The 236,197-nt window shown below is 44.7% G+C and overlaps 4 protein-coding genes across 7 annotated transcripts; 1 reads left to right on the forward strand and 3 right to left on the reverse strand.

Moving 5' to 3' along the window:
* Nucleotides 1-42,433: 42,433 nt before the first annotated feature.
* Nucleotides 42,434-46,211, forward strand: BSX (brain specific homeobox; the record flags this gene model as incomplete). The annotated part of the gene is made up of 3 exons (XM_080816901.1): nt 42,434-42,695; nt 44,725-44,921; nt 45,972-46,211. 3 exons carry the CDS (start codon nt 42,434-42,436, stop codon nt 46,209-46,211), a joined length of 699 nt encoding a protein of 232 aa, XP_080673027.1.
* Nucleotides 46,212-61,033: 14,822 nt separating this feature from the next.
* Nucleotides 61,034-113,381, reverse strand: JHY (junctional cadherin complex regulator; the record flags this gene model as incomplete). Of its 4 annotated transcripts, none has more annotated exons than XM_080816932.1 (8): nt 61,034-61,231; nt 63,760-63,888; nt 64,680-64,760; nt 71,051-71,345; nt 75,315-75,964; nt 83,996-84,109; nt 98,735-99,254; nt 113,065-113,381. In XM_080816932.1, the coding sequence occupies 8 exons, from the start codon at nt 113,379-113,381 to the stop codon at nt 61,034-61,036; spliced, it is 2,304 nt and encodes a 767-aa protein (XP_080673058.1). The 4 variants fall into 4 exon arrangements, with proteins under 4 accessions (XP_080673058.1, XP_080673057.1, XP_080673060.1 ...); XM_080816931.1 differs by having other exon boundaries at nt 75,315-75,973; XM_080816934.1 differs by lacking the exon at nt 83,996-84,109 and having other exon boundaries at nt 75,315-75,973.
* A 17,980-nt stretch (nt 113,382-131,361) lies between these two features.
* Nucleotides 131,362-158,288, reverse strand: CRTAM (cytotoxic and regulatory T cell molecule; the record flags this gene model as incomplete). The annotated part of the gene is given in 12 exon segments (XM_080817083.1): nt 131,362-131,686; nt 133,360-133,446; nt 135,332-135,478; nt 137,258-137,341; nt 139,745-139,825; nt 143,956-144,117; nt 145,039-145,182; nt 147,293-147,445; nt 150,242-150,388; nt 157,993-158,065; nt 158,069-158,221; nt 158,223-158,288. Coding segments are annotated over 12 exon segments (1,428 nt in total). The 3' UTR covers nt 131,362-131,555.
* Nucleotides 158,289-168,765: 10,477 nt separating this feature from the next.
* UBASH3B (ubiquitin associated and SH3 domain containing B) lies at nt 168,766-203,118 on the reverse strand. Its single transcript, XM_080817046.1, has 13 exons — nt 203,071-203,118; nt 202,147-202,333; nt 200,545-200,743; nt 197,671-197,840; nt 191,853-192,061; nt 187,518-187,650; nt 186,212-186,332; nt 185,451-185,573; nt 183,941-184,033; nt 182,386-182,530; nt 174,826-174,932; nt 173,191-173,300; nt 168,766-171,954 (listed from the first exon to the last, which is right to left on the reverse strand). The coding sequence occupies exons 2-13, from the start codon at nt 202,147-202,149 to the stop codon at nt 171,817-171,819; spliced, it is 1,551 nt and encodes a 516-aa protein (XP_080673172.1). The 5' UTR covers nt 202,150-202,333; nt 203,071-203,118; the 3' UTR covers nt 168,766-171,816.
* Nucleotides 203,119-236,197: the final 33,079 nt, after the last annotated feature.

Genomic DNA, 236,197 nt, shown 5'->3' on the forward strand with positions numbered 1-236,197 from the left:
TTGGTACCAGGTGGATGCATGATAAGTATAGGCTTTCGTTATCTCCATCATAGTCAAACTACTTCATCTGCTTCACGCCTGACTCTGATGAGACCCACACCTATCCCCTGACACTGCTTTCTCCCTATTACCAGTGACCACCCAGCCACTAAATTCAACGGATACTCCCAGTCCTTATTCTGCTTGAACTCTTTGAGAATTTTGACATTGCTAACTTCACCCCTTTCTCCAAAACCTTTTCTTCCCTTGAATTCTCTGATACCATACTCTCTCTTGGATTTGTGCTATTCTGTCCACCCGTTTCCCAAACTCTTTGGCCGAACAGCATTTCTCAGCAACTACTACTGGTTGCCTGTGGTTCTTTCCTAGATTCCATTCCCCACTCTTCTTGGAAGCAATTTCAATATGTCTTCTACCAAAATTTCGTTAAGGTGGACAACTCGAGCCATAGACAAAATAATGAATTAAGACCTCTACCACATACCATACACGAAAATTAACTCAAAATTGATCAAAGCCCTCAATGTAATTCTAAAACTATAAAACAGAACAAGACATAGGTGTAAATCTTTATGACCTTGGATTTGGTGAATAGCTTTTTAGATGTAATACCAAAAACAAAAGCAGCAAGATAAAAGGTAAACAGGATATCATCAGGGGCGCCTGGGTGGCTCAGTGGGTTAAAGCCTCTGCCTTCGGCTCAGGTCATGATCTCAGGGTCTTGGGATCAAGCCCCACATGGGGCTCTCTGCTCAGTGGGGAGCCTGCTTCCGCACCCCCCCCACTGCCTCTCTGCCTACTTGTGATCTCTGTCAAATAAATAAAATCTTAAAAAAAAAAAAAGGACATCATCAGAATGAAAGCCTTTGCATGTCAAAATAGATCATCAAGATAGTGAAAGATAACCAAAAGAATGGGAGACAGATTTTGCAAACCATGTATATGGTAAGAGATTTGTAAGAATACATAAGGAACTCTTACAGTTCAACAATAAAAAGAGCCATAACCCAATTTAAATAAGGGGAAATGATCTGAATAGACATTTCTTTAAAGAAGACATACAAATGGCCAAGAAGCACATGGAAAGATGCCCTGCACCACTAGCCATCAGAAAAATGCAGCTCCAAACCACAAGATACCATTTCATACTCAGTAGGATGTTGAAAATTGGAACTCTCATACACCACTGGTGTTTACGTGAAATGGTGCAGCCACTTTGGAAAACAGTCTGTCAGTTCTTCAGAAGTTAAACCTGGGGAGGGGAGCGCCTGGGTTAAGCGTCTGCTCAGTTGGTGAAGTGTCTGCCTTCAGCTCAGGTCATGACCTCAGGGTCCTGGGATTGAGCCCCACATCCAGTGGGGAGCCTGCTTCTCCCTCTCCTCTTACCTGCTGCTCTGCCTGCTTGTATTCTCTCTCTCTCTCTCTCTGACAAATAAGTAAGTAAGTAAGTAAGTAAATAAATAAATAAATAAAATCCTTAAAAAAATAAAATAAAGTTAAACATAGAGGTACCATGTAACTTAGGAATTCTACTCCTACTTATGTACTTAAGAGAAATGAAGGTAGATGTCTACACAAAAACTTGTGCCTGAATGTTTCTAGCAGCATTATTCATAATAACTCCAAAGTGTCAACAACCCAAATGTCCATCCGCGGCTAAACGGTTAAATAAAATATGCTCTATTCACATGACGGAATAGTCAGCCATTAAAAGGAACGAAATACTGGTGTGTGTTAAAACATAGATGGCCCTTGCCCACATTGTGCTAAATAAAAGAAGTCGGTCACAACAGACCACGTTATTATAGGATTCCATTTAGATGAAACGTCCAGAATAGCCAAATCCATAGAGACAGAAAGTAGACTGGTGGTGGCATAGAGTTGTAGGGAAAAGATTTGGGGATAAACGTGAGGTGACGGCTAACAGGTACGGGGTTTGTTTCGAGGCAACAAAAATGTTCTAAAATGGATTATGGTGGGGCACCTGGGTGGCTCAGTCCTTAAGTGTCTACCTTCAGCTCAGGTATGATCCCAGGGTCCTGGGATCGAGCTCCGCATCAGGCTCTCTGCTCAGCAGGAAGCCTGCTTCTCCCTCTCCCACTCTCCCTGCTTGTGTTCCCTCTCTCACTTTCTCCCTGTCAAATAAATAAAATCTTTAAAAAATACATAAATAAAATGGATTGTGGTGATAGTCACCACCTATCTGTGAATATTCTAACAGTCATTGAATTGTATGCTTTAAAAGGGTGAATTGTATGTGTGTGACTTTTATCTCAAAAGAGATGTTAAAAAATTTGTCCTCTCATTGTGCTCATACCTTAGTGACAAGTCACTTGACCCAGCCTTCCCAACCGCTTCCAAATCTGTCCGCTTCTCCCTGTCCGGCCTGCCACCCTCTATTTGGGTCCCGAAGGCCTCCTAACTGACCGTCTTGTCTCCACTCTGCAGCCTTGGAGATCTTTCTAAAGGGCAGATGGGTTGCCTCATCTCTTGCCTCAATCCTGCCATGGCTCCCACCCCTGTGAAGATAAAGACCAAACTCCTTAAGTCAGTTTAAAGATCTGGGGGGGGGGGGGGCCTGGGTGGCTCAGTGGGTTATGCGGCTTTGCCTTTAGCTTGGGTTCCAGGGTTCTGGGATCAAGTTCCACATCAGGCTCCTTGCTTGGTGGGAAGTCTGCTTCTCTCTCTCACTCTGCCTGCTTGTGCTCTCTCTGTCTGTCAAATAAATAAATAAAATCTTTAAAAAAAAAAAAAATAAAGGGCCCTGTGTGATCTAGCCCCTGCTTATCTATGTCCCCAATCTGGTCTCTCACCGTCAGGGTTCACCCACATCTTCTTTCAGTTTGCGAATGGTTTCACCTTATCTCATTTCTGGGCCTTTGCAAAGGCCGATCCCTCCGCTTTTTTGGGTCTCGCCTACATGTCCCTTGCTCTGGAACATTTTTTCTTAAATACTCCCCTTCTCCACACATTGAGGTTAGATGCTCCCCTACTTGTGTGTTCCTATTTATTTTATAATGCTTATGGTGTGCCAGGCACCCTTCTAAGGGCTTTATAAAATTAACTCATTTAGGGATGCCTGGGTGGCTCAGTTGGTTAAGCATCTACCTTCGCTCAGGTCATGATCCCGGGGTCCTGGGATCCAGTCCCACATTGGGATCCTTGCTCAGCGGGGAGCCTGCTTCTCCCTCTCCCTCTGCACCTCCCCCTGCTTGTGTTCCCTCTCTCACTGTCTCTCTGTCTGTCAAATAAATAATAAATAAAAATCTTTTGAAAATTTAAATTAATTCATTTAATTTGTGCAGTAGCCACAGCATGTAGATACTGTTGCTATCATCTTCATTGTACAGATCAGCAAATGGAGACCAGAAAGGGTTCCTAACTTTCCCAAAGTCACACAGCTAGTGGTAGGGCCTGGAATGGGATCCAGACAATATAGCTCTAGGGTTTGTGTTACTGTGTCGTGCTGCTTGCAATTGCTTAACACATCCCTGCACGTACTATATTACACTGTCACTGACTGTTTAGTTATATCTCTATGGGACCTTTGGTTCATTGAAAGTAAGGGTTAAAAAAAAAAAAAGAACGTAAGGGTTATGTTGGGCCTATTTATTGTTGTGTTCCCAGTATGGGGCTTCGCCTACAGTCCTTTAATGAAAAAAAAATCAATGAATGAACAAAGCAATTCATTAAGATACAGATATGTGAGATATACATGAAAAGAGGTTGTAAGATTTAAAAAAAAATTACAAAATTAGAACAGAGAATCCCTATACACTCTTTAACTAATTTCCCATAATGTTAACATGTTTGTTGTATAATCACAATGCAATAATAAAATCAGGAAATTGCCATTGCTACTATACAGGTAACCATCCCACTAATGTCCTGGTTTATGGTCCAGGGTCCTATCAGGGATTACACATTGTATTTATCTGTCATGTTTCCTTAGTCTTTAAAACTGAGACAGTGTCTGTTTTTCTTCATCTTTTATGACCTTGACACTTTTGAAGAGCATTGGTCAGTTGGATTGCAGACTATCCCTCAGTTTTGGGTTTGCCTGAGTTTCCTCATCATTAAATTCAGTTATGCATTTTTGTTAAGGATATCACAGAAGTGATGCTGTGTCTTTCTTAGCACATCATATCAGGAGGCACATAATATCTATAGGTTTCCTTATAGGTGATAATGATTTTGTTCACTTGGTTAAGGAGATTATCTGCCACGTTTTTCCCCTATGAAGTTATTACATTTCTCCCCAGTAATTAATAAGCATCTTGTGGAGCGATACCAGGAGATGATGTAAATATCCTGTTTCCAGTCATATTTTCACCCACAAATTTTAGCATCCATTGATGATACTTTTTTGAAATAATTACTTTGGTGGTGTTTGCAGTCAATGATTTTCTATTTTTATCATCATTTCTATGTTTTTGAATTGGAGCACTATATAATAAGAAAGAATGTTCCCTTTCTCTCCATTTATTATCTATCTATTTATTCAATCAGCCATCTATCTGTAGCAATATAATCTCTTGAATGTTGTTTTATTCTTTGGATCATAATTTGTTGTTATCATTTCTTATTTTCTTGCCCAAATTGTCCCAGATTCAGGAGCCCCATCAAGGGAGCTTGCATCATGTTACTATGTTCTCATCATGTTTTTGAACAATTCCTTATTTGCTGGTATGTTTCAAGCTTGCTCTGTACGTTCTCTGCCCTTGCTGTGTAATCAGTCATCTCTTTAAGTATGCCTGGTTCCTTTTTATTGGAGGTTAATGTTGTTGTTGTTTCTGTTTGTTTGTTTTTTGTTTTTTGTTTAATGGTTTTTGTTTTTGTTTTTAAGATTTATTCATTTATTTGAGAAAGAGTGAGGAAAAGAGAGAATGGGGGGACAGACAGAGGGAGAGAGAGAGAAAATTCTAAGGAGACTCATGCTGAGTGCAGAGCTGGAACTGGGGCTCAATCCCACGAACCCAGGATCATGACCTGAGCCAAAACCAAGAGTTGGATGCTTAACCTACTGCACCACCCAGGTGCCCTGGAAAATAATGTTTAGAAACAAAGGTCTGGACACGAGATGTTCATTGCTACTGGAGTGTCATTGTTTCTTCACTCAGTGGGCAGAACCAGGAAATATATGTATGTGTGAAATACACACACATCTCTACTTATTTCCGTATCTGGTTGTCTGTCTGTCTATCCATTAAAAACCATGACTTTACACTGATCCCTCCGATTCCATTACAATATTCTGGGTTGACTCTATCCTTTCCCTTTCTTATTTGTAATTCCTTTCTCTGACAGTAGAAACTATGGTATGTATTATTAACAATATATTTACTTATTTGCTTAACATAAAGCAGTGTCAAAATTGCTAACCTATAACCTATTTGAAAAACAGATTTATTAATTGGAGCACAATACTGTATACTCTTTAGTCTCAGTATATACAGTTTAAATTACTGCTCAATAGGTGAATTCTTTTTTTCCTCACACCCTTTTTTGTAATTGTTATTAATTTGTAACAAGGTCAATTCATGTTTTTAAAAGTGAACAATATTTGTAAATCTATTTTGAAGACCACCATGCATAGGGAAATGTTTCTTTCTTCCTTGCATAACCCAGAGGTCTGGAGAGATATTCTCAAGCTGGGTCCTCCAGAGCCTGTAGGGAGATTTGAATCCTATCTCTTCCCACCCTACTCCTTTCACCAGTACTTTTCTGCATGCCTATATCTTGTGTTTGTCTTCAGGGCTCTGGGAAGAAGTTCCGACAAGTGCTTTCAAAGTCCTGCATTTCAGTCTACCCACCTCTGCTGAACTTTCCACTGCTTCGGCCCCCAAGTAAAACCTAGTGATACCTGCAATACCACGTTTGTCGGTGGGGAGTTTTCTATACCAAGAATCTGTTCTACCTGAATCAAACACCTTCATTCAACCCCTTTTCCTTTTCCTTGGGCTGAAAGTGGCCACCAGGTGGCGCATCAGAGTCAACGGCCATCCCAGTTTTAGATAAAAGTCTGCTTCTCCTGTGGTTAGGTTTGCTTCAGGAAGTCATTGCATTCCTGAGTAGGGAAGATACGTCCTAGATGGTTTTTGTTTTTTTGTTTTTTTGTTTTTAAGTAGGCTCCGGGCCCAACGTGGAGCCCAACCTGGGGCTTGAACTCACAACCCTTACATTAAGACTTGAACAGAAATCCAGAGTCTGATCCTTAACCAAATGAGCCACACATGCACCCCTCCGGTTACACTCTTGATTTAGTTAAGAAGTTTCCTGCCATTTAGTTCTTCAGCTCAGCTTTCAGCAAAATGACGAAGGAAGGACAGTCTAGGCTGTATCTTCATCTTTGCCTAGACACCTTGCGCTCCTTGCCTTTTCCTTTCCTTAAAACCTGCTCTAAGGAAAAGCAAAGATAGGTTTGTTGATGGTCATGATGTGGTTACCTGTCAGAGGATACTTCACAGTAGATGTGACTGAGCTCCTTGGTCTGTCAGCCTCTCTGCAAAGGAAGCTCAGGCATGGCGTCAAGAAGCTGGAAGTTGGGGCGCCTGGGTGGCTCAGTGGGTTAAAGCCTCTGCCTTCAGCTCAAGTCATGATCCCAGGGTCCTGGGATCGAGCCCCACATCGGGCTCTCTGCTCCATGGAGAGCCTGTTTCCTCCTCTCTCTCTGCCTGCCTCTCTGCCTACTTGTGATCACTGTCTGTCAAAAAAAATAAATAAAATCTTTAAAAAAAAAAAAGAAGAAGAAGAAGCTGGAAGTTGTGTGGAAACGCCACCACTATCAATGTCGCCTTGAGCGGGTCACTCAGCCTTTCCTGGACTTTGGTGTTCATGTAAATGAAGAAATTATTACGCTCCATGGTCTCAAACACAAATCCCTCAGCAGCTCAGGGGATAATGTCAATCTATGAAGAGGCTGAAGAGTGGTTTAAGACAACCGGAAGTTGGGTTGACTAAAGTAGAATTGGAAAATGCACACTCTGCTGAAAGGCATTCAAAATTAAACTTTTAAAAAACATCCAGTAGACCAAACAAGATACATCTGGGCATTGAATGTGTCCAAAACACTGCCAGTCTGCAGCTCATGGACTAGAGAATCTTTATCATTATGGTTTTTCCTAGACCCGAGGTTCTGTAAACACTCAGTAACTGCTTGGAATTATTAGCCATTACTGTCATTCCCCATCATGTCCGCCTGTCTAAACCCTCATTCCTTCTTGTAAGACCCACTTAAATGCCACCTACTACAGGAAGTTTCCCTAGATTTTTCTCTCTAAATTGGAAAACATTTTCTCTCCCCTTGAGTTCTTTTAGCATTCTAACTTTCTTCATGGCTCTTATTGTTTTTTTTTTTTCAAACTGTGTTATAGCTATTTATATGCTGGTCATCAATATTTATATATAGAGAGAGAGCTCCTTGTGGGCAGAATCCATGTCTTATTGAGTTTTTCATCTCCACCACTTGGACAATCAGCTAACAAATATTTACTGAGAGCCTACTCTGTGTGAGACATGGTTTTAGATGCTACTCTTAGTATATAGTAGTAGGGACTCAATCGATGCTTGCTAAATGAATGATATTAAATGGCTAAGCAGAATAATGAGAAAGAAAAAGGCGGATAATACCAAGTGTTAGGGAAGATGTAGAGCAACCCTCATACTCTGTTGGCCCTAACAGCCTTTGTGCTCTACTGTTTTCCCATCATTATTTTACGTTGCATGGTAAGAGGGGTTTTTTAGATGACCTTAAGATAGGGAGATTATCTGAGTGGGTCCAATTTAATCATATGAGTCCTTTTTAATTAATTAATATTTTTTAGAGAGAGAGTGTGCACAAGTTGGGGGAGAGGCAAAGGTTGCAGGGGAGACAGAGAATCTTAAGCAGGCTCCACGCCCAGTGCAGAGCCCAACACGGGCTCAATCTTATGACCCTGAGATCACGACCTGAGCCGAAATCAAGTGGCGAACACTTAACTGACCAAGCCACCCAGGGGCCCCAATCATACAAGTCCTTTAAAAGCAGAGCAGTTTTCTCAGCTGGTGGCAGACAGGGGGCATCAGACAGATTCAAAGCAGGAGAAGGACTGATTCATTATTATAACTTAGCTGGGCTTACAAGTGGCCTCTGGAAACTGGGAGCTGCCCTCAGCTGACAGCCAGCAAGCAAACCGGGAGCTCAGCCCTAGAGGACTTCAGGAAGCAATTCTGCCAACAACCTGAGTTAACTTTGGAAGCAGATTCTCTCCCAGAGCTTCCAGAGAAGAGTCCAGACTCGCCGACACCTTGATTTTGGCCTTGTAAGATCTTAAGCAGAGAACCCAAGTGAGCCTGCTTGAACTTTTGGTTACAGAATGGGGAGATAATAAATGGGTGCTATTTTAAGCTAGTAAGTTTGTGGTCATTTGTTGTGCAGCAATAAAAACCTACTGTAGCCGCTCGAGCAGCACGGTGGGGAGGAATGAAGGCCTCCAGGTGGAAGCCAGTGCCAGTCACCATTCCTGTGGGTGAACCACATCAGGAGCACATCTGCCAGCCCTGGCCGAGCCTTTGGTGGAGGGAGCCCCAGTCAGCGTGCCCAGTGCAGCCTCGCAAGCGATCCTGAGCCCGAACTGCCCAACCAAGCTGCTCCTACATTCCTGCCTCACAGAAACCATGAGAGACAAGAAAGAAATTTCAGTGTATTAAGCCAGTAAGTTTCAGGGTGGTTGGTTATGTCACCATAGATCACTGATGGATCACTGTATTAGCACTCAGTAAATGTCCAGGGGCTGGAAGGCTACGCTAGGGCATTAGAACCAAGCAGGGACACCCCAGGCCCCCCTAGTCTCTAGCGTCCCGGACTGCAGAGCCACCAGGGCACATCCTCTGGGTCCCTTGTCCAGCTCCTCCACCCTCCTCCAGCCCCAGCGTGGATTCTCAGGGCCTGTAGTTGCCCAAACTGTTCCGCTGAGCCCGCTGAAGGGCAAACTAAGCTTCCTTAGGAGGAAGATGAGAGAAAAACGTGGGTTTTTTTTTTAAATGGGAAGAAACATATATGCTTCCCAGGGCTATTGTTAATTCATTGATAATGGTTTGAAAACAAGATACTATAGAGTCATTAAAAAGATGTATAAAAAAAAAGCTCTTTCCATAGAGATGTGGAACACTGCCCAGAATAACAGAAACAGACAACATCTTTTTTAAATGGGAAGAGCGAGGTTCAGAACAATGAGTACATTTAACTATTACTCAGTTACAAAAAAGATATTTATAAATATATACTATATCGGCATAGCACGTCTCTGGCCAAAGATCCCCTTTTGGGGAAGAAAACTGCCTGACTGGGGGCAGGGAGATCTTGTTCTTTTCACTGGTATCTTTTGTACCTTTCGAATCTATGCACATGTATTATCTATTAAAAATAAATTCCTTTCTTGGAAAGAGATAGGAGGCACTCACCGACAATTTCCTGCTTCCTTGCTGCCTTCCTTTAACACGCTCACACACAACGAGAACTCTCTGCCCCCACACACCTTCCTTCCCCATGTACAGTAAACACACAGCAAACGTGCTCCCTCACCCCCCCCCCGCCCCCGGAGCCCGAGCACGCGCACAAAGGCAGCCACGCAGCTCTATGCCCCGTGCACACACTCAAAAAGATGCCGTCCTGCGTCCGGTATGTGTGCCTATGTGTATACGCATGTGCATACATGTATCTGTGTGTATATATTCATGTGTTATACACGTGTATATGTGTACATTTACGTGCATTTGCATATGTGCTTAGACCTGACTCCTTTATTCTCCACCGCACCAGTGCCTGCTTCCTATGTATGTACACCTGGATAGATGCTCCAATTACAAGGCAAAATAGGTTAAAAGTATCCTATTCAGAAGCATTAAAGGGGCCTAATTGTAGGTGACTATAAAACTCTAATTAGGGGAGGCCTCATTAGCCACGACTAGAGGAGGAGGAGGAGGACACAGGACCCAAACGACAAAGGCAGCCTCCTCAGACAGGAGCCGAGGGGCTTAATTGCCCTTTGACAAACCTGGAACGGGGGGAGACAGGAAGGAGGAGAAGCCACTCATCAAAGGAGGAGAGTCCCGCAGGCCCGGCTTCTCCCTTGTGCAAACCACCCCCCCCCCCACCCCAGCATCTGCCTGGAGGCCGTTCAGATGAAAGCAGTCACTTACCTTCGTGGCTGGCAGACAAGTAGCAGGAACTTGTGACATGCCTCCTGCTGTCTCCTTGCTCCGCAGGAATCCTGTCTCCTTGGTCCCTTCACGGGCATAGAAACCCATTCTCTGGGGGCTGTGGGCAGGGCACAGGTTCTCAATTTGGCTCGGCCCCTCCCTAGCCCTGTGACCTTTGTGAGTCACTTACATGGGGTTGGTTCCAACCCCTCTCCTCAATTTCAGAGGGGACGGATAACACCTGTCTTCCGGAGCTGTGAGCAAGCACAGAATGGTAGAGAAAGTGAATTGCAAAGTGTGTGTCGCTCCATAATTACGACCCAGCATGGACCAGGTCCCATGCTCCTGGAGGACAGGAGTGATGTCTTCGTCACATGTGCTCGCAGCCTCCTGCTACCTGGATCTAATGGAGTGGAGATGAAGAGTCATCCTCACGGAGGGCGAAGTGTGAGACCAGAACACGTGGATTCTTTCTCTTGGCCTTGGTGTGAACGAAGGGACAAAACCTTCCGCAGCGGGATGCAGCTGTAGTGTCTCTACCGTGAATTCTGGTATTTGTTGAGCATTTCCGGTGTGGCAGCACGCTCCAAAATGGTTCACGTGTATTTACTGACCGGATCCTCATGACGTCCTTACGAGGGGTACATAATCAGCATCACCCACATGTTGGAGGGGAGGAAATCAAGTCCCAGCTTTAGAGACGTCCCCAAAGCTGCACTGCTAGTAAGCGAGGGAGCAGGTTTGGAACCAAAGGAGTCTGCCTCTCAGCCCACAGTCTGAACCATGTGGAGTTGAGGCACCAGCAAGCTGGTGGTGAGTGACATTTGGGGCTTGTGGCCTTTTTGATGCTCTTGAATTATGGCTAACATTTCTCAACTGCTTGTGATATACCAGGTACAATGGCTGGTAAGAATTTTGCATCTTATCTCCTTGAATCCTTCATACAACCCTATAAAATAAGGCCTCCTGTTTCTTCTTCCCATTTTGGAGGTGAAGAAACTGGGATCCAGATAAGTAAAATACATTGCCCAAAGTCACAGTAAGAGATGACTGTCGGGTTTTGGGGTTTTAAAAAATTTTATTTATATATTTGAGAGAGAGAGAGAATGAGAGAGAGAAGACAAGCAGGGGGAGGGCAGAGGGAGAGGGAGAAGCAGATTCCCCGCTGCACAGGGAGCCAGATGTGGGGCTCAAATCCCAGGAGCCTGAGATCATGACCTGAGCCAAAGGCAGATGCTTAACCGACTGAGCCACCCAGGTACACTGCCCCCCACCTTTTTAAAAGATTTTATTTATTTGAGAGAGAGAAAGAGAGTGAGGTGACTGTAGGGTTAACAATGGAACCTTATTTGTCTAACTCAGAGCCCCCATCCTGAATAATATAATATTTTTCAGTTACTTTGCACAGAGAGCTGCCCCCTTTGTTGAAGCTGTAGGACTGGTCTATGGGGTCCAGCTAGCTGGTTCTATAAGAAGAGAGAGGTCTGGGCTGGGGGGCGGTGGGAGGGAGGACTGCCATGGTGGTAGAGGAGACACTGGGCCAGTCCATGACAATGTGACCATAACAGTCATATCTTACAGAAGCAAGATTTTTTTTTTTCAGAAGCAAGATTTTTTGCTAGTTGCTTTGGGGTAAAAGCTGTTCGAGGTCTTCAAAGAGTTTGTGGCCTTCAGGTGGCACAAAACTAACCCTCCAATGATTATGCTATGAAATTACATGTGGGTGTGGTTTTTTTTGTTTTTTTTGTTGTTGTTTTTTTTTTTTCTTTTTAATAGGCTTCTTGCCCAGCATGGAGCCCAATGCAGGGCTTGAACTCTTGACCCTGAGATCAAGACCTGAGCTGAGATCGAGAGTCGGGCACTTGACCAACTGAGTCACCCAGGCACTCCCAAAGCTTACAATTTGAAGAGAGGTGTGAGGAGATTTGGAAGTTCTTCACGGGGAGACTCGCATATGACGGATGGGATCTGAAAAAGTGTCATTGGTAAGGAGCCAAGGCTTTCGAAGGGAGGAGGGGGTGTCAGCAAACCTAGATAAAGGAGAAGGGCTTTCCAGGGGCTATGGTTGTGAGGCCTACACCTTTCCTTTGGCAATGGCCCCACAATTGAACAGTTTTGCCCATCAAAGTGAATTTATTAATACATTTTCCTATTTATAATTAAAGACAGTAAAACTGTCGATTCAAGTTCCTGATCATCACATATTAGCCAAAGTTTATTCACCAAGACAGCATTTAGCACCTTTTTTGTGTGAAGTGCTGTGCTTGGTACTTGGAATGCACTCACGGTCTATCAATAGAGAAGATATGGCCCTTTCTTCAGGGAACTCTCTAAGTTTGATGGTTTGAAAGCAACAAAACTTGATATTTGTGTCCCATGTTGTGCTGGGTAGAAAAATGTGCATCTGTTTTTAGGCCTTTTGAAATATTTGAAATGAAAAACGATTACCATTTATTGAGAGATGACTATGTGCTCAGCATGCCGTGGGCAACTTACATACACTCGTTTTAATTGGTTTGGGTCTTCTCTCCACCTTTCCTAAAAGGCAAGCTCCATGTTTTGTTCATAGCTGTGTCTCCAGTGCCTATGACAATGCCTGCCATATATGCGTGTTCAACAAACACTAGTTGAATGGACCAAGTGAACTAGCTCTATTCTCTCAAACGCTCTATAAGGTGATTGGCATTTGTTTTCTCTTCCTGATGAGGAATCTAACACTCAGAGACACTGGATAAGTTCCTCAAATTCCTGCAACCTTCAGTGACAGGGCAGGGATTTACATCAGATCTATTTGACTTTGAAGGTGCTTCTTCTGTTCCACCCTTCCTCCAGAGATGCAGAGATGCTTAAAGCCAGGGACAGTAGGTTGGACAGCTCTGGTATAAGATATGGATATGCAAAAGTCTGTTTGAGCAGGGGGAGTGCTCTGAGTGAGGGTGAGCAGGAGACAAGGAAGGGGGTTGTATGGTTGGGTTCTTATGGCTATTGTGGAAGGTCCAGAGGGCTGGGCTGAGGATTTGACTAGATCTGGAAGGCATAGGGTAAGTGGAGTTTGACTTGACTGGAATTGTATTTTGGAAAGATGAACAGGATGTAAGGGTGGTTTGGCTTTTAGAAAGATGGGAGATGACAAGTGTCATTAATTTGTCAACTGGGGGAGAAGTCACCAGTAATGGAACGGAGGCAGTGGACAAGAGGGATGATGTCAGAGGAGACTCAACTGTCCCAAGTAAGGGAGCCAAGATAAAGCTTCGAGATCAATTTGCAGCCCCCAGTGGGTGAGGCAGCTAGCACGGATGGCTTTCTCCCTCTTCCTAGAGTTCTCTCCAGGTGGGTAGTGGCCTCTATAGTAGAATGACAACTCTATGCCAGTCATCTTGGCAGAGCGTGTGGCTAGTCAATTCCTTAGCATGTGTTTGTGGAGCACTAAGTACTGTACACTCATGGCATCAGCAATAATGGTTTCTGTGTACTTTGGGGTTGAGTCAATAGAATACCTTAAGGTACACTGTGTTAGGACTTGGAGATTCAAGGAGAACAGATATGCAGGAGTCTATGAGGCTTCCCGGTTCCATCTGTATGTAATCCCTGCCTGAGAATTCAATGGGTTAATACAGGTTAAGCAAATAGAACAGTGCCTGACCTGTACATAGTAGGTGATTGGTGTTTGCTAATGTTTATGTATAAGACAAGGGCACTCCCCTCAAGGTCACAATCATGTAGTTGGGTTCATCCAGTCCATCAAGACACGGCAAAAGAAGACATATGTGCAAGGCACAGAAAAAGTTCTAAAGGAGCGCCATTCTGATGGGTACTTGTCTGTTGTTCAACCCCAACCCTCCCACTGCCAGCCAAGCTCATTATAGTCTCTGAGGCTAGCATTTCATCCCCACACTTCTCTATAAACTCCCTGATGGCAAAAATGACTTACCAACTTTACCCAAGCCTCTGGGACCCTAGGACTTTCCAAGAATGTGCAAGACTCAGAGCCTCCATTTTAGAGGCGACCTTTACCCCTTGCCGGCTCAGCAGACCTGCCAGGAATTAAATCTTGGCCTGGGACAAATGAGATTATGTTCCCTTTGGAGAGAGGAAAAAAAGACAATCTTCACCTCTCCCTGGATACAGACATTCATTTGCCTGATCACCTGCAAAGCAGATGAGCCTCTGAGACGCCCTCTTTCTTGTTCACTTAGGGGTGAAAAATTACCAGCAAGAAACCAATTAGCATCCTCTATGAGTGTGTCCCAAGCCTTCTGGAGTCAATTCTTTTACTCTGTCTTCTGCACAGAAGCAGCATCTGCTTTGGGGTCTTGTCCTAATTGAGTTGAACCTGTGCGGTTATCATTTGTTAATTGTAGCCTCAAGAGGAGAGAGGGAGGGAAGGAGGAGGGGACGGGGCTCTGTCCTTCCTTTGTCCCCAGCCTAGAAGGCTGCAGTCAAGAGAGAGGGTGATGGGGCCCAGGGGTCAGAGGTCAGCCACAAAGCGCTACCTAGACACCTGGGTGACTGGTTGACGTTCAGTGAAGAATAATACAAAGAATCTTTCTTGAGCACTTATTATGCACCAGGTGCGATTGTAAAGTCTTTATATGGATCAACCGATTTAATTGTCCAAACTCTCTAAGGTGTCCTCATTCGTTCCCACTTGACACTGAGGAAAATGGAGGCACTAAGAGGTTAAGTACCTCTCTGGCAATGCAACTAGATGGGAGAGAAATCAAGATCTGGGCCCTGACTTTCCGGCCGCTGCTCCACGTCTCACACCCGCGGGCTGGCCTGAGCCCCCTGCCCACGTGCCGCAGCTGAGCACTCAACACGCTTCAAGCTCAGCGATCTTCCGGTTGCCTGTCTTCCCGTTGTCTGTCTTCCGGTTGCCTGCCCCAACAGCCCGGAAGCGGAAGCATATCCGGTAGGGGGTGGGCCCTGAGCCAGAGCGCTGACCTGGTGGCTGAGGGGAGACGCAGAGGTCACGTGAGCGTCTGTGAGCTCATGGGGAAGCAGGCTGCACAGGCTGAGAGAAGCAAACTCAAGTCACCATCTGCCTTGAGGGACAAATGGTTCTAACCCAAAGTCCAGACTCTGGAGAGAAGCCCGCAGTCCCTTCCCTCTGCGGCTTCTGGCCACCTCCCCATCCCCGGGTGCGGCCGGAGACGGAGCAGAAGAAATCGTTTTCCTGTGACCCAGCATCTTCTCACGTCCCCGCTACCAGCAGAGCCCAACAGCCTCCTTCCCTGCTTGGGTACAAATCCCGACGTCAGAGGCCGGGCCTTCTGTTCCTGAGAGCACAGGGCGGCACGTTCCCACGTCCACAAGGGCTTGTGGGTCACACGAACCATTGACAGACCTATACTGCAGTCGTGAGTGAGGCGGGCAGCCTGTCCTAGCCCGAGGAGCACATATTTTACCTAAAGGCTTTCAGGGTAAGACAGTAAAGCAAAGCACTGTGCAGAGCACTCAAACCCCTCTGGGTCCGTCCCTGCAGGCTCTTAGCTCCCGTGGGGAAGGAGTGATGGGAGTGAACCTGGACTGTCTCCCTTCCTGCGAATTCCTTTGGAGGAAGGACGCAGCAGAGGGGCGCGTGCGCACTGTGAGGGCATGCGTGGACGCGGAAGCCGATGGCGTAGTCTTGACCCCAGCTCTGCTATCCATTGCCTCTGTCACTCCGGGCAAGTTTTATGCCTCCTTCTGCCTCGGTTTCTTCATCTGTAAGATGGGGAGAATGGTAAGTACCGCTTCCTGAGAGCTGCTCTGTGAACTACATGAGTTATGTGTAAAGCGCTTACCACAGTGCCTGGTCCGTACATTTAGTACCGTGTAAGTGTTAGCAGTTCTTTGTACAGTACACGTTTCACGCGTTCTGGGTGCTGTGGACGTTCCCTGATAAGATTATCTCACTGATAAGATTATCTTTACGCAGTCTGACAGAAAAGAAGGTAATCCAGAGATTTGTGGCGGCATCGCTAGCTTCCTGGTTTCCTAGAGTCTGCTATTAGAGCTCTACCTCTAATCGATAGTAACGAATAATTAGTAACGCTGTGAGACTTATTTGTTATAGAATACCGTGTATTAGTAATAATAAAGTAAATTAAAAGTAAACATGGTAATAGATTACACACAGTGCTTTCTGTGAGTTTAGCATACTAAATGTTTTCTGTATGTGTTACCTCAATCTTCACACTAATCCTATGTGACAACAGCTCCTCCGTTTCACAGGTGAATTACTGAGGTTTTGAGTTCAGTAATTTGCTCAGTTTTTAGAAAGCACCCCCCAAAATGTGCTGCCTAAGATTTAATATAACCCTACACCAGTGTCTGTGAATCTTAGGGACAAGAAGTTCAGGGGACAAGGACTGTGCTCTAAAAGGAAACTCGTCTGGTGCTTGTTTCCAGATAGTGATTTGTTTGCCTAGGGAGACGCCGTTTAGAGCAAAAGGTATCAGAGAAACTTAAGGCTGAGAATGTGCATTTTATCTGACTTTATTTTATTACTTTATTTATTTATTTGAGAGATCGAGAGCAGGAGGGTGGGGAGGATCAGAGAGAGGAGCAGATTCCCCGCTGAGCAGGGAGCCCAGGGATTCCAGGAGCATGACCTGAGCCGAAGGCAGTTGCTTAACCAACAGAGCCACCCAGGTCCTCTATTTTATTTTACAAAAAGATTTATTTATTAATTTGAGAGTGAGAGAGAGCAGGAGCAGAGGGCGAGGGAGAAAAAGAATCCCAAGCAGACTCCCTGCTGAGCATGGAGATGGGATGTGGGGCCTGATCTCACAACCCTGAGATCATGACCTGAGCCGGAACCAAGAGTCAGACACTTAACCAACGGTGCCACCCAGGTGCCCTGAGAATGTACATTTTAAACTTCTGCATCGCATTTTGGCCGCTATTATGAAGTTTCTGGTTGCTCCAGATTCTTTTTAAAACAAGACATTAGGTAACTAAACAGATAGTGATGTCACATTCTTTTTCTTGAACAGTCCTCCACAACAAAACTATGAGCTAGGCATTATGATCCCCATTTTACAAATGGGAAAACTGTGACTGGGAAGGGGATTAGGTGATTTGCCCATGTTAAATGCAGGGCCAGGACTCAAACCTACATACATCTCACTAATTTCCATCCAGCAGCCTTTCCCGACACCGTGCTGCCTAAAAGAATTCCCATCCCTGCCGGCAGAGTCAGTCAAGCCACCAGACCTGCCGCACAGAGGAATCAGAGAGTATCTGGTCTACACACCCCTCATGCTTCAAGTGGAGAGGCAGAACACACCTGTCTCAGGGGCAATGAGTTAATGATAGAAGAAACGTCCTAGAGCAGTGCAGCTGGAAATAAAGGGAAAGCAGTTCTCAAGTGTCAAGGGGGACGTTAGATTCTGTGCATATCACAGAGATTTGTGCACAAAATATTTGGAGGATGCTGACCCAATAGAGGAAACCAAAGAGGAGAGAGGCAGCTGCCCTGCTCAGCCCCATCGCCCCGTCCAGCACCAGCTGAACTCTCTAGCGCAGAATCCTGTATTCCCACAAAACTCGCTTCTTTTTCCTCTTCTCTAGTTGCACGCGTGTTTCATTGTGATTTTAATTAAGGGCTCGGTAATTCACACCGGGCAGCTCTGCTCTCCCGCATGCCCCTCACTTTCATTTGTTGAGCTGCCTACTTCCCTAAATACTTCTGGCCAAGGGGTGGGATGGGGATTGTTGGGGCTGGTGTACCTATCACCTTCCTCCTCTTCCTACTGCGGCACCATCCCCATTTCAATTCCAAAGGCCCAGCAGTCTGCATGGGAGTAGAGCAGCTCCATTTTTCTCCAATATTAATAATTATGACATTAGAAGGGTGATCTGCTGCAATTCAGCCTTTCTATTTGCAGGCTGGTGGTTGCATATCAATGGCATGATTAGGCAAATGAAATCAGATTGGCACTGTTATGAAATATTTACATGGCCAGAATGCATATGCTTCAATCTCATTGTTCCCATTATTAAGCCATTTTATAATCTCATAACATTTAGACTCACACTTTGCATTTCTAATTAACTTGAGGAGTGACTTCGCTGGGAATTAATTGCAACTTGTGCATTCTTATACACACAAACTCCCTGAGAAACAAACTCTGGTTGGCAATCATGCAATTCACCCCTAAGATGGACCCTAGGCTGACTTCTGTTCGAAACCATCTTTTCTGTCAGTTGGGAAAAGTGGCTGGGGACATTGGTTTTCATTAAAATTTGGCTACAAATCACATTCAGGAACAGTCTGAGTGCAAGAGTCCCTTTGGAGGGACTAGTTTCCACCTGAATAGCCTTTCACAAAGAAGTGGCTTGATGTGGGGCAGTGGTTTTCAGCCTTTTGGATTTTGTGGCTCAGTAACATCCCTAAGATGATGATAATGATGATGATGGTGATGATGATGATGATATTTGGGATATCTAAAGTGCTGTTATATTGAGCTATTATATTGCCTTTATTTAAAAGTGCTCCAGTATAGAGAATATGGAGCATCTCTCACAGTTGATTAGTTAGCATTTGGAAGTCTCTAGTCAAAAGTCCATACCTGGCAAGTGCCTACTATGGGCACTTTAATGATCTTCCTCTCGTATGAACACGAGTTTTGTTAATATGCACACTTGGTGTCAGAATGGTTTCTTACTGGTGGAATGAGTGGTAGTCGGGATATGTGGCTTGCTTAGAAATATCGATCAGCTGCTTTCTCTCATGAATGTACAGGGAATGGGCTATAAGCTGGCCCGGTAGCCAACACCCTTTGGAACACTGCCTAGGCCTAGAAATTTCCCTGGCCATATTTTAGGAAGCTTATGTAGGATCTGGTGTCTGTTTCTGATTAAGAATTGATATAAATTTACTGGGAGTGAATCTTGCTTACAAGATACTTGTTGGAATTAGGGTTCTCAGCTGGGGACAATTTTGCCCTTCCCCATCGTGGCAGGGTGGAGTGAGGAAGTTGAGGGGAGGAAGTATTTGCAATGTCTGGCGAGGTTTTTGGTTGTCACAAGTGTGTGTGTGTGTGTTGGGGTGGGGTGTTACTGGCATCTGGTGGATATTGTCCAGAGATGCTGCTGAACATCCTACAATGCGCAGGACAGCCCCTTCCCCTAAGAATGACCCAACCTTGAATGTGAACAGTGGCAAGAAATCCTAGAAAAGAACAGAGCTTTGACTTCACTGAGCTCATGGAACTGGCTATATGGCTGTTTGTTGTTGTTGTTGTTTTTTTTAAAGATATTGTTTATTTACTTGAAAGATCACAAGTAAGCAGAGCAGCAGGCAGAGAGAAAAGGGGATGCAGGCTCCCCACAGAGCAGAGAGCCCGATGCGGGGCTTGATTCCAGGACCCTGAGATCATGACCCGAGCTGAAGGCAGAGGCCCAACCCACTGAGCCACCCAGTTGCCCTGGCTATGTGACTATTTTTATGTCTAATGGCTAATGTTTACATGTGTGACAAAATTTAGTCTGTCCCTTTCTGTAATATACACCCTGATGGTGGAGTTTATGAAGGAAAAATCCTAGATCTTTTTTCTATGTCAACCATTGGAGGTGACCAGTATCTATCAAAAAGAACCCAGTAACTGTGCATGACCACGTTGTCTTAGGTCAGCTTAAACAATAGTGTAGATTCTCAGTCTTTTATTTTGGAAACTTTAAATTTTGTGAATTCCAGACTTTAAAAAGAAACAACGATGATCTGTTCTTACCACGATCGAATAACAGAATGAAAAGCCGCAGTGCACTAAAGACATCATCAAGAACAATCCTTTAAATAAAATATGTTTGGGGTGCCTGGGTGGCTCAGTGGGTTAAAGCCTCTGCCTTCAGCTCAGGTCATGATCCCAGAGTTCTGGGATCGAGCCCTCTGGGATCGAGCCCCACATCGGGCTCTCTGCTCAGCGGGGAGCCTCCTTCCCTCCCTCTCTCTCTCTCTCTCTCTCTCAGCCTGCCTCTCTGCCTACTTGTGATCTCTCTCTGTCAAATAAATAAAATCTTAAAAATATAAATAAATAAAATATGTTTAACTTTAAACAAATCCTCATTTTTCTCAACCCATCACCTTAGGTTTTTCTCCACTTTCCCCTCACACTGGCAAGAACGTGCCCAGTTTAGAAGCAAATGTTGCTCTTATTTGTCTTTAACGGGACCTGGGTACCAGCCTAGAAGGGAAAACATCTTTCCCAGAGACAGCTTCGAAAACCTTCAGGCAGCCCCTTGGGACAACGTTCAAGACCCTTTCTTCACACTGCCAGAAAATCACATATTGTGTAAGTTTCTCTATTAGCAACAACCACGAGCACCACGAGGAGCATTACGCCCATTTTAAGTTTTCATGATTTGCCCAAGGTCATATAGCTAACCCATGTTTTCCAGCACCTGAGCCTAGATCACGCTGCCTTTAAAACCTCAGGTGGGAAACATCTCTGCCTTGATTTCGCTAAAGGACTCCAAACGCAACGGACACTCAGTGTCTGTCGGATCACAGGATTAAATGGTCTTCAGTGAGTCATCTGGTCCAGAAATTCCCAAACTTAAACATAATAGATCAACAATCCTTTTGAAAGATAATTATATACTTTGATTTTTTTTCCAAGGAAAAATAGATTTTTAACAACCCCGGCCCTTTCTATCTGTACTATTTCATGGAATACCTATTTCACAGAATAAAGGATATTCTATGAAATATTCCTCAGGACTATGGAAAGCAAATAATCCATTCCTTCGTTCCACTAATAGTTACCGGATATTCTTCTGGTGTTCGTGAAAACAGAGAAGAACAACACTGGAGTCCTTGCTCTCTTGGGGCTTACATTCTAGTGACATAACTCAGAATAAAAGTAAATTCCTTGGGTGCCTGGGTGGCTCAGTTGGATAAGTGACTGCCTTCCACTCAGGTCATGATCCCGGGGTCCTGGGATAGAGTCCTGTGTCAGGCTCCCAGCTCCACTGGGAGTCCGCTTCTCCCTCTGACCTTCTCCCCTCTCATGCTCTCTCTCACTCTGTCTCTCTCAAATGGATAAATAAAATCTATTAAAAAAAACAAGTTAATTCCTCGAGTGAAGTAAGTTGAGCTGTATGAAAGATTCATTTGAGGGGTGCCTGGGTGGCTCAGTGGGTTAAAGCCTCTGCCTTTGGCTCAGGTCATGATCCTAGGGTCCTGGGATCAAGCCCCTAATCAGGCTCTCTGCTCAGCAGGGAGCCTGCTCCCCCCCACCCCCGCCTGCCCCTCTGCCTACTTGTGATCTCTCTCTGTCAAGTAAATAAATAAAATCTTTTAAAAAAAAGAAAAAGATTCATTTGAGTGTCTTTATTGGATTTGTTTCATTTTACTTGATAAAAACCTCATCATGTGTCAGCATTGGTCCACAGACCAGCATTTGGGAACTCTGGATCTAGTACAATTGTCTGCTTCCAGGCGACAGAGCCCTAAATGATCTCAGATGGAAGGAGATCTGAATGAAATTAAGACGAAGTCTGGGTTCTCATAGAGCCCAGGATCCATGGCTCAGGTGAGAAATAGAATATGGTATTGGGAGCCATGGGGTAGTACGAGCCAGATGTCTGTGAGCACAACTCTTGGTGTTTGGTTAAACTGGTAAAGTGGCATTTTCCACAACCCCTTAATTTGTCTGCTTTGTTTGCACCCTTGCTAGTATGTTTTGGAAATCTCTCAAAGCATCCTAAGTACCTTTCTGTGTTTCGGGTCATTGCAGCTCATTAGCAGCCCCGGGAGGCTAAGTTCATCTCACTCTTGGGGAAACTGAGCCCCAGGAGGAGGCCATCCGGCAAGGCAGAAATGGCTGTAGGACCAATCTCAGTAATTCTGCTTTCATCGAGGGATCTCCTCACAGGACATCTAGGGATCTCCGTTCGGAATAGAAAAGGCTGGGAGCATATTCTCCAGGCCTCTGCAACAACAACTTGGTTTGTTTTCTCTCCTTGATTCTTTTCCAAGAATCACCCTTCCCACTCTGCCCAAGGCAGTGACCTGGGAGTCCTGGATGACAGGTTTGCATGGCTGATATCTCTTACTTGCTGAGCTGTCCAGCAGGCTTGGAGATGGCAACGAATGATTCAAATACAGAAAGTTATACTAGACAGAGAGCCTAGTGAAGAGGTAGGAGCATGGGGAGAGAAGCAGACCAAAAGGTCTGAGGCTGGAAGCCTGTTTAGTTAGCTCCCCAGGGCCTCCGACATCCTGAATGTGGAAATGAGAAGGCCAGGATCTTTGTCCTAGCTTGCAGTTGGAAAATAATACCAGGCTTCCCCTATGCCATGTGAGTGTGGTTAGATTTGTTTTTGAGAAAGGAAATGCCGGCTGGCTAGGATCTTTGAGGGACAGCATGTCTTTCCTTTGGTCTCCAAGCAGAGCTGCATTTGCCTCATTTCCGGCAGCTGCCATTAGGCTGTGCCCTCTCCCTCTTGCCAAAGCAGTGCAAACCCTTGGTCCCCTCCAACCAAACACCTGCTCAAAAATATGCCATTCTCAACTGACCTCCCGCAGAAGCCTTCCTCAGCTGATCTGAGTGTGGGGCATTCATAAATTTTATTTGGATAAGTCATTCCATTTTCTTCTTTCGCGTGTTCATTCTCAGTCACCGGTGCTGTTGCCACGGAGGAGGGGAACTGGGTGACAGTACAGGACAGTGGCCAATACCAAGAGCTTTCTGTTTGGCGGTGAGAAGTATGAAGTGATTTTCTGAGGGAGTTCCATCTCTTTTCCTTTGATTCTTTAGGCTAATGCTAAGAACGAATGTGTGGTCTCTGAGCTCCTAACAACTAAAAGCAAAATGAAGAATCCCAGGAAGCATGCTTGGAATGGGAGCAACATCCTTGGAATTAATGCTTTGTCGTGGAGGATCTTCAGTATTGCAAAATTAAAAAGTAATTTGGGGGGGTAGGATATTTATTACTTTTTATTGAGATATAATTGACATGCTAGTTTTAGATGTATGACATCATGATTCGCTGTTTGTATATATTGCAAAATGATCAGCACAATAAATTTAGTTAACACCTATCACCATACGTAGTTACAGACTTTTTTTCTTGTGATGAGAACTTTTAAGATCTTCTCCCTTGGGGAGAAAGACAAACGAAGAAAGAAACTCTTTTAAAAAAAATTAATTTATTTTTAGTAATCTCTACATCCAACATGGGGCTTGAACTCAGAGTTCTGAGATCAAGAGTGGCATGTTCTGACTGAGCCAGCCAGGTACCCCAATAGACTCTTAACTATAGAGAACAAACTGACGGTTTCTAGTGGGGAGGTGAGTGTGGAGATGGGTGAAATAGGTGAAGGGGAGTAGGAGCATACTTATCTTGATGAGCACTGAGTAATGTAGAGAATTGTTGAATCACTGTATTGTACACCTGAAACTAATATAACACTGTGTTAATGCACTGCAATTAAAATTTTAAAAAATCAATAAAATTAGAAAAAGGGTCTACTCTCTTAGCAACTTGCAAATGTACAATACAGTATTATTAACTATAGTCACCATGCTGAAAAGGAAATCTTTTATATATAATATTTATTATGGTATTTAACATTTACTTTGTATATCCATATATGTAACTAGCTTAGTTTCTGCTGGCAATAAATGTTGGATTTGTTTGTTGATCATTGGATGAATACAATATGTTTTTCTAGCCAGCATTATTCAGGCTACATTTGGACTGTTTTGTACAAGTGAGGCAGCCATCTTTGAAAGCGCAGAGCCCCATAATGGTAAGAGGGTTAAAAATTATGTATTTTGAGGGGCTGTGCGGGTTCTGGAAAGGGAATACTCAAAGAAAACCATTGAGCTTTTAAAATGTTTTGTTTTTGTTGTTACTGCTTGTGTTTTAATACTGGAAAAGCTTCTTGGTAGCTTTTCTGTGTGATTCTAGAGGTCAGAACAGGGATCAGTGGTAGAGGGTACACAGAAGTAAATTGAGGCTTCATCCAGGGAAGTCATTGAACCGTCCCAGGTGCTTCAGGTGGGGGGCTGACTTTGGGTAGAGGTTGGACCAGATATCATTTAGGGCCCTTTCCTGCTATAAAATTATACTATAGAGATCAACCATGAACAGCATGGATTTGAACTGCACAGGGCCACCCATTTGCAGATGTTTTTTGATAACTACAGTATGGTACTGTATATGTATTTTCTCTTCCTTATGATTATCTTTTTTTTTAATTTTTTAAAATTTTTATTTATTTATTTGACAGAGGGAGAGATCACAAGTAGGCAGAGAGAGAGGAGGAAGCAGGCTCCCTGCTGAGCAGAGAGCCCGATGCGGGGCTTGATCCCAGGACCCTGAGATCATGACCTGAGCTGAAGGCAGAGGCTTTAACCCACTGAGCCACCCAGGTGCCCCCCTTATGATTATCTTAATAACATTTTCTTTTCTGGGGTGCCTGAGTGGCACAGTCAGTTAAGTGTCCAACTCCTGGTTTTGGCTCAGAGCCTGATGTCAGGGTCATGAGATTGGCCCCCAGGTTGGGTTCCATGCTCAACTCAGAGTCTTCTTAAGACTCTCTCTCACTCTCCTTTTGCCCCTCCCCCCACTTCTCTAAAATAAATAAATAAATCTTGAAAAAAATAGTGTTTTCTTTTCTCTAACTTACTTTATTGTGCTATAATATATAAGACATGTAACGTAAAATAGGTGTTAATCGACTGTTTAGTTATTGGCAAGGCTTCGGGTCAACAGTAGGCTGTTAATAGTTGAGTTTTGGGGGAGTCAAAAGTTTTACATGGATTTGTGACTGCATGGGGGGGTAGGTGATCCTAACCCCCGCATTGTTCAACTCTCCCTTGTACGTGTGTGTGTGTGTGTGTGTAGACAACCTATCGCTCTCCTCCTGTACTAAGATACAGGTTTTTGGTTGGTTTTTAATGGGTAAAATGTGAGCATGACTTCATTCTCTGAAAGTACACTATTTGAAGGAATATGAATGTGACCCTACTTAGATTTACATATAAAGACACAGAAGCACATAACAGTAGTGCTTGATTTTGATTAAGCACTTACCACATGCCAGACACACTGACCACTCTCCCCACACTGTCCTCTTTAAAGCTCCGCAGCATCCCGAGATCAGGATTTATGGTCCCATTCTGCAGACCAGCATGGGGCACTGGGAGGTCCACCTGAGCTGAGCATCCGGGTGTGATTGATGACCAGCCTCACAGAAGAGAATGTGTGATTTGTATTTAAACACAGACACACATGCTAAGGCCATATGTGTGTTTTTTAAAATTTAAATATTTTATTTATTTGTCAGAGAAAGAGAGAGACAGCACAGGCACAGGGAGAAGCAGGCTTCCCGCTGAGCAGGGAGCCCGATGTGGGACCCAATCCCAGAACCCAAGGATCACATCCTGAGCCATAGGCAGACACTTAACTGACTGAGCCACTCAGGCACCCCTTGTTTCTTTTCTGAGTGGGGTTCTCTTTCACCCCTTTTTAATGATCCAGTTACGTCAACCTCAAGTATGCCAGAGGCCCTTGGCCATGCTGGGTTAGGCCACAGCCAGTCCCGGGAAGTAAATAATCTCCAGTTTCTTTAGTGGAAGCAAATGAAGTTTTCTGTGACTTACTTCTTTTTGGTATTTGTGTGTTTTGCGTCTGTATGTCTATATACACGTGCGTTTTTATTTTCCTATGGATGGAGTTGGCAGGAGAGTAGCTCTGCTCTCAGCCAGCAGAAGCCTCCAGATGAATAAGGATGGTTAAATGAGAGGGGACGCTTTCCATAATGTGTCTCGAGCAATCCCTTAATGGGCACAGAAAATTTCTGCAAAATGGGTGAATAGCATGGGTCCATTTTTATCAGCCTCTCAATGAAGTAGAGCCCGCTGGCTTTTAAGACCCAGGCAGTAGACAAAAAGTGGTCTTTATCCTCACACACCAAATCTGTGTGTCAGTAAAGTGCAGGCCCTGACAGGAATTTCAATTATTTAATCAAAAAGAAAATGAAAGAGGTCTTAAGTGTTGTGATTCGAAGACAGCCTTTTCATAGACCAATCTAGTGTGCGCTCACATTGAATATGAAGCAAAATGGGGAGGAAATTAAGGCAGCTTCGGCTTAAATCATGTGATTGCAAATAGTAAATTAGTTTCTCGATGTTTTCATTTAAGTGTTTAAGTGGAAGGTTTTATTCCTAATGTAGTGTAGTGACACAGAAGAGAACCCTCAGCCAATTCCAGCTTCCCGGTCCCCGCTTCAGTGATGCATTTGCCCTGGGGAGGGAGAGGGAGGAAGGGAGGCGAAGATGAAGAGAGAAGGAAAAGCAAAGCCTCAGTCACGTTAAGGTGCTTTTGTTTCAAATTGCTACCAAAGTACGCTTTCACAGCAAACTCATTAATTGAGCAGATGAGTAACGTCTGTTGAAAATGTACTAAGCGAAATGCATTTAATTTGGAAGGGAAATCAGAAACTGCATTAGTCAGAGCGTATAAATGGCAACATCATCCATTCTGCTGCTGTTTTGTTTGATGTGGACGCAACTGAATTTGTTCTTAAGGGATAAGGGCTAGGTAAAAAATAGTCAACGTTAAGCTGGAGAGAAAAACACAGCCCCTCTGGCTTTCAGAGGCTTCTGGGTGTTTGGGCTGGGGCTCCCACTAGAGCCTGCTGTGGGGACGAGCACGGGTATCAGGAATCTCCGGGGAAAGTCCTAATGGGGTGAGACGGAGTTGACCTCTGACAGGCGCAACAAGTAGCTGCAGGTCATTTCTTTGCAAATGAGCAGCCCTTTGTGTTTGTAATTAGCTTTGATTATTCAGGGGCCCTGAGCTTAAGGCGGTGCGCGGTGGGAGGTCAGGCTCTGGGTTCACTCTATAGACCAACTGTGAGTGGACTTTTAATATCACACTAGGCAGCAAGGCTCGGGCGTCTCCAGAGTTAAGATTCACCAGCATCTCTCCTGCCATCCACGTGGGAGGAGAATGGAGGTGAGCGTGTCTTTAAATTGGCCATTGTCTGGGCTCCGCTCAGACCCTAGGCTCTGCCGCGCGCATTTCCATTTGGTTCACCAATTCCCTCCTGGGGCCGAGACGTCTTCTCTAGACTCCTGGAAAGCTGCTGGTCTGTTCCCGTGATACTTCCTGAACCCTGGGTACTGAATATACCCTAACGAATGCCATGTCCAACCTTTTCTAATAGTTGAATAACATTTTTGCTTTTACCTTTTTATGAAAATTTTCCACGAAAGAGGAAAACAAAGAAAATGGTATCAGGAACTTCCATGTATGGATCACTAAATTTAACAGTTACTAATCTTTTGTCATATTTATTTCATCTCTACCCCACCCCTGAGGTTTACTTAAATTTAGGCAGTATGATGTTTCACCCAAATTAATTAAAAATACACCATCTTAAAAAAAATTAAAAGGTCATTTTCCTGTAGAACCACAATACCATTATCACCATGAACAGAATCAACAAGGGTTCCTTCATACTCCAATACCTAGTCCGTATTCCAATGTCCCTATTTCTCTAAAAGTATTTTTAATGGTTGGTATGTTCAGAGCAGCACCCAGTCAAGGACCATGCATAGCGTGTCTTTGTTGTTTGTTTTAAAGATTTCATTTATTTATTTAGAGAGCATGGGGAAGGGCAGAGGGAGAGAGAAAAGAATCCCAAGGAAACTCTCCACTGAGCCTGGCGTCCGACGGTGGGGCTTGATCCCAGGACGCTGAGATCCTGACCTGAGCCAAAACCAAGAGTCAGATGCTCAACCTACTGAGCCACTCAAGCGCCACCCGTTTTAAAAAAAGGGACCGTGCACAACGTGTCCTTAAGTAAATAAAGGATACTTTCTTTTTATTTTCTTCATGGCGTTGCCTTTATTGAAGGAAATGGGGACTTGTCCCATACAGTGCTGGACCTCCGGGATTTGTCAGACTGTTTCCACACAGTACACTGTAGCTCGTTTTCTATCCTCTGTAGTGTTTGTAGCTTGACGTAGGGTCCAAACCTGACTGGACTCAGGTTAAACATTTGTCAGGAATGCTTTGGAGGTGGTGGAGAGTACCTCACTTAGCAGCACCACAGGGCACCTATAATGAACGTCTGGTTGTCCTGCATTAGGGATGGTACGGCTGATCACATCATATCCAGTTACACTTTCTTGTTTGTCAACAGCAAGTAGCTTGCAGGGGGATGCTTCGGTACCACACAACAATCTAGTGCCCCCTGTTTCACAGCAGAATCAAATGAGTGCCAGTGGCTCCACATTGGAGGGTGTCCTGTTTTCTGCAGCACTTAGCACAAGGTAGATAATAACATTCCAAGAGACTGTTTGAAGGGGTGAATGAATGTGTGGAAGGATGCAGGAAGTCTTGAATGAATAAAACAAAAAACTTAACATAATGAGAAATTCTGCAAACCCGCCCGTGACCAATCTCCCAACATCTTTGGGAGTCATGAAATGGTAGCTCTTTGCTGGGTGTGGAAAGACTCATGTTTTCTACCTCAGCTTTGCTTGGAATTTGCTGTTTGACTGGACACATCACTCATCTTCTCTGGGATATATTATGAGGAATACAGAAAGGAACCATCTCTAAGCTTCTACCAGGCATAGCATTCTAGGATTCTAAAAAATATAAAGAACTCTTTGGGCCAGGAGCCTGCAGATCCTGAACCCATTTAAATCAGGGTTCTTCTGGTGCACTACAAGTTTGTGGTATTTAAGAAGCATACAGGTTGTCATGGCAACCACCCTTCCCAACTTGTTATCTGCTAACCAGCCATTCCAACTCTATTGCTACCTACAATCTCTGTCCCATTTGATACTGAACTGGAAAGACAACCAGGGACTCATTAGCCTTCATACCACTTTATAAACAACAGAAAACACTTGTTTCTTTCCCACGTAAAGTACAGTCTACCAGGCCAGATCATCGTTATGTTACCAATGCACTTATTTCCTCATTCACGTGTTCCGTCAGTAGGTCAGCATTTGAGACTTCACTGTGTGCCAGACATTGGACTATATGCTTGGGATAAAATTGGCCCTCCTTCTGTAGCATTTACAGTTTAGAGAAGAAGACAAACAATGAAAGAGACAGTTGCATTACAGTGAGAAAAATATGATGATATCAAAAGTGTGTGCTCACACCCAGACAGGACTCCTAACACACCTGGGGGCATCAGGGAAGGCTTCCTGGAGAAAGCGATTTGTTCTATCTCAGAATCCTAGAGGAGTAAGCCAGTGTGGGAGAGATGGCTAGACCAACACATGCTCCTGGCAGGGAAAGTACTATAACATGCTACCAAAGGATTTTAATCAGGGACTGACCTAATCAGATTTTCACTTTTGAGTCAGCACTCTGACCACTGAAGAAAGGATTACAGGAGATGATGAAAAGGGAACAGAAAAGCTGCAAGCAGTTAAGATCATGATATTATCGTGAGGTTTGAAAGTCTTAAGAGCAGAGCCCACTGTGGTGTTTGTATTTATATCTTCTAAGCTACTCTTAACCATGCCCGATGTCCGTGAAATGTGACAAATACATATTTGTTTGAATGACTGAATGGTTGTTTTTTGGCTGGATAGCTGAATGGCCTCTATCTGGAAACACCAATACTTTCCGCACTTTCTAGTGACTTTCCTCTAATTGCTCGTGCATAAAGACTTGACGTAAAATTTCCTAAAATACTATCATCCACAGTTACAGCTCTGCTCAGAAAACCTTTATTGGTCCCTACCCTCAGCTCTCTGTCCTCCAGATTAAGCATAATGTCTTCTGTCTTTTAAAGTACTTGTTAATAAGGCCCAAACCACATTTCCCAATACTACTCGGGGTCTCCACTCTAGTTATGATCATCTCAGTGTCCTGAAAATATGTTTTTGTTCTACCTGCCCCGTGAATACTTGTATTTGCCATTCTCCTCAGCAGAAACAGTATCTTCATCTCCTTCCACCTGTCCAAATTCTACCAATCCCTAATCGTACAGGTCATCTCTTACATGAGGCTTTCACTCCTTAACTCTATTTGATAGATGATTTAAATACAATTTTATAAAAATTAAAGTAGTGAAGTTTATTTTTTTAAATTATAAGTTAAAATGTCGGATCACTATATTGTACACCGGAAACTAATATAACACTGTATGTTCATTCTTGATTTAATTAATTGATTGATTGATTAATTTAAGATTGTGTTTATTTATTTGAGAGGGGGAGAGAGCAAGAGCACGAGAGCATAAGAGCAGGGGGAGTGGGAAGCAGACTCCCTACTGATCAGGGAGTCCCATGTGGGACTCGATCCCAGGATGCTGGCAGAATCATGCCCTGAGCTGAAGGCAGATGCTTAACTGAGCGACCCAGGTGTCCCTTATTATACTTGAATTTAAAAGGATTATAAATTTTATATATAATTACATATACATAAATTTTAAATTAAATTAATTAAAATTATATATAAATATATATAAGAAAACAAATTATAAATTATATATATAACTATATATAAATATGTATATAAATTATAATTATAAATTATAACCTCAAAATAAGATTCAGTGGAGAAAGCCCAGTCTTTGAATCTACTGAATGTATGCAATCCTGGGTTTCATTTCCTCTTCTGCCATTTATCAGATGTGTGGCCTGGAAAGTCTAAATCCACTCCCTGAACTTTGTTGTTGTTGTTTTTGTCTTATCTATCTATCTATTTTAGAGAGAGAGCATGAAGAGGAGGAGCAGAGGGAGAGGGAGAGAGAATTCCAAGCAGACTTCCTGCTGAGCGTGGAGCCCTATGCGGGGCTCAATCTCACAACCCTGACGTTATGATCTGAGCTGAAATTAAGAGTCAGACGCTTAACCCCACTGCACCACCCAGGCACCCCTGAGCTTCAGTTTCTTGAAATATTAATCTAAAGTAATTATTTTTACTTTGCAGAGTAGATTAGATAGAATATATTAAAACGCATAATACGATACCTGTCACTGATTAAGTGCTAGAAGCTATTGCCCTTTTTTTTTTTTTTTAAGATTTCATTTATTTATTTGAGAGAGAGAGAGCACGCACAAGCAGGGATGTGGGGCAGAGGCAGAAGCAGACTCCCCGTTGAGCAGGGAGCCTGATGCAGGACTTGATCCCAGGACCCCGAGGTCATGTTTTGAGCTGAAGGCAGATGCTTAGCTGACTAAGCCAACCAGGCCTTCCTAGAAGCTATTACCCTTAATAGTAATTAACAATTTCCTCTTGCTGGGCAGTTTTTAAAGCTCTTTTGCATATTTTCCTCACAAAATAGTCACTACAAGAGGTCTCCAGTATTGTCCCCACTTTGCAGATAGAATAACTAAGGCTCTCAAGGGTTATGTAACCTAAAAACAACAGTATTACCCTTATATCATTTGCAGGAGAATCGCTTGGGGCTCTCTAATCTGCCATGGATAGGAATGTAAACTGATGCTCCCTTTCTGGAGTATAGTGCAGCAAAGCCAATCAACACTACAAACTTGATCCAGAAGTTCATTGTCTAAAATGTCCATGTGTAAAATAATATATGTATACGGTTATTTATCGCATGTATTTAGTACAGCATTGTTTGTAACGGCGAAAGATTGAAAGCATCCTAAATATCTTAGGAAATCATCCTAGATACTGTAGAAGGAAACTGGTTAAATAATCATGGTACATCCATATATGTAACAATGTGCAACTAAAAAAAGTTAAGTAAAAAATCAAGGTATATAAAAAAATTTTTAAAAATTAAACTAAATTAAAAAAAATTAAAAAGAAATCAAGGTATAAAAGAGTAGGTAGTGTGCTGCCCTTTGCCCTTCCTATAAAAGGAGGAAGAAAGTATGTGTGTGTGTATATATATATATACACACAAATAGACATATATATTTCACCTATACATTTATTTATTTATTCACAGATGTATTTATTCACATATACGTGCATAATGTGTGTGTGTGTATTTATCATTTATATATGCTTAAGATACCTCTGCAAGGATACTTAGAAAGCAGGAACAGTGATTGGCTCCAAAGGGAGGATTGGCTAAGAGAGGGAAACAGGAGATGTGTTACTTCATATAGTTTTTCTAATTTTTGCCTTGTGAATTATCTGAATATATCACCTATAAAGCAATTCCTAGTCTAGCTGGAAAACAGAATATGGCCGTGACCAGAGATAAAACGTGTCAACGTAGTATTAACTTATTCCCAAAGCCCAGTGAGTGGTATCTGCCAATTAAGTGCTGCAGACAGGAGTGGTTTTCTGAGGGAGAGGGGAATGAACTGGATCTAGATTTGGAGGGAAATTTTCTCTGTAGATGGGGGCTGAGAAGGATGATCTTTTTTTTTTTTTTTTTTAAGATTTTATCCATTTGACAGAAAGAGAGATCACAAGTAGGCAGAGAGGCAGGCAGAGAAGAGGGGGAAGCAGGCTCCCTGCTAAGCAGTGCGCCCGATGTGGGGCTCGATGTGGGGCTCGATCCCAGGACCCTGAGATCACGACCTGAGCTGAAGGCAGAGGCTTAACCCACTGAGCCACCCAGGTGCCCCAGGATGATCCTTCCAGAAAGACAGATGAAAGTGATTTTCAATAATTGAGTTTGGTAAGGCTAAGACCTCTGGTTCTGTTTTAGTTTGGTTTGAAGGGACTTCCTCAAATTCACCAGTCTGTATTTCTTCCCCCCACCAAAACACATGGTGGTTTTTACAAAAGCGTTTGGGTGGGGCGTCTTGGTGGCTCAGTTAAGCATCTGACTCTTGGTTTTGACTCAGGTCATGATCTCAGGGTCAGAGTTTGAACCCTGTGTCGGACTCCACACTGGGCATGGAGCCTGCTTAAGATTCTCTCTCTCCCTCACCCTCTGCCCCTATGCCCCACCCCACTAGCATGTACGTATGCACTCGCTCTCTCTAAAAAAAAAAAATGATAATAAAATAAAAAAGCATATCATATCACCACACCATCTTGAGGAGCTGCTTGCCTTTCAGCTAAGAGGAAGGGATCTGGTAACCAGCACTAAATTACTCCTTTACCTGGAAACTGTCAAATAATACTGCAAACAATTACAAGTAACTTCATGTCAATTTTGGGAAAGTCCACTGTGCTTTGGAAAATATTAAGATAAAATTAAATCCTTGGCTTAAAAGTGGAAGAAAAATATATACGTCTGAGAAAAGGCCTCCAAATGCATGCCCACCTTTTCGCAAGGTACATGTTCAATGAATGTTTACAGATAAAAACTGAAGAAATCACAGTGCTTGGTTTTCCTGTCTCCCAATATTATTTTACATCCTAACTACAATCAAGCCTGTATCATTTTAGTGATGTTTTCTTAATTAAGTAAAATAAACAGAGAAGCTCTTGGCTGATCTTTCTGTTTTGCATGTTTGGGGTTACATATAGAGAGTGGGGGGTGCTCTGTGTGTGTATCTGAAGCAGACATAAGGCTTATACTTTTCTTTGTTCCCTGCACTCCTCTACCCTCTCTCTCCAAACCGCCTCATACAGAGCCTAGAAAAGGTAGGCTGCCTGGTAAACGATAAATCCTCTTTGTCTGATTGTTTTCGTTGATCAAGGGCGAGGAGAACCAGACTTGGTGTTGATCTTATTTTCTAGTTTAGTGTTTTTGAACTTCTGGCTGTGGGAAAGTTAGATGATGTCATCTTTCTTCAGATCACCTTCAAGGTATCTTCTAGAACTAAGTAGATATTCCCCACTTGCTCCCATTTGAACCCAGGAGATCACTACCTAGTACCATCACCTTTTTCCCAATACCTTCTTTTTTTTCTTGGCAAGAAACTCTTCCTGCCTTTATATAACAAGATGGTGTTGGATTTATTAATCATCCATGTGCATGGTAGCCCTAGGGTTCTGGTATTGATCATTTGGGCTGGCTTGGATCGGTTCGTCTGGCCACCATCACCAGCTGCACCAGCACCAGTGGTAGGAGTACTTACTGGGATTAGCTGTGTCCCAGCCACTGGGCAGAATGCTTTACATATATTATCTTTTTAAAATTGAGATATAATTGACATATAACATTGTGTAGGTTTAGGGTTTATATATTGTCTTAATTACTCCCCCAAACTATCCTATGAGGTAAAGCTTCGAAGGGTTAAATAAAATTTCCAAGGTCATATAGTGAGTGCACAGTGGTCATGGAGCCAGATTCTAGCCTCAGTCTGTTTGACTCCAAACCCTGTTCTGTTTACTGCTGGTAATACCTCCTCCCTCTTTACCTTGAAGTGATGATGGGGTGTGTGTGTGTGTGTGTGTGTGTGTGTGTGTGTGTGTGTATGTATTCATTTTCCCAAATTAGAACCTTGAACCACTGTTCCTGGTATTGTAGGTTCTAGTGTTTGCAGGCAATGGTTATGAATTTGTAAATCCTCCAAGGAGAAGATTTGGGGAGATTGGCTCTTTTATTTTTTATCTTTTTTTTAAAATTTTATTTATTTATTTGAGAGAGAGAGATGACAAGTAGGCAGAGAGGCAGGCAGAGAGAGAGGGGGAAGCAGGCTCCCCGCTGAGCAGAGAGCCTGACGCGGGGCTCGATCCCAGGACCCTGAGATCATGACCTGGGCTGAAGGCAGAGGCTTAACCCACTGAGCCACCCAGATGCCCCCTGGGAGATTGGCTCTTAAATCAAAGGCTGTAGTTTCAGATTTGGTTTCAGAAGAGAAATAAGCGGCATCTATTATTGGTTTACCTGTTTATTTTCCAGAGATAATGCAATGAATAGACTATGGACTTTGGGGTCAGATAAATCTGAGTTCAAATCCTGATGTACAAAGCTGAGTGATCCTGAGCTCCTGATTCTACCTAAGTAATCCCCTGTGTCTTTATATATGTAAATAAGAAGAGATGAGATGTTCAAGTAAGAAGACAACCCAAATACGCACTGTATAATATCAATATTCCATATATTAATGATGTTGTCTCACCCTAGCTGATCTTTCATTAGGCTTATTTTTGGTATTATGATTAGCCTCTTTAAAATGTTTAATAGCCATTTATATTTTCTTTTTTGTGAACTGTTTCTTCCTATCTTTTGTCACTTTTAAAATTGTGTTCTTGGTCTTTTTCCTTACTGACTTGTAGGAACTTTTATTTTTTTTAAAGATTTTATTTATTGAGGCGTCTGGATGGCTCAGTCGTTAAGCATTTGCTTTTGGCTCAGGTTGTGATTCCAGGGTCCTGGGATTGAGCCCCACATCTGCCTCCCTCCTCGGCAGGAAGTCTGCTTCTCCCTCTCCCACTCTCCCTGTTTGTGTTCCCTCTCTTGCTCTCTCTCTCTCTCTGTCAAATAAATAAAATCTTTTTAAAAATATTAAAAAAAAGATTTTATTTATTTGACAGAGAGAGAGACCAAGCATAGAGGGGCAGAGGGAGAGAGAAAGAAGCAGACTCCCCACTGAGCAGAGAGCCCAATGCAGATCTTGATCCCAGGACTCTGGGATCATGACCTCAGCTGAAGGCAGATGCTTAATTGACGGAGCCACCCAGGTGCCCCTAGAAACTTTTATGTATAATAAACTGTCTCGTGTTTGGGATATGAATCACAAATACTGTCACTTTTGTTGTTTGTCATTTTCCTTTGCTTTTGAAAATTTTTGGCATGCGGAATTTTAAAACATTTATTTTTTTTTAATATTTTATTTATTTATTTTAACAGAGAGAGAGAAAGAGGAGATCACAAGTAGGCAGAAAGAAAGGCGGGTGGGGGGGAGCAGGCTCCCTGCTGAGCAGAGAGCCTGATGGCGGGGCTCAATCCCAGGACCCCAAGACCACGACCCGAGCCGAAGGCAGAGGCCCAACCCACTGAGCCACCCAGTGGTGCCCCTAAAACATTTAATACAGTAATTTTATCAGTGTTTTCTTCTTTGGCTTTCAGGCTTTTATGTTATACATAAGGACTTTTCTATTTTCAGTTTATTTAAGAAAACTTCTCCAGTATTTTTTACATCATTCCTTTAACAGTATCTACCCTCTTGGTCATTGTTAAGATGAATTCAATATTATCCTCTTACAGTACAAACATTTATAACTTTCACTTCTTTTGATCCACTAACATGATTGCATTAAAAATGAAAGTTAGAAGGACAAAAATCAATTTGACTTCATAAACAGTATTCTCAAACAAAATATAACTGATCCATCATTTTAACAAAAATATACCAAATATTTAGTTCCATGCACAAAGTCCTCTTGGGAAATGTTTACAAGCTCATCTCTATACCTCATAATAGAGTTTGAAAAGGTTTTATAATCTCTAACATCAGAAATTCATAGTTCATAATGGCAGCATTTTATGCCCCATTATTTTCAAAGCTATGCATACTAATTAGGTATTCTTTGAAGTACATTGTATCAATAGGTGGCAAATTTTATTTTTCTAAAAATATTTTATTTATTTATTTGTCAGAGAGAGGGAATGCACAAGCAGTGGGAGTAGCAGGCAGAGGGAGAAGCAGGCTTCCCGCTGGACAAGGAGCCTGAATGCGGGACTTGATCCCAGAACCCCTGGATCATGACATGAACTGAAGGCAGACACTTAACCAACTGAACCACCTAGACATCTCAGTAGGTGCCAAATTTTAAATCTGAAAATAGAATTTGGATGGATGGTTTAGGATGGAAGAAAAGGATTTTTAAAAGACATTTTTGTTAGCCTATTGGTTTTTCTCTGGTAATATATTTGGCTACTTTCTGGGGACTTGTTGAGGAAAATGGTGGAATCATTCTCATTCCACTATATACCTTTTAGAGGATGAAGAAATGATTATATGACCTCTCATATCTCATACCTTTAATTCCCTGCTCTGGGTCTTTCTATCATTTTATGAAGCATGTTTTAAATTGAGATGCCAAAGCAGCATAGAAAACTTTGAGAAGTACCTGGGTTGCTTAGTTGGTTAACCATCTGCCTTTGGCTCAGGTCATGATCCCAGGGTCCTGGGACTTAGCCCCATTTTGGGCTCATGCTTGGCATGCTCAGCAGAGGGTGCAGGCGGTGGGGGGGTGGTGGTCTGCTTCTCCCTCTCCTTCTGCCCCTTCCCCCACTCATGCTCTCTCTTTCTCTCTCTCTCAAATAAATAAAATCTTGAAAAAAAAAAAGACAACTTTGAGAAAGAAATGAAAGTTTTGATCCTACACACTGACATCATCCTGAATGAGTAAACAGGAATGGATTTAGTGGTTCTTAAGTTAGGAATACTGTGAGTTGGATATCCTATCCTTGAATGTGTTCTTATGTGAGTTCACATCCTAATTTCTGGTGTAAAAGCATTATTTGAAGTTGCGTTTGCAGGAAGCATTCATTGACTCCTGTTCTTTCTCTAGACATGTCATCCACTTTGATAGTACTTAAAATAAAGTAGTCAGATAGAAAGTAACTTGAAACAGACAGCAAGCAATATAATACAAAATGTTATGAGTAAAGTATGTTCCTCAGATCCTTCTAAAATACATTTCTTCCCTTATTTTGAAGGCCACTGTATAGGCACCTGGGCTAATGGAACCAGTCTGTTCCTTTGATCCTCAATAGAGTCATCTTTTTGGGAAACCAAGTCCCAGCTCAGATGACAGTTTTAAATGTGGCTGACATGAAGGAGAGAAGGACTGTTTAATTATTCGCTCCGTGAAAAGCAGGTCTTTTCTCTCTTGGGATTCATAAATCTTCAGTTGAGACCATAGTAGGAACTCTGTCAGCTCTTGTGGGTTGGATAGGGGGAAAAACATTTGATATTTATTTATTTATTTATTTATTTATTTAGTCCAGGGCAGTGTGCAGGATCTTGTTTTATGGGTCAGCCTAGGATACAGCTCCAGCCTGCTGGTTCTAGGTGACAGATTTTAGTCAAGTGAGAATTAACAATTAATGTAATGTGAGTACATTTATTTAATCTCCTAATGCTTGGAGAAGGCTTGGGAAGGTGTTCAGTGAATAGCCTGGCATATAGAAGATGCTCAGTGAATGCTCACAATAATCAAATGTAAAGCATGGTTAAAAGGCAAGCATAAGAAAGTACCTGGCTAGCTTCAGCAACTGCTTTCCATTTTCTGTGTATGCCTGTCTGCACTGGAAAGGGGTAGAAGGGATTATGGCATTTAACTAGCCATGTGCTGTCCCATAGATAACCAGTAGCCATATGTGGCTATTGAGCACTTAGAATATGGCTAGTATAAATTGAGATGTGCAGTAAGTACATACTGGATTTTGAAAACTTAGTATTAAAAAATAATACAAATATGGGGTGCCTGGGTGGCTCAGTGGGTTAAGCCTCTGCCTTCAGCTCAGGTCATAATCTCAGGGTCCTGGGATTGAGCCCTGCATTAGGCTCTCTGCTCAGCAGGGGGCCTGCTTCCCCCTTCTCTCTCTGCCTGCCTCTCTGCCTACTTGTGATCTCTATGTCAAATACATACATAAAACCTTTTTTAAAAAAAGAATACAAATATGAAGAAATCTCAATATATTTATATTGGTTAGATGTTGAATATTTTTATTATATGGGGCTAAATAAAATACATTAATATTTCACCTGTAAATGTGACTAGTAGAAGGGTGCCTGGGTGGCTCTGTCCTTAGGCGTCTGCCTTCAGCTCAGGGTCATGATCCCAGGGTCCAAGGATGGCCCTGCATGGGGCTCCCTGCTCAGGGGGAGGCCTGCCTCTCCCTCTCCCCCTGCTTGTGTGTTCCCTCTCTCGCTGTATCTCCCTGTCAAATAAATAAATACAATCTTTTAAAAAATAAAAAAATTAATGTGACTAGTAGAAAATTTAAAATTACCTTTGTGGCTCACATTATTGGAGAGTGGTGATCTACACTTTAGAGATAATCCAGGCAATGAAACATCTCTGCTCTTAAGGAGCAAATGGTTTACAAGTTCTCTGAAAAAATATAACTTGTACCCATTGCAGGCGTTGGCCCTGAAGGGGCGGGGCCAGGCGGCCCTGAAGGTCTGGAGGCTCAGGAATGCCTCTTCCTTCTCCCTTAGGACAGACCAGAATTGAACCTTAAGAGGAGGCTGGGCCTCTTTGCGGGCCTCCTTCACTCCAGTGCAGAAGTAGGATGGCCCACACAGGGGCCTTGAGGGGAGCGTAGAGAATGGGTTCTGGTGATCCTAGTGTTTCTCCACCATTCTGTGCAGTAACTCCACAGCAGAGAAACTTACCAGCTTTCTTGACTTTTCCATTTCCCTGAGTGTGTGGGCCACAGCTCTAGGAGGAGTCTGAGGCTAGGACCCAACAGGCACTTCAAGACAAGACCTGCCTGTACAGCTTGCCTATTTGCTGGCAGGGGTCAGGTCCCAGAACCCCCAAAGCAGCCCCCAGCTGTGATTATTAAGCATCCTGGAAGAAGGGATTTTCCCTCTGGGAAACGGGTGGCGACTGAGGAATCCCTGTCTCCGCCTCCACTTCCGATCCCGCGGTCCCGCCTCCGCCTCCGCAGGGAACTGCGTTGGTGTGGGCGGTTGGGACTCTCAGCAACCGAGCTTTGTTTCCCTTGGTTGCAGAAAGGGGAATGGGAAGAGGAAGGAAACGTCCTACAGTCCTCAAGGCTTTCCGTTAGCTATCCTGTTCTCTCCCTCTGTCTCTTACTTCTTAGGTTCCTGCTGGGGTCGTGGCAAAGGCAGTATAACTGGATTCCGGAGGGAAATGCCTTTAAGTCTCCCTAGGTGGCCCTCAGCTCTCAGCTCTGGAAGGCAAGTCCCAGTGCCAGCCAAACTAGAAAAAGGGGAACGTCTCCTCCAGGGACCGGGTCTGAAGACACAGCCTTAGCTTTGGGGGTGAGCAGGGAGCTGAGTGCAGCCTATGTGAAATAGTGGGAAGGGTGAGGACCAAACAGGAGGTCTGCCCCTTCCCTCCCCTTCTCTGGATCCCGAGAACACTCTGGTTACCTGTGTAAGGCAGAATTCTGAGAAAGGGTTTGCAGTGCCTTGGCTCCAAGGTAATAGTCACCCAAAGACTTTTTTTTTACTGCCCCTGTTCCCAAAGGGACATTCAGTAATCTCTTCAGCTTCTGCTTGGGAAACAGAAATAGTTTCAGCTCTGGAATGAGGTTGAAATCCCATCCCCAAGACTGGGTGCAAAACTGTAGCCACAGTCTGTGTAGGGACTGAGTGTAGGGAACGCGCAGACACAGCTAGGCTCTTTACCGAGACCAAAGGCTGGTTGTACACCCACCACGCCCTCAGTAGCCACATGGCTTTTAGGGTCTTAGGGGACAGGACAGCTTGGTTTTCACTTGCTGGGTAAGCTCTTCTCACTGACAGGGAAGTGGGCATCAGTAAAGTGTGGATCGTCACCCCCAGCGCCACTTCACAAGTCCCCTTGGTTTCGGTTTCCCTCTAGCCCTGCGGCGGGAGATCAATAGACCAGGGCTAAAGAGGGAGGGATGACCCCTGAAAGTCTACTCTTTTCCCTCTCTGTGGCTGCCTGCTCTCGGGTTTTCAGTCCTTAATCATTATAATCAGTTAAAAAAGAAAGAAAGAAAGAAAGAAAGAAATCACAGTTCAGACTCCGGGGACAAAGCGTTCTTGCCAAGATCTTACTTTAAAGTTACCTCCTCTCTTCTCCCCCCTTCCTCTCACTCTCCTCATCTGTTTACCATTTACCAGTTCATCCAGACGGAATACGACGCTCCCACTTCCTTGTACACTGTAGTTTGGGGCCTAATTGATTCTGGTAATTAATTTGTTCTACCTGCTAGATCAGATGGAAATCCTACCCTCGCGCCCAAGGATTAGCACTTGGCTTTCTAACACCTCCTCTAATTATCTAATAGCATGGGTTGTGAGGACTCAGTCTCTATTAAAACACTTTTACTATTAGCAGTAGTGATTGGAATTGTGATGACGACTAGATTTCAACAAATTAGAGCTTAAAAATGGGGAGATGGAAGAGAAGTGGCTTCTTTTAATTTCCCCGAGTTTAACATCAATAATTAGAGCAATTTTCAGAGATGCGAGCTGAAATTACCCCTGCTGTGCTGTAGATGATCACCTTAATTTTAGCAAATTGACTCCAGGGAAATAAATGTGACAGATTAGAAAGAGGCAAACAGAAAAGGGGGGAAAAACAACAACAAAAAAACCCCCAAAAGATTGGGAGGGAGGGAAATGAGAAGAAAGACTGAGAAAGAACACGAGACAAAAGTCTAGGACAACTGTTTTGGTGGGTTAAGGTTGAAAGTGGTAGCGTGACAGAAATAGGAAAGCTGTGTGAGTGGGATGATGGGGAAGTAAAGGACATTTGAGAGGAGATGGAGGCTGGCATTAAGAACTAGCTCTGGACGTACTTACACAGACCAAATTAACGTAGATAAAACTTTACTCATACCACCCTCTATAACTGAAGGAAAGAATGTTATGGTCATCAACATTTTTTTATTTACCTCAACAGTCCTTCCATGCCTCAGCCAGCAACTGAAGTTGGGTGTAGCAAATATGGACCTGCTCGTCACTTTTTCCCTTCTCCATCCTGCTAGCAAGTCTCTAAACTTGGACAACCCAGGCCCAAATGCCTTATCCCTATTGCTTTGAGACCCTTTAAGTGCTTTTTGCTCTCTAAAGGAAGTCTGTCGAATGACAGAGAATTTTTCTTTTTAGCTTTCTTTAAAAATGCCTGAGAGAGGGGCGCCTGGGTGTCTCAGTCGTTAGGCGTCTGCCTTGGGCTCAGGTCACGATTCCGGGGTCCTGGGATGGAGCCCCACATCGGGCTCCCTGCTCAGCCGGAAGCCTGTTTCTCCCTCTCCCACTCCCCCTGCTTGTGTTCCCTCTCTCACTGTCTCTCTCTCTCTCTCTCTCTCTCTGTCAAATAAATAAATAAATAAATAAAACCTTAAAAAAATACCTGAGAGGAAATAAAAAAGAAAAAGAAAAAAACCCTCAAATTGAGGGAGTGAAACCAACCTCGTAGGAGCAAGGACCCTGTCTGTTCCGCTCTCTCCGGGCCTGGCCGGTCGTATTCAGCACGGCGGACAGCTCCCCGCCCCGCCCCGAGCCCACCGCACCCTCCCCTCCGCCGCTGGCAGCCTTGCCATTGGCTCTCCCAGCTCCCCTCTTGAAGCTGCCAATTCTACACATAGACCCAACCTACCCAGGAGCTTGTCTTCTCGCCTCTCCAGCGCCCGGGGTAGCCCAGGCCCCGGAGAGAGCCGCGGGGTTTCCCAGCCTCGGAGGGTGGTTGTCGGCGTTCGACCAGGCTTGCTGAGACCGCTTGCTTCCTACATTTCGTCCCCGGCCTTCACCCTGTGACAGACGCTTGGCTCAAGATGAACCTCAACTTCACCGCCCCTCTACACCCAGCGTCTTCTCAGAGGCCCACGTCCTTCTTCATTGAGGACATCCTGCTGCACAAGCCCAAGCCACTAAGGGAGATGGCCCCTGACCACTTCGCCAGCTCTCTGGCCTCCCGGGTGCCTCTGCTAGACTACGGCTACCCCCTCATGCCCACACCCACCCTCCTGGCTCCTCACCCCCATCACCCTCTGCATAAGGGAGACCATCACCACCCTTATTTCCTCACCACCTCGGGTAAGTAACAGGGGACTCAAGGTTTGGGGAGCGAGAGAGCAGGTCTCCCAGTGCAGACCCTAAGCTTGTGGTAGAGCTGAGGAAAGGCCAGAGCTGGTTTGGCCTGGCTTGGCAGCTTCCTTCCCTAAGTGACAGTGGAACATTGGGGATATATGGGTGAGAACATGCAGAGCTCCCTTGAGGCATTGCCAACCCATGGGGATAAGTTGCAGTCTCTCCACAGGCTTTATAATGAAGGAAACCTTCCTAGCCAAGAGGTGGCTGGAGGTTTTGACAATATTCTTGGTGGATAGTGCTCAGTCTCTTTCCTAGTGGTCTTCCTGGTCACTGTGGTCCAGCTCTCAATCCTGATTCTCTGCCTCCCCTTGCCCTAGGGGAGACCCGTGACCACCCCCCCTCCATGAAGCAGAACTCCACTTTCTAGCTCATTGACTCAAAAGGCTCCAGCGGGTCCAGCGCTCTCCTTTCGGGCGCCGAGCATTCGCGGATATACTGCTGCGGCTTAGAAGTGAATAAGGGTTTGGGATATTCTGAGGACTGAAGGTTTGACCTGACCAAAATCAGGGGGAAAAGGGTAAGAAAAAAAAGTGTGGGCGGGGGGAGGAGGGACACCGCTCCTCATTAACCCTCTGCACTCCCACTGTCTAACTCACAATCTTGGGGTTTAGCTGCCCATGCCCCGGTTGCTGGTGAAGCTGGAGCCCCACGCCAAAGTATTTTGATTTTCCATGAATGACAAAGACCAGGGCCAGCAAAGTGGTTGGGACAGGGAGATGTGAGGAAATACCCAGATGTTTTCTGCAGCTCTCTACAAGGACACATTCGTGCTTTCTTCGACACGACATTTTCATTCCAGTTGCAGTATAATAATTCCTTGAGTCCAGATGCAGAGTGCAAGTGAGAAAACAACCCCGTCTCCGCCAGGGCCGTGGAAACCCCTGAGACAGTTTGTGAAATGCATGCTCTGGAATCTAGGACAAAAGCTAAAAGTTTTTTGAAGCAGTAAAACCCAGATTCTGAGGCACTGGGTTGGCAGGGCCATTATAGAAGGTGTGTGGAAGCCTGCATGTTAGTGTTCATCTTGGTATTGGCCTCACTCCCTGGCCCATGACAGCCTATTCTGGGCTGCACCCACCTTCCCCCCAAATAGCAGTGGCCAAAAGCCTGGGATGCCAGAATTGCTTGTTTCCTCCACTGCCCCCCCATCCCACTGACAAACTGATGCCTGTGGCAGTTTACTTGGTGTGTCTCAGACACCATAATGCCTGCAGAGGTCAGGAAAGACAAGAGAAGTCTCCCCTGACCTGGTGGAGGGTGGGGGGGAGGGAGGGAAGTGCTTCAGTGCTTCTGCTTAGGGTGGAAGGAGAGAAAGAATAAGAAAAAGGATGAAGATAAGATTAGAGATGAGGTCTCCAGCGTCCCCCGCAACTGATAATGGAACGTGCCAGGCGGGAATTGCTCCTCGGTTCTTGCTTCTGAAAAGCTCCTGATGAGAGAGTTTTGATCTGTTCCCTTTGGCCGCAGGCGGGAGCTCAGGAAAGAGAAAGGTGTTTTTTAGGTTGGGAAGCAGGGCCACATTCATGCCTCTACTAGTCCCAGAACTACACAGAGTGTCCTTAGCGGTATGGTAGAGTGATGGCTGGGCAGAGCAGCTACTGGGCCAGCCGACGTTTGCAAGAAAACTTCCGACGCGCTACAGAGGACTGGCAGACACTGCGAAGAGTCCTTCCAAGAAGACGTTCTCTAAGGCCTCCAGTTTAAAATTTTTCTTTTTCCATTTGACTTACTATTTATTGTTTGTAGGTCTACACGACCTGCCTGATAAAGATCTCCAAGCGCTGTTCTTGTCATTTTTTATTTCCCCTCCCGTGCGGTTCCTGGGAGAAGGGCTGGAGAAGCTCTGGGGCGACGAGGGGACTAGCGGAGGCAAGAAACGGAGGGAGGCGCCGGGGACGGGGGGTGGATAGTGCGGCCGGAGGTGGCTCCCGGGGATCGCGCTCTACCCACTTGGCGGCTTTTCTCCCTGCAGGGGTGCCTGTGCCGGCGCTGTTCCCGCACCCCCAGCACACCGAGCTTCCCGGGAAGCACTGCCGCCGCCGCAAAGCTCGCACGGTTTTCTCGGACTCGCAGCTCTCCGGCCTGGAGAAGAGATTCGAGATCCAGCGCTACCTGTCCACGCCAGAGCGGGTGGAGCTGGCCACGGCCCTCAGCCTGTCCGAGACGCAGGTGGGCCCGAGGGGGGCAGTTCGGATCGCCGCCGCTCTTTCCTCTCCCCTTAAGTCCTACCACCTCTGCACCCGGTGCCGAGCTCTCGAGTGGGAGTGACCCCCCTCCCCTTTATTCTAGGCTTCCCCAAAGATCCTTAGTGAAAGTACCGACACCTCCAACCTCAGGGCAGACTTACGGAAGCATCATCGCTCGAGCAAGTTCTGGACAGGGGGGAGAAACTCCTCGGCGTTCCTGATGAGCGCTCCTAGTTTGCTAACGATTAGTTCTCTGCCGCCCCGCCTCTCCTCTCCGATCCGGGCTGTAACCCTGGTCCGACGTAAAATAAGAGACTAGACGGGTTCTTGTCCTGAGCGAACTCCACACAGGGATTTTTTTTTTCTTATTATTTTAATCTCCCTCACAGACGCAAGTCCTCCAATCCAGCCTCCCCACTCCCCCCTGTAACGTAAGCGCCCAATTTATTGTTCTGTTTTGAGAGGGAGAACTGTTTTCATCTTCCAGATTCTGTTCACCTGCAACCTTCAAACTCCCTCCTCCAATTCCTCTCTCTTATATTCTCTGTACCTGGGAGCCCAACTTTCTGGGAAATCGTTAGCCCCGCCAGGCGCCCCTGACTTTTCTCTCTGATGAGAACCAGCAAGATTGATTCTCATCTTCCTGTCCAGCAAGACCAGGTGTTTAGAGGCCAAAATGGGGGGAATGTAAGTTAAACATAAAGGAGACTCATCCACGCAGCACTTACTATTTGTAATTATAATTGATAACAGTATTAGTATTAACTAAGCACACCATTTTGTCCTTGATCGTTATTTTGGACAATTACTTCCAGGAGCCTTAGGATGCTTGATTCTCACTCAGCCGAACACGGTAACTTGCGAGCAGTTCAGGTGTGATTGAACCCAAGGATGAGACTCTCACAGCTCTTGGATAATTTCTGAATGGGTTGCGGTCCGTTTTCCTAACCCCCAGCCATCTCTCAGATCCTAGTAACGACGAGTCTGAAGGAATGACGTGGTTGTATTTTTTTTTTTTCCTCCCTGAAATCAGGTGAAAACGTGGTTCCAGAACCGGCGGATGAAGCATAAAAAGCAACTGAGGAAAAGTCAGGACGAGCCCAAAGCGCCAGATGGGCCCGAGAGCCCTGAGGGCAGCCCCCGCGGCTCCGAGGCCGCAGGTGCAGAGGCTCGGTTGGGCCTGCCTGCTGGCCCCTTCGTGCTGACCGAGCCCGAGGACGAGGTGGACATTGGGGACGAGGGGGAGCTGGGCCCAGGGCCGCACGTGCTCTGAGCCGCGTGGCTGGGGAGGCAGGGAGCACGCGGCGGGGCGGGGCGCGGTTCCCTCCGGGATGCGGAACGCTCGGACTCGGGTCCGGGGGCGGGCCTTGAAGATCCGCTCCTGGAAGACAAACAAAACACACCTGTCAACCCTCCAACCCGCGCGGCGCCCCGTGGCCCACGCCCTCCTCCCCCTTCCGCCCGCCGGCTCCCTGCCCGGCGAGCGTGCACCTGCGTTAGCTCATTCCCGCGCCCCGCGTCTTAAGTGGCGCAAGCTGGACCCTGGGCTCTAAATCCGCCGCGATCGCAGACCCTCTCGGCCCTCTCCTCTCCGCCACCTGCCCCCAGCTCCGTTGTCCAGGCTCCGAGACCTCTCCACCCGGACCCTTTGCCGTTCCTTGGGTAGACCGATTGGCTGCAGGTAAGGGACCGGGAGTGTGGGCCGTCCGCTCTGCGGGGATCCAGGTAGAACGACAACCAAATGCTTAAGTTGTCTTTGCCGGACAGACTCGCGCGCTGTTAGCCACAAACCTTCCACTGGGGTTCCCGCACTACCCATCTCTAACTCAAAAACTATGGCGACAACCCCTCCTCCGGGCGGCGCTTCCATCCTCTTCCATCACTGTTCCCCTCCTGAGCTTCCGGTTCGGCACCCTGGCACCCTTAAGCTTGTGGCCCCCGGGGGCACCCGCTCTACACGCCCCGCCTCCCCCAGTCCCAATACTGAGCGGCGCCCACGCGCGGCGAGAAACTTGGACAGGAAAACCTACCGAGCAGTTTCTGCCTCCCGACCTGGCTACATCTGTCCCGCAACTCTTACACGGCCCGTGGGCTACTGATATTTTAAAAGTGAGTGTTCCTTGGGCTATGTGCGGAAATGCTCGTTTTTGTTGCATTTTAGGGAATGCGGCGCTTTAGCGAGATTAAAGCTAAGCAAGCATCCGCTTCCGGACGTGCCCCGGCGTGTGGACTGTTGCGGTGGGGCAAGAGCCTGGCCCAGCGCGTCGCCCCTCTCCCTTTCCCCTAGGAGGTCTCCTATTCTCTTCCTCGGGCTTGCAGTCTCTTTAGATAATAAAGGGCTCGCCGCGCAAAACTGGGAACGAACCGAGTTTCCGGGAATCGTTTGTTAACGCGTCCTCCTCCGCGCACGCCCCCTCCCCTACACCCCAGGCAGTGTCCTGTTTTCCAAAGGAGCTAACAGGGCTAATAACCTTTACTTGACCGATCCCGTCCCTCCCACTCCGATTTTTCTGTTTTTAATCGTTATATGGTCTTGAGTTCCACCTATGTGGAAAAAGTCACTGCAAATGGTATTTTTTTGACTCTCAAATACCGAAGGGACAGAGCGCCCTTGATATCTGGAGTTTGAAATTACGCAAACTGTGTGATGACCCTACGCACCCGGTATACTTATCAGATATAAGGTCTAGCAACCTGCCAGAGGAGAGCTTCGCTTCCGATCTTCCTTTGGCTCTGGTTGTGTATTTAGGTAAGTGAGCCCAGAAAGGCTAGAGAAGACTGTGTGGCTAAGTAGAATCGTGACCCTTGGGTTCGAACGATGAATAATAATTATAGAGACTATGACTGTGTGAGCTTGGGTTACAGTTAGTCTTTTTTGTCTCTTTGTTGTTCTAAAAGGATGAATCATAAATATTCCTCTAGGTTTAAGTTCTATGCATATAGCTCGAGGAAATTTTTCATTTTCTTCTTTCCTTCTGTTCCCCCCCCCCCCACAGGTTTGTTCCAGGAAACATTAATTTAGGCAAAGATAAGTGTCAGGGTGAGACCTCTATCCAGCTGGCATTATTTAGGAGACCAAGTTACTGCTTTGAAAACATAAGCATTGTAGAGCTGTTTGGATTTTCCAAAGCGCTCTTTATCAATCAAGATCTAGTGAGTCCTAGACAACAAAGACTAGTTTTCCTTTTCAGAGTTACCTAAATCGAGGGTTGGCAAGCCTGAAGGATCCACCTATGAAATTAGTACAAGCTGAAGTTAAAGCAAGACTAAAAACAAAAAAATTCTTTTTTTGACTCCTTATTCATTTCTTTGTCCAACACACTGTTTTTCTTCCAACAATGCACCGGTCAGCATTTTGCCTCTATCACTTTATATGAACACCTCGCCCATTGATTTTAAATTATGTAGATGTGCTATTAAAAACAAATCTACACTTCACTTTCTCCTCTCTCCCTGTTCAGATAATGACAGTACCTTTTTAAGGCAGGAGTTTGGGGCTAGTGCTTTGCAATAAGACCAAAGACTTGGTTATGGGGGTGGGTAGTGATTTGTGATGACTTGGAAGGGAGAGTAGATACCATTACATGAGGGGAGAATCTCCCATTCTTCTAATACTAGAAAGAAGAGCTACTAAAAGGGATTTGGGGAGAATCTTTTTAAAGTGAGTAAAAATACTGTGTTTTGGAGGACATTTAAAAAATTTTTAATTAGATACTTAACACAAACACAAAAGCTCAAGACATTTAGGTCTTTCTTCTGTCTTCACAAGAAGAAGCCAGGCTTTATTTTGGCTCTGAGAGAAGCAGATTCGGCACATTTTATGATCTTTTGAAAAGGCAGGTAAATAGGAAACATTGTCAGCGAGGGCACAGCTCTGCCTGATTGGAGGCAGAACGAATGAATCCTGGAGCCCAGGGAATGGCTGTATCTTTGATTCATGAGCATTAAACATGGAAAGATGCTCGTTCTGCCATGTCATGGTCCTCCGTTTGTGGCTGTTCCTGGCCAGCTCGCACCTGCAGCACCAGCCACACGGGCACGGTTTTCTCTTCAGACCGTGTTCCCTGAAATTGATGGCATACAATTCAATAGCAAAGTTCTCCTGGTTTTCCTTTTCTTTCTTATACACAGCGGGTTAGTGATGATATGGAGGATAGACACAATTTAGTTTCAATTTAACATAGCATGATGGCAGTGTTTGTTTTTGGCCTTCAGCACCGATCAAAGCCTGAAGAAGTATTTTGTCTGAATTACCTCGGCTTTTGCCTCAATTCATTTTGACTTGGTAAAGATCTGACAAAATCACACTCACTAGGGTATATTAAAGACAAAGGCCCATTCTGAAGGGACAAAAACATCTTAAAATAGCCAAGGTGGGCATGTCGTCCTACATGTAATCCCAAATAGAGTAAATAATTTGTTCTGAATTCGTTCTTAACGCTGTTTGCAGTAGACTTCACAGATTTTCAGAAAAGGACTCTTGATTCTATTTCTGCCCACATGATCTAAGAACATAAATGGACAGTACACCATTCTGCCTGGTATTAGTGGGTGGTGGCACTAAGAAATAATTGGAATTCGTGACACTACTTCAAAAGGTAGAGGACTGGCTCTTATTCATGTGTTTGGTAACTAGAGCCTAAAGACATGTGGAGGCACAGAGCAAGCAGAATGCTTTTGGTGCTAAGAGAATTGGGCAATAAACATATTGAGTTGGAGTGGTGATCCTCTAGTCTTGAGCTGGGCTCAGGCCATGTGCAGAAATAATGAGTAAAGGAAATATTTGACATTTATGTTGTGCTCTTGGCATCACATTTTATAGAGGCTGTTGACAAGCTAAAAGTCAACCGGTATACAAAAGCCTGGATAGTAAAATGTGTGGAAAACATAGGGGAGTATGAGCTGCGTAGCTTAGAGAAGCCGAGTATTGGGCAGGGGTGGGAGAGGAGATTAGCTATGATAATTGTAGTTGATGGTTACAGGGCTCCTCAGTATCAAGGGGTGTATCTATGCAGCTCTGCTAAAGAAGGCAGAACCAGAACCAATGGGTGTTTCCAGGGAAACATTTTGGAACATTTGCATACCTCCTATAGGCTAGTAGTGTGCTGTATATCGGTAGAACAGGCGAAGTCCAGAAAACACCAAGCACCTTTCACTGGAAAAGTTTGAGCAGAAGCTGGAAAGCAAAACACTAGGGGCTGGGAGGCCCTGTTACCGTTCTTCATTGGTGAGAAGGTGAACTGGTTTGGTTTTTTTCTAACCCTTAAGATCCTAGTATCCTGTCTTCTTTTTGTAGGAAAGGAACTATAAATTCCAACTTACTAAAGTTGTCCTCTCACTAAGATTTCAGTTCATGTGCTCTAAATAAATATATCTATAACAATAAGAATTAGGAGAAACCAGAAAATGAAAAGGGTATTCTTTTATTCATTAAGGAAGTCTCCTGTGCCCCATTTGAGAAAGTAAACAAAGTGAGGATCACTGGAGTTAAGAACAACTAGATAGGAAGGGATGGTCAGTGTTCGAGAACTTTAACAAAATCTAAGCCCTTCTTTTTATAAGAGAAGAAATTAGGATCCAGGTATCATGAATGCCTTGTCAGTGTTAAAGAGACCGTGACAGACTTCAGACTAGAAGCCAGTTTTAATGATCCTACTTTACCACTAATTCATGTCGTGATAAAAGTGATATGCGGGGGGGGGGTGGGGGAGGGGAGCTATTGTTCTTGTGTCCTCTAGAGGAAAGGATTTTGCATAATAATTTTGGATATAAAATTTTAAAATTAGCTGGAAATCATCTAGTAAAATCTTAGATCAATTTATGGAAAAACTTCTGATGAAGAACCATCTGAAATCCTAATTCTTGTTAAGGAGGTACTGAGCCCCTTAGCCCTTTTCATTCAAGCCAAAGTTGGGTAACTACTTGCTGGGATGTTTTTGAAGAGGTTCACCTATTGAGTAGGATGAAAAATTGAAAATTTTGCCTAATCTTTATAGACAAGGCCACTAAGAGTCTGAGAGATTGACTTGCTCAGTGTCCTACAACTGATTAATTTGATGAGTTACAAATTAATACTTGTAGAGATCTGTGATCATTCCAATAAATATTTAGGAGACAAAAAAAAATTGATATTCTGTTTTCTGTCCAGATTCTCCCCATTGTATTTTCTTGTCTTAATTCTCATTCCCAAAGATACCTTTCTTTATTTTATTTACTCCGTCCTAGAATTCCAAGTGTGTACACCAGATAACTTTTCCTCCATGATTTTGTTTCTACTTCTGTGAGCCTTCTCTTACTCTCTTCACAAAATTGTGTAGTTGCAGCTGGATTTGGCATCATAGCCACTGGCTAGATGGCTTGACTTGGAGACTTAAATTCCAACCTTCCTTTTGCTCAGGATTATGTTATGTCTCTTACTTGGTATCAGAAATATGAGGAGAGTGTCCGTTAAGAATGGTGAGGAGATATGAGGTAAAAGTATCTACTGTGAGATGCTAGAGGAAGATAATGAATTACAATATAGATCTGAACATATCAGGTTGGTTCTTGATCCCACACTTCATAGGACTACGGCAGTAACAACACGCGTAACTCAAAGGTATTAGTCTTGTGTTCCATCACTATCATTAGGAGGGGTTATTATGTCCCTTTCTAATTAGTTTTTAAAATAACTTCATCTTATTTTCTCTTCATCATTATCCTATTGTGTGGACGAAGAGAGGGCATGGTGGTCTGGGATGAAATCAGGCTGTATAGGGCCATGTAGTTGCATTGAGGATACTTCATTTAGAATGTTCCTTCTCTCCCTCCTTCCTGTCTCACCACCATCCTGCCGCAGGGCTTCTGTTCTCCTGGTCGACATAAATGTTTTGTAGGGAAGGAAGGTATAATTCAAATCTATGGGAGCCCTATTAAGAGATTGAGTTGCCTGTTTTCAGTAAAGGATCTAGGAGGGAAATCCAAGATATAAGCTTTTTTTCTGAAGCTTTTAAGAATTTTTTTTAAAGGCACACCTTAGGAATGTATCTCTGCAACAAGAATAAGCAAGAGTGGTTTAAAAATATTGACTAACATAATTCTTAGGGATTGTCTGAATATTTGTAACCTCCATTCTCTCTCTAGCTTCCATGGCTACCAATAATGAAAGTGATTAAGTACACTTGCCAGTATTTCAACCAGAAGTTCAAGAATGGCCGAGTAGTCCTTATTCTTCAGTGCTTGACGTGGGATGGAAAATAAACTGTAGAAAGCAACGGGAATAAGGATAGAAAGGTAGCTCTTTATTCTGAGTTTCAAATGAACAATTTATAAGCTAAAAGCAAAAAAACAAACAAACAAAAAACCCCTAATACTTTATGATTGTTCTGTTCTTTTCCCATCTATTTTAATTCCTGAGTTCTCTCCATTTAATTTTAAAGACTTGAGTTTCATCATTTACCCATGTACATTGTTTATAGAGTCGAATAGTTCTAGAAGGATTATTTTAAAAAGAAGCAGTCCCCTGGCCCCTTCCCTCTTCTCTTTACTACAGAGGCAACTGGTTTCCAGTACTGGGTGATTGTTTTGTTTTGTTTTGTCTTCATGTTTCTAAATAATTGCTGAACTGCTGTTTTTGGTATTTTTGTTTTAGGAATTATCTAGTACTTCATGCTATAAAAGGTGAAAATTTAGTTCTTTCTTCCCTGTTCCCACCACCTATGTGCACCCTCTTCATCTCTTCCTCCACGACAGGGTTTTGGTTGGATCGTTATTATGGTATGCATGTCTGACTCTCAGCTCAGCCAGGTAGTCAACTCGGATTACTTTTTCCCGCGAGGCTTAGTTCCTTTTCTTTTTTTTTTTTTCCTGGGAATTAATATTTGCCTTCTTAATTTTTAATGTACTTGTGACCAGTGTAAATCCAGACTCTTCACCATTTCTCTATAGCCGAATCCTAAGATACTCTTGTTAAGGTTTCATTTTCCCTGAACAAATTGCTCCCAGAACCTCTGGTCTGCTGCCCTCTGGATTTTGTGTTGCTGTATCTCTCTTCCCCTTCATCCTGGGATTCCTTTCTTTCTTCTTTTTTAATTTTTTAATTTTTTAAAAGATTGTATTTATTTATTTGACAGAGATCACAAGTAAGCAGAGAGAGAGGGGGGAAGCAGGCTCCCCGCTGAGCAGAGGGCCCGATATGGGGCTCCATACCAGGACCCCGAGATCATGACCTGAGCTGAAGGCAGAGGTCCAACCCACTGTTCCACCCAGGTGCCCCCCCTGGGATTCCTTTCAATTTACTTTTGTTTCCTATATTTTCCTCTTTCTTGCTTTACCCTCTCATTTTGGGGAAACACAGTCTCCTATAGTTTCCAGATTGGTGTGTGAAAGGTAAATGTTTTAGGCTTCATCCTTATCGAAAAGATCTCTTTATTCTAGTCACATGCTTTATTAGTGTTTTGGCTAAGTGTAGAATTCTAAGTTGGAAATTATTTTGAAATACTTCTGAAAAATTTAAAAAACCTGATTTGATTTCTTTTCATTGGCTTCCAGTATTGCTGCTGTGAGGGCCTAAAGCCGTTTTGATTCTTGGTTCTTTGTGTATCCTGTTTGATTTCTTCATTTGTTTTCCTTTTTGGGTGCTCTCTTTGTAACCAACGGTCTGAAATTTTACAGTTATGGTCCTTATGTCTCTTAGCTTCCATTGTTCTGGATATTCTGTAGGCTCTGTCAGTCTGAAAAGTCTTTTCAGTTATGGAAAGTTTTCTTGAATTAATTCTTCAAGGATTTCTATTCTTTAAGTTCTTTATGGAACGCCTATTATTTGGATTTTTTTTTCCCCTCCTAGATTTATCCTCTAAATTCTTTTTCTCTTCCATTTTCTCTCCTTTTATCTTTTTTTTGCTGTACTTCCTGGGAACATTCCTCAGTGTTCCAACCTTTTAACTTTTTAAATTTCTGCTATCCTATTTCTAACTTCCAAGATCTCTTTTAAGTCCTACTCCTCCTTTCTAGTGGGTTTCCTCAATGATCTCTTCAGATATGTAGTTATCCCCTGTTGTTTGCTCATGTTTATGAGAAAAGGCTAATAGGAAACTGATACATGGTGTGTGTGTGTGTGGCGGGGGGATACTTTAGACTGTGAGCTTTCCCCCTGTGATAATGTGGTTGAGTTCTTCCGTTAGAGAACCCCTAAAGTCAGAATTTTCAAGGCTTTTATTTTAGGCTGGTCAGATTTTCCGGAGAAGGATTTTTCAAACTCCTGCTTGTAGGATGAGATGTTCCCAATGTTCTGGGAGCCATGTGGCAAACCAGAGGTCTCTGAGTTTAGAACACACACATTCACTGTTCACTTTGCTTTCTGTATTGTGCCTCCCAACAGAGCCACTTGCCCCTTACTCCAGAGAGACTGCTCTACCCTGTGCAGAGGGGAGAGCAATCTTTTGGTGGGTGGCAAAGGGGCAATTGTCCTTCATCTAGCCCCCCTCAATCCCTTAACATCCCTACTTTCAAAGGTAATTGATATCATCCGTTCCTGAGCATTTTGGATATTCAGGAATGTAAATCAGATTGATGCTTGGGTTTCCTGTTTGCTAGGTTAGAATTTTTTTTTTCCAACTTTTATCTCTTTTCCTACTTTTATTATCATTCTCTCTCCTCCTGTTCTTATGTTTTTGTCTTCTAAAAACCCTTTACTAAAAACCCTCCTAGTGTGGGCTTGCCAAGGGAGTGAAGTCGGTGTACGTATGTTCATGTGTTTAGTCTAACATATTTACCCACAAGTCTCATAATCTGAATTTAATGTTATTTAATTCAGGCCTTTACAGTGAGTGATGAAGGTGTTGATCTCTTACCTTGGTCTTCCTTTTATGCAACTGCATTTGTTGAGGTTCAGGGGAATTGCATTATCTTTTTCTTTTTTTTTAATTTGACAGAGAGAGAGATCATAAGTAGGTAGAGAGGCAGGCAGAGAGAGAAAGAGGAGGAAGCAGGCTCCCTGCTGAGCAGGGCTGGATGCGGGTTGATCCCACAACTGGGATCATGACCTGAGCTGAAGACAGAGGCTTTAACCCACTGAGCCACCCAGGTGCCCCGAATTGCATTATCTTTAGAACAGATTTGAAAGGCTGACTTCCTTGCCAAAATGTGTAGTAGTCCTTCCTTCTTGCCTCCTATTCAGTGATGCAGTACCAATGGCATGGGATCTACCAGTCTGAGGGCATTGGAAGTTAGAGTTAGTCCTTAAGAATCTTGGTCTGTGAGAGGTCCAAATAGTTTTACAGGATATTCTTAGAAATTTCAAGGTGAGGGGATTTATTGTTTCATCTTCCTTGGTCTCAGATTAATTGAAAACCTAGGTCTCTAATTCTCTGAGTTGAGAAACCAGGATAAACAGACAACAAGACACACACCCACACACACACCCAAAGAGAATGAGGCAAACAGGACAGGGAGAGTTGGAAGGTGATCAATTAAGACATTAAGTGTTTTGTGACACATGGACGCATCTGCATTTTGCCCTGATAACAAGGCCATCAGCTCATTTTCAGAGGACTGCTGCCTTCCTCAGTTCAATCCTCAGATCAAAGCAAAACTGTCTGCTTGCATTTTCCAATCAGAATGGGGATGCTAATTCATCCTCCTTAATGTGTGATGGTAAGAGACTCCTTCAATTAACTGAATTCTATAGCCAGCAAAATAAAAGGTACACAAAGAGGCGCAGGCTGGAAGAGCTGAAATTCTCATTAAATCAAAAGGTCCGGTATTCATTACCTCGTGCATCTGAGGCTAAACACTAAATATCGGGATCATCAAAGGAGGTTTAATGGGTTAAATTGAGAATATAATCTAATTAAAATATTAGACATGGCTAAATAGTTCTTTGATATTCATCTGAAGGATTCATTAAAAATAGGTGCTTGAGGTTTGTGTGATTGGAGATTATCAATTTTAAGTAGAGACAACAAATTTGGGGGCCTCATCAGCACTGCTTCAGTGTCCCCATTGTGTGGAAGCAGGGTAATGGGAGAGACCTCCCTGCCAGGTGATGGGTTGGAAATATGAGGTGAGGCCCCCCAGGCTTCATAGCAGTGACTTTGGTAGTTGTCCAGATGGTGAAAAAGGAAAGTGTACAATTAATTTGGGAGACCTATTTGTCACAGAGGAGAGAGTATGTTTGGGGCCCAAATTATTTAGCTATATTCTCTGCAGAGAGAGCTCTATTGATTTTATTCAAGAATATAAATATTATTGAATATATATATCCATATATATGGATATTCTGTTATCTGCTTCCGTCTATGTAGACAGCTTCTGAAGGAATAACTGATCACACTTTTGGAATTTTAAATATCTGAAGATTATTCTCCCCACTGTTTAATTTGCATCATGCGGATGTCTACTATTTAAATATCTTTTGCTAAAGCATGGGACCTTGAGAAACCGGTCTAGCAGTCCCAGCATTGGGGCTGGTCTCAGGGATGAGCTGTCAACTCAGTAAAGAATATTTATGAAATCATCCTCTATCTCCAAGTCTTCACTAAATATATTTGTCTGAAATGTTCATATCATTGTAATCCTCTCAACCTATTAGAGTTATTTAAGGATGGAAGACCGTTTTCTCAGTTTATTGAAAATTAATTACTTACATTGCTCAGGTTTGCCAGGGAAAATGAAAAGGCAGTGGAGAGGCAGCAAGGGAGATGAGTCCTGCCCACCAGATTCTTTTTTTCCTCCCTTCATGTTACCCAAAGAGCCTTCCCTGTATTGAGGGGCAGAGAGAACTGAAAAATCCGTTTACTTTGCGTCTTCATCTTGAAATGTGATGTTTCCACAACATTTTGGGAAGGCCCCAACATTCCGGTTATTTTACTGAACTGAAACTTAGTAACCAAAGATGAAGAATGGAATTTTTAAGATGAGGGAATAAAATTAATCAATGAATGAAAACTTTGCCACCTCAAACCTTTTGCTTTCCATTGACCAGATATTTGGCTAGAAAATGGAGATATGTTTTCTTAGTACCTTTGTAAAAAGCTGTATGGTTTTGCTCAACAAAGTTAGAGGAGCAGGAGGAACAAATATTGTACTTAGCCTGGAGGCAGTGGGGTGAGGGGACTGTTTTGGATCTGTGTTAAGTAAGCTGTAGGGCTAACGTGGGGCTTGAACTCATGACCTCAAGATCAAGAGTTGCATGTTCTACTGACTGAGCCAGTCAGGCACCACAAGGGCACAAAAATTTTTTTTGAATTTGATTTTGAATATTAGATTTTAACTACTCTGGATTCCTACTTCAGTCTATTTTTAAGAGTGGAATATCTACACAAAATTATTATAATTCATATTTCTCTTTTATATTGCCTTTATAGTATACAAATTTCATCTGATAATATAGACAACTCCTTAGAGTCAGGGATAAAAGGGGAGTGAGACGCTCTGGATAAACAAAATCCACAATAATTAACAATATTATTTGTGTTGTTTGAAACCCTTGCCTCACTGGGAAAACAACTAGAGGCAAATGGAGTATTTGTGTATCTTTTTGTCTCTTTACCTTAGGAATCGAAATTATGAAAGCACACTTAGAGTTAGGGAAGAGAAGTCCTGTTATCATCCGATGAATACTTGAGAGTTGGATGAAATATGTGTTATTCATCAGGATTTATTCTTGCTCTAATAAAGTTAATCTTAAAAAGGCATATTTAGATGAGTAACTTTGATTTTTTTTTTCTGTAAGAATTTTAAATTTTCAAGCGCTACTTTGATAGTAATCTATGTTTTCAAGAATATTTTGGAAATAATTAGCTAAATGTGTCCTGAGATCTTCAGACTATGACCCAAATTCTATTGATATGTGTGCTGTTTGTCAATAATTAAAAAAGACACCCCCCCCCCGAGTTTGCTATTGTAGACCATTTGCTATCAACTCAAAGTTCTCAATTAGTTCCAGTGTTGTAATAATTACTGGATGTGTTTTCAAACAACTCCCAGCTAATAACTGTTGGGATGGAGAGTCATTTTCTCACTATAGACTAGACTGCACGCTCATGCTTGCTGTGAGGTTTTAACAATGATTCATTAACCAATAATAGGGCCCCAATTGGAACCATTAGGCATTGGTGTTTTGCTAGACTTACCTTTTATTTTGTTCCTCAATATTGTCTTTTCTTGGGCTGGTTTCTAGATAACTCCCAAGAGACTCCTTAATATACAAAACAATATCATGAAGACAGCTGTCATGAAATTCAGCTACTTGGAACAAAGCTTCCTCTTAACAGGATGCTGTCCTTAGAAATTCAAGATGGAAAAACACCATGAAGAGGAGTCTATAATAAGAGAATATGTGGTTTAAAGGTCCTTTATTTACACCATTTCATAGAGATTAGGCAGATTAGGCCGTGTGTCTTTCAGTGGGCATATATAACATCTGGCCAAATACAGGCCCACCCTTACTCTGTCACTCAAGTTTAAAGTCCCTTGCTTTCTAATAGACAGATTGTTTTTACTTCTTAATATCTGAAGCAGAAGTACTGTAAAAATTGATCACTGATCCACTTGGGTCTGCAGAAGATCAGTGTTGTTGCCTTAATTTCAAGGAGGAGCAAAGAAGTATGTGTCGTTCACTGTTTCTGCAGAATCTTAACGCTTAGGATCATGATGGCTTAGTGATCTGCTAGATCTTACCAGGTGGGCTCAGACAATGGCCTGTTTTGGTTCATTCTTTGATCTCAACCCCCAGCTTCTAGCAAACATGTTCTGTTTCTGTAGGAACAGCCCTTTTAGATGCCACTTGTCACTTTCAATATTTGTGTACAAAGAATTGTGATGTTCTAGAGCTTACATGCTGGAGGTATAGACTTGCTTTGGAAGTAAAGATTCTGTGAAATGTTTGATGTAGACCGAATTGTGCCACCTGCTTCAGCTGTGTGATTCTCAATAGTGAGTGAAGGGATTGAGGGATTTAACAGTGCTTAGCTACCAGAGAAATGGTTGGAGGAGGGTTTTAAATGTTCAAAAATAAAATAGTGTCTCTTATGAGTCAACATCTGAGTTAATTTATGTGTCTCTTTCAACTTTAACAACATAGTTATGAAGTTGCCAGATTGTATGTGTTAAAATATGATCAGGTATGTAGTAATGAGTATTTCTAGAAATGAAACAATGGGAGTTCATGTCCAAAACTGAAGTTCATAATAATTATATGCTCCTTGCCCACACAGAAAACAAGAACAACCCCTTCCTAGAAACAAATAATCAAATAGCACTGTCCTTGATATTGGCTGAAGTTTAGACCGGGCTACTCCGTCTGCTATTTATCAGTAGGACTGACATATGTCGAGAGTCATTTATCCTAACCTAATCTCCATTTCCTCTTCTGAAAAATTAGTATGTGAATAAGATAAGCCCATTCTAAGCTCTTTTAAAATACCTTTTTTTTTTTTTTTAAGATTTCATTTGTTTATTTCACAGAGAGAGAGAGAGAGATCACAAGTAGGCAGAGAGGCAGGCAGAGAGAGAGGGGGAAACAGGCTCCCTGCTGAGCAGAGAGGCCAATGCAGGGCTTGATCCCAGGACCCTGAGATCATGACCTGAGCCAAAGGCAGAAGCTTAACCCACTGAGCAACCCAGGTGCTCCTAAAATACTTTTAAAATACTCTAATAGAAGTGGAATATTTTAAAAAGTTGCTCTGTCCCTTTAAATTTGGAAATGTCTCTGTATGCGTTATTTAATCTTCCAGAGTAAGTTTAAATTTAAGGCCATTTGGAAAAAGAAATTCTTAAGCTTCTAGAAAAGTCTTCACCATGTACCATGAAGGGTCCTCTTCTTTTACAAATATATCTTAGGAGTCATTTGAGATAAGATTTTTCCCACCTAATGCTTCATATATGATATAATTTTCAACTTACCACCAAAACATGATTTGTCAGCTGATTTATCTTCACATATGTATAATTTTCCCAGACTTTCAATTCTAATTGCTTTCAGTTTTAAGAGAAAATCACGTACAGGTAGCTTTTATATACCACATCATGGTTTATGTGAAATGTTTATAACAAAGAAATAACTCTCCAAAGCTATTTCTTATGCCACCTGTATAGATAGAGTTTTCCCCCTAAATTAGTGTTAAAATTGCCCATTTCTGGATATGGCTGTCAAAGAATCCAATGCCCATCTAATACAAGCAAGTAAGAACAAATTAAATTCTTCCATATTTATTTTAAGACCTGATAATTTTTATTCCGTTATCACTTGATAATGTTTATTCAGTTTCAAAAGACAAAGGTAGATAATATTTATTAATAGTGACACTCAACAGTAAAATGTGGAATGCTTTCTCTTACCTAATATGTGTGTGTGTGTGTGTGTGTGTGTGTGTGTGTGTGTATGTATAAGCGTGTAAGCACAGATGTGGTAACATTTTTTTTTTTAAATACATTTTTTTAGATGTGGTAACATTTTAAGATGTTTTGATGGCAAGATGCCTGGCATATTCACACACTTGGAGCAAGTAACTTTGAGAAAGTATATTGCTCAGTGTTGCCGGAATGGATGTTTCTGGACTTGGTGGATTTCTAATTTATGTCACGATGCTCTGTTAGGACATTGGGGTATTTTATTTTGTTTTTGTTTTTTTAATTTAGAGACTTTAGAACTATTTGGGAAACTATCTCCAAATGTCCTGGCAGTTAGTCCAATTTACATTCATTTTATTCAAAACCGAAGTGTTTCTATACTTTTTTCTTTCCTTATCAGGAAGTTAAGAGAGAAGCAGAAGTTAGATACATTTTTTGCTGGGTCACTTCAAGGTTTCATTTTACAAGGAAGGGTAGAGATATTTTGAGAAATTAAAAGATCCACTATGAAACTAAAAAAGCTTTGCTCCCTAGTTCTTATTCTACCCAAAATTCTGATTTGAAAATAAATAATAAAATAACCTTCCTTGAAAGTAAAATACAGCTCTGTAAAGTTAATAAGGCCTCATATTTTAAATCCTGTACAAAGCAAACATGGACTGCAGCTGGAGGACAGAAGGTCCTCTCTCTACACAGAGAGGTGTTTGGAGTTTTTTTCTCCAAGTCCAGTCCCTGGGCATTTTTGGTCTCCAACAAATGTGTTGTCTATACAATGTGAAGGACTTTGAAAGCCGCCACAGCCTGTTTTTCCCTCTCGTGTCTGTTCTGCAGTCTCTCCAGCAGTGAGATTTCAGGTAGAGTGTCGTCTTTTCGAGTGTACGTGGGATTTTTCTTTTCTTTGGATACGTGGTCCATCAGGCTTGAAGGTTTGGGTTTGGGGATGGTCTTGGCGTATTCCAGAGCCTAAAAGCATAAAGAGAACATTTTATGTGAAATGGATAGTGAGCCCTGGATTCCTTAAATGAAATCAAGTCTTAGGACATGTTCACTGGTAATACGAAGAGACACATTGCCACCATAAGGTGTGAAGATGCGGATGGGAATGGAGAGCGGATGGGAAATGCGAGTCCTGCTCTCTAACGCACAGTTTCGACAAAGTAAGTTAGCCACACGAGTATGCACTGGACAAGAGCTGGAAAATGAAACTGAGCTGTGCCTTCGGGTGTTTTCTTTCTAAAACGAGGTTTTATTCAAGTGTTTAAAAACACATTTCTCATGTGTGGGCTCTATTTAGCTTCTAGTGGTGTTATTAAAACCAAGCTTCTGTTAAGGAGATATTAACAGACCTTTCCGTTCAGAGTGGACTTGCTACAGCTTGAGACCTAAGACATCACTGTAGTTGACAAAATTGAGCTTCTATTTATTACATCAACTCTTCTTGTTCCCAGGCTTTTGGAACTCTAGCAACTATTTATTAGAGGTTGGAAATTACTCTTTTCTTTAGTATATCCATAAAAGCCTGGAGACCGAAAAAACAGTCCTTTTTTTTTTTTTTTCCAGTGATGTCAGTTCCAAAAGGCACTACAATAAAGATGAGATCACTACATATGATTTCTAAATCTGTCTTGTTATCCATTTTATATTTTAGTAAGTTTCTTGATAGCTGAAGCAGGAGTAATATATTCAGGTGCTAGAAGGGAAAAACATGTCCAAACTTCTCAGTGTGTGTAGAGGTGACTTCTGTAGGAATTTCTAATTATAGACTTGTTGTCTTGAATCTCTTCATGGAAAAAATAATGGCTTGGAGAAAATAGAGAAAGTGGCACCATGGAAACTCAATCAAGTGGACTGAGGTCTTCAAGGTCCCAGGGAGAAAGGCAATAAATAGAAAATAGGATGGTCTGTGTGAGAGAACATGAAGTACAAATTCCTAAAAGCACCAAAGGGTCACTTGTCCCTCATGCAAAGGGTCCCATGTTCTTCCTGGGACTGAGACGGAGACTTTGCACTGCGAGGCTCGGTGTCTCCGCTGAAAGTACTTCATTCACGTCCTGACTTACAGTTGGATGACCTTTGAGAGGGAGAACATTCTGTATTTTATGAAATCATTTTTCATGGCTAGAGGGACCTATATATTACAGTCTCTTGGGAAAAATGTAGGGGAATGAACTTGAAAGAAACAACAAAGGACTTTTCTTTGACATATGTACCCATAAATGGCAAGAAGACACAAATTCTTTAAAATTTAATGGTAGAGAAGGAAATTGATAGGATTTATCAGGATTGCTAGATTCTTCTAAGAAATTGCCTTACTATTCAATTTAAAATGTTTTGAGTATAGTTGACACACATGTTACTTTGGCTTCAGGTGTACAACTTAGTGATTCAGCTTCTCTGTGTCACACTGTGCTCACCACAAGTATAGCTACCATTTGTCACCATACAACGTTATCACAGTATCACTGACCATATTCCCTGGGCTATACCTTTCATGCCCATGATTTACTCATTGCATCACCGGAGGCCTGTTATCTCTCTCTCCCCTTCATATGTTATGCCCATGGCCCCACCACCTCCCCTCTGGCCACCATCAATTTGTTCTCTGTATTTATAGGTTGGATTCTGCTTGTTTTGTTCATTTGGTTTTCAGATTCCACATATGAGTGAAATTGTATGGTATTTGTCTTTCTCTGTTCTGACTTATTTCATTTAATGTAAGATCCTCTAGGTCCATCCATGTTGCCAAAAATGGCGCCATTTCTTCTTTTTAAAGCTGTGTGATAAGCTTCTGTATGTGTGTGTGTGTGTGTGTACACACCACATCTTCTCCATTCTTCTAGAGATGGATACTTGGGTTGCCTCCATATCTTGGCTATTATAGATCATGCTGCAATAAACATGTGGGTGCATATATCTTTTCAAATTAGTATTTTGTATTGTTTGGGTAAATAATCAGTAGTGGAATTACTGGATCATATGGTAATTCTATTCTTAATTTTTGGGGGCCCTCCATACTGTGTTCCAGTGTGGCTGCGCCCATTCACATTCCCACCAACAGTGCATGAGGGTTCTTTTTTTTCCTCCATGTCCTCACCAACACTTATTTCCCGTCTTTTTAATTCTAGCCATTCTGATCAGGTGTAAGGTGATCTCACTGAGGTTTTGATTTGCATTTCCCTGATGATTAGTGATGTCGAGCATCTCTTCTGTCTGCTGGCCTCACTATTCATTTTCATGTGTCAGATTTGAAATACAAGAAGAAAACACCTGGGGGACTAAGACCACGATGAACGTCAGGCTAACGTTACAGCGTCATTTGTGTTCATGTGCTTTGTGTATCAATGTCTCTGAATGATGGGTAGCCACAGGAAGGGCAGTAGCTTAGACCCCTCCTGGGTTCAGAAAACATGGGGAATTTGCCAAGCGGTGACAAAGGTTTCCTTTTAATTCTAATTGAGAGGCTAACTGCCGTGGGGGGTGGGATTTCTTACCTTCTGCCGAGGGATGGCCGACTGACATTCAGTTTTCGCTGTTTGTGGTTTTGACAGAATGGATAATGTCTTCATGTTATACTCCTTAACTTGCTTTGCATATTCCTTTTTTTGGATTAATTTCTGCATCTGTTCAGACAAACCATGTTACAACAGTACACAGGTCCTTCTAGATCTCTCTGTTCTCTCTTTAAAAGAGGCACTCCTTTTAGCGAGCTGGCCACATTGTATTAGCCGCAGAGAGGAAATGGGATTACCACGCTTAAGGCAACAGCAGTGAGACAGTTAATGTTTCTCCTAGAAACAGGCTGTCTCTGAGGGGGGACATCATTGCCGAAGCACACCCAGTGTTCCCTTAACAGGGTCTAAATCACATTCAGCTCCTTCTTTGTTGCATTTACCCAATTTATTTTCATTTTGGCTTCCAACTTTGAACTATACTCTCTTTTTATACCTTGAGTGCAACTGTAGTTAAAACACATTAAATGAAGATCTTCTTTCACTAGAGGAAAGGAAATAAAGTGGATGCACTTTTCAGGGGTTGGGAAACTCTTATCCTAAGTGTCTTCTCTGTAGCCACTCTTCAAAATTACCAAGATCACTCTATTGGGAAAGACCAACGACCATATAACACACACATCTCTTTTCATGTGCACGTGGCCCCCTTTTCTGTGCAGGCCTTCAAGACGAACTAAAAGGTGGATACATAAAACAACATTGGCTAGGTAATTTTATCTTATGGTAAAAGGAGTATCTGGGTCTCTATTACTAATGCTATTTCAGAAGGGCCTCTATTCAGAGGGAGACATTTGGATCAGGACTTGGTGTGGGGGTGGGTGGGAGACATTTCTATACTGTTCTGCTAATACACAGGTGGGCAAATCCAAGCCTACAGAATGCTGTATGTACATCTCACTCACTTTGTCTCTGATAGACTCAAGGTCAGGTCCAAGGCCTCCAAGCTTCCCGTCTCTTTTCTGATAACCTTTCAGCTTGGAGCTCTACAAATACAAAGAGACAGTTTCTTTTAAGGAATCGTGCCCCCCCCACCCCCTGCCACCACGCTGTCATAGCCACATAAGGAAAGAATGGAAACCCGTGTGGACCGTTGGGAGACGGTACATTTCCTGACAATTCTTTCACTCTAATGGTAGTTATTGATTATAGCCTCTTGGGTAATTTGTGGCTGGTCAAGTAACATGTTTTGACTTTTCCAACTTCTACAACAAAAAAATTGGAATTTTGAAAATTATAAATAAAAACTTCCAAGTGAATAAAGAGGTGTTTCGTTATTAACGTTCTAAATGACATATACATTTACCACTTTACTGCTTTTACTTTTACTGTCATTACTAATCTGTCTGTTCTTGTACGGTTCATGAAACCAAAGAATTTCCTGGCAAGAGGCAGTCTAAATCAGGTAAGCATTGCTTCGAAAGGCGAGTGCTCTAATCATGTCCTAACATTCAAAAGACCGTAACATTTTTTAAACTTAAATTCAATTAATTAAAGTGTAGTACTAGCTTTGGAGGTGGAGTTCAGTGATCCATCAGTTGTTTGTAACACCCAGTGCTCATTACCGCCACATGCCCTCCTTAATGCCCCTCACCCAGTTACCCCCTGCCCCCCACCTCCCCTCCAGCAACCCCCTGTCTCTTATGGTTTGTCTCCCTCTCCGATTAGGAAAAGGTCGTAAATTTTTAAGGGTTAAGAGTCCAAGCAAGAACTGGGGCACCTGGGCAGCTCAATCGGTTAAGTCTCTGACTCTTGATTTCCGTTCAGGTTTGTGAGATCAAGCCCCACATCAGGCTCCACACTCAGTGTGGAGTCTCTCTCTTTCACCTTCTCCCCGCCTCTTCCCCTGCTTGTGCGTGCACATTTTCTGTCTCTCAAATAAACAAATCTTAAGAAGTCTAGGCAAGATCTGAGAAATACCATTTAGTTAATGTGATTTTTGGATAATTTGAAGGGTGTAAGTAATTTTATATCAATGTATCAGTGGTTACAAGAATTTGTTCTACTCCCACTGGCCTATTGGCTGACTACCCATAGCTCATACCAGCTAGTTTTTCCCTTGTCCTACCCCACCGTAGAGGCTTGGAGACAGGTACTCCTTTCCCCAGATCTGTAGCACTGAGCTCTGGCCCATGAGGCATAAATGCAAGTTGGCTTGGCTTTCATTCAGGCTGGTGCAGCCCCTCCCTTTCCTTTTCCTTGCCTTGAATGTAGATATGATAGCCGGAGCTGTAGCAGCAATCTTGTGTCAGGAAAGGCACGAGAGAGCCATACAAATATTGGTTCTGATGCTTTGAGCTGTGGACCCCCAGTACTAGTTACCACCTACTTGTGGATTAACTGTAGGTGAGAAGAACGAGCTCATAATTTTGAAAGTGCTTGGAGCCGAAAGCAGTATTGCTAAAATTTCAGTATTTCAGAGAGCCGGAATCCTGTATCTTTTAGGCAACATTTCTATGCTGCAAGGTTTGAGTCCTGCAAATAGAATCTCCCCAATTAGAATGTTCAAAATGTATAGTCAAAAGTCTTTCAGTGTATCTAATTGTAAAAGATGAGAGAGGCTCTTTTTTTTTTTTTTTAAGAGGTTGTTGGACTAAAATCACGGAAAAATATTAAAGTATAGAGAAAAAAAATTGCTCATGAAAGGCTTTTCAAAACCCTAAATCTCCTTAGAGAAAACAATCACCTGGCAAAACCATTCCAACAACTTCCTGCCTTTAACATCTGTCTGTTCATATTTTCAGAAAATGGCCAAGTGCTACAAATTAATTTTTTTTCACTAAGTATCTTAGCATTATGCTGTATTTCCCTGTCACTAAATATCTTTCAAAAATGTGACTTTTATACATAACATTCTAAATGTTATTTAAGATGTCCTAGGGATAAGCATTGTTTGTGGCCTACTCTGATGATCACTTTGAGTTCTAAACTTAATAGAAGTGGAATTATTGAGACAAAATCACAAACACACTTAAGGTCCTTAATGAGCACTTTCGTTAGCGATGTGTAAGAATGCCATTTTTTGTCCAAACCTTGATTACACTGGGTATGATCACATTTTAAAATCTCTGCTAATGATTAATAGGTGAATGAACTTGGGTATCTTCTACTTGGCAATTGCAAATTTGTTCTTTATCTGGTTCTTTATCTCGGACATGCCATCAGTGCCACTGTTTCGCAATCGCTAAGTTACTTTCTATTTGGCAAAGTAAACCAATAATGAAAAAGAGAGCCTCACTCATATCCAGGTCATAAATCCAATTTGTCCAAAACGGATGAGAAATGATCAGTGGCCAGAAATCACAGACTTAGCGTGAAGCAGATTAACTTTAATCATTGCACTGACACAAAAGATACAGTGTGAAGCACAAATCATTGCTCCCTGCCACCACCCCCCTCCCCGGGTCTATTGTCCCAATTCTTACTATCCCCTCGCATAACCAGAATAAACATCTTGGCTATCATAGGAAAACAGCAAAGGGACTAGCGTTAAATATTGACACAAAGTAAACAGTGTGGCCCAAGGAAAGGCATGAGTATCCCAATGCTACTATCTCCTTTCCAGCGTGAGCTACTTCTAGCAAAGTGCCCTTTTCTCAAGGCGGAGAGAACATGGTTCCTAACGGAGTTTGTTCTGGGTGACTGGCAATGAAAAATCCTGGATTTACTTAAGTTTGCCTCAAGTAATCTTGATTGGCTCTCAGTGCTGTAATTTCGTTTGATCTCTTTCCATCAAAAGTCTTTTCTAACAGCTTTATTGAAACAATTCACACACCACCAAATTCACCCATTTGAAGTTGTACAGTTCAGTGGTTGGTTAGTATATTCATCAAGTTGTGCAAACATCACCACAATCTGATTTTAGAACATTTTCATCACCCTGAAAAGAAACCCCTGTGCCCATTAGCAGCCACTCCTGGGCCCCCCTCTACCGCCAGCCCTAGGCAACCACTAATCTACTTTCTGCCTCTTCAAAAGGCTTTTATAGTAAAATAATCCTCAGAATTTACTTTGATTTAGTTCTTCTTGGCTGTTACAAGACTAAAAGGTCACAATAGTACGCTCCCCCTCCCCCCAAATTAAATCGACAATGATAGTCCTGTTAGGTCTCTAAACACAGGAGGAAAATAGGCCTGTTCTCAACAAAGCCCTGATGGGGTTCACTGCTAGTCTTTGCATGAGACCTGTTCGAGCTGACCTCCACCATCCCTGGCTCCGGGCTGAGGACTTCAAACCCCAGACCCGCCCCTCCGAACTGGTGTTCTCTGTTGATGGTCCCTGGGCAGAGGATGGCACCAGACTTTCCTGATGGCATGTTTCTGCCAGTAACTGATCCCACCTCTCAAGCTAGAGGAGTGACTTCTATTGTAAATGTGGGGCAAAGCATGCCTGACTCAAAAAAAGTCCTCCGAGGACTTGATTCGACTCTGAAGCGCTGTACCCTGCTGTGGGGGACATGGTAGGGTTTTTCTCCAGAACATTCCTCAGATGTCTGAATGTGAGAAAGTTACTCAAAAGCAGGGCAACAAAACAATGCCTCTGCTACTGGGGAACAGTAAGTGAAGGAAATTTGCTCTGTGGTTGCTAAATTTCATCCCAGTAAACCTCTTCTTAGAAGCCGTCAAGAAGCAATACCCAGACAGCCTGTGACAACAAGCACATGAGTTAATGCCTGTAGCTCAGCTGTCCCAGAAGTCCTTAAGCAGCTGTTTTGTGGCTGGTCCCAATAGATACTTTTATGCAGTTTGTCATCCCTTCTGCTGTGTCTCTCCCTTCCCTACTGACATCTGGATTTACCAGCACAGACAATGCTTAGTGTTCATAAACCAGTCGCATCAGAACTGCTAGGAGAAGCGGAATGGGCCTGTTAGCTGTACAAATCCTCAAACTTTTAATGTGATTCAAGTCGATTCCCTAGGGAACTACAAGATTTGCTGTGACTAGCAAGTGGGTACGACCCACATAATGATTCCCCTGTCTGGTGCCCCAGCTACCTGCTGTCCTATACGAACAGCTCGATTCTAAGTCATTTTAGCTTCTGGAGTAGCTTAAAGGACAAAGAGCGCTTCTGAGCATTTGTTAGATGCAAGTTGGAGGTGCTGGGCCGAGCAAATGGATATGGGTGGGTTGGAACATTCCTGAAAGAAAGCAGGAAGGGAGGGATTTTCTGAGTTGGAAAGAGGGTTTGGGCAACAGTGACTAGAAGTTCTTTATTAATTCCCCTTCCCACCCTCCCATGATCTTAGACTTCTGATGATACACACGGTCATCGGGGTACTTTCTGCTGCCTCTTCTCTGTAAGACATGAATTCAAATTACTAATAGAAGAAGGAAGAGGAAACTAACATTTATTTGATGGTCTGCTGTTTGCCAGGGACTAAACTACAGGCTGGTCCTTTTTGCCTGAAATGCTCTTTCGGTCTTTTCTTACTAACTTTTTAAAAAATTTTATTTATTTGTCAGAGATCGAAAGAGAGCACAGAAACAGGGAGAGCAGCAGGCAGAGTGAGAAGCAGGCTCCCCACTGAGCGGGAGCCTGATGTGGGACTTGATCCCAGGACCCTGGGATCATGACCTGAGCTGAAGGCAGACACTTAACCGACTGAGCTATCCTAACATCCCTCTTATTAACTCTTGATCATCTAAATCTCAACTCAGAATTAACCCCTGAAGCTCTGCTTGACCCCTTAGGTTGGACTGTCAACACAAACTCCTTTTTTATTTTATTTATTATTTTTTTAAAGATTTTATTTATTCATTTGACAGATCACAAGTAGGCAGAGAGGCAGGCAGAGAGAGAGAGGAGGAAGCAGGCTCCACTCCGAGCAGAGAGCCCAATGCGGGGCTCGATCCCAGGACCCTGGGATCATGACCCGAGCCGAAGGCAGAGGCTTCAACCCACTGAGCTACCCAGGCGCCCCCCCAAACTCCTTTTTGCTCCTCTCTGCAACCCACACATACCTTTTTTTTTTCTTTTCCAATTGCAACATTATACTGAAGCCGTTTTCATGTGTATCTACACGAGGAAGGGTCATGGCTCATTCTCTTTACATCCCAGCATCTAGCACAGTTCCTAATACGAATTCAGCACCTATGTTGAATTGAACTACAGTTGATTCCCTAAACCACCTTACAGTGGATGTCCCTGGGGACCGAGATACTCATTCCTCCATTTGCCGACTGCTATGGCTCCCAGTCAGGTCCCTCCCTAAGAACTGCCCTCAGCCAGATGGAGCTGCGGTACCCAAAGTTGGGGCTCTCCCTGGGGATACAGTCTGTAGCCGATGTCTGGTCCGTGTAGTGGAGCAAAAGCCCGAGCCCTTAACCTTCAAAGAGCCATCCCAACCTAGAGCCCATGTAGACTCCTAGAGCTTCTGTGGCACCTGCCTCACAACACACTCTTCCTCAGCCAGCCCTGCCCCCCTCACCCCTTCCAGGGCTGGTTTGGGAGGCACGCCTCAGTCAGCCTCCTGCCCATGAATCTCCATTTCAGAGTCTGTTCCTGGGGAACCCAGATCACCACAGGCCCCTTTGCTTCCCACTGGTTGGAAGGTGCCCTATAACACAGAATGCATTTTCCAGTTCTCTCCTTAGCATTCCATGTGAGAGGCAAGCGACCTTTCCTGAGGGTTTTTTGTTTTTTTTTTTTAAGATTATTTATTTATTTATTTGACAGAGATTACAAGTAGACAGAGAGGCAGGCAGAGAGAGCGGGGGGGGTGGGGGGAAGCAGGCTCCCCGCTGAGCAGAGAGCCCGATGCAGGGCTCGATCCCAGGACCCTGGGATCATGACCTGAGCTGAAAGCAGAGGCCTTAACCCACTGAGCCACCCAGGCGCCCCTCCTGAGGGGTTTTTAATGCTTGTAACAGTGGAGAAACGCAGAGGACCTACAAAGGCGCCTTCTGTATGCCTTCATGTCTTCCTGGAAAGATTTTGCAACCTCCCTCAGCCCTATTTTGTCTCCCCAGATAGGAGAAGGTGCTGAGAGGCTCAGCCTTGACTAGGGGTCGAGACAGCGTGTGAGGACCGTTTCTGAGGGGCTGGTGTTTAATCTGGGGCCAAAAGGAGGTCTCTGCTTTTCTGCAAAAGGGGACCCTTCCCTGAGCTAAAGCTCAAAGGAGGGCCATTCCAGGCAGCAGCAGGGGGTCCCACTAGGAAGTGCCTCAGGACTTGGGGCCGCCCAGCGTGGCAGCCGCTCAGTAAGGACCATCCGTAGCCCAAGGGCCATCTGTATAATGAGAATTAAAAGATTATTCACTAAAATGCTTCTATTACCTTGACGCCGCTCCTTTTCCTATGCTTTCTTCCTTTTTCCAGTTGAAGCAGATAGCCTTCGGAATTGCTACGACTCATTTCCGTTTGGTTCCTTTGGCTTCTCTCTGAACTGAGCTGGGATTCACTTTCGACCCTTGACAACAGAGGTGGAAATGTGACGTTGGATGGGGCCCCTTCCTTGGGCTGCACGTCGGTCAGCTGTATTAAGGCTTGCTGGTGCTGCTCCATTATCTGGGTGAGCTGGGAGTCTGGAGAAGCTCTAACAGGCTGGCTGTCCGAGGAAGGATGGAATTTCCTGACGGGAAAAACACCCCACCACTCTGTTATTAAAAACTGGATACTTAAGACTTTTAGCAGGAACATCTTTATGACTTTGATGTATTCATCATTCTCCAAATCAAATTAATGACCTTTAGCTTAATCTTTTTTTAAAAAAAAATTTATTTGAGAGAGAGAATCCAAAGCAGACTGTGCTGCTTTGTGAGATATAGAAATAGAAAAATATAGAATAGAAAAAAATATAGAACAGAAAAAGAAAACACCCCTTTGAAAAGTCCTTGCTGCTGTAAAATACCTGGAAATGTTGGATTACATTTAAACAAATGTCCTTTTGAATACCTAGATGAATTTGTATGAGGTAGGGAATCTTTGAGACCAAAACCAAATAAGGAACTAAAAGTAAAGCAGATTTTGGATAAACTGAAGCTATGGCTTGCTTTGTGGGAGTTTTGGACCTATGCGCTCAGGTTCTAACACTTCACTCTGGCGAGGATACATGAAATCTTGGCCCCATGTCGGCTGGGCATCAGTAGAGATGCCTGTGTGAAGGCCTTGGAGAGCTATGTCCTGGATAAAAAGTTGGATTAGTGATTAGCTCAGTCACGAGCCTTGAGACTCAACGAAGCAAGCCGATCTGTCTTGGTCTAGGAATTTCTATATGACAGTATTTGGGGTTCATATTTACATTCCCTTTTAGTCATGGAATCTAAGACCAAAAAAAAAAATGACATAAAAATGATCCTAGAGGAGGGATGTCTCTGCGTATCTGGCAGAAGCAAATATAAAGTTCTCTGGAGGGATCTATTCCTTCTCAAGCCTGCCGAGGCATCTACAGACAGGATGGCTAAACTACATTCACAATCCAAAATCCTAGAATCTCTGAGGAGATAATCTACCAAGTAGGAGAGTCAGCAGACACCTACACGCACACAAGAAGCAGTGGTAGATTTCTGAGAACTTCTGATAGTAGAATATTAGATAGTATTTTATTTTTAGATTTTATTTATTTATTTGACAGACAGAGATCACTAGTAGGCAGAGAAGCGGGGGGGGGGGGGGGGGAGGAAGCAGAGAGCAGAGAGCCTGATGTGGGGCTGAGCAGAGAGCCTGATGTGGGGCTTGATCCCAGGACTCTGGGATCATGACCTGAGCTGAAGGCAGAGGCTTAACCCACTGAGCCATCCAGGCGCCCCTAGATAGCATTCTTAAAGCAAGCATGTTTAAAATGATTGAAGACCTGAAAGAAGATATTAAAACCCAGAGAAACCTATTTTGAAAAAAGAACAAGAAGGTTTTAATCAGAACCAAATAAAAATTCTAGATGTGAAAAATACTAGGGTTGAAATTTACAACTCAGTGGGTACATTGTAGCCGTACTGGCTACAACTGAAGAGAGTTATTGCATTGGGAAACGTATGGGAGGAAATTTCTCAGGAGTACACATAGATAAAAGATAGAAAATAAGAAATCGAATTAAAGAGACCTAGAGTCTAGAATAACAGAATTTAACATACATCTCTTTGGTGTTCCTGGAGGGAAAAGAGGATAAATAATATTTTATAAGATTCATGGTATTTCCTATGCCTATTTCCTAATAGAGGGAAATGGATGGTAATTGTGTAGAATTTATGAAAGAGATGAATCTCCAGATTTAGGAATCAACAGCAGGATTAAACATTTCATACTTAGACCTAACGCAGTGAAACTTCAAAATGCCAAGAACAAAGGGAAAAGATTAAAAAAAATAATAAGTTACATTGACAAAAAACTCTTCATGGAAATTGGGAGATAGAGAAATGTTTTCAAAGAGTTTAACTCTTCACCGGGTTAAACTATAATTCAAGATAGAGCATAAAAGAATTTCAGGTAAATTTACCAGTGACATACTCTTGTTTAAAAAAATTTCCAAAGCTATCTACTTTAGGAAGAAAGAATAAAATGGAAGAAAAACTGTGAGGCAAAGACATTAACAAACAGTTAAATTTAAAACATTGTATACAATGTAAAAGCAAAGTGAATTAAGCCTCACTGAGACAAATACCGTATGATCCCACTCATAAATGAAATCCAAAAAATAAAAAACAGATTCAGTCCCATAAACCTAGAGAACAAACTGATGGTGGTCAGAGGGGAGGAGGTAGGAAGTTGAGAAAAATGGGTGAAGGAGAGGGAGGTGCAGGCTGCCGGTTATGGAATGAGTAAGTCATAGGAATAAAAGTCACAGCATCGGGCACAAAGTCACTGCTATTGTAACAGCAATGTAATGGGACAGATGATAGCTACACTTGTGAACATAGCGTAATGTATAAACTTGTCAGATCACTGAGTTGTACACTTAAAACTAAAGGGACTTAGTCAACAATACTCAAATTAGAAAGAGAATATTTATTTCCAAATCAGTAGGGGAAAAAGTAACAAAACTCTATTAGTTCAATAGAAGATCTAGATATCTGTATATATAGAGAGCTATAAAAGTATAGAAAAATAGGGTGATTGAAAGGACAAATTAAGATGGGAGAAATAAATCCAAATATGATTATCACAATAAATGTAAGTAGCCTAATGTTGGAAATCCATTTGTGATAAAAGCCCTTTGCAAAAGGATTAGGAATAGGAGAAATTTCCTGTCTCCCCTCCCTGTCTTCCAAAAGTTAAGTATTTTTAATGATATGAATGTTAGAAGCATTCCCTCTAAAGTTGGGGAAAAAAGACCAGGATCTTTGCTACCTCTCACTATCTCCTCCAGGAAGCTAAATCCGAATTTTATTGAATGCACGTTTCATGCCTCCAAGTACAGCATACAGCACTGAAATATTTTGCAGATATGCAAAATTGTCTCCCTACTTTGAAAGTAAGCCCCTGGAAGGTACCTGTGCGTCATAGTACTTTCGTATCTTCTATAGCATTTTAGTGCTGGATTTAGTGCATGGCAGGTATGTGATAAAACACATCAGGAAAGCTCCCTGGAAGTGATTTTTTTTTTTTTAAAACCGCTTTTTCTTTTTTTCTGATTATAGAAGGAATATATTTACATTGCAGGGAACCTGAACCAGTCAGAAGTACAAAGATGACATTAGAAATAATCCAGCCTCTCTTGCCAGAAATAACCAGTTTTGACATTTTGGTGCATTTTTCTTTCTTCGTGCATAGTTTTACATAGTAGAGCTCCTATACCTCAGGTGTAAATTTGTACCTTACTATTTTCTTTTTTGTAGAAGTGTTTCCTCATAACTGTAACTTTTAATGGTTACATGATATTTAATGCCATAATTTACCTAAATATTTCCTTATTGTTGAGTTATTGTCATTTGACAGTATTTTTGTGCATACATATTTTTCTGTATTTGATTATTTCCTTAGGATAGGTTTTGTGCATACATATTTTCTGTATTTGATTATTTCCTTAGGATAGGTCAACACAGAGTTAGAGGTCGTTTCTTCCAAACATTACTTATAACCCTCAAAATATCAAAAAGATCAAAAAAGATCTTTTTTTAAATGACTAGTCCCTCTGTCCGCCAGCTCCCCCGCCCCCACTTAACTACAGTGGAAAAACTAGAGGAGACAGAGAAGAAGAAAAATACATTGAAAGTGGACTATTTGAGGCAGAAATCAGAGCCAACTGGGGCACCTGGGTGGCTCAGTCTGTTAAGCATCCAACTCTTGGTTTCGGCTCAGGTCACAATCTCAGGGTTGTGAGATCAAGCCCTGCCTTGGGCTCCACACTCAGTAGGGAGTCTGCCTGAGATTCTCTTTCTCCCTCTCCCTGTGCCCCTCTCGCCTCCCACACTTGCTGCTCTCTCTCTCTCCCCCATAAATAAAATAAATCATAAAAAAAAAAAATCAGAGCCAAGGACCGTGTTAGGTGATGTTTTCCTCTCCCCGACCATCCCCATGATGTGCCCACCCCCCATTCTCCTTCTCCCGTCTTCAGTAGTCTCTCGTTTCTCCTCTAGAAAAAACACTGAGAAAAGGGAGTTCTTACCATAATATTTCTAAGTTCTTATATTTTGTCTCTGTGTAGGTCTGCTTGGGTTGCTTCTTATTTTCCCTCGATCCATTAATATTTTTGTTAGTAGCAGACTGGGAGCCTTTCTGGCTCAGTGGCACTGGTCTCTCAGTAAGCTCATTAAGGAAGTTCAAGTCCATATTGGAAAGGGTGTTGAGGTGTAGCTGCCGATGTGATGGTCTTTTCTCTTCTCGGCCTCTGTGTCCTCTTTCTTTCTGAACATTCACCAAGTGATTTCCGGTAGAGTTTTTGTACAACACCTTGTCAAAAGCCTGCTGTGGTGCAGCGAATTTATTGGAGGTTGCTTCAGGCTCCTGGCTCCTAAGTGCGCCCAAGTGTTGTAAATCATTGTTAGGTGCATTCATAATTCCGATTGGCTCGTGCTTTACTGAAGTATCAGCAGGCTTATTCTGGTTGTGTTGCTGTCTGGGAGTGCTATTCTGGTTTCTGTGACTGACAGCCAGCTCTTCAGTCACCAGAGACTTCAGGCCATGCTGACGTTTATGCTGGTTTCGAATCTTGTGCCGGACTGGTTTTCTGGAAGGTTGCTGGCCATTGGTTGTTTCAGAAGATGGACCTCTCAGCACGCTGTTTGATTTTGCACTTTCATATTGAGACAGTTGTTCCTGGTAATCCTAAAAAGATATCTTTGGTTAATGTAAACTCAGATGATTGGCAGTCTTCACATTTTACTTAGTATTTTTTCAGACTAGGAGTTGAGACTGCTGGGAAGGTGACCACAGATTTGAAAGGAGATAAAGAGTCCAGTAGGTCCTTTCCTAATTTCAGGGTATGAGCGTGACTAGCTGAGAAAGTCTTCCTGGCAATTTCAGATTATGAATTTTCTAGAAAGAAGTAGAGAGCTTAGAGTGGGCTTGATATTTAAGACAACTCTTTGACTTCAAGTGTAAAATGAGGTGTTACCAAATGGGGGGTTAGGGGAAGGAGATTTACCTCCACAGGGCTACAAAGAAAGTGCAAATCTACATCGAACTATGCAAGTTTATTTCAACTAAGGCGAACATTTTAAAAAATCTCAACCGGAGAGGACATCAATGATTCGCTTTACCAAACAAGTACAAGTCGAATACAAGATGCCATTTAGATGATCAGATCTTCTTACTCATATAGGTCAGAAGCTAGAAATGACCTCTTCACCAGATGAAACAAATTAGATTTTATTCAGAGGATTATAAAAGAGTCTGCGCTGTGATAGGACATTTGTGAAGCCACAAGGGTTGTTTTGCTTCAGTTCCTTAATATAGCCTGTACTTAGGCAATCAAACATCTGGGGGAAATATTTCAATTTCAGAACGGTCTTTATGCTTTTCAAAGTCTTATAACAACAAATGTACTCCTGGTATAATAGATACACTATGTAACTATATTGTGCTAAGCCATTTAGAAATATTTTCCAAGGAATAAAGCACTCATTACTTTGTGAAAAACTAGCAGAGTTAAGAGGCCTTTGGAAAGAATGATTAACTGCTTAGTAAAAACAGTAAAATGACCATATGCATCAATGTGGTATAGAACTACAAATTATTTCTTTCTGAACACACATATAAAAAGAAATCTCTCTCTGTGCAACATTAATTGAAAAATGCCAGTTACCTGGGTCATTCGAGGGAATAAAAAAAAAAAAAAACAACCCTTAAAGTGAATAACTCCTCTTTTTGCTCAAACGGTTTCAGCTTGCTATGAAGAATGGTCAAATTACTGCAATGAGTTCAACTTTTCACTTTTCTGATACAATTACTAAGACAGTCTGTTCCATACAATATTAAGTGGTATTCTATTTCTAATGACATCTCCCTATAATGATGAGGTTGAGGCTGTTAAATTTAAAACAGTCCCATACAATACTACTTTGCATATCAGATCTTTAAGTATAAATGGCTTATCTGAAATTCAAAGCATGTTCTCCTCGCTTTCTGGAGGATTGGCCAGGTTCTGATGAGCTCATCTACACTTTGAATTTTTACCTGTGGCATTCCAAAAAAGGAAGAATTTCCTTCTCGTGTTTCAGTTGAGAGAAGGCTTCTTCCTTCCATGCAGTATATGGAGCCGCATGGGGGAAATGTGGGCAGGAAGGCTCTGCAAATAGATAGGCCACGAGCATCCTTCCTTATAGTGGACCCGGAAGAAAACTGCTACTGTATAGTCTTATCAGGTGTGTTGATGAAACACAGTGGCTATTTTCATGGCCATCATCACTGTTCATGAAGGTAAGAAACCAAAAAAGAAAACAAAAAACACCCACCTGTGCTACAATCTATAAATATTTATTGATGCTGATAATGTCATTTTATTATTTTAGAAGATTTTATTTATTTATTTGAGAGATAGAGAGTGCACAAGCAGGGGAGAAGAGCAGAGTGAGGGAGAAGCAGACTCCCCACCAAGCAGGGAGCCCAGTGCGGGACTCGATCCAAAGACCCAGAGATCGTGACCTGAGCCGAAGGCAGATGCTTAACAGACTGAGGCACCCAGGTGCCCCTGATAAGGTAATTAAAAAAAATATTTGTCAGGGGGTGGCTCAGTCATTTGAGCATCTAACTCTTGATTTCAGCTCGGGTTCATGATCTCTGGGTCCTATGATGCAGTCGGGCTTGACAATCCCCGTGGAGACTGCTTGAGATTCTATCTCTTTCTCTCCTTCTGCCCCTCCTCCCACTCATGCACACTTGTGCGAGCCTGCGTGCTATCTCTGTCTCTCAGTCATTAAATAAAGTCTTAAATAAAATGAAATTTTGTCAGCTTTTAACTGTTAGAAAAATAGGTGAGCAGGAATTTTTTCTGTTGCCATTGGATTATATGAGTCTCCGTTCTCTGTCCTCATTCCGACCAACAAAGAAAAAAGCTATCAGGAATTTTTTCCTTAGGTTACCGGACCTGAAATCTTGGGTTGCCACTTGGTTTTAATCATGTTATACCTTTGCAGCTGACAATTCAGATTACAATAGTACTCTTCGCAGGGTGCTTTGTCAACAAGGCCAAGGACTCATCATTTTATGAAACTTCAATTGTCTCAAGTGTTAAATCCGCTATTCACATAAGCGTAAGTGCCCAGAGATGGCATTTCAGTCCCCAGAAAGGAAGACATTTACGGGCTTGATGTGATTTCTCTCACCTTCTGAGCAGACTACTTGAGATCTGTGGTTTACTGAAGATTTATTACCCGACAATTGAGACATCAGGTGTCACTTTTTAGGTCGCAAGACCTGAGTTCCCTCAAGTTAATATACAAAGCAATTCTCAGGCTACTTAATCTCCACCAGCACTGAAATCCTCTATTCCATCCCGCTCTCAATGGGGTTCTTTTGTTACCAATACTCACAATCAGTCCATACTCCATGCACTCAGAATAACTGCTTAATGGCACTGGGTTTTCCCAGCACACACACAGCAGTGGCCATTGGTACAGCGTTCGCATTGGGGAATCCTGATGCCTGATGCAGGGATGATAACTTCTTAGTAAGATCCGTACTTAGTTATTAATGTTTGTTCATACTGTGCCATCCAAGGGCAGTTTGCCCCCAACCCTGTGAAAGGCAGTGTCTGGCTGTTTCTCTTTTACGGCTTTCCTGCTTCCAAGCCATTAACAGAGGGAAGGATGCACACTCTGTCTCAGCCAAAGGTTCATCTGCTTTAAAACAAAAGCCATTCTTGTTCTTTGTTACCCTGATCAGCCCTGAGGGTTGTGCCTGGGCTCTGCGTCTGTTGTGTTTATTAACAACAAAACACAAATAGTTGGGGGGGGTGTTATCAATTCTGTCTGATAATATTGAGAATAGAGAACGGGTATTAACTGGCTCTGCTTTTCAGCGTCAGTCAGGGAGGACTCTGTGTTCAGATGAAAAAAAGAAGCATAGCTCTCTTGATGGTGTTGGAGGCAAAACCAAAACAATAGCTCTTATAGTCATGTAATAATAGGAAGGGTGGGAAGATGACTTAGGATGTGATTACAAGGACTTTGATATCAATGAGTCAAAGATCCTCCGTACCTTTCACCCTGTCATTCCTTTGCCTTGCCTAGAAAGTCAAGAGTTATTTTAGAGTGGCAAGAAAGGAAACCGCCTATTTCATTTTTGGGGAAGCTTCATTTAATTAGAGAACTTTCTATTTTTTTCTGTTGACCACGTGCTCTGGGCCAGAGAAGGATCTGCTATCTTCTGCTCCCTCACGCTGGCCAGCAAAGGTCAGACCCTTAGGTTAGTATTGGGTCCAGTTCTGGACACACAATGAAGCTGGGATTTGGAAAAGGCGTGAAGGTTCACAGGGGAGCACAGAGTGATTCAGGACAAGACCTGTGTGGAAGGGTGAAGTGAAGAGGGGTGACTGGCTTTGAAGTAAGCCCTTAGGTCTGAGTAGGATGCTTACATAGAAAGAGAGGATGGTGACCATCAACTGTCAGTTGAAAAACTGACCACCGCCCCCACAATATTCTGCTCTGGCCACCGCTAAACTCTTCGTGGCGAAATCCTCTGGGCACCACTTTCTTTACCTTTTCATTTTTTCGCACAGAACGTTATTTCAGATGTAATTACAGGAAAACAAGACTAGCGTGGAGGACTCCCAAAACTGAGATTCATTAACACTGGGCCAATTTCATCTTCCTCTGTGTGTCTCTCCACCTATAGACAGATGGACACTCAAATGCACGTATGCGTCATTTCTGTGATATTGTGTGCATTGTTCCTACTGAGTTTTTTTCTGAATCCTTTGAGACTGGCATGTATGAGTTGCATGTTTCATTCCCTTTTCGTGGCACCTTTTTAAGCCCTGCAGAGTCTGAGCCTGCCCACTGATGTCTCTTTCTTGAGATTTTCAGGTCTTGGGTTCCATGACACTACTGAACCCTGGGCAGCCTTCTGTCTTGTCTCTCTGGCAAGCTCTTCATAGCCTCTCACCTTCTGCTCTCTTTCCTCTGCTTACCCTTAAAATTTAACCATCCTCTACCGGACCCTCCTCTCTTCTCCCACTACCTGTGATTCCGGGGGCATCTCAGCAATTCCTACAGCTCAGTCTACCAGGGAGTGGAATCTTACCATCAAATGTATGTTGCTAACTCAGATGTCCTTCCTGAGTTCTATGCTCTGATCACGTTCCTCCTCCAAACTCCACATCAGGCTCAGCACCCCTGTTCTCATGCCCTTCCCCCATTCCACCCCTCACTCCCCCACACCCCTCCAAGCCCCGGACGAAAGCCCTCCTTTTCTTCCTCAGTGGTGTTAGTACCACTAATCAGACCCTCAGAAACCACTTTCTCTCTCCCCCATTTACATTGTATCCAAACAATTGCTGAGTTTGTTAGTCTCACTCCTTGACCGCTTCTGGCAGGCTCTGAGGGGGCTGCCCTGACCCGAGGGAAGTTTCACGCCCTTGGTGGATTTACATCCGTCCACCAGACTGAAAAGCAAGCTATTGGTGTGCGGAGTGGGAGACAGACCCAGCCCCACCCTGAGTTCTCGTGTGATGTCTCGAGGGAACAGCCGCAAACCGCCCCTAACTGGTTTTGCTGTCTCTGCAATCTCATTTCCTTCCAATCTATGCTCTAGACCCTGGCTAGAATGAATTTTCTACCATGTTAAGCCTGATCACGTCATTAACCTGCTTAAAATTGGCCAGTGGCTTCCTGCCATTTGCAGGATAAAATCTGAAATCTTTTGGCCAACGTGAAAGCCTTTCACAGCCCCTACCTCTAGTTACCTGTCCAGCCCGTGTCACAACACTGCCCTCCCTCATACCTGCTCCGCCGGATGCTGACCTGTGGGTGAGGCTGAGGACACATGACGTCTCTCGGGCTCTCAGACCTCTGCTGCCACTTGCCTGTTTGCCATATTTTGATTCATTCTTCTAGGGTCAGTTCAGATGCTGTCTCTTTTCAGGAGACTTTTCTTGTCTTTCTAAGGCAGAATTTGGTGCTTCTTAAAGTTCCTACTGCAGGTTCAATTATTGCATTATAATGATCACATAACTGTCTTCCAGCTAAAGTTTTGGGCTCCTTGAGGTAGGGACCATTTTTTTTTTAATCTTTTATTACTTTATTTTTTTTTAAGTTCTTTTTTTTTTAACCATGTTTTTTTGGGGGCCAGACCCCTGACCCCGAGTGCCTGGAATATAGTAGGTACTCAATAAGTATTTGTTGTGGGAATTATTTTGGTTTCATATAAAGACATTTCTTATTAGTGGGAGCTATTCATTGTTACGTAGAGTCATCTAAAGCTTTCTTTCAAGAAAAAAAGTTTCAGAGAGGCCCATTTTCATGAAATGATTTTTAAATGTTTCTGTAACCAGTCAGTAAATATTTACTGAGTGTTAGCTTTGGGCACAGCACTGTGCTAAGAGATATAAAGAAACATAACCATCTTAAAGATTTTGTTTATTTGTCAGAGAGAGAGAAAGAGAGAGAGCACAAGCAGGCAGAGAGGCAGGCAGAGGCAGAGAGAGAAGCAGGCTCCCCACTGAGCAGAGAGCCCGATATGGGACTCGATCCCAGGACCCTGGGATCTTGACCTGAGCCAAAGGCAGCAGCCTAACCAACTGAGCCACCCAGGCGTCCCAAAACATAACCATCTTAACATTCAGGCAGCTTCTGGTGTAGTTGGTACAGAGGGAATACAGGTATAGCAGCTGGATATGATAAACCCAAGGGAGTGATCCAGCCCATGGGCACAGTGGTCGCGGATGGAGAGGGACAGATGGGACAATCCCCGTGAAGGATGGGGATCAGAAAGAAGGCTCTGCATTTGGGTAGTCAAACTGGAAAAAGAAAGGCAACGGAGCTGAGTGCCTGCCTCGCTGGCATATGCAGAGGGAGTTAAATCCATTCTTACTGAAGGGAAGCATCCCGAGGACCACTCTGCGTTGATTGTTATAGGTCTATGACCTTTAGATGTCTGGCTCCTCCTTGTCCTCATTCACAAGTGGGTTATGAACAAATGAATTCTCGTACACCCAGAGAACACACAGCATTCTTTTGGCTTCTTCCAGTTTTCTTCCATATAAAATTTTTGACTGCCTCTGTCAAAGGCCATGCCACAAATCAAGCCCTGTGATTATGTTATCACTGGCTGAGATGCTATAATTTTCTGTAGTGATGATTATGGAAGCTCTAGGTTATGAGAATCTTACATGCTTCAAATGGGTTTTCTATAATAATTTAAGTAACTGGAGAAAAATATCCTAGAATAATAGCATTTTGCTGCTGGGATGCATCTTGTAGTTCATTTCAGGCAACTCTTCATTTAATAAGGAAGAAACTTAAGGTGTGGGGGGAGTTGAGATTTCCCCAAAGTTCTGCATCAACTTATAGACAACTGAGGGCACCTGGGTGGCTCCGTCATTAAGTGTCTGCCTTTGGCTCTGGTAGTGATCCCAGGGTTCTGGGATCGAGCCCCGAGTTGGGCTCCATGCTCAGTGGGAAGCCTGCTTCTCCCTCTCCCACTCCCCCTGCTTCCTTCTCTTGCTGTGTCTCTCTTTGTCAAATAAATAAATGAAGTCTTTAAAAAAAAAAAAAAAGACAGGCGAAGGTCCAGAAATCCTTGTCTTCTGACCAAGGCCATTATCTGTAACACATGACAGAATCTTAAGGTGTTTCCCTTGTCCTCTCCATCCTGTTGGCCAAGTTCCCTGGGCTCTCTCTGAGGTCTGGCCTTGACCCTGTCCTCTACATCTCAACTGCCACGGGCATTTCAGTACCTCTCCACCTCTGGGGGTTGTCCTCCTGGCATCAGCTTTCAGGAAGCTCCAGGTGAATGACTGTTTTTATTCTTTTATTTTTATTTACTTATTTTTGCAACTCTGAGAGTGACCTGGAAACCACTGAGAAGGAAAAAAGATGATCTAGGCAGGCCCTCTTTTCTAAATTCTCTGAAACTGGAATGAACTTCATTTTTCTTAAACCTTTAGCACTGTACATAGTTTGAACTGATGGTGTCAGGCTTTCTAGGCTGGGTGATTATGTAGGGCTCACTCCTCTTTCAGCGGGGATAAAATCTGGTGTGAAAATGACTACTCCACAGAACTCCATACACTGGTTCCAGAAGAAATCATCTGCTAGTGTTTTTTTCTCTTCTAGAGAAATGGTCAGTGGGAACTATTTCGCAAAAATCTTCCCTAAAATCACATTATGATGTCAGAGTAGGAAACCCAGGGCCAGAAAAGGATGTTTTCATGCTAAATTACTTGTTAGTAGGCTTTCCCATCCTGCAAAAGGAGAGTTCAGGGATGTTCTGGGGATTCTCACCCATTTTCTTCGATTATGTTCCCTATCAGCTAGGGATGCCGTTAAGGAAACAGACTTGGAAACAGTGCAGATTTGGACAGTATTTTGCAGCTGTGACTCCCCCTGTCCCCCAACCCACATTTTCTCCAAGCCTTGCTTCTGTTTGGGGTTTTAACGCTGAATGTTTAAAGGGTGATGTGATGATTTTTCTTCTAGGAAATTTAGAAACTTTGGAAAAATGGGTAGACTTGGCAGGCTGAACAAGCAATGGCCCATCTGGGCAGAAACCAGTGTTACCCTCACAAGGGCGGGTCACTACTCTCAGGCATAAGAATAACCCTATAAGGGATAAGAAGTGAGTCATGAACATTACTCATATTTAGCCGTAACCCTTGAAACCCATTTAAAGTTCAATCTAGCAGGTAACCTTTAGCTGTTGGGCTCTTTGATGCCATTGGTCTTCAGGATTGATGGCAGCGTTTTCGCTCTCTTTGGCGTTCTGAATGGGCATCTTGTCAGTTACACTGATGGGGTAGGAGATCTAAGAGGGTAAAACATATAAAGCGTGTTAATGGGATTAGTTTTAAGTCTTAGAGCCATGAGGCTCATCTGTGTACTCTAGAAAGAGGTCCTGCAGGGTTACATTTTATTTTCAGTTCAAGGATATATCTTAGTCCTTGGGGACCTGGGTTGTTCCCAAGGAAAACAGGAATAAATAATGTTTTCTCTTATAGGCATGATGTGAGAATTGGTGCTTTGAGGTCAAACTACTATTTAGTTTAAATGTTCAGTACAGGGGTGCCTGGGTGGCTCAGTGGGTTAAAGCCTCTGGCTTCGGCTCGGGTCGTGATCTCAGGGTCCTGGGATTGAGCCCTGCATCGGGCTCTCTGCTCGGTGGGGAGCCTGCTTCCTCTGTCTCTCTCTGCCTGTCTCTCTGCCTACTTGTGATCTCTGTTAAATAAATAAAAAATCTTAAAAAAAATGTTCAGTACACACTGACGGGACCCAATTTCAGAACAGTTATTTGAACTAGATGTAGCAACAAATGCTGAGTGTAATAAGAGAAATAATGAATAGTGAAATAACACTGTGCTTCAAGATAATGAGCACAATAAAATAACAATGTTTAATATACATTGAATGTTCACGGTGTGCTAGTCACTGCCGTAAGCACTTAGAATATATTCTATCTGTCCTACTGTATTAAACCTTATTGCGTATGTATTACTATTACCCCCTCTTTTTGCAGATGAGAAAACTGAGGGACAGAGACATTAAGGAACTTGCCCAGAATCAGTAAGTGGAGGAGCTGGGCAGTCTAACTCCAGAGCCTCATATTTAGCAATTTTGAAATACTGTCTTTGACTTGCAGAAATTGTAATGCCGGCAGTCAGTGAATTTGAATGATGTAGATCGGAGGTTCTCAACTTTAGTTAGATGTTAGAATGACAAAATATCAGTGCCCTGGTCCCATTCCAGACCAATTAAATCAGAAGGTCTGGGGTGGTCCCAGATAGTTTTATACTTTATTATTGTTTAAAAGATTTTATTTCTTTGTGAGAGAAAGAAAGGATGAGAGCACGAGTGGGGTTGCGGGGGGGGGGGGGGAGTAGCGCGCTCCCTGCTGAGCAGGGAGTCCGACATGGGGCTTGGTCCCAGGACCCCGGGATCATGACCTGAGCCAAAGGCAGATGCTTAACTAACTGAGCTACCCAGGCGCCCCCAGAATCCGTCACGTTTGTGTTCAGATTCTCCTGCTGTTTCTTACTTTTACTTTGCATTTATGCAGACTGCTATTCAATCGGGAGAGAGGGGGAAATATTTGTTAAATATTAATAAGCCAGCATCCGACAGTTCCTCACTGCTCGATGCAGGTTCTGTGGCCACAAGCAATACCTGTCATCATTGCTGCACTCGAATGCATAGATATGGCAAACAGATGATATGGGAGTTTAGATACTTAAAGGTTGATCTGAAAATGGGAAAAAATGAAAATTGAGACTTCTTCATGCTTGAATATCATAGCAAATACAAGGGCAAAAAGTGCTATTGGATCATGGGATTTTCCTGATTTCAAATAGGAGTACTCGGGAGGCCTGGGTGACTCAGCTGGTTACGCATCTGGCTTTGGCTCAGGTCATGATCCCAGGATCCTGGGATCGAGCCCTGTGTCAAGGAGCCTCCTTCTCCCTCTGCCTGCCTGTCCCCCTGCTTCTGCTCTCTCTCTGACAAATAAATAAAATCTTAAAAAAATTAAACAGCACACAACATATTTTGAAAGATTACCTACTCTGCAAAAGGAACACTTCCCAACATCACGAAACAGTGTAACCTGCCACTTGTAGGTCAGGAACTGTGTGTCATGATGCCATCTCTCAGTCCCTCTCCCGATACTGGTTTAAGAAACACGAGGGGACTATAACAGTATCAGGTTTCATAACGTTGGCCCCTGTTATTGCAAAGGACTCTATCCCTTACTGCCATGATGTTAAAAGGAAACACCACTCAATTACAAGTAAAATCATCTCTTTACTGGACGAGAAGAAATGAAGGCCAAGAGAGTTTGGGGGTGGGGGGAAATCTAAATAGGCTGCCTAAGTGGGTGAGGAAATAATCCTTTTTCAAATCTCAAACAGGTGATGTCTTGGACAAAAATGTTATCTGGAGCTTGGGAGAAAAAATTGGGTTGAATCATAGACCCGCCGCCGATTTCTCTGGCTTTTGTAAAGGGGACTTGGTTTAGTTAATTCAATCTGCTGCTGGTGATTTCGATTGTTTGACTGCCCGGGACTTACACGTAGCTCTGGCAAAAAGTTTCCAAATTACAAATACATTGTCCTATGCTTTCTTTCCCCAGAGAGTGTAGGATGTGCGATATTTTCATCCACGGGCTGTTTGGGTGGAACTCGGTGTCAGAATCACCCCAGTGAGAGTCTCAGGGCAAGTAAAGCATACTTCTACATTATCTCTTTGAAAGTGGAATGGGACACAACCTCTGCCAGCTATTTTTTTTTTTTTTTTGTGAACCATTCTATTAATACCAATCAAATCGAGAAAATGATCAAATGAAATTGCATTTTGAGCATCATAAGCTGTGTAATGTCTATTCTGTTAAATTGGGGCCTATAATTGCTTCTCTACTGAAAAGATACAACAAAGACAGCAATCATGGCATGTCATTATCCCAGACTAGAAAACCGGCCTTTGCTGGGAGGACTTCAAAGGCTTGTGGTTCTCGAATTGCATTTGGCTGCTATTGATGAAACGCGGGCAATCCTGATTAGGTGTTTACACTGAGGTAAGGCGCAGAGCAGAGAGCCTGAGTGCCTGGGTCTAGAGCCATTAAAAAATTGTACATTATGTTCCTTGCTTTGAAGTGAGGGTTTGTAGGAAGGAAAGCAACTCAGATTGAGTACAGCTGAGCTAGATTGGGCGGCTACTTCTCTCTCAAAGAAACTCATCAGGTTCTTAGAGAATGGGCACCACACAAAAAAGTTGAGGCTTTACACTGAGAGCTGTATGTGAATTAGTGTCTCTGCACAGACACACACTGAAACATGTCTAGAAAGCATATTATTCTTAAGTTCTGCAATCACTGCAAGTTTTGCTCCTTTATTCCTTGATATTGTTTATTGTTTATTTTTTATTATCACGGACGTTATGCGGAGCCCCCCAGTTAACATATCCGTTTCCTTGTTATTCTCTGATGGTATTAACAACTAGCACATAGCCAAATTAAAATAGGCCAGAGTGTCTGATTTTTTTTCTTAAATGTATTATTTGCGTACCGTCACTCCAACACATCTGTTACTTAATTCCTCTCTTCGGGACCTAAGCACTGGATTCGGCGAGCATTGGTTAACTTGGCTAACGAGTGATCTGCTGTATTATTTCTGAAACATTGTGCTCTGTGGCAGTCCAAGCCCACTAACATCTCTCTCTTGACACATGGCGGGCGGGCGAGGCGGAGGCATGGCGGCACCAAGAGCCTGCCATTGTCAGGCTCCAACACGGATATTTTGCACAGCTGTTTGAATTATCTGGGGATTTGTATTCATGATTCAGCCATTAAGAGACAAAACACAGTGGTTAATACCATCAGAGAATAACCATTTGGCTCTGCTGTTGGTTACTTTCTCCATTCGTGCAGAACACTTCATAACACATTTCACATGCAGACGCTCCATCAGAATGTGATGACATTGAAACCATTGGAGATACTACTTTTTTGCATTCATTTTCCACATAAGGTCCTGCCACTTTTAAAACCCCCAAACTAATTACGCCAGCCACGGCCTTCAGTGCTTCCCCATTGCCCTTAATCTTTAAAGGTTTAAGGTCCTTCATTCTGTACTTCTTTTCACATTGTACTTTCTTAACTCTGTGGTTGGGTCATAGGTACCCTTGTTTCCGGGTTTGTGCATAGGCCATCTTTGCTGGGAAACACCTCTTCACCTCACTTATTCTGACCAATCCCATTCACCGCTGCTGTTCCAGCCTGGGCTGAAATAGAATTTCCTCCAGGAAGCCTTCCTTGACTCCTCAGAGATTACAACAAAGGCACCTGAGCTCATGGCTTTGGCACTTTGTACTTTCCTTTTTGTAACCAGTGTTGGCTCGGTAATGAGGTTTGTTTCCCCTCTAGACTGTAAGTCTCAGTTTTGGTGGGCTTGTCACATGAGCCTGGCACATACATGCTCCGTAAGTATTACTGAATGAAAGGTCTATCTACATGGAGCACTGAATTCTCCATTTACATCAGAATACATAGAATCTACTTGTTTATTTGGCTAGATTTATGGTTTATAATAAAGTCAGGTAGCCAGCCGTCAACAAAATAATGTGGAAAGCGGGACTTATCTTTCCCTTTTGCTTGCTCACTCTGCCCAGGACCACTGGGCCGTCACCGTTCTCATGTGCTGTTACCTCTTCGAGGAACATTCTTTCCTCAAATATTTGCATGATGTGCTCTCACCTCCTCCATGACCTCCTTAAAACCGTAATTTCCCCCCACCCCCAACTCCCTATTTCTCTGCTCTCTTTCTCTCCCTAGTACTTCCATCACCTACAAATACATGATTTATCTATTTTTGTCTATTGTCCATCTCCTCCTACTAGAAAGTTAGCCCCATGGGGGTTGGGATTTTTGGTTTTTGTTCAGTGTTATATTCTAAGTACCTAAGACAATGCCTGCTACCTAGTAAGGTCTTACTAAATATATGTAAATGAATGAAGCAATGAACTATTTTCAAGAATATGAAAGAGATTTTTAGGAATATCTTGTGTTTGATTAACCAAGTAACCCGAACTCTATCTGACACGACTAGGGATATGTAAGCGTGACCTCTGGATGGCCACAGAATTCAAATTACTCCATTACTAAAATCTTTCAGTGATTCCACGGCATGTAGAGGAAAGGCATAACTCCTTAGCACAGCAGTTCTAAAACTTGAGCATGCGTTAGAATCACTTGGAGGGCTTATTAAAGCAGATTGCTGGGCCTTACCCCAGAGTTTCTGATTCAAGAGGTCTGGGATGGGGCCCAAGAATTTGCCCTTCTAACAATTTCCCAGGCGATGATGATGCCACTGGGTTCCAGGGACCGTATTCTGAGAGCCCCTGCTTTACAATGACGTACCAGGGCCTGCATGAAAGGCACCTGCCAATTTCTCTAGCCTAAATACCCACACTCCCATCCTCACAATCTAGATATGTACAACACAAAAGTATTTGTCTTCTCCTCAACTCATTGGAGTCAGTAATCCTCTACGGTCCTTGCTTTAAGATCTCCCAACTGATACCCATAGCTGAGGCTCATGACTCCCCACTCCTCTCTAGGATGTCCTGGGATTTCTGTCCATCAGTTGGGTTGTATGCTTACCAAGAAGATTTTACAATTGTTCACAAACCTGTTTATGTCTATTGTATGTTTTGTTAAAATTACAACATGTATATATAGGTTAGATAATTTGGAGAAATCTGAGTGTGAATAGAGAGTTGTTATTTTCATGGCAACAAAGTAAAGTAATTTAGAATGGCTCAATAAAGCAAAAGGCAAAAGAACAACTTTGGAGGGTGGGACATGGAAAACTGAAAAAGGTTAGGGAAATAGTTATTTTTAAAAAAATCATGGGGCGCCTGGGTGGCTCAGTGGGTTAAGCCTCTGCCTTTGGCTCAGGTCATGATCCCAGGGTCCTGGAATCAAGCCCCGCATCCGACTCTCTGCCCGCTTCCCTCCTCCCCCTCTGCCTGCCTCTCTGCCTACTTGTGATCTCTCTCTGTCTGTCAAATAAATAAATAAATCAAAGTTATATTCTAGGTCCTTTCTTTAAAAAAAAAAAATGCCTCTTAAAGATTTACTTATTTATTGTAGAGAGAGAGCTCACTTGAGCATGGGGAGGGGCTCAGGGAGAGAGAGAGGGAGAATCCCAAGTTGACTCTGCACTGAGCAAGGAGCCCAATGTGGGGCTCAGTCCCAGGACCCTGAGATCGTGACCTAGGTTGAGATCAAGAGTTGGACACTTAATCGACTGAGCTACCCAGGCATCCTTGTACTGACTGACTCCCAATATGACTGCTTCCCACGAGGGCGGGAGATGCTAAACAGCAGATACACTGACAGCAGCAAAAACGACTGCAGACCCCTAGCAGTCTGGGGCATTCAGGGAAGAAGCAGAGCATCCTTCTTCCCATTGCCACAGCCAGGGACATTCCTACAGAGCCAAGTGCCATGGCCCCAGCCCTCCAGCACGTTGGTGAAAGCTGACCTGGGAAATGATGGCTTAGGTTAAGGTTCTGGTTTCTGCAAGGGCAGGCTTTAGTTACGAGGAAAGTTTCCTTTTCATGGATCCCTCGTTAGTAATGTTGACTGAATGGAGTGACACTCCATAGATCACACAATTCGTAGCTAAACCAACTAAGTGCTGATCAGCGCACACAGACGCCCGAGGAAATGCGTTATGCTGGGAAAAAACCATGAAGTTCAATTTGAATTATGCTGTCCTAAGTAAGTGCTCTTGTCGTGGTCACACAGGGCAGAAGAAAAAAAACCCCAATCAATGAAGATACAGAGCACTTACTCTATAGAAGAATAATTTTTATGAGTATGATGGAGGTGAGACTCAAAAATACTACCCAGGGGTGCCTGGGTGGCTCAGTGGGTTAAGCGTCTGCCTTCGGCTCAGGTCATGATCTCAGGGTCCTGGGATCAAACCCTGCATTGAGCCCTGCATCGGGCTCTCTTGTCCCAGCAAGAGCCACGAATGTACGTTGATCTTAAAATGGGTAGTGGATTTCTTTCTTTCTTTCTTTTTTGAGATTTTATTTATTTATTTGACAGAGAGAGATGGTAAGAGAGGGAATACAAGCAGGCTTCCCTCTGAGCAAGGAGCCCAGCCTGATGCCAGCACCCGGGGCTCGTGACCTAAGCCAAAGGCAGACCCTTAACGACTGAGCCACCCAGGCGCCCCAAAATGGGTAGTGGATTTTTTTTTTAAAGATTTTATTTATTTATTTGACAGACAGAGATCACAAGCAGGCAGAGAGGCAGGCCGAGAGAGGGGAGGAAGCAGGCTCCCTGCTGAGCAGAGAGCGGGATTCGGGGCTCCATCCGAGGACCCTGGGATCATGACCTGAGCCGAAGGCAGAGGCTTTCACCCACTGACCCACCCAGGTGGCCCTGGGTAGTGGATTCTTGATAGCGCTTCATTTTGTCTGGAAGACTATAGGGGACCGAGTAGCCTTTCTATATTTGTTTTCATAAAGTATCTGTAATTTCCAAGAGAAGAATAACAGGTCTAAAGCACCCTTCATCGGTCTTCAAAGTCACATTGGAATCAAGATAGAAAGGTAGCTCCTTTTTCAAGACACAAATGTCTTTTAATGGTAGCTCAGAAATGGACTCAAATTCTAACTAATGAGTTTCAGACAAACCCTGAACAATTCATGAATAAAAAAAGTAGGTCTTGAATATTCAGTGCAAAGTCACTGGCTGACGGTGATACTTAGGCGCCCTCTAGTGTGTTTTGGATTTTATATCAGTAGGAACCGGCCTTCCTTCACACGTCCTGTGATAGAGACCTCCTGGATTCCAAGGTGATTTTCCCAGGGCGTTCTAATGTACGATCAACAGATGAAAAATGCACATCGTACAAATGAAAAATGGCAAAAATAATTATGGGGCAGTTTAATTTAGAAACGGATGGTTCTGCTCTGAGCCATTATTTACAAGCAAAGAAGGCAATTTAGGTGACCCTGAGCGGTCAGTGGGCATGAAGTTACAAGAGTTATTACAAAATGTTGTGTCTTGTGAATCCAGAGGCAAGGTTCAAACATAAGAGCTATAGGGCGCCTGCGCGGCTCAGTCGTTAAGCGTCTGCCATTGGCTCAGGTCATGATGCCAGGGTCCTGAGATCGAGCTTCGGGGCTCCCTGCTGCAGGGTGGGGGAGGACCCTGCTTCTCCCTCTCCCACTCCCCCTGCTTGTGTTCCCTCTCTCACTCTCTCCCTGTCAAATAAATAAATAAAATCATTTTTTAAAAAAGCTATAAAAGGGTATCCAATGAAAAGCTGTGCTCCCATCCCTGTCCACCCTTCACAATTATCACCAGCATATCTTTCCAGTTTTTTATGCATACCTAATGAAACACAGAGCTTTATCCTTCCTCACTTTTTTACACTGTGTGCACTGTTCTGTACCTTTAATTTTTCCCTCAATAATAAAAAACTCTGGTAAGTTGTCCAAAACCGTTCATGGAGAACATCCTCATTATTATTATTATTTTTTTAAACAGCTACAATGTACTTTATTCTGTGGATGTACTATAATTTCAGTATTACCCACATGATCTCTGGGTAGTTTCCAATCTTTCTCTGAAAAAAGGCTGAAATGAATAATCTTGTACAGGAGTTATTTCAAAACTGCACATATATAACTAGGAAAAATTCCTAGGAATGTGATGTATTGGGTCTAATAAAAATAATCTTTGCTAACAATTACATAGTGTTGGCTATAAGGCAGGCATTGATCTAACCACACTACATATATTAACCTATGTATTTAATCTTCTTAACAATCCTGTGAGGAAAGTACTGTTATATATATGTATATATATATACATATATATACATATGTATGTACATACATACACACATATATGTGTATATATATGCACCCTTATGTGCCTCAGTTTCCTCATTCTTTAAAATATATATACACACATACATATGTATGTATATATACATATATATATATATTTTTTAAATATATATATTTAATATAAATTTTTAAAATATATATACACACATACATATGTATGTATATATACATATATATATTTTTTTTTTTTAAAGAATGAGGAAACTGAGGCACATAGGGGTTAAGCAACCTGCCCAAGGTAAGAGAGCAGGTGGCAGTGCCAACCACGTTGGCTCTGAAGTCTATTCTCTTCCATTATGTTTTACTTTTTCAAGGAGTATATGTATTTGTATTTTAAAGGGATATTAACAAATTATCCTCCACACCAGTTATACCAATTTCTTTTTTTTTTTTTTTAATTTATTTGACAGACAGAAATCACAAGCAGGCAGAGAGGCAGGCAGAGGGAGGAGGAAGCAGGCCTCCCGCTGAGCAGAGAGCCTGATGCGGGGCTTGATGCGGGGCTCGATCCCAGGATCCCGGGATCATGACCTGAGCTGAAGGCAGAGGCTTTAACCCACTGAGCCACCCAGGCGCCCCAGTTATACCAATTTCTTATCTTACCACCCTGATGTTGTACTTTTTTGCCTACAGCTTCATCAAACATTTGGAATTTTGTTGGTTTAATTATAGGTGAAAAATAGAATCCCAATGTAGTATTGACTTATATTTCTCTTCTAATGGCTGAGGTTGGGTATCTTTTCATGTTATTTCATAGATATATGACTTAATTTTTCTGTAAATTTTCTATTGACCTTTGGTCTTTCTGTATTTTTGTATTGGGATTTTTAGTCTTGATTTCTAGAAGCTCTTTATATATTAGCAATATTAGAATTTCATCTGTGATACGAATTAGAAATATTTTTGTTCTTTGTATTTTGACTCTCATGCTTTTTCCTATAGAAGTATTTTGTATTTATGTAGTCAGACTTATCAATCTTTTGTAGATTTTGGATTTTCAACCATTTCAAGGTTATGGGAGAATGTGCTTCTTTTTTTTCCCTTGTATTTTTGTGGTTTGATTTTTTAAAAATATTTGGTCCATTTGGAATTTATCTTGTTGTATGATATGAGTTATGGATCTGACTTCATTTTCTCCCAGATGGCTACCCAGTTGTTTTATTGAACAACGCACCGTTTCCTCAATGATTTGAGATACTGCCTTATCAAATCATAGTATCATCTCCTATATTCTCATATGTAGTTTTGTTCTGTTTCTGCAGTTTCTACTCTGTTCCATTTTTCTGTCTATATATGCATCAAATATCATCCTAGTATTTAATTATTGAGGATTTAAAATACACTCTCTGGTAGTGCTAGATTCTCTCATGATTCTTAATGTCCAGAGCTTTCTTTATTATCCCTGCTTTTATTTTTTCATCTGAACTTAATAAGCTTTTTGTGTTCTATTTAAAAAAAAAAAACAACTGTTGACATTTTTTGGGGATGTCATAAGCTTCTTAGATGTACTTTCAGATCTTCCCAAAGACAATACACAACTTAAGGCCATGTGTAATTCAACTGGGCCTAAATGCTTGTGACAAAATGATGTATTAAAAAGCTGCTTTTCGGGGCACCTGGGTGGCTCAGTGGGTTAAGCCTCTGCCTTCGGCTCAGGTCATGATCTCAGGGTCCTGGGATCAAGCCCCACATCGGGCTCTCTGCTCAGCAGGGAGCCTGCTTCCCCCTCTCTCTCTGCCTGCCTCTCTGCCTACTTGTGATCTCTGTCTGTCAAATAAATAAATTTAAAAAAAAAAAAAAGCTGCTTTTCTTCACTATATAACAGTAAGTGACATTTAGTCATTCATTTGGGATAGATGTCATTTATCTTTTCAGTATTTCTGGTTGTAAGACATTGCTCATCTCTTTCAAAGAAGTTAAGAGGAGAAAATAGCTTTTCAAACATGAAAACTTTCCAGATAGATGCTGCTTAATCTAAAACCATATCCTCCAAACATGCCACCTCCAATTCTACCTCCTGCTCGCAAATCAGAGAATAATCCTATTAGCCATTGAAAACCTCAGTGCTCTATGGCTACTGACTTACACAACTATGACTTCCAGTTTCTGGAAAATCCTGTATGTGTTTTATGTGTAGTCCATGGGCCAGCAGCCTTGACATCACCTGGGCACTTGTTAGAAATCCACACGCCTGAGTCTCACCCCAGACCTCCTGGATTAAAATCTGTATGTTAACAAGATTCTGGGTGGTTCATAAATGCCTTAAAGTTTGAGGGGAAAAAGAGATCAGTGGTTCTCAGTGGGCCCGACAGCAGAAGTGGCATCACCCAGAACTGTGTAGAATTAAAATTCTTGGGTCCCACCCTGTACCTACTGAATCAGAAACCCTTAAGTTAGGTCCAGCAGTCTGTTTTAACAAGCCCTCCAGTTTATTCTGATTCACACTAATGTTTGAGAATCCCTGATGTAAAGCAATGGTTCTCAATCTTGGCTAAGCATTAGAATCACTTGGGGAGCTTTGAAAAAAAATCCCCATGCTGACAGTGCACCCCAGATTAATTAAATCAGAAATTCAGGGCTTCAGGTCAAGGAATCAGTATTCTTTTAATTTTCCAGATGATTCCATCGTGAAGCCAAGGATGAGAACCACTGCTCTAGTTTGGATAAGTGCGTCTCAAACCTGGCTTCACATTAGAATCACTTGAAGATCTTTGAAACAAAAATCCTGGTGCTCAGGGTCTTACCCAGAGATGTCAGTTGGTCTAGGTGAAGCCAAGAATCACTTTTTAAAATTAGTTTCCCATTTTCCCTTCACATAAAATTTGTACTAAAGAAAGTAAGTCTGGAGGTGGTGGAAGAGGTCCATTTTTCATTCCCCGTCTATTTACTGAGACCTTACAGTATGTTAGGCTAGTTACCATGAAGATTGAAAATAGGCACAAATCATACTTCTTGCCCATAAGGAAACCTATAATCTGTACGGACAGAAAGACCTGCACATACATCATATGCAAATAATGACTTGAACATACTGTTCAATGCTATTGAATATAATTCAATAAAACAGTTACAAGTATCCTATCACTGTTAAGTCAAACTAATTTCTATCCTTTTTAAAAAGGAGTAAGAGGAAGGAAATGTATGTTGGAAAATGGTGAAGAAACAGTTTTGAATATAATTAGCAATCAGCCCTTAGACATTTGAACCTGGAGAAAGTGGTAGACAAGGTCAACGGCCACTTCAAAGACTAATTTATGAGCTTAAAGATTGAGCAAGCCAAAAATGCTTTAAAGTTTTCTCACTCCCTAACAAGAAATTGTGCTATGGAATCACTGTAAGTCAGCTCACCCCAATATTGTTTGTAAATGAAGTTATAACTACTAAGAAAAATTAGCAATTAAGAAATCAGCAATTAAAGAGTTTATAATAAAGCTATTTTCCCTTTATTATTAGAGATATAACTTTCTTCTGGCCTATTTGTCTCTCCTTCTAGACTGGCTTCTTTTGAGAACACATTTAAAAATAAGTGAAAAATATTGTTCTAGTCTGGGAGAAATTACTGGTTATAAATACTTCTCACAGATAATGGACTGTGGAATTTATATATTTTTTAAATTTTTTAATTTATTATTATTTTTTAATAAACATATAATATATTTTTATCCCCAGGGGTACAGGTCTGTGAATCGCCAGGTTTACACACTTCACAGCAATCACCATAGCACATACCCTCCCCAATGTCCATAACCCCACCCCCCTCTCCCGACCCCCCTCCCCCCAGCAACCCTCAGTTTGTTTTGTGAGATTAAGAGTCACTTATGGTTTGTCTCCCTCCCAATCCCATCTTGTTTCATTTATTCTTCTCCTAGCCCCCTAACCCCCCATGTTGCATCTCCACTTCCTCATATCAAGGAGATCATGTGATAGTTGTCTTTCTCCAATTGACTTATTTCACTAAGCATGATACCCTCTAGTTCCATCCACGTTGTTGCAAATAGCAAGATTTCATTTCTTTTGATGGTGCATAGTATTCCATTGTGTATATATACCACCTCTTCTTTATCCATTCATCTGTTGATGGACATCTAGGTTCTTTCCATAGTTTGGCTATTGTGGACATTGCTGCTATAAACATTCGGGTGCACGTGCCCCTTCGGATCACTACGTTTGTATCTTTAGGGTAAATACCCAGTAGTGCAATTGCTGGGTCATAGGGTAGTTCTATTTTCAACTTTTTGAGGAACCTCCATGCTGTTTTCCAGAGTGGTTGCACCAGCTTGCATTCCCACCAACTGTGTAGGAGGGTTCCCCTTTCTCCGCATCCTCACCAGCATGGAATTTATATTTTTAAAGGAGCAACCAAGCAAAATTCAAAATTTCATATATTTTATGAAAGGTGCATTAACATCTAAAATTGGGACAAATTGTTGATAATTATTTTGCATTCAGCTAACTGTTTTGATAATTCAGCTGAATATACTACACCCATTCCTCTGTTTTATTATCAGTTACAAAGGCAAGGATGTTACAATAATCCTTTAAGACTATAAAGGGACTTTCTGAATTAAGAGAAAATCACAAATTTTCATCTACCTCCTTTTCATGTTCTATCAAAAAATACTTAACAGGTTAGAACAGGTTAGAGCATTTTATATAATACCAATTTGAATTTGGAATAGGTCTAAGGACATTCCCATGTAATGTAATAACCTTTCCTTCATATTTGAAAATGACCTCACAGTAGGCAATGAATTTCAAGCTGATCCTCCCAAGAAGGATGGTGGATATACTGATCTAGCCATTCTTTTCATACGTCCATGGACGTGTCCACTAGGAGTTGGTCTGATAGGATCTGAATGCCCATGAAATAGAGTTAAGGCTACTGATTCCAATAGATTTGAATCCGTCATCCGGGATAGAATTCACTCTTGAAATGATCAGATGAGAAAGGGAGGGCACTTACTGTTCTGATTTTATAGATGGAGAGACTAAAGTTTAATTATATCATTTGCACAGAATAAAGGATGGTATAGTGATTATCTGTTGTGGTTGGAAAGGTAGTAGAATCATCTGGATAATTAAAAAGAAAAAGCAAGGGGTGCCTGGGTGGCTCAGATGGTTAAGCATCTGCCTTTGGCTCAGATCATGATCTTGGGGTCCTGGGATCAAGCCCCACATTGGGCTCACTGCTTCGGAGGGAGTCTGCTTCTCCCTCTCCTTCTGCCCTACCCCCGACTCCTGCGTGCGTGCTCTTGTGCTTTCTCTCTCTCTCTCTTGCATGCGCTCTCTCAAATAAATAAATCTTAAAAACTCCCAAACCACCACATGCTATATAGCCTGCCGCCGTCCTACCACCACCCAAAATGTATATAAAAATCGAAGCTGAGGATCACTTGTGTGCGTGTTGCCGTTACTGACGTCAGTGTGTCGTGTCACCTCCAATGTATTGGGACATTTAAAAGAGTTGAAAGTCAGTGGTTGTTGTAGAAAGAAAGGCAACCGACACAGGAAGTCAAACCTTCAGTCCTGATTTTATCTAATGGAGTATGCAATTAAAAAAAAAAAAATCCATGGTTCCCTGAATGGAAATGTTTTGGATATATTAATTGAATTACAGCACTGTAAGCCATTGATGGCTTTGATTTTGCTCTTAAGAATTAGTGGAATGAGGGGCACCTGGGTGGCTCAGTCTGTTAAGCATCTGCCTTTCATCCGGTGATGATCCCAGGGTCCTGGGATCAAGCCTGGCGGGAACCCTGCTTCTCCCTCTCCTTCTGCCTGCCACTCTGCCTGCTTGCACTCTTGCTCTCTCTGTCAAATAAATTAAATCTTAAAAAAAAAATTCCCCTGATTCTTCAAAGAGGAGCAAGGGATAGGGCATTGGTTTTACTCAGCCGCATGGTTATAATGACATCACCATCTCAAAGGAAATGATCTCCAGCCATTGCAAACAAAGGCACATTCCAGGCCAGTAGTGCTTGGAGGAGATTAATAAGTAGCACTTACATACCTGTTCCGGGAGAATGTCCCCCCTTTTTTTATTGTGAAGCTGAAGATAAGAATCCGTTTTAGGAGTAGGTAATCCCAAAGTCAGCTTGTTTTTCTCCACGAAATATTGTTTGGACTTCCTTCGCCGACGGCCACGCGATCCTGGCAGGAAAACCTCATGATGTGAACTTGAACTCTTCAAGTAACGAGAGAGGTTGCTGGACTTCTCCGCCGGATCACTGTCGCTCAGCTCCGAAAATGGCTGGCTGCGGTGGGCACCCCGCTCATAGTTTGGGCTTAAAAATTCACTGCCGAGTAAGGAGGCAACGCTCTGGGGGCTACTCTTGGGTTCACCTTTCTCCCCGGAGAGTTCCATTGACGTCTCCTTGGAAGGGTACAGGGGATCCGGAATCAGATTTTCAGAAGAGCTGTCTACAGACTCTGGTAATGCGTCCATAGTCAACAACTTCCTCTCCTCTTTCTTACTCTTCCAGTTCGGGTCATATCGGAGGTCTGAATATTTGTCTTCTCTTGGTTGGTGGCTGCCCAAAGCAGAAAGGAAATGTCAAGTCCTTAATTAAAACGAATTTGCGCGTTACGTTTAATTATCTTAGTTGAATCTTTCTCCTATAATTTTCCTTTTACTACCTACGTATCGAAGACATAACTGAGGCTCAAATTAGGTTTATGGAGTACACATAAGGGCAAAAGGTTTTAATTATACGTTCATTAAATTAGGGAATAAAAATGGGGGATAGTTAATTTATGAATGCCCAAAACCCGCTGAAAATCACACACCAGTGAATCGCTGTGGTTCAAGGGGAGCTATGACTTATGCACACCTTAAACACTTCAACTAGCGAAGATAAACCTGATTTCCCATTTTGGCCAGTGACAGATACATTTGGGTGCTTATCTGGGAAGAAAATGCCATTATTGCCTGGATGAGCGTTTCCTCAGTCTGCCCCTCCTGTGAGGGGATGCAAGATTTATCTTTACTGAATTCCTACCTAGGTTCATCCTCCTTTAAAGTATTTTGCTTTTCATCTTGTCTTTGTAGATTTCAATGCTTGTACTGAAGAAAGAGTCCCAATGTTTGGAACCAGACGGTGGCTCACAGAAAAGTTCTTAGTTTGTATTCTCTGGGTTTGTCACATGGATGCACAGAAAACAGAACACAGGTCGGCTGTAGGACTGCCCTACTTCAGCAAAAGGTTAAACATATGGTCTCATGATAGGGACACGGGCTAGTCCATAATCAGGGCATATGATCCCAAGTAAACTCTTCCCTTTTCCTCATGACAGTCTCAATTTGTAAAGCACCTCCTAGTCTTAACCAAAAAAAGAAAAAAAAATGCTGGTAATATGGCATGTTTAATGGTCCCTTTGATCTTCAGAAGCTAAATGGGAGAGATTTTCCTTCCTTGAGTATAGTAGATGCAATCCTCTAATCAAAAAGAAAATGTAAATCACCTAGGCTTTTTATGCTACTTGATATTCCCGTTTACAGAGGACATAATTTTATGCTGGGTAAACAAACGAATGGTGCCCGGGCTACTGATTTACTTCTCTTAATGTGGCCCTGGATGTCTTTTGATTTGAGGTAAAGCAAAAATTAGAGTGAAAAGACAAAACTCCTGTGTGTTGCTGAACTGTCATTTTGAATGAAGATGGAGAACTTCTTGGGACACCTGGGTGGCTCAGTCCGTTAAGTGTCTGTTTTCGGCTCAGGTCATGATCCCAGGGTCCTTGGATCGAGTTCTGCGTGGGGCTCCTTGCTCAGTGGGGAGCCTGTTTCTCCCTCTCCCTCTGCCGGCCCCCCTGCTTGTGTATGCTTTCTCTCTCTGACAAATAAATAAGTAAAATCTAAAAAAAAAAAGAAAAGAAAAAAGAAAAGATGGAGGACTTCTTGGAGTAGGCTGCTCTGCTTTCTCCACCAAGGGAAGAAAAATGATATTCTCTTCCAGCAAAATGCCTGAATGGAGATGGTGCACATTTGTTGGGAAGTTGGATATCAAATTATGCAATTCACCCCATGTTCTAAGCATCACGGGCTACCTGCCTCTGGGTTTTTTGAGGAGGAGGTTTCTCTTGTGTGATGTCTTGTGAACTCACACTGTGTTTTAGCCTTGTCTAGAGAGCCTTTGTTCTCTAGGTCTCGTTGGGCATAGCGTGGGGACATGGAGTGGTCCAACAGGGCACAGTCTGGACTTGGGACTGGACAGACCTGGGCTCAAATTCTGGGTCATTATCTGTGCATGAAATTATGCCATCTCTGAGCCAGTTTTTCTTGTCTGTAAGTAGCAACTACATTCTGGTTACTTCTCAGGGTTGCATAAACATCAGAATGAGACAGTGTATCTTAATGTTCTGTATTTGTGCTTATTTCGCCTTTCACTATGCTAACTTAGGCTCTTCACCCAGTTACAGCTCTGGGCAGCAGGGTCTGAGTCTTCCTTCCTTCCCTAATCTCTACCTGAGTACTCAAGCCTGTGCTCTGGACAGAGGAGTTAATGAGTGTTTCTCAAATAACTGAGCCTCTAAAATTACTTGAGTCAACACAAATGTAGCGTCAGATACTAATTTTTAAAAACCCAATAGTAGTCAATTAGAATCTACACATGCAGAAAAGCTTCTTGCAAATTAATGAATGATTTTTGGGCCTATCATGTAATGAGTTAAACATAAGGGTGATTGTTTAGGTGGGAAAGAACAGATGGAGTACCTTGACTCCAAGTAAGTAAAGATATGAATTTTTAAAAAAGATTTATTTATTTGACAGAGAGAGATCACAAGTAGGCAGAGAGGCAGGCAGAGAGAAAGGGGGAAGCAGGCTCCCTGCTGAGTAGAGAGCCCAATGCGGGGCTTGATCGCAAGACCCCGAGACCATGACCTGAGCTGAAGGCAGAGGCTTAACCCACTGAGCCACCCAGGTGCCCCAGAATGTGATGCTTTTAAGGAACAGATTCTGAACGGATAAAAGGAGGGTTGAGGAGAGCTCAGGGAGAAGCAGAGGTAAGATCTTGAAGGACTCTGTAAACTCTATGAAGGAATTTGGCTTACCTATATTAACTTGAGAGTCTGGCTTTGAGCAAAAATAATTAGAGAGCAAAGATGTTAGTAAGATCTAAATACTTCTGGAGAGCCCAGGTGATGAGTTTTTGGAAGGGATTATCTACAGAGGCATTTTTGTTTGCTTGTTTTTTGTGAAGTTTTAGGATAGCTAGCCTTCTTCTTTGCACTCCTTAAAGCAGGGGTTGGTACTCTTTGAAAGTGAGTATCCAGGGGCATTTGGGTGGCTCAGCTGCTTGACCTTCAGCTCAGGTCATGATCCCAGGGTCCTGGGATCGAGCCCTGCATCAGGCACCCTGCCTGGTGGGAAACCTGCTTCTCCCTCTTCCAGTGCCCCTGCTTATGTTCCTGCTCTGGCTATCTCTCTATACCTGTCAAATAAATAAACTCTTACAAAATAAAAGAAAGAAAGTGAGCATCCCACTGGGGATCACGGCTCCGTTACTTAGTCGGGGCACGGGACGAGGCGTGCTGACTTTGGGAAGACAGCCCATATTGCATGCCAGTCGGGAAATGCTGACAGTGAATCTCCAGTTTTTTCCTTAGAAGAGCCCAATGAAGGAAGTACTAATATAATCCCCATTTAATAGATGAGGGGCCTGGAGCTCAGAGAGCTTATGTAACTCTCCCAAAGTCACGGAGGGAACAAGTGGCAGAACCAGGACGTAGACGCTGGCAGTCTGCCAGGCTCCCGCCCGCCGAGTTGGCCTGCATCGCACAGCTATTCCCATAGGTGGTCGCGGAGCAAGGCCTGCCTTACGTGAGTTAGTGAGTCAGTCAGTTGCCCAGTCAGCAAATACGCGCTGAGCAGCTCCCGGGTCCCAGGCATTGAAGCGTGGGGAGCAGAACAGTAGCAGGCTGGTGGATCTTACCTGCCAGCAAGGAAACAGGCGTTATGCGCCAGCTCTCGTGATCCAGTAATAAATTATATGTATAAAGAAATGCAGCATATTATGGGTGTTTATTTTTCTTTTCTTTTCTTTGTTAAGATGTATTTATTTATTTGACAGAGAGACACAGCAAGAGAGGGAACACAAGCAGGGGGAGGAGCAGAGGGAGAAGCAGGCTTCCTGCCAAGCAGGGAGCCCGATGCGGGGCTCGATCCCAGGACCCTGGGATCATGACCTGAGCCAAAGGCAGACATTTAATGCCTGAGCCACCCAGGCGCCCCATACTGTGGGTATTTAAAATAAGCAGGGGCATAAGCTTGCTCATCACTGAAAATGTGTTAACCTCTTATTTCCAGCTTCAGTTGCTAGATGGTATCTCAAAGACCATTTCAGTCCTATTCTATGATCCTATGATAAACTCACAAAAGTATCAGTAGGCTGAAGAATGCTTATTATTTAAAAAAAAAAAAAAGTAGTCTTTGGGGTGCCTGGGTGGCTCAGTCAGTCTCCGCTCGGGTCATGATCTCAGGGGGGTGAGACTGGGCCCCGCTTCGGGCTCCGCACTCAGCACAGAGTCTACTTGAGTTTCTCTCTCCCTCTTCCTCTGCTCCTCCTCTTCCTCCCCTCCCAGATAAATAAATCTTAAAAAAAAAAAAATGTAGTCTTGAAGGACTGAAGGATATGGTTTCCCTGATTCCGTCTCTGATACTAAGAAAACCGGCAGTCACAGTGGTCATCACATGTAACCAGCCCCTGCTGATAATGGTGTAACGTCTACGGTCATGACTATAGACCTTCCTCGATTATACGTCATCTCCGTGGTGCTCTCCTTCTTCTTCTTCTTCTTTTTTTTTTTTTAAGGTTTTATTTATTCATTTAACAGAGAGGGAGAGTACAAGCAGAGAGAGCAGCAGGCAGAGTGGGAGGGAGAAGCAAGCTCTCTGCTGAGCCAGGAGCCGGATATGGGACTCGATCCAGGACCCTGGGATCACGACCTGAGCCGAAGGCAGTCGCTTAACGAACTGAGCCACCCAGGTGTCCCCCGTGGTGCTCTTCTTACCAAAATAATGATACGGCATCTCTCGGTTCTGAGAAATGGTACAGCAGGGTATCTAAGGACAAGGTGCCTAGAGTCAGACTGCCTGTACTCCGTTCCCGGTGTCACCAGTTACTGTGTGAACAGGTGCAATTCATTAACTTCTCTGTGCCTTAGCTTGCGCATCAGTGAAATGGAATAACAGCACCTATCTCAGGGTGCCGTTGAGAGGATTGAGTGAGTGAATACATACAAATGCTTACACATCCGTGACACAGAGTAAGTACCCCGTGAGGGCTGGCTAGCTAGGACCACCTCTGCCCGCGAGCTCCGTGGCCATTTGCCCTGTGTTACATTCAGTCACCATGACACGACATGTGTTGTGTCATGCATTGGGCTTCCTGTGGGTGGATCTCAAGGGATTCTTCTCTCCCTGGGGCTCAAGTTATTTCCAGGGCACGGAGCTGTGTTGTGATGCACTCAGGGGCACCTTTGTGGCTTGACGGAACTAACCTTTATCTTCAAAGATCCGATTTTTGTTACCGTGCCTTAGGTATCTGTGGACGATCTGTTTAAACTATAGTTTAGGAAATGGGACTAAGAAATTTCAGCCACACGATGAAATATTTTAAGAACCTGCTGAGTGCTGATGAGGAAGATAAAACTGGGAGAATTAAATGACTTTAGATCTTCAGGAAGAACTGTAATTTCTGGTCTCAACAGATCACCGTTCTTAAATGCCCCTAGAGGTATATCACACATTGCAGAAGGACTGGTGTTTTAAGTGGAACCCAAGCAATACAAAGGCTTTGGGAACAAATCAGGAGAGAAAAAAAAACAAACCACAAAAAAAATGAATTGCTTTGACTGAGGAGAGTGTTTCTGAACCAAACATGGGAAGAGAAACTCTAATAATGTATCCGGAGGAAATTTGAATCTGAAAATGTGGCTCTTCTAAGAGCTTTAATTACACTGCCCCATTTACACCTGCAGTGACGGTTTCCAAGTATTCCCTCCGTCCCCTTTCTAGATGGAAACTCTATGTCAAAACAAATGTTTTGCAAAATCATGAGCCCAGGAGGCTGTAATACTTCACAGAAACAAATCTAATGTTTGAAATGGAACATTGATACTGAAGAACCCCATTGTGCTGAGCTTGTGTGCTAAGAAGCTCAATTAGGTTTCGTGGTCCAGGTCAACGCAGTGGAACAAAATGAGTGTGAAGTGCTCCTTCATCAGTAATCATCTGCACACAAAACACACTCTTCTCTTCCTCCCCATTTGATAGAAAGGTTACACAGACAATGCATGCACAACTCTTTTGTTGCTGTTCAGACAACAGATGCCAGTCTCCTCTTCAGATGCCTAGGTGAGACCTGGATGCAGAGAGGAAGGGGAGGTGGTCTCGTACACACACGCCATGATATTTGCAGGCTTTAATGGACAATATCTGAGTACTCACTGTACTCAAGTTCAAGCAAAATAAAATCAAATCTCCATTTAATGAAGAGCCTCATATTTAGTGTAGCATTCAATCAAAAAATTACTAAAATTAGAGCATGTTTCTAGTACAATTAACATCCTTTGCACTCATAATAAAATATTCAATAACTGGCCATTTTGCCTGTTGAGGAGGTGAATAAAAGCACTGCTATTAATCATTTAGCTGTTATTTATTTGCCACTTTATTTTAAGTAGGCAGTTAAATGGAAACTGCACATGTTATTATTGATTTAGGTTTAATTTAATCCTTTTAAACAGAACAATTATTCCCAATTTATATGCCATTAAATCTTTTATGCATATGAACTGCAAATTCAATTTTTGCCTAAGTGTAAAGTTTTTAAAGCTTCTTTAAGGAACTATAAAACTGACAGTTATTTCCAAGGATTTCTGAATCCTAGGCTCCTCTTAATCTTTTTATCAATGGCTTTTAAGTAAATCAAATGAAATAAATCCAAAGGATTAAAAAAAATCACTTTTGCAAGCATGAAAGAAAATGGTCCCATAAACACGCTGATGCACTTCAAGTAGGTTGTTTACCATGCAGGAAATTTCATTTAATGTAGGCATCCTGCTTACAAAAAATTAAGCATTTTAATTGGAAAAAAGTTGCTTTAATGAACCGAAGGCCAGACTGTCTACCGAAGCACACTCAAAAGCAGAAGTGTGGATTGTTACCTAGTGAACGTAATTTACAGCAGTTATATAATTTGGATAATTCCAACCAGAGTCCCTTCTTTGTCTCTGACAACAGATTTATGGCTGCAAAATAACCGGATATTTGCCCTGTGTTCCTATAAGTACCAGCCTTGATTCAAGGACAGTCGGGGAGGTGAATGAAAACAAATGATCTAAAGAACACGGGGTCATAATTGGGATGTAAAATTCTCGTACCTCACTTCTCTTAAGTGAAACAAAGCCTGCGTCTTCACAGGGGAAATGATGTATGACCCAGTATTTAGAAACACAATTCCTCGCATTCAGTGAGAGTTTACAGTGCTCATGCCAGGAATTTTCCATGGCACTCTTGGATGTCCTTTTCATTCTCCAGAAACAGCGGCTAAGGAGCCTTGGATTTATGAAATTTGTAGGCGTTTACGTTCTCTGTGGATAGAATTTCCTGTCTTTTATTTGTTTTATTGTATTATTTGTCAAAGATTTATTTGTTTATCCAGAGAGCGAGCACGAGAGAGCCAGGGTGGGTGGGGGAGGGGGAGAGGGGAAGTGGAAAAAAAAAATATCTCAAGCCGATTCCCCGCTGAGCACAGACTCTCTGCAGGGCTCAATCTCAGGACCCTGAGGCCGTGACCTGAGCCGAAATCAAGAGTTGGATGCTTAACCCACTGAGCCACCTAGGCACCCCACCGAATTTCCTGTCTTTCAAATGTCTGATAGAGACAGCATTGTAATTGCAAGGAAGCCGTGTGTCATGAGAAAGGCAATGGAAGGACAGGCCTCGAAACCTGGGTCTCAGTCCAAATTTTGCCACTGCCCGGCTGTGGGTACTTGGGTGAATCTCTTCCCCACCCTAGGCGTTGGGTTCCTCCTGCGGACGGTAAGGAATGAGGCTGTGCTTTACGAGCCTGGCAGCTCTGAGGACCCGTAGTGTTACTCACTGGATTGCAACCATCATGCAAAATTCAGCAATGGTATAATAAGCATTGGAAAAAGCATTCATTTTAAATTCAGTAGATTAGGGGCGCCTGGGTGGCTCAGTGGGTTAAAGCCTCTGCCTTCAGCTCAGGTCATGATCCCAGGGTCCTGGGATCGAGCCCCATATCGGGTTCTCTGCTCAGCGGGGAGCCTGCTTCCCCCCTCTCTCTGCCTGCCTCTCTGCCTACTTGTGATCTCTGTCTGTCAAATAAATAAATAAAATCTTAAAAAAAAATAAATTCAGTAGATTAAACATGTATAATAATTAAAGCTCTCTATATTTTCACACTTGCCGGGGAGTAGAAATAATGAATACAGTTAAGGTCAGGAATTAAACTAGTCCTTTACTAACCCGCTTACAAGCTTCTTAACCGTCTTGATAACCTCACAGGATTGTAGGTGACGTGACTTTAAACAATACTTTGGGCGGTTTTCAAACTCACCGTTTATTTACTAATTTAGCACCATAAGCCTCCCGATTTTGAAATAAGCTAGAAAGGAACTCGTGGTTGTCTCTGAGGGCATTACACCCGAGGCCACTGCCGTGTTAGCATTTCTGGCGGGGCTTCTGCCTGTAACAGACACAAGCTATGCCCACGCACACACTTGACTTCCGTCCCTGCCTGCTCATCTGTTGTGATGGCACCATGCCTGCCCTGGGGGAGCACCAGGGCTTAAGGACAGCGGCGTTTGCGAGGGGACGGTTGCACAGACAACAGAAATGACGCATGCCTGCAACGGAAAGTCACTTCTCCCGTATAACCATTCCCAAGTGATCAGAAATAACTCAAATGCTAGTAGCCATCCCCAAAATACTGTGTGAAGGATGTAGTGTAATGTACATGAAGTGCACGGCCGACCCAGGGCCTTAAATTGAAAATATGTCTTGGAAAGTCCATAAAAATCAACATGGATGAATGTTTCTAGACACTGACAGGGATGCACGTGGGCTCCTGGAAACTCCCACAGTGTTCTTAGTAATCCTAGAATGTTAAACATGCCCTCGGGTGTCATCTTTACTCTCCTAACCAGCACAAACAACAACAACAAGAAAACAAACACACTCTGCAACACCTGTGCGATAAAAGTCTGCTGTCGGTTTCCCAGTCCCAGTGTGTTCTACGGAACAGTCTGGAAAATGTGTGGGGAAATGAAAGGGCTGAGTTTTGGTCTTAACTCAGTCTCTCTTTACCCACTCGCTGTTTCGGTTCCCCGCAGTACTGCTGTTTGAACCCTTCCCCTGATTCTTGTATTATTAATCAGAAATAATATATATAAAAGCATTTGAGAGGAAGATCCTAGGCCACCACAACACAATAAAAATGCAGATTATTATTACCGAGTCCCTTTCTTATTTTTAGACAATTCTGGGCATAAAAAGTTAAGAACTGCTCATTTTTCCTTCTCTCCTGCCCAGTAATTTCTCTCGCAAGGTGGTTCATTAGAATATGGGATCTTTGGGGTGCCTGGGTGGCTCAGTGGGTTAAAGCCGCTGCCTTCAGCTCAGGTCATGATCCCAGTGCCCCACATCGGGCTCTCTGCTCAGCAGGGAGCCTGCTTCCTCCTTTCTCTGCCTGCCTCTCTGCCTACTTGTGATCTGTCAAATAAATAAATAAAATCTTAAAAAAAAAAAAAGAATATGGGATCTTTGGTGAAGGCTATCATTCCCAAATGATATGAAAGACCTCTACAGACCTTAATGAATGAAAACCTCTCTCTTTCCCAGGAGAGGTCCTGAGGAATACTGGAGACTATGACCCGGCTGCCCAAAGCAAAACACAATTAATGTTGGTTTATTCCGAAGGCACGGTATCCTTGAAAAACTTTTATTACTTTACTAAAATGTGTGATTTTCCATGTATATTTACTCTGGCCTCAGTTGAGTCCATATCGAAATTGTTACAGCTTTAATTTCTGCTGGATCGTAAAATTGAATCCTTTATCAGATCAGCCCTGATCACCTATCTAGATGACTTATAATTACAGGCTCAGGCTTTGGTTAGGGGAGCACTTATTCAGCTCAATTCCTGGCTCTGCCCCTTAGGAACTACATACACCTACACAGCTGTCAGAGACTTGGCTCCTTATCTGCAAAATGGAGGTAATAATACAGAAGAGGCTCTTGCGAGGATAAATACAATAGTGTATATAAAGCAACTAGTTCTACAAATGGTAGCTAATTACATATAAGTATTCTTATTGAACACATATACTAGGTACTGTACCGCTGCCCTCTAATTTTTTTTAATCATATAAGGTTTCAGAGGCCCCAGGACTGAAGAAGTTATTTCCAGTGCTCGAGGAATTACATTGATCTCTTTCTTCGCCAGCGCCGAGTGTCCTAAGGCTGACTGTGGAGTGGGGTTTAAGGATTATCACGTGGGGATCCTCTCTCCACTCTTGATTCATTCACTGTAGTCAATGCCGCTCCAATTTCCATTAAGTAAAAGGTTTTCTCTAATCCATATACATTGAGCTGGGGCTTGACTTTGGTGAGATACAAGAGAGTAATTGCTTTAAGGAGGTTCTAGTAACATCAAAACAGAAGACGAGGGCTCAAGTGATGTCAGGCAGCTTTTAAAATTGTTGTTTATAACAGCAAGAAGAAAGAGATTTTTCATGGTTTTAAGGTAAGGCTTCGACTAATTTTTTTTTTTGAACTACAATTCCCAGAATGCCATCTACCTTATAAAAATGAAAGCCTACTTGAATTTCACATCAAGAGTCTGAGATCGATTTGTCTGTTTCACGGCTAGTACACTACTCAGAGCCAAGCAACAATGCCCGTAGAAAACGTTTCCAGGACTTAAGTGAAAGAGGCCAATAACTAAACTAACCCGAATAATATTTTTGAGGCACCATTTGGCTAAATGCTTTGGTTGTGTTTTCCTTTGTAGTGGAGAACTGCTCCGCCTAATGTTCGATGTCTCAAGCACTGTTCCGCCGCCCAATAATTACTAGGGCTAAAAGCCATTCTAACCCTGAGGATGATCGTCTGTCGTTGAAGATTTCTAAGGCAAATTAGTCTAAGGAAAACAGCAATATTTACGGATCTCTGAATCGGAAGACGAAGACCTGAACCATGATTTTGATTTCTATAAGTATTTTTCTTTATTTTGAAGTACACTGAGTGGTATTTACATGGTCCTTGGGTAAAGAGGCAGGGGTAAAGTCTGCTACCTGAGCACCGGACTCAAAGAGGAAAAACTCAACTGTGGGGAAATGAGGTCCCTGCATGGGTCCTTGCTTTGGTTTCTCCAGAATGCCTAACTACTGCAAAACATTTTTCCTCTCCCCTCGTTTCTGGAAAGAGGGGGGGGAAAAAAAAACACCCAGCAGTGAAACTATTACCATTTATTGCCTAGGAGGTTCTGACTCTCTTATATCAGAGCTATGATAAAAACACGGCTTAGGGCATCGAGTCAGACTGCATGAGTTCCCTGCTCCACCCCTCCATCGACGTAATAAATGGGTATAATAGAACCCCTTTAAGCCTCACGTATAGCCTTTAACATGGGGATCACTACAGTGTCTCCTAACAGGGTTGCCATATGAATTAAATGAGATGATACACAAAGACTGTTTAGCACAGGGATGGGCTCATGCTAATCAGTCTATAGATGCCAGCTATTGTTATTAGCACCTTAAAGTAACCCTTGGCTTCTCTTCTTCCTTCAGCCACCATATCTGATCTGTCAACAAGCCCTGTCAATTCATATACTCATTCTCCCCCCCGCCCGCAATATATATTGCCTATGCGGTAAATGAATAAAAGATTGCTAAGAAGGATACATACCCACGCAGGCGAACATATTGGTTATCTCTAAGCAGGCAGATTGGGGGGGGTGGTTTGAGAAGGGGAACAAGGAATTTTTATCGTTGATGTTTTATGTCTATAAAAAATATATCTGAAGGGTGCCTGGGTGGTGCAGTCAGTTGAGTGTCCAACCCTTGGTTTTGGCTCAGGTCATGATCTCAGGGTCCTGGGATCGAGCCCCACGTTGGGCTCTGCGAGCAGTGCAGAATCTGCTTGAGTTTCTTTCCCTCTCCCTCTGCCCCCTCACTCATGTGTGCATTCTCTCTAAAATTAATTTAAAAATACGTATCTGAAACAAATATGGCAATAAGGGTTATATGGTATTTTTCTGTACTTTTTTTTTTTTTTTGGTGCAAAATGGTTGTACTTTTCTTTAGGTTAGAATTTTGTCGCCATTTAACCAACATCAACAACAAAACCACAAATGTCCTCCCACAGCACTGCACTCACTGTTCAACAAGTTACTTGATCTCTGTTCCCCTCGTTTTCCTTATCTGTAAAATGGGAAGACCAGCATTTTTCTGGCAGGATGATAAGGAAGAATTAAATGAAATTATGGATGGGCCTTTAAAAAGAGATACTGTTGTCTTGGTTGTAATTACAATTACCATCTGGTAGTTTCTTAGTCCATCGTGAGTTTACCCTCTAATTCAGAAAGCACCAGCTTGCAGGATAATCTTCCTCAGACACCACTAACTCTCTCAGGTCTCCCCCAAGAACCTGTATTCTCTCCCCCTGCTGTAGCCGGGGAGGCCATCTGGTTGATGCTTCCCTGAGCCCCTCCTCCTCCCCCAGCGCTGGGGCTGTCCCTTGCTCATGCTGCCTACCACTTGCACTGTACTTTGAGATCCCTAAGAAGCAAGTGAGCTTGATTCTGCCTGATAATGTTGCAGTGGAAGAAATGAGGAGGGAAAGAAGAAAGGAAGAAAAAGACTCAGGGTTGGGCTCTAATTCTGGTTCCCACAGGCGCCCTTGCTGGGACTGTCTTGCTGGGACAGGTTGTAGTTTCTGTGTTCAATGCCCTGTCTGGGGTGTGGGCTGGTTGCACACACGAGGCCCCTACATCAGGCTCCTTAAGTAGTCCTCTTTCCCTACGCTCAGAACAAATCCTCTGCCATCAAGTGGGGCTTGAATGTGTCACACATTCACTCTAATTCGGTTCCTGTTTCCAAATTTTGTCTTCTCTCCAAAACCCCGCCTGCCCAAGTTCTAGGCCTTCTAAGAAACTTTCCTCAATATATTTTACCCATTTAAAAAAAAAAAACAACTAACACATCTATAACTTAGAAAGTGCTAGTCACTGTTCTACATTGTGTACAAATTCGTTTATTTTAGCCTCAAAACTGTGAAGTAACTACTATTATCCCATTTTAGTGATGAGGGAACTGAGGCACAGAGAGATTAACTGGACTTGGCCAACTTACACAGCAGAACTTGAACCCAGGTGGTCTGCTTCAGACTACACACTTCGTCACCCCATGAAAACCTCTTTCTAGTCAATAGCTTTAACTTCTTCCATGCTGTGCCATATAGTTTTTTCATTAAAACTGAGTAATCCACTGATTTATATTCTCATATTATTTGGTCACTCATAGCATAATGTTAACACCCTGTAAATACTGATTATTAGAAATTAAATCCTTACACGATTATGTAAGCCCCCGGGGGGTAGACCCTCATAAACTCAGGTCAGACTGCACTCCCAGAATGTACTCACTGACAAGGATAGCAGTCCTGGGAGATGGACAGGCCAGATCAATGACAGGTGAGAAAAGTGAGCCACGAAAGAGTTAAGTGACTTAGGCCAAATTATACACTGAACAGCAGTGCCTGGACCCAGTCAACACCACCTGATTCCAAGTCATGGCACTTTCCTATAGCAGGCTTTCTGGAATTTCTCCAAGGTCAGGTCATAGCAGTGGAGACACTTGGAAAATGGACAGGAAGCAAGGAGCGGAAGGAGTGCATATGCCCTTATTCATGCCTTGTCTTTTGCATTTTTTTTTAAGGATTTATTTATTTATTTGACAGAGAGAGATCACCAGTAGGCAGAGAGGCAGGCAGAGAGAGAGAGAGAGGGAAGCAGGCTCCCCGCTGAGCAGAGAGCCAGATGCTGGGCTCAGTCCCAGGACCCTAAGATCATGACCTGAGCCAAAGGCAGAGGCTTTAACCCACTGAGCCACCCAGGCGCCCCTTTTGCATATTTTTTATTTAAAAAAGAGCGTGACAAAAATCCTGGCTTCAAGCTGTCCTTAGTTGATTGGGACCTGTCCCACATACATTACATATAGCTTGTCCTCACTGTCGCTTTTGATCTACCAGTGATGACCTAACAGTACATTTCAGAACCCACTGTTCTCATACACAAGCCAGTTCCTTACCTGTTGTCCATCCCATTGCTCTGGGGATGGAGGTTTTCTCGGCCACTCCTCTGCGCTGCATTTCTGCTTGCCTCCTCCTCCGTCTCACTCAGGCTTTCCTCCTCTAAGCTGTCCGGTTCCATATTGTTGTCCCGGATTTGGTCTTCAAGCCGGGACTTACTCTCTAGAGTGAAGCTTCCCGAATCAGATTCCAAGGAGTCTTTTGAAATCAGATGTAAGTCCTTCTGAAAAGGTGGCTCTGTGGACCGGATCTTTAAGTTGGTATGATGAACAGGAGATTGAATTGAGAGCTTGGGAATTAATTTACTATGACTCATCTTGAAAACATACAAATGTGAATATGAACACAGATATTCTTGATGATAGGAGCAGTTGGCTTGAATATTTAAAGTTGTGGTTTACAAAAGCATTACCTAAAAAAAAAAAAATTGTATTTATGTCACTTTGTGACTACTGAATTCTCTTTAATTTCAATGTTAATCAAACATGTAAGTGAGCAGAACCCTGTTACATTATCTGCAGCCTTTTGTATGTATGCTTTTGTATGAGGAAGGTCTATTGGAAAACCTATTGTGTTTTTCTCGCTACAGAAACACATCTGATGTGGAGTTCATAAACAGTCTGAGTAATCAAATACAGCTTTATTGAGGAAATCAAATGGCTGGATTCCTTTTTCTACCTTCTAAGGGCCTATAACACACAAGCCTAGATAAAGCTAAATGGTTAATTATGAAGGGTACTTCGATGGCTTTATTTCAAATACCCAGGGCACCAACATAAATATGCCACATTTAGGAGTATTCATGAATAGAGTAAAACAGATTCCGGTTCTACCTTTTGAAAAGCAAAGGAGAGAGTGGGGAAGAGAGTGGTTTCCATAGTTGGAACTGTAAAGAGGGAAGCTGTTTTATGCCTAGATCTATATTGGCTGGTTTCATCATTTAGAAGACATTTTGGATGTCACTAGATAGGAATGAGTTGCCACTAGATAGGAATGAGTAATTTAGGTGGACATTACATGGAGATTAATATCAGCTTAATGTGTGTGTGTGTGTGTGTGTGTGTGTGTGTGTGTGTGTACAGTGATTACAACTGTCTAATGCAAAATTTGGAGGCTTTGTGAATTCTGCCACTAAGTGATTTCTAGCAGAGGCTGAATGTCTACCTACCTGAAAAGGATGTTGTCCTTGAGAATATTGGGTGGGTGGGAGATTGGCTTGAGTAACAGCTAGGGTCCCTTCTAACTCTCTTAAGTGTGTGATTCTAAGTGAGCCTTCCTTGTCTCCGAGGGCTGTCATAAAGACCCATGAGATGGTTTATGGAAAGGGTGCTCTAAGTTCATATCAGATTGAAAGGAGATGATGATTTTGGATTGTGCTTCCTTTCATCTGTCCCCGGCATTTCTATTTTGCTCAGTCTTCTATCTCACTGCCTTTGTGCCATTTTTTTTCCCCTGTAGGTCAGACAACTGAAACTTTTTACCGTCCGAGATTCCTATAACATTTTCTAAGGGCTTGCTCCTGTTCTTTCAGCAAATGCTGGCTTTAATTAGATAACATGAACTTATTCCTATTCCTTGCACTGTTAGTAATGTTGACCTCATTGCTAACACCATCAAGCACCTTAAAGGAAAGTGCCTTAACAAACAAGACAGACAAAAGGTAGCATTCAGATTTAAATGCCTGTGAAGTGGTTTTCTTATTAATTTGAAGTTCCCCAAGCTGGTATTATACATATAAATAATATATTATTGTTTAACCGTACAGACTGCTTTGCTGTATCATCTTATTTTAAAAATACATAGTGTGCCCTATCTTACTATTTTAATATTGACAAGTAGATGAACTCTTGCTTTTTAGGGAGTCTTTAGAAAGCAGCAAATCCGCCAAGTACGAACTAGCATTTAACAGAAACAGTTTGTATAAATATCTGTAAGAGTTTTACTGGATGCATTTAAGTCACTGTACTTGGGATTGTTAAAGAAAAAGCTTAAAATAATCATTCTATTTCAATTTGGTATTGCTCATGAAATCATTCAGTCCTCTCAATTGTTCTCCTTAAATGAGATAGACTAAGATTTAAGTGGTAACAAATTTTTTAAAAGTCCATAGAAGATAATTTTGTTGTAATTAGTGAAATCTGGAATAGTGCAGAGAATACAAAGCCAAACACCAGCAAAGCTGGGGCTTTGGAGAGGCCTGATCTTACACAGGCATGAGATTAAAGAAGGAAAAGCTGGTATCTCCAGTACATTAGCAAGTAGGCATTTTACATGTAATGAATGTGGCTCCCTAGTGGCACAATTGTTTTTCACTGAAATTTCTGACCGAGAGAGAGGCTGACAGTCTCCATACAAAAGTAAACAAGGCGGACTGGGGTGTCGCCAGTGGTATCCAGGCACTAAGATGCAGCCAGTTCCCTTGGGTTCCCTTCAAGGCCTTGGGTCTCTTCCTCTAGTAGCCGGAGGAATGAATTTCCTTCTGTAGGTGAAAAGGAACCCTGCTCACTCTGGCCAAGATGAAAGGTAGAGAAAAAGTTGCCCTATTGTGGAACAGCCCAGAAGCTGCCCATAAGGAACGATCGGTTTGTTTTCTCTCTCTTTTTTCTGATGGACAAAACCTAGCAGCAAAGGCGTTTTAAGATCAAGGAGGCGACAGGTGGGGATGGGGGAGGGGTGGTCTCGTGCCCCGGACTGGTCTTTATCAACAGAAGACAGGGCTGCTCTGGGAGTCTGGGCACCAAAGTCTCTCCAGGTGCCGGCCTCTGGGTCCTTGTGCCTGCCTTGCCACGGTCCCGCCTTCCCGCCCCGGCCCCAAAGTTGCGGTTCTCCTGGTCCCGATCCAGTTTCCTCTGGAGATTTTCTGCTGCCCCCCCCCCCCCAAACCCTAGTCCCAGTCCTTCCCGTTTCCCTTCCCCGGCGCGCGCACCCTCGTTCAGGAGGCAACCGCCTGTCACCTGCCCAGGGCTCCTCGGCGACCGCCACCCCTGCAGACCGCATCCTGCCGAGCCGCTACAGCCCCGCCCCACCCGCGTGGCAGGTGCTGCCGTGGAGACCGCGGCCAACAGAGCGTGCCGCCTGCCCGGCTCAGGGGGCGGGGCTCGGCTCAGGGGGCGGGGCCAGTGCGGTGGCATTCCCCGCCCCCGAAGAGCGGGTGGGACCGGTTGTGAAGACAGTGTTGAAGGACAGGGAACTCTGGGCATGGTTGGTGTAGGGCCGTCCTGACTTCCCATGGTTGGAAAGCAAGGAGAGGCAGGCCACGGAGTGGGAGGAGGTATTTCCGACAAATACTGCTAGAACAGGCAAAGGACTCCTACAAATTAAGAAAGAAAATCCAGTGAAAGAATGGGTAAATGACTTGGACAGAAATCCAAATGGCAGATAAATATTTTTTTGATTGGAAAGCTGTTTAATTCATTAATAATCAGAAGAGGCCAACTTAAAACCATACGGGATATCTATCACTCCATACTCCTCAGATGGGCGCAAGTCAAAATGAGATAGACCCCCCCCAGGGTAGGGGAGGGTGCGGAGCAAGGAACCCTCGTGCGCCACAGATGGGAGTGTGAAGTGGCACGGCTGCTTTGGAAAATAGTTCAAGGTTAGCTGGGATGTACGTATCCGGTGATAAACCAATTTCACTTATAGGTACCTACCTCTCAAACTTCTGTGCACCCAAACTGAAAACAACTGTCCATCAACGGTAGACAGTTAATTAAAATGTGTTCTTCCATCCTCTAGCTTACTATGTAACAGTGACAATGAATTAAATGCAGCAACAACACAGAGGGATCTTTAAAAAGTCTGTCCGACTCCTGGTTTCAGCTCAGGTCTTGATCTCAGAGCTGTGAGATGGAGTAGTGGGTAGGGCTCCCTGCGCACTGAGGAAGTCTGCTTCTGTTTTCTTTCCCTGCCCCCCCTTTTATAAGATTATATTTATTTATTTGATAGAGATCACAAGTAGGCAGAGAGGCAGGTGCAGAGAGAGGAGGAAGCAGGCTCCCTGCTGAGCAGAGAGCCTGGTGCGGGACTCCATCCAAAGTCCGTGAGATCATGACCTCAGCCGAGGGCAGAGGCTTAACCCACTGAGCCACCCAGGCGCCCTCCCTCTCCCTTTGCCTGTCCTTTCTGCTCGGGCTGTGTCTCTCTGAAATAAAGAAATAAATCTTTTTTAAAATGTTGAGAAAAAAACTCCTTAATATACATACCGTATGATTTTTATATGTAAAAATTACAAACAGGAAAATGTAAACTGTACTGTATTTACGGATGTAGAGTTAATGGAGAAAACTGAAAAGAAGCAAAGTAGTGGTTCTCATAAAGTTAGGACTGTGGTTAGCTCTGGGGGGGGAGCAGGTTGGCACAGTGTTTGTGAGATTGTTGTTCCTGACAATGCTAGTTACATAGATACTGATTTTATAACAGTTGATTAAGTTTATTCACATTTATGTATATGTATATAGAATATTTAATATTAAAAAGCCTTTAAAGAAGAGTAAAAAGGGACTTCTGGATGGCTCAGTCGTTAAGCATCTGCCTTCAGCTTAGGTCATGATCCCAGGGTCCTGGGATGGAGCCCCACATCGGGCTCTCTGCTCAGCGGGAAGCCTGCTTTCCTTTTCCCACTGCCCCTGCTCGAGTTCCTGATCTCGCTGTCTCTCTCTCTGTCAGATAAATGAAAGCTTAGAAAAAAAAAAAGTAAAAAAAAATGTTGGGAATTATATTCACATTAACATAAGCCTTAAAACCACAAGGAGATTTGAATAACTAGCTGCAAAGAGCTAAGAATGATTCCAGTTGCCTCATTCACGACGGGAAACAGAGAATTGGAAAATATCTTTACTACTCAATTTTACTCTTTTTTATTCTGCTTTTTTTCGAGTTGGATTTTTTTTTTTATTTTTTAAAAAGATTTTACTTATTTATTTGACAGACAGAGATCACAAGTAGGTGGGGAGGCAGGCAGAGAGAGGGGAAAGCAGGCTCCCCATTGAGCAGAGAGCCCGATGCTGGGGCTCAATCCCAGGACCCTGAGATTATAACCTGAGCCAAAGGCAGAGGCTTTAACCCACTGAGCCACCCAGGCACCCCTCGAGTTGGATATTTTGAAAAAGAAACTTCCTTGACAGCAGTTACCTTGTCTTATGAACATACAATGGAACCTCACTTAACAAATGAAAGCAAGGTAGCCAAAAGCAGTGGGGGTATTCTGCCCAGCATATGATACAAAGTAACATTAGAGCCACTGCAAATGTGCCAACCAACCCCAAGCAGAAGGCTTTGTTCCCCAGAGCAGCTTCTGGAATATGTGAGGGAGTGGCTGCTGAGTCATCTCCTTGTCCGCCGCCTCCTCTTCTGGTCTGTGGGAACAGATGCTCCGGTTCTTCAGCCTCATCAGGCGCTTTTGCACTCTCCAGAAGCGATTTTGTCCTGCTTTTCTGCAAAGGATGCTTCCTGTGTGATTCAGGAGTCTACCAATCCAGCAGCTACTTTCAGAGACTGGTCACACACAGATGGAACACCCTGACCTTGATTTTCCTCCTTCCTCCTCTGGAATGGCTCTCCTGATTATTCTGATTTAAAGCGACTAAAGGCTCAAAGAATAGTTCCGAGCGGCCGTCGTGGTCCAGTCAGGAGACGGAAGACACACCAAATTACTGGAACCGAAATCTCATGTGAAGATTTATGAACTGATGGGGCGCCTGGGTGGCTCAGTGGGTTGAAGCCTCTGCCTTCGACTCGGGTCATGATCCCAGGGTCCTGGGATCGAGCCCCACGTCGGGCTCTCTGCTCATCGGGGACCCTGCTTCCTCCTCTCTCTCTGCCTGCTTCTCTGCCTACTTGGGATCCCTGTCTATCAAATAAATAAAAAAAATCTTAAAAAAAAAAAGATTTATGAACTGAAACTCTGAAAGGCGAGCAGGCATATGGCCCGGAAGGAAGCCTCCACCAGCCCTGTTTCTAGGAGAACCCTAGGAAGAGTTTGGAATTACTAACCTTGACAAGCTTGGAGGAAGGGACCGAAGTGGAGATCCAGGTCTCCAAGGAGGAGATAGAAGGCTGATGAGCGCCGGTATCTGAAAAGGGACCACAAGGCTGGTTCTGGAGACTTGGGAAAACTGGAAATTAACTGCTGTTACTGAAACAAAGAGGGAGCAAAGGCGAAGCAGTCCCCTTTTCCCTTTTCCAGCCTTGCGGTCTCCTGTAGTGCCCCCTACTAGCAGGCCTGACAAGGAGCCGGCTGGAGACAGGTGGTTAGGAGGGCTTGCCCCAGCATCACAACAGACGTTGTGAGTGTATTTGAAGCGGAGAGACCTGGTTTACTAAGCAGCGCAGCAATTTTCTCTTCTTCACAATTCCAAAGAATTGACACATACAAGCAAAGCCATAAAGCGCATCGTTTCTGTTATGGCAAAAATAATGATAAATTCACGTATGAGTAATACTTCCCAGGGTTCGCAAAGTGCTTTTCCATGCATTACCTGTTCAGAATTAAGCTGTCAGCCTGACCCAATGAGTAACACAAGTAAACAAAAAAATCAACATAGGTGGGTTAGTAATGCTGGACTGATTTGAATCCTTCTCCATCCTCTCTCCATCCATCCCTCCGGCTCCCTGCTTCTCACTTTCCCGTCCTTATACTGTTCCAGTGCTCTGCTAGCAAAGTCCTTTCCTCCACTAGTTCTTGCCTCCTGGAATGCTACTCAGTCTCTAAGACCTCACTGGACTTCATCTCCTACAGGGAGAATTTTCAAGGAGTTCCCCCATGGGGCAGTTTTGTCCATCAGGGGATGTCGGCAGCATCTAGAGAAACTTTTCCATTGTCATGACTTTGGGGAGGGTCTAGTGGCATCTACTGGGTAGAGGTCAGGGATGGTGCCAGACATCCTAGAAGTGAGTAGGACAGTCTCCACCCCCCCCCCAAAAATACTCTGTTGCAAATGTTAATAGTGTTCAGGTTGACAAACCCCATGCTAGACTACTGGCCCTCGGTCTGTGGCCCCAAGCTACCCAAGTGCACGCTTTCATCATTATACATGCACAGCTGTGGTAGCGTATTACTGATGAGTTACTAGTTAGTGATTCTGTCACCTTCCTACTCTATGATAAGCTCCCAGAGGGCAAGGACTAGCAGTGAGCACGCCACTCAGTAGATGCTCAATAATGGTGAAAAACAACAATACCCTTACATGTAATGTAGCCTTTGGATGGAGGGTAGATAAATGTAGCCCTATTAGGCCTTTTAATAGAGATATTACTCTTATTTGGCACATAACTAGGATGATGAGATAATTAATTTAAGCCCAGAATATGCTTAAGAATAAAAAAACAATTGCTATGTTATTAACAGATATAAGCTGAAATTTCCATGGGTTGCTAGGAAGTGCGGTCATTCTATGTGTAACTCTAACAAGTTGCATCGTCTGGTTCCTTTCTATATATGTTAAATTCGAAGCAAGTTAGAAGAGGGTAAGGAAAGGCATCCTGAGGACAGAGAGAAGGGACACTGCCCGCAAGTGAAGAGACAGAAGTGTCCCCAAAATAAGAGATGTTCAGAAAAACAAAGCACCTTGCGGTGGATAGACAACAGGTATCCAACTAGCAGAAAACCCTGTGTGAAAATCAGGGTACGACAGCAAGCACAAGGGTTAATTTCCATAATGATGAGCTTTAAAAAACTCTTACAGAGCAGATCAGTTTAGTAAATGTGCGTAGAAAGCTAAACATCATGCAGTATATTTTACAAAGAATTTTCCCTCCAAATATTAAAATGTTTAAAATTTCAAGGGGGCAAACCCTTAATTCTCTGCCCACCTCCAGAGTTTATTTAGATGCTGTTCCAGAAGATGCAGTCAAGGGCTCGGGACCCTAGAGGGGAAGACGGGGATTCTGCCTGGCTGGAATCAGAAGCTTTAGGAACGAGATGATCCTATGAGGTGGTTCCTTTGAATACAGTGCAACAAATCATCAATGAAGGCCTTTTTTCTTTTTATTTCTTTTTTGTTTTGTTTTGTTTTCTTTCTTAAAAATAATTTTAAGACATTTTTAAAAAGATTTTATTTACTTATTTGACAGAGAGACAGAGATAACAGAGAGGCAGAGAGGTAGGCAGAGAGCCCCATTCGGGGCCCCATCCCAGGACCCTGGGATCATGACCCGAGCTGAAGGCAGAGCCTTTAACCCACTGAGCCACCCAAGAGCCCCTTTAAAACATTTTTAAATTATATTTTTTATTATGAGCATTTAAAAACACATACAACAGTAGAGAGCAAAGGATAATGAACATACACGTAGCCCTCGCCCAGCCTCAACGAAGACCAACGTGTGAGCAGTCTTCTTTCTTTTTTTTTTTTTTTGAAGTTATGAACTTTTTTTTTCAAGATTGTATTTTTTTGTTTGTGTTTGTGTGTGAGAGAGAGAGATTACAAGCAGGGGGAGCAGCAGGCAGAGAAGCAGGCTCCCCACGAGCAGGGAGCCCAATGCAGGGCTCGATTTCAGGACTCTGGGATCATGACCTGAGCTGAAGGCAGACGCTGAACTGACTGAGCCACCCCAGGCATCCCGAACAGTCTTGTTTCTCAACACACTATGCTTGATTCCCAAAATTATTTAAAGGCAAATCTGAGCTGTCATATGATTTCATCTGTAAGGTATCTGTAAGGGATCATTTTTAAATAACTGCAATTATCACATTTAAATGAACATATTTAAAATAAAATTATCACATTTAAAATAAAGTTAATGACTCCTTAGTATCATTTAGTACTGAGTCAGTGTTCAGACTTAGACTGACTTCCAAATATCTTTTCAGAGTGGGTAGATTTGAATCAGGATTCAAAGAAGTTCTACAAAGTGATTCTTTTTTAAATAACAGCTTTGAGATCTAATTCACGTAACACTGATGTAAAAATTCATGATGTAAAAATACATGTATGTATTTGTGTAAAATGATGATGTAAAAATACATCATTCACTAGTTTTGCAATCATCACAACTATCTAATTCCAGAATATCTGTCCCCCCTCCAAAAAACCCACACCAGTTAGCAGTCATCCCTCATTACCCTGATCTCTCAGCCAGTGGCAACTGCCAATCTACTCTGCCTTTATGGATTTGCCTATGCTGGGTATTTCATATAAATGGAATCAGAGAGTATGTGGTTTGTGTGTGAATGTGTGTGCGCATGTGTTTCACTTCTTTCACTTTCCATAATGTTTTCAAGGTTCGTGCATGTTGTGTGTATCAGGATTTCATTCCTTTTTATTGCCAAATTATATTCCATTTATGAATATACCACGTTTTATTTATTTATTAAATTTTAGCCTTTTTAAAAAAAAATTTTATTTATGCATATAAGACAGAAAGAGAGAGAGCGAGACCATGAGCAGGGCAGAGAGGCAGAGGGAGGGGGAGAAGCAGACTCCACACTGAGCAGAGATAGAGCCTGATGCAGAGCTCGGTCGATCCCAGGACCCAAAGATCATGACCTGAACTGAAGGCAGACACTTAGCTCATATAGGTGATAATTTTTGTTAGTTTTCAGATTAGTCGTATTTAAAAAATCTAATCCAATATGTATATAGTTCTAACCTAACCCCTTTCTCAGAGTAAAGGAATATATGTACACTCTTCTGTACTTTGCTCTTTTTTCATTCAATAATATATCCTGGAGATGACTCTATAGAAATATACAGTGAACCACTTACCATTCCTTTGCATAGTTGTATAATACTCCACTGTGTGTCCAATCAGTTCCCTGTTGATACACACGTGAGTTATTATAGATGGTGCTGTAATGAATAGCTCTGATATATTTGGTCTTTGCCCTGATACCTGGCTCAGAACTCCTAAAACACTTGTAACCTCCTGACCAGTAAGGGTGATGGGAGCATCTCTTTTTCTAGTATTTGGTCTTTGTCCCAGGTTCCTGAAACAAGAGCTGCTAAAACCTTTGAAAGATCCTTAGCAATAGGGGTGAGAGTATATTTTGTTATTCATAATAAACCCCTTTCAGCCACATCTGAGTTTATGCTACTGAGGTGACTCTTGATGGGCCCTTAGAGAGCTTCAAGATGGCGGCTATTTGTCAGAGGAACCAAGCATGTGATGTGAGGGTTGGAACTTTCTGCCCCGTCTCCCAAACTTGGGAGAGGGGCTGGAGATAGAGTTATTCACCAGTGGCCGATGACTTAGTCTTGTGTACTTAATGAAACCTCGATTTAAGAAAACCCTAATAATGGTGCTCAGGGAGCTTCTGGGTTGATGAATGCAACCATGTGCTAGAAGAGTAATGCAAGCCAACTCCACAGGGATTGAAACTCCTGGGCTTGGGGACTCTTCCAGAGCTCTCCGTGTGCCTCTTCATCTGGCTAGTCATCTGTATCATTTATAATGTCCTTTACAATAAACTAGGAGTAGTAAGTGAAGTGTTTCTCTGCATTCTGCAGGCTGCTGTAGAGAATTATCAAACCTGAGGAGGGGATCCTGGGAATCCATGTCTTATAGCTGGTCAGTCAGAAGTACAGGTGCCTGCAGCTTGTGATTGGCATCTGAAGTGGGGACAGTGTTGGGGGACTGAGCCCTTAACCTGTAGGGTTAGGACTGCCTCCAGGCGGTTAGGGTCAGAATTGAATTGAATTGTCGGACACCCAGCTAGCTTCCAGAGAGTTGGAAAACTGGTTGGTGCGGAGGAAAAAAGCCATGCATTTATTGTCTGAAGTCTTGTGAGTAAAGAACGATCTGTAAAAGCCCTGTACATATGTCAAATTGTGATTTTGTTGTTTACCTTTGGGTTTGATTTCTAAAAGTAGGATTGTTGGATTGAGAAGTTAGTGCTCATGTAATTTTGCTAGATATTGACCAATTCCCCTTCCTAGAGGTTGTATTAATTCACATCCTAACTAGCAACATATGAGAGAGCTTGCTTCCCTACAACCTGGCCAACAAAGCATGCTATGAAATGCTTGAATTTTTGGCAGTATAATAGAGAAGAAATAATATTTCGGTGTTGTTTTAATTTTGCATTTCCCTTACGTAAGAGTCATTTTATATGTTTAAGAATAATTTGCCTATTTTTGTGGAATGGTTTTTTTTTCTTAATTTCTCTCTTTTTTATTTATTTTTATTTTTTTTAAAGATTTTATTTATTTTATTTGACAGACGGAGATCACAAGTAGGCAGAGAGGCAGGCAGAGAGAGAGGGAAGCAGGGTCCCTGCCGAGCAGAGAGCCCGATGCGGGGCTCGATCCCAGGACCCTGGGATCATGACCCGAGCCGAAGGCAGAGGCTTAACCCACTGAGCCACCCAGGCGCCCCTCTCTCTCTTTTTTTAAATCAAAGTATAATTAACATAGTGTTCTATCAGTTTCAGATGTACAATACAGTGTTTCCACAATTTTCTTTTTATTTCCCTAAATCCAACTCTTTCTGGTATAATTTGCAAATATTCTTTCCCAGTTTGTCATTTGTTTTTTACATTTTTGGGGGGGGACCACAAAAAGGCATTATGTAGCCAAATTTATGTAATCAAATTTATCAATCTTTTATCCCCCCCCCTTACTTCTGAATTTTGAGTAATTTTGAGGGAACTTTCTCCCACTTGGAGGTATAGAACAATCAACCCATGTTTTCTTCTAGTATTTCTATGGTTTCATTTTGTACATTTCAGTCTTGCATCCGTTTGGGTTTTATTTCTGGTTTATGATGTGAGCAATACTTCTGATTTTACCTTTTTCCTGCATGGATGCCAGTTAGTAAAATGTTTATCTTTTCCTACTGATAGGAGATACTGTCTTTATTACATGTGACATTTTTATTTGATAGTCAGTATTCAAACCTATTCCTATAATTGCTACTGATTTGTTATGAGATGAGGTGGCCATGTTCACCAAAACTCTTCAGTGTCACTAGGTCATTCTGTGAGTCTGTCTGCAATAGTTGTCCCTTTGTGCTCTGTTAGCTTTAAAGTTCAAATTCTGCGTCTTGAGTTATGGGGGTGCTCTCAGGAAAGAAACCCAGACTCTGTGGTCTCCACACCATTGCCTCAAACTAGTACAAAGAGAAAACAATCTCAGGTAGAGGAGAAAAATCCTAACATTCGTCACATACTTATTACGTGTCTAATACTGGTCTAGACACTTTGTATTATTTCTTCTCAATCCTTACACTAATCCTGTGCGAGGAGAATTGTTGTCCTCACTTTACAGATAAGGAAATCAAAGATACAAGAGGTTAACAGTGACCAAAACCAAGCTACCACAGTTTAGGAATAAGGAATTGGGGGAAGCAAAAAAGAGCATTTCTCTCATTTTAAAGAGAAATATTTGTTCTATGTTTCTCTCCAGTAAAGGGAACAATTCAATTTAAAAATCTGATCTGGATAACTGAGGCTTAGTCTCCCTTAAACCACACCGGAAAACACAGGATTTAGTATTTTTTTAAGACACAGTTTTTATTTCACAAATTGGGACCCAATTCAAAAGAGGTGTCCTGTCTTTTTCTTTTTCTTTCTTTTTTTTTCTTTTTATTAAGATTTTGTTTATTTATTTGAGAGAGAGAGAGAGAGAGAGCATACAAGTGGAGGGGAGGGGAGGGGCAGACGGAGAAGGAGAAACAGAGTCTCTGCTGAGCAGGGAGCCCAGTGCAGGGCTCGATCCCAGACCCCAAGATCACTACCTAAACCGAAGGCAGACGCTTAACCAACTGAGCCATGCTGGAGCCCTGAGGTGTGTCCTGTCTTCATGAAAAATTGTGACCCATTGTTTCATGGGTTTGCAGAAGACCTGGCAGAATTATTTTCTTTTTTAAAATGTCTACACAGGGTGCGCTCACAAAGTTAGCCCTCTACATTTAGGCAAGATCTCTCCCCACTTTCCCCTTTTTAGATCAACTGTGAGACATCTGGGGAGAATATAAGTTTCTGCTGCCTTATTTGTCGTTTGTCTCTATCTGAAAATCAGATGTAGAGCAGAAACGGTGGGGGAAAATCAACATATTCACCAGGTCTAGAGTAATGACCTGTGATGACCAATTTGCTCATGAATGCATCACAGGAAGGAAGAGGGCTCTCTCTTAGAAGGTGTAACGTTGTAAAAATAGAACTACATGTCATCTAGATCCAAACCACATCATAAATACAGCAAATTACCATGACCTCAACCAGGGGAAGTAGCAGGACATTATGTTGTTAGGCTATATTAGTGGACTCGTGAATGATTGGCAGTTCAAACCATCTTTTTCATCTGCAGGGATCCTCACTACTTGATATGTGCTCAGTCTGTTGGGTCGTATAATTTTTGCCCTCTATTATGTTTACCTAATGGTAGATGGTACAAATGATGCTTGGAGCCAGAAAATTGGGTCTGGGTGGTTGTTGTTTTTAAATCATCCTGAGAAAGTAATATAAGCATCCTTTGACTCAGTTCCCCAAAAGTAAGATTAAGAAGGATCATTAAACGAAATTTCTCTGTTCTTTAGCTCCATCTTCCAATGAACAAGAAGATGTGAGGATGAAATCCTCTCTTGGGGATTAAAATTATATTGTAAGGAGAGAAGCAGAATCCTGTTTCGGTCTTCTTAGGCACCAAGATACCAAGTTTCTAATCCCCATTATCTTACTAATTAGTTATGTGGCTTTTGATGGCCCATGGAAACCTTTCTGGATCTCAGTTCCCTCGTCTATAATACAGAAGAATTGCTCTAGATCAGTGGTTCCCAGGTTGCATTTGTTAGGACACTAAGGTTTCATAAAACAACTGTTTCAGAGTTCAAAGCATTTTGGAGCTGAGTGTAATTTAACATCAAGTTCACCTGGTTTAAATAACAATGTGGTTTAACAAGTTCTGAATATTTATCAGCTTAACAAAATCATCAGAGATCCCATGTCATTTTGTTCCTTTTCTATGCCCTCCTGACCATGTTGGCTCAGGTTCCTTGATGGGCTTACAAGGGCCATAGGAGTTCCAAGCATCTCTCACAGTTATGACAACATTTTAGGGGAAGGAAGATGATTTCATTCTGAGTATCTCTTTTTATCATTAAGAAACATCTCTCTTGGGGCACCTGGGTGGCTCAGTGGGTTCAGCCTCTGCCTTCGGTTCAGGTCATGGTCTTGGGATCCTGCGATCAAGCCCCGCATCGGGCGCTCTGCTCAGTGGGGAGCCTGCTTCCGCCTCTCTCTCTGCCTACTTGTGATCTCTCTCTCTGTGTCAAATAAATAAAATCTTTAAAAATTAAAAAAAAAATCTTTCTTGGGGTGCTCTGGTGGCTCAGTCAGTTAAGAGTCTGACTCTTGATTTCAGTTTGGGTCACAATCTCAAGAGTCCTGAGATGAAGCCCAATGTTGGGTTCTGCACTGAGCGTGAAGCCTGCTAAGATTCTCTCTCTTTGTCTCCCTCTCCACCCCCCACTCACGTGCAAATACCCATGTGCTTTCTTCCTCACTCTCTCTCTTCAAAAAAAAAGAAAAACATTTTTCCCAGAACCCCTCTGCGAACTTCCGCTTATGTTCCCAAAATTTAACATACACAGCATACACTGACCTCTAACAAGGGGAATGGGATCATGACAAGTTCAGACCAACCGTGATTTCTCTTTTTGGTAGGGGATGAGTTTCACCTACCCTAAAAGCACAGGACTGCATTGTATGGGGTAGATACTGGAACAGAATCACAGATCCATTAGTAAGGAGGAAGGCAGGGGCAAATGGCCACTGGGGGGTGGGCAAGCATTACGAATTGCTCTAGGTGGTTAAGTCTGAGCTTTGCTGGGTTAGATAAAACAAGAGATTCCTTTATAAGAAGACTTGTCAGAGCCAGGGCTATGCTAATGCGTATCACCTCTATGGGGAGATGCAGTGTTCAGCATTTTTCAAACTTATTTGAGCCCAGAAAGCTTTCATTTTCCTGTCTTCCCTCTGCTCTTTGCCAGATTTAAATTGAGCACATTATTCCCAATTCAGCTTTAATGAGAGTACATCTGCTTCAGCTATGTTTTGAAAAATTTTGGTTTATGCTCTAGCAAGGCACCCTTACCTCCTGGAATCACTCAAGAAGCTTTAAGAAAAAATGCAGATCCCAAAGTCCATCTTTAGGTGTGCTGAGACCAATCTTTGGTGACAAACTTGGGAATCCCAGTTTTATGAAGTCCTCTCAGGAGAGCCTGACAATTGGCGAAGCCCGTGTTCTGCTTTGCATGATGCTGTGACATTGGCACCTCGGTTCGGCTTCTTGTGTAAGACACCCGAGCAAGGGAAGCATTTGCAGGAAGCATCCTGGGGGAGGATTGTCTGCAAACGTTGACTTAGAGTAGCACGGTGCCGCGGCAGCATTTAAGCAGCCATGACGAGCACCATCTCTGAAGTGAAGCTCTTCTCTCTGGACCGTTTTCAGAATACCAGTGGCTTGGCGCATGCTTTCTGCTTCAGAGCTGCTGTGAAACTGTATAAATGGCATGCCTGATCTTGATGTCAGGTTAAAACTCTCTTAGAAATCAGGACCTCCGGCTAATGCCTCACTTTCCTCTCTTCTGGAACAATTCAGCCCCTAAAGCCGTTCAGTAGAGGATAGCCAAGTAGGGGTCCACGGTGGTGCTGGGGATGAAGCTGTGGGGGCTGAGAGAGGGGTGTCTGAGCCTGGTGAACAGGCACTGCCCCTAGGAGGGCTGCCTAGCATGGGTGTCTGAGCCTGAGTGGGTGGGAGGGTGGCCACATAGTCTTGTGTGACTAGGGCTTCCATATGGTGCGGTGACCTGGTGTGTGGGGTCAGAGCCCAAGCTTGGTGAGAAAAGCATCCCCCTGCTGGAATGGGGGCACAGCGTGTGGAGTCAGAACTTGCACCGGAGGAGAGGATGTGCTCCAGGAGAATGGGATGCTAGCGGAGCTGGGAGACCGCAGGGATACAGGGCATTGAGCGAATAAGTAAATAGGTTAAGGATAATGAAACTGGGTTTCTCAGAAAACGTAGTTACAAATATAGCAAGGGAGGGTGCCTGGGTGGCTCAGTCATTAAATGTCTGCCTTCAGCTCAGGTCATGATCCCAGGGTCCTGGGATTGAGTCCCACATCTGGCTCTCTGCTCAGTGGGGAGCTTGCTTCTCCCTCTCCCACTCCCGCTGCTTGTGTTCCCTCTCTCACTCTCTCTCTGTTAAATAAATAAATACAAAATCTTTTTTAAAAAAGTACATCAATATCTTAAAAAATATATATAGCAAGGGAGAAAGCTAGAATAAACCCATGGTTGTAGGGCGCTTTGGTGGCTCAGTTGGTTGAGTATCTGCCTTCAGCTTGGGTCATGATCCCAGGGTCCCGGGATTGAGCCCCGCTTTGGGCTCCCTGCTCAGTGGGGAGTCCGCTTCTCCTCTGCCTCTCCTCTCTGCTCCTGATCTCTCCCTCTCTCTCCTTCACGCTCGCTCGCTCTCTCTCAAATAAGTAACTGAAATCTTAAAAAAAAAACCAAACCCATGGTTTTAAATAGATTTAAATATATACGCACACACATAGACACATATATCCATATATACAGTTGACTCTTGAACACTGAGAGCTTGGGGCCGATCTCCCACCCAGTCAAAAACTGCTGTATGACTTTTTGACACCCCCCCACCCAAACGTAATTACTAATAGCCTACTATGGCCCGGAAGCCTTACTGACAACGCAACCCATCAATCAACACATATTATGTATATGCGTGTTCTAGGTGGTGTATACCGTCCCCTTACAATAAAGCTAGGGAAAAGCCAATGTTATTAAGAGAATCATAAGGAAGAGAAAATACATTTACAGTACTGTACATACATTTATTGAAAAAACAATCCACCTGCAGGGAGGCTGGGCCAGGACAGAGGTGGTGGCAGTGACGGCCTGGCCCCTGGATGGTGGTGTTTCACAGCCTGGTGGCCCAGTGGGCCGTGGGCAGTGACAAAAACCTGGGAGTGCAGGACAGCTGTCCCCCTCTGCCTGGAGGGGCAGCATTGCCCATGGGGATAGGCTGCTGTGACCACATCCGAGCCCGCCAGCCTCCTGATGGCGACGGGGTCAGGGTGCTGCATGGGGAGGGGTTCATGCCCTACCTGGGAGGGGCCCGAGGCCTGTGGCCCCCTTAGCACCAGCAGGGAACCCAGCTCATGGAGGACTTGGAGGGAAGGGATCCCAGGTTTCGGGGGGGGGGGTTGTGCTGAGGGCCTCTGTGGGTCGTCCAGGGTACTCTCAGGGCAGAAGGTGTGACCTTTACACCAGTTGCCTCCAATTTGGAGACTCAGGTGGGCCGTTGTAAAGAAATACCCTGTGGCTTTTGCTGTCAACTCTTAAAAACGAAAACTGTGTATAAGTGGACTTGGCAGTTCAAACCCATGTTATTCAAGGGTCAAGTATATGCACACTTTGTGATATATTCCCTAGCTCTGTCTACTAAGATGACTCGAGGCCAGTGATACCCCAAAAGCAATGTGCACACATAGCCCCTGGGTTTTGGCTTCTAAATGTCATTTTCCACTAAAAGGAACCAGGGATCCTTGGAGAAATGGCTCATTACAGGGCTGGGGTAGGAAGAGTTGAAGAGGAGCCTGGAATATTTTGTACCAGAAAGGAAGAAAGTGCTCAAAGGTTAAGGATAAGAAGGACACAAAAGCCTGTTTCTGCCATTTGATCACCCCATTAGCAAGAGATTAGTAACAGATTATAACCCAATGAGTAAGCTGAGATAGTAACAGATTGTAACTCATCAAATAACAGGAAACTCTGAGTCCACACAGATATAAATAAAGGAGTAACTTGGAAGTTTGATGAGGAACAGGAGATCTACGTGTTTTTAAAGCATCTCTGCACAAAATGCCAGCCTACAAAGGAGGAAAGAGGAACTTCGCAGTGGGGAAGACTGGCAGACAGCCCCTTAATCAAGGGGTCAAAGTGAACATCAACGAAGGGATAAATAAAACCCAATGGGGTAACCAAAACATCAGTTCTGTGACAGTCCCGTCAGAGTTTTATAACCTGAATCTAATCACGAAGAAACGATCAGACAAAGGCCAGCTGTGGGACAGTTTACAAAATCACTAGGCTGCAATCTTCAAGGCTCTCCCAATGTCATGAAAGTGCAGGAAAGACTGAGGAACTGTTCCAAACTGAAATAGACTAAAATTAAATGTGTGATTCTCAACTGGGCTGCCTTCTCCCTTCAGGGTAGGATGTTCCCTGCTCTCCAAGGCCTTGGAGAATCTTCCTGCTCTGAAGCAGTGTCAGGCGTAATGGTTCTTCTCTTTTCTCTTCTCCTCTTTTTTCTTTGCTTTTCTCTTTTTTAAACTATGACGCTTTCATGCCCATGGTCCTGTCCTCATTTCACGGCTCTGAACCCAGAGCAGATCTCTATAGGAGGACACCGTCTTGCATCGCACTCAAAGTCTATTTCTCATGTGACAGTAATTATGCACCTTCCCATAGGCTGCTCCACTGTGATGATGCGGTCGCCCCCAAAGTCATACTTTCTATTGCAGGGAGCACTACACAATGGTCTCTGGTATATGAGTGGGCTCTTCTTTCAACTTTGAATTTTGTGCATTTTCCTTCCTCTTTGTTTTTGCTTCTGAGTACAACTGTGTGATGTAGCTCACATAGCTCTTAGAGCGGAAACCTGAAAGAAAAACGTGTCAAAGATGACCATTTCTTTTGAACAATACTGCACCCATTTTTTGAGACACTTGGCCTGTGGTATTTTTAGGTTCATAGGCTAATGGCTTAAAAAATCAAATCCGAAATTCATTCATTTCATAAATGGCCTGAATGCATTGCTATAGGCTGATTTTTAAAGTCTTCTTACGTAAATATACTAATAAACCTGAAATAAAATATATAGACATTTTTGCTGTAAAAAATCTGGGGAAAAAAATCCTACATTGTATTTAGCAAATTTTATACTAAAAGTAGCAGGACTTATGGGAAACATAGGGTTGGGGCAGACTACTCAAAGCCCAGGTAACTCTATACACAGAGGCAGGAGACAGCTCCAGAGGATGTCTTTTAAGTGAGTAAAAACAGGGAAGTTGAGATGCTGGGCTAGAGGGAGCTCAGGGAAGGAGGCCGGAAGTGCCGGTTGGAGCCCAGCCCAGGAGGAAGTACCACCTCCCACAGTCCATGGCCAGCCCCTGGGGATGGACCTTCCTGGGCAGGGAGGCTTGAGCAAGGGTAGCCCTTTTCAACTTTCTTCAAGTTGAGATGCAAAGACTTTCTGCCTTTTCAGCAGCTAAGTGAAGGGCTTTTCTTTTCCTTCTAAAAGTTATCGTTCTACACTCACTGTTTTGGTTCCCCTTGCTTAAGAAAACTGGCATAAGAAACAATCCAACTAACACATCATACTGACAAAATTCTCCTACTCGCCGTTTGAGGACAAGAACACTGATGTTCTAGAAACATGTGCGATGCAACAGACTCTCTGCGCCTTGCACACACTTCCCACTTTCCCCTCCCACCCCCAGTTCTCACGACCTGCCGTCTTATTCCCCTGTCCCGGCTAGTACAGTGATTCTTTCCATCTCACACCTTACTAGGTCAAAACAAAAAAAAGGGCAGAGGTGTTGCGATGGGCCAGCTTCCTATAAAAACCTCAGTGAAACCAGTAGAAACTCTCAGCCAAGCTCTTCTGCACAGCTTGAACTCTCAGCGGGGGTGTAAGTTACTTTGCAATGGAGGAACCAAAATGGCTGAAAGAAAGGTAGAAGGTTCTCGCTTTCCTGTGGTACCAGCTGCGCTCTACTAGATCTTTGTCAAGAATGCACACATACACGCACGCACACACGGTCTCCTATAGCAACCCTTCCCTTCACTTTCTTTACATACTTTGCTTGAGAAACTGCCATGGAGTCATTTAAAAGACCCAAAACATATCTGTCTGACTCAGGCCCTGTGTTAGAATAGGGGGACATAACACAGATAAACCCCGCTACTCACCACCTGAGGAGGACTGTGGAAGCTGAAACAATACATCAGAAATGACCAGATGGTATGGGATGTGGAAAATGCTGGATGGTTAAGATATAGGAAAGATACCCAGAGCACAAGAGGAACATATACGCCCAGGATGTGCCTTTGTGTGACAGCGAGAACTCAGGGGTCGCTTCCCACAGGGGCATGTCTGCAGCCATAGGAACTTAAGGGTCGCTACTTCTTATTTTTGGAAGATGCGCTTATGTTCTACAGGATGATTTAGGTTGATGGACTTTCTAGTGCTAAAATCAGACTTCGATTTTTGCCCTCCTCCTTAAAGGCAACAAATTAATGAACCTCATTTTTGTTATGTTATTGACTTACCTTGGCACTTTTTCTCTTGGGATGATGTTTCTTCATTATTTGACCTCGATTTGTAACTTTCGAGAGTGTGTTCTGAGATTTCGTTTTCTGCAAGAAAAGAAAACGAGGTTATCAATTTCGGATGCCCCAGACATCCCCTATATGTACAAATGTACGTTTGAATAACATGATCCCTCTGTCTACACAGCAGTGGACTCACCACTCTCCCTCCCATGCCTCATGTCCTCATTCATTCTGAGAATTGTTTTTGTTTTGTGCTCTGATTCCTACAGGCACTGCGCTAGGCTGTGTAAGAGTTCCAGAAATCAGATGACCACAGATTAGAATCAAGTATTGTTCTTTGGGATGGAACCATTCCAGTGGCCCTTAAAGAGCTTGTGGGGCTGAAGCTTTAATGGGAGATTTTGAAACAATACCGTGGCATTTGCCTATTGCGTAGGTACAGCTGAAAAGCCAGACACAGTTTCTAGGTCTATTTATGATGAAATGTAGTCCAGTTGAATATATGGAGAGAATGACATCAAACTAGGAGAAGTTGTAATTTTAACAGGGCGAGAGCCATTCAAAGGGGTAGTATTTTGCCTTGGGACATACTGAGTTCTCTGCTGCTGGAGGTGTTGGAGCGGTATGTGGCTAAGGCAACAATGTTGGCAACTAGAATGCGAACCACACGTGTAATTCTAAGTTTTCTAGTGGTCATGCTCCAAGGGCAAAAAGAAGCAGGTGAAATTAATTTAATAATACATTTCATTTACCTAATAGATCCAATATATTATTATTAGACGTGCTGTATTCATGTGTATGTGTGTGTGTGTGTGTGTTGTATGTATGTATGTGTATTGAGCTTTTTAAGTTGGATGTGTATTTTATCCTTTCAGGCCCTCTCAAAAGCAACTAGCCACATTTCAAGGGCTCAAGAGCCACATTGTGGCCACTGCATGGGCCAGCATAGGTCTGAATAATCACTCAGAATTAGGGAGGGGATTTAATCCTGGTCCACACAGATGGAATGCACTGAGGAGACGATTATTCTTGATAACTTCTAAGGTCCCTTCCAGCTCTGGTATGTGTTGAATCTATGCATTTTAATAGGGTACCTTCCATGCTACTTAAATTACATATATATATATGTGTGTGTGTGTGTGTGTGTGTGTGTATGTGTGTATACACACACATACACACACACACACACATATATATGTATGTGCTGGTTCTGTTCTTTGCAAGAATGTATTCATTCATATATATGAATGAATACATTCTTCATTCTATATATACTGTCATCAGACAGTATATATATGTGTGTGTGTGTGTGTATAGTGTATATATATATATAGTATATATATACTATATATATAGTATATATATATACTATATATATATATACTGTCTGATGATAACTTCTTAATTAGAACTTCTGAAGTTATCTGATGATAACTTCTTAATCGGAAAGCTTGGGAAATGTTACTCACATAGTATGGTTGACGGAGGCTGAATACATTCTTGCAAAGTAAGAACAGAACCAACACAGTCTATATTCCCCCTTCGATTGGCCATCCCTAAAATGTGAACTCCTTGTGGGGCGGGGGGGACATGGTCTCTCCTGTTGACAGAGGCATCACCCCCATGCCTGGCACAAGCGCCTGGCACGCCAGAGGGGCTCAGTGAATGCTTTCTGAAGGAGTGAATGAGTTTTCTACTGGGGATCCTTTGGTGACTAGAAGCTTGTATAACTTAATGTCAATTCCTGGAGCTACTCTAAAATCTCTGGGTTATACACTCTTTGATTAGAGCCCTTGGAGATTCACATCCTGTATTTACTGCAAAACCAGCCACTGCTTATTTGAATGACAGCACTTATCAAACAGACTGTGCAGCATCTGACAGAAGAGCTTTAGTTGCCAGAATGTCCTCTGTCCTTGCCCTGTGGGGCAGTGCCCCTGAGTGCCTCGTCGGGTCCTCTGCCTCTCACCTCTCTTCCACACCACGTGCGCTTTCCGGAGCTTCATTATGAAGAGTTGGACGATGATGAAGAGTATGAAAATGAGGAAGGACACAAGGGTGAGCAGCAGGATGCCATTTTTCCTCCGTATCACCCCCACGTACTGAAGACTGGCTTCTAAACGGGAAACAAAAGGAATTTAGACAGTTCAAGGTTGCTTGGTTTTCGTCACTGAGGGGTTTGCACGAGTCTTTCAAAACGTAGTGTCAGCTGATAGGCAACTCGGGTAAAAAGACAGAGAGCTTTACCCTGATGGGAAAGAGATTTGTATTATTTATTCTCTGAAAACAAGGCAACAGACGAACAAACAAAGCAATTCTGTGAGGTGATTTGAAAAATGCTCTTAAGTTACATAGATTTCAAAGCCATGATGTTTTGTTTTTAGAGAAAACAAGAAAGCAAGAATATTGACTTAGATTATAGTCAGGGGACTTAAATGAGCTATAAGGAATGATTTCTTAGCAAGGTGTAGTTAAGCACAGGAGAGGTTGTTAAGGAGTGTGGAAAACTATGTAAATAAAATGAAATCTGTGAATGCTGGCTAGGTTAAATGCGGTCCTACATGAAGGGCTTTGGACGTGAATTAGGTGAGGTCTTTAAGATGTTTCTAAACCTCACTTTCTGATTCTATGGGCTCTGGTTTTGCCCAGATGTCCTGACCCCCTCTCAGCCAACAAGTAGTTAAGGAGCACTAGCTAGTGTCGAACATCGTGTTTGGGCCTCCGTGAGGCCTGGTTCCTGTGCTTTCGGGGTAGTTCTCTCTCTATGGAAACAAATACACGAATCAACAGATGTCAGAAATCTGCCAAATTCTAGATCCCTATATGTCAACGGCATCATGTGCTCAGGGATTCAGAGGCAGGAGTGGTTCCTGAGTTAGTCAGGAAAGTTCTCAGTGAAGATCTTGGCCTTGAAAGAAGGGTAAGGAGAGGCAAGATGAGCCCCTTTCTTTCTTCAGGGGCAGTTCAGGTCATCGAGGGCAGGGCAGTCAAAAAGGGATGATATTGTCAGAGAAAAATGTGTGTTTTTGTTGGGATCTTCAAGACAAGACTGCAGAGACAGGGGATGGAGGCCGTTTGGTGGAGGCGTTGAGGCTCCTGCTCTGTGTGGTAGATGGGGGAGCCACAGATGTTTTCTGAACAGAGGTGTGAGGAATGCAATGGGGTGTTTTGAACATAGTCCTAAAAATGGACCACAAGAGGAGAAACTGAAGTCCTAGGACCTTGTACAGGAGCTGATGAGGGTCTGGACCAAGGGTGGCGGTGATGGTCCACAAGATTCTGGAAGAGGAGACTCAAAAGTCCTTGGAGATGGACTGATTTTCTATGTGTTTGTGTGTACACACATCCGCTGGAATGGAGGATGACGCCAAGGTTTGGGGCCTCTGTGATTATCTGGATGAGGTGATTTTGTGGGAAAAGGTGCTGCTTGGTTTTTAGTGATGTTAAGTTCGAGGAGATGGCAGAAAATCCAGCAACAGGGATGTAGAAGATGGAATGAAACAGGGATTACTTCTCAGGAGAATGTTCTAGAAGTGTAAGTATGGAGCTTTCCTGCCTGGTGGCAACAGGGACAACCTTGGGAATGGGTAAACTCTTTGGGAATTAAGGGAAGAATCAAGGATAGAGAAGTCAAGTCAGAAGTGTATCCACGTAAAAGAAGCCAGAGGAGGAATGGAAGTTCTCTGATGGATACGTAGAAGGAGTGGTTAGCAAAAAGTCACAGACCCAGGCAGAGTATGTCAAGGAAGCCAGGGAGGCAACTACATCAAGGAACAAGGGATTGATTAACCAATAGAAAGGTCAAGAAAATGGGGACTGAAAAAGGCCATTGGATTTACTGATGAGGAGGTTAAAATGTTAAGTGTTTATTCTAAATGCCGTGGGGGATGCTCACCAGTGGCCAAGGCAGGGTCTTCAGCCGGTTTTTCTTTCTCTTCCTTGTCACTCTGTGTTGTACTGGAACCTTCCATTACTGCAACTAAGTCGAAAGAAATTAAGACATGAAATATACATGTGATGGTATATGGACAGTGTGTATATTTACACAGCCATCCCAAAGCAGCAAAGCAGCTTTGGAAACCAAATTAAGTTGTCCTTCTTAAGAAACCAAAACCGAACAAAAACAACAAGAAGACCATTTCTGAACTACTGACGTCTTCCAGAAGTAGCAGCAAACGGCTCATTTTGCCTCGATGTTAACTGCACACCAGCTCTAGGCTCAGCTCCAAACACAGCATTCCGTGGGTTCCTCACCACAGCTCTGAACAGAGGCTTAGAGAAGCAAGGTACATTGTCTGATGTCACGGAGCTAGTGAGTGATGGAGCCAACGCCGAAATTCAGAATGCGAAATGTAGACCACTGTTTTACACTTGCTTTCTGAATCAGGCCTCTCAGTGAGGAGGTCTTCAGATTAGCACACGATCAACGCCGGGACACCAAAGATTGGCACCCCAAGCCTTGTGGAAATAAAACATAACAGCCTGGGAAACAATGATTTCTGTTTTGAAAAATAGGCTCCCTTGTCCGTCAAACCTCTGCTTGCCTCTGCCCCTGAGAAGGGCCATGTACCGTGATGCTTTTGCTAGGCGAGAGAAGCCATGAAAACAAAGATCGGGTTTTCTGGGTTTGTTGCTCATCCTCCCCGTTCCTGCCCGCCGCCCCCTTGCCTTTTAGCCCATCGCACAGCGCCACTGTGTGGATCCCGCGGGGAATGAAACCACCCGTTCCGCTGGAAATGGGTGTGATTAACAGTAATAAAATCATAGAAATTGAAAGCTGAAAGGAAATTTAGAAACCATATTAAATCTTATGTTCTATATGAAAAAGCAGAGCAGAAAATTGGGTTGTTTAGCGGCACTGTCAGCCAATTTGAAGACAAGTAGATTCTAAACACGTTTACAAATATTGAATTATTAAAGCAAGTGAGAGGGTGGCTCCACTTCAGACCATTTTCAATCTCCATTGCCCTTCAAAACACGGGCTGGTACATATTGTTTTTTGTCAGTGTTTAAAAGCCCCGAGCATTTACTTTTAAATATTATTCCAGGTAAAAAATGTTTAAAAATGCAATCTGATACTCAGAACTATGGACATGATAATGATAGGAAAGCGCTTGTTCTACTCAAGGAAATTCCTACAGACACACTGTTTGAAACAAAAAGAGGACATATAGGAGTTTATGCCCTTTTTGGACGAGGGTCTCTTGCTCGAAACCCCATAACAAATGAAGGTATTCATACATGTGTTCATTCATTTATACGGCATTTTCTGAGTACCTGCTAGTACCACATACTACGCCAAGTAAGATACAAAGATAAATAATATGATCATTGCCCAGAGCTAACCATCAGTGGGTTCACTGTCTAAAAAACTAGGATTATAATCCAGGCTTCGTAAATTCTGCCTTGAGAGCTCAATCCTGTCATCAAAAACCTGTCTGAGTTCTTGAGAACTGAGCAACTGAGGTGCTTTTAAAGGCGAGCTTGTTATTCAGTGGCCCAAAGTCCCACAGCCCCAGATCCTGCTTCTTTGCCCTTTGCTGAAACCAAGTCTTTATTTTGTGTTTGCTGTGCTCCGGATGAGAAAACAAAGAAACGAACCTCTCCGTAAATGAATTCAACCTTGCCCTTTACCGTAGAGGAAATTCAAATGTCACAGTTGTGTGCACATGTGTGTGTGTGTGTCTGTCTGTCTGTCTCTGTGTGTGTGTGTGTATCAATCAAACTGTCACTGAACTTACAAGGCATTAGTTACCCCAAAGCCCATCCCACTAAGGGAACTCTGCTGGTGCTCTCTGCCCCTTCAGGAAATCACTAAGCTAGAGCCAGTGCAGGGTTTCCTGCATTGCCTTATTAAAAGTTAAAATCGGGGCACCTGGGTGGCTCAGTGGGTTAAAGCCTCTGCCTTCGGCTCAGGTCATGATCCCAGGGTCCTGGGATCGAGCCCCACATCGGGCTCTCTGTTCAGCGGGGAGCCTGCTTCCCCCCACCCCCCCAACCCCCCGCCTGCCTCTCTGCCTACTTGTGATCTCTCTCTCTCTTTCTCTGTCAAAAAAAAAACAAAAAAAAAAACTTAAGTTAAAATCAGGGGCGCCTGGGTGGCTCAGTCAGTTAAGCGTCCACCTCTCGATTTCGGCTCAGGTCACCATCTCAGGGTCCTGGAATGGAGCTCTGTGTCAAGCTCCACAGTGGGCATGGAGCCTGCTTGAGACTCTACTACCTCTCCTTCTGCCCTTCCCCCTCCACCTCTTTCTCTCCCTCTCTTACGAAAAAAAAAAGTTAAAACTAAAAAAAAATCTTAGAAATGAGAATTGGAAAAGTGGCTCTTTCCAAGGAGGCATGATTTTTTTTCTTTTTAAAATCTTAACAGGCTGACACTTACCAGTACTCGTGGGCTGCTGAGGGTCCTGCGAGGACGGGGAGCTTTTCTCCGGGGCATCTGAAGCCGTCTCGTGATCGGTAACTAGGAAAGGGGAAAAACAGAAATCTGCAACTACAGAGAGCAGTCTCACCCACATGGTGCTTGGGACAATAGGTTGGGGAATGGACACGGCTGCTACCTGCCCGGGAGGTTCTGCGGAGACCTCAGCACTACGCGCCCTGCAGCTCTCGCTCTGGTTTTTGAATCTCTGTCCTGCTGCTAGCCCATCTGCTAGGCTGCCTGGCTGAGAAGTACGGCATGCTGGGTCCGGAGCCTTGTGTTTCACAGGAGTATGTGAAGGCAGTTTGCTGTCTCTGTCTCCATGTACCTGTTAGTCCTTCTGTCTGTCTGCCCTGTCCCCTATCTCCCTCCTTATTTATTCATTAGGTGGCCTTGGAGTCAGTCACACTGGGTTGAATTCTGATGCTGTTAACTTGCTTGCTGCCAAGTGAGTTTTGTTTTTTTTTAAGATTTTATTATTTATTTGACAGACAGAGATCACAAGTAGGCAGAGAAGCAGGCGGAGAGGCGGGGAAGCAGGCTCCCTGCTGAGCAGAAAGCCCGATGTGGGGCTCGATCCCAGGACCCTGAGATCATGACCTGAGCTGAAGGCAGAGGTTTAACCCACTGAGCCAACCAGGCGCCCCTGCCAAGTGAGTTTGAGCAAGATGCCCAGCCTCTTGAATGCTCAGTTTTTCCTTACCTGTAAAACGGAACTACTAAGGGCGTTTGCCTTTGGAGTTTGTTTGGGTTTTTTGGGGTTGTTTTTTTTTTTTTTTGGCAAGGAATTTTAATGAGTTCGTTCATTCAACATGCTTAGCACAGGGCTTTGCTATTTATTTATTTATTATATTATTAAGCACAATGGTTAAAAATATAATATTGTATAATGTAGAACAATATTTGGGGCGCTTGGATCGCTCAGTCGGTTGAGCGTCCAGTTCTTGGTTTAGGCTCAGGGCATGATCTCAGGGTTGTGAGATCAAGCCCCAAGTTGGACTCCATGCTTAACGTGGAGCCTGCTTAGGATTCTCTCTCTCCGTCTGCCCTTCCCCCTTCTCTCTCTATAAAAAACAAAAGAAAACAAACAAAATAGTGTTTGGAGATGTTTCCAGACATTCAGTTTAGTACAGATTTGACCAATGAACAGGCCTGCAACCAGGGAGTGTATAGAAAAGGTGCCTGAAATTTTATAAATATTGATACTGATATGTGACAGGTAATGTCTTTATGCAATCTGTGAGTGCTGCTCAGATTTTTTATTTTTATTTATTTTTATTATTTATTTTTATTATTTATTTTATTATTATTTTTATTATATTATATTATATTATATATAATATATATTATATATTATATATTATTATATATTATTATATATTATATTATATCATATTATTTTATTATTTTTATTTATTATTTATTATTTATTATTTATTATTTATTTATTATTTTTATTACTTATTTGAGAGAAATAGAGCACAAGCAGGCTGAGGGGCAGAGGGAGAAGGAGAGGTGGGGCTTGATCCCAGGAACCTGACATCATGACCTGAGCTGAAGGCTCAGGGGCAGAGGGAGAAGGAGAGGTGGGGCTTGATCCCAGGAACCTGACATCATGACCTGAGCTGAAGGCAGATGCTTAACCCACTGAACCACCCAAACGCCCCAAACCTAATCGGTTTCTATTAAACCCGATACTAAAGAGATTTCAGAATGCAAAACAGTGCCATTCTTCTAACATTTTAGTGTTGCAAAAATAAGTTATTTTTCCACACAAATATGCCATTTCTGTTTATATGTAGTGGATTATTTTATAATTAAATGTTTAAACTTTTTTTGTTTTAATTTCTGATATGTAAATATTGGCAGATACAATTCACATAAGTAAAAATTCTTTGGGGTCCTCAGCTGTTTGCAGGAGTGCAGAGGGGCCCCCAAATCTCTAAGTTTGAGAACTGTTGCTCAAGTTTTTTTTTTTTTTAAATCCCACCTCCAGTTAAATAATAGGAAATCAAGATTCCTCATTTGGAATACTAAACAATGAAGTAAATCATTTGGAAGAGGGTCTGATCTGTTCCTGCTCTGTTCTCTAAGCATCACACTTCCACAAGCATCGAAGTGTGGGTTTTTCAAAGGAAGACACTGCTCACGTCCCTGCATACGGTGCTTGCCCGATCTTCATTTTCCCCGGTCCTACCACGCAGAGTGTGGGAATGAAATGGGTCAGAATCCTTACTTGGAAATGTGTTTTAAAGCACCCTCAGCTAACCAAACTTTTTAAGCTCATTGGATGAACAAAACGTGTGTGGTATCTGTATGTCAACATAGCTGCCTGCCGAAGGGTGAAAAGCCATAAATATACGGAAGCCACCAAGAGCTGGTGTTGGAGCTCCTCTCTGAAGACTCAATGGAGATTGGGCCGTGGGCGCTAAATAATCCACAGTTAGATCAGAAATAAAAGTCAAGTCTTATCCTATTATTATTATTATTGTCCTATTGTTATTAGAAGCATTTTATGACTATGATTTTGAGTCCTTTGGAAGTATGGCCGTAATGGAGAAGAAACTGATTTCCCGTCCGGAGTAATTTTTGTAGACGACCCAAACTGTAGCTGAAAAGTAAAAACACATACTTTTCCAATATCACTGATTCTTTTGTTGAAGAATCGGAATGTCGGGGGCTCCCGGGTGGCTCCGTCGGTTGAGCATCCAACTCTTGGTTTCGGCTCGGGTTATGATTTCAGGGTCGTGAGATCGAGCCCTGCATTGGAATGCTCAGTGGGGAATCTGTTTGAGATTCCCTTTCTCCCTTTGTCTCTCCCACCCCATGCACGCGCTCTCTCTCTTTCAAAAAATAAATAAATCTTAAAAAAAATCTGAGTATCTTTCAGAAGCACCCACTCCCCCAAACCATGTGCTCCACTGATAGGAGGAGGGCCCCAAGTCATGGAGAGGCAGGACTGTGCGTCCGATTAGGGTAGCAAGCCCAGTCTGTGGGGCCCGTCTTCCGGAGGCAGCTTCCTCAAGACTTGCTACTTTTGGTTTGATGAGAAAGTGACTGGTGGAAAGCACATGGTAGTGAGGGGGGAGCCGTTAGCCACAGCAGCAACCCCCACAGGGCCGCAGGGTGCTTTTCCCGTGACGGCATGCTCCTTAACCAGTGCCTTGCCTTTCTCAACAAACGCATCCTCATCCAGCCGCTCCCTCCTTTGCTAGTGTGAATGAATCCTTGCCCTTGAGGAATTCTTTGTACTTTGAGAAGTACCTTATAAAATAACGGAGGTCAGAGTCTTATTCACTACAGATGTGTGATTCATGGTACTTCTTATTAGATACTTCTTGGCCCAGGAAGTTCGCTAGCGGCGCCTGGGTGGCTCAGCTGGCTAAGCGTCCGACTCTTGATTTCAACTCCAGTCATGATCTGAGGGTCATGGGATCGAGTCCTGCCTCAGGCTCCGTGCTGGGCTTAAAGCCTGCTTGAGAGTCTCTCTACCTCTCCACCGCCCCCTCACGCTCTCTCCCCACCCCACCCCCTCAAAAAAAGAAGGTTTTCTTTAAAACTATTTTTTGTTTTAATGAAGGAATCAGAGAACACATTCTGAAAATGCAGGCAATGCCTCTTTACATTAACTATTTGATGTTTTATTAATATTTGTTCTGCCCAGAATATTAACACGGTTAAACTAAAACCTGCAGAACAGTTATAACAAAATAAATCTAAAGAGGAATCAAGGCTTAATTTGACTGTGTGAGTGTTTTATATTAACATAAAATAATGCAGACAACTTCAGATTTATTTCAGTGGCTGTTATCTCCTTTTGGGTTGACTACAAAGATAAAGTATGCCTCAGATGACCTCCCTGGAAACGTGACTCCCATAAAGCGATGTAAGGCCCAGACAGGCCGGCTGTCATTATCAAAATGCAAGCATGACGTCATTGGCATATGGCGCCCTGCGAGGCTTTCTGCACACCTGGGGTCCCGGATGTTGGAACAGGTGCTCTGGGACGCTCAGCTGGAGAAATTTCCATCATTAAAGGAATTGGCTGTTAAGGAGAGCTTTGTGGACAGTGATCTCGCTCTGAAGGACTCTTCCCATTCCATTTAATTTCATTTGATAGTGTAATATTAAGGTAAATTAAATGATTAAAGACAATCATTCGTTCTTCTTACCCAAGTCTTCAAATCGGAAAGGTGCTACCAGCTTTCCTCCTTGTAGGCCTTTGTGTCGGATGACGCAGTCCACTGTTGAGTTTCTGCTGTATCTGTGGACTCGGAGGATGCTGCTGCTGTTACATTTCTTCCTGTCGGTTTCAAATTCATGGTGTGTCTCACCTATGGAGCAAATGAAAGGGATGTAGGAGTTTGTGGCTCCTTAATACCATTGGGTGGGTTTGGCCTTAACATCTTGGCAAACCTGTTAGACTTCTAAGTCATTCTAGATTCGGTCAGCTGCCTTGCGCATGCTTGGCCTCAGTCCCAGAGGGAAGCAGGTGGGGTGACAGTGGTTAGGTTTCTATCAACCTTCACTACTGGAAAATAAAATCCAAAGCTGATGGTGATGACACAGGGACAACCTGATGTTGTCAAACACAAAGACCCAAGACCTTACTCAGGGTGAAACGATCAGGCAAATGAAAGGAGAGGTCTTGTAATGATGTAGAATTGGCATTGGACGGAATCTCTCTCTGAGTGCGTAAAGTCCAATGTAACATACATTACGATGTAAAGAAACTAAACAGTTTCCAAACGTGACCATCAGTTATCCTGCTTCCGTCAACTGAACCCTGCTTTAATCTAATCAAAGTTTAGATTCTTTGGTACCATAATATTTTTGTTGAGGGCATGACATCGTAACGCACTTTTTCAGGAGGATCCTACCTGTTCCAAAATACAAGCCGTATGTTAAACGTATTTTCAAACTTCTGTCTGCTAAAATTTCATGCCAAGATAATAACTATATCATACCCATATACAAAATTTTGTTGAATTTTAAGAAACCATAATATCCCATGTTAGGTGTCTACTTTCTTTTAAGTATAAGCATCTAATCCTATTATTTGTGATAGGTCTTCAAGATGAAGGCACGGTGTCGATAGGTTATAAAGATAATTTGTCCGGAAAAATCCAACGAATTGTTGCAAGCAATTTTGCCGCCGCTGACACCACCAGAGGGTGCCAGAGGATTTAAAAATTCCTTGGAAATTGCCGTAGGAAGGAAAACAAAGGAGGAAAGAGAACATTGTCCTCACTTACCATTGATCTCTATGTCATTCCCTATAATCCAGGTTATCCGCGGAGGGGGCTTACTTCTCACCGTGGAGCATTTAAGGGTAACGTGTTCTTTTTCATCTTGCGCTCTGATGACTGAAGCTTCCAGGGTTGGTATGGAAGGTGTTGCTGGAAGAGAATTAATTTTTCTGTGCTCACTGAGCTGGTCTGCGTATCCCAGTGAAGCAAGGAGTCTAATAGTCTATAGGGATCATGGTAGTGTATGGTCTAAATAATGGGCTTTTTTTTTTTTTTTTTTTTTTTTACTGGATCTTTCCCAGAATACAGTTAAAGGGCTTTTATGTACTTGTAAACCTACCTTGGCTCTAGTCCATATTGTTTGTTACCCAGTGTGTGATGAGTCCCTGGAAACTCCCAGTGTTACAACAGTAATTTTTACATTTTCTATTTGACTGTGTTTGGGAGAATACTAGGAGAGGAGTACAGACCTGAAGTCTCGTTCCATTGGTTACCAGTTATTGTAAGAACCCTTGTGTGTCCTTCCGTGTCTTGGTGGGTCAGTTTCCTTGTCTGTGTCACAAAGGAATTGGTTTATGAGTTGGTCGGTTCAGTTCTAGACCGGCATGAGTGTATGACTCACCTCAAAGTGAGTGAATTCTACCCCCTCCTAATATTAAGGATGCATTTCTCTTATCAAGGGCCCATTTGTCCTTTTTTTCATACTCCTGTCTTGGAAATAGAGTTGGCCCTTGAACAATGTGGGGATTAGGTGCGCTGACACTTCTCCTGACCACCGCACAGTTGAAAATCCATGCATAACTTTGACTCCCCCCAAACTCAACTAAGAGTCTACTGTTGATGGGAAGCTTTAGGGATAACACCAACAGTTGATGAACACCTGTTTTCTATGTTTTATGTATTCTACACTCTGTTCTTCCAGTAAAGTCATCTAGAGAAAAGGAAATATCAGGAAAACCATAAGGAAGAGAAAATACCTTTATAGTACTGGACTGTATTTATTTTTAAAATTTGCATATAAGGGGACCTGCACAATTCAAACCTGTGCGGTTCAAGGGTCAAAGTGTACTTTTTTGGGTAGGCTACCTTCTTCCTCTTTCCCATGCTACTTCACACTTTGGTCCAGAACTGCACCCCAGCACGTTGATTGGCTCATTTATCTGCCATTGAGACATTGCAAAGTCAGCTGCAGGTAGGTACCCGATGCGTTAGACATGGGCGGTACACGTAAGGAAAAGATAAAGCCCTTTGAGGAGCTGACAGTCTGCTGATAGACTCAGTCCCTAAGCTGTTAGTTAAAAGATCATGCGGTAAGTGTAGTAACAGACGTATGCGGGGACTGGGAGGAGAGCCCAGAAGGACACGCAGTGTGAGCCAGAGTGCTGTGGGCGCTGGCCGGTAAGGTGGGCTCGTCCCATCGGGTCTCGACCTACCTCGGGAGCCTTCCCAGGCACTTCGTTACCGTGCCTTTGCTTTATGGCAGGCATCATGCTACATTAATTCAACAGAAGAAGCCCAAGACATTCATTTGTGATATGTGGGACTATGTCCCTTAGAGATCAACATAAAGCGATGTGTATAATTGATCTGAATTAGAGATCAATAAAAAGTGATGTTTATAATTGATCTGTTCCATCACAAAAAGCAGAAAAGTAAAGACAGTAAGGCTTACACTGAACACAGTGGACCATCCAGAGAACTGAGCAAGCCCTGGGCAGTCAGAAGACCGGTGCTTCCTATCCACACCTCCCAAACCCATGCCCCACTAGAAGAGAGGACCTGGTTTTGGCAGAGGATGTGAGCCAGCTGTCCAGTGCAGTTACGTCTGAATTCACTCTGTCTTAACTTATGCTGTTGTTAGCTTCTACTTTATTTACAGGCTCCTCTGCCGGCCTTGACCCGTGTGCCAACTCCTTGTGGGCAGGGGCTATGCCCAATTTCCTCTCTGATCCCCTGGAGCTTAGCACAGTGCCTGGCGCATAGTAGCAGCTTATCAAGTATTAATTCTCCTTTCTCTTAGTTCCTTAGATAAGAAACTTCATTGATGCCAAAGGCAAATTTCACAAAGTCACATTTTCATCTGGGACTCGCCAGTCAAAATGCTCCTTTCTGTTTTCCTTTCGACAAAAGATGGTAGAGGTGCCCAAGAAAATGCTTTGCTCTAGACAATATTTCTAACTAGAATGTGAAGTTTAAGAACAATCTGTCCTGTCCTAAGTCTGTCGCTCTTGTGCTGGGTTGCCGGCCATCAGGCACTTACCTAACACGATCACTTTTACTTCCTTTGTTCTCACGGAGTTGCTATAATATAAACACTTGTACACGCCTTCATCTCGCAGGGTGACATTAAGCACGCCGATGGAAAGCTGATTGGTGGAGTGGTGAAGAAGCTGGTATCTGGGATTTTTTAAAGCTGGACAAGAGGCAAAAAGAGCTGTTAGGAAGAAAGCGATCAGATGAATACAGTCTCTCAGTGGGTTGATTATTCACAGGAATGGCTTTTGAATTTCACACTTTGGCGGAACAAATGTCACATCTCCGATTGAGCTGCCTTCCAAATTCTAGTGTTCCCAGTTGGATGCCTCTCAAAAGCTCGACATTCGTTTAGGAAATGAAATATTTTGATACTGGGATCTGCGAAATAAACCGTTTGCTTTATTTGTGCCTGTAGGAAATTAACACTATGCTGGTGAAGGGTTCGGGTTGAGGGGTGATTAATTTTTTTTCTTTTTTTTGTACATTATGAAAAATTAGATTCACCTCTTAATTTCATTTTTTTTTACATTATGAAAAATTAGATTCACCCCATTAGAGTCACCTCCTTGAAATCTGATTGATTTGAGGTTGTCCTGTCACAATGGATGTAAAGAATGGAAAATTAATGCATGACTATCCATTTCTCCATTTGGGTGCTTTTTATTTTTAAAGATTTTGGTTTTAAGTTAATCTCCACACACGATGTGGAACTTGAACTCATAACCCCGAGATCAAGAGTTGCATGCTCTACCTACTGAGCCAGCCAGGTGCTCCTTTTATTTTTAATTTTTTAGAAATTTATTATTATTTGAAGTTTCCTAAAGATTATGGCAAGTGCTTGGGTTTGTTGTTGTTGTTGTTGTTTTGTTTTTTGATTCTGTGTTGACCTGCGATTTCTATCGTAGGTCGTAGGTCCTTTAGCAAATCAGAGGCTCCTGAAATAAGTGGTTTTGCCTCCCTCTCTCTCTCTCCCTTTGGATTTGTAACATGAACAAGCCTAACATAGTTAAACCTTGAATGGCTGACCAAGGAAGGTTGTTTTTCATCTGAAAGAACGGTTGTGTGTCCTGGGACACTGGCATTATCTGAGCTAGATTTCAGGCATTCTCAAGCTCACCACTATTGACTTTTGAGTCCTTAATTCTTCGTTGTGGGGGCTATCTTGTACACTATGTTTAGCAGCAATCCTCTCTACTCATTAGATGCTAGAACCGCCTCCACCGACCCCCCTTTCCCCAGGTATAACGACTCTCTCCAGACGTTGCCATATGTTCCCTGGAAGGCAAGAATGACCCTTGCTTGAGCATCACTGAGTTCAACCAAGGTTCTCTGCTGTGGGAATTTGAGAGTGCTCATCTTCTCCCAGGTTACTAAAACCCAAACCAAATCAAGAGAAGACCTTATTTAACAGGAATGATCTCTACTCACAATGTTTCTCTCGGAACTTTCAACAATTAACATCTGCTTGCTTTTCTGGATTCTACGATTAATAGTTAATTTAGCTTGAAATATACGGTAAGTTTACATTGAACATAGGGATATTTAATAATGTTTCGTAGCATGGGACACCGAGGTGGCTCAGTTGGCTGAGCTTCTGACTCTTGCTTTCCACTCAGGGTGTGATCTCAGGGTCCTGGGATCGAGCCCCGTGCTGGGCTCCACGATCCGTGCAGAGTCTGCTTGAGATTTCCTCCCTCTCTCTCTGTCTCTCCCACTTGTGCACCCTCTCCCTCTCCCTCTCTCTGTAAAATAAATAAATCTTTAAAAAACTGTTTCGTAGCATATCAAGTTTTTTAGAGGCTCTGATTTTACAAGACAGAATGAGATTCGCTGTTTTGGAGACTTTTCCAAATATTTGGCCGTTCAGAATATTACATGGAGGTATACAATGGTCTCATTAGGAAGAGGAGGGGTTAATAAAATCCTGCCCAAAGAGAGGAACTAAATAGACTTTTAAGAATCCCTTTCCTTGGGCACCTGGGTGGCTCAGTGGGTTAAAGCCGCTGCCTTCGGCTCAGGTCATGATCCTAGTGTCCTGGGATCGAGCCCCGCATCGGGCTCTCTGCTCAGCGGGGAGCCTGCTTCCTCCCTTCTCTCTCTGCCTGCCTCTCTGCCTTCTTGTGATCTGTCTGTCAAATAAATAAAAAAATAAAAAAAAAAAAGAAAAAAGAATCCCTTTCCTTAAGAACAAAACAAAACGGTTGTGATTGTGTGGGGTGATGGATGTTAACTAGACCCCCCTGTGGCAATTATTTTGCAGTATATACATAATATTAGATCATTGTACACCTCATACTAATGTGGTGCTATGTGTTTATTATATCTCAATAAAACTGGCAGTGTTGGGGGATTCCCTTTCCACCTCAGGCATCAGGGACTCAACGTGTGTCTGTGAAAACAGGAATGGCCTCCCTCCCTTCCAAGGTAGTGCGCCCTGGTTGTCCCTCAGTTGCTCAGTGATCTTGGTTTTGTGTTGAGACCAACAGGAGAAAAGGAGTCATCTGGAAGGGAGCTTTGTGATGGGGCTTTGAATTGTTCAGATGGGAAATGAGGCCGCTGGCTCCAGACGTGGGGCGACGGTGTGAGCTGCGGGAGGACAGAAGGCCTCAAGTCTGTCTGCGGCCTGACTGTCATCGGTGCTGTTGGCAGTTTCATGGCTGCTGAGAGGAAAAGAGTGACGTGGGAGTGGGGCGTGGGCATGGAAATGTGCTTTGTAACTTGAGCCCCCTTTACCAACCATTCTGGTGGGGTTTCCCTTTGAGACTTCCTGTCAGAAAAAGCAGCTGTGTGTAAAGTAGTAGGTCTCTGGGTGTGATCCCCGTGTAATAGGAGGGGGGGCCAAGCCCACCGTTTGGGTGACTCATGCTGGTTTCTATCCCACCAATTTGTCTGTCTGGAAAATCCCAAAGGTTGAGGTCTGGTGGCGATTTTTTTTTTTTTTTCTTTGACTTACCAGGATGCTCATTTAAAAAAATGGTGAACCCTGAGGGGGTCAGCCACTGCAGGGAGCTGGTCTTCCCCTGAGAAGCAACACACTTCAGAATGAGCGTCTGGCCTTCCTCCACGGTGACTGTTTCTGTGTGGTCAGTCGGAAAGGCTTCTGCAGAGGAAGAGAATTGGGGACAGTCAGGCTGGCACAGGCCAAGACACACTCCCAAGCTGAGGCAGGGACTTATTCTCAACACAACCTCATTCATTCATTTAGTCATTTATTACATACTTTTTTTTTTTTTTTTTGAGACAGAGAGAGAGAGACCCAGGGGGAGAGGGGCAGAAGCAGAGGGAGAGGGAGAGAGAATCTTAAGCAGTGGACCCCAACATGGGGCTCGATCTCTCGACCCTGAGATCATGACCTGAGCCAAAATCAAGGGTCAGATGCTTAACCGAATGAGCCACCCAAGTGCCCCTCATTACACACTTCTTAGAGAAACAAAACATAAATCAATACAAAGGAGCAAGCACTGTACATAGGGGCAGTGAGATGCCCCCTGAAGGAGTTCTGAATGAAGGGGTGGGATTTTGATAGGAAAGAAGGAAGATGTTGAACAGTATCTATGAGGCACTTGCTGTCTCCTCTGCCAGGCCCATTAACCTGTATTTAATTTAACTTTTGAATTAACCCTATAAAGAAAGAATGATGTTGCTGGTTCTCTAGATGAGGAAATAGGGGCTGCAGGTCACACAGGTTGGGGTCTGTACCCATGTCTGAGGGCTTCAGAGTCCATGGTCATGTAACTAGGTCAGATTGTCTAAATGAGGAGACCCCGGAAACACTTGTTTCTGGCCTCAACCTTGAAACAAGTGACTTGTGGCTTTAAGTACAAGTTAGGTGTCTAGGATTCCAAGTGGTTTTCATTGGGAGTAGGTAAGCCCTACCTCATGAGAGCTTCTACACCAGAGGAAGGATGTTCTAAGATCTCTTCCAGTTCGGTTGTCCACAGCAACACTTTCTCCAGGCAAACATGAGCATCTAATTTCCCCCAGTCACAGCCCCCCAGAGAATGAGAAACAGTGGGTTGTTAGCAGCTGCAAATACAATCTCCCAAAAAGGAAATGGATAAAAAATAAAATAAATGGGCTTTATTGCTGATTTGGCACTTTTATTGCCATCTGCTATTTCTTCAAGTCTTAAGTTTAAAAAAAACCTCCCCCCCCCGAGGACTAGACAATTCTTATCAATGAAAGTACAAAGCACTTCTATAAACAGAAGAATGCTGTGGGGTTATAAATTATGAATAGCAAATGTAATGAGTTTCACTGTATCATCTTAAACCTTTAAAAAGAGAGAGAGAAAAACAAGGAGTTTATTTCCTTGTGACACATTTCAAGTATTAGGAAAAGTGCTTTGGACTTTTTAGTTTGTTCCATTTCTAGGTCATTAATTTCAATCTAGCCTCTGGCAATAATAACCCAGAATTGTTGTGCTGTATTCTTCCTGACTTTCACGGGAAAAAAGTTTGCTGGAGTTCTAATGGAAAAATACCCATATCATCAGCCAATACTAATGAACAATGAAGAGTCCATAAAAAGATACTGTGTTTCCATAAGGGCATTGAAGCATAAGCCCGGAATTCTGCTGGAATTTGGAAGTATTTGGAAGTATTTTCATCTATAAAATCAACCCATAACTGAGTAGTAAAGATAATATTAGTAGAGATCCTTTGAAGTAACAATGGAATTTCTTCTAAGGTTAAGGAGCTTCTGGGCCCAGAAATTGAATCTAGAACTATCTACCTTCCATTACTTCCGTAAGCATTCCCATCTTGATTCTTGCTTTTTACTTTGTCGTTCTTGTGCGTTATCCTGCTTCCCACAGATCGAAGTTTCTAGAGGGCAGTGACTATTTTCTACTTCTCTAAAATTCATTCCTTATAGAAAGTATCACAGTGTGAGCTTGAAAAGTAATGGTTTAATGCCAGCTCTCATGATGGCAGCATAAAGCAGGCGATGGCCAGGCATCTTTGGTCTCCTGTTGTTAATAAGAATACTGAGAGACAGGAGGGAAGTTACTATGTTGAATCCATGACAGAATAAAGACCACTGTCAAAGCAACATGCCCTAATTTCATCCCTCAGGCCAGAAGTTGATACTAAAAAGTTTTGTCCATGTCCTTACCTTTGGCAAAGCCATTGTCTAGACAGGAAGCCCGCGTCTGGGGAAAGGGGAGTGTCGAGATTTATCTGCAGACTGTTTATGAATAAATGTCTTCCATTTTAAAGATGCCTTTTTCTTGGGATGTGTGCTTTTGAATTAAATTTTTGATTCTTACAGTGTTTAAAAAATTGTAATGACATAATAGGGTGGCTTTTTAGCAGAAGCTAAAGAATCGTATCTCCTGGGGCGCCTGGGTGGCTCAGTGGGTTAAGCCTCTGCCTTCCACTCAGGTCATGATCTCAGGGTTCTGGGATTGAGCCCCGCATCGGGCTCTCAGCTCAGTGGGGAGCCTGCTTCCCTTCCTCTCTCTCTGCCTGCCTCTCTGCCTACTTGTGATCTCCGTCTGTCAAAAAAAAAAAAAAAAAAAAAGAATCATATCTCCTAAGATCAGTGTTTGCTTCTGTTGTTGGGAACAGAGTCCCAGGCTACTGAGCACAGCTACAAAATCCTGGGTTTCGCGTGGAAAGGGCTGTGTTCGAGGCGTAGAATGATTGCCGTATCCTCTACTCTGCTCCAAGCCTCGCCTTTAGCTTTACAGACTGATTTCTCTTTCAGTTAGCATGTAGACCCCGTGTTTGATTTAGAGACAGGAAATCATTGTAGAAAGGAAGAATAGCCCCGGAGAGAAGCCACAGACAGGCTGCTTCAGCTGTGAGCGCTCCCAGATACAGTTCGGTGTGTCGAGCTCTGCTAAACATTGGGAGAAGTTCCCTGTACCTGCGCTTTGATGGTACGTCTTCCAAGGGGGGAAGTTCTCCAGGATTCTCTCATTGCTGTTGCAAACTAAACCGGAACTCCTCTTTTCTATACCTATTTTTTTTTTCATCTAAGTTTGGAGTCCAACTTTCACCTTCTTTGTCAGAGGGAGGGGTGTGGGTTACCTTCTTTGCTCACCGCTTCCTCCCCTGCAGGCTCTAAAAACACGGATATCCCTATGCACCCCTCGACTTTCCCGTGTAGCTCCTGAGTGCGGTGTGCCTACTTCCTAGGCTCCCCGGCTGGGCTTCAGAGCTCCAGTCTGTCTGTTGGCCCCCCGAGGCTCCACAGAGGCCAAGCGTGCAAAGCAGGGCAGGGAATAGCCGTGGAGTTTCTCCTGGGAGGTCCCCCCTTACTGCTGGTGGATCTTGTTTACTGAATGCATTACGGACTTCTGACTAGTTTCATCCATCCGTGTGAGGATGGGATCGAGCCCCGCATCGGGCTCCCTGCTCAGCAGGTAGTAGGTTTCTCCCTCTCCCTTCCCCCCACTTGTCTTGTTTTCTTTTTTTCATGCTCTCTCTCTCTCTTTCAAATAAAATCTTAAAAAAAAAAGATTTTACGTATTAGTTGAATTAATGGCTAAAAATGTGGGGTTATGGATTGTGACCAGTTTATAGATGGAAGTAGAACCTGTGACCTTCATGATCTCCACCCCCAACCTCATGGCAGTGGCTTCACCCCAAAGCACGTGTGACTGACCCTCAAGCAAAAGGGCAAGCGGCAGTCCCAACCACCCGCCAAAGCATACATAGATGGGCAGGTCTTACGATTTCCTTGTTTTCCCCAAGATTTTCAGAGTCGCAGTGTCTGATCTCTCCTCTACTAGAGGTTATCATGGTAGACTGAAGAAAGAGTAAAATGTTCCTTTTTTCCCCCCTTCCCTTAGTATCCCAATGACTGCATCCAATAAATTAAAAAACTCCAGAACAGAGCGAGTCTATCCTGCAGGGACCCCAAATTTGTCAGATCCCATCGGAACGCATCATCTCTAGTGTCCCCCTGGGCTCCACACACACCTGGCACGGAGAGACCACCCACTCCGTTCCACCGTTTGCTTGTATCTAATGTGGTTACCAGCCACGGCCAGGTCCAGGCTTAAGAAGACACTTGGCCTTTGTCCATGCTGTTCTATTGACCTGGATACCTTTTTTTTTTTTAAAGAGGGGGAGGGGCAGAAGGAGAAGAAGAGAGAGACAGAATCTTAAGCAGGCTCCATGCCCAGGGAGGAGCCCAAAGTTGGGCTTGATGCTGGGGTCAATACAGGGCTTCATCTCCTGACCCCGAGATCATGACCTGAGCTGAAATCAAGAGTCAGATACTTAACTGACTGAGCCACCCAGGCACCACTGCCAGGATAGCTTTCTCATCTCCTCTAAGACTCAATTCAAATTATACCACTGCCTAACCAGTCTTCAGTCTTCTTCTTCCCCACAATGACCTGCCCTCTCCTCCAGCTCCCTGAAGGGGCTTCTATTCTAGCACTTAGCCCAGTGCTTTACATTTGGTTACAAGTATCTCTGTGTGGAGATTGCAAACTTCTCATAGAGAAGTTGTTTGGCATTCATTCATTTTACAGTCCCAGGACGTCACACAAAGTAAGTTTTATTTAATTTTTTTCAAAATAAGATTTAAGCATTGGGCACCTCGGTGGCTCAGTCAGTTGGGTGTCTACCTTCGACTCAGGTCATGATCTCAGGGTCCTGGGATCGAGCCCCGCATCGGGCTCCCTGCTCAGCAGGTAGTAGGTTTCTCCCTCTCCCTTCCCCCCACTTGTCTTGTTTTCTTTTTTTCATGCTCTCTCTCTCTCTTTCAAATAAAATCTTAAAAAAAAAAAGATTTTAAGTATTAGTTGAATTAATGGCTAAAAATGTGGACATTTATATATCCAGTAATAAACAGTGTAACAGGATTCCAGTTCAGCTCTGTTATTGTTATGTTGCACAAGAAAGACTTGAGCTAAGTTGAAATCAGAGACATAGGATGATTGTCTCAAATCAGAGCCCTATTTATATGACTATTATGAGGTAGTAGACAAATGCTTCCATTTAGATCATTATAAAAAAGGATTGTTATTATTATTATTATTTAGATAGACTCAACAGAGAAAATTAGAAGGGTGAAGATGATTCTGGCTTTGTCAAAATTATTTCCAGTGTGGCTTTCACGAAGGCATCTCAGAATGTCAACAAACATGGGACTTTTTCATGGTTAAAAACAACAAACAAAGGGGCGCCTGGGTGGCTCAGTGGGTTAAAGCCTCTGCCTTCGGCTCAGGTCATGATCTCAGGGTCCTGGGATCGAGCCCCACATCGGGCTCTCTGCTCAGCGGGGAGCCTGCTTCCTACTCTCTCTCTCTGCCTGCCTCTCTGCCTACTTGTGATTTCTCTCTGTCGAATAAATAAATAAAATCTTTAAAAAAAAAAAAAAAAAAACAACAACAAACATGGGCAAAAGGATTATCAACAGAGCCTTAAATTTGCAACTGTTCTTTGTTTCCTCCATCCTACCCGGCCCTAAAGACCAGGATAGAAGGTTCAAACCGGTGGGTTTTCATCATCCACAATATAGCTGAATGGGATTAATTTTGAAAAATTGTTCATTCTTATTGTATTTTACCCATCCTAGAGGCTATTTATGTGGACAGTGACCTTGAAAAGAGATTACGGAATTTTTTTGTCCATAGTTCTTGGCAGCCTTAGAAGTTGCATGGTAGAAGAAGGTACAGTGATCTTCCCATGATTCATAGCTAAAAACAGCTGAGAACGGGTAGTGTTGCCAAAATTGATTCGCTGCCTTTTTGCTAACAAGAAAGCAATATAGTCAGCTCCCTCCTCTTTGGGACTCTAAGAGGCCGGAGCAAGGTTAGGTCAGAGGGGACAATGCGTGCCCAATGCCATTGAGCCTAGATGCCTTCTGGGTGAGTTTACGGTTTGGGATTTTTGATAGCATATCTTCCAAATTGTATAAATCAGTGGCTTTCAAACTTTTGATCTACATTAAGAAACACTTTTTATCCCAACCTTGTAGAAAGACACACACACACACACACACACACACACACACACAGTAAATGCTTCATGAGATAATTCTTATTTATATGCTGTGCAGGCTGATTTACTAGCTGTGAAAATGTGGGTGGGTTATCTAACTTCTTTTAAACTCCATTTTCTCATGTAAATTGGGGTAGGGATATTAATACCTCAGTATCTGTGCTAGGATGAAATGTAATTAATATAAAATGCCCACCCCTTACATGGCACAATAAATATATTTTTCTCCTCCCTTTATAAATAGTATTTGAATAATTTATATTTTAAAAGCATTGTTTAAGGTTTTGCCTTTAGACATGATTATTATTGTTTTTCTCTAAAAACTTTTTTTTGTGAGATATTTTTAGGAGGCAACAACTTGAATCCTCAAAAAGTCAAAGTCAGTTAAGGGCTTTAAACTTTGGAAGAATTGAGAACATTCTAATTTTGGCTCTCTAAATGTACTTTTCCTGAATGTATGAGCGGTACTTTAAGCCACTTATTGAAGAAACTAATATTATTTATTACCAAATATTGAATTCATAGGAAGTGCCTCAGAGTATAGGAATGAAAGAAGAAGGCACTTAATCTAAGTGTATAAAATAGGAAATTGAAATACTACATAAAATAGGAAATCTGGTTTTTTAAAACAGGATCATTCAGCTGCAGTTCTATGGTGAATGTAGATTTAGAAGGATAGGTGCATTCCCTGAAACCTAACTATAATTCAGTTCAATATTTGGAAACACACACAGGCAGCAAGCAATACATTTTGGCATAGCTTCTTTTGTAAGAATTCGGTACAAGTTGCAATCAGAGATTTAGAGACTCCTACACCCTGCCCCCCTTTTGAGCAGGAATAATTTGACCTGTGCTAAAAAGGTAACAGCATCTCTAATTTTCATCATGCTACATTCAAATTCAGGAAGCATCAAAAGTCAGATTTGAAAATGCTAATCCAATGTAAAGTATAACTGACTCAAAAACTAAGCAGGCATTTTCCATGGGGCTCATTATTATCTCCGAGCTAATGAAAAGTTGTAGAGCACTTTGCCATCCTCAAAGTGCTTTCCCATTTTGAAATTTGATCCCTTTAAAAATCCAGGGAGTTTGGTCGTCGAACGTAATTAATCATCTCTCCATGTTAAGATGCAGACATTGAGTTTTTAGAGAACTTGAATTACCTGGTTAAGGCTTATACAGCAAAGAAGCTTTTAAAATCCCACTGTGGGTGCACCTGGGTGGCTCAGTGGGTTAAGCCTCTGCCTTAGGCTCAGGTCATGATCTCAGGGTCCTGGGATCGAGTCCCACGTCGGGCTCTCTGCTCAGCAGGGAGCCTGCTTCCCTTCCTCTCTCTCTGCCTGCCTCTCTGCCTACTTGTGATCTCTGTCTGTCAAATAAATAAGTAAAATCTTAAAAATAAAATCCCACTGTGATGCTCATCCACCTTGCATACACTTAAGAGACAGAGCCTAATAAGCTTGTGACATTTTGCCATAACATAGATGCCACAGAGACACAGGTTACAGTGACCCTTTCTATACTTACTAGTATTGAATACTAATTGAACCATTGAATGAGAGATTAAATAAAGCAGGAGCATCCTTCCATGTGTGATTGGGGTGTAGCTTGGAAAGTAATCACATACACACCTGGGTTCTCCTCCATCGTGGGTCCTCTGTGAATGCAACTGACTGACGGGTAGATTTGGTACAATACCAGGTCAGCTGAGTCTCATAAGAAACGAGCCCAAAGTCCTTACCTTGTAAGGGGAACCAGGCCAGCAAGCTGCAAAATCTCCACCACATGTTGTGCCGAGCTGTTGTCACACTTTGTCAACTTCCTCTAGATTCTGAAATAAAGGGAGCAGAGTGGTTTCTTTTGAAGGGGGAGAGGCAGCAGCTCTGTGACCTCATGTGTCTCAACGCCTCCATTGGCTCTGGAAGGCCCCTCTTGGCTCGCTGCCCCCAAACTACCTCCGGGTGGAACATTTAGGGGACAGCATGTGTCATCATGATTGTGGAGAGGTGTGAGTGATATGTTGGTGGCACAGGTCATTCTGCCACACGTGGGTAGTACTGGTAAATCAGCTAGGTTGTGAGACTTTGTGGGGAAGAGGGGTGGGGGAGAGATTAAAATTTCCCTTCGTGGTGATGTGACCTTGTTGTCACTTTTCTGATGTCTTAGACAATGATAACAGGACAATTATTGCTGAACCTTTGTTTTTCATTTCTGACAACAGTGTATAATGGTTTCAGGGGCAGAATTCATCCACTCACATTATTTGATCATTTAAAAAATCTGTATCAGGGACACCTGGGTGGCTCAGTGGGTTAAGCCTCTGCCTTCGGCTCAGGTCATGATCCCAGAGTCCTGGGATCGAGCCCGGCATCAGGCTCTCTGCTCCGCAGGGAGCCTGCTTTCTCCTCCCTCTGCCTGCCTCTCTGCCTACTTGTGATCTTTGTCAAATAAATAAGTAAAATCTTAAAAAAAATAAATTTAAAAAGATAAATATCTTAAAGATAAAGGAGAATATGATCTAGTGAGGGGTGACAATAGGCAAATGTACCATTTTGGTATTTAATTGTCATTAATTGGGCAAATTGAGATACACTATTTCATTTTTTCTAGGCCACACAGCAGAATACTAATAGATTCATGGTTAAAAAATAGTCTAGACCGCAATGTTTGGAAAATTATAAAGGAAATAATATTCACTGGTTCTAGTTAAAATGAGGGGGCACCTGGCTGGCTCCATTTGCAAAGCATGTGACTCTTAATTTTGGGGTGGTGAGTTCAAGCTTCACTCGGGTGTAGAGATTACTTTACAAAATAATAGAATAAAACTTAAAAACAAAAAAATCTGTTGATAACTTGGGTAGAGAAAATTTTATCCATCAAAAATATCTTTCAAATATTTTACCTTTTTAATTAATTTTTTTTTACAGATTTTATTTATTTGAGAGAGAGAGAGGGAGCAAGAGAGTGTGAGCAGAGGGAGGGCAAAGGGAGAGGGAGAATCTCAAGCAGACTCTGTCTTGAGCCTGGAGCCTGATGCAGGGCTCGATCCCATGGCCCTGAGATCACGACCTGAGCTGAAATCAAGAGTCGGACGCTTAACCGACCAAACCATCCAGGTGCCTCTCGAGTATTTTACCTATTTTAACAGATAGAATGAAAAGAGGAGAGAAAATAGAATTTTCTTGTAGGGCATAGCATGATAGAAGGTAATGTTTCCCTACTTGTATGATGATATAAAGGCCTTGGGCCTCCAGCCAAAAAATGCAGTCGGCTAGGGTCAGCCCCGGAGTGATTAAATCAGACTCTCACTTGAATGAGGAGCCACCTGCGTGTTTAACAAGCTCTCTGGGGTATCATAAGTCAAGTTTGAGCAACACGGACAGCGTTCTGGAACAGAAATCAAGACATTGAGGCGCTAACCCTCACTCTGCTACCCGCTGGTGTGGCTGAGGTCAGACGGGATTCTCCATAATTGTTGTTGACTTTTGTGACATATACGGACTTGCTTATGGAAACAGGGAATGGATAAGTTGCATCCTACCATTTTTTAAAAAATAGAGGACTGAGTGGTTTGCTTGGAGTGTTACAGTCAGTGGCCGAGCTGAGAAGATAAGACTTGAAGTCTTATCTTCTCAAGTCTTTGGTTGGATTTTTTTTTGGCATGAAATTCCTCCAGGTACTTCCAGGTTCCTATTTAAGGCTCTATGGTGTCTAAACATTCAGTTTTCCTGTGATTGCCATGTCCTTGCTTTCGGGTGGTGCCTTCTTTTTGTACCCTGTCTATCTCTTTAAGAAAGTCCAAGGAACGGGGTACACAGTGTCTTTTTTGGGCCTCCCATGGGAGATGTGAATTGCCCTTGGTTAGTTGATAATTTCTCCCATTTTCACCTGGGAGAGTGCTGGTCCTTCTAGGATCTCCTAATGCTTCCTGTCAAAGCACAGAGGGCCAGGAGTTTATTTCTGGTAATATCACATGGGCCAGCACGGAGCCAACATCTTGTCTGGAACTAGATACTCATTTTCCAGATCATGAGCTTATCCTCTAACTCGAATGTATGAGGAGGTCGGAAACCACTTTTACAGGAAACAGAAGTAAAAATGTCAGCATGGGACTTTTCATTTTAAGCCAGTGGAAAAAAATCTTGGTCCAGCTGTGAATTAAATTCAGATAGGGGCCTGGAGAAGGATTACTTTACTTTTCTCTCTCCCTCTCTCTCTCTTTTAAAGAATTATTTATTTGAGAGAGAGAGAGAGAGCGCGTGAGAGCGAGCGCTCGAGCGAGCATTGAATGAGTGCTGGGGGAGGGGCAGCTGGGGGAGAGGGAGGGAGAGATTTCTTAAGCAGGCTCCCCACTGAGTGCGGAGCCTGACGCAGGGCTCCATCCCAGAAGTGTGAGATCATGACTCGAGCTGGAATCAAGAGTTGGGACGCCTAACCAACTAAGCCAACCAGGTGCCCCTGCTTCTCTTTTCCAGGGGTGGTTTTCTGTAATTTTCATTGTTGGGTAAAAGTGGATGGAAACATAGGTGAAAACAGAATGAATATAGGACTCAGGTTACCAGCAAATAAAATATCCTGAGATTGAAATTAAAATTACAGTGTAGTCCAGTCCAAATCTATTGATTTAATGTGATTTTCGTGCCACACCTGTGAATTGGTTTCCATGAAATGTTCCAGGTGTTTATTTAACTGCAGACAGGTAGATTTTCTGTTTTCTTCCCATTCTCCTTCTAAAACACGAATATTCTTCTGCTCAGAAACTTCCAGTGGCTTCCTTCTGCCTGGAGATCATCATCCAAACTCTTCAGCAAATCACTGAAGGCCATTCACACGCTAACCCCAATCTACTTTTCAGCCCTCTTCTCTACCCCAACTCAAAATATGCTCCGAGGACTTTCTTGCCGTATTTCAAGCATATTGAACATTTTGATAGTCATAGTCTTACTGGGTCATAGCTCATATGGCCCTCTTGGCCCCAAATGGCCTTCTCTATCTAGGGAGATTCTAGTCCTCTTCTAAGGCCCAGATCAAATGTGGCACTTCTCAGAGATGAGTAGGGACTAGAACATGCATTCTGGAGCCAAAGCCTATTTCCTCACCTGTGAAATGGGTACAATGACTGTACCCTCTCATAGGGTTGCTGTAAGAATGAAAGAAGTTACTACACATAGTTCCTGGCATGTGGTTAGCCATTACTGTCCTCTGTACTCCTAGAAAAAAAGAAATCATCTCTCTCCTTTTCTTTGCCCCATAATTGTTTTTTCTTTTTCTCATACTGGTTTGTCTTCTGATTAGCATTCTATTAATTGACTATGTATCTTTCTCCCTTGCTAGGCTCCTAGCTTCCTGAATGCAGAGTTTCACTTACCCTGGTGTTCCTGGCACTGATCCTTCCACGGCATAGTTTTCCAAATAGCTTTATTGTGGTGTAACTGACATAATGACCCTGCCTGTCCAAAAGTGTATAATTTGATACATTTTGACACATGCCTACACCCATGAACACTTCATCACTGTCAAGATGGTGAATATCCCAATCACCCCTGCAAGTTTCCTCCTGTCCCTCCCCACCTCCCATCCAGAAGTCCCCATGGATCTGCTTTCTGTCGCTATTGGTTAGCTTTTCATTTCCTAGAAGTTTCCATAAACGGAATCATACGGTGTGCACTTTCTTTTGTCTGGCTTCTTTCACTTGGATAATTATTTTGAGGTTCATCTGTGACATAGCACGTGTTCAGGGTTCATTCATTTCTAGCGCCAAGTAGTGGCTCCTTATGTAAATATGCCACAGTTTGTTTACCTGTTCACCTATAGCTAGATTGCTGGGTTGTTTACCATAGGATAGTTTTTAATAATTATTACATTGAATAAGTTGTAGGGTAACATTAAAGAGAACCTGGTATGTTCCCACATTTGCTTTTCATGATAATCTAATTCAGAGAAACAAAGTTCAGGTTAGTTGAATTAAATACCGGTCCTTAGTTGGCATTTGGGGTGTCCTGTCTGACATGCCACCCAGATTCTTCCCTGGTCCCCCAGGGGCTGGAAGGATGGGACATGCCAGCTGGGTCCTTCTGTGGGAATTGCTGTCCGTGGAAGAGACCCATCTCACCTGACATCCTCCCTTTTCCATCTCAACATCTAGATCGGGGGCACCTGACCACAACAGCACATGAAATAAATGAGCAAATGAATGAGCAAATGAAGGAACATTTGAGATGTTCTTTTTGCTCTGAAGCCTAAAAGGATGCTTGACTTCGAATTCTTCCAGAGCCTTAAAGAAGACCTCACTTTAGATTGTGCTGTGGGCAACGAGTGTATCTTTTTCACCCACGGGTGTGATAGTCACTTGGTCATAGACCCTGAAAAACGTCATGGTCGTCCACTGGACTGAGGTTTAAAATGGCCCGTGGGTGCAGAGCCTCAAGGCAGGCTTATGACTGTGAATGACACACAGTTGTGGTTTGCACGGTTCTTCCTGTCCCTCCCCCTCCCCCCCTCCAGCCTGCGGCCCCGAGGGGGCTTGTAGAGGAAGGCGGCTGCTGCGGCTGCTTTGCTGCGTGGAAGGAAAAGATGAGGTTGGAGCGCAGTGGTCAGGGAGTGACCTTCTACCTGTTTGCTAATGGAAGGGTGTCTACTGACCACCTTGTATGTAGGAGGCCTCGCCGCTGACGGCCTGTTGTCATTTTGGTCTTCTTGAATGAATCCTCCTACTATGTTCCAGTACTAATAGGAAATAACATTTCGTGGGGGGGGGTACAGATTTTAGAGAAATAGACATCCCCTCTCTCCCACCATCACCTCGGTCAATCTAGGCTTTCTGAAAAAAAACTGAAGGAGACATTTATGAAGTAGGTGAAAGATGGATGGTTTTAAGGGTCAGGAATGACAGGGGATTTCCCCATATGTAGAAGCCACTGGGGTTTTTTTGCAATTATAAGAGGGGCCTAAACTTTCTTCTTGACATTTTCTGGCCGGTGCAAAGAATCCGTGGTCTTTCCCAAGGCTAGGGCATGAAGTGGTCTTGCCTGCATTTCCCCGCAGATGCCTTGGGTGGCTAGTTTGTAGCTGGTGCTGGGGAGTCTTTGAGCTCTGTTGCAGACACACAATGTGGCTACTGAGTTTCTAAACCAGAGGGCAACCGCAGTAATTATTGAGAAAAGGCTTTTCAGCAGCAGCAAAGCCTAGTGGGATGAGTACCGGGTGGAGGGTAGGAGTCAGACAGATCTGGACTTGTCACCTGGGCCCTGCCACTGGTGGCCTTGTAGCCCTCAATAACGCCCAAGCCTCTTGGTGTCAGTTTCCCCATCTGTAGAATGGGGAGAATAATTACAGCGTGGGAGGTATGACCAGGAGGTATGAATTCAACATAGTATCCCAAGCGGCACAATACTACACAGAAGATCCTCTATCAGTCTGGAGCTCTTATCTCGGGCCCCCAGGAACCCTGGTAGGTTAGATCGACCTGCAAAAGGAGAAAGTCCGCTAAGCTTTTGTTCTAAAGACTGCTGCCTAGAATTGAATCAAATGGATCACACTGAAAAATGAACCCAAGTAGGAGTTGATGACTGTGGTTTGGGGGAAACGCACCCAGACAGGCAGGTGCCGGCTTCACATTTCACCTCACACCTCTTTCCCAGGACAAATGACTTCCCAAGCGGTCCTCATCTGCAAACCAGTGGTTTCCAAACTGCATTCTAAAGAAACCAAGTATCCCCCCCGGTGCCTCAGGGCTGGGCGATATTTGCCTTAAGATTTCTTTACAAAAATATCTTAAACGATTAGTCCAGGCTTTGGAACAAGGCTGACACAGCGCAGATCTGTGCCTTAGCATGTACTAGCCATGTGACTTTGGGCGAGCTACCGGATTTTTGTTAAGACTCTGCTTCCTCTCCCGTAAACTTGGAATAGTAAGAGTATCTATTGAATAGGGTGGTCAAGAAAATTAGAGAAGCTTCTACCTGTTAAGTACTTAGAACAGTGTCTGATACACATTAGCACTCGGGAGGTGTTGGCTATCACTTTGCCAGCCTCTGAACCCACCAATTTTTATGCCAGGTAAACTTGTGTCTGAGCTGGATTCTTCAGGCTTAGAATAAAACCCAAATGCTTCGCCACGGTCTCAGCGGAGGTTGGCGAACTTTTCCTGTCAAGCTCCAAGTAGTAAATATTTTAGGCTTTGTGGGCCATACAGAGTCTGCTGCAGCCCCTGCTCTAGCAGGCTGGAAGTAGCCTTGGGCAAAATGTAAATGAATAAGCATGGCTTTGTGCCAATAAAACTTTATTGATAGGCCCTGGAATTTGGATTCTATATAATTAGCATGTGCCGTGAAATAGCATTCCTCTTTTGGTGTTCTTTAACCATTTGAAATTGTAAAGACATTCTTAGCTTGTGAGCCCTTTAAACACAGGCCATGGGCCGGATTCTGCTTGTGGGCAGGTAGCTCGCTGTCTAGGTCTGCCTACCTCTCCAACCTTGTTTCTCCCCCACTTTCTGACGTGCTTCCTAAACTTTAGCTCCCTGACCCCTGGTGTGCTACCCCAGCGAACTCCTTTTCATTGGGGGGCATCTGCATTCCTTCGGTCTTCCTTGAAACCCCATTTAGCTCTGCACCCGGCTTCCTGGCCAGCTGCTCGGGGACACCGTGCCCGACCTTATGTCAAGTACGCCCTGCCCCACATCCGTCCCAGAGTTACTACTGGATAACCCAGTTTTCTTCCTAGACGGCATTGATCAGCCTCTGTAATTATCTTGTTTGTGTATTCCGTGTCTCTGTCTCTGCTCCATAAGGGCGGGGACCTTGCTTTCTTTGTCACTGTAGCATCAGCCTGCTGCCCTGCCAAGAACATCATGTTCAGTCAATACTGTGGAATGGGGGATGAATCCACGCCCTCCGTGTCTTTGTTTCTTTCATATAGTGCGTTCCTAATACCTGCTCTCCTTACCTTGTAAAATTACGAGAAACAAAAATGGGCTTTTAAGAGGAAGGTGGTAAATCTTTAAGGCAGCCTGGTAGGCAGACCCCAGAATGCAACCAACACAATCCTCTTACTAAGGAAGATAACTTCTGGGGATAGTAGTAAGTGATACCGGTATGAATGAGGCTGCTTTTGTTTCTTGTCTCTGATACGTTCCACAGATAAGGAAATGGCGATGTGTGTTCATTTCTCTTTGGCCTTAGCAAAAGCAATTATTTATTTACTAGCAGATAGCATCTTACTAGTGTGTCCTGTTAGGCATTTTATTTATTTATTTAGTTTGTTTATTTGTTTTAAGAGAAGGAGCCGGAGAGAGTGGGCAGGGCAGTGGGCAGGGCGCACAGAGAGAGAGAGGGAGAAAGAGAAAATCCTTTTCTAAAAAGATTTTATTTATTCACTTTAGGGACAGAGCAATCACGAGCAGGGGGAGATGCAGAGGGTGAGGGACAAACAGACTCTCACGCTGAGCACAGAGCCTGACACCGGGCTCGATCCCGGGACCCTGAGACCAGGACCTGAGCCGAAACCACAAGTCAGACGCTTGACCTGCTGAGCCACCCAGGCGCCCCTATTAGACATTTTATTTTATTTTATTTTATTTTATTTTTAAAGATTTTATTTATTTTATTTGACAGAGAGAGAGATCACAAGTAGGCAGAGAGGCAGGCAGAGAGAGTGAGAGAGGGAAGCAGGCTCCCCGCCAAGCAGAGAGCCCGATGCGGGACTCGATCCCAGGACCCTGAGATCATGACCTGAGCCGAAGGCAGCGGCTTAAACCACTGAGCCACCCAAGCGCCCCTAGACATTTTATAGTCATTATCCCATATCCCACCACCGGGCTGTAAAAACTCATGTGCCCATTTTACGGGTGAGAACAGGTTAAGCGGTCCAGTAAGCGGCTGAGCCAGGATAAGAACTCAGCTCTGTCTGATGCCGGAATAAGGGCTGCTTCCCTGGTACATCACGAGATTCTTCTCCGTCGATACACAGACCTTCCGGATTGCGCCACCAGCACAGTGTCACCCAGGAGCTCTCCAGACCTGCCGCTCTCCACAGTCAGGAGCAAGCCATCTGGGTTTTATGTGTTTATTTCTGGCAAAATGAAGTATTCTCTTTCTTTAGAAGGAAGAGTGCTTTTTGGTCCTCAACTTATTTAAAAAAAAAATTTTTTTTTTTTTTTTTTTTTTGCTGATTTTGGCTTAAACAAATCCAGAGCATGTGGCTTCATTTTCTCTGGACGTACAGGCAGCTTTTACATACATCACAAGAGGGCAAAATGAGTTTGGGGATCTGTCAGGCAGAGAACCACCGAGAACCAGCCGCGAAGCTAAACATAGCTTGGTCCTTTGTCAGATATGAGCATTCGCTGTTACGTTTCCTCAGGAAGTAAACGAGGCCCAGATTGTGGCTGGCTCTGTCCATGAAAACCTGCGTCCGTGTCCTGAGAATAAATTTGAATACACGGTTTATTCTAACTTCTATTAGCTTAACATAGCTTTACTTAAAAAATGGAGTTGGGGTGCCCAGGTGGCTCAGGCCGTTGAGCATCTGATTCTTGATTTCAGCTCAGGTCATGATCTCAGGGTGGAGAGATGGAGCCCTTTCGTGGGGCTCTGCGCTCAGCGGGGAGTCTGCTTGAGATTCTCTGCCCCTCCTGCTCATGCTCTTTTTCTCAAAAAAGAAGGGGGGTGGTCTATTATGACTTTTGGTAGTGTGGAACGTAGCTTGCGCTGGATTTCCCTTTTCTTACCTAAATTCTTAATCTATGGATGGGTCCCTTGTGCACCTACCTCCTCAAGGCAAGCAGGGGTGAGGGCTGAGGGCTCACACATGCGCAATGAGAGCATTTTGGAGCACTGTTTCTCACCCCTGGGCGAGTGTCACCTCTTCAGCCTGGGTGACCCAGAGGGAAGCCTCGCCAAAGGGGAATCAGAGACCCACAGTGCTCCCGGAGCATCTTTCCATTTCCGTCAGCAGCAAACCCCGCTCTGGGCCCCTGAGCGAAGAATCCCACTCTTAATGGACATTCACGAAACAATAATGACCGCAGTAACAACTCAAAACATGATAGGAATAGAGACCACTCAGAATTTAATATGAGATTGCTCTGGATTGACTGAGGACACAGTTCCTCTTTATTAAATCATCTGTGAACCACTTAAACGGAGATGCTCCTGGAATGGAATGATCTAGTTACAATGGTGCTGGGGCTGTATGCAGAGGAAGAGCACATAGCTGGGAAAGCGTAGATGCCACAGGTAGTTTACAAGGGATTTGGTGATACAATTCCATGTGGTTTCCCTTCTTATAATGACAAACTTTTTTCTTCAAATAAATACACCTGAATCACAGAGAAGAATAAAAAAAATACAATAGCCTTATAAATGAGAAAGAAACCAATATACCTCTAAAAACAGCAGGTTGAGAATGGTCTATGCATAACCGAAATGCTTTGGGATGGCGTTCCCATCCGAGAAAGAACCAGCACACATTTCCCACGATACATGTGTATCCTGTACAGAGTCCAAGAATAGTTCAACAGCTGCAAAATCCTGATTTTTGTGTGGGTAATGGCAGCTAAGTGGTACTGTGTAAGACATCTGTAAGAGCTGATTGTCTATTAAGTTTGACTACTCCTCACTATAATTTTAAACTTACATACGCTGAACGTAATATTATACGTATTTAAAGATCAAGTTATTTCCTCCGTCTTTAGTGGCATTTTTTTCCCCCTTCCCTCAGATTTTCATTATAGCTAGTTACTTTCCTAGGAAAAAATTCATTATGTTGAAGTGTTAAAGAGAAGCAAATCCAATTTGAATCCTATGTTTAAACATGAAAAGCATCTGCCATCACTGAACAGAATATCCCCCCATCACCTCTGTAGAGTGAGTATTAACTTAAGTAGATGTTAAAAATGCTCTTTTCCCTACCCTCCAAGGCCAGTCTCATCCCTGCCGGCAAGGCAGCCGGACTAGACTCCTGCCTCTTAGTTCTCATACGTGTGCAGGACTACAATTTAAATGCAAATAACCTTGCGCCTCATTATCTGAGTTCCCGCAGACACAGTACAGTTGTGACTCTGCCTGTGAAAATTAAGGGAGGGAGGTTCATCTGTATTCGAACACACGCATTACTCAGAGTAGATTCAAAAGAGCAATTCATCACCGCTTTCAAATTAAACCCGGGAGTTGCAGAGTGCCTAGGTTACGGAGGAATGCCTCCCTTTTTGCTACAGAGGGACGCTTTTCTACAAAGACAATGAGACAGAACTTCTCTTACTGCAGCTTTTCAATTAGTTCCCAGTGACACTAGGTAATTGAAACAGAAGACTTCCTTCAATAGGAACACAGCTAGTTGAGTGGAAAAGATACATTTATGGTAATGCTAAGCGCCGTTGGAGGACAATGTAGATGCATCCAAATACCACTGACAGGAGAATGACCACATCAGCCTAAAATGCAAGAAAATTATCCACAATGATTTACCAAACCGACATCACTCCAGGAGATATTTTTTTTTAATTTTTTATTTTCTGTAAAATCATCTTTTAAATATAAGGTTATTTTAAAATAATTCTTTGGTTAAAGTATAATTCAAATAAAAAGTAGAAACTCCTCCAAGCCATTCACTACAGGGTGAAAAATACCCCCCTCTTTCAGCCATCAGATGGCCATTTAATCAGCCATTCAGATTCTATGAATCTAAATGTAATGGAAAACACTGTATTCTAACTCCACACTGGGGTAAAGCAATAAGCTCCCGGCTCCGGGCTCCCGATGCAGTGATGGAGAAGAGGGCCTGGGAAAGTGAGACCCCCAGCTTGTGCATTAAAATGTGCCAATTATTCCTGTCCACAAGGAATAGACGTGGCATGTTAAAATCACCGAGACCGAAGTCCTACCTATGAATAATACTGGGGCATTAGCGGATTGATGGGACACTCTTGTACCAGCAGCAAACTGTTTCAGAGTTTCAATCCCAGAACAAAGCCTGTAGTTAATTTCATCTCCATTTCAGGCAAATTTCTACGATAAAACAAAAAATTCCCCTCTGCAAGTAACATTTGGTTCTTCTTCTTTTGATGTCCGTCTGTCCTTCCCTCCTTTCTTCCTTCTGTCCTTCCCTGTCTTCCCCACCCCCAATGTTAGTTCTAAATAAGCATCAGCCTCAGATTAAAAAGAATCGAGCTGAAGTTCAGGGTGTGATGTCAACCTAGAATTTTTGGATGAAAATGAAATCATGTAATACACTCCTGCATTCTTTTTATTACACACAGATTCAACATGATTTTCAAAGAATATCTCCATTGGAGTCTTAGTTTTTTAAATACCAATACGTGAAAAGAGAATTGAATGTGAATTCAGACCATTCCGGCCATTTTGATCAACGATCCGGATAATGAAAGCAGAAGAATAAACTCCTTAATTCAGGATTTTCCACATCAATTATTCAGCAAATTATTTCAGATCTCTGCCTCCTGCTCATGTAGAGGACAGCCTAAGACTCCGTCCATATTGTGCTAAGGACAATGGACTCGTACCCAGCTGAAATGGCATCTCAGGTCATCACAGGACCAAGACAGCCAAGAGGGAGGGAGAGGATAACCTATCCTGAGCCCTATTCTGTCCAGGTACAGATGCTGCCCAGAACACATAGCTACAGTTTTCAAGGAAGTCAGATGTGAGGTGTTCAAGCATTATTCTGACCATTGCAAGTCCAAGAAAATTTGTGGAGAATCTAATGAACATTACAGATCTGATTAAACAGCAGATTAATTTCATTACAGATGAAAGAATTAATAGCAGTGACATCCTATCAGCCGTAATGTGATTTTTCTCCTAGAAATCTCTTACTGGGAATATTTCCCCTATTTTTAAGGTTCAAACATTTTCTATTACTCAATGGTATCAGCACGGAGTGTTTTTATACCCAGTAGCTGGATCAGTGTTGGTGCAATGCTAGAAAAAAATCACGTTTGTTTCTTAAAATCTAAAATTCATGACATATTTGTCTAAGTGGCCTAAAAAAAAAAAACCCAACTGTAATCCTCTTGCTGATTAAGACACATAGCCAGCATCCTTTCACTTTCCTCCTCTTTTTAGGAATCCTCACTTTCCAGTTTCAAATAGGAGCACAGATCTGTTTTTGGGTTTCATATGTACTATTTGCTACAACATACACTGTTTTGTTCTACACTGTTTCTCTACATGTCTCGGATCTCATCTGCACACACAGTCTACACAGTGAACTACACCGCACCAGACCGTCGTGTGCGGCCAACAGTCAGCTAGTCACACAATTAAATACACATCGATAACTGATGTCTTAGTTTGATTGTCATTTATTTTTCTTTTAAATAAACTTCCTCTGAATTCAGGAAGCAGGTGTGACGAGAAGCCACAGGACGTGGCTCTCCCACCTTTTCTTAAGTAGCCCTACCTTGGTATGTTAAGTTCTAGAAAAACAAATAGAAAATGACAGCACGCACAGCAGTCGTGACTGTCATCCTTTAAATTAGTTCCCTGACTTCTTTGAGCATCCCTGGTATCATTGATGCATTGGTGGATGTTCTGCCCTCGGTGACAAGTACTCTGTGTACAACGACCTGACCCTGGGTACGGTCTGTAAAGACGTCCATATTGCACAGAAATGAGCTTCTTGCTTACTCAAGTAACAGACCAAACACACATGCTTTCAAAATGCCAACATCCTTCACCAGTTACCACAGTCTAGACTCTAGGGGCAAAGATGAGCAGATCATGGTGATTTGGGAATGCTGTGATGTGGATAATGCCAGTTCGCTTTATATTTTGCAAGTTCTTTGCTCCCACAGTTGAAAACTTCACACGTCTGTCTTCCTCCTGAGTGTCCAAAAGTGCTTGGTCTCCCCATTTCACAGAGAGAAGCGAGGGGGAAGGGCCATAGCAAAAAGCCGTAGCCAGTTGTTCTAGAGAAAACGCGGCGGTAGTAGGTACCAGGGTGGACTGAGTCATCAAGCAGGCATCTTGAGCCAGCAGCACGGGTGTGGGGGTCCTAGGGAGGGTAGAATTTGATGTGTAATAAGAACAACTCTCTGCAGGGCCACGTTTTTAATAACCTTAAAAAGAATCCCTCAGCTTGGCTTTGCCTAACTGGACATGGAGTTCAAAAGAGAATCCCATCCCCCAACTGGCAGCTCGGGTCTCTCCAGCTGGATTCTGGACATGCGCCCTCCTCTCGCATTCTTCCTTGGAGCAGGCTGACTGCTCCCTTCAGGAGCTCTCCGGCTCCTTAGCCATGCACAGAAGGAAGGAAGAACACATCTGCTGCTGTAGCAGGTGCCTTGATTTATGAAGACGGTTCTCAAAAGCTTTGTTAGCTAGGTAAGCATCCAGAGAGAATGAATCCCATCCCTGAATCAGGTCTTTTTCTCATTCCCACAGTCTTATCATCAGAGCTTTAAAGCATGAAAGGAAATCTGCTCAAAGACTCTGAGCTGTCCACTTAGGAGGTGGTACGGACTTGGCCACTGTCACTAAACACACAGAAAGACGCTTCTCCCAAAGGCCTTCTAGAGCCTCCTCTTCTCGTTCACTGCCGTGATTTATTCTTGCAGTAAGGTCTCTCTCCAGTTGAAGCCCCCAGTTGGTCCATGGGTGAGAGGGAGGATAGGTGGGTCTGTCAGCTGCCATATCCCTGTTTCTCCCAGTTCTTCGCAGGAACAAAACCCCAAGTATGGGATCTGAAGTCAGAGTAGTAAAGGAAGGGGAAACAGAAAACAGAGGTTTAATGCTTTCACTTTGACCTATACATAAAGATCTTCAGGTGGCCCTTGGGAATAAGGAACAGTCCCAGGAATTGACAGGGGCTTTGTAGACCGGCCTCTCTTCCAAAAATCAATAAAGGAAAACGAAACTGATGAAATTGACAAATTAGAGGGAAAGGCATTTACACTGCAAAGGGATTCATCAGAAAAGAGTCATTAAACGGTGAGCTCCCCTAGTGTAATTAAGTAATTATTTATAGATTGCTGCTTAATAGTGTGGGAGGAAAGAGGACAATCACACAGAAAGCTGAGGTGCCCGGAGTTAATTCGTAATTGTGAATCAAGCTGAAAATGCAGCTCAGACATTTCAGAAATTATATTTGGACAATGGGAGAGATTACGCTATTTTAAAACATGTTTCATCCAGTTTCATCTTTTCTTTTTTTTCCCCTTCTTGGCATGTGTATCTGTAATAGTCGAAGCCGAAGCCTGCCCTTCCTAATGTCAGGAGCCATGGTGTCCCTAAACGTATTTCTGTGCACGGGCCCAGAGCTGCGGTTATAAACGACAAAAATCTCTGCCTTCAAGCAGCTTACAGAGTAATGAGGGTGGACACAGATGCATAAATGAACTTTAAAAAAAATGAGAAAAGCATTGCAATCGAGTTTGAATCAGGTTCTCTGGGGGCAGATACAGGAAGCCTGGAGGGAAGTGTGTGGGAGGGCAGCTGATGGGAAAGCCTCTTGCACAGGCTTGAGAAGGAAGAATCCAGATGTGTTGGTCACTCTCATGGGTTTTTGTCTCGTGGCCTTGTTCCTGGTTTGCCTTGCAGCCTGATCATTTTAAATCACTGCTTCCTTTGGCCTACCACCCAGGCCCTCTCGTCTAGCTGAGCTGTCAGAAGCTATCTGGGTCCACTCACCCCTTTTCATCCAGTCCATGGTTCCTCAGGGAAATCCAGATAATCTGCCTTGAATTCTTAGCTACTTCCCAAATTTGCGCTCCTAGAAACTAAAACTCGCTCAAACACATCCTTTTCTCTTACACGAGGCCCTACATAGAGCACCACTCAGTACAGCTTGGTCAAGTGAATCGATACACGCATCTTCCCAGCTCAGAAACACATGCTGCGAACAACTTAGCCGTCGGCCAGTCAGGGAACATTCTAGCACTGCCTGGCCCCACAGCCTCCGCGATAGAAATATGAATTACCTTTCGGACCATTTGTACGAAGTCCTTGGAGTTCTGAGGGGACAGGCCCTGCAGCTGGCAGGTACATGCTTCCAGGGAAGATGCGTGAGCCACAATCAGGATGTTATTTCCTGGGGAAGAAAAGCAAGGACTGGGGAGACCATTCCTTCCTTCCTTCCTTCCTCCCTCCCTCCCGTCCTTCCTTCCTTTCAAAGATTTATTTATTTATCTGAGACAGAGAGAGAATCTTCAAGCAGACCCCCCACTGAGCGTGGAGCCCAATGTGGGATGCCTAACCGACTGAGCCACCCAGGCACCCCTGGGAAGACCATGTCTATAAAGACCTATGTAAACTTTGTAAATACGGGAGGTCAAATGTTCCAGGGAGGGACAGACATCCTAAAAAAATGAGACAATTTAGCCAAACAATATTTTGAAAAGCTTTGTATTTCTAAGGCAGCCTAATATTGTTTAAAAAAATAACCTTTTAATCTGAAAATAATTATAGATGCATAGGAGGCTATAATTATGTATATACACAGTATGTAAATATAGACAATGTGTAAAATTACATCTCATATATATTTATGACATTGCGTAATATGGGTACACATAAACATGGATACACATATTATGTGTGTATGTAGTATACAGTGTAGTATATAGTACATATACTATACTATATTATACTGCATTATAGTATGTATATTATAGGCACAGCTGGGAGGTCCCACATACCAGGCATCTGACCTCCCCTAGTGGGAACATCTTGCCTACCTATGGTACTCTAGCAAAATCAGGAAATGGGTGCTGGTGTAATGCAGTTTACTTTCTCTATCACATGTGAAGCCCTTTGTAAACACCACAATCAAGATAACAAAACGATTCTGTGTCTACAGGGCTCTCTGCTACTTCTTCTAATACAGTTTTCAGAGTCCAGAGTGCACTTGATAGTTTCTGGCTGATAGACTATGCTGGCGAGTATCTTCACAGCGGGGAGCACAGGAGTAGTAAATGAAATGAGTGGTTTATCACTGTTAATTGTTACAATACTGCTGACCGGGGCTCTCCACGGGTAACATTTCGGTGTGTGTAATACCAGTTTTTGCTCTATGCAGATAACTTAAAAAGCAGTGGAAATGTGCATATACTTTCGGCATCTCTTTTTTCCCTAAATATGGATGGTGACTAGTCTTAGGTATCATTAAATATTTGAGTTCAGTGTTTATCAAATACAGTGACAGACTGGAGCCTTCCAGTCTGTGGAAGTGGTCAGTGGTAGCAGTGACTGTGTTGGTGAAGGTGTGGGTGTCCATGCTCCTGGGTCAAATCCTGGGCTACAACAGTGTTAGGTGAAGAAACGTCTGGAAATTTTAACAGGGAGCTTCCTTCATAGAGTGCAAGATAAACAGATGTAATGCAGAATTCTAAATGCTTTCATATAGTAACTAAGTCTGGTATATTCCCATGGCATATCTACCATTTACTAGAGAGAATATTACAAATTTAACATGAAAGTGTCTGTAAGAAAGAAAGACTTTTCTTTCTTACTAAGCAAATCTGCTAAAGCAAGTTGCAACAGCTTGAATAGCTTACAGACCGAGATGGAGGAATGACCACATAATTAATTAGAGAGTCCAAAATTATATCACCTACCTTTACTTTTACACTCACTTATTATTTCTTTTGTCACTTGGAAACTTCTACTAATGTAAGTGTCATAGGATTCTGAAACCACTAATTTGCTGACTGGAATGTGAGGTCTGTAAGAGAAGACATGAACAAAGGCGATGAAAACATTTTGATCCCAAGACAAAGCAACTGCTAGGATTCTAAACTTTTATTTCAAGACCTTTCTAGAGTTCCCATAGCTCTGTTTACCCATTTCCCTAGAAAGGAGGGAGGTAGAGAGAGGAGTAGTTCCACTTTATGGAAGTGGGGTCGAAATGTACAGAATGTGCAGAAACCAAGGCTGTGCATGCAAGGTGTCTCAGTGACCGGTGGAAAGGGAAACCGTACAGGTGCCACTTGTGGGTTAACTCATGAGCAGTTTGACTAATTTTCTGGGTCATGCAGCTAACAGGAAGCAAAGCGGAATTAGATGTCTTTATAGATCACCAGAGATTTCCCAAGCCTCTCTTTTCTAGCCTTATACACCATAAGCTATAAGAATAGGTTTTGTTTATTTTTGAAGTTTTTCCCAGTTTTATTGGGATAGAATTGCTGCTTCACGTTGTAGAAGTTCAAGGTATAAAAGTGTTGATCGGGTCCGCCTATTGTTATAAAATGATTTCCACCACAGTGTTAAGCTAACATCTCCATCAGGTCACCTAATCACCATTTCCCCTTTTGTGGTGAGAACATTTAAGATCGACCCTCCTCTCGGCAACTTTCAAGTATACAATACTGTATTACCGACTAATCGCCATACTGTGCAGTAGATCCCCAGAACTTCTAACTAGAAGCTTGTATCCTTTGACCAACGTCTCCCCATTTTCCCCAGCCCCCAGTCCCTGGAAATCCCCCTTCTGCTGTCTGTTTCTCTGAGTTTGGCTTTTTAGATTCCACATATGAGTGATATCATGGGTGGGTATCTCTTCGAGCTCCTGTATTCATTTCCTTTGAATACATACCCAGAAGTGGGATTGCTGGATCATATGGTAGTTCTATTTTTAATTTTCCATAGTGGCTGCACCAATTTACATTCTCACCAACACAGCTCTTGTCTTTTTGAGGACAGCCATTCTAACAGGCGTGAGGTGGTATCTCAATTGTGGGTTTTTGTTTTTTTTTCCTTTTTTTCCCCACTCATATGTGGAATTTTATTTTATTCAAAATAAAATTCAAAATATTTTATTTTATTTATTTGTTTGTTTGTTTGTTTGTTTATTTATTTATTTGACAGACCGAGATCACAAGTAGGCAGAGAGGCAGGCAGAGAGAGAGGAGGAAGCAGGCTCCCTGCTGAGCAGAGAGCCTGATGCGGGGCTCGATCCCAGGACCCAGGGATCATGACCCGAGCTGAAGGCAGAGGCCTTAACCCACTGAGCCAGCCAGGCGCCCCGTATTTTATTTTTTTAAACTTTATTTTATTTTTTCAGTGTTCCAAGATTGTTTATGCACCACACCCAGTGCTCCAAGCCATACGGGTAGGCTCACCCGACACCCCATCCCCCACCCCTCCAAAACCCTCAGTTTGTTTCTCAGAGTTTACAGTCTCTCATGGTTCATCCCCCGCTCTGATTTCCCCCAACTCACTTCTCAATGGTGGGTTTAAATTGCGTTTGCCTGATGACTAGTGATGCTGACATCTTTTCCTGAACTTGTTAGCCATTTGTATGTCATCTTTCAAAAAATGTTAAAAATATGTTAAAAAATAGGTTAAATTCTGCCTTTTTTTGTTTGTTTGTTTTTTAAAGATTTTATTTATTTATTTGACAGACAGAGATCACAAGTAGGCAGAGAGACAGGCAGAGAGAGAGGGGGAAGCAGGCTCTCTGCCGAGCAGAGAGCCTGATGTGGGGCTCGATCCCAGGACCCTGGGATCATGACCTGAGCCGAAGGCAGAGGCTTTAACCCATTGAGCCACCCAGGCGCCCCCTTCTGCCCATTTTTAAATTAGATTTTTTTTTTTTTTGGACTCTCGAGTTGTAGGAGTTCTTGATATATTTTAGATATTAACCCCTTATCAGATATATGATTCGCAATATGCTGTCCTCTTTTGTAGGTTGTTTTTCATTTTTTGGATTGTTTCTTTTGCTTTGCAAGAACTTTTTAGTTTGAGTTTCACTTCATATGGTTTCAGTTCTTATGTATAAGTCTTTAATTCATCTTGAGTTAATTTTGTCCTTGGTATATCTGCATGGTGTTATCCAATTTTCCTAATACCGTTTATTGAAAAAAACTATGGTACCTCAGTGAGTATTCTCAGCTCCCTTCTCAAATGTTAGCTGAACATATATTTGAGGATTTACTTCTAGGCTGTCAATTCTGCTCCATTGGTCTGTGTCTATTTTTTTTTAAGATTTTATTTATTAATTTGACAGAGATCATAAGTATGCAGAGATGCAGGCAAGGAGAGAGAGGAGGAAGCAGGCTCCCTGCTGAGCAGAGAGCCCAATGTGGGGCTCTATCCCAAGACCCTGGGATCATGACCCGAGCTGAAGGCAGAGGCTTTAACCCACTGAGCCACCCAGGCACCCCAGTCTGTGTCTATTTTTATGCCAGTACCATACTATTTTGAATAGTACAGATTAGTGTAGTTTGAAATCAGGAAGTGTGATGCTTCCAGCTTTGTTGTTCTTTGTTGGGTTTACTTTGGCTATTTAGGATCTTTTGTAGTACCATCCAAATTTAGGGTGGTCTTTTCTATTTCTGTGGAAAACACCATACAGAGATTTTGATAGGGATTGCCTTTAGTCTAGAGATGGCTTTGGGTAGTATGAACATTCTAATACTATTCTTCTGATCCATGAACATAGGATATCTTTCCATTTGTTTGTGTCTTCAGTTTGTTTCAGCGATCTGGTATATTTCAGTATACAGATCCTTCACCTCTTTCCTTGATTTTATTCCCAAGTATTTTTTTGTTTTCGATGCTGTTGTGAATGGGATTGTTTTATTTCTCCTTCAGATGTGTTGTTAGTACACAGAAAGACAATTATTTCTGTATGTTGATTTTTGTATCCTGGCACTTTACTGAGTTTGTTGATTAATTCTCATAGCCTTACAGTGGAGCCTTTAGGATTTTCTATATATAGAATCATATGCTCTACAAAGACATTTTTACTTCTTTCTTTCCAATCTGTATGCCTTCTATTGCTTTTTCTTGCCTGACTGCTCTCAATACTTTGTGAATGGGCCTTGTTCCTATCTTAGAGGAAAAGCTTTCAATCTTTTACCATGAGTTTGATGTTAGCTGGGGGTTAGCTGCATGACCTTTATTATGTTTTGGTATATTCTTTCTATGCCCAATTTGTTGAGCATTTTTATTATTAAAGGATGGGGTATTCTGTCAAATGATTTTTTTCTTCATGAGTTGAGCATATGATTTTTAACCTTCATTCTTTAAATGCAGTACGTCGTATATTGATTTTTGTAGTTGAACCATCCTGGCATCCAAGGGATAAACCCCATTTGATCACGGTGTATGATTCCTTTAATGTGCTGTTGAATTTGGTTCACTAATATTTTGTTGAGAATTTTTACATCTATATTTATTAGAAGCATTGGTCTATAGTTCTCTTTTCTTACAGAGTCCTTATCTCTTTCCTATAGAATACTTATCTGGCTTTGGTATCCGGGTAATGCTGGTCTTATAAAATGAGTTTGGGGAGTTGTAAGGATAGATTTTAAATGCAGAATATTAGGTCCATTGGATTTGTGAACTTACGAAATCACCAGTCTTTTCTTTTTCTTATTTTGAACAGAGACCATACACCTGGAAATAGGAAAAGCTCGGGGAACACAGAGATGAAGAGAACCCAGCTTCTGTGCTTGGGGAGTTCTCAGTGTGTGGCTGGGGTGTGCAGGCTACTCATGCAAATGGTAATCATGAACACTGCACAAAGGCACGTGAGAGGATGACCAGTGCAGGGCTCCACCATCTTGGTACCGTTGCATGTCTTCACTCTCAGCCACTGCTCTCTGCTCCCGTCTCCCTGTACTACTCTGAGTTGCTAGTCTATGAGATGTGTATCTTGTCTTTGAGTCCAGCTAGACCGTCATTTCTGTCTCATCTTTCATTGTTGGTGTTTAGTGGATGGTGGATGGAGGTGGTTGTGAGTCCTCAAAGGGAAGGCACACGGCATCTTGATCAGAACACATTATTGCTGCTGCCACTACCACAAAGATTTACTGAGAGGTTCCCATGTGTCAGGCTCTGTGCAGAGTGACCTACTTGCATGCTGTGAATATAGCCCTCCTAGCAACCCTTTTGCAAAATCCTGTTCGTGGTTGACAAAACTAAGGCTCAGAAAGGCTAGAGAGGACTTGCCTCTACTTATGCCATTAGCAACTCTTGGGTCCTGGATTTGAGTCTGGTCTGAGATCACTACCTGTAAACCCGGAGGCATTCTGGATGGTTTCGACAGTGCACCACCCCCAAGGCTGCCCTTCTGTGCACTTGGGTTTACTGTCCAGAGAGGAAGAATGGCATTCTCAGTGCCAACCCCATCCATCTGAAGGAAACCCACACTCCTTGAAATCACATTCCCTTAGCAAGCATACTTCTCCTAGGAGACAACCTTCTGAGTCTCATCACACCCCGGGGGGACAGAAGCAGACATGAATCACCACTTTTAGGGAAGGAGCTCATTGTTCTGGAGCAAACCCTTTTTTCCATCCCCACCTCCTGTCTACTTCCATTACCACTTACATCACCTGGTCTTCCAGGAGCCCAGCACAGTGACAAAAGGCCACTTTGTATGGCTCAGGGAGTCATGTCCATGGTGAGACCATGTTCATGTCTGAGATTTGCAGAAGGGTAGAGCAGGTAGATGCTGGGATCCGGTTTCTCCAGGTCAGTTCTTGCTTTTGGCAGTTCTTGCCTTGAAGTGGAACCTACGAAAGGCTTCCATGGTTGAACTAGTTCTGACAGGGGGAGGCCAGAGTCCAGGCTTCCTCACCCTCATCTGCAGCAGGCATGGCGCTTCTAGAGCTCAGAGTCAGGTAGGCCTCCAACCACCAGCTAGACCTGGGTGCTCAGGTAGCAGCCCTGGAACAGGATTCATCCTGGCACAAGGTCTACTCCCAACCTTGCTTTGACCTAGGCTATACTGTGGGCTTCTGCCTTGAGCCCCACACCAAAGTATGATTCACTGCCCCTCTAACACTCCAGACACCATTCCCCTAACACCCCTAGTTAGTTAGAGCCCTGTTCTGAAGCCCAATCCAACTGGTGTGTGTGTGTGTATACATATACATGTATATACATATATATACACATATACATATACACATATACATATATGTGTATATGTGCACATATATACACATATATATATATACACATATATGTGTGTATTTATATATATATAATGTCTTGATCCTTCTGGCCCAGCTCCCTAAGACTGGGACTGCTTTCGACACCCAGACCCCAGGCTTGGTCCTGGGGCCTGTGGATGACACCTAGGTATTAGTCACCGGGCTGGATTTTCCTTAACCTACTTCCATCCCTCCTCCTCCTTGTTCCAAGGTGAGAGGACTCTCCAACTGGGGCTAGCTTGATGTATAATTACCCTATCAGTCCTTGCCCCTCTGCCCACCACATTTACTCAATCATTTGGGCATCACTACTTGCTTCAAAAATGTTGGCACACTTGGCATAATTGCACAGGGACTTTAACTCCAGGGCATGTGCCTCTCATATGCTTTATTGTTGACTTTCACAATTGATTTATAGACTTAGAGGCTTAATCCTTTTCTCCCCCTTGTATACAAAGTGGTTGAACTGGATTTCGATTTTCTGTAGAACAAAAGAAAAGTCTGGAATAAAGACCAGGTCCTGGCTCCCAAGTTCCTGGTGTTCCTTCTTCTGCTTGTACTACTGTTGCTGTGTGTGTCTGCATGTGCACTGAAAGGCTCAGACAGGATGATTCTGGAGAACTTTGTAAATGAGCTTGGGAAGATGTGCAGGATGCAGTTAAGGGGGTAAACTATGGCCAGGTTGGCTGGGAGATGCTGAGGGGGAGTGAATCAAGAACGTCATTTCACTAGTGTTGGCAATAACTCACCCTCTTTCCAGCCCAGAGGGATGAAGGCTGTTGGCACGGGGGCAATAATTTATTGCCATTTCCCCCAAAGGTTGGAAAAACAGTTGCCATAGGGGAGATAGGGCAAAATGTGAAGTGTGATTGAGCCTTGAGCAACATGGGTTTGAACTGTGTGGGTCCATTTATATGTGGATTTTTTTTTTTTATAAATACAGTTCAGCACTATAAATTTATTATTTTCTTTTGTCTAGCTTACTTCATTGTAAGAATATGGTATAGACTACATAAACATACAACATATGTGTCCATTGCCTATGTTATTGGTAAGAATTCTGGTCAACAGTAGGCTCTTAGTTGTTGAGCTTTTGGGAAATCTAAAATTGTATGTGAATTTGACTGTGTGGGGAGTCAGCATCCCTCACCCCCTGTGTTGTTCAAAGGTGAATTACTAGTAGGGGATCTCATTGATTGGTTTAATCTTATTTTTGAGGAATGCTAATTCCTTTAAGCAGGTAGCACATATTAATTAATTTATAGGGTCATCCGAAGTTTTATTTACAGAAAAGGGAAATGAATATGGAAAACAAGATGTTTTCTCCTATCTTTGCCAGAAGCTCACATTGCTTCATTTGTGGTTTGGGCAGGTATCTGAAAGGAAAGGTCACAGGCTATCACAAGGAGGAAATTGCTGCTTGGTCATTTGCTTCAAATTCTGCCTTAAGAAATAGGAACTTAATTCTCCTCTATAATGAGCATGAATATCCCTTCTCAGGGACATTTTACAAACACCCGAGTGGAGTTTTGAGAGTTAAGAATTCACCAATAATAATATAGTTGCACTAATGGCTTACTTGTGGTTATTCATTTGTGGATCAATCTACGAACACTTCTTTCCTTTTTTACTCCCAGCACTGTCTAGTCTCACCGAAAAAGCAAAGGACTAGGAATGGGGAGATGGTAAAGCGATTAGATTACACGGTGCTCGACACGCAGAAAAGGATCAATACAGGTTAGCTGTTGCTGCCATCACTGTTCCGCGTGCTCACCAAATACAATGACTTTCGTCTGTAAGAGAGGACAAGTGGCTTGCCTGTATTTTGGGGTTACAGCAATAATAAATGAAGATCAAGAGAATTAAGAATGCTATGAAAAAGGAAAGTCCAAGGCAAGACCCTGTCCTTTCCCTCAATCCCACCCCCCCCAAGCAAGCTTCTGGAACTGCATCAGGCTTCGCTGGTGGACAATCCTGGAATGCAAAATGGTTTTATCCTTCCCTGAAAGAGACAGAACGAAGTCAGGAAAGCCCAGTGTGTACGTAGGGGGCGCTAAGTACGAGGGAATGCTGGCTTTCTCGGTTGTGGTCTTTGAAATGATCACTTGACTCCCACCACTATGGACAACCGCCCATGGGCTCTGTCTGGTCCTCCGTCTCCTTAGTCGGCCCGACCTGGTGTAGAAAAGTGCTTCCTCACTGACTCTGGGAGGCAGCAGCCCAGAGGGTTACCTGTAGGTTGTATCCACGCTCAGGTTGGCGGCCGCTAACTCTGATGGAGGTATCCACGCAGGTAAGGTGTTCCCAGGAACCCATTTCGTCCACTCAAACAAGCCAGGCTCTACACGGATCTTCAGGTTCTTTTCTTGTTGTAAACCTTAGACATGAAAGGAAATGACGATGAAGGAACAGGCCGAACTGCCATACAAAGTCTGGTCAACCTCTCCTCTTTTCTACCGGCTGCTGCATGGAAGGTGGCAGCATGGGGGTTTGGTCAAGGGTTTCTCATTTCCACGTGTGACAAACAGACGAGCTTCATCCTCTGGCCCCGGCGACAGGATGGATGCTGGCTTTACGGGGTCTCTGACTTAAGGAACACAAGTCATTACCTGTGTCATGTATCCCCTTCCGTGACGACTAGACTGGCTTTTCCTAAGGGAAGTCCCAAGACGGCCTTACTGAGAAACTTCAGAAATTCTCTTAGTATCCTCTGCCCTACAACAGCTGAAACTGTCTTTGAATATCATGGAAACTATTCCCTTCCTCTACCAGGAAATCCAGTTTTGAGTATTTCCGAGTGCCAGTGCACAAGTCCTGCCGTTTCTCGAGGGATAATTACCCTCAGCGTAGGACTTGTCCCTGTTGAACTTTCTGTATAATGCTTTTAGCCCAGTGTTTTAATATATAAAGTATCTTATTTTATTATTTATTTTTAAAAGATATTATTTATTTGACAGAGCATGAGAGAGGGAACACAAGCAGGGGCAGTGGGAAAGGGAGAACCAGGTTCCCACCGCGCAGGGAGCCTGACGTACGTGGGACTTGATCCCAGGACCCTGAGATCACAACCTGAGCTGAAGGCAGACGCTTAACTGACTGAGCCACCCGGGTACCCAAAGTATTTTAATATATAAATGCATTCTGGTTTACTTAAGGAATGGAAGCCTCAAAGGAAGTGTCCATTCTTCTCTGGCCTGGCTAATTCTGGCTCATTCATTTGTTTGGTATAAGCGAATAGTTCCACTCTGTTTCTCCTGGTTTTCCTTCCAGTGAAACGAGAGCGGAGATCCCTGTAACTCAAGCTTCCCCAGATTTTACGGTGAACGTTGAGTATCTTTATAGCAATGGTGCTTTTAAAGCCATCCAATTAACTACAGAAACAGGGATGATGAAGATTTGGAGATACTCAGGAGCACCGTTGCTATTATAAACAAGCAGCAAACAGAGCAGAGTGGGAGGAAATGATTTCACTGTTTCACTGTTTAAAAAAAAAAAATCACATGCTGTAGGCTCCAAATTATTGCCAGACAACAATATTTCACAAGCCTGCCATTCATCGAAGAGGCATTTTCAAGCAAAAAATATCTGTATACCACCTTTCATCTCATTTAATGCCACCAGAGTATGATTTGGGGATGCTTGCAAAGATAGCTTCCAAAAGAATCATGGCTATAAATTCCACATTTGAAGCTTCCCATTGGCTGATGTCCCGCAAGTCTAGGATAGTCTAGCTGTAGGGCTATCTGGAGGCGGGAGGATGGATTCGTGGACTTTTATGGCGTCTAACCTTTCAAGATGTTGTATGCAGTCTGCACGCAGCGCAGGGATGGGGAGCAGTAGACGTGGTCAATGATGGTGTTGCTCTCCAGTAAGGCTTCCCCTGCAACGTAAGACAAAGAACAACTGGTTTGCTGGGTTTAGGCAGCCTCCGCTGGAGCTCAGTGTGGGAGCAGGAGGCAGGCAGACCCTGCAAACCCCCTTTTCGGTGGGGGCTCACACACAGCTGGCATTGTTAGCTTGGTTTCCAAGACCCCCCCCCCCCTCCCCACCTTGTCTTTTTCTTTCCTTCTCTCGGGTGCTAACAAGCAGGAAAATATCCATCTAGGAGAGATGCAGAAAGACGAGAACGCTCTGATTTCACACTTGTGATACAAACGAGCTGGTCTGTACTGTGACAATTACATCTTGATTTACTTTTATCCTGCACTAAACAAGGTCTCAGCCTGTTGTATTCTTAGATAACAGAGGTAAATCCCTATACCTGGTACTTTAACACTTTCCTCGTGGAACACCCTTCTTTTCTCTACTAGATAAAGTCTAAACACCTTACTGTGGAGGGGCACGGTCTTCTGTGAACTCGTCTTTATCCAGCTCACCAGCCTTATCGCGTGTGGCTCACAAGCAGTGCTCTAGAAAAAGAGCTTGCTTTCTAAGTCCTTTCGATGCAATTTTTCATGTCTATGACTTTTTTTTTTTAAGATTTTATTTATTTGACAGAGAGATCACAAGTAGACAGAGACACAAGCAGAGGTGGGAGGAAGACTCCCTGCTGAGCGGAGAGCCTAATATAGGGCTCGATCCCAGGACCCTGAGATCATGACCTGAGCCGAAAGGCAGAGGCTTAACCCACTGAGCCACCCAGGGGCCCCACATGTCTATGACTTTATGTTGTTCTCTCCTATGCTCCTGGTCCTTCTCTGCCCAGGTGACTTCTCCAGTCTTCTGTGCGTTTTTTAATGGTCTCCTAAGAGTCCGTGCCCAGTTCTATTTCTGAGTGTACTCGGCCTGTATGATATTTATCCACTGACAAGTCTGTTTCCCCGAGGGTGGGGGCTCTCGCTTGGATCCCCAACACCTAGCACGGGACCCTGCACCAAGTAAGTGATCAGTGACCGTGTGACATGACTGAACAGGACAAGGCTGCTGTCTCCACCGGGCAGGTATGGAACAGACCTGCAAAGAACTGACCCTCTTCAAAGGGTCTAGTTGGCCTCTCTATACCCAGCCCCTGCAGGCTTCTCTCCTCTGCACCCCTGCCCTAGAAGCTGACCTTGCCCCATCCCTGGGTCGTATGGCCCTCAAGGGATCACACCTCATTCACTTGGGTAAACCAGCCCAGTGCCTAGCACAGTGTTCTGAACTTCATGGTTACGTAATAAATCCCTTTTGAACTGGGGAAATAAACTGCTAGCAGGAAAGTTGTAGAAAGCCATACAGAGTGTCCTGGCATGCCCACTGGAACCAGTCTTTGGAAGAAGTAGCCAGGAAAGACTGTGTCATCAGTCCAGGACACTTACCCACCAGTCTTGCTTGCATACATCCAAACACGGTGATCGGGGCATCTTTCTCGTAATCCCGGAAACCACCACTCCGCTGAGGTAAGCTATGAGGCATGTTCAGGTTGGTGCGTATGTAGCGGCCTGGCAAAAAAAAAAAAACCCAACAAAAAAAAGCAGAGAAAGGATGCCTTTGTTTTCCTTAGGACTTTTGTTGCTCATCCTCACGGCCCCCCACTTCCATTCCTTTGGGCCAAAGAAACAGAAGTGAACTTTCTAGAAAACACTGAAGCGGACACTTCCTCTGGTAAGAGTCGTGGCATCTATGCCTGCGTTTGTTGACGATGTGACAAGAGAGTTTTTAAGTGAAAGAAAGAGCCACACGCTTTAAAGCAGGAGGATTCTGGGATAGGCAAGCCTCTCAATCTCAGACGCGCCACTCCCGTGGAAAGGGAACCAAAACGAGCCACGGTGACTTAATGGAGGGAATTTCTGGCCACAGAATCGGGACACTTGTCTCTGCCTCTGCCAAATGACCATGGGAAGACATTTGCCGTCTTTGGTCCCCGGTGTCCCAGTTTACGGAATGGGGACAAGAACGCCTACCTCTTCACTAACACTCAAGACCAGGGGGAAGAATGTACCCTGTAACAGATGATAGGCATTTCCTCTAGCTCGTGGAACAACCCCAAAGGACGCCATCTAGACAAATGCAGCTTCACTCTGCCCCCTAGAGGCCGTGACAGGTATGCCGATGCCACGCCGGTCAACCACCCACTCACCTTTGGCATCAAAGCACTGGGAGAGCCAGTACTTCCCAAACACGACATCCATCCTCTCACCGTGCCGGCACACAAAGAGGCATCTCTTCTGAGGGCCGGGCTGGCTATTAACCCTCAGAGGCTGCAGAGAGAGAGAGAAAGGCTATTAGTGGGGAGAGCATATGAGAAAGTGAACACGTGCTAGATAGAGCCAGCCGACAGAGCAGCAGAGCCAAGTTCTAGAACAGGTTCTGCCAGCGCAGGACCTGGACACATCTCGGAGCTACCTGGAATTTATGCTGGCCCGTCTGCACATGGGGGCACGAGGACGAAGACCGCTTGTGCTACAGCTCCAAGGGAGAGCTGGCCAGTAGGTCAAGCTAGCCATCCAGTCCTCCCCCAAAGAGATACCTGATCAACAACTTCAGGGGACGAGGGCTTTTATCACAAAAGTGTCTGCCTCACCTCTAGCACAGGGTGGTGAGACCATAGGGGTGGATGGTCTCCCCCAGCTTGGCCCCTTCTGATCCCACTTCTGGCTCTGTTGTCTGACTACGTGCGTGCTGGTGTTCCCAGAAACCGTTCAGGGAGGACACTGGCTCCCTCTGAGTGATGAAATAGGCAGGTCTAGTCCAAGGCATGTCCAAATGACTTCAGGTTCTGTATTGCTGGGTGGATCCTTGTAGACGCTTCTGTGTTCCTTCTGGTTAGCTGGCTATTCCCAGATTCCCTGGTGTGGCCAAAACTTTTTCTATTTGCGGCCAGATAGCTGCCCTGCCAAGGTTAGTATATGGGCTCATGCCATGATCTTTCCCGTTTCTTCTCCTACTCTTCCCTAATTCAAGCCTGGGCTCCAGCCAATGGGATCTAGTCTCTTGCCCCCCAATTTGCTTTTGTCTCTATTGTTCAGAAGGATCCCCACCCCCTACTCCTCCATTCTGTGATGTTCCTGGCGTGTACTGAGCACTCAGACATACGTGAGCCCTCACCATGTGCCAGGCGCTGGGCTAAGAGCCTTATTTTCTTTAAGGTCACAGTGGCTTCTGAAATAGATGGCACTCTTGTGATTTTACAGATAACGTGTCCTCCTGTTTGCAGATCCGCCTTCTTGATGAGATGAGACCCAGATGTGGTAGGCGCTGTCCGTTCCCCCCACGTGACTCCTCCTAGCTTTACATCTCTGTGTATCTTTTATAGTTTTGTGCCCTTTCTCCCCGAGAGATTGGGGACCGTTTTGGGCCTCGAGGGCAAGCCTTCCCACTTAGCAAGTAAGTGCCCAGTGAGTCCCGAGTAGAGCTGAGGCCATGACCCCACGGGTCAGCGTTACCTGCGTGGGCTGGCAAATGATGGTCAGGGGCGCCGTCTCCCCCAGACCCTGGTCCTCATACTGTCGCCTCTCCAACACACCGTCACCGAATGAGAGCGCGTTAGAAGATGCTGTATTTAAGATCGAGTAAGACCTGCAGGGGAAGATAAGGAAGACGGTTACTGGTTTGGCCAGAAGTCATCAGCATGTCACCCTTGGGCTCAACAGGAGTGTGGGAATGAGCGGGAAGCACGCCCCAGGCAGTGTCGTGGTTGGGACAGAAGCACAGAGGGTACCCCATTTCTGGAGAGGAACGTCTCGTCTTGCAGTTACCAAATTAGGGGTGGATGGATTTCTGTACTTTGAACGGACGCGTTCGTCTCTCTGGGCAGGGATGGGGCCAAGGCATGTTCAAGAGTAATGAGTTACAAATTTTGTACCATTGTTTCCAGCTACATTTCTGGCTCAAAAAACAAAACCAAAAAACCCACAATTCCTATCGCCTTTCATCTTTTCTATGGCGATTTCCCTCTGAACTGACACGCTGGGGGAGGGTTCTTACTCTCTCCACCACTTGGCCTGTCGTTCCCAGTGACCAAGGAAGCCTTAGGGCTGTTCTCCCCTCTTCCACCTTCTCCCCTCGTGCCACCGCTCTCCCCGTCTTCATAATACGTCCAACGAGATGACGAAATCGAGAACTATTTCAGAGGAGGCCATTCTCACCAGATGTATAGAGCCGTGAGCCAAGAACTCTCATTTCTGGGTGTGACACTGACTACAGAAGCCCCAACGAGGTCTCGCTGACAGCGGGGGCAGCAAATTAGGCCACATTCAAATTACTGTGATTAACGAGGCTTCCAGAAACCTTTATCTAATCAACACTGCCATGTAAGTATGGTCGTGAGGCAAATCCCATGAAGATCTCCTCTGCCTGCCTGAGCAGTGTTCAAGGGACAGCATTTAGGTTTTCGATTTCCTGCTTCTTTATAACGAGGGTGGCCGTTCATTTGAGTCTCCCGAGCACCGTCTTGGTTTGTACCATTAACCCCATCCATTCAGGAATATTAAGTGTTAACACAGGTGGAGGCTTTGAAATTCATCTTGGAAAAGAACCTTTTAGATTCAGCAGTATAATAAAGCCAACTGGTTGTGAGGCCAACCGTTTTTTAAATGTTCTGATTTTTTAAATAATTTTAGGACCCCCTCCACTCTCTGAAGTACCCCCCCTTTGTGTCTGTACAGCGACCCATCCCTACTTCCACACAAGGGTTTCAGAAGCTTCCTACCCTGAAAGAGAGACACATCAGCCCTCGCGCCTATCAGAATCGCCAGGGGAGCTTTAAAAAATACACGTCTAAGCCCCACTTGTCAGAGACTGATTCAGCAGGTCTGGGGTGCTCGGGAGGTGGGACCTAACAGGTGGCGTCAGCCAGTGTGGGGTGCAGCCCGAGGGACCTAGTGAAAAAATTAAGCAACCACAGACAAAGAAAATCTAGTGCTGCTCGCAGCCTGATGGACAGGCGCTCTCCTTTGCAAACATCACCGTTAAAGAAAATTCAGTTTCACTGTCTGATTCATCAAAGCTTCAGGGCCTCAAATGTCTGGATAGATGGCATCGTCTTGACACCCGGCTTGTACACGTCCCTTAATTTTCTTTCCTTTATTATAGCTATGAAGACACTGGCAGAATCCCTTCTCTCTCTCTCTCCTTCAGCTCCGTTGGCAAGGAGAATGCCAACCTCCTTCTCTTCTCAACTGTCATTGTAATCAAAGGACCCGACTCGCTCTGAGACAGTCTGGTACTGTCAGTTCCAGAAGACAACAGTCAGAGGCTTTATGCTGAGAGTAGTGGAGGGAGGAAGCTGAAGCCTGATACCCAGGACATCTTCTCAAGTACTGAGGGTGGGGGGGATGCTGGCACATCCCTAGGCCACATCAGTCCTGTGGGTAAAGCCCAGAAGGACCAGCCAGCAATGCAAAGGACATGATGGGGCTTCACCAACTACAGAGCAGCCTGAGACACTTAGAACCGGGCAAGATGCCCCAATAAAAGGGTGGTGAGAGAGATTTCCTTAGAAGGGACTTAGAAATGAGAAGAATGACCGGGCCGAAAGAAAGGGCTGTTGGGGCACCTGGGTGGCTCAGCGGGTTAAGCCTCTGCCTTCAGCTCAGGTCATGATCCCAGAGTCCTGGGATCGAGCCCCGCATCGGGCTCTCTGCTCTAGCGGGGAGCCTGCTTCCCCCTCTCTCTCTGCCTGCCTCTCTGCCAAATAAATAAATAAAATCTTAAAAAAAAAAAAAAAAGGGCTGTGGAGGGTAACTGGCCCCAAGTCCCTACTTGCTGTTTGGATCCCCTCTGCAACTTCCCATCAAGGCATCCAGGTCATTTTGGAGCACTTCCGGGGGCTTTATCCCCTCAAGGCTGACTTTGGTTAGGGGGGAAAGAGAGAGAAGATCTGTCTTATAGGGAGCCTCCTTAAGTCATTTCTGGTTCTGGGGTTAAACAGGAAAGTGCAGTTCTTCTACAGGATCACCTCTGTGGAAGAGACATTTGACTTGACAAGCATGTTGGAGAGGACTGGAAAACACAAGTTGGAAGGAAAAGAAAAGAAAAAAACCCATAAAGCTGACGGCTTCTTAGGTTCAGTGCTATTGTATATGTGGTGCTGATCAATGTCAAGTTAAGTCCTTTCTTGTAGTCTTAACACCCCTGTGAGGTAAAGGCAATTCTCGTCTCCAAGATTAACGAACAGGGGCTCAGAGAGGTAATGTAACTTGGCCAAGGTCACACAGCTTTTGAGTGGGGCTGTTAGGAACTGAACCCAAGACTACAGGAACAAACACTCAAATTCTTGATGACGGTGTCCTAACACCTAATGTTAGTACTCCCCACTCTGAGCAGCCTTGGCTGTGGAGAGGACACGCAAACCTCCCCATGGTCCCTGGACCAGTGTCCCCATGTTTCAGCCCAAGCTCTAATTTGGACGGGAGTGGATCTGGAAACACCGATCTGAAATGGGTCAGCAGGGCTTCTCGCACAGACTTTTCGCCCACATACGGCCTGACTTTAAAAAAAAAAAAAAAAGAGTGGCTGGGGCACCATGTATCCTCAGACAAACCCTCTGAGACCTCCCTGTATCCACGTGCATTGTGCTTCACTTGTTTGTATAGGGATGACGCGGTGACTTTGGAAATCCAACTTAGATTTCTGAAAACCCAAAATGTTTGGGGACCGTGAGGCAGCTCTGACCTCCCGATTATGCCACAGAACGCTCCTGGGCGGGGGTGGAGGGTGGGCTGGGAGGGAAAGGAAGGAATGCCGGGGCGGGGGATCATTCCGGAAGAAGATGTTGTTTCCCACCTCTGGGTGTGTGGTTTGCCTGCTTGCCGCTAACTAGGGTAGAGAGTCTACTCTTTTCTCCCTCCAAGCAAAACGCTCGCTGAAACGGCCCCTCTCTGCTTCTCTTTTACGGCGGTAATGATAGCGTTCGACACCCCATGCAGCTGGTGCTCCCCGCTCCTGGCTCGCAGACACTTTGGCACACGGCAGGAGGGAGGAGAGACGAGCCAGCGTGCGCACCCTGGCGAGATGCCCCAGTATGCTGGGGAAGGGCTGGCTTCGAGCTGCTCCGATTAAGAAAGAGGAGGTGCCTCTCGTCCCTCTTTTATCTGTCCAGACAAAGCTGGCCATCTGACACAGGCTGCTCGGAACATGGGACCAGTTTGGTTTGGGGGCAAGACAGGGGGGCGGGGCTGGGTGGCCGGTTATCCCTCTAAAGAAGACTAAGGGCCACCATGTATCTTTTCAAGGTTCTGGCAGTTGCCCATTTCCTGACACGGTCTCTCTCATCCGGGCATTCATGTGCCCAAGGCTGGGGACTTGCTCAGGGTCGCCCAGCAAGCGAGGGGCAGGTAGGTCTCCTGATCCTCGCAAACCCTATCACTCCTGTCCTGGCTGGCGTGATGGGAACTTGCCCCGCTGTTCCGGGGAGTCAGACCACTCTAGAGCGACAACCCAGGACCAAAGGTACAGAAGCCCAAAGACCATGAAGTCTCAGCGCTGGCATGACCCACACTTCCCCCCCCCGAGAGACAGTCCTTCTAGCTGCCTCCATGCCGTCTCTGATCAAGAACTGAGACTGTTTCATCAAGTGGGGCCGGCGGAGAGCAGGACAGCAGATCCATCCATCATTGTCCCCTGCCCCGAGTCAGCCCCTCCTGAATGCCCTGAACCAAGAGCTTTCTTCCCAGGCGAACTCCTCTCCTGTCACTGCCGCCCCGAGGGTCCAGGCTCACGTCTGCTCCCCTGCCCCCTCCTCCCAGGCTGCGGCGGGTGAAGAACACGAGTCTGCTCACCCGTGAAATATCCAGGTGCTGCACTCGTCAGCCTTGGTAATGTAGTTCTCGGGCAGGAGTCCTGAGCAGCCGGTGGTTAGGGACGTGCCATAGATCCAGCCCTCACTGGTGCTGGTCTGCTCCATCGGAGACATGAAGATGAAGTCCCCGGGGGTCAGCTCGAGCTCGTCATCGTTTTGTGGGGTGTAGGGGTAGATCACCTGTAATGTCTGAAAGAGGCAGAGAGGGAGGAGGGAGACCCCCATGTGACCAGCGTGCGTGGCCCCGGGCACGTCTGTGCGTCCTGCTTTAATGGCGCACACATCCAGATGCTGACATTTACGGGAACCCCTGGGGTCTGCCGGCTCGGAGCAGATTTGGACTCGGATCAGAAAACGTGGTTTTCCCACCAACAGTGTAAGAGGGTTCCCCTTTCTCCACATCCTCTCCAACACACGTTGTTTCCTGTCTTGCTAATTTTGGCCATTCTAACTGGTGTAAGGTGATATCTCAATGTGGTTTTGATTTGAATCTCCCTGATGGCTAGTGATGATGAACATTTTTTCATGTGTCTGGTAGCCATTTGTATGTCTTCATTGGAGAAGTGTCTGTTCATATCTTCTGCCCATTTTTTAATATGATTATCTGTTTTGTGTGTGTTGAGTTTGAGGAGTTCTTTATAGATCCTGGATATCAACCTTTTATCTGTACTGTCATTTGCAAATATCTTCTCCCATTCCGTGGGTTGCCTCTTTGTTTTGATGACTGTTTCTTTTGCTGTGCAGAAGCTTTTTATCTTGATGAAGTCCCAGAAGTTCATCTTTGCCTTTGTTTCCTTCGCCTTTGGAGACATATCTTGAAAGAAGTTGCTGTGGCTGATATCAAAGAGGTTACTCCCTATGTTCTCCTCGAGGATTCTGATGGATTCCTGTCTCACGTTGAGGTCTTTTATCCATTTTGAGTTTATCTTTGTGTACGGTGTAAGAGAATGGTCAAGTTTCATTCTTCTACATATAGCTGTCCAGTTTTCCCAGCACCATTTATTGAAGAGACTGTCTTTTTTCCACTGGATATTTTTTCCTGTTTTGTCAAAGATTATTTGACCATAGAGTTGAGGGTCCATATCTGGGCTCTCTACTCTGTTCCACTGGTGCAGCCACTTTGGAGAACAGTGTGGAGATTCCTCAGGAAATTAAAAATAGATCTTCCCTATGACCCTGCAATTGCACTGCTGGGTATTTACCCCAAAGATACAGATGTAGTGAAAAGAAGGGCCATCTGTACCCCAATGTTTATAGCAGCAATGGCCACGGTCGCCAAACTGTGGAAAGAACCAAGATGCCCTTCAACGGATGAATGGATAAGGAAGATGTGGTCCATTTACACTATGGAGTATTATGCCTCCATCAGAAAGGACGAATACCCAACTTTTGTAGCAAAATGGACAGGACTGGAAGAGATTATGCTGAGTGAAATAAGTCAAACAGAGAAAGTCAAGTATCATATGGTTTCACTTATTGGTGGAGCATAACAAATAATATAGAGGACAAGGGTAGATGGAGAGGAGAAGGGAGTTGAGGGAAATTGGAAGGGGAGGTGAACCATGAGAGACTATGGACTCTGAAAAACAACCTGAGGGTTTTGAAGGGGCGGGGTGGGAGGGTGGGGGAACCAGGTGGTGGGTATTAGGGAGGGCACAGATTGCATGGAGCACTGGGTGTGGTGAAAAAACAATGAATACTGTTACGCTGAAAATAAATAAAAAATTAAAAAAAAAAAAAAAAAGAAAACGTGGTTTTTTGTTTTTTGTTTTCCCCTGGGGTATTGCGGATGTGTGCCTGGAGCTACTGGATGGCTCCAGACGTCCCCTCTGGCATGTCTTTCTTCCTGTTGGGACTCAGATACAGTTTAGGCACTGATCTTCAAGCTCTATTAAGGTGCTAGACCAACGGGGTTGGACCTAGCTTCCCCTTCTCCATCTGCTGGGGGAAGCACTGTCACAGACACTTGAAACCTCACTCGTGGAAAGTCAGTCTTCCATATGGGGGTTACAGATGGTCTGGGTGGAGACACTCTCCTTGGAGGAAGGCTTTGGGACGGATGCCTTTCCCTTTATAGGTAACTCTGGGGCTGGCACAAGACAGTCTCTGCCTTCAAGGAGCTTTCCCTGAACCTCCATTTCTCACAAAGACCTTGAAAGAAAAATATCTTTCACAGCCATCGGTGTGTACGTCTGGGCAACCAGCTTTCAGCAGGGAACAGATGGAGACCGCGGGTCTCTTCTCTGGGCTCAGAAAGAACCTTCAGAGCCAACCCAAGGCCATGCTGCTTGGCTGACTTATTTGATTTTTTGCCTCCTTTCCTGGTATATATAAATGGCATCAGCATGAAGATACTTTGGAAAAAGTTTTTTCCTACTTTTTTCATTAAGAGCAAGGGCCCTCAGTAGTTAGGACAATATTTCCTGTGCTATTTATGTCACCTGGGACCCCCAAACGGCGACACTTTAACAGCCTTTCCGGCAGCCTTGAAGTCATGAGTGGTAGGGCTAACTTTTCTGGTTCCACCTCCAAGTTTTTAACATTGTCTGGCCTCCCTTTCCTCATCTGTAAAATAATGCCTGGACTATAAGCGTTACTGAGACAACCTAAGAAAACTCTTTATAGGCCAGAGCCCGTACCCAGAAGGCGCATAATTATGTCTCTTGACCCATGACACTTGATTTTCCTTCTAGCCAGACTCCTGGACTGTGTGCCTGTGAGCTCACCAGCATGCCGGTGTCTGTCAGGGAAACCCATCAGAACACTCTATAAAGAACTTCCTTCTGGAATTCTCTAAGGGAAGGCATTGGCAAAAAGATGTGATTGTGTGAAAACACACAGGACTCAATTGTACCCCTGGATTGTGATTTTTTTTCCTTTCACTCAGCGCACTTGTTCCTTTCCCTACGCTCCAGTGTCTTACAGCTGCAGATCTTTGCCTCTGTTTGCCTCCTACTCCTTCCCCTGTCCTCCGCCACGTTCGTGCACGAACTGCCGTTCCAAACTAGCCAGGGAGGTTTTCTGCACGGCTGTGACAACAGCTTAAAAAGCAAAACAAAACAGAGCAACTGTCTAAGCTAGGTATGTGATGAGGCACCGAAAGGAACACTCCTTTTCCTGGAACAGGGCGGAGAGAGAGAGGCACCAAACCATGGGGGAGCAAGTCGAGACTCATGTCTCTTAGAAACTCGAGCATAGCATAGTTTTGACTAATTATGCCTTTAGCCGAGAAGTGTCTTTCCTTTGAGAGACTCAGGAGAGTGACTTCAGACGGGAACTCATTCCTCCTCTCACTCGGTGCAGGGTGAGTATACTATCTCCAGGGAAACTGAGGCACAGCAAAGGTACAGAGGAGACTGTGCCCTAAGCAGAGGGTAGTTAGACCACAAGGAGCTCTGACTTATTGAATATACAATAAAATAAGACATTGCAGCAAATCTGAAACTACAACCAGTGCAGCCCTTCCACTCACCAAACGCACATGCCAAAGGTCAGCCTACGTTCGAGAGCTAGCGGGACGCATGCCTAGTTGTGCACTGCATTATCTACTTACTTTTTTATGCTTAGCGCTAACCTGTGAGAATTGTTGAGTCTATCTCAAGAATGTTTTTTTTCTCCCCTCGTACGGGGCAGCCCTATGTGATTGTAGGAACCTAACCTCACCGCATTCAAAGCTCCTTGTGCCCCTTGTAGCCACAGAAATTCTGCGCTGTCGGGACTTTTCCATTATCTTCTTTGGAAGTCCATGCGACAGCAGCCGTCCAGCAAAATACTATCACCTTGTACGCACGAGACGACCAAGGATGGGAGTGTTCTAGAAGCGACGGATGGGACCCTGATAACCGCCGAAGGGGCAGAGCCATGTGCTGTGTGTGTGTGACGATGTCCTTCCTCAGACTGGCTTGGCCTGGAGACCCGGCGGGGCCCCATGTGGTCACTAACACGGAAAACTACAGGACGTACAAGTAGGCATCTGCGAGTCCGAATCAAAGTGGGAGCCAGCAGAGCGATGAGCCGTGGACGCTTTCCTGTGCCTGGTTTGCTGGGTGCCCTTGTCCAAACCACTCTCCTCCTCTGGACATCTGTTGCCTCCCCGGCACCATCAATCAAACCTGCCTCCCGGGGACAGAAGGCGGCAGGCGAGAAAGGGTGTTTCTAAGCAGGGGGGCTCAGGTAAAGCCAAATGACCTCCGAGAGCGAGCTGTATCAGCAGGAACAGTAATAAATGAGCTTTTACAAATAAGAGATAAAAGAGGCCAAGTTATTTTTAGAAAATACTTCACGTGGGCTGCCTCTTTCCCTCAGTGCCAGTGGAGCAGAATGTGGGTCAGGCAGAAAAGCAATTACCCTTCGAGTTAACTGGAGGGCAGTGTTGATTAGAAGATATTCCTTGTAAAATTCCATTGCCGCCGCCTTTCTCCTAGAAAGGTGACTTCTCCCAGCCCATCTGCATGCAACCCTTGACTTCTTTGTCCTTCGTCCTTGTGAGGAGCCCAGTCAGCCACACCTCCCTCGTTATATTTAGGGCTCATCCTAAGCAATTCCAGGAGTTGTCAGAATTCTTAAGTAAGATCGAGCCCCAGTCTCCTTGTCGTGTCTTTCCAGAAACTTCCGCCAACTGACTTGGAAGGAGGACACAACATTCCTGTCAGCAGCGTCGGACAAAGCTACATGTTCCTGACATAGGCCCTCACCTCTGGTTCATGGGTCAGCTCTTCTCACTTCCAAAACAGTGATGAGATCAGCTGGGCTAGACCGAGAGCCCAACTGTTCTTCATATTTAAAAAAAAAAAAAGTCTAACAGGTTAAAAAAAGCTACATAAACTGACAAAAGTACCAGTCCTTTTGCTGTTGAAAAATTGGGAAACAAATACGATTGCATAAATGTAGTTAAGTTGGACGACAAATTTTTCATCAAACTATGGTTTTTTGGTTTTTAAGATGGGTTGCTTGTCTTTATTAGTTGGGATCGCTGGGCTCCGGCTTCAGCTCTGGTCCTAAAGTGCTAGTTAGCCTTGGATCAGAGAGTTACTCTCTTTGGACCTCTGCTTCTCCTTCAGGAAAATAAAGGGCAATATTACTCTTCAGTGGCACAGGCTTGTCCTGGAAATCAATATTCATTCCCTCAAAAGAAGGATGACAGGGTTATGCCAACCTTTCCTCATGCACTGGGCGTCAGTGGTCCCACTCCTGCCTCCCAAGGAACACACACAGACTGTCCCAACATGTGGCCTCTGTTTTTATGTCGTGTGTCTGTTGTTTCCCCCTGTGCTGGACTCAAACTCCTTGAGGACAGGGCCATGTTTTAAAATTCTAGTATGTTCCATGGTAACTCATATGCCATTGATACTCAACAAATATCTGTTAATTATGTGTTTGCAGTTTTTTGTCTTTTTTTGGTATTTCTGTATTCTCCTTACCTAAGATCTGAGGTCTTTCATGAACACCGTGAATTTATAGAATTAAAAGGGTTAAGTTAAAATGTTGCCAGTATACTTTTCTATCCTCCCATTTCATTTCTGTATCAGTCCAGGAAGTTTGGCAGGGCAAAGAGAACAATGGGGACAGTGTGCAGATGAGCCACTTGGGACCCAGGGAGGAGGGGTGCAAGCTCCAAGCTTCCCAAGGAGTCAGGCAGAGCCCAGAGAAAACTGTGGGCCAACCAGCTCCTGGTCTGGTGCTCACTGCACTGCTTTCCTTTGGTACCCATCTCCCTGCAGCAGTGGGCTACAAGTGCTCCCAGTTCCCACAGCACCCCGGCTCCTCTGGTAGGGTCAGGAGCCACAGGGAGACATTACCTCATGGTTCGCGAACCGGATATCTCGTGAGAATATGGTGGCCACCCAGTCGCAGCCTAGTTTGACGTCGATGTTCTGGGCTAGCTTCTCCAGGGTGGGTAAGTGGCTCGCTTGGAAGTGGTAAGCCAGGGTGACGTGTAGCTGCTTCTTATGAGGTTCCACATGGACTTCTGGAAAAAGGAAGGAAACCAGTATTACAACGTGGTCGTCACAGCAATGGCGGAGACCTGCCCTCGTCAGTTCTGCCTCCCAAGTCACAGAGGAGGGAGTCCCTCAGCCAGGTGAGACCCATTTCCCTCCTTCACAGCGGCAGAATGAGGGGAGAGGAGAGTGGAAAAGACCCCGCCGAATCAACCCACAATCTGAGAGGCGAAGAGCCACCCATTCGGCTCTTCTGCATCAGCTGAGGTCACCGAGGGGGTGACCCACAGCCCACCACGCAGAGGAGGAAACCGAGACATAGAAGGATGAGCTGATTGATGTAGAAACGGAGATTTTGTCCTTCCTGGGTGCCGGAGCTGTATCACCCTCATGTTGAAATCAAGTCTCTTAGCTTCTGGGCAGCTCGGATGGAGGAACCAGAACCGGAGGAAAAAGACGGAATTTTTTCAAAGTCTCAAACAGCACTTCCCAGCAGCATTTGGGCAGAATTAATTTTTTGCTGTGGGGGCTGTCGTGTGCCCTGGGGCGGGGGGGAGTGTCTTTAGCCGCATCCCTGGCCCCTACCCACTAGCTTCTCGTAGCACCCCCCGCGTTGTGGCAAGCAAAAAGGACTCCAGACATTGCCACACGGCCCCCGGGGGATGAAATCTCCCCGACTGAAAACCACTGGCTTGAAGTATCCAGACTGTGATTCTAAGACCCCGTGGGTAATAAAAGAAACCAACCTACCTACCCAAGGCAATGGATTTTATTTCTCCTTTGTACATCTCTGCGTGGGGTAGATCCGTCTACTGCCTAAGCTAGAACACCGCAGAAGATTCGACCAGAGGGGACGTAGGGAATCTGGGAAATTAAGGCGCTTGCTCATGTCTCACGGAGACAGAAGTACTGGTTGGATCTCTGTTATGCTACAGTGGATTTCTCGGGTTTAAAGTCCCATGAGACAAGGGCTTTCTGGGTCCTGTTCACAATGTATGCCCCGTGCTCAGCACCATACAGGTTTTTAGTATTTGTAGATGATTGAATACACATGCACGGAACTCCTTAAACCACCCAGGATGAAGGAACTAAATCTACTTACTAAAGGAATCTGGGTCTGCCAAAAAAACTCTAGAATACTGAGGCTTAAGTTCTAGGGCCAAGATGGGATGGCCGGCTCTGCACAAAAAGGAGGTAAGGAGCAGCGGCACAGGGCAGGGCCACGCAGCTCTCCAAGTCACCACCAGGGGGCCGCACAGGGGCAGGAAACCCAGAAGGTCAGGCTCTTCTAGAGCGTGGCCACCGCTCTGGGAGAGGAGCCGGCCCTCCCACGCCCTACAAAGAAAGGGAGCGAGGGCCTCCTATCTCTGGCTCATGTGCCTTCAGAATCTTGGCCGCAGACCTGGCCCATACCTGCTTTACGCATTTGTGAAGGATTTGGGTTTTGTGGCTACAACACCAGTTTTGGGTCTTGTGGGAGTTTTCGTGGTTTTGTTAATAGCTACTGTGGGATGAAAAAGAGCCATTTCCCTGAGTTAGAGGGATAGGAACAGGAAACAATTTACCTCTCTATTATGTTATTTCACTGAAATATTAAGCTAGGAGAGGGCGGGCTCCAGGGACGTCAGAAGACAGAGTCTGGTCTCTGGGAAGAAGGCGTGCCTGGGGAGGGCCTCTAAGGAGGCCTGATTCCCGGAGTAGAAGAGGTACCTCTGGGGTGGTGGGGCAGGGGTGGGCCCTGGCCAGCTCTGGGCCTCCTCCCGCGTTGGATTCAATGCTCAGATTCAGCTGTGCCTCCCACACGCAGCTCGGGCTCCGCACAGTCCTCTGCACACACCCTGGCCCTTCCTCCCTTCCTCCTGCCTGTGTTCACACTGCCTGCCCCCACCTCCGCTGTGGCAAGCTTCACTGATAAACACAGAGTGGTCCCCAATAAATCCCCGTGGTCACGATTTCTCCCTCCAGGGGGCCAACAGGGAACCAGCCCCGCCAACGCCTCCCTCCCTCCACCTGACAGTCTGTCCCACTGCAGCAAGGCTCTCCTCGACCTAAGTGGGCTCGTCTGTAGGCAGACAGGAGAGCTTTGGCAACTTCTCCCATTTGTCCCCTTTCCGTGCCCCTTGCCTCTACCTCAGTGCGCGTCCCAAGTCCCCCTCTACGCTAATTCCTCTGACGGGAGATCTCAGCTGGCTGGAACTAAGAGCTACCATGGGAAGAGGAAGAAACGTCTGTACGGAGTGACGTTTTGGGGCCGACCGCTGAGGCTTTAGGGACCCATCTCATGGGTTTCTACGAGTTGTGGACATTGGCTCAGTGGATTCATTATTTGATGCTAAGTGGTTCCCCTCAGCTCACTGTGCGATCCCACCACCCAAGCACAGCCTTGGGTCCTCACAGAGTGAGCCGGGAGACCCAGGCAAACGCCTGTCTGAGGGGGAGGTTGTGCGGGAAGGTTCCTTCACTCTGAACGGGAAACACGGTGTAGCTACAGAGGTTGCATTTAGTTCAGTGTGTCCCAGCCGATTGTGTGCCTTTAACTCCAGTGTCGGGGCAGGCCCTGGACATTCTCTCAGGATACTTAGCAGAAAAGTAGCTGGTTTTTTAAAAAGAGGGCAAAGAGGCAAAGGCTCCTGCAGGACCCCGAGGCTCCCAGCCCCAGCCTACTCCTCCACACCTTCCTCCCCCTTTCCTTCCCAGTTTTTTGGTTCCCAGGACCCAGGGCTGTTAGCTTACCGGTTTTGGACGCAGCCTCTGCGGCAAAGTCAGCGGCAAACTTTTTGAGGACCTCTGCGCTATCTTCCTTCACGAAGAGGCCGATGAAGTTGGAGGAGGTATAGAGCTCCAGGGGCAGCGGGGCCGAGAACTTGCACTTCCAGCGACTGACCGTGGTCTGCAGGGCTTCCCCCAGGGCGTCCACCTTGCTGTCCTCACACTGGCAGGGGAAGACAAGATGTTCCGTTCAGAGGGGAGACAGAGGTCTCCTGCTACAGAGCTCATGGTCTCCTCCACCTGGAGCTGGAGGCATCCTGGCCGGGCTCAGGGGTACAGCAGGGTGGGGCTGGGGGACAGAAGACTTGGTCCATCGTGTAATTTGCCAGTAAGATCATCCAACAGAAGGGGAGAAGGAGAGAACGCGCCTGGAGAGCACAGCATCCCAGGTAAAGGGTGTGCCTTCCACTGCCTCCCATCATCTGTGACATTTCTATCCCTCCTAGACGACTGGAAATTGACTTGACTGTCAGTCCCATGACGGTTGGGAAGAATGGGGCTTAGAGAGCTGTGACGTCATCCTCCTACCCTCTTTGGAGCACTGGGTGGGGAAAAAAAAAAAGAGTGTCTCTAAAACTCCGAATGCTTTTGAGAAAGATCCTGGGATGACTAAGAGGAAGTGGTAATTATTTTAATTTTCAAAGTGAACGGTAAGAAAGAAGGTGTTAGGAACACATTTTTTTACCTTAAAGAGACAGAGAAAAGCTGGGGGAAAAAAATACCTCAAAATATTTTTTTGAAAATATTGCCTTAACATGCTCCCATCCTGCCTCCTCTCCAATATACCTGGAAAAACCAGTTCTGCTCCTTCTCCATAGCGAACCAAAGTAGATGAAATGTATTTATATTTATCATGGTGAGGGGGATTTAATTTAGTCATTAAGTAAGGCCTGTGATAGCTGGGATGATGGATTAGGTGACCATGGCAAGTCACAGGTATCATTTTTTTTTTTTTAAGATTTTCTTTATTTATTTGACAGAGCGATAGAGAGCACAAGCAGGCAGAGGTGGCAGGCAGAGGGAGGGAGAGAAGCAGATCTCCGCTGAGCAGGGAGCCCAATGCGGGTCTCGATCCCAGGACCCTGGGATTGTGACCAAGGTCACAGGTATCTTTGCTGTCTCTGGAAAGATCTGGTGAGACAGACCCGTGGACAGTGTCTGTCCACGACGCTAAGGTCACCGCCGCCTGTCTGTAGAGTACATCTGTCATTCCCATCTCATATCTACTCTTACAGTGGACAAGAGTGGCTGTGGCTGCCTGTCCGAGTCCTGACTCAGTGGGTCAGGCTTGCCCCTGGAGTCCCTGGAGTCCAGCAGTCATCACGATGGCTCATCAGACCTGCGGTGCTCCTGGGCCTCAGCAGGTCTTAGAAAGAGGAGCGAGCGAAAGGAGCCACGGACCGTACTCAGTTCTGCGCAGGGCCATCCAAGCCTAGGAGCCCGTGACTCTCCCCGCCAGCTGCCTGGGAGGCTCCTGACTCCGGTTCCAGGTTGCAAGGCGCTGGCGGGAGTAAGGCAGCCGGGCTCCCCATGGTGGGGGGTTGGGGGGGGTGGTCTGTGACTCACCATGAAGAACTGGCAGAGGGTGATGTGTGGGAAGATGTTGTGGGCCTTGTTCTTCCCGCAGATCTGCTTCGACTGTTGCCAAAAGTCGGAGAGCTTCTGTGCTAAGGGGCCGGTGGGTCGGAGGTAGAGGACGTACTCCCGGGGCAGGGGGTCATCCAGGAAGGGGTCGCCAACATGAGAGAACAGCCTGCCAGAGAGAGAGAGAGAGAGAGAGAGAAGGGAGCCGAGCAGGCCCCCCTTGAGAACAACGGAAGGGAAGGAGGACCCACAGAGACAGATCCGTACGCAGGCTCCGTACCCCAGGCTCTGCCAAGGGGGTACTTTTTGTGCTTTAAAAACCCATCCCTCAAAGCTCATACGGCATGACCAACCCTCAGATGTCTTACTGCATCCACATCCCACAACTCCCTCAAAAATCCTCAAGTCACTCCAGATACGCTCCGAATCCCTTCCCAGCCCACTAGGGCTGTTCCAACCCCGTCTGACCCTTCAGTTCGGCTCCCATTAAACCCACACGCCTCCAAACATATGGGAAGCGTCAGGAGCACAGGCTGTGGGGGCTGCCCTGGGTAGTGATGTCCTACAATGCAAGCAAGATTTTTTTTTTTTTTAATTTATCTACCTAGCATCCCCATACCCTAAAGTGTATCTTTAAGTGACGAATACGGGCAGATATTGTGATAAGGGCCCCGTCTTGGATATGCTTTGAATTTCTTTAAACAGCTTGAAGGAGAAGCACATCCTGGGGCTGGGATCGAGGAGGCAACCGGCTTGAGAAACGGGCTTGTCACATGGTCTTTTGGCTCATCCCGCCGCTCCCCTCCCCCGACAGTCCATTAGAGAAAGGCTGCATATCCCCGTTCTTCCACATACACTCGGAGCTAATTATATGCTATTTTCTCTATTTATTTATTTCATACCAACCAGTCACATGCTGCCTGAACACTTCTTCCTCCTGTGGATGCCAAGGCTTTTTGTCTGGAAGAAAAAATCAAATTTCTATTGTTAGTATTTTTAGCTTCCTATCAGCTTTTCTCACTATCGTGGCAAGAGTGTGAAGTAGGCGACACCCCAGCCTCCTCGGCGGGGTGGGGGAGACACCTGCAGCAGGATCCTGCCCCCCGCGCCCCCCACGCAACCCAGGGTCATAGCAAGGCATATGGAAATGAGGACATGTACTTAATTTCCATGTAATTAGCACTGGATTTGCATGCAGCCTGACAGCCGTGCGATCTATTTTGAGCAGTTTCCACATTAGAATTTTATTTTTGTTTCCCTAAAGGTTGTCATGTCTCGGTCTGTCCTCTTTCCTTTTCACCCACTCCTACTGACCCAGATCCCCTGCTGAGCGGGTGTTTTTGCTTGAAGCCCTTGGCCGAGCACATTAGAAAGTGGGGCTAAAGGCCCACATTAACTTTGGTTCCATTCAGCGACTCCTCCCACCCACCGCCCACCACCACCACCACCAGCAGCCTCAGGCTGGATCACCATCTCCCAAGGCTTTTAGACCTCTCTGGGGACCATGCCACCACCACTGCCCCCCTGCTGGAGAACTGAGTCAAAGCCCTGTTCCCGGAGGGGCAGCGTCCCAGGAGGGCGACAGCAGAGAGGACCTTGAGCACACGCCTCCGAGGATAGCATCTGAACTTGGAGGTGTCCGAGAGCCAGAGAGTTCTGGGTTTGTAGCCAGCTTTGCTAATCACCCACTGGTTCTGCCTTCCTGCGTATGTGTGCTCACGGAATGCCTACTGAACTGCGCTGTGCCAGGCTCTCGGGATACCGTGAAAAACAAGACTTAAGTGATCAAGGCCCTCCTGGAGTTTTTGGTCGCGCTGGCATGAAAGCATCGATGGTGCAGATAATGAATTACATGGGCGCTGAGTGCAATGAAGGGAAAGCACAGGGAGCCCTAAGGACGTAGGACAGGGACATCGAGCTTGGGTTGGGGGGTCAGGGAAGGCTTCCCTGAGGAAGTGGCATTTTGAGTGGGATCTGAAGAGTGTAGACTCCCCTGGGCAGGGGTGTGGGGGGGTTGCAGTGGGGGCGGACAGTACGTCTACTCCATAGTGAGGGGTGTCCGTAAGGAGCCTCAACCTCTTGCCCGAGGCCACGGAGGTGATCAATAAATGACCATTTCTGTCCCCTGTACCCTACAGATCAGCTTCCTTAGAAGAGGGAGGAGGGGGGAGGGAATCCTAGTTTTAGGCGACACACTCCAAGTACCCTTTTTTCAACTGGCTGCTTCACCCAGGCCCCTACCCCCCCGCCCCAGTCCATCTCCTGGGCTCTCTATGGAGCAACCAGAAAGCTGATGCAGGGAACCCCGGGGGGCTGACCGGCAGGAACCTCAGATCATCTGTGAGCCCAGCTTCTTCACTGTACACAAGGAGAGCTCCGGAGAAGGAAGTAACATGCTCAGAGCAGCCTGGCCACTGCCGTGGCTCTGGGACTCTGCTCCACCGCCCAAAGATCAGATAAATACCTTTTCTCCCATGAAAATCGGAGCCCAAACACCAAATGATCTGGATTAAGCAATCTACACAGCATTACAGAGCAGGGAGAACAACGTTACAGAAGCAAGCTGATGTTATGGAGAAGCGAGACAGACCCCTCAGAACCCCTTCGGAACAAAAGCTGGTACCAAAAAGGCTGGAAACACAGGGACCCCCCCCCCCCAACACTCATCCCACACCTGGATAAGATGCTTAATTGCTGCCACATTACCAGCCCTGTTTCCTTTACCACTTAGTAGACAGAGGCACACATCGTAACGCCCTTTCGGATCCAGAAGCCACGTACCCACAAAAGAATGCAAATCATGCATGGTCTTTTAGGTTAGAGTCTCCCAGGAATTACATTCACCCCCCAAAAAAGACCCATTGTTTCAAAAACTAGGAAAAGAAAAACTCATTTGTGATACAATGTGCTATTTATATAAAGGATCCAATTTCTTCCCCCCACCCCCGCCCCAGGCCCTTCCCCCAGTGAAATATATCTGACTGAAATTCAATTCATTTTTCTTTAAGCACTAGGAGTATCCTCTGGAAATGAAAGATCTAATTAAGTTCTGGTCCCCGTACCTCCAAAGACAGGTTCTGGAGAGGGTTCAAAGATATAATTGAGGAAGATAATGAAAGGTTTGGGTGATAAGGCTCCGAAGAGAGATTAAGAAAACCCAAATTCTTCTTTCTGAAGAAGACAAGTCCGAGAAAGCATCGATTTTGTGGAAGGTTCTCGTCTGCGATGTACCTTCCCTAGTGAGGGTCAGCCAAAGTAAAATCAGCTTTGGCTATAGCACAAAGGTCTCAAGTCAGATACCAGAAAGAACTTTCTCACAGGAAGGTGCTATGAAAGTGTGTGTGTGTGTGTGTGTGTGTGTGTGTGTGTGTGTGTATTTCCTTTTGGGGGGAGAAGAACGTTTCTGGGAAGCCATTCCTGATCTGGAACAAAGAGGTACATGCTTCTCCCAGCAGGACGGTGGTAGGAGTCTAATCACCACTTCCCCAGGGTCACAAACCACAGGCAGGACTCTGCTCCTTCATGCACTGCCAGGCTGACGACGACTTGGGCTGAGTTTGTTCCCAGAACACTGCCCACAGAACAGACTGCACATGGGCAGTGGCAGAAAGCATCTTCCCCTTCCCCCCGCTGGAGAGAGACCGTTGCCATAGAGCTCCCACCTCCACGGCCCATCGATGGGACCAGTGCCAAGAACAGTGGGGTGTGCGGGGTGCACCCCAAACACCAGGCTGAGCCTGAGCAGCTGCTACCCTCAGAGTGACTCAGAAGTTGGCAGAGAGTCGGAGACCTTGAGCAAGAAAGGCAGAGCATCCCTTTAAACCCGAAGGCGAGGGGTCCAGCCCTTGGATTGCAGCAGCTGATTATTCAGATGGGACCTTCGCGGTTAGAGTCATGGGGACCGGTGACCTGCTGTAGCTGTTACTGGGGAACGTGCATTTGATCTCTCTGACCCCGGTCCTAACCTTCCTAATTATGCCTAGGGTTCATTCTTAGCAGGAAGCAGGGGAAAAAAATAATGCAAAATCAGATGTCTTGCTAATGGTGGGGAAGAAGCAAAAAGTGAGATCAAAACAATGGCTCATGGGAAAATCCTGGCAAGTGTCTGGGAGGATAGTAGCCCAGATGGGAGGAACCAGCAGCACCCACCCGTGGCCTTGCTTCACTCTGGCTGGGATCCTTCCCACTGTCTGCTCTTAGCTCTGCTGAATTTTAGGTTCTAGGCTGGTCTGGCCCCAGGGCTCTGGCTCTTCCCCATCACCAGGGTCACAGAGATGCCCTCGAGCCTTAAAGGGAGCTGGAAAGGAGAAATCCCTTTCTGGTTTGCCTAAGACAAAGTGGTTTCTTTCCTCTCTCCTCTGCTTTCTCCCCAGGAGCTCTTACCAGCAAACCAAATGAGAACCAAAAACACAATCAAGAGTTTAGCTCAGAAAGCTACACTCAATAAAGTTTGGCTGGTGGGCGTTCTTTTGGGGACCATCACCTCTGAGTCCCGTGCTTGGGTTCGGCCTCATGTCTGAGTCCAGGAAGATTCCTGTTCCCTCCAAGATTCATGGGTTTTGAGCCTGAACTGGGGTGTCCTGTTTAATTGTCACCCAGCCTGGTTTCCTCTGCAACCACCCTGGTTCTCCGGGGTTCCACTGTGCCCTCTGGCCCCTTGGGCAGTTCAGTTCCTCTCTGCCAAACACTAGCTGTATGTCAGGCACTGTATTAGCACTGGGCATACAAAGAAGAGGAAATGGGGGTTTCTGGGGCTGAAGTTCTTAAACTGCACACCAAGTTACCCTAGGTTGGGACCCCGCAGCAAACTGCAAGAGGAACCACGGGACATTCTAACTGTTTGAGGGAAACATAGCAATCCTTATCACATGTTGGACATCCCATAAGCTACTAGCTTGAGGGAGTTAGTTTCACTATTAGATTGTGCTGCATTCCTCTAGATGTCCTCTCTTTGTGAAGCTGGAATTTTGCTAACTGCTATGATAAAAAGTACCCAGGGAAAACCAATGTGGAACAAGAGAGAAGAGTAGCAGTGTCTAACCTGATTCTAAGGCTTGAACATTTGTGCAGTGCCCAACAGACACACACATCCCATTAATAACTGGTTGTGGTCATTTAAGAGGGAAATAAAATATTTTTCTTTCCATTTTGTGTATTTTTCTCATGGCTTTTAGGCTGTTAGGGGGTAAATACTCATTCAGTTGTTTGGATATAACTGCTAAAGAAACAGAACTGTTAGGTATTTATGTTGGCCTACATGCTCAATGTAAAAATTACTGAGATGCTGAAGGTGTTGTGAACTGACAAAGTTTGGGATTCTGTCCTAGAAGAAATGGTGTTGGTTAGGATCTTAAAGTGTTGTAGGAGCTGGCTAGAGGAAAAAAGGTGGGGGGGGGGACTGGAAGTAGAGTAAATGGCATGAGCTAAGACATGAAGACAGGGAACACAGGGAAATTAGTTTGGTGACACTGGAGCAAAAATGGGAGGCCTGGAAGAAGGTTCAAGAAGCTGGAAAGGTAGGTAGGGGACAGCTCACAAGCGTCTGTGCCATTTGAAAGAGCCTGGACCCAATCACAGTACATGCTGGGGAACCACGGGGAGGGCAGCGAAGGTGGAGAGGCCTGATCAGATTTGCCTGTGATGCGTGGCCCGAAGGGAGATGAAAATGTACACCAGAGGCTGTTTGGAAGGCCTTCCTTGGCAAAAGATCAGACGGGGGACGTTGAGAGGTTGAACCGGAATGATAATGGGGACGTTGGGAAAGTGTTTGGATGGCTGACTGAACGGAGCTTGGAGACTGGTGAGGGACGGTAGCTTGAATGTCTGTGTGTGGATGAGTGAAAATGCAGTACAGACAAGCCCGGGCTGGGGTGAGTGTCAACGGTTTCCGTTATTGTTCTATGCTGATAGCTAGACCAAATATCATTGCCAGATGCTGGGTCTAGTTGTGGGAACCAGGTCCCTAAAGCTTCTTCTGTTAGCTTAACTAGAATTCCTTGTCTCCTTCTGTTTGTAAGTCAGACATTTCTTTCAGGCTACTCACTGAGTATCTATTTCCTGGGAGTAACTTCAGCTGCCAAATCACTCAGGTCTGAGATCAGTGAATACTCAAGGCTTCCCAGGTCAGGGAGACAGGTTGGCCCAGACCCCCAGGTTCTCCAGGGTGGCTCATCTCTATGTGCTTTCAGAAGAGAGTCCCTCCCCTATTTTCTTACCCTTGACAAAATTCACATACCTGACACTTGAATCAAAAGGCAGTAAGGAACAAAAAGCAGTAAGCAATGAAAAACAATAAGCAACAACAAATATATAAGGAAACATATAAGGAAATATATTCCCTTAAAGCAATAAGACCTTGATTCAATTAAGTAGAACATTCCAGTGACTTGAAGTTGTTTGCCCTTGGCTTTGGATTGCTTACCAACACATACCAGTGCCCTCCACATTCTGTTTGCCCTGTGCTTTGGTTCTCTGTGACCCGAAACTTAGTTGCGTCAGCAAAGAGAAGACTAGAGGTCCAGTATGTAATCCTCCAAGTGGATGAAACTCCCCATGCGCTGACAATGAGATATTTCCACCACATAGCTAAGACAATCACAAATATTAGACACATTGAATGTTCACCACAGGACTTAAAAAAAAAAATGCTCTCAACCTCCAGGATACCGGTTGTTAAATTTTCCACATCTAATACTTTGAATTCAATTAAAAAATGACCTAATTAGTCAGACACCTCATTCCCTTTCCTCGGAATTAGTTTCATGATCCACACCAGACCGGGGAGTGCGCAAAACTTAGGTAGAACCCACTTTCTATTTTTCTTGGCTGGAGAGTCCAGCCGTATCAAGAGGCCAATGGTTCCATGAAGCGAAGTTGAGGGATTCTTTTAGGGTATATTTGAAAAAGAGACATTGTTTTGTAACGTGGTTTTAGGTAGCAATATCAGAGGGTTTTACTGTGCTCTGTGGAGAATTGCCTACACAGTGCAGACTGTTTTCGCAGGAGGATGTGAGGAGGCTTAATGGGCTGCTGAGGCTGACAGCGATCCCGAGAACAGAGGCAAGCAGGGGACTCTGCATCTGCTTCTCCAGGGGGAGAAAAACGGTAAGTCCGTAATGACTGGAGGCCCTCCGTGCACCAGGCACTTCGCAGACTTAAACCCTCGGGGAAAAAACGATGAAGCTGGTATTGCTAAGAAGCCTCCCTGGTCCTGGGCAGCTCACGCCTACAGGTCAGCTGTCCGGTCATCTCTGTGATTGTCCCAATCCGGGGGCTGGTTCCGGAGGTTGTGGCCAAGTTCCGAATCAGTGAAAGAAGTATACTACCCAGCTGCAGCTCTGAGCCTATAGCCCTGAGAAGAAGCATTTCTGCCAACTGCCTCCCAGCGAGCTTCCTCTTCTCTGGACGCCCAGGGGGAAGGGACCCCTATCCCTCCTGTTAGGTATGAACGTGGACATCTGCTCCCGCCTCCTGGGTGCCCTCCAGGTTGGAATAGGGTTCTTTGGCAGAAGAGGGAGCTGGAGATGTTGAGAATATTCGCGTCCGTCTGCCTGCGCTTTTACCTCAGCTCAATCGGCAGAGACCTTCCCTCGTATCCTTCAAATAAGAGTGAGTAAAACCAAACCTATTCTTCGAAGAAGCTAATCCAGACATGAAGAAAGCTTTTCTGACTACAAAACAAAATCCAAAAAAATCCCTGCTGACCTAAAAGGGAGAAGTTCCCCCTATTATCTTTTCTCTGTGTAGCAGAAATGATTTACTTCTCGGGCTTTTGCTGAATACCCATTCGTCTGGATTCTAACTTTCTTCTCTGGTGGAGGTTTGGTTCTGCCTCCAACTGAGACCAGCCTCCTTTCTCTTTCTCTCCTGTTGGATTGGGTTGTTTTAGGGGTGGAGTATCGCCCACGTGCAGGGCAATACGGTGTGAGGATGGGAGGGACACGGAATGCAGAGAAGACATAAGTCCAGGTCAAGGATAGGAGATGCTTACAGACCAACCACCTTGAACCCCTGAAGGCACATACAGCTCCTCTGACCCATCACTGCCCATTAATGGAGACTTCGCTTTCTGCCACTGTTACCCTCTCAGCTACCAGTGGCTGATAAGATCCATACAGGTTTAGTACCACCTTTCAGTGAAGGTCAGAAATCAAACGAATATTGGGGAACATTTGAGGAACAGCTAAGAGCCACACAAGCCCAGGAACAGCAGAGGTGGCATTGTAGCCACCTTCTTGGCAGAAGTAAAATCAAGGACTGTTCCAATGCTGTGGCCCTAGTGGGCCCCTGAAGGAGCTGAGGCATGGGCACCAGTTTTCAGGTGCTCTTTCCCCCAAAGGAAGTGATTTCCCAATTCGATGCTTTAGTTTTTCGTCTTCAAAGAGAAAAGGGATGAATGCCCACACAGGGAGGTTGAGAAAGAAAGATGTGACATCCATAATGGTCCCCAGAAGCAACTGTAAGTCAAAAAACTGGATTCTGTGGTGGCAGAAAGATCTAGAGACTGGATGGTCTGTTCCTCCTTATGACCAGACAAGGTTGTACTTCCTTCGAGCATGTTCCTTGAAGGAATCTTTCTTCTTCTTACAGACCTTAACAGGACTCCGCAATGTCTCTGGATTACCTCAGGGCTCTTGTGCTCAGAAAGTTCTTCTGTGTATCCGGACTCTTTCCAACTGTGCCCAAACCCATGCCACCTTCTCCACCTGGTAGAGCTGGGTGCTCTTTCCTTTATAACGAAATAACACATTCCATTCCTTTCACACCAGCAATTCCAGCTACCTTTTTTTTTTTTTTTTTTTGGTCACCAAGGCCAGCAAGATAGGCTTGCGAGAGGCTGGCGGGTTTCAGTTTAGCAACCGCATCTCTGAGGTCTCAGCCTCCTGTGGCCTCCTCCCCGTGAAGCCGAAGAAGGCCAGTGGAGGGGCGCGTCAATAAACACAAACCATAATGGCCCTGCCCATTTCCTTTGGAGGAAATGAACCTAATGGAGAAAGATATATTGATCATAAAGACCCAATTTCACAATCAGTCTCCTGGCGGTGAACCGTTTCAGTGAGCTGAGGCTAATGGCTAGGCTTTCAGCGGCTGTGGCCTGTGCATCTAACAATCAATGGGATAGCAGGCCTGCCAGGGGGCCTGGGACGCTACCTCCACAAGGCTAGCCAACAGGAAGGAAAATGCTGGGGGATTTTCTTATAAAGCTAATCGGAGAAGGGGGGAATGCTAAGCCATTTGGGGGCTTTAAGAAGGCCTTCCAGTTGAAGAAATCCAACCTGTGGTGACACCCCTCTTTCTCTTCTATCAACAAGACTCTATTCTCCAACCCATAAAGAGCCTATTAAGCAGCTCTCCTCGGGGGGTGGTTAGTGGGGAAAACGCCGTGTAGGTTCCCCGATGTTTTTCTGTGGCGGGGCCCAGCAGCCCGTATGAAGTGGCCTTGTTTTGTTCTTGCTAAAAAGGGGCTGCAGCTTGGCCTCCGCTGCTGGGGGGCAGCCGTTTGGAATTGGGAAACCAGCCATTAGACCACGGGTGGTGACATCATAAAACATTTCTTTCTGCCTCTAAGTCTCCCTAGGATCTAGATAATACCTTCCCCTCTGACCCCCCAAATCAATGAGTTTTTGCACAGAGACACAAGTAGAGTGTAGTGTAAAAGGAGTAGATCTTTGGGAGCCAAACCCTGACTAGTTGTGGGACTAGGGACCATTTCATTATTAAGATTAATTTTCCCAGTCTCTTAAATGGGGATAACAGTACCTACTTCACGAGGTAGAATGGGGATTAATATCCATATCAGATACTCTATTTGAAGAGCTCAGGACAGCGTCCAGCATCTCCCAGGCACCTAAAGATAACTTTGTCCACATGCCTCTGTATGTTAACTAACGATCTTTGCCATTTTCCTAAAATAAATGTAAGTTCCATGCTAATAGGTATATCCCAAGACTGGGCATCAGAAGACCCAGATTCGTTCTCTCCTAAAAGTCTAAAACCACGCAGCACGCTCTTGAAGAGTGTATGGGATTTGCAGCGAGAGGAAAGTTTTCCAGGCAAACACACAAGAAAAGGCGCAGAGGGGAAGTCATCCAGGGACGCGTGACTACTGTAGGGGGAGTCTGCTGGAGAGGGGGACACAAGCCAGACTGTCTGGAGGCGGGCAGAGGGGTTCAGGTTAGACAAGGAGGGAAGTTGAGAGTCACCGAGAGGCTGTGAGCCCCAGAGGGACAGTTTTCACTCACTGAAGTTACCTGAGGAGTGACAGCTCTGAGCAGGGGGTCAACAGTCTTCATGCAGTAGGGGGAGGCTGGCCAGGGTGCCCCTTTTTCCTCTAAGAGCCTCAGTTACTGGGGCTCTGCATGGGGTTGCTGGGCTGTACTCATCTCTCCCCCGCTCAAGTACTTCCCAAGAGAACAGGATAAACGTTTCAAACTGTAACCGCTGCACTATGGCTATCCCCCCAAGAAACAGGATCAGAGGGTACCTCTGTTTCGCCCGAGGACAGCACAGCAAGCCAAGGACATAGCAATCCCGGAACCAGAGTAAATGAAATCATGAACGTTAGAGTAACCCACTTGGCACAGTCCCCTGCCTATACTGGGTCCCCGGTAAATATGGCCACGATTTATATTTTTAGGACTCTCTCCCTCCCCTGGAACTTGACCATTTTTGCATGCTTTCATCCATTTCTCCTCCTCTAAGAGATACCCGGCAGTGGAGTGTGGGTTGGTACCCTGCCTAGCCGCTGCGTTCAGTTCCACGGTGAAGGCAGCATTTCTCAGACTGTGTTCAGTCTGGAAGGTTCTGTTTTTAGGTTACGGGTTCTATAGAAAACCAGGGAAATCGGGCACCCCTGGCGGGGCAGTGTCTGTTGTGTGGAGTCTCTGAGTCCCTACAGAGGCAAGCCCAGCTGGTTGGGGGCAAAGGTGTCACCAGATAAAAGAGGGTGTGTCCCCATGGGGCACCGGGGAAGGCGGGAGGTTAATACAGAGCCAGGGCCAGCCCCCAGACGCCTTTCGGGCTGGCAGCCTGGGGCAGAAGTGCTTGGAGACACGCAGAAGGCAGGAAAGCTACTGCAGGAAGACAAGGAGCCCAAGAAGGCAGTGACTGCCCTCAGGGAGACAGGGCCTGCCCAGGAAGAGGAGGGAGCTCCCTGATAAAAATGGCGCCATACTGAAGAAGCTATTAGACTTTTATGTCATCACTCGAGGATCCTCCTAACAGCCCTGAGAGGCAGGCAGAATTCATTGTTGTTATTTTTCTGTCACAGAAGAGGAAAAGGAGACAACAGAGAGGCGAAGAGGTGCCCCCCCCCCAGCCCCCCACCTCCATTCCTCGACTGGAGCTCTGAGGTGTGCCTGGGGCCTCTGGGGGCAAAGGAACGGGAAGGGTCTGCGCTCCAACAAGCGGCAGGTGGGATTTCAAACACAGAGAGGGTAAAGCTTCCCCCTCCCACCCCCCCACCCCCAAAATAAGAGAGCTGGGAAAAACAGATGAAAATGAGGAGTCCTTTCAGGTTGTAGAGGTCATTTGTTTTCTTCTCCTATTTCCACCTCCTTCCTCTCTAAGCCACTCGAATCAGCTAAAAATACTTGAACATGGATGACTTTTAGTGCCTCGAAATGGTTTCACCCCGAAGCTACAGGAAGAGGCTCTGGCTCAGCCCTGGTAGGTGAGAGGAGAGCGCGCGGACCAAACAGAGCCGCGGCCACCGTTCTGAACCTCGTCACGTACGTGGTGTGTTAGCGGACAGGTACTGAGAGTTTACTAGGAATAAGGCCTGCACTCAACAGTTTCAATATAAGTGATCTCACTGGCTCCTCACTCAACGCTTGGAGGTCGGTGCCATTATTTCCCTCACTGAGCAAGGCTTAGCGAGATTGTAGAACTTGGGTCAGGTCCGTCAGCTGGAAAGAGGAAGGCGGGTTGTTCCAGTGTAAGCTCAAGCCACCGGGCCACTTGTCTTACCCAACACCTGGGACATCTGGGTGGCTCAGTTTAAGCATTGACTTTTTTTTTTTTTTAAGATTTTATTTATTTATTTGGCAGAGAGAAATGCAGTAAGAGAGGGAACACAAGCAGGAGGAGTGGGAGAGGGAAAAGGAGGCTCCCCGCAGAGCAAGGAGACTTACGCGGGGCTCGAACCCAGAACCCTGGGATCATGACCTGAGCCGAAGGCAGATGCTTAACAACGGAGCCACCCAGGCGCCCCTAAGCATCCGACTCTCGATTTCCGCTCAGGTCCTGGGCTCAAGCCTGAGGGCTCTGCACCGAGGGAGGAGTCTGCTTGAAGATTCTCTCTCTCTCTCTCCCCCTGCCCCTCCCCCTGCTCGTTCTCTCTCAAATAAATAAATAAATCTTTTTTTAAAAGCCCAACAGCTGACAATTCACACGTTTGTACATTCAGTTAAACGCTCCTTCCATAAGCCTGTATTGTGGCGAGCTCTGCAGCCAGATGCTGTGTTGAGGACCGTGAACATGAAAATAGGAAAACAGGGCCCCTGCCCGCCCATAAGGGAGCTTATCATATGACCACCTCAGCAAATGGATGGCTATTTGGAAAGAGAAGGAAGCGAACATTAACAGAATACCTATTATGTGCTGTGCGATTTACAGGTATTTTATTGAACCGTAAGCCAGTCTGGTGAGGTGCGTATTACTGTCTGTTACACACGATGAAACCCTGGAGTAGAAAGATTAAGAACACTGTTCAAGGCATACAGTTAGTGACAGTTCTGGGATCAAAACAGGTCTTACTTAATTTTTTATAGAAACATGATATTTAATTTCTCCCGTAGACTGCTCCTTGTATGTACTTGGGCTAACACTAAGCGAATCGCTACTCTCTGCACATTCACATCTCCTGGAAGAGAGAAGCCCTAAGTGTTGTCATTTAGTAGCAGAGGTGGAGCGGGGACTAAATAGTCATGACTGAAAATACAAAATATATTATAGTTCTCAAGAGTAGGGGCTCTGATTTCTTGTTTTTGACATTGTTTTCTCCCCAAGTACCTTAGCTGTATCCACAGGTTTTGATACTGACCGATGTTTATGAAATAAATGATTATACCTATGATTCCAAGTGCCTCCTGGCTCACACATATTAAAAACTGATGTGCAGTAAGTTTCAATCAACTACTCTGTTATTTCATGACGATGCGATCAAACCTTTTCACAGTTGGTTCTGACCAGTCACTGGTTACGACTGCCCAACACATCCGTGGCAAAGTCCAAACTGAACTCCATCCTCTGACTTCACACGAGCTTTGTTTCCAACAAATTCCACTGAAGTAAGGTCAGAACAGGTCTTATTTTCAAACCCACATGCTAGTCCCCAGGCGCCCTATCTGCTCATTGTCTCCCCCTCCATTGAATGAGGTCAGATTCAAAAGGAGTATATGTGGGTAAACAACAGCAAGTCCTGAATTTGAAGAATTCAGCTGAGGGTCTTCAACCAGGAGGATGGGTTATCATCACAGGATTCCTGGGTGGACTTCGAAAGAGAACATAAGGCATAAGGCATAAGACCCCACTGAGTCTTAAGGGTATCCCAAACTCCACCCGAGCAAATCTCTCCCAGGTCAAATCCCATTGTACTGACTGCTTATTTCAAGAGATTTGCAGAGATTAAGATGCAAACTAGAAAAAGAAGGGGACGGTCTCGGAATTTGCTGAATGAGGTGATGGCCGATACACATGGGATCGAAGGGGCAAAAAGAGGCGTCGGTAAGGGTTGCACTTGTGCCATCCAGGGTCCAATATAAAGCATCCCCATCTGATTTTTAAAGATCTTCATCTCCAAGAATGCGTATAAACTCCCTACCACACGTGCGATGCCCACCATGGACTCAGCTTGGCCCTCAAGCACTCTGTTCCCTGACTCCCGTCTCAGGCTTAACCCTTTTTCCTGTTTGGTCCTTCTTCTGCAAGGCCCACCCTACCGTCAGTTGGCTACAGCTTACTATCCTTCACCTACGCCACAGAGATTTTATCTCCTTTGGGAAGTGGTCCTTTGACGGATCTGGCCCCAAACACCCTGTGCTGACTGCAGCACATTCCACATTCTATCTAAGCCACTGGTCTTCCCCAACAGACTGTGAGCTACATGAAACAGAAATCATTTCTTGTTTCCTCTGTAGCCCCAATAGTTGGCACAGTACTTGGCACATATAGGTTTTTTATTTTTAAGATCTGAGAGACAGAGTGGGCACGAGCCAGGAAGTGAGCAGGGGGAGGAGAAGAGGGAGAGGTAAAAGCACACTCCGAGTTGAGTGTGGAGACAGGCATGGGGCTCAATCCCAGGACCCTAAGATCATGACCTGAGCCAAAATCAAGAGTCTGACGCTAATCAACTGAGCCACCTAGGCACATCACATAATGGGTTCTAAGTACATTTTTAAAAAAGCATGAATTTCACAAAGTTGATAAGGGTTTAGCTATCCCGCAGATGGGCTCTAAGGGGACAGCCTAGTAATCTCTGCCTTCTAGTATTCACTCCCTTGTGTAATCCCCTCCGCCACAGTGTACAGATGAGAACCACGACTTGTTTCTGTCCACAGAATAGGACACAGGTGACGTGCTGTTCCGGCGATTGCATTATGACCCACATATAAGGCTCTAAGGGACTTGCTCTCCTGCTGCCTCGATGAGGCAGCGTGCCGTGAGCGGCTTACGGAGAGCACCCCTGGCAGGGACCTGTGGGTGGTTTCTAAGACCAGAGAGCAGCTTCTAGCCAATATCCAGCAAAAATGCTGGGACACTCAGTCCTACAACCGAAAAGAAATGAATTCTGCCAGAAACCTGAATGAAGGTGGAGGAGGATCCTAGTGAAGCCTCCCGATGAGGACACAGCCTGGCCAACAGCTTAAATGCAGCCAGACTCTGGGCAGAGCACCCAGCCAAGCCTGGACTCCTGCTGGATAGAAACCGTGAAAACGGTAAATGTGTGTGTTTCAAGTCACAAAGTTGTTAGTGCAGAGTAACAGAAAAATAATGGACGTCCAGCTCTTCAGGAAGTGGGGGATAGGAAGGAAAGCAACACGCATTGGGCACTGGCTGGTAGGAGTTGCTCAGCATTAGGGGATGATGTGGGCATTTAACGCAGGAGAGGGGAGGTCTGAATCCCAGAACTAACTGAAACTAATTGGCCTGATTCCTTCACGTTAAATACATCTCATCTCTTTCCTGCCACCATTTAAACTTGATGTAGTAAAAGGTGAAAGATTTATGTGATCTGAAAAGAAACCAGAGTATGGACCATTACATGTCCAGGAGTCACAGCCTGGTAGTTAAGGGAGAGGGTGAAAGGGATTGGCTAGGACGCCGACTCCGAGTCAGAGTGGGGCCGGGATCTGCAGCTCTATATATGTGAGACTCTGGGTAAAAGACCTAACGTCTCCTTCAGCTCAGCCCCCTAGGGAACCAGAGGTTGGTTAGCGGGCTGTTATGGTTATGGGAGGCTAGCTCCGGGTCTACATTCCCTTCCCTCGCACTGGCTCCTCTGCCCCGGGGCCACTGACTGCCTTCTCCAGCTTTTGTTGCGAAAGTTAAGGCAGCTTTGGTCTTTTCCTGGATGGAGTCGTTCCGGAAGATGAGAGTTCCTGGCTGATGCCTCAGAGGTTTGTGCTGGGGCTAAAATCCTCGGAACTTCGACCTGACCGTTTCCACACCGCTGGGCTGCTGAAAGATCAGGCTGAATTTCCTAAATGACTTACTCCTCCCCCTTTCATGACGGCACATTCGAGATCACAGACGGGACTTTACCAAACACACTAGAAAGTGAGAAGGGTCCCAAACCCTCCAGCCAACCATCTGTCTGCTGGCCCAGCCCCAGGCCTCAGACCATCTCCCCCTTGCCTCAGCTCCTGGTGCTCAGAGAAGCTAGTGTCATGTGCTTTGGGGAGCAGTAACACACTGCCACCTTTGCTTGCCTGGGGACCCTGAGGAAGCCTTGCTCAAAGGAGCGGCTGAGTATGTTGTTTTTAAGTAAGATCTGGGGCGGGGAGGGGAGGGAGGGGGACGCTGTGTGGCTCGGTCCCTTAAGTGGTTAAGTGTCTGCCTTTGGCTCAGGTCATTCTCTCAGGGTCCTGGGATGGAGCCCCCATCAGGCTCCCTGCTCAGTGGGAAGTCAGCTTCTCCATCCCCTCCCTGCCCCACCCCCACTGCTGCATGTGTGTACTCTCTCTCTCTCTAATAAATAAATAAAATCCTTTAAAAAATTAAAAAAAAAACCAAGATCTCATCTTCCCCTTGGGCTTCTGAGAGCTTAGAGCCCTTATACCTCATGAGCTTTAGGAGGGAAAGAGAGAGGGACCCAAAGGCAATTAACTAATTTTATCTCATGGATAGAGAATGGACAAGTTCACCTAGTACCCCACAGCTTGGAATATCTAGATTTATCTACCGATGGTCCGTGTCCTGTCAGGCCCCCTGAGCATGACTGCGCACGTGTGTGCCGTGACTTCAAGATATGTTAATAGCTGATATGTTAAGATACGGCTCTTGGCACCTAACGATGCCGTGTCTTTACCTCTTTTGCTTAGATGGTGCTGATTAATTTCCTGTGATCTATGCCACTTCCTGAGCAGGTGCTAATTTGCTGAGAGGCTCCGGGAGCCCCTTCACGGGGCGCGGGGTCCAGAGACCACCCATCAGCCTGCCTTGGGCTCCACAGCAAGGCGGTGCCCGAAACTTTTGACCTCAGGTCCTACCCGTCCCTCTTTGACTTCCTCTACCCTGGTTGCCCCAGACCCTACCCCAGCCCTCCACACTGGGGCACTATAGCCTTGGAGAACAGCTAGAACCACCCCTGATGTGAAGGCAGGGGCATGTGCAAAGAGCCCAACAGCAGCACCCCAGTTCCTAGGCTCTAGGAACCAGGCGCTGGAGATAATGGTGTGCCGTGGGGATGAGGCAGGGAAGAAAGTGCTGGAAGGACTGTGTGTCTGGCACTGGCCTAGGCACCATTGCTCGCTTAAAAATACCTTCTTCAGAGCTTCAGGGCACGTCCTGGAGGTATCTTTTAAAGCTAAGGATGCTGAAAAGCCTGGGTGAGGGAGGCGGATTACCGTTAGTTAGGGCTTTAGTTTAGGGACGTGCAAGAATCCAGTCCAGTGACTGAGACACAGTCCCGCGTGTCTGGTGCACAAAGCAAACCTGACTCATCTCTGGGTAACTGTGTGGGTTTCAAGGCCAAAAGCGTTTACGGATTTTTCACACAGTTCGTTCTTCTTGCCACCTTCAAATGTTACCCCTGACTGCCGTCAGCCTTGAATCTTCTTATGCCAGAATGCACTAGCATTTCTGCCTAAATGTCAGGCTTGATTCCTTCCATCCTAATTAAGCGACTCTCTTCCTTAACCAGCTTACCCAGTGAATCCCCTAGGAACACCTGTATCCTGTGCCCGCGCCCTCCGTGGTGACAGGGAGGGGGACCCTGCACTGTTTGGCTACAATCCGTTCCTGCCCTTAGCTCCCAACCCAGGAAGCAGACAATCAAATTAACCAATGAGCGAAAGCCGAAAGCAGGTTATAATCAACTACCTACGTTTATTTTTTTTTTTAAAGATTTTATTTATTTATTTGACACAGAGAGAGAGATCACAAGTAGGCAGAGAGAGAGGAAGGGAAGCAGGCTCCCCACCTATCAGAGAGCCCAACGTGGGGCTCAATCCCAGGACCCCGGGATCATGACCTGAGCCGAAGGCAGAGGCTTTAACCCACTCAGCCACCCAGGCGCCCCCAACGACCTATGTTTAGACCAGGTTTGTCTGTAACCACAGATTTACAAAAGTGCTTTCTGGTCCGGTGTTATTTTTTTCCAAATATAAATCCAGGCTTAGAATCCTAGTACCTTGAGCCTGAGTTGACGAAGGCTGAATGGACTATCCCCAGCCCACAAGAGGACCCTCGATGACTCACTCCTGCCTGCCTGTTAAGCCTTCCTCTCAGCGGGCGGGAATGATCCGGAGTTCAGGGCTGAGAACCACTTTGGCATCGTTCAAGCCTTTCTCGGCAGAATGATTCTCATGGACACTGTAGGCTCTCTGGAACCTGGCTGGCAAAGTCCCTCGTGCCAGACCGTCGCTGTGAACGGCCACATTCTGTAACCCCACCTGTTTCCCCTGCCTCCCCAGACCCACAACCTGATCCTCACTTTCCTTTAAAAAAGGGTGGGGGGGGGCACCTGGGTGGCTCAGATGATTAGGCATCTGCCTTCGGCTCAGGTCATGATCCCAGGGTCCTGGGATCGAGCTCCGCATCAGGCTCCCTGCTAAGCAGGAAGTCCGCTTCTCCCCCTCTCTCCCCACTATCCACCCTGCTTGTGCTCTCTCACTCTGTCAAATAAATAAATAAAATCTTTAAAAAAAAAAAAAAAAAAAGCTGGGAAGGGGAAGAAGCCTCCTGTTCTTTTTGCATATGTATTAAACTGAATTCACAGGGTTATCAAGAAACAAGCCCTAAGGGACGCCTGGGTGGCTCAGTCGATTAAGTGGTTAAGCCGCTGCCTTTGGCTCAGGTCATGATCCCAGGGGTCCAGGGATTGAGTCCCGCATGGGGCTCCCTGCTCCGCGGGGAGCCTGCTTCTCCCTCTGCCTGCTCTGCCTACTGCTCCCCCTGCTTGTGCTCTCTCTCTCTGACAAATAAATAAATAAAGTCTTTTTTAAAGAAAGAAAGAAAGAAAGAAAAAAGCCCTAAACCGTGTCCCTTTCAGCAAAGCCCATCAAGACTTTTCTAACTGCAGCTGCAGCCTCTCCCGGGAGGGAAGTTTTAAACCAATCCTGGAAAACCCGGATCTGCACTAGAGAGGGAATCTGCCTGATAAAAACAACAACCCCAAAAACCCTACAAAAACCCCCCACAAAACCCTGCCTTCCCCTAAGGGAAGGTGACCTTGCCTTGAATAATCCTTTTCTTTTGCTTGTAAACCCAGTCCTGTTCCTGGGTTTACCTTTAATGGCTCCTGGGTGCTCCCCCTTGGCTGGCCAGATGGGATGCTCCCTGGTTCACAAACTGCCCAATAAAGCCAATTATCTTCACATGTACTCAGCTGAATTTTTTTTTTTTTTCCCAACAACAGTGATGTGCGGTTTAAGGTGACAGCAGGTATTAACTTCATTAAATGTGCTCATGAGCTTTGGGGTTCTGTGGAAACTTCCTCCACCATCTGGAGATAGTCCCCATCGGACTGGGAAGGGGGATGTGTCATGCAGTCTTCCCATTGTACAGAGCAGGGAACTGGGGCGTGGAGAGGAAAAATGATGTTTTTAGGGAGCCTGGGAGTCTCAGGTTAAGCGTTTGCCTTCCCCTCAGGTCATGATCCCAGGGTCCTGGGATCGAGCCCTGCGTTGGGCTCCCGGCTCAGCGGGGAGCCTGCTTCTCCCTCTCCCTCTGCCTGCGGCTCTCCCTGATCATGCTCTCTCTCTCCGTCTCTCTGGCAAATGAATCAATAAGATCTTTTTTAAAAAGTGACTTCTTTATGGTCATGGTGAATTGGTGCATTGCTTGACTTAGAACCTGGAACTTCACAAATCCTTGTCATGCTCCCCTGTTCCCCTACAACCCAGATCTCCCCCCACCTCTGGATTGTCTATGGTGCCGCCTGGGGTCGGGGGAGGGTGGTGGGCGGAGGGGGAGGACTAAGCTGGTGACACAGCCAGGATGAGCCTTGGCTCTGTCACCGTGTGCCCTAGAGCAAGTCCTCTCATGCTCCAAGGACTGTGGCAAAATGAAGAGAGACAGATCGCCAAGGCCCCTTCTGGTTGGTTCTAACAGCCTGTGCGTTTGTCTGCTGGCGATGCTCTTCTTCTGCCCGTTGGGGGAGGAAGTTGGGCTGTTTCCTTAGCCTTAGAAGGAATAAAGGATGAAACAGAGCTGCCAAGCATGGGCTGATCACGACCAGTGATCTGCAAGGGACGGAGGGCGGGGGTCATGAGAGTCCTGGGTCCGAACGGACACCAGAGACCAAAGCCGGAGCCACACACTTCCAGCTCCCAGCACAACTGAAAGCAGCCCTTTCAAAGCGCAGTCCTCTCTAGAGGTGGCGATCTCAAGCCCCATTCTGGTTCATGCCACCCTGAAGGGACAATTTACCCTCTCCCAGCTCCCTCTGACCCTTTGACAGCTGCTTGCCCACATGCGACACTGCTCAGGTTCCTCTAATTACCGCTCTGGGTTCAGTAGTTAAGACCCAAAGGGAAGCATTCCTCAGGAAAATGAGGTGCTATTTTTAGTCTAATCAGCAAGACTATTTCCTTAAGAAGAGAAGAAGCTAGAAGGGCCGTCTCCACTCCTGGGGGGGCAGCGATGGGCTACAGAGGCAGGTTCCATTATTCAAAGAAAAACACTTCTTCAAACATTAAAAAAAATTTTTTTTAATTTATATGACAGAGAGAGATCACAAGTAGGCAGAGAGGCAGGCAGAGAGGCAGGCAGAGAGAGAGAGAGGAGGAAGCAGGCTCCCCACTGAGCAGGGAGTCCGATGCGGGGCTCGATCCTAGGACCCTGAGATCATGACCCGAGCTGAAGGCAGAGGCTTAATCCACTGAACCACCCAGGCGCCCCTCAAGAAAAAGACTTCTTGCCCCCTGTATTTTGTCTTTCTTAGCAGTTAAGTGCACCACTTGGAGTCCCCCTCGCTACTGTCCGGAAAACTATCCCACACACGTCCCACGGACACCGTGCCCACCAACGTGCTAGTCACCAGCCACATGCTAACTACAGCTCAAAATTCAGCTCCTTGTCACACTAGCCCCACGTCAAGTGCCAGTAGCCACCATACGGGCAGCACAGACGCGTATGTTCTTATCACCACAGAACGTCTGACGACACAGGGCTGCCCCCATGGGCAGATACTTGGATCTCAAGTCACTTATGACATGCCTGGCATGTCCATTTGCTGAAGGCATGTTTTTTTTTTTTTAAAGATTTTATTTATTTATTTGACAGACAGAGATCACAAGTAGGCAGAGAGGCAGGCAGAGACAGAGGGAGATGCAGACTCCCTGCTGAGCAGAGAGCCCGATGTGGGGGCCCGATCCCAGGACCCTGAGATCATGACCTGAGCTGAAGGCAGAGGCTTAACCCACTGAGCCACCCAGGCGCCCCTGAAGGCATGTATTGAATTCACGGATAGGCAGGTTAGAGAGGGCAGAGAACAGGACACGGCGTCAGCACGGGGAGGCTAGTCATTCAAAACCGCACAGCAGGCTCCTGAGAAACTGACTGCTCCTAGTGTCCATTCCCTGAGAAGCTTCTGAGCACCACTGGTGCTGCCCAAGGAAGATGCGAGAAATGCCACCAGGAAGAGAAGAGGTAGGTAAATGGGACAGAAAGAGCAGAGGACTGGAAAAGATAAGGCCCAGGCTCTATCCAGACTGTGTTCAGAAGGGCAAGTGGGGGCAAGTCAGCCCCTTTGAGTCTCAGTCTTTTCAGCTGTAAAATGGGACCAATAAGACTATCTCCAAGGACTTGTTTGTATGAACCAAACGGGATGATATAACAGGAAGTACTACGGACACGGTAAGGAGTTGGATGTCTGTGTTATTGACCTTGTCCTCAAGTTGTTTCTGAGTCCCTCGGCCACAGGCTTTAAGAATATCTGCCTTCTCCGAATGTCCCCTCCTCCTCCCCGCCTTGGGATCATTACTTCAATCCATCATGCACACCTGCAAGGAAACATTTCTGCTACAATGCCACCATTACGATGCCCCGCAAGATAATATGGCTCCTGACTGCCTCTAAGGTCAAGACCAACCTCCATTTTCCAACATCTGATCCCATCACACGCCCCATTTGCTGAGGGAGCTCCTATTTCAGGATTCTCAGGACCTTTCGGAAGCGAGAAAGCTTATTCCTGTTATAAATGCGCCGCTGCCTCACCCCTGTCTTTCCTGCTGGTACCTTTCCATATGGCGCCTGCCCCCCGCCTCCCCGAATCCACCCTGTGTGTAACTCCAGCATGCTCAGCAAGTGTCTGGGCTCACACATCATGTACCATGGTCCCCCACATGGGCTTGTTCTCTAACTGCTTCACGCATCTTTATCTCTTGTACAAGCTGGGCAATAGTCCAAGAAGCAGACCTTGGGGACCCAGGGATGGGGACAGGGTGGTCAGCACCGCAGGCCTGGGCTTACATGTGGCCAGAGGGACAGGGAATGAGGTAAACCAATTAGAAAATCAGATTTGAAGAGACGGTCCTACTAGCTTTGTACAGGTGGATTACACTCTTCCTTCAATGGATTCCACGTTTTAAACATTTCAAATACCTTGTGTTTCTTAATAATTAATTCTTTCCCCCGTTTGTTATGTGGATACAGTTCCAGCCCAATCAAAGGAACATAAAAGCTTAGCTGAGGCTTTACTGTAGAGACCAGACTTATTTTGGTTGTAGCAATGGATCTCCACCTGGCATCAAACCTCTATGACCTCACTATTCATCTAGAGACTTCTCAGACTGGCCCGGGAGGAGGGATAGCAATGATGGCTGTGATGTGGGGCTTGGGGACTTAAGGGGATATTCTAGGGAAAGGCAGAGTCCATGGTTATTAGCCGAGATCACCCCAGAGGATGACCCCAGGCTCCCAATCCACTGCAGAAGGTCTGGGTGGCCCCAGACCTCCTTCCCTTCATAATACCACATCCCCAGGGGAGAAAGGGATTATAGTCAGGCAGCCGTTGCCTGTGTGAGGCCGAGGTCAGCACCACAGTCCTCGCAGAGTACAAACAGAGGGCCCAGGGAAAACACCTAATTATAGGGCAGGCTGGATGGACCCAGGAGGAGGACTCCGTTGGTGGCCCTGAAGCCTGAGGACAAACTGGCTGCCAGCATTGCCCAGATCAGCCTCCACTGGTCTCAGACGGGAATAAGCTTCCATGTGGACAGATGGACAGACGGACAGAGAAGACAGAGGAAGAAGCACTTCTTTGCTCCTAGGGCTGGGGAGAGCATTTTCCCCGGGAGCATCTAGGTAGTTTCCTGGAAGACGCTCCTTAGAGCGTAAGTTAGGATTCTAGATGTCTGCGAGCCTGTTGCCTCATCCATAGAACGGAGTATCTAATTCGCAGGATTACTAAGAAACAAATGCCACCAGGAGTCACTTCAGAGCTCTCTGCTCTTGGCTAAACGCTGCCACAGATGATGTACTTTCTCCCAGAGTGGAGGGTGGAAGTGTTGTGAACGGCAGTGGCCCCGAACCCAGGCATAAAATACAGTTTTGTGTCCTCCTACCTGCAGGCGCCCGTCCTTCCCGCCAGGCACCGAAACACGGCTAATCCCTCAGCTCTGCGAGATCACGGCGCACGCTCAGCACCTAATACGCCTTTCCCAGCGCTATGGATACGAAACGAGTTTCTGTGCTATCTTTTCCTCCCCGGGTCTCACAGCTGGTTCACACAGGTACGTTAGTCTGACCTTCCTCAGAGGCTGACGGGAGGGACAGACGTCTGTAACTTACTGGTGGAGAATGGGGGCTCTGTGTTTGAGGGGCCCGCCCCAGTTCCCCTAGAGCTTGGACGGGGACCCTAAAACACAAGCATCAGGATCATCTTCTCGAAGCCGACTCAGGGAACGCTCTGCAAAGGGACCACCAGGAAGCTTCCGGATGGAGCCTGGACTTAAAGCTTCTCTAGAATCATTTCACTGGGCAGTGTGTGTGTGTGTGTGTGTGTGTGTGCGCGCGCGCGCGCGCGTGCACACGCGCTGCTGGGGGGAGGTGCTGCTTCTCGTTCTCTACACCATCACAGGATGGATGGATGTGGTCCCTCCCTTCATGGAGGGTGATGTGACCGACCAGTCAAGTGGGCCCAGCTCACAGAGCCCTGGCTGAGTGCGCATCTTCATAGTTTTAGGGATTTAGACCGAACCACAGCAACAACGTGAGGTAGGTATGACTGAGGGCACGTTGTGCCCATGAGGGGAGCAAAGCACTCTGCCCCTCCCATCCGGCCTGAGCAATAGGCCAGAAAGGGGGCCCAGCAACTGAACCCCATCTCAGCAAGGGGCACCCCCACTGGCAAGCCTGTTTCATCAGCAACCCAGCCGTTCTGACTGAGGGACAGGAGTCACACTGTGCGAGGTCACCAGAGGATCTGGCTTTGAGCCTTGGCTCTGCTACTTACTAACTGCAATTTGGGGGAAACCTCTTTGGCCATGGAGCTCTCAGCCACACAAGTAGAACGGTAACGATGACCTCACAAAGCTACCTACCGTGAGGGTTAAGAGACCGTGTGCATAGGGGCCAGACCCGTGGCTTCAAGAGACAGACCTGGATTTGAATCCTGGTCCACCACTCACGCATTAAAACACCCTGAGTCTAGCTGATCTCCTATTTTCTCGCCCGACACCAGAGAATGGCAATAACAGAGCGTTGTCTGGGGGGGTTTCACTGATGAAACTCTCCTGGTTAACGCTGCAGACATAAGATGTCGAGGTCAACGCGCATGCCGGCAGTTGTGATTCTTTTCCAGGCTGTGGGCAGGGGTGGCCAGTATACGATACGCGGTGCTTTCCATACAGTAAATGCATAATGAGTATCTGCTTCGTGTAATTACAGCACCCTGAGCAGCAGCCTCGCTCTGGAATTCAGCTTGGAGATTAGTATCATTTGCAGTAACCACATTCCAGGCTGCCAGCCCTACAAATTAGACCAACTAAAGATAGGCAGTTCATGGTTGGGCTGTATCTCAGGGGAGGGTTTCTGGTGACAATGAAAGCCACAAGGGATCCGACCTCGGGACTGTCGACGTGCCAGCAGAGCCTCTTTCTCCCACAATGAGCAGAAACATACCGCCGTGTGTGGCTGGGGCATGTGCTGTGCGGGGACCCCCCGGGACCGGGAGAACCCACAGCTGTCCTGGACTGCCAGACAGCAAAGTCCTTCTCCGTGTAGGTGCAGCCAAAGCTGAGGGTTCTCCCTCCCTCCCTCCCATCCTTCTTCCCCATGTCTCCATCCCTCACTCACAGCCCAGAACTTGGTAGGTGGCAAGTCAGCATGAATCTCTGGCGTGCGCAAGTGACCCAGGGCCTAGGACAGGGCCATGTGGGGCTGCAGAGAAAAGGGGGGCAGCAATTCCCCTCCAGCTGCCCTCTGACCCGCAGGATGGGAGGGCAGAGCTGCCCATGGTCCTTGGAAATGAGGATTTCATCAGCTTCCAACCCCTGCGTGAGAGCACGCTCCTTTTTCTTATTTGCTCCATGAATCTCTCCAAGCACAGAGTCGTGATCTTTCCCTTGTCTCCAGGATCGGGGTAGGGGGTCTCTGCCTCTTCTCAGTTAAGGGAATGCTGACAAGAAGTGCTAATCAGGTGTCACTCCTTGCATGACAGGCTTTACCTTCCCCGGCAATTCAGTCATCACAACAATTAGCTCAGGACCACCATCCTTTAGACGAACAAGGAAACAGAGGCTTGGATATGCTGATTAGCTTGGCCAAAGGCAACAGGAGAATTTTAAATTGCAGAGTGAAGGATTGGAACCCAGGTAGTTGGCCTGAGTCCCCGTGTGCTCTGGCGCGGCTCCCAAGCCTGGCAGACTCTCTTTGTTCCTCCAGGTTGGGTAGCTCCAATATTATCATCACGTCCCTGTCAAGAAACCTTTCCAACCCCATAGTCACCCCCGTGCCCTTCTCTGGACCTTCTCCAGCATTGTGTGGGGGGTTTTTGTTTTTTTTTTTTTTTTAATCTCTGAACATGCAGGAGCCCGAACCACCCAGTGGCTGACCCTACTGTTTACACAGAAATTAGCAATTCTGGTGGGGGCTCAGGTCGGTCAGGTCACAGAGCCAGGTGCAGCCCAGGACCCACGTCTCTGGTGCCCTTTTCTCCTCCCAGCTACAGCTGGTCTCTAGGTACTGGTCTCAGCACTGTTCCCCACCCCGCCCCCCACCCAACAGGGTGCCCTGCATGTCCAGAGAGAGAATAACATTTCCTAAAGATTACTGTCTGGTGTCCCAGGCCAGTTCCACCTCTGAAGTCACTCGGGGTCCATTCATTCATTCATTCATTCATTCTAGTCTCAGTGTATGAGCTCTTGCTTGGATGATTTGAGAGGTTCTCTTGGCTGCTGGTTTTGCAACCTGCTCCCATCTCCCAATTCCCAGTCCAATCCCACTGGGGCCAGAATAGTCTTCCAGAAATATTAACCTGGATCATGCCATGGTCTTGCTGACCCAGAGCACCCTGTGGGCCTTGCTGCCGTGCCCCTGCACCTGTGACGCTTCTACTACGAAGCTCTGTGCAACCCCGTCATTGCCCAAAATATACTGAACCTCTATTGAATTTTTGTCCTCTTGGCTTTTTCTAGTGGGGTTGTCCACACCTCCTCTCTTCTGTCTAATGAACTTAAAGGATGACTTTAAGACTAAAGCCAAGAATTTCCCTCCTCTGAGGAATCCTTCCAGAACTTCTGAATCACACATCTCCTTCACTGTCCCTCCCACCCTTTACTTCTCTGTATCCCTCCATTGGACTGTAAGTTCCCTGGAGATAATGGCTCCGTATCTCTTTAACTTCATGCCTCCGAAATATAGAATGTAGTTAATGCCCTGAAACTGAAAAACGAATGAATGAGTCCTCCCCCGCTCTCTCCACCCCTCCACCAGAAAAGTAGTCATCGGCTCATAGCACTTGGTAATATTCTTCTAGGAGTACTTGCCAGTCTTCACCTATTTCTCTCTGTGTCTGTTTTTCTCACTCTACTGGAAATATTCTTCATTAGACTCTCAGATCTTTCAAGGGTGGGAGGAACAGTCCTGAGCACTACACCTAGTACATAGTAGGTGCTTAATTAACTGAATGGAATGACTCCCAGGTCTCTGCTCTTTCTTGCCAATGCTAATCACAGAGAAGCGCCGTCCTACACCTCAGATAACCTCTGCTTCAATGCAGTGGCTTAAATTTGCTCACACTGAAGCCCCCCCCTTCCCCATGCCTTTCCACCCCTGTCTTGGGAGCTCTTCCGAAGGTCTATCCCACTGGCACGGCACCAAAAGAGCTCTGAGTCATCCACAGATACGCCACTTCGCCACTTTCACTCCAAATTTCCTTTTCCAGATCATTCATAAATACATTAGAGAAGCCCAGTGATGGGGATGAAAAGCACAGCAGAGGCAACACAGTTGGGAATGTTGTGATAATGTCATATGCCGACAGATGGGAACCACTACACTTACTGTGGACAGCACCACGTATAGAATCAGCGAATCGTTATGCTGTACGCCTGAAGCCAATATAACCCCACAGGTCCACTATACTTCAATTTCACAAAAGGATAACCTCTCCACACCCTTAAAAAATGTGAAAGAAGCTCAGAGTCAGCATCAACCACCATTCAAACTCCCATCTCTTGCACGGTCCTTGGGCCTTGGTCTGGACTCCTCAACCCGGGTCCACATCTCTTTAGCGCCCTTCATTACAGAAAGCGGGGAGAGGGGATGTTGTGGATCTATCCATTCATCTATCCCACACAGGTTGGGCATCTGAGAAGGACTGGGCTTTGTGCCAGACTCTGGGAAATTCAGTGATAGATAAAACATAATTCCTGGCCTCAAGGAGCTCAGCTGAGACAGAAGACAATCACAACACCTAGTGACCCATGTCCACGGTCATTTATAGAGTGCAGGTGGGCCGTCGAGAGGGAGGCATTAACTTTGCCCACAGAGTGGGCACGAGCTGACCTGGGCCTTGATGGATGAGTGGAATTTGCCATCCAGACAAGAAGGGAGAAGGCACAGCAGGTGCAATGTTGGAAAGGGGGAAGGGGCTTGAGCCTCCAAATGCGGCCAACAGCGGGCTAGGGGAGGGGGCACAGAAGGAAAGAGAAACCTTAACCATGTACGTGTTCTCACTGGGTGGGGGAAAGTTCCCAAAAGACTGTGGGTCAATAATATTATCTTAGTGATAACACAGACTATGAAAAGCCACATTTATTATGGCCTTCCCTCTGCAAATAGCCAGAAAAAGCCAGAACCTCCACTAAAAAGCGAAGGAAAGAAAAGGAATTTATTCTTCTATCCTACAACAACAGCACGGACATCCTTATATATGTATGTATTTGTGGGATTGCAATGGTCTCCCCGCCAGTGACCCTAAGCTCCCTGAGGACAGAGACTTTGCGATGATCTGTAGGGAATCTCAAGAGCCTTGAGTTGCCTGGTACAGAGCGAGCACTCCATAAATATTTACAGAACTTGCTGGATCCCTGCCACCTGTCAGGAACTATAGTAGGCATCTAGGGTAGAGAAACGGCCTAGACACATTGCCTGCCCTTCGAACGAGGAGGCTTAGAGAGTCTTGCTCTATTATGTTCTGGTCCCTCAGGAAGCCAGTTTCGGAATGCCACACACCAACACACACACACACTCACACACACACACACACACACACACTTGCCCTCTCCCCCCCATACACACATTCTCAGGCACCCTCCTACTCTCATAACACAAGCTGACACATATTCACACGGTGGGTCTGCACACACACACACATACACGAGCACAGGCACACAGCCTGAGCTGTTAAAGCGACCGCGCTCACATTTTCCATTTATTGGTGATTTCAAAACAGGAAATCCCCTCAGTGGGGAGGGGAGGTGTCAGTGCCGGGAGATCGCCGTCAGGGGGCCCAGGAGCCTGGGCGGGGTTCAGGAAGGACATCTCCTCCTTCAGGGGCAGGGAAGCCCCTGGCCTGGGCCAGTTTCTGAGCAGCCTACGTCCAGGCTGGCTCTGACCGGTCAGGAGGCCAGGCAGCCGCAAAGATGCAGCCAAATCACACCTCTCCCGCGGCCAGGGGTTTTCTGTGAGGAAGAAGGGAGCCCCCAGGCCTTGCTGTCTGCCAATGGGGAACCCCTTTCTCCTTTGAAAATCACCACTTCCCGGAGCCCTCCGGGACTGGGACTAACTCCTACATGCCACTCTTCCTCGCCCCTTCGGCCTGCGGCTACTTACTCAGCCACGCTCCTTGGCAACGGCATACTCTGTCTGGGGCCCTGTCCCCACGCCGCCCCAGCAGGAAATTAACCAGGGACCGGCTTCCTACTATCCAGTCCTTGCAGCATCTTGTGTTTTCCAAAGTCCTTCCGTAACCGGCCTGTCCTTCAATCTTCAGGACCACCTCCTGAGGTTGCCAACAGTGTGCCCATTTTACAGATGGGGACTGGGAGCAAAGGGATGAAGGCCCATGTGCCGGCAGGATTCCAGAAGCAGACCTTCCGATCTTAACTCTTCATCAAGAAAGTCACAACTCCTACCCGGCTCTGAACCCAAGGGCTCTCTAAGATGGCCAAGTATGTCAGAACAGCCAGGGGAAAACCCGAAGGCAAGAAGGTGTAAAGTGCATCCATGGGCTGGCAGGCAGCCAGGTACAGCCTTGGCCATGGAGGATACCAGGTTTACCCCATCTCTCCTACACACACACACACACACACACACACACAGAGCCAACCACATACACACAGACATATACAGCCAACCACATGCACGCAGACACGTACAGCAAACCACACAGACACACACAGCAAATCACACACACACACAACCACATACACACACACAGCAAACCACACACACAGCAAATCACACATACACACACACCCCCCCAAGCCACACACACGTGCATGCACAGAAATAAATCCTAGCTGGCTTGGCACCAGGAGGGCGTAGGTCCATTTATATAGTTTAATTGCCCAAGGCAGTTGGGGCAGCTTAAAAGGACTGAGGGGAAGCCCTAGGGAGAGGACATTTCTGGGGGCAAAAGATGATGTTTCTGGAACATTGCTTTCTCTTGCTCTCAGAAGAGGGGTTAAAAGCATTTTTTTTTTCCCTCAGCAGTGACCTTGCAGAGGAAAGTGACCTTCCTAAAGCTGCCTGCCATGCTCTTGCCAGAGGGGGTTCCGGAGGGCCAAGCCGGGGTTGTCGTGGGCCGCCCTCCCCAGCCGGCCCAGGGGAAAGAAATCTGGTGATGGCGTGCATGTGGCTGGAAGGAGACAGGAGGGGACAAGGGGAAAAAAAAAAAAAAAAAAACCCAACCCGCTAGCAGGCTGGATTTTTCCGCCAGGCTAGCATTTCTGCCAGACCACGACCTCCTTTTCTCACTGCCCTTCCTTCCAGGTTTCACAGACGCAACAGCCACGGCCTACACAACGGGACACCCGAGGTCACAGGAAAAAGGATGGGTCAGACTCGGGGGTAGCCCTGGAATTTCCTTTCCTGGAGATTTTCAGGAGTGAAAGGAGAGACTCCTGCACTCGGGAGGATTTGTGCTCTGCTGCTTGGCCTCCTTCCCTTCCCCTGTCTGGAATGCGGTCCAAATCTGTCTTCCTCCAAGGCTCATCCTTTTCTTAAAAGCCTCTCCTGACCCTTCCAGGCTTCCGTGCTCCAGGAGGCCGGAGACCATGACCCTGGAGTCTTGCTGACGGACACTGAGAAAGCGGACGCCCAGAGGACCCGGGACCCCACCCAACTCCCGAGTATCTGTTGTCACCACACTGTCCTTGCCGAGGGTGGTGGGGGAGGCCTCGCAGGGGTGTGCTCGGGCAGCTGACAGGAGCGGTTCCACAAGCCTGTGTGGGTGGCGAATGTGGCCCGGGTTCCCGAAGAGATCTCGGCAGAAAGGCGGGCGGGGGAGCGTTGTCCCAGGGAGGCCCGACAGCTTGGGTTGGGTCACACACCAAGGAATTGCTTAAGGCTGGTTTCGTTGGTCAGCAAAAGGGTCCAGGAAGCAGAACCCGTGGGAGGGAAACCGGGCTGCTCACTCCAGAAGCCTGGCCACCCAAGTTCAGCAAGTTCACGGTCGTGGGGCCTTGCGGGAGGGAAGGGGAACAGCTAGGCTCCTCGCTATGGGTCTGTGCTTGTCCAAGCAAAGCGTCACTGCACTCCGCCATCCAAGGAGGTCAGCACGCCTACCAAGAGACCAACAAAGGTTTCAAATTTGCAGTATTCCGTTATTGCTTTAGGTCCTGGGAACTGTGCCGTGGAGGGACCACTCCATGAACGGAGTTAGATCTAAAAGTGCGGGGCTTGGAACGAGGCAAACTCGATCTGTCTCTAGCCATGTACATCAGGTGAACTGTGCCGTGAACCAGTGTTTGCTTATTAGTAAGCAACCCATGGAAAGTGTGCTACTGTGGCAGCCGCATCTATATTTTCGTTGGTTCGGGTTCATTTCCTTTTTGACACATTTCATGAATGTATCTGTACCACAATCAAACTCATGATTCTTAAGATTCACTATTAGGAAAACAAAACAAAACGAACAAACAATCCCAAAACATGAAAATATTCTAGGAACTGAGAGTAAATTGAACAGATACATATATTTTTTCTTTCCAAATTCTTATGGAAATCTGAATCCCATCCCAACGTCAGTCCTTAAACTCACCAGAGGCTAAGGCTGATCGTCATTCCTTGATTTAATAGAAAATAAATTTCATTGTTTCTAAGGTGAAAAGAGTAAACGACTTAGAAGAACCTTTACTTTATTGGGGTTTACTTTGATGACTGAAAATGAAGTGTGTCAGTATGCACTTTTCAAGTAAGCAGGAATCAAAATTCCTAAGAACAGCTGGCTGTAAGTTAGCCATCTTATCCTAAGCCTCTAGTCTCATCAACACAATTAACTCCCACTAAAGTAGGACTTCTGCTAAAAAAAAAAAAAAGAAAGAAAAAGAAAAAGAAAAAAAAAAGGTGTGTAAATAATGGATCTACCCTGAGCCTGGGTGGCTCAGTCAGTTGAACGTCTGCCTTCGGCTCAGGTCATGATCTCAGGGTCCTGGGATCAAGCCCCACATCAGGCTCCCTGCTCAGCAGGGAGCCTGCTTAACCCTCTGCCTCTGCTCCTGCCCCTGCTTATGCACTTGTGCTCTCTCTCTCAAGTAAATATATAAAATATCTAAAAAATAAAATTAAAGTAGGTCCTGTTTCATTTTCAAAGTAATGCAGTTACATTTTTAGAAAGCATAAACGTGCAAAGATATACCTACGAACCCCATGTCGGTATTCAGTACCTCAAAGCTGGCCTCATCCCCCCTCTGCCCTCTGCTTGCTGTCCCCCCAACCCTGTGGGGTGACCAGCACCCAGCTCACATGCCAGAGTGCCTCAAGGTCCAGAGACCCTAGAGCAGAGTGGCTTCTGCTCAGATCCTAGCTGCCTCACTGTGTGACCGTGGCAACTTACTCAACCTCTCTGAGCCATCACTTAGTTCCTGTGTAAGATGGGAACAATACTGGGACCTGCCTCTTACGGTTATTCCGGGAATCAGGTGAAATCCAACAAAGGACTTAGCACCCAGCCCGGCACACGCTGAACTCTAGGTAGACATTTGCAGGCATTCTAATCCTGGGACAGTAAATGATTCAAGCTTTTCGGGGCCAAACGACCTCTTTCAAATCACGTGTTTCATCGGGAAACACACCAGGCAAGCTCATTCGTTTTTCACCTGGACCCACCGAGCTCACACTTCCAGAGTCAGTTCAAATATCAGCTTTGCTAAAACATTTTCTTGAGGCTGCCTCTCCCCCACCTGCTTTAAAGCTGCTTGTGTAGCTCCTTGACCTTGCCACAACCTACTGAAACGATGTCTTCGGGTCTTGCTTTTCCACAAAGTCTGGGAGCATTCAGAGCACAGAACTGAAGATTCCTCCTCTTTGCACTGTCGATGCCAGGCACCCAAGCAGACACTCAATAAATATTTATTGAATGGATAAAACAAGATGGAATCAAATGGCATCTGTGTGGATGCCAGGATGTATAGAGCATATGGCTTTAGAGAAATATAATCCATATTACGTCTCTTCCAGAAACCAGTTACTTCTGGCTGGAAAGGAACTTAACCAAATCAGATGTCATGGAACGCAGGATAAAAAGAGAAATTGGAAGAAAAATCAGGGGAATGGCTTCAGGGTATTGCTCTCTTTCCAGGAAGGAAGTATTAGCCATCTGTAGGTAAGTGCCTCAGCAGTTTTATGGGAAACAGATAGTTTTGAGTCACTGCTTGGTCCCAAACGCTTGCATCAGGACGACTTGGGACAAAACAAATAAAGCATGTTAATTTGCCAACTCAGGGAGGGAATGGGGATGACAAGTTAGCCCTACCCCTGAAAGGAAACTTTCTGGAACACAAGATTATTGTTTTACTTTAGTACAGCACAGGATTGTGGAAAGCAAAATGAAGTCTCTTGAAAAGAGAGCAAAACCTTCAGGTGTGTTGGTGAGAGTGGAGGGGGAGAAGGCGGGATGGGGAAGGGAAGGACAGAGACTGGAGAGTTCAGTGTGCACCCACCACCGTCCCAGACCCTGGATACAAATCAGAACCTTCGAAAGAACTCAGAGGTAAACAGCATCATTCCCACGTTACTGATGGGAAATGGAGTCTTGGCATGCTGAAGCGACCAGGGCACTGTCAAATGCCCACAAGTCGTGTTTTGCTCTGTATTAAAATTCATCCAACAACAATCATAGTGTGGACGGTTTTTATCTTTCTCTGCTATAATCCGTCTTCCTCTCTTCTGTTAATTTTCCTAAAATAAGGCAAGCTACCCATTGTCCTCCTTTAAGTACTGACCCTCACATTCATAAAATAAAAATTCCAATACTCAAACTCATTAATGTAACATTCTCTATAGGCTCAATTCCCCCTGTGGCTCCTCCTACCTCTTCACAAACATCACACTTGACCATGTTCCCTTGTTATACTGCATCAGTTCATGCCTCAGCTTCCTTGGCACGTGCCTGTCCTGCGTTGTTTGCTTTATTCCCACTGAAAGCCAATGCATCTTCCATATCTCCCCCTTCTTCCTCCCTGGGAACTCCTCCTTTACATTTCTACAATCTCCCCCAGTCCTCAATCTCACTTTTCCTTGTAGCTAGAAGCTGTTGTAATTAGGCACGCCGCCACTAAAAGGGGCGCCTGGGTGGTTCCATCAGCTGAGCGTCCGATTCTTGATTTTGGCTCAGGTCATGATCTCAGGGTTGTGAGATCGAGCCCCGTGTGGGGCTCCATGCTGGGCACGGAGTCTGCTTAAGATTCTCTCCCTCTCCTCT

The sequence above is a fragment of the Martes martes genome, assembly GCF_963455335.1.
Source record: "Martes martes genome assembly, chromosome: 10".
Taxonomy (NCBI): Eukaryota; Metazoa; Chordata; class Mammalia; order Carnivora; family Mustelidae; genus Martes; species Martes martes.

Coding starts and splice junctions, on each gene's coding strand:
- UBASH3B (XM_080817046.1), bottom strand. Junction 182,531..183,940: donor TGCATACAACATCTTGAAAG/GTTAGACGCCAT, acceptor TTCATGTCTAAG/GTTTACAACAAGAAAAGAAC. Junction 174,933..182,385: donor AGCGTGGATACAACCTACAG/GTAACCCTCTGG, acceptor CTTCTCTTACAG/ACCTCACATTCCAGTCAGCA.